The following is a 288,358-nucleotide window of genomic DNA, read 5'->3' on the forward strand; positions in this document are numbered from 1 at the left end:
AGACAACTTGGATATTTATAACAGTGATTGTTACATAATTTACATCATAATTATCATCATTTACATTGATTGAAAATTAGAGATCAGACTATATTTTCAGGATATAATGTCACAAGCCTTATGGCCTATATTATATGATTTTAAACTAATATAAAAACATGTCATAAGCAAACAGTTACATCCAAGAAATCTAATTTCCTCACTTTTTTAACACTTTGGTTCGGTACTTCCAATACTTTCTCTAATTGTTAACCCCAGGAAAAATTTATAAAAAGGAAGAATCATTGCTTTGAAAATCAAAAGAAATATCCTAGACAAATGGATGCATACAAGTTAAAAAAGGAAAGTGAGAGGAGTTTTAAATGGCACATCTAAAGCCTCAGGAAGTGTTGATGTTGCTGAAACAATAGCAGTGTCCCAGTTTTCATGTAATTCTACATCAGCAAGGGAAGTCTTTTATTGAAATTTACACACACACAGACCTGAAGAACTAATGATATTTTCAACAAATTTCTTCCATAAATATTTATGTTTCTTTTTTTAAATATTTTATTTATTTATTTGAGCGGTAGAGTTACAGAGAGGCAGAGGCAGAGAGAGAAAGAAATCTTTCATCAGCTGGTTCACTCCCCAGATGGTCTCAATGTCAGGAGCTGAGCCACTCCAAAGTCAGGAGCCAGGAGCTACTTCTGGGTCTCCCATGTGGGTGCAGGGGCCCAAACACCTGGGCCATCTTCCACTGCTTTCTCTGACCACAGCAAATAGCTGCATTGGAAGAGGAGCAGCCAGGACATGAACTGGCACCAGCAGGTAGAGGCTTATCACACTACGCCATAGTGCTGGCCCCAATAGTTATGTTTCTTAACATCAATTTTTAAAAACTTCATGGCAAAACTGCAGTTGAAAAGTAAGAGCATTTTCCAGAACTTTTTGAAAACCTCTTATTATAAACTACATTTTGCAAAACTATATTCAATCATTTTAGATGTTATTTATGTATTGATTTAATGAATAAAATTTTTATACATATAGTTTATGCCAGAAATTACTACAGAATTTCTGGTTCTGGCAAGGACACCTTTACTGAAAATAATCCTTCCAGTGTTGACAACTAGAAATATGTATTTGAGAGAAATGTATATGATAGTGATCAGGTTAAAGGTAGGAATGGAGTGCAAATGTGAGGGAACAGGATTAAAGAAAGAAGAGAAGCTTAGATAGGTGCTTTTTCCATTGAAATATTTGTCAATTCTAAAGTAGGTGCTGAGAGGTAGAAGGTTTTTCAAGATTTTTCAGTCAAACTCTGTAGACAGAGTTCAATATTTGATAAGCTGGTAAAGTGTAATGTGACAGAACTAGAAGAAATATGCCTTAGTGGTAAAGGAGCATTGGCGTGATTAGTGATCACAAAGACAGAATTGTATCTCTTACCCAACAATTTAACCCATAATTGACTAAATATCTATGGCTAGTCAACCATCAAAAGACCAAGTGTATTATTTATGATGGAGGTTAACATGACCAACTGACTCAAGGAAAAAATTTTAAAAACAAAAAATATTAATGGAAGGAAAATATATTAAGTATTAATTATTTTGTACTTAAAATTGTTATTACATATCCTCAAAACTTTAGGTGGGCACTGACATTGTGGCACAGTGGGTTAAACCACTGGTTATAGCACCAGCATCTCACATCACACCTCCAGGACGAGTCCTGACTTCTGTTCTTTCGATATGGCTCTTTGCTAATGTATTGGGATAGCAGCACAAAATGGTCCCAGTACTTTGGCCCTTCTTTCAGGGGAGACCAGGATGTAATTCCTAGCTCTAGGCTTTAGCTTAGTCTAGCCAAATAGCCACCTAGCCCATCTGGGGAGTGAGCTAGCAGACAGATCGCTTTCTCATTCTCTTTGTCTCTCCTATGCTCTGTCTCACCACCTTTCAAATAAATAAATGAATGAATCTTGTTAAAAAGTTTCAGTGAGAAAATGGAATGGGATTGAAAGTAAATCATATGCTATTTCATTTTCTTTTGATATATTTTCAGGAGTGGGATGGCTAGGTCATATTCTAGATCTATTTTTAGTTATTTGAGGAATCTCCATATTGTCTTTCATAATGATTGTACTAGTTTACATTCCCACTAATATTTTTTCAAGGTACATTTTTCTCTACATCTTCTCCAGTGCTTGTTATTTTTTGGTTATTGGATGATATACATTAAACTAGGCTGAGGTGATAACTTATTGTTGTATTTACCTGGACTTTTCTGATGACTGATCATTCCGAGCATTTATTCATGTGTCTGCTAGACATTTTTATTTACTCCTTTGAAAAATGCCTATTTAAATCCTTTGCCATTTCTTAAATGGTTGCTTGTTTTATTGTTGCTGACTTCCTCCAGCTCCTTATACCTTCTGGATATTAATCTTTTATCAGGTATATAATTTGCAAATGCTTTCTTCCCATCTGATTGCCTCTTCACTTTGTTGAGTATTTCCTTCTCTATGAATAAGTTCCTTAAATCAATGTAATCTAATTGGTGTATTTTTGCTTTATTGCCTGTGCTTCTGAAGTCTTATCAAAGAAGTGTTTGCCAAGGTCAATGACTTGAGACACTTCCCTTATGTTTTTTCTGGTAATTTGATGGCTTCAGGTCTTAAGTTTAGATCCTTGATCCATTGTCAGTTGATTCTTGTATAGTCCAAAAGGTAAGGCTTTCTTTCAAACCTTGGTATGTAAGAATTCAATTTCCCAGTGCCATTTGTTGAAGAGACTTTATTTTCAAGATATGAAAATTTGACTTGTGCTTTCTTCATCATTTGCACAGTTAAGCCAACTCGCCCTTAAATCACTCACTTAGTCCAGCTGAGCTTTCTACACGTACTTACAGACTTTGTATTTTGTCTAAGCGCTTGGCATATAAAATGAAAATTGATAAGATTTAATTTTATTAAATATAAATCTATATTGAAAAGTCTCAGAGATAAAAAAGGCAATGAAATTAATCTGATGCAATTCTAGCACAGATTTTCTCTTGATGATTCTATTAGGCATGGGCTTCAATTTTTTTTTCAAGAGATGATCTCTAACCAAGATCCTAAATGTATTCAAGTTATTTTAAGAAACTTTCAAGATTCAATAGACTATCCAGAATGTAGATACTAAAATAGTCAAATCATGTTTCCATCAAATACACTGAAAATTAAATAATTTAAAATAAAATTAGGAATATACTAATATTGCTATTTTAATTATATAATCCATTTTATAAATGGATATTTTATTATACCATTATCAATATCAGTTTATTGTCAATGAAATCTCAAGATAGGATCACTTAAAAGTATCTGTCTTATAAATGTGTATCATTGTGTGAACCCAGTGAGATAAAATGTTCTTTGAGACTCATTTTGATCAAATATACAGTCACATTCTTTTCTAAACATCATTTTGTATCCACATTCATACATAGCAAGATAATCCCATGAGAGTTTCAATTTATATTCCAAACTGGAGGCTGAAGGTATTTCTAAAAATGATGCCTATGAAAAATTTCCTTAAAACAAATGTTAACAGAAAAGATAATAAAGGTTATCTCTACAAATGAGAACTGATATTGATTTTTATAAATAAGAGTTCTATTGTGCTTTTCATGCATTTTGTCATTAACCAGAGTATCTGGATTATACAGTTTTTAAGGTTCTCTCAACACATATAGTCTGATTTAGTTTTAACATTCTCATTGATCTAGAGGTCAGAGGGATGAACAAGGTTGAAAGAGTTCAACATGTGGCATCCAATTAGAAACATAAAAGTATGTCAGTGTTTTCTCTTTCACCTTACAAAAATGAATAACACTCTAATTCTATTTATTCTTGAGAGGAGAATGCATCCAAGAATCTACTCAGAGCCTTCTTTGGAGTATGTATGTTTTGTTAATTTTATCACAGTAGATTCCATGAATATATAAAATCTATAATTTTTTTTTTGATAGGCAGAGTGGACAGTGAGAGAGAGAGACAGAGAGAAAGGTCTTCCTTTGCCGTTGATTCACCCTCCAATGGACGCCATGGCCGGCACGCTGCGGCCGGCGCACTGCGCTGATCGGATGGCAGGAACCAGGTACTTGTCATGGTCTCCCATGGGGTGCAGGGCCCAAGGACTTGGGCCATCCTCCACTGCACTCCCTGGCCACAGCAGAGAGCTGGCCTGGAAGAGGGGCAACCGGGACAGAACCCAGTGCCCCGACCGGGACTACAACCCGGTGTGCCGGCGTGCAAGGTGGAGGATTAGCCTAGTGAGCCACGGCTCACTAGATTATTTATAGTGATGAGTACAACATCACATATTACTATTATAACAATATAGTGAATTTTAATAATGTATTTAGACTTTCTGAGCCCTTGATTACTAATTGGTACAAGGAAAATGACAGCCTGTCTCAATTTTTTTTTAACTTTTATTTAGTAAATATAAATTTCCAAAGTACAATTTATGGATTACAATGGCTTTCCTCCCTCCATAACTTCCCTCCCACTCGTGCCCCTCCCATCTCCTGCTCCCTCTCCCATTCCATTCACATCAAGATTCATTTTCAATTACCTTTATATACAGAAGATCGATTTAGTATATATTAAGTAAAGATTTCATCAGTTTGCACCCACACAGAAACACAAAGTGTAAAATACTGTTTCAGTACTAGTTATAGCATTACTTCACATTGGACAACACATTAAGGACAGATCCCACATGAGGAGTAAGTACACAGTGACTCCTGTTGTTGACTTAACAATTTGACACTCTTGTTTATGGTGTCAGTAATCTCCCTAGGCTCTAGTCATGAGTTGCCAAGGCTATGGAAGCCTTTTGAGTTTGCTGACTTTGATCTTATTCCGACAGGGTCATAGTCAAAGTGGAAGTTGCCTTCTCCCCACAGAGAAAGGTACCTCCTTCTTTGATGGCCCCATTCTTTCCACTGGGATCTCAGTCGCAGAGATCTTTCATTTAGGTTTGTTTTTTTTTTGTTTGTTTGTTTGTTTTTTTTATTTTTTTTTTTATTTTATTTTTTTTTTTTTTGCCAGAGTGTCTTGGCTTTCCATGCCTATAATACTCTCATGGGCTTTTTAACCAAATCAGAATGCCTTTAGGGCTGATTCTGAGGCCAGAGTGCTGTTTAGGACATCCGCCATTCTATGAGTCTGCTGTGTATCCCGCTTCCCATGTTGGATCATTCTCTCCATTTTTTATTCTATCCGTTAGTATTAGCATACACTAGTCTTGTTTGTGTGATCCCTTTGACTCTTAGACATATCAGTGTGATCAATTGTGAACTGAAATTGATCACTTGGACTAGTGGGATGGCATTGGTACATGCCACTTTGATGGCATTGTATTGGAATCCCCTGGCACATTTCTAACTCCACCATTTGGGGCAAGTTTGATTGAGCATGTCCCAAATTGTAAAGCTTTGTAGGCTTTTTGCAAGGAATTGTCACAAAGTAGGTGGCTTACAACAATAGCTATTTATTGTCTCAGTTCTAAATGCTGGAAATTTGAACTTTGATTGTTGGCAGTAATGTGCTCTCTCTGAACTCTGTAGGGAAAAATCCTGTCTTACCTCCAAGTTTTTGGTGATTTTCTGGCATAATTCACCTTCCTAAACCCGAGATTGCATTAATCCAATTTCTTCTATTGTCAGATGGAGTTCTCAATATCTCTGCATTTCTGTGTCTCCACTGTTTCCATAAGTACACCAGTTATCCAGAATTCAGAGCCCATGGTAGTCTACTATAACCTTATTTTAACCATGTATATGTAAAACAATAATATTTCTAAAATAGATCACGTTCTGAGGTGCTGGGTCAATGTATCCTTTTGAGCACACGATTCAACTCAAAATAGAGTTAAAGATTTAAGAAATTTTCCTTAGTCCTGTGGACTAACATCAGATATATGATTTAAAATTTTTCTTGTACAGTATCCATAATTGAAGCTTGTCAATAAATATCAGAAGAGAAAGTTCAGAATGAATAGTCCTTGAGTCACATTGAAGCATCATGGTCCCAATATCAGTCAAGTCACAGGACATATCTGACCAACCAAGATGCTAATCCCAGAGGTTTGCAGCATAAGCTGGAGACTCCTAGGGCAAAATCAGTAGGAGAGGGGCATGCAATGTAGTTTAGCAGGTAAAGCTGCTGCCTGCAGTGCTGGCATCCTAAATGGGCACCTGTTCAAGTCCTGGATGCCCCACTTCCAATCTAGCTCTCTGCTATGGCTTGGGAAAGCAGTAGAAGATGGCTTTTTCTGCCTCCTGGTTTCAGATTGGCACAGCTCCGGCCATTGCAGCCAATTGGGGAGTGAACCAGCAGAGGCAAGACCTCTTTCTCTCTCTGCCTCTCCTTCTCTCTCTCTGTAACTCTGACTTTCAAATAAATAAACAAATCTTAAAAAAAGGAGGAAAATTTAAAAGATTATGATTATCTCACTTTGGGAAACTTTTTTTAAAAAAATAAAAGCTTAGATGCCCATCCACTCTGCTTCAATAGATACAGATATAGTTGTTGTGCCATATAGTTAAATATTTTCATAAGTTTCTATTGTTTATGATACCCAATTATGTTTGGAACTCTGAAGTATTCTTGTCCCAATAACAATCATATGTTAGTGATTTTCTTGCAGTAAGCTGTTTTTGGTATTAACATACTTAGTTACTTTAAGCAAATAAACTTTACTCTAGAGTTTCTCTTAGTTTCATGCCAAGATTTTTCTATTGTTTAAATAACGGGATTCAATGCCCTCGTTTTTTGAAGGACATGGTATCAAGGTGAAGTAAGGAAGAAAATTAAGTTTATTTCTAGAGTTAGGGGGAGGCATTGATAATGAGGATCAGACTTTCAAACTGTAGAGGAGGGGCAGCAGAAGGAAGACATGTGAGACAAAGGCTCTTTGGGAAGAATTTAGACATCTAGATGTTTTTCTTGGCTATATGCTTAAGGGATACTGAATCTGTCCTACAAAAATCTCATGTGGATTATCAACAGAAAACTAAAAATTACAACTACTGGTTGTTAATAAGTAGAGTTAAAACCTTGAACCTCCTGGAACCAGGTATAGATAAAGAATTGTGGAGCCACAGATTTATATAATTTGAGGAATTGTCTTTAGGAATAATATACAATTTTGTATATAAAATTAGATTCAACTTTAAATACTTTATTAGAATGACTAAAATATTCACAAATTATAAACTTTTAAATGAACAGTGGATCATAGAAGAAATCAAAATAGAAATATAAAATTTCTGGAAAAAATGAAGATGACAATACAACATAACAAGATTTGTGGGATATAGCAAAAGCACAGTTAGGAGGAAAGTGTATAGCAATTAGTGTCTACATCAAGAAACTGGAAAGGCACCAAATTATTGAACTATCTATGCACCTCAAGGACCTAGAAAAGCAACAGGAATTCAAACCCAAAGTTAGTAGAAGAAAAGAAATAATTAAAATTAGAGAAGAAATCAATATAATTGAAACAAAAAAATACAAAATATCAGCAAAAGGAAGAGCTGTTTTTTTTTTTTTGAAAAAATAAACAAAATTGATACACCATTGGCACAACTAACCACAAAAGGGAGAAAAACAACCCAAATCAATAAAATTAGAGATGGAAAAGGAAACAGCTACCCAGAAATAAAAACGAATCAATAGAAACCACCACAAAGAGCTGTATGTGTACAAATTGAGAAACCCAGAAAAAGTGGATAGATTCTTGGACACATACAAACTACCTAAATTGAGCCATGAAGACACAGAAAACCTAAACAACCTATAACCCTGCAGAAATTGAATCAGTAATAAAGGCCCTCCCAACAAAGAAGAGTCCAGGACTGGATGGCTTCACTATTGAATTCTACTAGACATTTAAAGAAGAACAGACTCCAATTTTCTCAAATTATTCAAAACAATTGAAAGGAATGAAAATCCTCCCAATTCTTTCCATGATGCCAACATCACCTTAATTCCTAAAACTGGAAAAGATGCAACAGAGAAAGAAAACTACAGATCAATCTACCTTATGAACACATGCAAAAATCCTCAACAAAATTCTGGCCAAAAGAATCCAACAATAAATCAGAAAGATCATTCACTAGACAAAGTAGGATTTATCCCTGGTATGCAGGGATGGTTTAAACATTCGCAAATCAATCAATATGATACATCACATTAACAAATTGAAGAACAAAAACCAGAAGATAATCTCTCAATAAATACAGAGAAGGCATTTGACAAAATACAACACCCTTAAATTATGAAAACTCTAGGCAAATTTGCAGGTGTAGAAGGAACCCTCCTTAACATATTCAAGGTAATTTATGACAAACCCATGGCCAGCATCAGAATGAATGGGGAAAAATTGAAGGCATTTCCACTGGAATCTGGTACCAGACAGGGATGCCCACTCTCAGCATTTCTGTTCAATATAGACCTGGAAGTTTTAGCCAGAGCCATTAGGCAAGAAAAAGGAATCAAAAGGATACAAATTGGGAAGGAGGAAGTCAAACTATTCTTATTTGAAGATGACATGATTCTATAAATATGGGATCAAAAGACCCCACTAACAGACTATTGGAACTCATAGAAGAGTTTAGTAAAGAAGCAGGATATAAAGTCAATACACAAAAATCAATAGCCATTGTATAATCATGAATGCCATGGTTGAGAAAAAACTTCTAAGATCAATCCCAGTCACAATAGCTACAAAAGCAATCAAATACATTGAAATAAATTTAAACAAGGATGTCAAAGATCTCTACAATGAGAATTTCAAAACATTAAAGAAAGAAATAGAAGATACAAAAAATGGAAAAATCTTTCATGTTCGTGGTTGGAAGAATCAATATCATCAAAATGTCCATTGTTCCAAAAGCATTTTATAGATTCAATGTGAAACTGATCAAAATACCAAATAGTCTTCAGATCTAGAAAAAGTGATGCTGAAATTCGTATGGAGGCACAGGAGACCTCAAATAACTAAAGTAATCTTACACAACAAAAACAAAGCTGGAGGTATCAATATACCAGATTTCAAGACATACTACAAGGCAGTTATAATCAAAACAGCATGGTACTGGTATAGAAACAGATGGATAGACCAATGGAACAGAATAGGAACACCAGAAATCAATCCAAACATCTACAACCAACTTATATTTGATCAAAGAGCTAAAACCAATCCCTGTAGCAAGAACTTTTTGTCAATTCAAAAAATTGTGCTGGGAAAACTGGATTGCAACATGCAGAAATATGAAGCAAGATCCTTATCTTACATCTTACACAAAAATCCACACAACATGGAATAAAGATATAAATCCATGACCCAACACCATTAAATTATTAGAGAACATTGGAGAAACCTTACAAGATATTGGCACAGGCAAACTTCTTGGAAAAGACCCCAGAAGCACAGGCAGTCAAAGCCAAAATTAACAACTGGGATTTCACCTCACCCTAGTTAGAATGGCCCTCATATAGAAAACAACAAATGCTGGAGAGGATGTGGGGTAAAGGACACCCTAATCCACTGTTGGTGAGAATGTAAACTGGTAAAGCCACTATGGAAGACAGTATGGAGATACTTCAAAAAATCTGAATATAGACCTACCATATGACATAGGCATCCCACTCCTGCAAAATTATCCAAGGGAAATGAATTTAGTAAACAAAAGATTAATCTGCACCTCCATGTTAATTGCAGCTCAACTCACAACAGCTAAGACATGGAATCAACCTAAATGCCCATCTACTGAAGACAAGATAAAGAAATTATGGGATATATACACTATGGAATACTACACTGCAGTAAAATAAATGAAATCCAGTCATTTGCAACAAAATGGGCCAATCTGGAAAACTTCATACTTAGTGAAATAATCCAGTCCCAAAGGTACAAATTCCACATGTTCTCCCTGATCTATGAGATTTAATAGCTGTAGAAGAGAAATTGACACTTTGAGAAACAATGACTTGAATAGCCTTATCCTGAGGAACAGGATTATTTCTATTTTTTAAATTTTTTTCTCTTTTATTTCTTTTTCTCTTTTCCCTTCTTCACACTATATGTTTAACTTTATACTTAACATAGAGTTAATTATATGTATATAAAGTCAATTGAAAATAGATCCCAATAACATGCATTCATGAAATAAAAGCTTAAAAAAAAAAAAAAAAACAAGGGAAACCAGCGTCGTGGCTCACTTGGCTAATCCTCTGCCTGCGTCACTGGTACCCCAGGATCTAGTCACTGTTGGGGCATCAGACTCTGTTCCAGTTGCTCCTCTTCCAATACAGCTCTCTGTTGTGGCCCAGGAGGGCAGTGGAGGATGTCCCAAGTGCTTGGGCCCTGCACCCACATGGGAGACCAGGAGGAAGCACCTGGTTCCTGGTTTTGGATTGGCGCATCACCCTGGCCATGGTGGTCATTTGGGGGGTGAACCAAAGTCTTTCTCTCTCACTAACTCTGCCCAGCCAAAAAAAAAAAAAAAGGATGTGATATCGAGTTTTGGATTTTTGAAATTTTTATAGTTTATTCATTCTTTTATAAGATAATAAAATTGAAAAAAATAAGAGAGGAGAAGAGAAAGAGAGAAAAAGACATAGGAAAGCCAAAGAAAGAAGAATCTTAGGATTCATATTTGTAACATTATTTTAAAAGTTTGTGGGAAATTTGAATTAAAAGTTCAGTTTTGGAGCAGGCATTTAACCTATCAGTTAAGCTGCTCACATCTCATAGGAGTAGCTAGGTTTGGTTTCTGACTCCAGTTCCTGATTCCAGTGTCTTCTTAATGCAGACCTTGAGAGGTAGCCATATGGCTTCAGTAATTGTGTTCCTGCCACCCATGTGGGAACACTTGGTTGTGTTCCAAACTCTTGACTTCGAACCAGCTATTGTGTGTATTTGAAGAGTGAACTAACAGATAAGTACTTTCTCTATCTTCGCATGCGTCTCCTTCTTTTTCTGCCTCTAAAATAAATAAATGAAATGTTTCACAAGGAAATTTTACAAAATGTTTTATTTGGTGCAAAATTTTTGAAATTCATGCATATTTTAATGTTGTGTTTGTACCATGAACTCTCTAAGGACCCCTCATATTTTGATTGCTCTTTTTCTAATCACAAGTATTATTTCACTTATCTACAAAGAATCACCTTTTAAAATTTATATAAAAGCATATTTACTGTCACAAAAAAAGTACATATCATATTATTAAATAGAAAGCCATTTTTCAGGGCCAACACTAGTTCCTGCTTCGACAGAACTCACGGGTGCTTGCTGCGGTGTTTTTGACCTGTCGACCTTATATCTTCTGTTTGCCTTTTCGGGGAGTGCTTGTACTGTCCCCTGCTGGTCAGACCAGCCTCAGGCTTAAGACCACAACAAGTGGCATCCAACATGGGGCGTGACAGACTTGAATGAGCCCTAAAGAAGTACTGACTCCGGCCCGAGAGAAGGACTGACTCCAGACAAAGTGAAAATACCAGCGGATGTGTTTAAGCAAGGTTCTCAAGGTAAGGTATGCCAGAAAGGATGGGGCAATCTCATGCTAAGCGCTAAGGTGCTGAGACGCATACTAAAGACTCAAGGCTTAGAAATTTCTGACTCTCAAGCTGAGGAGGTTTGGGAAGCCCTTACTGAAGCGGTGCCATGGCTCACTGCTGCCAATCTTTTTGACTCGTCCACATGGGACCGGGTGGAACAGCTGGTTCAAAAACAGGAGATCAATCTCGGGACTGTTCCTCCATTGGGGACCTACCCTACCCTGTCTGCTTTCCACCAACCCTGACAAGTAAGTCGGTTGACATAAAACAGATGAGCGGGGTGGCCTTTGATGAGAAATGTCAGGAGGCTCAGAAATCCCCAGAGGTATCTGAAACTAAGGTAGAGCCTTCAGGTGTGGTGGTAACCCCTAAAGGCCCAGCGCGGACTCAACCCACCACACCTCCAATTACAGAGGGGACGTCTGGCCTTGTGCCGCCCATGTGGCCAGCCCCTTATGGGCATTCCCCTCCCTTGGATCACCTGCTGCCATCTTGTCCTTCTGACAAAATGGCTTATAGCCACCATTTTGTGGACTGGGTGGAGTCTCACCCTCACCCTGCGTGGCTTTTCCAGTAAACGTCATTCCTGGAGGAAACCGGCCTGCACCGTGGTATCCTTGGGAAGCCCATGAGCTAAAAGAATTGAAAAAGGCTGTTTCTGAAGATGAGCCAAACTCTCCATGGGCCGAGACTGTTCTCCAGGGTCTCACCCATCAACAATGTACTACCAAGACTGGAAAATTTTGGCTAAAGCTGTACTCCCTGGTCCTCTATACAAAAAGCAGTGTGCCTTTTTTTAATGACGAGTGTCATACGCAGGCAGAAAGAAACCAGGCCGCTAATCCTCCTATACCAGTAACTTTCGGGATGCTTTCTGGATCTAGTGACCAATATGCTACTGGCCTGGAACAGGCTGCCATTCCTGCTCCTTACCAGGAGCAAGTAAGGGCCATAGGACTGGCTGCCTGGAAAAAGCTGGAGGAAAGCCCCTCTGAACCACCTGTAGCTGGGATCACTCAGGTCATCTGAGGACCTGGCCACCTTTATAGAGCAGGTTGAAAAGAGCTTCCAGAGGAAGTGCTCCCCAGGACCCCTGAGAGATCAATTTGTTAAGATGTTAGTATGGCAGGGCATGACCACAGATCATAAACTTTCTTGTGCAGGTATGAAAGACAGGTCAATGGGTAGATGGGTCGTGGCCACCAAGGATGTGGGGACACAAGCCCATCAATCTCAGTCCTTGACAGCTGCCTTAGAAACCCAGGCAACCTTACTGTCTGAGACCTTTGCTAATGCCCTCACTCTGACCACTGGGAAAAAAGGGGGAACTTGCTTTGGATGTGGTCAACGGGGTCACTTTAAGAGGGAATGTCCCAATAGCCACCCTGCTGCTCAAGTGCCACCTCGTTGTCTGCCCTCTGGGGGAAAAGGAGGCACTAAACCTAAGACTCCATGTCTCCGCTGTCACAAAGGTTTCTATTAGCTAAAGGACTGTAAATCAAAGTTTGATATTGAAGGGAAGCCTTTAAACTAGACACGGGGCACCCTCCAGCCCCGTCACATAAAGGAAGTATCTCCTCAAGCTCTACCTTGACCTCACCAGCCACAGGAGATAATAGGTCTAGGTTTACTCCCAAAGGTCCCCGCATGCCCCTTGGACTGTCCCCATTATTCCAGGAATTAGGCCCAAGATGGATATTTTCATAGTGAAAAAGAAATTCTGCTGTCTGATCAATACTGGGGCTGATCGCACTGTTTTAAGAAAAGTTCCTCCACAGTGGAAACTAGTCCCAGGGCCCCATTTGATGGGAGTTGGAAATACCAGGTCAGAAGAAACTAAAGATTTCCTAAAATGGTGGAAGTGGCAGGTAGCCAGGGGGAAGTGCGCCCCCTTGTGGCCACTGGTCTATCTGTTAACCTGTTGGGACAAGATATACTGGGAGAAACTGAGGTATATATTACTACAGATCATAAGGCATTCTATGAGGATCTCCTAGAGGAAGAAGAACATCAACAGCAATTTAAGCCACCAGGCTCCTTCAGCAACTACAGGAGTGACCCATTCTTCGAGGCTTCTAGGACTGGTGTTTCAGCCCCCCCCCATCAGATCTCACCCCCCAATCCTAGAGGCCGCTTTTCCATTGGTCCCTGCAATTCAATGGCTCCCAGGGCTACCTGTATGGGTGGAACAGTGGCCACTGCCTCGAAAGAAGTTGTCAATATTAAAAGGAATCATATCAGAACAATCACAACTGGGACATATTAGGTCCTCTATGAGTCCATGGAATAGCCCTGTTTTTGTTATTCTAAAGGCTTCTGGAAATTGGAGAATGCTACAAGACCTTAGAAAGATCAATGACCGCATAACCCAGGTGGGAACTCCCCTCCGAGAGCTGCCTTGGATCCCTTCTATACCCTCCAATTTGAGACTTATAGTAGCAGACATCAAAGATTGTTGCTTTTCTATCCCTTTAAATCCTAATGATTGTGAAAAATTTGCCTTCTCCATACCCTCCACAAACTTTCAGGGTCCAGATGAAAGATATGAATGGGTAGTTCTTCCCCCAGGAATGGCCAATAGTCCTGTCTTTTGCCAACATTTTGTCTCCTGGGTTTTGTACCCCTTACAACAGGAAGGGATCACACTTTATATATATATATATATATATATATATATATATATATATGAATGACATTATTACTGGATCTGCTAACCCAGAACAATTAGGGTCCACTTTCAGTTACAAAAACTCCTAGCCCAGGCTGGTCTCCATATTTCCAGCAATAAGGTCCAGACCATCCTTCCATTCAAAATCTTGGGGACGTATCTCTCCCCGCTTAAACCTCAGCTATCAATACAGCCCAAATATTCATTAGTGGAACTACAAAAACTGCTGGGAGAGCTAAATTGGCTGAGGCCCTGGCTCCATATTTCCACTGGGCATCTCCTCCCTCTCTTTGATTTATTAAAAGACAAGGACCTTACTGAGACTATCAGTCCAAATGTAACACACCTCAAAATACTACAAGAGGTCCAATTGGCCCTTGTTAATGTCCAACTAGCTAGATATAACCCTAAGTATCCTGTGAGCCTTTGGATCCTTTCAGGAGCCAAATTGCTCACGGCTGTAATCACCCAACAAGGAAATCCTCTCCAATGGATACACCCCTCCATTGGAGGAGCCCCTAGAGTGTATTCACATCTTGACCAATTGGCAAACCTCATCATTAAGGGGAGGGACACCTCTGTTAGACAGTATGGCAAAGATTTTGAGATGCTTGTTGTCCCCTATCGGTCCTCAGACTTTGAATGGATACAAAGAAACCACCCTAGGGTGTCCTTAGCTCTATAGGGTTTTCTAGGAAAAATTTACTGCCATTACGGTCCAACTAGGTGGGTAACTTCCTTTTCCCACCCGCCATAGATACCTCCTACCCTCTTCTCTACCAGGCCCCTAAAGGAGGCCATCAATGTGTTTACGGATGGGAGACAAGCTGGTTCTGCAGTAGTAGTTTACCCTCCTACATCATGTGCCCTAAAAAAGGTTGCCTCAATTATATTTTGAGTCTTGATGAATCTGCCCAATTTAAGGAACTGTATTCTGTAGCCATGGCCATGTCCCATATTAAAGAGACACTAAATCTATTCTCAGATAGTCTCTATGAGGTCAATCTCCTGCCCACTCTAATTTTGTCCCATATTAGGTTAGATAACAATCCTATCACCACATAAGGATCCAGGTAAGGTCCTTATTGAGACAAAGAAGTCAACCTCTCTTTGTACAGAATTTGAGAGGACATCAAAATTTGCTAGGTTTCTTGTCACAAGGCAATAAAACGGTAGATCAATTGGCTACGTATGGGGTCTTGATGGCCCCAATTCAAACCATTTCTGATTTACAGCTCGCTCAAGGTCTTCATGACCTTACACATCTAAATTGGAGAGGGTTATATCATAGATTTTCTTCTGTTTCCATTAAAGACCTTAATCGGATTATAAGAACCTGCAAATCATGTCTTCCCCTGTTACAAGTCCCACCTCTCCAAACACCTGGAGTAAATCCTAGAGGACTAAGGCCCAACATACTATGGCAAACTGATGTTACACACTGTGCACCATTTGGCAAGTTTAAATATATCTTTATGTCCATTGACACGTACTCCCACGCCTGTTGTGCCACTGCTCACTCCAGTGAAAAGGTCAAGCATGCTGTTAGTCATTTTCTACAATGTTTTGCTATTTTGGGGCTACCAGTAAAAGTTAAGACTGATAATGGCCCTTGTTTCATTAGTAAGACAACACAAGGATTCTTCTACAGATAGTATATTCAACACTCTACTGGAATTCCTCACAACCCACAAGGACAAGCAATCATCGAAAGACAAAATAAGATTTTAAAAGACCAACTTATGAAACAAACAAGGGAATCATACCCCCACAAGACCAGCTACGAATGGCCATGCTCACCTTAAATATTTTAAATTTTCCAAAACATCAGCCCTTGTCAGCCTTTCACAAACATTGTTCCCTCCAAGTACCCTACCTTTCTGTTAGGGTAAAATGGAAGGACCCATTAGCAGGATGCTCGCAAGGACCAGACCCACTGATAAGTGCTGGTAGAGGATTTGGATGTGTCTTCCCTCAGGGGAATTCCAATCCCATATGGGTACCTGCTAGAAACCTTAAATATCTCCCCTTTGCCAAAGAAGGTCACCCAGGAGGGCCCCTCCTGAGGAGTAATTTTTCTTTTCTCTTACAGGGATGAAAAGACCATATTGGACTCTGCCTCATTGTGACTGGATCATCATGGTACATCAGGAGTGCTGCTTTTATGCTAATTGCTCCGGCATCGTCCAGGACAAGATCAAGACCCTCCAAGAAGCTCTAGTTATCTGTGGTTGGGCCTTGGGGTATGGCTTCCTTATCTCCTCCCCCTTGTGGGCCCCTTGGTCTCCATTGTCCTCGTTAATTTGTCGAAGATCGTATCACTGTGGTCCAGTTAATGGTGGTCCAACAACAATATGCCAGTCTTCAAGAACCGGGTTATGCCGCTCTTTAAGTGCCACATTGGGAACCCTATACATCTGCCCACTTGGCCACTGCCAAGATCTAGAGGTATAATAGATCATACCCTGAGTTGCTGAGGTGGTAGCCAATGATGGGTTAGATCCCCTGGGGCAGCCCTTAACAGCTGGAGTAGTAGTCAAATTCAGGTAGGATCCCCAGAGGGGGACAACCTAAGACAGGCACACTCTCCGCTCAGTTCCTCTTTCTCTTTTTAACATAAAACAAAACAGGGGAAATATTGGCCATTGCCTAAAATAGTCCCTAACAACATGGCGCCTGGCGGATGTTCGGGGGTGGCGTGTTTGAGGACACTGCGGTTCAGTCAGTCACGCGAGATCGGACCACCTGCAGGGATAGGTCCGCTTTAGTTCAGGACAGGTGGACAGTGCATGATCCCTATATGCCCCTGTGCATGGTCCACCCGTGCCTGCATGACCTTTTCGCTGATTGGCTCCCGTACTGCACATGACTTTCATAAGCTTTATAAGCCTGTACACCTCCTTAATAAAGTAGTTCCTGCTTTGACAGAACTCACGGGTGCTTGCTGCGGTGTGCTTGACCCGTCGACCTTACCTCTCCTGTTCGTCTTGTTGGGGAGTACCTGTACTGTCCCCTTCTGGTCAGGGGCCAGCCTCAGGCTTAAGACCCCAACAGCTGATGCTATGGCATTGCAATTGAAGCTGCCATCCGTAGTGCTGGTGTCCCATATGGGTACCTGTTCAAGTCTGAGCTGCTCCACTTCCCATCCAGCTTTCTGCTATGGTCTGGGAATGCAGTGGGAATGTCCCCAGTGCTTGGGCCCTTGCCCCCATGTGGGAGACCCAGAAAAAGTTCCTGGCTTCTCACTTTGGATAGATTCAGGTCTGGCCATTTGTGGCCACTTGGGGAGTGAACAAACAGATGGAAGACCCTTCTCTCTATCTCTCCCTCTCACTGTCTGTAACTCTACCTTTCAAATAAATAAATAAACTCTTTAAAAAGAAAAAGCTCCTGGCTCCTGGCTTTTGGATTGGCCCAGCTCCGGCTATTGTGGCCAATTTGGGGGTGAACCACTGGATGGAAGAGACTTCCCCCTCTCTTTCTTTCTGTAACTCTGTCTTTCAAATAAATAAATCTCTAAAAAATTTTCAAAAATTTAGTTTTATATTATTTGAAGAGATAAATTATACAGTATATATCACGTATATTGATAATGTAGAGTGATAAATATCAAAATTTTAAAGTTATGAGGACATATGTGATTTCTTATTGAGTCTTTTAAATTTGCATCCTAAAATGTTATATATTATAATAATAATTAAACCATAATATAATTGATTCAACAATCATGGTGAACTCTAGTGTATTTTAGGTCATTCTAGGAAAACAAATGAGTTTTTATTTATGAAGTTAACAGACTTCCTACATTCAAGATATAAAATATTTTTATTTTGAGAATGCAGGATTTTCACTAATGCCTTTATATGAACACATATAAATGCTGCAGATTTATAAAATACACTGTACAGACATATACCTTACTCTTCATTATTCCAAAATAAAATGACACTTGCTATCTGGTGTGACATCATGTGAAGTTATCTATATCTATGGCAATGCTAATAATGTATATTATATTTGATCGTGTTGATTTGCTAGCATGAGTCTGAAGGTGTCAAAACACAAAAGCAGAGATTCAGCAACAATGACAACATTTAGCTTTCACTGCTTTTGTGGAAGATTCATGGAAATCTGGATAAAGTGAGATAAGAGCAGCAATCTCTGCCAAAGAAGAGAATACACATCAACTTCCTCTGAAGAAATGTTAAAAATGTTGCTAACTCTTATCAGGCCTCCTTCCTTGCAGGATGGAAAATAACACCAATGAAATAGAAGTTAGGAAATGAACTATATGTGCATGAATATATTTTATTCTACATGATAAAAATACATACAAACAATACACACATATATTTTATTATGGGAATGTCAAACCAATAAATCAAAATACTAAGTTTTAAAATGAATGAGCATAAGAATAATTAATAAAGTTTTAGTGGAATTTTAAGGGGATGCATAAATATAAGAAAAAGGAATGATATTACTGCCTGATGGCCATCTGTGACTCTAAAAATCATTCTAAACTATTAAGCTCAAGCATTAAGTTTGATAATTTATCTGAATAGGTGAGATTATTTTAAATCCACTTAACACCTAAACTTGTTTCCCAATATTCATCTTCATAAATTAAAATTGTGGGTTTTCATATGCAAGTTTAAAAATAAGCTGTGCAGAATGCAGGATACAATTTATATTTTGGCATCACCATTCTTTCTACCCTGGTCTGAAGTAAAAAATCAATAGATTTGGACATACTAGATTTTTTCAAAATTACGTAAATAAAAACACATTTAATGAAGACATGAATCCCCATAACCTTGAAGATGTAAACATAGTGCTGAGTTTCATTGCTGTGCTCTCCTAAGGTGCATGTAATCCAGCTGTAATATTTTGGCTGTTTGGTAGCTCTCTGCTATTGTTCTATTACTCATAACTATCATATATCAGTAGTAGCTAGGTATCAGATATTCAGATTCAGGTAAAATCTAATTTGTAAGGAAAAAGAGATAAGTAAATAGATAATTATGATATAGACTATCTTGAAGAATTTATATGTTTTCCAAATATATTTTGGACACATCCTCCCATTTTTCTGTTTTTAAAGTGATCACTTCCCCATGCAGATTTTCTCGCCTGAAATATTATCAGTTGTTTCTTCTGTTCCACAAATTTATTTTACATATTTTAACAAGAGTTATGGGTTAGTCAGCATATTTGAACATTTATTGCAACCATAAAACTTTCTAAATGGCTATTATTTATAGCCCCTGTCTATGCTCTTAAAACTGTTTATATGAAATACATGAAGTTTAATACTTTTATATAAATTTTAAAACAAAAAACCCCTCTCTAAATGGCTTCTCACTTGGATTAAAATCTAATTTTTATATGTACTGAAGGACTCCATATTCGTTTGTTTTTCCTGAAATGTAACTTAATCCTCTGATACAAAATGCATTTATGTGTTTTCTGTATCCAAGCTTTTTAGAAATTTTTAAAGTTACTTCCCACCTCAGACCCATTCATGTTTCTTTGCCTAGAAAATTTTCCCTGTTACTGGCACCTCTCTCTCAACAGATCATTTGATCCACATTCTTTGATTCTTACTTATAAAATTCTTACACAAGAATACCACATCTTAGTTTCCTCTGTGTAGTGGAAGCTATGGAACCAGAATTCCTGAATTACATTTATTAACCCTGTCACAAAAACTGATTAAAATCGTTGTACCTCCAAATCTTTTACTAGTAAAATGGAATTATAATGCTTATCTGATAGAATGTTTAAAATATTAAATAATAATTATTATTTAATATTAATAATTATTAAATGAATATTAAGCACTTTAAACAACATTTAACTAAAAATCAAGAAAAGGTATGCATTATTGAGCTTTCAGAGAGTCTCTAATTCACTTTCATTTAGCTTCATGATGATTTTTATATAGGTATCTGAATACATTCATGTGCACAAACACATACACACACATACATACATGTGTAATTGATTTATCTACTCTATGTCTCTCTGTCTTGACTGTAAATTTGTTAAGGTAAGGGCCATATCCTTTTTTTTCTTCTTTTTTTTCTTTTTTTTTTTTCTTTTTTTATTTTTTGCCAGGCAGAGTTAGACAGTGAGAGAGAGACAGAGAGTTATAGACAGTGAGAGAGAGAGACAGAGAGAAAGGTCTTTCTTCCATTGGTTCACTCCCCTAATGGCTGCTACAGCTGGCCCTGCGCTGATCTGAAGCCAGGAGCTGTGTACTTCCTCCCAGTATCCCATGCGGATGCAGGGACCCAAGCACTTGGGTGATCCTCCGCTGCCCTCCCAGGCCACAGCAGAGAGCCGGACTGGAAGAGGAGCAACAGGAACTAGTACCCGGTGCCTCAGCAGGGACTGGAACCCGGGGTGCAGGCACCACAGGTGGATGATCAGCCTAATTAGCCACGGAGCCGCCAGGGCCATATCCTTTTATACTTGACAAAGTATAGCATAATTCAGGCATAGAAATTATAAGGACAATGATTGTTATGCATGTTTAAGAAGTGACCTTTTTTGTGGAATCCCTTTTGCTTTTCTATTTTCTGGCAGAAAAAAATGTAAAAATGTGACTTTGGCTTTACTTAAGTTTTATTTGTTTTTATTGTTTTAACTAGTTTTGTAAGACAAATGTAAAAAAATGATTCATACAAAGCATTGGCAACAACAATAAAATAAAGCAGTATTCATAACGTCATAGTTTTTGTAATACTTCTACAGCAGCGTTATTTTATTTTTTAAATTCTTTTTTAAATTTTATTTAATAAATATAAATTTCCAAAGTACAACTTTTGAATTATAGCAGCTTCCCCCCATAACCTCCCTCCCACCCACAACCATCCCATCTCCCACCCCTCTCCTCTTCCCATTCTTCATCACGATTCATTTTCAATTATCTTTATATACAGAAGATCAACTTAGTATATTCTAAGTAAAGATTTCAACAGACTGCACCCACAAAGACACAAAGTATAGAGTACTGTTTGGGTAGTAGTTTTACTGTTAATTCGCATAGTACAACACATAAAGGATAGAGGTCCTATATAGGGAGCAGGTGCACAGTGAATCCCATTGTTGATTTAGCAATTGACACTCTTATTTATGATGTCAGTAACCACCTGAGGCTCTTGTCATGAGCTGCCAAGGCTGTGTAAGCCTCTGGAGTTCACAAACTCCGAGCTTATTTAAACAAGGCCATAGTCAAAGTGGAAGTTCTCTCCTCCCTTCAGAGAAAGGTACTGCCTTCTTTGATGGCCCATTCTTTCCACTGGGATCTCACTCACACAGGATCATTCTCTCCTTTTTAATTCTATCAATTATTATTTGCAGAAACTGGTCTTATTTATGTGATTTCTTTGACACTTAATCCTATCATTATGATCAATTATGAACTGAAACTGATCACTTTGACTAGTGAGATTGCATTCGTACATGCCACCTTGATGGGATTGAACTGGAATCCCCTGGCAGGTTTCTAACTCTACCGTTAGAAATGCACACTATGAGAAACAATGTCTTGATCAGCTCTTGTCCTGACTGTCGAGGGTAACTTACTATTTTATTCCTTTTAGTATTTTTTTTTGTTCTACTTAATACCATTGGTTGAACTCTTTAATTAACACACAATTATTTGTAAGCATTTAAATTTAACTGAAAAGTGATCCCTGTTAAATATAAGAGTGGGAATAAGAGAGGGAAGAGATGAACAGCTGAGCAAATGCTCACTCAAACTTACCCATAATGTTAGGGCCATAATATTTTGAATAGCACAATTAAAGCTAAGGAAGTGTTACAGATATTTTTACAATTTTCATAGGTAAAAAGCACTGTGAAATTTCAAGCAATATCATCAAACTATTCCAAAGTTTATGATTGTTCAATTGTTGAAAAGATGAAAGAGTTATGCTGGGCAAGCGGCTAATAGTGACAGTCTGACCCATTTAAAATCAAAGCTTGGCAGCTGGTCACAGGCGAAAATATGACAATAATCAGGAGCAGAAGAGTCAGAATGATATTCTCACAGTAAGACTGACATGTTTACATAAACAGATAGGGAAATGTCTCTGAGTAAATTGATTTTGAAGATAAACAGTGTGTTTCAGAAATTATCCAGGCAATGGCAGCCTGAATGCAGTGAAAAATAGAATAATTCAACATGCAAAGCAATGCATTAATGGTAGATTTTACATGCATTTTAGAAATGTACGCATTTAATGTTTCAGAATTCTGAAAGAAACAAATTCTAAGCAGGGCTTCAGCATGCATGATATGCATTCAAAGGATAACTAATATTTCAGAATTAGAAAAATACTGGGAAGTAAAAACAGGTATCAGTATTAAATATTAACTGAAAAAAGAAAGCATTGGCATTATTTATATAATTTTCATTAATTTCATTTATTTACTCTGAAAAATGAACAGACAAATTGAAAAAGACTTGCTTCAGATATAATACATATAATGTCTCCATTATCCAGTACAGGCTCAGCGCTGACAACAGGAGAGCATGCCTTTCGCAATAAATCAAAAATACACTTATAATGTACATCCATTATTAAGTAAAATCATGAGCTAATCACTGATGGCTCTTTGAGACCTCTGTGTAAATAACAAATAATACTATCAGCCTAATAGGCTGACCTTGAGGCTATGAGGTTTCTATACAATAACACAAGTAACTTTTTTAGTAAATACCATCAGAGGATAACATTACACATTGTTTTTGTTCTTTTCCATCATGTTAGTATGGTAGAGTCAAGGTATTCTGAGAAATAAATTGGGAACTGAAATAAATCTCATCATTGGTACAGGAAAAATTGATAGTTGATAGTGGTAGAGAAAGAAGAACACAGTAATGTATACAACACAAGTACAGTTATAGCTTAGGGAAATTTAAGATATTTTGGTTGGAATCACATTCCATTTTGTTTTTATCCATTATTCCTTTTTTTTGCAGTGTTATTGAAATATAATCGATACACAAAGAGCCGTACATATTTAATTAATATACTTTGATGAGTTTGGACATACACCTGTAACACCATCACCACAATCAAGGTAAAAGATATATAAAGCACCTTTGAATGTTTCCTTACGACTTTTTTATTCCAGGATGAGCTGGGTTGTTTCGGTTTTCTGTTGTAAGAATACAAGGTTAAATTTACATTCTTAGATTTCTAAGTGTGCAATATGAATTATTAAGTACTATCATGTAAAACCGGCCTCTAGAACTTATTCATCATTCATTTTTTAACTGAAACTTTATACCCATTGAATGCATTGTCCTTTCCCCTACTCTCAGGCCCTGGCAGTCACTATTATATATTCTGCTTCTTTGACTTTATCTACTCTAGATATCTCTTAAACAAGACTCATGCAGTGTTTTTCCTTCAGTGAGTGCCTTATTTCCTAAGCATCATGTTTTCCCATGGTCCGTCATTTTGTGCAAAAAATAGAGTTTATTTCTTTCAAAAGGATGAGTAATATTCCATTGTATGTCTATGCCACATTCTTTTTACCTGCTCATCTAACAAGAGACACTTGTTTCCATATATTTGATGTTGTGAATAACATTGCGATGACCATGGAGGTGCAACTATCTTTTTGAGGTCCTGATTTCAATTCTTTTCACTACATACTTTGAAAGTAATCAAGGATTTTTGGATAACTGTATTTTTAATTTTTTGGAGGACATTCATTCTTATTTCCATAGCTGCTTTGTTACTTCACATTCCCTCCAGCAGTTCACAAAGATTCCAATTGTTTCACTTATTAAACACTTGATTTTTTAATTGTTACTAGTTATGAGGTGATATTCCATTTATTTGTGATTTATATTTTCCTGGCAATTAACAATGAACATCTTTACAAAATTTTATGGCCAATTTGTACATCTACTTTGCAGCAACACCTGTTAAAGTCCCAGTGCTCATTATTTATTTACTTTTTGTTTTTTATTTTTTTAATAACACTAAATTGTTGTAATTTCTTTTAATTTTTGGAAATTAACCTCTTCTCAGATATATGAAATGCAAATACTCTCTCTTCTATTCCAGTGACCGCCTTTTCATTTTGTTTACTGCTTATTTTGCTGTCCAGAAGCTTTTCAGTTGGTATAGTTATACTTTTGTTATTTACATTTTTGCTTTTGTGGCCTATGATTTGAGGGTCATATCCAAAAGAAATGACTTGATGCTTAAGCCAAGAAGCCATCTCCTTCTACTCCTGTTTTGCAGTTTTAGATTTACATTTAAGTGTTCAATATATTTTGAGTTGACAATGTGCATGGTTTATTGTAGAGATCAAATTGCATTTTTTTGCATGTAGATAGATTGTATTCTCAAGGCTAATTGATAAAAGACTCTCATTTCCTAGTTCTATATTTTTGGCACCCTTTCTGAAGATAAGTCAACTATATACTCATGGGTTTACTGGGGAGGGTTTATTCTGATAGATTGGTTTACATATCTCTTTATGACAATACCATACTCATTTTACTAGCATAAATTTGTAATATCATTAGGAATCATTAGTATTATACCTTCAGTTTGTTATTTCTCCCAACCACTTTATCCATCTGAGATCATTTCGGCCCCATATGAATCTTACAATGATTTTTCTACTTCTGCTATAAAAAGCTGTCACTGGGATTTTTATGAGGATAGTGTTTAATTTGTAGATCATTTTGGATTACATGGACATTTTAACTGTATAAATTCTGATAATACATGAACATAGAATGTCTTGTATTTATTAGTCTTTGTTTATTAGTTTTTATTGATCTAAATATAGAGACCTTGATGTTTGTATTCCCTGTCTTTTCTTTTTTTATTACATTGATATTTTTATTTTCTTCTTCAACTCAATTTTTAAAAATAACGCTTTTTTTTACAAATTCATTATTTTAGCCCAAATAAATACATAGGTGAATTCCAAAGGGCTCACAAGCACAAAAACTACTTCCCTTATGGAGTTGGCATGAGCCATGCTCCCCACTCACATACGTATTCACCAACTCAGAAATTATTTGCTTTTTCAAAGTTTTAGTCATTATAATTTTTAAGAATTTCTACTACATGCATTAAATGCATTATTTTAAACACACATTCTGACAATATCATTTTTACTATAATGATGAAGTAGGTAATTCATGTCCAATTTGTCCAAATTAACAAAAAAATAGAAATTTTAGTTATACCATACATGATACTATCTTTTAAAAATGTATTTAGCTACAACAATTTTCTCTGCTTTTCCAATGTAATTCCACCAGAACAAAAATCTTTAAAGCTCTTGTTCAAGGCATTGAAATAAGGAGTCTGAAGCCATTAACACCATATCAGACTTTGTTTCAGAACTAATTGATTGTTAAGGGATCTTAGAGGATTGTCTTTTTCTAAGGAAACTGCTAAAAACAATCCTCTCTGAAAGAGAAGTATTAAGACTCAGCTAAAGCAGTAAATGCTGACTCTTGATAAACTTGATGTTTGAAGGAGAACTATGTCATGCAAAGACCCATCTTTAAATAAGAATCAAGCTAAAATTAAAGAAAAAAATGGTGTCAGATTCCATAAAACAATCTTTAAGAAGTATAGGCATTTGTAGTAGCATGTCATTTTTAATAGGGTCTACTAAAACTTTTCCATTTTTAATAAAAATGCCTTGAACATAAATTTAAGTCAAGAGAGACAAAGCTAGGTTCTTGTGCTACAGAAGCTATGTGCTCCTTTCTCTCTTAAGGGGATCACCATGTTGTAAGATTAATACTGAATCCCACAAAGACTTAAAAATAATTAATTTCTTTCCTTAAGGTTTTCACAAACTGTGGCAGAAAACAAAGTGAAATTCTGTATTGAAAAAAAATCTCGGCTGGTGCCGTGGCTCACTAGGCTAATCCTGGGCCTGCAGCGCCGGCACCCCAGGGTTCTAGTCCCGGTTGGGGAGCCGGTCCTGTCCGGGTTGCTCTCCTCTTCCAGTCCAGCTCTCTGCTGTGGCTCGGGAGTGCAGTGGAGGATGGCCCAAGTGCTTGGGCCCTGCACCTGCATGGAAGACCAGGAGAAGCACCTGGCTCCTGCCTTCAGATCAGCGTGGTGTGCCAGTCGCAGCGCACCAGCTGCAGCAGCCATTTGGGGGTGAACCAATGGAAAAGAAAGACCTTTCTCTCTGTCTCTCTCTCTCACTGTCCACTCTTCCTGTCAAAAAAAAAAAAAAAAAAAAAAAGAAAAAGAAAAAATCATTTCAGCAGTTATGTTAGTGCTTTCCTAGGCTCCTAGTATGTAATGAAATGTTTCTATAGTTTACAGTGCACTGCAGAAAATACATTAAAATACACACTCACTGTTTCATAAATAAGTATTAGGGAACAGTTAATACAGATGATCACCATTCATCCCTTCATATATGACAACTCCAACAAGCAAAGAAGCTGTTGGTCTGGTCACTTTTTGATCTGAGTAGTGGAAGTTCTAGTACCAAATCAACACTTGTGGCTGTAACATAGATAAGGCTTTTGAACACCACATTTTTCTATAACAGCATAGAATGAAAACCACTCAAAGATCTGACAATGTTACATAAAATGTGTATTAAGAAATAATTTCATCCATTATGTGCTAGCCAATTTCATGACTTAATTTCTATATTGAAAGTAATTTAAATAGCATACTTGTTCATGATTTTCCAGTAACAATTGTAGGAAGTCATAATATTTTGCTGATAGTAGATTATTTCTGGGAACTTATTAATACATTAGATTGTCAGGGTCACAGTAAATGCATGATAATTACTACTATACAATTCTCATCCATTCTTATGTTAATGCTGTATTAATATGAACAGAACAAATTCAATGTAGTTTATACATACAACATAAAAATGATTTATTTATTTCAAAATCAGAGTTACAGAAAGAGAGGGATGGAGGGAGGGAGGGAGAGAATAGGAGGGGGGGAGGGAGAAAGAGATCTTCTATCCTCTAGTTTACTCCCTAGATGGCCACAACACCAGGGCTGGATCAGACCAAAGTCATGAGCCAACAACTTCTTCCAGGTCTCCTCCGGGTCTCCCATGTGGGTGGCAAGGGCCAAAATACTTGGATAATCTTCTGCTGCTTTTCCCAGGCCATTAGCATGGAGCTGGATGGGAAGTTGAGCAACTGGGATACAAACCAGCACCCATAGGAGATGCTGACATAGCAGGCCTGATTTACCCATTACGCCACAATGCTGACCCCCATAGATACAATTTTAAAAAGATAATACCTCCCTCCCTCACTCTTTCTTTCCTCTCCTCCCCCCTTTACTAATGAATTTTCTTCCATTTTTTAAAATTTTTAAGAAAACATACTTTTGATTTACATTATAGTTAAAGGCATATACTCAACTAAATAATGAATTCAATAAATAGGAAAAGACCACAGTTTAGCAGAAATATAGGCAAAGATTCTACCAAAAAATCAAATTTTTTGTTTCACTCATGTATAGTAAATTTTAAAATAATCACATATCATCAAATCTATAAATGTATATTTATATATATTAACTACCACAAATAAGAAAATATGATGTTTTTCTCTTTGAGTTTGGCTTATTTAACTTAGCATAATGATCTCAATGCATGCATTTTGTCATAAATGTCAGGATTTCATTCATTTTCAAGCTTCGTAATGTTCTATCATGTACATTTTCTTTATCCTGTCATCAGTTGATAGGCATGTAGTTCGGCTACATGTCTTTAGCTATTTTGAATTTAGCTCTATAAAATTGGGAGTTCAGGTAACTGTTTCATATTCCACTTTTATTTCATGTGGAAATATTCCCAGGAGTGGGATAGCAGGGTTATATGGTAGATCTATTTTTTTACTTTTCTGAGGAATCTCCATACTGTCTTCAATAATGGTTGCACCAGTTGACATTTCCACCAACAGTGTATTAGGGTACCTTTTTCACCAAATCCTTGTCAGCATTTGTTACTGACATTCTAATTGTGCTGTGGTGATACCTCAATGTAGTTTTTATTTGCATCCCCCTGAAGGCTAGTGATTCTAATTATGTGTGTGCATGTGTTTGTGTGTGTGTATTGGTGATATTTATTTTATCATTTGAAAAATCCCTGTTCATATTCTTTTCCCACATATTAACTGGGTTGCTTGTTGTTGAGTTTCCAGATCTCTGTATAAATTCTGGATATTAATCCATTATCAGATAAAATTTGCAAAAACATTCTTCCATTTGGTTGGTTTCATGTTCACCTTGTTGATTGTTTCCTTTATTGTGTGGAAGCTTCTTAGTTTGATATACTCCTATTTGTCTATTTTTTGCTTTTTCCTGTGTTTTTGGGGTCTTATCCAGGAAGTAGTTGTCTACACCAATGTCTTGCAGTGTTTCCCCAATGTTTTCCTATGATAATTTGATGGTATCAAGTATTTATTTTAGGTCCTTGATCAACTGTGTGTTGATTTTTCTAAAGGGTGTACAATAGGCAATTTGCATCAACTTCTGCATAGTGAAATCTAATCTTCCCAACACCATTTTTGAAGACACTGTCATTTTCCCAGGTAGTGAATTTAGCTCATTTGTCAAGGATTAGCTGGTTGTAGATTCGTGTATTAATTCTGGGGCTTCTATTCTGTTCCATTTATCTACATGTTTATTTCTGCATCAGTACCAGGCTGTTTTGATTATAACAGCCCTGCAGTAGGTCTTGAAATCTATTATTGTTATGTCTCAGGTTTTGTTTCATTTTTAAGCTTGCTTTGGCTATTTTGAGGGATTTTGGGTTTTCATATGAATTTTTGTATGGCTTATCTAGATCTGTGAATAATGTCCTTGGTATTTAGATTTGAAGCACATTGAATCTGAAAATTTTGGGGGTAGTATGGGCATTTGATGATATTAATTTTTGAAATCCATGAACATGGAAAATTAATTTATTTTTGCATTTTTTTATACTTCTTTCCTTAATATTTTCCAGTTTTCATGTATATACATTTCACATCCTTGGTTAAATTTATCTAGAGGTATTTGAGTTTCCTTGTAGCTATTGTGAACCAGATGGATCTTACAAGTACTTTCTTAGCCATGTCATTTTTCATCTAGGCAAATGCTACTTATTTTTGTGTGTTTATTTTGCAACTTTCCCAAATACTCTAATGAATTCCAATAGTCTCTTTCTGGACTCTTGCTTACCCTATATAAAGAACTGTGTCATATGCAAATAGGAATAATTTGACTTCCTCATTTTTTATTTGTATCCCTTTGATTTATTTTTCTTGCCAAATGTTTTGGTTAAAACTACCAGAACTGTATTGAATAATAAAGGTGACAGTAGGCATCTTTTCTGATGTTGTACCTTAATTGAAATGCTTCCAATTTTTCTTCATTAATATAAAGCTGACAGGGTTTGTCATATATTGCCTTGATTGTAATAACATTTTATTTTTATACCCAAGTTTTTAAGGTTTTCATCATGAAAGGCTATTGAATTTCATCAAATGCTTTCTCTGCATCTATTGAGATAATGGTTTTGTCCTTCATTTTGTTGATTTGTTACATTTATTGATTTGCATATATTTAACTATCTTGTATCACCAGGATAAATCCTATTTGGATGATCTTTTTGATGTGATGTTCAACTTGATTTGCTAATATTTTGTTGAGGAGTTTTGCATCTGTGTTCATTAGGGATATTGGTCCATATTTCTTTTTTGTTTTTATGTTTCTCTGGTTTTGGAATTAATTAAACCTAGCTTCATAGAATGTGTTTGGAAAAGTTACCTCCCTTTGAAATATTTTCAACAAAATAAAGAGAACTGGAATCAGTTCTTCCTTAAAACATTTGGTAGAAATCAGCAGTGAAGCCATCAGTGCTAGGCTTTTCTTCGTTGGGAGGCTGTTGATTACTGATTCAATCTCAGTCTTGGCTATTAGTCTATAAGTTTTATATGTCTTCATGCCTCTATTTTGGTAAATTGTATGTGTTCAGAAATCTATCCATTTCTTCTAGACTTTGCAATTTGCTGGCAATTCTGCTTGTAATAATTCCTAAGTATTCTTTATTTTTCTGCAGTATCATTTGTAACATCTCCTTTTTCTTCTCTGATTTTGTTAATTTGGGTCTTCTCCCCACGCCTATTTTGTTAGTTGGGTCAATATTTTACCAATTTTGTTCATTTTTAAAACTAGTTTTTTACTTCATTGATCATTCATATAGTTTTCTAATTGCTATTTTGTTTATTTCTTCTCTGATTTTTATTATTTTTCCTCCTACTAATTTTACATTTAGTTTGTTCCTGTTTTTTTCTAAATCCTTGATATATAGTTAGATCATTTACTTGGTACTTTCTTTTTTAAAAAATATTTATTTATTTATTTGAAAGAGAGGAGAGGAGAGGCACAGAGGGGGAGAGAGAGAGAGAGAGAGAGAGAGAGAGAGAGAGTCTTCTATCCACTGGTTCACTCCCTAATTGGCCGCAATGGACAGACCTGTGCTGATTCAAAGGCAGGAGCCAGGAGCTTATTCCAAGTCTCCCATGTGAGTGTAGGGGCCCAAGGGCTTGGGCCATCTTCTGCTGCCTTACCAGGTTCATTAGCAGGAAGCTGGATTGGGAGCAAAGCCAACTGGAAGTCAAAACTGCACTACCATATGGGATGCTAATGTCACATGTGGCAGCTTAATCTCCTGACCCTCAAAAGGCTTTTTTTTAAAAAGAGTTGTTGGGTCAGCATTATGATACAATGGGTTAAGCTTCTGTCTGTGACACTAGAATCCCCTATAAGCAATGATTCAAGTCCCAGCTGTTCAACTTCTGACCCAGAATGCACCTGGGAAATTAGCAGAAGATGGCCCAAGTGCTTTGAGTCCCTGCCATCCATGTGGCAGACCTGGATGGAGTTCCAAGCTCCTGACTTCCGCCTGGCCTAACCCAGCCTTGGCTATTGTGGCCATTCAGGGGTGAATCGGTGGATGAAAATCTCTTTCTTCCTCTCTTTCTGTAAATTGGCCTTTCAAACAAATAAATAGATCTTTTTTATTTTTTATTTTTTTTAACTTTTATTTAGTAAATATAAATTTCCAAAGTACAGTTTATGGATTACACTGGCTTTCCTCCCTATAACTTCCCTCCCACTCGCACCCATCCATCTCCCCCTCACTCTCGCATTCCATTCACATCAAGATTCCTTTTCAATTATCTTTATATACAGAAGATCGATTTAGTATATATTAAGTAAAGATTTCATCAGTTTACACCCACACAGAACATAAAGTATAAAATATTGTTTCAGTACTAGTTAAAGCATTACTTCACATTGGACAACACATTAAGGACAGATCCCAATGAGAAATAAGTACACAGTGACTTCTGTTGTTGACTTAACAATTTGACACTCTTGTTTATGGCATCAGTTATTTCCCTAGGCTCTAGTCATGAGTTGCCAAGGCTATGGAAGCCTTTTGAGTTTGCTGACTTCGATCTTATTCCAACAGGGACATAGCCAAAGTGAAAGATCTCTCCTCCCTTCAGAGAAAGGTACCTCCTTCTTTGATGGCCCCGTTCTTTCTTTCCACTGGGATCTCACTTGCAGAGATCTTTCATTTAGGTGGTTTTTTTTTTTCCCAGAGTGTCTTGGCTTTCCATGTTTAAAACATATGTTATTTGTCCCTTTGGGTTTGGCTTAATTCACTCAGCATAAGGTTTTCCAGATTCCTCCATTTTGTTGCAAATGACCGGATTTCATTGTTTTTGACTGCTGTATAGTAATCTATAGAGTACATGTCCCATAATTTCTTTAGCCAGTCTACTGTTAATGGGCATTTAGGTTGATTCCAGGTCTTAGCTATTGTGAATTGAGCTGCAATAAACATTAGGGTGCAGACCTCTTTTTTATTTGCCAATTTAAATTCCTTTGGGTAAATTCCAAGGAGTGGGATGGCTGGGTCGAACGGTAGGGTTATCTTCAGGTTTCTGAGGAATCTCCAGACTGACTTCCATAGTGGCTTAGCCAGTTTGCATTCCCACCAACAGTGGGTTAGTGTCCCTTTTTCCCCACATCCTCTCCAGCATCTATTGTTGGTAGATTTCTGCATGTGAGCCATTCTAACCTGGGTGAGGTGAAACCTCATTGTGGTTTTGATTTGAATTTCCCTGATTGCTAATGACCTTGAACATTTTTTCATGTGTCTGTTGGACATTTGGATTTCCTCTTTTGAAAAATGTCTATTGAGGTCCTTGGCCCATCTCTTAAGTGGGTTGTTTGTTCTGATGTTGTGGAGTTTCTTGATTTCTTTGTAGATTCTGGTTATCATCCCTTTATCTGTTGCATAGTTTGCCAATATTTTTTCCCATTCTGTCGGTTGCCTCTTCACTTTTCTGTTTCTTTTGCAGTACAGAAACTTCTGAATTTGATGCCATCCCAAATGTTAATTTTGTCTTTGACTGCCTGTGCTTCTGGGGTCTTTTCCAAGAAGTCTTTGCCGGTACCTATATCTTGCAGGGTTTCTCCAATGTTTTCTAATAATTTGATGGTGTCAGGTTGTAGATTTAAGTCTTTAATCCATGTTGAATGGATTTTTGTGTAAGGTGATAGGTAGGGGTCTTGCTTCATGATTCTGCACATGGAAATCCAATTTTCCCAGCACCATTTATTGAATAGACTGTCATTACTCCAGGGATTGGTTTTGGATCCGTGATCAAATATAAGTTGGCTGTAGATGTTTGGATTGATTTCTGGTGTTTCAATTCTGTTCCATTGGTCTATCCATCTGTTTCTGCACTAGTACCATGCTGTTTTGATTACAACTGCCCTGTAGTGTGTCCTGAAATCTGGTATTGTGATGCCTCCAACATTGTTTTTGTTGTACAGGATTGCTTTAGCTATTTGAGGTCTCCTGCATCTCCATATGAATTTCAGTATCCTTTTTTCCAGATCTGAGAAGAAGGTCTTCGGTATTTTGATTGGTATCGCATTGAATCTATAAATTGCTTTTGGGAGAATGGACATTTTGATGATATTGATTCTCCCAATCCATGAGCATGGAAGATTTTTCCATTTTTTGGTATCCTCTTCTATTTCTTTCTTTAAGATTTTGTAATTTTCATCATAGAGATCTTTAATGTCCTTGGTTATGTTTATTCCAAGGTAGTTGTTTGTTTTGTAGCTATTGTGAATGGGATAGATCTTAGAAGTTCTTTCTCAGCATGGCATTGCCTGTGGATACAAAGGCTGTTGATTTTTGTGCATTGATTTTATACCCTGCTACTTTGCCAAACTCTTCTATGAGTTCCAATAGTCTCTTAGTAGAGTTCTTTGGATCCCCTAAATAAAGAATCCTATCATCTGCAAAGAGTGATAGTTTGAGTTCTTCCTTCCCAATTTGTAGCCCTTTAATTTCTTTTTCTTGCCTAATAGCTCTGGCTAGAACTTCCAGAACTATATTGAATAGCAGTGGTGAGAGTGGGCATCCCTGTCTAGTACCAGATCTCAATGGAAATGCTTCCAACTTTTCCCCATTCAATATAATGCTGGCCATGGGTTTTTCATAGATTGCTTTGATTGTATTGAGGAATGATCCTTCCACACCCAGTTTGCTTAGAGTTTTCATCATGAACGGGTGTTGTATTTTATCAAATACTTTCCCTGCATCTATTGAGACAATCATATGGTTTTTCTTCTGCAGTCTGTTAATGTGGTGTATCACATTGATTGATTTGTGAACATTGAACCACACCTGCATACCAGGGATAAATCCCACTTGGTCTGGGTGGGTGATCTTTCTGATGTGTTGTTGCATTCTATTGGCCAGAATTTTATTGGGTTTTTGCAACTATGTTCATCAGGGATATTGGTCTGTAATTCTCTTTCAGTGCTGCATCTTTTTCCGGCTTAGGAATTAAGGTGATTCTGGCTTCATAGAAAGAATTTGGGAGCATTCCCTCTTTTTCGATTGTTCTGAATAGTTTGAGAGGAATCGGAGTTAATTCTTCTTTGAATGTCTGGTAGAATTCAGCAGTGAATCCATCTGGTCCTGGGCTTTTCTTTGTTGGGAGGGCCTTTATTACTATTTCAATTTCTGTCTCAGTTACGGGTCTGTTTAGGTTTCCTATGTCTTCCTGGTTCAATTTACGTAGGTTGCATGTGTCCAGGAATCTATCAATTTCTGATAGATTTCCCTGTTTGCTGCAGTTTAGATGGAAACAATCTAATTTTTATATACTATCAAGGAGGGTAAAACCCCATCTGCCTAAATTTATAAAATAAAAATAAATGACTCTTAACTAATTCAGAATATAATCTAAAAATATGAACATCAGTCACTAATCGAGAAAGAATTCTCCCAAAAACACATATTAAATTCACAAAGAATTCACAGCCATGTATGCATATTTAACTAACAAAACAGGAATAAAAGGACAAACAAAAAAGAAACAATTTAATCAAATCTACTCCAATGGACAAAGGGAAGAAGATAAAGGGAAGTAGTAATACAAGGAACTGAAATCCCAGTGACAGTCAAGATCATCTCCCATAAAGGGAGATACCTTAGTCTACACATAAATAATATTTACTTATTTAAGAGAGAGACACAAGTACAGGACCAGGGTCTCTAGTATGGGTGTCAGGGATCCAAATACCAGAGCCATCCACTGCTGCTCCTGAGGGAATATGCATTGGCGGGTGGCTGGAATGGGGAGCTGGAGCCAGGAATTGAACCCAGGATCTTAGATATGAGACACAAGGTTCTTTAACAGTGTTTTAGGCCAAATTCCTACTCTTAAATCACAGACATATTTAAATAAATGTTACTTGGGATATAATAAATCAGTGGAAATAATGCTGTTTTCCTGACTCTGAATTGGCCACTGACTATATTCCTGCTTCTTGTATATCCCCATTCCTGGATGTTCTAAAAATCCAGTCAGATTTACCCAGTAAATCCCCAGAAAGTACCATAATCTCAAATATAGTGTCTTTCCCTGAGTTAGATATTCTGGAAAGTTTTTAACATTTCTTCTATTCCCATTATCCCATCCAGTTAAGTTTTTCATATAATTTGCATCTTTCATTTCAGATCAAGAATCATTTATATCAGGGATACTGGTGCTGTCCCTGGTACCACACAGTGATGCTCAAGAATGTTGGCTGGATTAACAGAAACAGAGGAAGATAGTAATGTTCACTAAACCTAGGTTTTGGAGTCCTGATGCTCTGGCATTGCTTTAAATTTCCTTATTTTTATTTGATTTGTATTTTGTATTGCTTTCCTTAAAGGAGGTGCCATGTCACTCCCCCATTCATGGAGGAACGACACTGGACCCTGCGCTGTTCTTTCTGCCTGGCTCTTCCCGGGTTAGCTGCCGGTCCCTCACTCGCAGAGGAACGACACCCTCCCGGGTTAGCTGCCGGCCCCCCCGCCTCCGCGGAGGGGCGGCACCCCCTGCCGCTTTCCCCGCTTCCACGGAGGAGCAGCACACCACCGGCCGGCTCTCTCAGGGGCTGCTCAGATGTTCCTCAGATGTTCCTGGTGCATGTTGTCTCTCTCCTCCTTTATAGTCCTCTTCCACCAATCCTAACTCTGCTGCCCACACGCCGAGTACGCTGCTCTCCTCCAATCAGGAGCAGGATCAGCTCCTGCAGCTTATCAGTCAAACTGATGAGGCAGCTGCGTAGAGGTTGTTTGCTCCCTCTCAGCGCCATATTGTGGGAGAGCAGATGCATAGAATAAGTCTTAATTCCAATAACTTAGTCTAGCCTCAGTTGCTCCCCACAGTTCCCCCTTTCTTTTTATTCTTTGGCATTGATACGTGCCTGTCTTCAGTGCCCCGCGGCGCACACACTGCTCTGCTCTGCTCGAGTTGCCCACAGGTGCTTACAGCCCTACCAATCAGGCAAACCGAATCTGGGTCCTCTCTTCGCCATGTTGTGGGGAGGTTTTTAGGCGCTGATGTGTGCCTGTATTCGGTGCCCCGCGGCGCATACTCTGCTCTGCTTGAGCTGCCCACAGGTGCTTACCGCCTTACTAATCAGGCAGACCGAATCCGAGCCCTCTCATTTCCATGTTGTGGGGAGGCCTTTTATTTTTCTCTCTATCTCTGGGCATTCCTATTTCTCTTATTTTACTTCTATCTCCCAGCATCCTTATTTCTCTTATTTTACTTCTATCTCCCAGCATCCTTATCTCTCTTATTTTACTTCTATCTCCCTCCTATCTGCGCGGCTTCCCGGCTCTGCGCGCGCTCCGCGGTCTCCACGGCCTCCGTGCCAGCCCTACGCTTCTCTTATCTGCTCGCGCCCCATGCGCTCTCTCCGCTCAGTGGCTTCCGCGTATCACGGCCTAGCTCACGTTTCCGCTACCAGTTTAGTTTTCAGTCTAAGTTCCCCAGGCTAACCTGACGAATTCCAACCTAGCTTACGTCTCCGTTTCTGGTTTGGCTTCCCGTCTTTTGCCCCCCGGGCTAATCTGACGAATGCCAACCTAGCTTATGTCTCCACTTCCGGTTTAGTTTTTCACCTTTTGCTTCCCGGGCTAACTTGAGGATTCCCAACCTAGCTTACGTCTCCACTTCAGCCTACCCCCGTGGCTTCATTTTCCCTAGCTTATATTTTTCTCTGTCTGGTACTTTTCCTAGCTTTCTTCCAACAATATTTCTCTCTCATTTCTCCTAGCTTCTCCCCACAGTCCGTATCCAAGTCTAAGTTTCTTCTAGCTTTCAATTTTGCTTTCAACCTTAGATTTCTCCTAGCTTCTCCCCGCAGTCCGTATCCGAGTCTAAGTTTCTTCTAGCTTTCACTTTCACTTTCAATCTTAGATTTCTCCTAGCTTCTCCCTGCAGTCCATATCCAAGTCTATGCCTAGGCTTTCACTAGCTTCTTCTGGCACTTTTTCCATCCAGCTTTTCCCTAGGCTCTTCCCTAGTCTCTCTCTTTGGTATTTTCCCACTTCTTCCCTCCTAGGTTTCATATCCAAGTCACGGCACCATTATGTCGCTCCCCCATTCACGGAGGAACGACACTGGACCCTGCGCTGTTCTTTCTGCCCGGCTCTTCCCGGGTTAGCTGCCGCCCCCCACCCCACCTCCGTGGAGGGGCGGCACCCCCTGCCGCTTTCCCCGCTTCCACAGAGGAGTGGCACACTGCCGGCCAGCTCTCTCGGGGGCTGCTCAGATGTTCCTCAGATGTTCCTGGTGCATGTTGTCTCTCTCCTCCTTTATAGTCCTCTTCCACCAATCCATGCTCTGCTACCCACATGCCGAGCACGCTGCTCTCCTCCAATCAGGAGCAGGATCAGCTCCTGCAGCTTATCAGTCAAACTGATGAGGCAGCTGCGTAGAGGTTGTTTGCTCCCTCTCAGCGCCATATTGTGGGAGAGCAGATGCATAGAATAAGTCTTAATCCCAGTAACTTAGTCTAGTCTCAGTTGCTCCCCACAGTGCCAAATAATAATAGTTCCAGGTCTTATAATACTATATCTATTAGTACCTTCAGATAATCATGTTTTCTTTAATTCTGAATCTTTGTTTTCATTATTTAACCTGGATCTCCCAGACAAAGTAATATGTCTGTCTTTTCATAGTCACCATTTTTATCTTAAGGGTCTGGCTTTCCAGGAGTGTCAAGTAAACATTTGATGGATGGATGAGCATCACTTCAGATAATGATCTTTCTTCTATTCATACAAAATTTTCTACTTAATCAAAAGCATCACAAGCACAGATGCACTGTGTCCCTCCTAATATATTTTCTGTAGAATTGAGGGAAAGAAGCTTATGACTGCTCAGCATAACATTGCATTAGAGATAACATTTATTGTAGAGGCAGGATTACTCTGATTTGTAAATGTTTACAGCAAGTAAGATGTATTTCTTCATAGATACCTTTCTTAATAGGATTTCAGGCAGCTTTTGGGAGTCGCTAAAATAAATTGCTTTTAAACATGTGTGTCATATCACATTAAATGTGGTGATGAATCAATATCCACACAGTGCTAGAATATAGAGCCACACCATATATAGAATTAATCCTGGATTAAAAAGTGAAATCCTTTCCTGATCTTGCCTCAAACTCACTTTCCTTTCTCTTCTTAAAAATATGAACTTCTCAAATGAAATATGACTAGAAGAATATGTTATAAATATTCCTGTTTTGCCTTCTGGCTTCTGGCTTCAGTATGGATGAACCCAAGCCATTGCTGCCATTTGGGGAGTGAAACAGCAGATGGAAGCATGCTCTCTCTCTCTCTGCAACTCTGTCTTTCAAATAAAATAAATAAATAAATCTGAACCCCGCCAAAAAAGAAATGAGATATAGTGTGAAATTGTTAGATCATTGAGGGCATAATATTAGAAAGTATTAATGTATGTCTCATGGTATCCAAGTAGTAATCTGTCTCACCACAAGATTCCTCACTCTTGGACATGACCCAATGACAATGCCATCCAATTGAAGTTCCTTCAAAAGATTATGCCATACTGTTTGGAGTCTCCAAAATTGTGAGCTAAATAAAACTGGATTTTTTTTTCAGGAAATGTCTAGCTTTCTGTGATTAAAATATAATATTATCCAAGGCCGGCACATGCCTCACTGGTCTAATCCTCCACCTGTGGCGCCGGCACCCTGGGTTCTAGTCCCTGTTGGAGCACTGGTCCTGTCCCGATTGCTCCTCTTCCAGTCTAGATCTCTGCTGTGACCTGGGAAGGCAGTGGAGAATGGCCCAAGTGGTTGGGCCCTGTACTCACATGGGAGACCAGGAGGAAGCAACTGGCTCCTGGCTTCAGTTCAGCATAGCACTGGCCGTAGTGGCCATTTGGGGAGTGAACCAACGGTAAAAGGAAGACCTTTGTCTCTCTCTCACTGTCTAACTCTGCCTGTCCAAATATATATATATATATATATATATATAATCGAACACATCTAATTTTAAAGCTAAAAGAAAAGCAATTTCGGAATCCTGAACAAGATGCTTTACTGACAGTTCTGAATTTTGAATTATGATGAATATATAATTTTAACAATATTCCAATAACCAGACCCTAAGCTTCATACTGTACATATGGAAAATGATAGGATCAATCAGGAAATAGCTCATATAGTAAAACATTCTTTCGGTTAAACTAGTTTTATGTTAGTGTACTATTTTACACCATTATAATATGAACAAAAATGTTTGATATTTCCATGTCTACAGACACATCTATCTTTTCTCTTCTGTCAGTGTTTGGTACACATCACCATTAATTACCCACACAGGCTGTCCTGCTTCATTTGCTATTGTTTTCATTCTAGACATAGCCCCTAGGAGCCTTTTGAAAATGTGCAGGCATACACTTCACACTGCCAGTACACTTGTTTACAAACCATTAAAAACTATTATTATTGGATACTAAAAAACACATATTGTTATCAGCATACCTTTAATAATTCACAATGGCAATCTGACTTTTAAATTAGCCCATGCCTAAAACCTATCTGTAGGATGATTCATGCTGTTCTACCAATAAAGTATTCATAACTCTGTGTGTAAACATCGTAGAAAAAAAATCAAGATTGTCCTTCCCCATTTTAGGCAGATGTGTATAGCATTTGACATTGCTTTTTGCCTGAAGACCTTACTGCTGGGCATAAGAGAGACACACAAAAGCTGTCTACTTTCTCCATGTATACTTCAAAAGCCTTCTAGGCAGAGGTTTTAGTTCAGCACACTCATTACCTTTTAATTGCTTCTAAATTGCATTGTGACCTGTCTCATCAATAACCAAATCTATCTAACTGAAACTAGCACATTTGGTCATGTGTGCAGTGAAAATCTTTTTCATCACTTTGTATCTCTGTGTCTATGTGTGTCGGGTTGCTTGTGCAGCTGAGCCTGTTATAAAAACAGGAAAGGCATAGTAAAGGAAAAAAGCAAATACATTTGTAAGAAAACATCTCAATCTTAAAAACAGACACATTTCATTCAATCATTTATCATGTTATATGCCATTAAATAAGAACCCTATTTTGAAAATGAAAACCTGTAACTCTTAAACAAAATGATTTGCAGTGTCATACACTGAATATGTCAGAAAGACTCTAAGCCACGGAGGAAAATTCTAATAGGAAAAAAAGACAAACTTGAATGTTTTAGACTGGGCCACAGTAAACGTGATGCCATAAAAAATAAACTAGCACACCAATCACTGGGAACACTGAGGTATAAAAACCATCGCTCCATGGGAAGATTTAGACAAAGCTGTTTCACAGTCATTCACAGAGTGTACATACATCATCCTATCTTCCAAAAAGGACAGTCAGGAAGCTCAGGGGTCTGGACCTACACAGAAAACTGCCTTAATTCAGGATCTTAAGGAGAGCTTTCAGATCACCTTACCAATTTGAATTTCTTTCCTGTATCCATATTCATAGTTCAGTAGAAGAATAAAAATATAGAAAGAGTAGAAATTAACAGATTTTTTCTCCTTTCAGTTCTTAAGTCAGTTCTTTATAACCAATTAAACAGTTTTTCATAAAGACATTGGGAGCAGGGGAAATATAATTCCTTCCAAATTGAGAAAAGAACCATATCCATTTAGGCATTGGACTAAAAGCTTAGCTGCCGTATCATGGCCATCATGATTATCAGTTCAATATTGTCATTGGCATCCCACATTGCAGGTTAAGTGAGGCATCCTTGCTCTTAAAAGTCTTTGTGTATGCAGTGATTTTGGAGGTAGTATAGAAGAGAGGAATGAGTAGTAAGCCCCATGTATCTGGTTAAAAACAAAGTGACAGAAAAGGAACCTTAAGCACCATCAATATAGTGGGATAGTGGGAGAATAATCTAGAGGTTTCTAGTTTGGGGAGCCATAGATAGATCAAATAACAGACTGGAGAAAATTAATCCATAAATTTTATAAAATGCAGCTTATTGATGATCTTGGCAAAATACTTTTGGTATTGGAGGAAAAATTATATTTAGGAGATAATGAAAGAGAAATGCATATAATGTGCATAGGCAGTTCTTTCAAAGTGATTTTATGCAAAGAAAAACACATACAGCATTGAACAGTATTTGCTGGAAGGTGTGGGTCAAACAATTTTAAGGAGAAAAATATTGTATTATTTGAGTGAAATACAAAATACAAAATATTGTATTATTTGAGTGAAAGTGAGAATAAACAAGTAATGAGAGAAAGGAAAAAAAAAAACCTTGATAGTTTAGAGACAATATGTGGGTAAAATTCTGTAGATGTATTTTTGAATTGACTAGAAGAACTGGCAGCCAGTATATAAAGGCAGGAGTTCTTCACAGCTAGAAAATGAGGGAAGTGGGACCACATGGGTAAATGTAAAAATAGAATAAGATATTTTTGATAGAAAGATGTGGAAATTTTCCTCTGATTTATACTACTTTTCCTGATGAAATAGGAAATAACATCAGCCCAACGTGAACTCAAAAGAAGTATGCTTCATAATTGGCAGGGAAAGCAAACCAAGAAATGATTCTCTTTTTTTAAAAAAATATTTTATTTATTTGACAGACAGAGTTACAGACAGAAAGAGAGAGAGAGAGAGAGAGACAGAGAAAAAGGTCTTCCTTCCATTGGTTCACTCCCCAAATGGCCGCTACGACTGGCGCTGCGCGGATCCAAAGCCAAGAGCCAGATGCTTCCTCCTGGTCTCCCATGTGGGTGCAGGGGCACAAGCACTTGGGCCATCCTCCGCTGCCTTCCTGGGCCACAGCAGAGAGCTGGACTGAAAGAGGAGCAACCAGGACCAAAACCCGGTGCCCATATAGGATGCCAGCGCCGCAGGCGAAGGATTAATCAAGTGAGCCATGGCACCGGACCCAAGAAATGATTCTCAGAAAGTGAGAGAGTGGCAGAGGCACAGAGAACTGTAATAATATTGCTGGACAAATAAAAGCTTCCACTTGAATTTAATTGTGAATAACTTAGACTATGGTCAATCATTAAAGTCATGAGTGTTCTAAGCTAGACATAATGGCTGGAATGCAGGTGAAAGGTGGAAAATTAGTTAATTCAGGATGAGACCTGTCATGTTGAATAGGATTGAGGAATTGTGAGAAAAAGACAATTTGTGTAAGGTAATGACTGTAATAAACCAAAAATTATGAGGCAATAAATAATTAAAATTAGAGAAGAAATAAACAAGATTGAAACCAAAGAAACAATACAAATGATACAGTGAAATGAAGAGCTGTTTTTTTGAAAAAAAAACAAAATTGATACATCATTGGCACAACCAACCAAAACAAAATTCAATAAAATCAGTGATGAAAAAGGAGATGTAACAACAGATACCACAGTAATAAAACCAGTCATCAGGAATTACTACAAACAAGTATATGCCAACAAATTGGAAAACCTAGAAGAAATTCATTGATGCATACAATCTACCAAAATTGAGGCATGAAGACATTGAAAACCCTAACAGACCAATAACCAAGACGGAGATTGAATCAGTAGTAAAGACCTTCCCAACAAAGAAAACCCCAGCACCAGATGACTCCACTGCTGAATTCTGCCAGACTTTTATAAAGGAACTAATTCCAATTCTTCTGGAACTATTCTAAATAAGTGAGAGGCATTTTATAAAATACAACACCCTGTCATGATGAAAGCCTTAAGCAAGTTATAGAAGGAACATTCTTTAACAAAATCAAAGCAATATAGGAAAAAACCACAGCCAGCATCATATTGAACAGGGAAAAGTTGGAAGCATTTCTATCTTATGACCCAGACATCCCATTTCTGGGAATTTATGCAAAGAAATGAAATCAGCCTATCAAAGAGTTATCTGTACCTCCATGCTTATTGCTGCTCAGTTCACAATAGCTAAGATGTGGAATCAACCCAGATACCCATCAACCAATGACTGGATTCAGAAAATGTGATTTATATATACTATGGAATATTACTCAGCCATAAAAAGAATGAAATCCTGTCTTTTGCAACCAAATGAACGCAACTGAAAACCATTATACTTGAAATAAGCTGATCCCAAAAAGACAAATACCATATTTTCGCTGATTTGTGGTGACTAATAGAGTATAAAAATGTAATGTATAATTATTTGCATTACAATCTGCATAAAATTATTCTTGTGCCATAAACTATTGAAATGGCTTAAAGTCCAAATGAACTTAATTATTATCTTATAACAACACAGGAAGTATTTATATGTTACATTGTCATTGGTTATATTTCATTGAAAGAAATTATAAATGACTAATTAACAAAAAACTATATGGGTGAAATGATCATTTTTCCATTCAATTACAGTTACAGCATTATCTATATTCCCACTAAACAAGGGTGGTTTTACTGTTTTCTCAATGAACTAGTTTTCAGTGAAGTATTAAGCCTAAGCTTTTTTACTGTAATATAAATTTAAAATATGTTATTTCAAAATATAAAAAAAATAGAGAGGTAGAAGGAAGGAGTGAAAGGGTGGGAGGTGAGGAGGAAGGGACTATCCTTATGTTCTTTCTCTCTCTGTCTCTCATATATATATATATATATATATATCTGTCTTTCTGTCTCTCCCTCTTTCTAACACTCTGCCTTTAAAATAAATAAAGCTTTTTTAACAAACAAGGCACTCTGAAGGCAAATTGGAATCTTAATGTCAAATGTTGTTTCCAAAACTTGTAGGATTTGGATAAATTGCTGAACTTCTCTATCTTTGTATATAAAATAATATCTACATTAATAAATAATAACTCATTTGAGGATGAGTAAATATTTTATTTGTAGTGGCCCTGTCAGATTCTTATATCCACATTTCTCTCTCCTCTGTCTTACATGAGCTTTTTCCTTACGTAATATTAGTTGTAAAGTATGTTTTTTTACAAAAATGCTTTTCTTTATCCAGAAAAGAAACTACCTTAATCACTCTTCCCTATTGGTCTATATGCAAGTAGACCACCATTTTTATTTCCAAACTCCTATTTATGGCTTTCAAATACTCCTCTATTTTTCATTCCAAAACCCACTCCAAATGGAGTTTTCTCTCCTTGAAACTGCTTCTCTCAGAGTTACAGGTTATCTTTGTGTCCCTAAATCAATGGCAGAATATCTATCAATGTTGACCAAGAAGCAACGTGTAATGATGCTCATTAATACATTAATATTTGATAATGTTCATTCTCTTCTCCTTGAGATATTTTCTTTTCTGGTGTGCTGGACATTCTATTATCCGTGGGTGGCCCTTATAGTTTTGGATCTTATTTGGTATTTGGTGGTTTCTTCTCTTCTTCTTAACCTTTGAATGTTGGAATGTCCCAGGATTTGGTAAACTACCCCTTCCTTCCCAATGCATACTTACACCCCTGGTGAGCTGCTCTACATGCTGTCTTCAATATCTTCATTCAAACTAATAAATCCTGTACTCATGTAGCTGGCCCATCAACCATTCTTTTTTTTAAGATTTATTTATTTATTTGAAAGGTAGAGTTAAAAGAGAGGGAAGGGAAGAGGCACAGAGAAGTCTTCCATCCAGTGGTTCGCTCCCCAAATGGCCACAATGGCTGTAGTTGGACTAATCCGAAGTCAGAAATCAGGAGCTTCATCCAGATCTCCTAACTGGGTGCAGGGCCCAAGCACTTGGGCCATCTTCCACTGCTTCTCCAGGCACATTAACAAGGAGCTAGATAGGAAGCAGAGCAGCTAGGACTCAAATCGGTGCCCATATGGGATGCCAGTGCTGCAGGCAGCAGCCTAACACCCCATGTCAAAGCGCCAATCCCCAATTCCCACTCTTGAACTAGTTTAAGCAATTCTTTTGTAAAAATGTTTAGTATAGTGTATGCTCATCTCATTTAATGACAAATTCATTCTCTAAGTGACTTAAATAATGTTTGACTCATTTATATTTCTCCAAACGAAAATGAAATATGATTGAATTTAAGTGTGGTTATCTTCTTAGAATTGTATCTATAAAATGCATGAAATCTGTTTTCTCTGTATTAATAAAAATGAAAAATATATGTGCTCCAATCCAATTTCTCCCAGCTATGAAACAGTAGCTTATATCAACAAAGGATCTCTGTAAAACAACTACATACTTGGTAAATATAATATACACAAGAGAAAGAGATTTTTAGACATCAGAGAATAGCTGAGTCAGCTACAATCTGAAAGATGAACAAAGATTCGGGGGAGGGGGTAACATTGCACGCCAGGTCAGCTGTCAATTTGTAATTGCCCTGTGATACTCACTCATGACTATGATGGTCTCATCTCTATTTTTCTTGCTTGTTTGTTGCCTCACAGACCTGCCTGGCCCATGTTCATGCCAGGCACATGATGGCCTCCCAGACTTTGCTCTAGGTCTGGCTCTGCTTTGGACACTAACAGTCCATCTCTATGGATCAAGCAGTTCCACATCTCTTTCAAGGGACTGAGAAAACAGACAAAAGTAGTTCAGAATTTTGGATAGCTTCAATGATCTAAGGAAGGGGAGAGAAAACATGCTTATAGTCCACCAATAAGGAGATATTTTGGAAACACTACAGACTTTTAATAGAGAGAACTGGAGAAATCTAGGGATAATTGCTAATTTGAAACAGACAAAAACCCAAGCTGTCTTAAAAATTGTCTTAATTCATATCTAACCTTAATTATGACAAGATGATCTACTTTCCTTTAATTAGCAAATGTTTATTAGCAAACAAACAAAAATTACATCCTTTCTAGAGGAAGATAGCAACATTCTAAATCTCTGCAATTTTTTAAACTCAGTGTTTGACATTTACATGGCACTTACCAAGCATGAACATCATTCCCCCCAAAAATATATAAAAACAAACAAAAACATAAAAAGGCTGGGCCAGCGCTGTGGCTCACTTGGTTAATCCTCTGCCTGCGGTGCTGGAATCCCATATGGGTGCCAGGTTTTAGTCCTGATTGCTCCTCTTCCAGTCCAGCTCTCTGCTGTGGCCCAGGAAGGCAGCGGAGGATGGCCCAAGTGCTTGGGCTCCTGCACCTGCATGGGAGACCAGGAAGAAGGACCTGGCTCCTGGATTCGGATCGGCGCAGCACTGGCCGTAGTGGCCATTTGGAGGGTGAACCAACGGAAAGAAGACCTTTCTCTCTGTCTCTCTCAGTGTCTATAACTCCACCTGTCAAAATAAAAAAAAAATAAAAAACATAAAAAGGTAGGCACCTAGCATAGTAGCGAAGATGCCACTTGGGATGTCCACAATTCATGTCCGAGTGCCTGGATTCAAGACTTAACTCTGCTTCAAATTCCAGATTCCTGCTAATGTAGACTCTTGGAGGCAGCAGTTGATGGTTCAAGTACTGTGGCTCCTGCTACTCATGTAGGACTCCCAGACTGAGTTGCCAGATCCTTTGGCTTGGCCTCACCCCAGTCTTTGTGGATATTTGAGATAGGAACAAACAAATGGAAGCAGTGTCTCTCTTTGTATCTCTCTCTCTTTTCTCATCTTTTAAATAAAAGAAGTAATTTTTAAAAATACATAAACAAATGACAAAACTCATGTTAATAATAAGTTCTTGGGGTCAGCACTGTGCCTTAGTATGTTAAGCTTCCACCTGCAGCTCTGGCATCCCATATGGATGCCGGTTCATGCCCTAGCTGCTCCACTTCTGATCCATTTCCCTGCTAACAGTCTGGGAAAGCAGTGGAAGATGGTGTAAGTGCTTAGGCCCCTGCACCCACATAGGAGACCTGGAGGAAGTTCCTCGCTCTTGGCTTCAGATCGCCACAGCTACAACCACTGTGGCCATTTGGGGCATGAACCAAAATATGGAAGACCTCTCTCTGTAATTCTGCCTCTCAAGTAAATAAATAGATATTTAAAAAATAAATTATTATGTAATATTGCTACTAATGTTATAGATTTTTAAATAATTATAATTGTGACAATGTATTCAATAAAGTAGACGGCTAAATAAATTATCCAATGAAATGTATATTAAAATACAAAATGCATTATTTTAAGCTGAAAATCATAATATTTGCAATAAATCATTCAACAGATATATTTATTCATACATTGGCACTATAGAATATGGAATTTATAAACTGGCCTTTAGGACAGTATAAATATTTAATATGGAACATAGAATGAAAACGTAGTATGAAAAACAAATACTATACGGAACATGGATCAGCATTGTAACATATATATAATTGTAGTCCTTCAATTGGAATAATGAGAAAAACAGCAAGACAATATTAGAAAAGAAACATGGAAGTATAAGTGGCATGAATAATTAATTTTAAAAATCTCACATTATGAGAAATAAAAATCCTCCACATCTAAACATAATACAGCAAGACTGCTAAAAACCACCAAGAAAGATTGAAATCTAAACCAGCCAAAGAAATGTAAGGAATTAAAAAGGATATAAAATAAGAATAAAAGTGAAAGTTAACTTTGATTAGGAACATGAGAACCTAAAAGAAAATAGAATTGATTCTGAAAAAAAAAAAAAAAAAAACTCTGCCAACTTAGAATCTAAATCTCTTGAAAATTTTCCTTTAAAATTATAGCTATGTAAACATGTGTGTGATAAACAAAAATGAAAGACTTGTTGCCTGCAAACATTAACCAAAGTGACATGAAAAGGATTTCTTAACAGAAATGCACCTGATGAAAATATGGCAATGCCAGGAGGAAGAATACTAGAAAGGAGACGTAACAATAAATAAGAAGTACTGATTAAAGCAATATTTTTGAGAGAATAAAAAGGTATGTAAAAGTAAAATGCATAAATACAGTAAGACAAACAATGGTAGAAAATATATGGGATCAATGAGTTCTAAATGTTTGCTCTAAGTCTGGGTGGTGGTTAAAGTAATCACTTATATGAGGAAACATCAGAAAGTTCATGGAAACTTAAATTAAAAGATATGTCGATTTTGGTGCAAAATAATTTTGAAATCCATGTAGTTCTGTCACAATATAGAGTTTCCATGAACTCTTTTTATTTATTTATTTATTTATTGACAGGAAGAGTGGACAGTGAGAGAAACATAGAGAAAGGTCTTCCTTTTTCTGTTGGTTCACCCCCCAATGGCCACTGCGGCCGGCGTGCTGTGCCCAGCACACCACGCTGATCTGAAGCCAGGAGCCAGGTGCTTCTCCTGGTCCCCCATGGGATGCAGGGCCCAAGCACTTGGGCCATCCTCCACTGCACTCCCGGTCCACAGCAGAGAACTGGCCTGAAAGAGGGGCAAACCAGGACAGAATCTGGCGTCCCGACCAGGACTAGAACCCGGTGTGCCGGCGCTGCAGGCAGAGGATTAGCCTAGTGAGCCGTGGCGCTGGCCTCCATGAACTCTTAGAAGATCTCTCATATGCAGGGATTTCAAAAAATTTTGAATCCTAATAGTCTTATCTTCTAATTCCATTTTCTATTAATTTTTGAGATACCTTTATTGTAGACTTTAATAAATCAAAGATACATCTTGTAATCTCAAGTGAAAACAAAATGAATATAATTAAGATACAACAAGTCAACCATTTAACAGTAAAATGGAAAGATTTTTCCTTTGCTATTATGTTAGTCTGACCTCACCTTTTACGTGGATTACTCTTAAGGTTTTATATACTTGTCCCACCTTTTCACATCCAACAGCATTCTCAACATAGCATCTGCTGAGTTCCCACTGCAATGTCTTTTTTTTTTTTTTTTTAGGATTTATTTATTTATTTGAAAGTAAGAGTTACATAGAAGAGAGAGGTCTTCCATCTGCTGTTTGACTTCCCATTTGGCCGCAACAGCCAGAGCTGTGCTGATCCAAATTCAGGAGCCTGGAGCTTCTTCCTGGTCTGGATCTATCACGTGGGTGCAGGGTCTCAAGCACTTGGGCCATCCTCCACTGCTTACCCAGGCCACAGCAGAGAGGTGGATTGGAAGTGGAGCAGCCTGGTCTCGAACTGGCACTCATATGGGATGCCGGCTTTACCCGCTATGCCACAGTGTGGGCCCCAGCTCTACAATGTCTTAGATAATGGCATTGTTGTGCTCAGTCCTTCCAAATGCATTCTGTTGCTTCCATAGTAAAAGCCGTCATTGCTCTGGCCCAAAAATCCAGTGTCATCTTCACTCATGATCTCAACAGTCTTATCTGCTTCTCTTCTCATTCTTTTATTCCCTCACAGGTCTGAATATCACTTCTAAATATCAAGCACATTTTAGCATTAGACTGTTTGTGATGTCTTTCACTCTGCATGAAACATCAATCTTTTCATGAATTGATCGGCTCCACACCACCTTTAAGTCTGGGTTCAAACACTTTTCTATGAGTTTACCTGGATTGTTAGATTTAAAATTATGACCCCTTTCTGCACTTCTTGTCTCCTTTGTCAGTTTTAGATTTTATGGTTCTTTTAGAATATGAATATGCTAACTACAAAGCTTTTTTAGAGAGTCAGATTATTCCAATTCTACACTACTTTAAATTAATAGTGTTAACACAGAGATTACAATTTACTCAGCAAAGTGCATTAGAAATTTGGAATAAGTCTCATGAATGAGGAAATTAAGAATTCTATTAGTTTAATCACCACTGTACTTCAAAAAGAAAAGTGAATTCTATTTCAATTAATCCTTAAGAAATGATATTTTATTTCAGTAAGCTCCTTAACACTACTAATATAATTAATTTTGAGAGAATCATTATAATTCTTTTTAATAATTTTGAAAGATTTGGGAATGAAAAACATTTCTTTAAGAAGACTAAAATCACCTACTTAATAAAAATTTTAAAAACACAATCCTATGAAAAACTCATCATGAAATTTTTAGCACTTCATTTTATTCAGTTAATGATAGTTATTAATGTTACTCTGAGATTCTGTAGTTTTAGAACATAATGAGCAATTTTAATCAATGTCCTGGAAAACATACCAGCTCAGCAAAATGTATGTTTCCTTGGATGGTTCTTTAATTTGTTTTCCCTTAGATACATGAGTAAAGACTGAAGGTCATTAGTACTGGCATTAATATACATAAGTCACTGGAGTAGACCATTTCCCAACTGGGAAACACCACATTTCCAATGGCCACCCAATTAATGACTGCCTAATTGACTCATCTGCAAATCTTACAAAGCAAATTTTGCTAAGTAAATTGAACCTGCTGTTGAAAAAGTCTGCAGGGCTGAAGGCATAATTAACTAGACTGAGGCATATTTGATCTTAGAAGCCCTGAGGATAATCAATAATTAGTTTCATTTTGAAATGGTTTTTCTGCTATAACCATGACACAGTATTTCTGAATTACTGAAGTTTTGATGACTATTGCTTATTTGGATCAGAACAGAAAAGCTGTAGCTAACTCAAGCTTTATAGCATAATAAAACTTCCAAAGTATCTTAAGATTAAAAACAATCAAAGTAAATGAAGCATCATGTACTATTTATCTTCCAAAATATTAGTGCTTACAAAAACAAAGCAGAGCAAACAAACAAACAGTCTATATCTATTGACTTTAAATAATACAGCAGCCGCATTTCATTTCTTAAAACAAGAGAGGAAATTAAGAAGTCTGATTGGCTGAAAAAATTCTAAACTGGCTTCCTGGAAAATTCAACGTCTGAAATGTATGAGTCTTACCACTTAATTAAGAGTAAGAATTCTTAGCACAGAGCCTGTAATCTGTACAATTCATGTGGTTCAATATTTATAGGATACGTAAATTAGCAAAGTGGCTGAAGAAATTGGACACTCTGATAGTCTAATAAGAATTCCAGAAACAGAAATCCTAAACGAAGTAAATTTATAGAAACCAAAATATATGCTTAGGATACACTATGCAAACAGGATTTTAAATATAATTTTATAGATTCATGTCCCCATTTTGCTTTAATGTTAGAAAAATGTTAAATTATTGAAGCTATCTGTTTTAATTCAGTATGTATTCTTGAAGCAGCTTTAGCTTTCTGCTTCTCGTTAAAAAAGATGTTTTTTGTCCTTTGTGTATTAGACAGGATCAAAAACTCTTCATAGTAAAATTATATCCTAGAATTCATATAGGTATACTAATAAATGTTCACTTCATCATTTTCTTAGTTGTAATCTCTTTTCCTTAATCACACTCAAAGATAATTTGATAATAAAAAGAGTAAGCTTACTTTACTGTAACTGCATTAACATATATCATCATACTAAAAAAGGACTACATTGTGCTAAAGCAGAGGTTCTCAAATCATAAACCATTTTGAATTTTTACTGAGTTATTAATAGATATAATTTGCAACACTATGCTATTATTAATGTGAAAGAAAACAAAACACAATTTTCTATGTTCAACATGAACACAAGCAATCAAAAGTCACAGAACTTTTTTCAGAAATGAACCAATTAATTAGGTTCCCCAATAGCAGAGATCCTAATTAAAGTGTTTTTCTGAATTATCCTGGCTCATTTACATGGCCACCTAATATTCATATGGCCACGGTTCCCCAGTATAACCTGAATTTGTTCACATGCTTGCCTGTTACAAGTCATGAGGAAGGCAAGAAAACCAGGGAGATATTCTCATATAAAACCAAATACTGGGGACTAGCAATGTAATGCAGCAAGTTAAGCCATCACCAGCTATTCCAGCATCTCATGTGAGTGTTTTATTTCAAGTCTCAATAGTTCCACACTTCTGATCCAGCTCCCTGCTAATGTGCCTGGTTAAGAAGCAAAAGAGGGACCAAGTACTTGGGCCCCTACCACCCACATGAAAGATAGAGTTCCTGGCTCCTGGCATCGATTGGGCCCAGCCCCAACCTTTTCATCCACTTGTGGACTGAACCAGCAGATGAAAGATCTCTTTCTTTTGTGTCTCCCCTTCTTTCTCTGTCACTGTTTCAAATAAATAAAAATTAATATATTTTTTAAAATCCCACGAACTGGACTGTTCTCCCTATCAGCTTTCTAACTCCCAAATTAATGTGAGAAAATCATCTCAGTGCATGTTTTGCCTGTTAAGTATAGAAATAACTTGATATTGAAATGTAAGGAGCTCTTTAAATTTTAAAGATATCAACACTGGAGTCAAAATCCATTTATAACACAAACTCTCCCATTTACTACTTATGTGGCGCTGAAAAATTTATAAAATCTCTCCACAATGTCTGTTTAACCATTTAATAGAGTGTTCATATTTATCTCAACGAGATTTATAAGTGTACTAGAAGAAAATTCATGTAAATGCATGAAACAAAAAGTTATAATTAGAATTTCGATGTTCTTAAAAAATTATCATGTTATAAACTAAAAGTTGGGGGCCAGTGCTGTGGCGCAGTATGTTAATCCTTTGCCTGCAGCTCCAGTATCCCATATGAGTACCGGTTCGGTTCCCAATGCTCTTCTTCTGATCCAGCTCTCTGCTGAGGCCTGAGAAAGCAGTAGAAGATGGCCCAAGTCCTTGGGCCCCTGCTCCCTCCTGGGGATCCAGAGAAAGCACCTTCCTGGCTCCTGCTTTCAGATGGGCCCAACTCTGGCCATTGTGGCCATTTGGGGAGTGAACCACCATATGGAAGACCTTTCTCTCTGTCTCTCCCTCTTGCTGTCTGTAACCCTGCCTCTCAATCAAATAAATAAAAATCTTACCAAAAAAAAAAAAAAAAAACTAAAAGTCAATGGCAATAGATAATGTTTATTGAACACTTACTATAGTCTAAAATTTCTACACATATTAAATCACTTAATTTTTGTTTAAATTAAATCTCTGGGTTTTATATCACAGATCAAAAATATTTTTTTAAATTACATCCATACCAAACATATTTTTATTTCTTGGCTTCATTCCCTAAACAATACAGTATGACAACTATATACTTAGTATCTATAATGAATTGTATTTTAAGTAATCTAGAGTAGATTTCAATATAGGAAACTGTGGGTAGGCTTCATGAAAATACTATACCATTTTATGCAAAGGATTTGAGCATCTGTAGATTTTGATATTCTTGCAGAGTTAGTGTGGTTCTGGAACCAATCTCCCATGGATATTAAGGGATGACTACAAATAGCTGAAAGTCACATAGATAGAAGAGATGAAACAAAGATGCTCAGGCTAGAACATCATAGACTCTCAGAGATGCACCTTGGCAACACAGAAAACCAGATTGCTGCCATGCACTCTCCACATGTAAGCTTGAAACATCAAGCAACAGAAGTTGGAGGCTGCCAGCACCGTGGCTCAATAGGCTAATCCTCCGCCTGTGGTGCCAGCACACTGGGTTCTTGTCCCCGTCAGGGTGCTGGATTCTGTCCCAGTTGCCCCTCTTCCAGGCCAGCTCTCTGCTGTGGCCCAGGAGTGCAGTGGAGGATGGTCCAAGTCCTTGGTTGGGCCCTGCACCCGCATGGGAGACCAGGAGAAGCACCTGGCTCCTGGCTTCAGATCAGCACGGTGTACTGGCCGTAGCAGCCATTGAAAGGTGGACCAACGGTAAAGGAAGACTTTTCTCTCTCTGTCTCTCTCTCTCACTGTCTACTCTGCCTGTCAAAAAGAAAAAAAAAAAAGAAGTTGGAGGCTGGGTTATAAAAATGGTGCAGTTTCTGTGGAAGAGAACCCTTCTTAACCTAGGGAACACATCAGCACTATACCATCACATCAAGAAGTATTATTTTAAAATGTAATAATATATAAAACCAAATTTGTGTAGACAAAATAGACATATAGAGAAAAATGTATTTGTTTCATTCAGTGGAGACTTCAACAAGTCAGTTAACATTTTTACATTTTCTTATGTTTCAAGTGGAAAAAAACCTGCCCAGTTTTAGCACATGGTCCCACTAGATTAAAATGAAGTAATAGGTATAAAATTGAACTTAAAAATTAATACATTGAAAAATGTAAAATGTCTAAAATAATCAGTAGGGAAATAATGCGTATACCTAATCTCATGCTTAAGAGAATTACTGTTAAATATTTTCAAAGAAAAATACATGAAAATCCTAAATTTTGCAAGATGTATTTCAAATTTAGTCTGAGAGCATCTGAATGTCCTCTTATTTTTATTTTTTTATTTTTTATTTTTTACAGGCAGAGTGGACAGTGAGAGAGAGAGAGACAGAGAGAAAGGTCTTCCTTTTGCCGTTGGTTCACCCTCCAATGGCCACCACGGCCGGCGTGCTGCAGCCAGTGCGCTGCGCTGATGTGAAGGCAGGAGCCAGGTACTTATCCTGATCTCCCATGGGGTGCAGGGCCATCCTCCACTGCACTCCCTGGCCACAGCAGAGAGCTGGCCTGGAAGAGGGGCAACGGGGATAGAATCTGGCGCCCCGACTGGGACTAGAACCTGGTGTGTCGGTGCTGCAAGGCGGAGGATTAGCCTAGTGAGCTGCGGCGCCAGCCAGTGAATGTCCTCTTATCCAGGCATCATTTGTTCTTTCTAGCATAGAGGTTTAGAATTGGACATGACCTTAGATTTATGCAGTGATGATCGTAAGTCACCTCCTATTCCATTTGAGATTCCCATCTTTGTATGCTATTTGCCATAACTTGTGAATAAACACCACACTAATGGCTTTGATGAGTGATAAATATATTTTTCCTTTAAATAACAAATTTGAACTCTTGCAGAAAAGTCTTGCGGGCTACAATTTTCTAACTTAACTTTCAATCTATGAAGCTATTTATAACATGGAAAATGAAAGAAATATTTTTAAATCAAAAGGAGTCAAGGCATAGGAAGAAAACATACATTCGGCTTAGAATATAGGATTTCTTAAAGATTAGGTGATGTTTTTCAGCACAGTCTGTACTTTTCCTTTACGCAATTTATTTCTGCCACCACTCTATTTTATGCTAGAGCCTTTGAAAGCTAATTAAAGCCTTATTGAATGGTTTGGACCAAAACTAAACAAAGATGAATTTTCTGAATGTTTTTTGTTCAAGGTTTAAAAGTTTCCAAGAAGAAACATCCCTCACCTCATAAACCTATCCTATTCTGGCCTTCATTTTTACTGCAGTAGCATATAACAAACTAATGAAAATAACAAGGATTTGAAATTGGAAAATTTTAAAGGATTTATTATTTGAAGGCAGTGTGACAGAAAGATAGACGCATACATAGAGGGCACAGTCTTTCATATGCTGGTTCACACCACAAATGCCTGCAGTAGGCATAACTTGGCCAGGCCTAATTCAGTAGCTAGAATTTTCATCCAGGTCTCCCATGTGAGTGACAGAGATTGGAGTACTTGAGGCATCTTCTGCTGCTTCTCAAGTGCATTAGCAGGGACTTGGATAGTAAGTGGAGTAGCTGAGACTGGAACCGACTTGCAGATAAGGGATGCAGCTGGCTTAACCTGTGTATCACATTATCCACCCCTAAAATTGGAAATCTGAACATAACAAAGCTCAATTATTCTGAAAAGTTTCAAAACCAGAAAAATATTTGATCTTTGATAAATTGAAACTGACAGGTGGTGGATTCACCTAGCTTTTTAACTCATTTAATAATATTATATCAATTTTCTTCTCAAATCAATTATAGACAAGGAGAACACTAAATCTAATCCAAATTAAGTAAAATTATACAGATTGCTACATTTTGCAGATACAATATATAAAAAATGAGACCATGTTGGGGAACTTCAACAACCCAGTGTTATCAGTCGACAGATTATCCAGAGGGAAAAACAACAAAGATATATCAGAGTTGAACCATACTGTTGAACAATGTACTTAACATTTCATCAAACAGCTACAGAATACACTTTCTTCTCATCAGCACACTGAATATTTCCTAGGATACTCTATATATTAGGCCACAAACTAAGTCTCAGTAAATTTAGAGACTGAAATCGTATGATGGATCTTCTCAGACCACAAAGAAATAAATCTAGGAATCAATAAGAACAATAGAACATTTACAGACACATGGAAATTAAACAACATGCTACTGAAAGACCAACAGAATACAGAAGAAATTAAAATGGAAATCAAAAATATTCTTGAAATAAATGAAAAAGAAAGTGAAAACACAACCTTACAAAATCTGTGGAATAAAGCAAAAGCAGTATTAGGAAGGAAGTTTACAGCAGGAAGTGCTTATATTAAAAAAAAAAGAAAAGAAAAATATCAAATTATCTAATGATGCAACTTGAAGATTTAGAAAAACAGGAAAAACCAAATCCAAATTAGCAGGAAGCAAGAAATAATAAAGATCAGAACAGAAATAAATGAAATTGAAACAAAAAACAATATGAAATATCAGCAAAACAAAAAGCTGTTTTTGAGAAGAGAAAGAAAATGGACAAATCTTTAGCCAGACTAACAACTAACAAAAGAGAAAAAAATTAAAATTAATGACATTAAAGTTGAAAAAGGGGGACGGCTCCGTCGCTCACTTGGTTAATCCTCCTCCTGAAGCGCTGGCATCGCATATGGGCACCGGTTCTAGTCCCGGTTGCTCCTTTTCCAGTCCAGTTCTCTGCTCTCCTGGCCCAGGAGAGCAGTGGAGCATGGCCCAAGTGTTTGGGTTCCTGCACCCTCATGGGAGACCAGGAAGAGCACCTGGCTCCTGGCTTTCAATAGGTGCAGCTCCGTCCATCACAGCCATTAGGGGCTATAACTCTTCCTCCACTCTTATTCTTATTCAGTCTGGTATTGTAAGTCTTAGCAAGAACAATTAGGAAGCAGAAGGAAATGAAGATCATCAAAATTGGAAAGGAGGAAGTCAAAATATCCGTGTTGCAGATAACATGATGTTGAACATGGAAAAACCTAAATACTCCACCAAAACACTTTAAGAACTTATAAACTAATTCAGTAGAGTCACAGGTTACAAAACAAAAATACAAAACATTAGTTTATTTAAGAAGTCAATGTTGATCTCACCAAAAGAGAAATAAAAATATTCCATTCACAATAGCCACAAAAATTAAATAACTGGGAATATATGTAACCAAAGAAGAGAAAGATATCTACAGGGGCCCGCACCGTTGCTCACTTGGTTAATCCTTTGCCTGTGGCGCTGGTATCACATATGGGCACCAGTTCTAGTTCCAGTTGCTCCTCTTCCAGTCCAGCTCTCTGCTGTGGCCCAGGAGGGCAGTGGAGGATGGCCCAAGTGCTTGGGCCCCTGTACCTGTATGGGAGACCAGAAAGAAGCACCTGGCTCCTGATTTCGGATTGGCGCAGCACTGGCCATAGCAGCCATTTAGGGAGTGAACCAACGGAAGGAGGACCTTTCTCTCTGTCTCTGTCTCTCTCTCTCTCTCTCTCATTGCCTATAACTCTACCTGCCAAGTTAAAAAAAAAAAAAGAAAGAAAGAAAGATATCTACAATGAAAATTATAAAACATTGGTGAAGGAATCATTAAAGATACAAAATTGGAAAGATATTATTTAGTCATTTATTGGAAGAATAAATATCACTAAAAAGTCTATACTGCCCAACGCAATCTACAGAGTTTAATGAATCCCTATGAAAATACCTTAACATATTTATAGAATTTGAAAAAAAAATGCTAAAATTCATATGGACTAAAATAACACAGAATAGCCAAAATGATCCTGAACAAAACAAAACAAAACAGAAAAAAGTCAAGCTAGAGGCATCAATGTACCTGATTTCAAAGCATATTATAAAGCTAATATAATTTTTTTTTTTTTTTTTTTGACAGGCAGAGTGGACAGTGAGACAGAGAGACAGAGAGAAAGGTCTTCCTTTGCCGTTGGTTCACCCTCCAATGGCCGCCACGGCCGGCGCACTGCGCTGATCCGATGGCAGGAGCCAGGTACTTATCCTGGTCTCCCATGGGGTGCAGGGCCCAAGTACTTGGGCCATCCTCCACTGCACTCCCGGGCCACAGCAGAGAGCTGGACTGGAAGAGGGGCAATCGGGACAGAATCCGGTGCCCCAACCGGGACTAGAACCCGGTGTGCCGGCGCCGCAAGGCGGAGGATTAGCCTAGTGAGCCGCGGCGCCGGCCTTAAAGCTAATATAATTAAAACATCATGGTATTGGTATAAAAGCTGACAAATAGATCAATGGAAGAGAAAACAAGAGCCCTGACAACCTATGTCCATACAGCCAGCTGATTTTCAATAAAAGTGCCCCAATAATACATACATATTCTTTAATAAACTGAGCTGGAAAATTGGAAGTATATATGAATAGGTATGAAATTAAATCCATGCCTCACATCATATATAAAAATCAATTCAAGATTATTCAAAGACCTAAATTTAAGACCTGAGACTAAGAAGTCACTGGAAGAAAAGCTTCTGCAAACAAAAGGAAATAAGCAATAGAGTCATGAGATATACTGCATAATGGAAAAAGTATGTGAAGGCTATCCAACAAAGGATTAATATTGGGGGTATATTAGCAGCACAAAAAATTCAACAACAATAATAATAAACCAATTTAATTAACAAATGGGCAATAGACCTGAATAGGCCTTTCTCAAAAGAAGAAAGACAAGTCATCAACATATATTTGAAAACATGGGGTAAAGCTGCCTGTGATGCCAGCATCCCATATGGGTCCCAGTTCCTTTTCCATCTGCTCCACATCTGATCCAGCTCCCAGTATAGGCCCAGAAAATGCAGCTGAAGATGATCCAAGTGTTTGGGTCCCTGCCAACTATATGGGAGACATGGAAGAATCTCCTGGATCCTGTCTTCAGTTTGACCCAGCCCTTATACTGCAGCCATCTAGAGAGAGAATCAGCAGATGGAAAAATCTCTGTCTCTTCCCTGCCTTTATAACTCTTAACTTTTGAATAAATAAATAAATAAATATTTTAAAAATATGAAAAAATGTTCAAAATGTCCTCAGAGAGATTCTCTCTGTCTCTCTCATTGTCCACTCTGCCTGTCAAAAAAAAAAAAAATCAATACCCAATGAGATATCACCCCACCCATCAAAATGGATATTATCCAAAAGACAGAAAGCAACAAATGCTGATAAGGTTGTGGAGAAAGGGGGTACTCCTATACACTGTTAGTGGGGAAGTAAATTAGTGCAGTCACTGTGGAAGCTAGTATGGAGATTACTTTGAAAACTATAAATATATTCACTATATGATGCAGCAATCCCTCTACTGGGTTTATACCCAGTTGGCAGGAACACATTTTATCAGAGACAATTGCACCACCATGTTTATAGCAGTACTGTTCACAAAAGACAATATATGGAATCAACCGAGGTATCCGTCATAGATGAATGGATAAAGAAAATGTGGTATCTATTATATATATCACTATTATATACAATAATGGGATGTTGGAATATTATTTAGCATAAAAAGAATGAAATTCTATGATTTTCATCAAAGCTGTTGCAACTGGTGGACATCATGTTCAGTGAGCTGTTATAAACAGAGTACAGGCAACTCTTTCATATGCTGATTTCATTTCCTCTGGATATAAGAAATTGAACCATACTAATTCAGTAGTTTGGTTTCAGGAAGTAAATCAAGTGTCTCACATGTTAACACAAAACTTCATGAACATTTTTTTGCATTCTTTTGATATTGGCCACTTACTCTATATGTCCCAGAATATCATTAATTATTGTCTAGGACACCAAAGTAATCATTTGCCACTTAGAGTGTCTGAAGTCATGCTTCAATTATTTTTCACCAACATTCATCTTGGGTGGGATGTGAAGATGATAGTTGAGAAGATGTATACACAACGCCTTCACATCACAATCAGGAGCTGTCTTAGGCTTGTAGCTTCCCACAGTACATCTAAGAGAAAAGTTGATTTTTTTCCCTTAATATTGGCTCCCTTGCAGCTAAGCCATAAAACAATCTTGTGTACTCCTTTAACCTCCAAACATTTACCTCCAGAACTAGCATAAACATCTTGATATTATCTTACTTCAGAATTAGTGATTCTCCACCCTGCACACAACTTGGTGGTTGCTGCTTACTCTGTGTCCTCTTGCAGTTGATTTCTTCTGAGATGAGGAGCATGGTGGGGGCAAGAGGCGCAGAGTCACCACACAGAACCCAGCAGTCGGGTGAAAGCAGGCCTGAGGCGAGCATCCAGCAGACTTGTTCATTTCAGTTGGTACAGCAGCTTATATAGCCAAGGTAGCTAATCTGGTCAAGGGGCAGTCTATACCCTAACCAATCACATCTTGTTGCCAGGCAGTTTCTGAAGCCATCCAATCACAGCCTGTTGCCAGGCAGGCTCCGTTGCCAGGTGGGTTTCAAAGCCATTCCTGAGTAACTGAAGCTCACTTGCCAGTGGCCATCTTGGCATGGCCTTATCATTCCACCACATTTTCCCCCATTTTGTTTATTTTTGAGCAACGGTGTTGCTGTGGATTTGTTTCTGGGAGGAGGAACATGGTGGGGGCAAGAGGTGCAGAGTCACCACACAGAACCCAGGAGTTGGGTGAAAGCAGGCCTGAGGCAAGCAGCCTGCAGACTCATTTATTTCAGTTGGTACAACAGCTTATATAGCCAAGGTAGCCAATCTAGTCAAGGGGCAATCTATGCCCTAACCAATCACACCCTGTTGCCAGGCAGTTTCTGAAGCCATCCAATCACAGCTTGTTGCCAGGCAGTTTCTGTTGCCTGTGGCCATCTTGGCATGGCCTTCTCATTCCACCACATTAACAGGAGGCATGATTCTTGGCCATATCATTGTTGACCCCATTTCCATGTGGTCTCCATATGCAGCTGTGCCTGTCTTAGGTTGTCCCCCAGGGGATCTTACCTGTAGTTGACTCACCAGCGCTCAAAACAGGAGACCACAGGAGTGCTTGCTCAGATAGGAGTAGGAATGAGGAACAATGGTGATCAGGAATGGCATGACCTCACACAGGCTGTGGGCCATTTGAGTGGCTGACCAGAGCTAGTGGGGTATAAAACAGTAACAGATGTGGCTATGGGCAGTTTCTCAGGGTAGGATGATAGGCAGGTGTGTCTGCTAACAAGGCAGATTCTCAGTCTTGTTCAGCTAGTTCTGGTTGGCTGTCAGTTGCAGGCTTGATATTCCTGGCTGGTACCCAAATGGGCTGTCCCGTATTCTCTGGAAAGACACAAGCATATCTTCAACCCTTGGTAAGCAGAGGGTATGGTCCCTTCCATTCTCCTGTCAGGGGAGTCTTTCTACCTAACCATAGGGGCTGCGGTCTGGGATGGAAAGGATCTGCAATGTTTGTAAGCTGGGCTGATCCCTTGGGAATCAAAAGTAAGAAAATTGATAGTGAAAAGGACCTCAGTCAAAGCAAACTGTGGGTCTTGGGGCATATGATTGTTTTTCTGTCTTTGTAAGAAAACCTTAATCGTCCTATGAGTTCTTTCAATGATTGCTTGTCCCTGTGGGTTGAATGGGATACCTGTGGCAGACTGTATGTTCCAGGATTTCAGGAAGGAATTAAATTCCTGTGATGTATATGCTGGCCTGTTATCAGTCTTTATGGTCCAGGGGACACCACAGACTTAACTGCCTTTATCACATTACTAGCCTTTTCTCCGGATTGGTCCATTGCCAACACAGCCTTTGAATAAGTATCTACCACCACATGGACAAACTTAAGTTTACCAAAGGAGTTAATGTGAGTGACATCCACTTGCCAGAGCTTACTAAGCACAAGGCTTCGCGGGTTCACTCCTGCTTGTTGCAGTGGGCCTAACAGGGCGAGGGGTGCACAATTCTTGCAAGAGTGCACTAGGTGTTTGCATTGGCTCATTGTTAGCTCAGGGAAAAGAAATTTTATATTGTTTTCTGACATATGAAATTTTTGGTGTAGAATACGGGCTTGTTTGGCAAATGGCAGGGCTATTTTTCATGCCTTGTGGGAGTACTGTCCACTGAAATCTTTTTGTGGGGTGATGAAAATTGGGCTCCCATACTGTAAACATAAAGTAAGCCTTATCCTGTTCTGCAATGGGAATGGAAAAGAAGCAATCTTTGATATCAATGGTAACTATGTGGTATCTGTTAGGAATGGCCCCAGGATGGGGAATGCCAGCCTGGAATGTTCCCATCTTTTTTATGATTTTGTTAATGGCTCTCAAATCCTGTAGTAGCCTTTATTTTCCTTGTTTCATTGGTATCACAAAAATGGGCGTGTTGTGAGGGCTACTGGAGGGCTCTATGTGTCCCTTTTCCAATTGTTTCTGTACCAATTCTCTAAGGATGTCAAGTTTGGGTTGTAATATTGGCCACTGCTCTACCCAGATGTTTCCTGTTTGTTCCCATTCAATGGGGATTGGGCCTGGCTTTTGTGTGAGGATATATGTAGGTGCCACAGCCTGTAAGCATATCAAAGTTTACTGCTATTCTATAGGCAGCGTTATTCCTTGCCACAGTTTCAGCCTCTTCCTCCTAGGAGGCTTTTCACTGTGAGAACTGTGGTCTCGACAAACATGCTTTGAGCCCTGTAACCCAGTCAAAATGAGTTTGAAGGTTCACTGCCCATTGTGTGAGCACCTGTTCAAAGTAGGGAGAGTTGGGGCCTGACTCTTGAGAAGCCTTTTTTAGCATAGTAAGGTCATTTATGGGCATTGGAATCCAGGACCTGAATTCTGTGTCCGCTCCTATATTAATGGCAAATGTGTGGGTGCGATGGGGTCTAGCGGCTTCCCTGAGAGCCTGGGGTGCCTGAGGACTGCCACAAATGTGGGGATCCTCACTGGATGCGGATGGGATAACCTCACATGGGTTATTGCCTCAAGGTTGTCTAAGTTCATCCCACGGGTATGTGGGGGGGTAGCTGACTAAGCATTGCTACATTGGTTGCTACATTGTCATTTTCATTGTCTAAGCTTTCTCTCCCTAAGTCATCAACTGTTGCCTGTGAGGCAGAGGCCTGGAGTGACAGGCTCTTATCACTCACAGATTCACTATGTTTGGTAATCTGCGTGGGATTCTGAGAGGGGGGTATCTTTCCCATGTTTGAGTGTTTAAGAGCAGCGCGCGATGCCAACTCTCACCAAAAGAAAGACACCCACAGCACTGCTGCCATAACAAAACAAATTCCCTGCACCTCAGCAGCTGATGGCATTATGCAGGGGCTTTCCTATGTTAGACGAACAGACAGTTGTGTATCAGATCGTATGTATGTCCTGTGCTTACTGGGGGACTTCCTTGATTTGCTAGGTCAAGGCTGTTTGCCCACACAGTGTCTCAAGAGCACCACCTCTCGCGAGTAAGGGAAGATGACTTGGTTCTGATTTCTGGGATGATCAGTCTCTTATGTGAATTCGCCAGGCGAACTGAAAGTAAAAGGAGGAGCCAAGAAGCGGCGTACGCTTCTGGGCAGTGTGTGCTAACCTGGGGTCACTTAGACCGAGGACAAGGACAAGGAAAGAGGCTTAGGAGGAGATTCTGTGCTCACCCTCACAGAACTGAACAGCACACAAAACACCGAGGGGCCTTCTTGCCGAAATCCAGGGGGAACCTCGCCAAGTCTGACACGCTCTTTCTCAGACACGTTGGGCACCAGATATTGCAGTTGATTTCTTCTGAGATGAGGAGCATGGTGGGGGCAAGAGGTGCAGAGTCACCACACAGACCCCAGCAGTCGGGTGAAAGCAGGCCAGAGGCGAGCAACCCGCAGACTCATTCATTTCAGTTGGTACAACAGCTTATATAGCCAAGGTAGCCAATCTAGTCAAGGGGCAATCTATGCCCTAACCAGTCACATCCTGTTGCCAGGCAGTATCCGAAGCCATCCAATCACAGCAGGTTGCCAGGCAGGCTCTGTTGCCAGGTAGGTTTCAAAGCCATTCCTCAGTAACTGACGCTGGCTTGCCAGCAGCCATTTTGGCATGGCCTTCTCATTCCACCACAATCCATGAGTTGGAAAATATATCAGTTTCATCATCCAAATCCCTCTGCTGAATTTGTCTGAAGACTAAAGCACACAATGACTTATGCTGCACTCTTTGTTAGTTCCCGTGCCTTACTCTGACACCATTCTATTACTTACTTCTCAACTCCAAGCAAACATAAAAAACAAAAGGTAATGCCTTCCAAATCTCATTTTTTCCCCAAATTTCTGCTTGTGAGACTCAATTATAGTCATCTTCATATCCCAAGCTCATATAACAACCATGTTCATTGCAGGATATCAGACCCTTAGGGAATTTTATATTTAAATTTGAAGCTGTGCTAGATACTCATTATAACTTGTATAATAGTGCTGTATAAAAAGTAGAAAAGGCAGATATATTTCCTTCTACATATGCACAGAGAAGGTATTAACTTGGTATATTATAGATTCCTAATGATAAGCTTAAAAAGTTATGAAATTTTTAACCATGAATTACTGTTTTAGTGCCTGAAGTCTGATAAATTCATAGCTTATATTGAAAATTAAATAAACACTCATCAAGCCAAATTCATTATTAAGAAAAAAAGGTTCATATATATTCTTTTTTTTTTTTTTTTGACAGGCAGAGTGGACAGTGAGAGAGAGACAGAGAGAAAGGTCTTCCTTTTGCCGTTGGTTCACCCTCCAATGGCCACCGCAGCCAGCGTGCTGCTGCCGGCACATCATGCTGATCCGAAGCCAGGAGCCAGGTGCTTCTCTTGGTCTCCCATGGGGTGCAGGGCCCAAGGACTTGGGCCATCCTCCACTGCACTCCTGGGCCACAGCAGAGAGCTGGCCTGGAAGAGGGGCAACCGAGACAGAATCCAGTGCCCCGACCATGACTAGAACCCGGTGTGCTGGCACTGCAGGCAGAGGATTAGCCCATTGAGCCACGGTGTCGGCCATGGTTCATATATTTTCAAAACATTTTAAAAATATTTTATAAATTACTTTAAAATGCTTTTAATTATGTCAGCAATAAGCAAGGACATTTTGATAACGCTTCAAATGATGCCTTAAAAATACATACTGTTTTATATTTTTGCAATGATCATTTTAAAAAAAAGTATATGTAATGCAGACTACAATAAAATTGTATTTAATTATGTTCTTATAAGGCAAATAAGTTCAATTTTATTGCTCTTAGATGTGTATCTCTCTGCTCATTTAAGTCTTCATCATCTTTGAATTTAGAAATAATATAACATAGGTAATTCTTCTCTAACACTGTATTTCAATAAGTATCATTGTATTTATTATCATCATATTATAATTTATGCCTGCAAGACATATCCATTTTTAAAAGTAAACTAGAATAGGTGGATTATTTGTAATAGTCCATTAATATGGTTGTAGGAAAGACTCTGAACATTTGAATACCATCTGGAAGTCAGAGCTCCCCACCATCATTTATTTCTATTTTAGCCTGTGTCGTCTTGAAAGTCTGAAATAAAAATGCTAATGTATTTTTAAAGGTTAATAGTTGCCTAAGTGGTTCATAAAACTGAAACTTAAACATAGCAGCTTGCAAAATTTAATGAGAGGGCAAACACAAGTTCACCTTGTCTTTTTATCTCCCTTAGCTATGTCGTTTAGAGACCTGTAAGTGTCTGAAAATGATTATATCAACTGCAGGATTAGGCGACTAGGCCCAGAGCAGATTAAATGGTTCAACATCTATGCACTTGGGAGTTACCCTGAAAGAGCGTGTAGGCCTCATTCAGAGGGCAAACACATATTCCTGATGTCTATGCTATCATGAGACTAGCTATCAAGTTTGAATTCCATCCATCAATTTTATATCTGAAGAAAGCCTGCTTCCAGCCTAATAAGTGCTGTAGAGAGTTGAAGTCAATAGAGCCACTTGTCTTCATGGATATCAAAGGACTAAATTAATTAAGAATGGAGGCACCATAATGAAGCCAAATACTATATTTTGCTTTATTTTCCATTATTACAGATGTTTGAACAAGTCAAAATAATTATACTGATGGTTTCAATAACTCAAATTAGCTAAATGTTTTAATATATGACTGTCAGAATTATGCCTAAAACATTGTAATTTTGTTTTATTTTTGAATATAATCCCATATTAGTTGTTCTTATAGGGGGCAATTGTGTTCTTTGCCTAAACTCTAGTAGGATTACCAATTTTAAAACAAAAACACATGATACCTTGGCAAATGTAAATTTAAGATACAAAAGACAATTTAGTATAACTTACCCATGCAGTTTTTGGTTTCTCTCTTTCTCTTTCTCTCTCTCTCTCTCTCTCTCTCTCCCCAAAATTCAAATCATAGTAGTTAATCTGCATTTTGTTTGTCAACTCTATGGACATCCTGGGCCTCTTTTCATTTTTTACAAACTGGAATTGGGATAAAGTGCTCCTGGCATTGTCTGCATAGAGGCCAAGGGTACTTCCAAACATTCTAAGGATGAACAAGATAGTATCCCACACTAAAGAATTATACTGTCCAAAATGACAATAGCGCCGAGCTTGAAAAACTGGGGCCTATAACAGGACGTCTATTACATGCCATTCAGATGAGTTCTTGCTGTATTTTTAATCTCAAGTTTCTCTGGTCTTGAAGTAGGTTCTACTCATTTGGAAACAAAGTGGTTATAAAGATAGCAGTGAATAATGGGTAACAGTAGAAAGGAGAAAATGAAAAAAATATTAATGAGTATCTAAGGTATGGCTAAGAGAGTAAGGTTGGAGAGATGAATGAAATAAAATTATATCTACTGAGATCATTTCATAATATGGCAGTTTGTTAGCACTGGTGTTATGGCACCATGGGTTAACGTGTTGCTTTCAACAACCAGCATCTCATATCAGAGTGTTGGATCAAGACCCAAATGCTCATCTTCTGATTCAGTTTCCTGCTAATGCAACAGTAAATGTAGCAGAAGATAGCCCAAGTGCGTGAGCCCCTGCCAACCATATAGGAGACAAGGATGATGTTTTTGGCTCCTGGATTTTGCCTGGCCCAGATCTGGCTGTTGCAGCCATTTGGAGAGTGAATTATCAAATAGAAAATCTCAGGATCTCTTTCTCTCTCTCTTCCTCTTTCTGTTGCTCAACCTTTCAAATAAATAAATAAATTTTTAAAAGTCTTGCAATGTATTATAGTCACAAAAAATTTTTGACCAATTTCTTTAGAAACTGTAAAATCATTGTGTGTAATTTGAAAAATATTAAAATAAAAGTAACAAGTAACTCCTCCTACACACACACAAAAAGAAACTGGGTATTAAATGTTACTACCATTCAGACTACAGAAGAAATTAACATGGGCTATATCAGATTATTAGGAAACAAAATGTTTTTATAACTATTTATATTTTCTAAGCCAATGTAAATAAACAGAATGGCCAAGGAAGCAAATATTTAAACTGAGGATTAGGTTACATGACAGTAAATAGCAGAAAAGTAACTCAAAGGATGTAATTGAACTGTAAGGATAAAAAGGAATTTTGCTGCTCCCTTGTTTAGATTTCTAATTACTGATTGAAAATTGAAAACTTAAGTTCAAATGACTCATTTAAGTGCATCCAAGATACGAATTCATTTGTGTCTTGGAAACCAAATCTTGAGACATATTATTTTAAATAATCCCAAGCCATACTGATGGCACTACTCAGTATCAATAATATTTATATGTAAAAAATAGCCTTTACTCATCTTTAATAAATTTTTAAAAAGCAAATATTTTCTGAAAGCTCTACAAATGTCTCTCACCATATAATGACTTATTTCTCTAAAACCCTCTCTTATGTACACACAACTCTGAAGGAAAGCAATCTAATTCAATTTGGAATGCCCAGTATAGTGTCTAGTAGAAAATGAACCATCGGGCTGGCACCATGGCTCACTTGGCTAATCCTCTGCCTTCGGCACCGGAATCCCATATGGGCATCGGGTTCTAGTCCTTGTTGCTTCTCTTCCAGTCTGGCTCTCTGCTGTGGCCCGGGAAGACCAGGAGGAAGCACCTGGCTCCTGGCTTCGGATCGGCATAGCTCCAGCCGTAGCGACCATTTGAGGGATGAACCAACGGAAGGAAGACCTTTCTCTTTCTCTCCCTCTCACTGTCTGTAACTCTACTTGTCAAATAAATAAATAAAAAATCTTAAAAAAAAAGAAAATGAAACATCATGCATTTTGTGTGTTTCTATTTTATAATTTGAAGTTGACTAATGGGCTTCATCCAATGTATTCATATTTTATTTTTGTAATATTTATTTATTTATTTGGAAGGTAGAGTGAGAGGGAGACAGAGATCTTCCATATACTGATTCACTCTCCAAATGGCTATCATGGCTGGGACTGATCCAGGTGTAATTCAGGAGACCCAAGCTCCACCCAGGCCTCTAACATGGGTGGAAGGTACCCAGGTATTTAAGGGCATCTTCTGCTGCCTTACCAGGTGCATTAGCAGGAACCTGTATCTGAAGCAGAGCAGAGAGGACTTCCACTGGCACTTGGACCTGGAATCCTGGCATCATCACAAGCACTGGCTTAACCTACCGTGGCACAACACCAGCCCAGTAATTTATCTTTTAAAATATATTACTATCTTCCAGGCAACACATTTCTTTAGAATAGAGATAATAATACAATTAACTCATTAAGTCCCAAGTTTTCACTTCTGCAAATATTTCAGTGACACAATATTTACTTCAAAGCTACCACAGGTGGTATATTTATTGTTCAATTTAGGTCTTTATATGTGTCCTATATACAGAACATTGAGACATAATGGGTTAATAATATTAAATGTGGTTTCCAAATTTTCAGCACATAGGAAATATTCAATACATACATATTTCAACATGAAAATCATTCCCCAAATTTTCACCTCACAAATAATATATACAATAATCAGAGTTTCATTGTAACAAGTGAAGAACTATTTGTAAATTTAGGAGTAGTAAAAGTGGCTTCATATGATTTCTTGTGATTTTCATGAAAATACGTATATTTATTTTGAATATTTATCAATGTTCACACATAATTGTATATGAACTTCTTTGTATTTTAAAATGTTTATAGCAGGGTTTCTAGAAAACATGGATGAATGCTAATTCAGTGATGAATACAGTGATCGATGTAACATGAAATCAATAAAACGCCTGCAACAATTTGCTGGATGTAGTAATCGAAATCATTTGATATCTTCCTGTCAACATTCTCAATATGTCAGAAATTAATTTTCAGTGGTCTAAGACAGTGATGAATACCATTGCTTGTTCTTTACTCAGAATACAGAAGACAATCTGACATTCTCCAATGAAGACATCTAAACCGTGTAATGGTCGTGACTCTTTCATTATGGAGAGCTTGTTGTAATAAAGAACAGGTGGAAAAGAACTGGAAATGCAATCTCAGACTATACAAATGGGGTTCTGACAGACAAATTAGAAGACAGAGAGCATGAGGGAAAGAATTTGAGACTCATATTTTAGGAAGGAATAAAATTCCATTTAATCTCTGACAAGTTTAGATTTTAGAAGGAACCTTGTTATCAAGAAATTCTTTAGCCATATTATATTTTACTAACTTTATCCAATGTTTATGAGGTTCACTTAATCATAATGCTTTTGATTTTAACAGCCACTGAATTTTGACTACATATTGTGTCACTTTCTGAAATATTCAAGACAGTCAAAAATACCCTACTCAGCGTTGCACCACTTATTTTGAGAAACTGCTGCTCTCTGCAGGTGCTTTCATCTCACTTGCCTGCTCTTCTCTGCTAGACCCACATTTGCTCAGGGAATCACTACTGACTGAGCTATGCCTTCCTCACACACCCTCCTTATTCACATTCACCATTTATAACAGCTTCACAAAGTCTGTTTTTACTTCAAAATTCTCCATAGCTCTGCAAAAATGCCCAGCTCCTTTCCTCAAAAATGAATGTTACTCTTTATTTAAAATATTTACTCAGAGCTTTGCAAAATCTTGCACTGATCCTGTAAAATCTTGCATTACTCCTTGTTATAGACCCTTTTATTATGATCTCCTTCCAAGGTGGGGAACCTTTCTTCAGCCAAGTACCATTTGGATATCTGCAGATCTATCAGATTGTCTGCAGGCCACACAAAATTATCAACTTAAAAATCAGCCTGCTCTACATTTATTGAATTTCAAGCCCCTCCGGTGGTTCCTTGGCAGGGCCAGACCAAATAATTTGGGAGTTCCTCCTGTGGCCCACAGGTTGAATGTTCCCCTCTCCCTGTGATCCCCTCCCATAAAAGGTACTGGTGCAATGGTCATTTTCCCATTCAATTATTGTTTATAGCCATTGTCTATATTCCCACTAAACTAGGATCTTTTTCCTTTTTACTTGTTAAACTTTTTTTATGAAACATTAATCCTTTTTACTGTAATGTAAATTTAAAATATGTTATCAAAAGAAGTGTAAAAGAAAGAAAAGTAGAAGGATGGAGGGTGGAAGAAAGGGAGGAGGCAAGAAGGAAATATCATTAGGATCTTACACTTATATCTACAAATCATATTGAATCTACTAAAATTAATTAAATATAAAATAAAAATGAAATTAAAAAAATTTAAAAAAATTAAATGCTATTCATGCTATCATTAATATTTATAAAAGAAACATTTTCTTACATAGATATTGGTATTAAATGAATGTTATTTACTCACAAAAAGAAATAAATGGTAAAAATTACAATGTGACAAAATATATTTCTGAGTAAAAAAAAAAACTTCAGGAAGTAGGACTGGGCCTTTGGCTCATTGGTTAAGCCACCATTTCACAGGCCTGCAGCCCATGTCTTCGTTAGAGGCCCTTGCTCTCTGTTCAAGCTTCCTGCCACTTCACATCCTGTTTGGTAGCGGATAAATGGCTCAAGTGGCTGTGTCCATATCACTTGTCTGTGAGCCCTAGATTGAATTCCCCAGGCTACTATTTTGGGCCTTTCTCATCTCAGGTGTTGTGGGAATTTTAAGAGTGAACCAGCAGATGGAAGGACTTACTCTGTCTTTGTCTTTCTGTCTGTGGGGTTCAGATAAACAAAATAAATAAATTAGAAGCTAACGAGGCAGAAAATTATTTAAGCAGTCTTGATTCATAAAATCAAAACCTAAGTTCCTTGGAAAGAAAAAATAGAAATTCCAAACATTGTAAGTCTAACAGGGAAAACTGGAAAGGAAATCTATAAACAAAAGTAGAAAACAATTAAAGAATAATTCCAATAAACTACCCGCTTTGTTCTCTGGACCTCTTCATACATTAGTTTGGCTTCATTATTAATTTTCTAAATTTAACATAATGTTTAGCTAGTTTCTTTGTAACATTTTCCACACCTTTGGCTTTAAATACTTCTTATAATTTCTGAATAAATATACAAGACAGATTCTCTTCAGGACTCTGGACACACATGGTCTACTAAGTTTTGAGGTATATCAAATGCTATATTTTCAAACTGTTCTAATGCTCACTGTCATCTTAGCTTGAGTTAGTTAACTACTGCCTCTCAATCATTTTCTTCACTTTTCAAACACCATGTACTATCCCTATTCACAGTTCTACTTCTTCTAAGTTCCTTGGATGGCTCTTCCTTGCTTTTTCAATTTCAAAACATTCTAGTTACATACGACCTAGTTCTTTCATCTGTTCTCTGCCTATATACTCCTTGAATGAGCCCATTCTGAGACTTTCTAAGAATTATTTTTTTATTTATATAAGGTGAATAAATTGCATATATACAGATTTAGGAGCATAGTGCTATTTCCCATCCTAACTCCCCCCCCCCCTTCCTTTCTTATTCTTTGAATTTTTGCAATGGCACACTTTAAGCTTATTTTATAATCATTAGATTAACCCTCCAATAAGTAAAGAATTCAACAAATAGTAAGAAGAAAAAGACACTGTTCCTCAATGGTAGAGATAAGGGCTATAAACAATAAACATATCTCAAAATGTCAATTTCCAAATTTCTTTGTTTATCATTTAAAAGTATTTCAAACTCTGAAAACAATGGCATAAACTACAATAATCTCATCAGTGGATTACTGTGAACATCTAAAAAGTGATCTCTTTTCTTCTATCACTTTGCCCTTTGTTCCCAACAGATTTGAAAGCAAACATCACATCAAAACTTCAATAATATCTTATGTCATTCAGAAGTCAGTCTATTTTTAATGACCCATAAAGCTCTAAGTGCTGTTTTAACACCACCTTCTCAAACATTTCCTTCTCCCGCATGGCTGCAGTCCTATGAGCTTCCTTGAAGATTCACCAACATGCTGGGCAGGTTCTCACAGTAGCGTCTTTAACTGGCTGTTACTTCAATCTGGAGCTTTGCCTCCTACTCCCACTCAGCCCAGATAGCCTCGAGCTTGGTATTTTTACCTGCCTTGGGCTATTCCTCAAATATTTTCTTCTTAATGAGCTCTCATGAAAGCATCACATGAAATTGCATCCTTTACCCACATTTATGTTCCTATTTCATTTTTGGTCATTATACTTACCACCATCTTACCACTTTTGCCTATTTCTCCCACTATAAACTTTCCTCCTGAAGCACAGGGTTTCTGAATGTGGTAAATGCTGTTTGAATTTCTGCTGAATAAATGATCAGACAGGAATCACCTTGATATCTCCATATATGCTCCACTTAGATTTTATCATTGGAGAATAGAGAATCCATATGACAATCGCTTCACTCACATCAGAATAATTGTTCCCTCTGTCTGCTCTCCCACTCTTGACAAATCACATCTCCCAGTTTGACCTTCTAAATACCACTCATATCTTCCACATTCTTTCTATGGTCATAGGTGCTATCCTAAGTGTAACATAAATTTTACTATCTGTGATACTGAAGATTCTTCTACTTCTATTCTCACAAACCTCAACACAGCCACAAATCATCTACCAGAGTGGATTTTCTACTGGTCTTGTCTTTCCTTGATTAAAATCACTGTCCATTTGCCTTTCTATTTGGTAGAATGACATTTAAGTCATTTTACTTTATGATATCTGTCTCTCTGTCTTAACTGGAGATATTGTTCGGACACAGTAAATGATTTGCATACAGTTTGCAAAGCATAAATTGCATTCTTTTGATTCTGGTACATGCTGTTTCTTGTCTATTCATTGCCCACTCACCATCTGGAGAAAAGCAGAAAAAATTTAAATATTTATTAAAGGATATATTTTTTAGTTTCCCAGGCTGCTTCATATGAACTTGTCATGTAGCCCCCTGGAACTCAGTGCATACATTCATATTAGCAAATATTATGTTATCAGACAAATATCTGTTTGCCTGTCTGCTCCCTGAAAGCTCGAGTGTGCAGTTTTTAAAGGGTGTGACTACACTGTTATCTCTCAGCTGTGTATCCCTAAAGCCCAGCTCAGTGCCTGAGGGTAGAAGCTCAAAACAAAGTTTTTCATAGAATTAATTCAGACCTCCACTATATGCCATTGTATATATATACCACAATAAATACCATTATCGTAGGAACAAGTGGGGAAAAAAAAAAAAAAACAGTCTCCCATTCTGGAATGATGTCCACGATGATATAATTTTGTAAACTACAATGAGAATTATCTAGCCCCCAAGGTGTTCAAACATTGCGTACACATACTTTGATGCCAGAATTGGCTAAATTATGTAGGCAATCAAAGGGCCTGGTCCTGCAGAATATACCTCATGATTTATACAATAAATCTTTTGGGCTAAATTTCCTAGAGTCTATTTTATCTCTTTGTACAAGTGAGATCAAGATAATTAAACAGAAAGGAGAATACATAAGATTTCATAATTATTCTATATGCTCCCATCAGTGGCTCCTGGCTTTAATGCTCTATATATACGTTGACTAAGATACTTGGGTTTTTTTTTTTTTAAAGCATCTGCACAAAAATAAATTATTGAAGTTGTGAGTTATGTTTTCTTATTCTATTCTCCCTTCTCCTGAAATCGTAACAATAAGAGAAAATATTCCCTTTTTGGATTAAAGCAAACTACCAGATAAAGCAGAATGTTTTTTCCTACTGCTTCATTTCTTTTTTAGTTCTCTGTTATGTGGAGATTAAATCATTCCTGGGGACCTAAACATGGATTTTTATTTAAAATCATTCCTTTTAAGAATTTAGCCTACAAATAGTGAGAAAAAGTAGAAACCATTCATGGAAATAACAAAATGAATTGGGGAAAAAAGGCAAAGTTGAAAATTTATTGGAGTTGGCACTGTGGAGTAGTGGGTAAAGCTGCTGTCTACAGTGCCGGCATCCCATAAAGGCACCAGTTCATGTCCCAGCTGCTCCACTTCCGATCCAGCTCTTTGCTATGGTCTGGGAAAGCAGTAGAAAATGGCCCAAGTACTTGGGCCCCTGCACCCACGTGGGAGTCCTGGAAGGGGCTCCTGGCTTCAGATCAGCACAGCTCTGGCCATTGCGTAAGTTGGAGTCTGAACCAGCAGATGGAAGACCTCTCTCTCTCTCTCTACCTCTCCTTCTCTTTCTGTGTAACTCCTTCAAATAAATAAACAAATCTTTTTAAAAATTATGATGAGACCTATAAATATTAATATAAAATTTATAGAGTAATGTGTCAGATTCTCTTCGAGCAATGCCTAAATATCAATAGCATAAGATTATCTACTGCCATTATCACAACATCATAATTAGAAAAGTGAAATATTTTAATAATTTTAACATTGAAAGGATTTAATACATTCATTAATTCAAATTTTCAGAATTAAAATTATAGAGATGACATTTGCCTAATAAAACTTTTACTGAGACCATGCTGCATAGAAACTATCTTCTTCTATGTATGACTATGTCTTGATTTCAAAAGTCTTTGCACAAAAGCAAATTTATTTTTTAATTCCACTTTCTGTGACTTTTTGTGGAGTATCCTTATATAATAATATATAGAAATATTGATAGGCATACACAGAGTGTTTCGGAGAAAATATGGGAACAAATATTACATTTCCTACTTAACAATATTTTAGTATATTTCATATAATGATTTCCTCCTGGAAGATTCTTTCTGTTAAAACTGACTTGAATTGCTAGCTACCCACTCTGAAACCCTCAAGGTTCCAGAAGTATATGTACTCCTTAAGCCACTGTGATCTTTCTTCATAAAGCTCTGAGTAGAAATCTCTGTATCGTACTTACCAAATATGAGGCAAAATATATAGAGAAAAAGAAAAAAAACCCAAATTCAACTAATCAGATGTTTGCTCAAATTTCCGACATGGCATTTCATGGCTTCAGTATCTCTCTCATTTTTAAATCATAAGGTCTTTGATGTGTGAATTTGTAGACTATCACATTCATTATTGATATTTTATAAATATAAAGGTGATAATAATGAGTAAAAATGTATGAGAGCCTCTACTTATAAGTTGATGAAAAATAACTTCAAAGATTATTTGATCCAATAGGTGTATTAGCAAGGAAACAAACAAAAAAAAAGGTTATAGAAAATCCCAGTAAGTTGAGAAGAGTTACAAGATTAATTTGCATTTTTCACTTAGTAACAGTTGTATATAGTAAAATGTTAAGGTTTAACTTTACTACTTGATGAGTTTGAGTAATCAGGTATAAGTGTGTAATTAGAACTCTTACCAAATAATTTTTTCTACCAATCCATAAAATGCATTTGTGCTCCCTCACAGTAATGCTCAACTCCAGTAAGCAACCACTTTCCAAATTTATTGGTACAGATCTTGTGTGCCATTTCTAAATTTCAGATTAATGGAGTCAAGCAGTATGAATGCATCTGTAACTGCCTCCTTTGGCTCAAGTATTTTTTTCTATTTATTCATATTGTTGAAGCATTAGTACTTTTTTGCTGTAATATTCCACTGAAAGAATACACCACAGTTTGTTTAACCATCCTCTTATAATATAATTTAAATTATTTTGAAATGTATTTATAATGAATGAAAGCTCTATAAACATTCATGTCAGACTTATGGAAATACATCTTGATCCCTCTTGAGTAAATACTTAGAAATTCTAATTTAGATGGAAAGCATAGAATGAACTTTTTAAGAAAGTGTCAAACAGTCTGCTTACTATTGATTTCTAGGAGTGATTTATATATTTTAGATGCAACTGCTTTGTCATGATGTATTACAAATATTTTTCTAAGTCTTTGTGTTCCATTTTCATTTTAATAACAATGATTTTTAAGACAGAAATTTTCAGTTAATGATATATGTTATTATAGTTATTCTAGTAATTTTAAAGTAAACCTATAAGTTTTGGTAGTTGTTCTTAAGATTAATATCTGTGTTGTTTATATTCTTATCTGGTTAATATCCATCACTTCACTAAAAGCACAAGAAAAAAAAAAACAAAACATTTGTCACAATGTATTTCCATTTTTCAGTCTACCATTTTATGCCACTTTTATCATAATATTCACATTTACAAATGATCTAAACCCAAAAATACAATATTATATCTGCTGTTTTAAGCTGGCAGGTTTTCTACTTTAAAACAATGTGAAAGTAAGTGTTTACCAACACATTTTTTATGATGCCCTTCATTTCTTCTTTTGTTGAAAACAGTTTCATCTGTTTCTGTGTACTTTCTGTGTTAAAAAAAATCTTATTTCTTTAAGAACAGGCTTACTGGCTTTGAATTTGTTCAACTATTGCTTCTCTGATGATATCTCTACTTAATCTTCATTTATAAAGTTTTTTTTTGCTACGTGTTAGAAATTGTGTACAGGATTTCAACTTTTGTTTTTGTTTTCCAGTGCTTTAAAAACTTGCTATGTTACGACTTTCACTGACGCCATCAGATGTCACTTATATAATTATTCTCCTGTCTGAATATATTCCTATTCTCTGACTTCTTTCATGCTTTTTTCTCTTTAGGTTTATTTTAAGCAACTAGATTTTAATATGTCCATATGTGATTCTCTTTGTCTTTATTCTTTTTATAATGTGTCAGGGTTGTCAGCTCTAAAAACTCAGTTTTTACTAAATTGGGGATAGTTTCAGTTATTTTGTTCTTACTTTTTTTCCACCTTTTTCTTTCTTCCTTTGTGTAGCTCAAATTGCACAGATGTTAGACCACTTGATATTGCTCTAGAGGTAGTTTGCACTTTTCATTGTCCCTTTCTTCTGCCAACTCCAATTTGCTTTAAATATCGTCAAGTTAATTTTTAGTTTCAGACTTTTCACTTCGTACAATTTCTATTCAATATAGATCTTGGTTTTCTTCAGAGACTCCTATTAGTTACCTTACTATGTCTCTGCTTTTCTTTAATCTGTGAGCAGAATTAACTTGGTTACTTTAAAGTTCCTAAGTGCCAACTCCAAAAACTGCACCATCTGTAGGTATAGTTGTTTGATTACTTTTCTCTTAAATAGGACTCACAAATTTCCTATGTCTTCTTATTTTGAATATTTTTACTATATACCAGGTACTGTGAATAAAATAGTAAAGATTCTAGTTGATATATTTTTCCAAAAAAAAACCCCACTATTGCCTTCTTTTCTAACAATTACATTAATGGATGCTTACTTTTTTATAATATAGAGGGATGGGACCAGTCTTGTGCTGTAGTGAGTAAAGACATCACCTGCAGTGCCGGCATCCCATATGGGTGCTGATTCCAGTCCCAGCTGCTCTACTTCTGATCCAGCTTCCTGCCAATGTGCCTGGGAAAGCAGCAAAAGATGGCCGAAGTCCTTGGGCCCCGGGACTCACCTAGGAAACTTAGAAGAAGCTTCAGGCTCTTGGATTCAGATTGACCTAGCTCTGGCCATTGCTGCCATTTGTGGAGTGAAACAGCCAATGGAAGACCTGTCCCTCTCTATCTCTGCCTCTGCCTCTCTGTAATTCTGACTTTCAAAGAAATAAATAAATCTTTAAAAAAAGCATTAATCAGATGCTCAGTGTAGCTGAACTTACCCTTCTAAAAATTGTACAATATAATAAATTTTATCTTCTTAGTGTTTAATAAATATTCATTGATGTTCAGAATTATTTCTAGTAACCAGTTATGTTAATAATAATTAATTTGTTTGGAATGAAAATATCTGTAGAAACTTCAGATGATGCATTTTAATAATAAATTAGAAACTTCAAATTTTACTGTTATTGAGAATAACCATATAATATTGAAAAAACTATTAAGAAAATATTATTTATTTCATTTTGCAAATCAGCCCCAGATTCTTTTGTTTAATTCAAACTCTTTAAATAAATTATTCTTAAGGAAATGAACACTAAACATCTTGGACATCTTAAAAATAAAATATTCAAAATCACAAGAATTTGAAGCATTCACAGAGCAAAATTTTATTAATAGTCCTTGCCTTAATCTATGGTCTTTAATTGATGATATGAGATGTCTAACTTTTCAGCTGAAGTTACCATGGCTAGGGAAAATTTAATTCACTGAGTTCAACTCTTGTGCATTGCAGCAGAAATGAAATGAGGAAAATGTCTACTATACTCTTTCAGCAGTGCATTTTGAATCTTCCACAGTCAGCAGAAAACCAAGATGATCAGTCTTTCCACTATTAAAGTACATAAACCTCAGAGACTCATAATTTCCATACAATCCAAAAGCTATTCAGCTTTAATGTAGCCAATTATATATATCAAATAATTTTCTTTATAGCAATATATTTCACTTCATCCTCCTAAAATTTAACTTTTCCCATACTATTTGATATGTTCCATGATGCATCTTGAAATTTTCTGATCTTTCTATGCACATAGATGACAGAATCTAAAATGAATATTAGTGGTTCCCTACTTTCCTTTAGCTTATTCAGTTATGAAAACAATTAATGAACAAAATTAATCTCTTACATTCATCCTAACCCAGGCAAAAAGCGAAAAAAATCTCTAGTGTATAGGACAGGTTAGTGAGAACTAGAAATAATGTGCTTCCTTAAGACCAAGTGTCAATATAGACTTATCACCTTTCATGAGCCTAGAGATAAGCTGGTTTTCTAAACTTCCAATAAAGAACAGCCAAAGTCAACCTGAAGAACTGCCTACAAGGCATGAATTTCTAGTCTATTTACATGCTAGGGTTGAAGTCCTGCAGATTTTCCCAGAGATACTTGCTTTCAACTTAATTCCTATACCTAGTTCCTATTATATGTAATACACAAAGGCATTAAGCTCTGTCGCTAGTGTTAATACAAGTACAGATTTTACATGTTACCAAGAACAATATTGTATTGAAGACTTCATACTAACAATGCACCATCCCTTCAATCTCCATACACTTCAGTCTACTTAGACCATTTGGGAGAAAAGTCTTGTTTTCTAATAATCTAACCTTGCAATCTTCTAAGATCAGTCTTTCTTGGACATAAGCTAGGCACTTCCAGGCAGTTGTCTTATTGCATTGCATCATGCTCTTCCAACTTTCTTTGGTAGCTCTTTTTTCAGACTTTTTTTTTTTTTACAAATATTATATGACAGAAACTATTCCAGTTACTTTGTCACCTCATTCAGTACAGATAGAATTTCACGAAGCTGGTCTATAATATACTCAATTTACATATTAGAGCACTGAGATTATAGAGATTAAATATTGTGTCTAATTATACTCAAATATAGATAGTTGCCAAGGTTTGAAACCAGAATGTCTCATTTCATAGCATGTTATTTTTCTCCCAATAACAAGCAACCTCCCACAGTGCTTATACATCATAGTTCATATTAATCTTAATCTCTTATTCTATCAAAATTCTAAACCAAAACTTACCTCAGGGAGTTTTTTTTTTTTTCTTTTAGGCACAAATAAAATTGCATGAAATCCACTACTGAAGAGTATGATTAAATTTATCTGGTTTGAACTTAAGCACTGGATTTTTGAAAGTGTTCCACGTGTTTCTAACACAGAGGCAGAATTGAGAATCATGGTGATAAGCGGGTAGATGACCCAATTTCTATCCCGGCCTCACAGTTTTTTGTCTTCTCAGCCTCTCTCGCACCTACATCTGTTCATTAACAGTTCATCTCTCAACATCGCAGTGCTGACCTCAATTTTACAGCCTTAGAAGCAGTTACTTTCATTTTGCTATTACTGAGATTCTCAATAGGGGATTCTCAGTTACAGGAGGAAGCTGTATACAAACCCACATACTTAAGTGTGTACATCATTCCCGTCTTTACATCAGTTGTTAGGCAGCATCTTCACTTTCTGACATCATGCTTTGTTGTTTTGATCAAACAGAGCTATCAAATGTAGATTTGCCATCTGTCTTGGAACAGTTGGTCTTCATCTGCGCCTTATTTAGTACCTGAGATTTCTGTGTGATCAATACTTTTTTATTGATATCATCAATCAGCTTACAGAGAGCAGTTAACATACAGTATTTTCTCTTGGTGGCATCCATTGTGTGTTTGGAACAGAGAGAGTGTTTTGTAAACTTGTATCTCCTATGTTGAAGGTAGCCAAATATATCTCTTATAGTAATAAATATTGATTAAAATACTTAAAATAATTATTCTGATCTCATCATTTTGCTCTCTAGTCCTCCACATTTTATGATATACACTAATTAAATACTGCTAAAAATTTCTCTTTAAATATTGACACAATGAGAGAACTTTCCTTTGTATTACAACTTTTATCCATATGTTTACAGAATTTTCTCAGATTGATCAAATGCTAGGCTTATTAATACTCTAAATATTCTGTCAATCCAGTTTTGAACAAAGATATCATAAATCACTTATGAGACAAAAGCAGTTAATTGTTTCAACAATTTTGATAATTACTAAATCAAAATCAATATCCTGTCATAACAAATTAATAAGTGGATTTCGATGAGCAGGTCAACCTTAGATCACATGGATCCAAATTTTGGATCCTATAATTTAAGTGAGATTTTAAAGTTTTCTGATATCATCAAAACATCTTACTCTTATAGATCTTGCTTTGAAGAATTCAACCAATGAGATCAAAAGAATTTCTATTTTCCTTAAGGCTACAATGCATAATGTCCCTATTCATTCCCTTATGTGAAGTAACCATGCCCATACCTATTATAGGGAAAAAAATCTACAGTAAGGCCCTAACTAATTTCAAAAATTGTATGACATGAATAATCCTAAATGTTAAATTTTGGTGAATGTTTCATTTCATAAATTTCCTATCCATATTCTTCATTGGGTCCCAGTATCTCTACACAAGGTCACAGGAGGAAAATATTAACAATTTGGATAAAAGAAGCAACAAAAAAGAAAGGTAATAGTGGAGATCTACAAAAGAGCTCTTATCTTATATATCTATCCCCTATATGGTACATAATATAAATTTCTTCTTAAAGATTTTATACAGATTAAAACAGATAAAATATAAAGTTTGGTACTATTCTTATTAATAACAATTAATTACAACATATAGAGTAGCAGGAAACATTGTATAATTGATAAAAAATTGAAATTCATATTTTATAATGTAATTTAATTTTAACTATGTTATATTATTTCTGATATAAAACTAAGAATAACATTTTTCATTAAAAAAAGAACTTCAAAATGATAGGCCTAAATAGTATCATCCTAAGACATTGGGTAGAAGTCTAAGGAATCTGCCTTGCTCATTCTACAATAGTTTCACTTTCCTGGGAGCAAAGAGTCTTACAGGCCAAGAAATAAGTCCACCTGGATTCCAAACCTGCCCCTTCTAGACTCCTAGGTTGATGAGATCACCAAGTTCTTTTCCCGCATGGCTGCTAGTCTACCTCCAGGGCCTGCCTACTTCTAATATTCGAATTTTTAGGTGTGAGACCAGACAAAAAAATTATCTCTCGTGTGAGTATTGGCAGATTTTGGTCTGCAGCAACAAGGCAGTCATACCCAAACATGTGAGTAAGGACATGGACATTTTGGTTAAGTGGGGTGAGGAGCTGAAAAGCAGAGGAGCAAACTTTGGGCCAGGAAACTGGTTTATGTGGTGTGATGACTTTCGAATGAGAAAAACTTGAGAGTTTGAAATTCTGTATCTTAACCTGGATGTTTCTAAGCATTATGCAGATTTATTTCTCTAGATAATTAAGCATTTGCAATATTTGGGATATAGAATATGGGCCTTTATTAACCATTTTACTCAGAACTCTGCAAATGAAGGTCTAGATTCTGACTGTAACTGGAAGGCCCACAAATTGTAAATACAAAACTAATAACATTGTACATACTCTGAGAAACCAATGAAAACAGAAACTGAAGTACAGTGAGATAGATGCCTGAATCTGTGGAACTGCTTTTAGCCCACTTCAAAAGCTCTGAAATTGGGGGCAGGCATAGGACAGTAATTAAGCTGCAGCTTGGGACACTTCGATCCCACATTGCAGCATTGGTTAGAGTCCCAGCTACTCTCCTCTCAATCAAACTCCCTGCTAACACCTGGGAAACAACAAATGATGGCTCAAGTACTTGGGTCCCTGACAACCACATGGGAGGTGTGGGTGATGTTCTTGGCTCTTGGCTTCGGCCTCCCCCAGCTTCAGTTGCTGCAGCCATTTGGGAAATGAACCAATGGATGGAAGATGGAACAATCCCTTCCTTTCTCACCTTCTCCACAACACTCTACTTTTCAAATAAATAAATAAATCTTAAAAAGAAATGCACAACAACTCAGGCTCGTATTCATTACAAAAGCTATCTTAATTGCATCAAATGATCCACATATTCTTTATTTCTGAGGGAAATCTGCTTCTGAAATTAAAAGCATCATATTTTGTACTTCTAATGAGTTCAATTTTGTTATGTATAACTTTTCATAAGTTACGACATTAAGAGACTGTCACCAAATTAGGACAGATAGAAACATTTCATCACACGGGGAGTTTACAGGCAGAGAGATCTAGATTGAGGAGCGTAGAGAACTGGAATTCCTCTACTGATGACTCGGGTTCTGCTCAACAGTTACTGTACATAGTTAGGTAATTTTGTAATCGACAGCTGGTTTTGAAATATTTTTCTTTGTTTAAAATCTTTTTGAAAGATGGTTATCCTCATTAAAATGTATCATTTATATCTGTAAATAGCATCTAAATATAGCAATAAGACTAGCATAAAGGGATTTTGCCAATGTTTCTAAATTTTGTGATCACAAATTCACTGCTGGAAAACAAAAACTTAATAATTAAAGATTTAAAGACCATGAGGAACCCATTTCCCTGCACCTAGTGTAAATCAAGACGCCTCATATTTATTTCATGTCCTTAGATCATCTTCATTTGCGGCTCCAAAGCCCTCCCGTATGAGGTGACCATAGTTCTTAGGCCTCAATTACACCTTATATATATTGAACCACTTTCCAATCTCCAAGCATTTCTCAAAGCTTTTTTGTAAACTTATGAATATAGATCTCAGTGCTATCAAAGTCTTCATGTTCTGCTGGACATCTCAGGTTTTGAAATTTAGAAACAGATTTGGCAGCTTATATGAGTTCATCTTCATGTCCAACAGTCTTTCCTAGCACTCTTTCAATGGCTTAATCTGGCCCTGCTCTTCTTGCTCTTGTTGTCTGCCAATAATGCTGTTTTCCTGTTTCATTATATTGAACCCTGGGAACTTATATAACAAGTGGAAAATGAAGCAGTCCAATCAACCTCTTTGCATCATGTTTTACACTTTTACCACACTGGTTTATATACCAGAGAGGATGGCTGCCACCACAGGACCTCAAACATTTTCTGAAATAATCAAGCAATATTTTTCCAAAGCTAGTTTATATGTATTTTAAAAGTATATTAATTTCATTGTTTTATTAATCCCATGTAAATATGCATACACAAAACTGTTTTCTGAAGTGCTATATACTTGCATAATGAAAGTGACAGATTCAGTTGTAGATTTTCTGTTAACAAAAAGGAAAAAATCATTATTCTGATACATAGACTAAAGCATTCACGCTCCAGTTTCTGCAGTGCAAATTATTAAAAATATCTAAACAATATAATTAAATACCCCACATACCATACCATCAATACCTAAGATGACTTCCAAGAAAATGGTGCTAATGATTACATTGTCCTCTGTTGGCTTCTTAAGACTAAATTCTCCATTGCTTCAACTCAGCTCAGCAAAGATGCTCCATGTGTGTTTCCTAACTAAACGTAGGAATGGTAATGGTCTCTAATTCACTTTCCAAGTGGGTGAAGGGAAGTAATCACAATTAAGTGCTGGTACTTCACATAAAAATCAAGCCATTTCTTCACTAGAAATCATCTAGTGACTTCCTGTCCAGATGAGTTCTGAATTTTTTTAACAAGGTCTACCCTCCTGAGTCCTGCTTTCTTCTGCTATCTCACCTCCAATCTGTGCACATTGATAAACGTGTGACTTTCACAAATTAAGACAGCGCTTCATTTTATTAGTTAGCCATGATTACCTGTTACTTCATTTCTTCATTAATGTATTTATTCGATTAACACTAAAAGAGTGTGTCCAGGTACTATATAGAAACAAGCAAACAAAATTAAAATCCCTGTGCTCATGGGGTTTACACTCTTAATGAGAAGTGGTCAGCAGATGGGGAGTGAAATTCATTAAAAAAAAAACATAAGCTAATTATATATTCTGCCTAATGGTAATAAATGCTATTGTTAATAACAAAGTGAGAAAGAGATATACAAAGTGTTGCCACAGGTAAGGGCTAAAACTTAATATGCTACAATCACGAAAGTCCTCCCTGAGTTAACATTTGAGCTATCATTTAAAAGATTATGGGAAAAACAAAGGCCTATGAACAGAGAGAGGAAAATAGAGAGAGATAGGAGCTTAGACCTCAGAAGCAGAAACCACGTGGTCTAGAGTGCTATCAGAATTTCATTATTATCCTGAAAAGAAAGTGACTGGAAAATTTTGAGCAAGAGGTGCCTTGATAGTATGTGTATTTCAAAAAAAAAAAATTATAAGAGACCCTGCACTTCAAACAGGTAAAGTGGGAGTCAAGAAAGAAAGAGGGACACCAAGCAGAATATTATCACAATAATCAAAGGGTAGATTGATATCTGTGGCCCAGATGACAATATTTGTTCAGTAGTTGTATATGGGGTGGATAAGAAGGATACAAATGTGATGACTCTAGGATTCTGGATGAGAGAGATGTGAAAAATAACTGCTGTTTCCATATATCAATGGAAAATTATAAGAGCAATAGGCAGTTCCAGGAGGAAAATATTACAGTGCAGGGTAGGGACAGGATGTTCAAAAGACCTATTGGACAGGCAAGCACAGAAATCAATAGATGGCACAAGTAACAAATGTAAAATTCAGGGGAGAGATCTGAGTTGCAGATATAATTTGGGAGTTTACGGCATATTGATGGTGTGAATATCTACAAAACTAAATGGGATCATCAGAAAAGGTACAAAACAAAAACAAAAGGAAATGACGAAAAGCAACCCAGACACACGAGTATAGAACAAAAAAGAATACAGACTCCAAGAGCAGATAGTTGATAACTTCAAGAAAGGGGGTAAATTATGGAACAGGTGTTTGAAACATTGGTTATGATACTGCTTGGGATGTCTCTGTCCCATATTGGAGTACCTTTATTTTATTTCTGATTCCAGTTGCTTGTGAATGCACACATTGGGTGACAGTAGATGATGGCTCACATACTTAGATTCCTTCTGTCCATCTAAGAGACCTATATGAAATTACTGGATCTTGATTTTGGCCTGGTTCTGCCCCAGCTATGTAGGCATTTGAGAAGTGAACCAGAAAATGAATCTGTCTCACTCTGCCTTTGTTTCTTTCTCTCTTCCTTTCAAATAAATAAATAAATAAGATTTATAAAGAAAAAATAGTATAAAGGGGATATAGATACTTGTTAGAAGATGAATGAGGACCTCATCAAACATAGTATAGAACATCACAGAGATTACTGATGAGCTTGACAAAATCAGATTCACTGGACTGATGAGAGCAAAAACTAGCCATTCCAAGAAAGTATAAGAGGAAAAAAACTAGATATCTTGACCAACTATGAAAGTTATCATTATAAGAAAAATCAAATAATGGAGATGTTTTTGAAAAGTTGGGTATAAGGTGATGTTTGTCTTTTAGATGATGAGATCTCCCTGAGTAGAGAAAAGTGATGGACACAAATGGAATTGCTGGCCATGGGTGGTTACACAGGCAGGTTGACATCAGTGGATGGAACTCCAAGACCCTGTGTAGATGTTGACACAGGTAAATAGATATGATAGTGGCAGCTGTGAAAGCTTTTTTAAAAATTGTTTCCAATGTACTTCTGAAATTGGCACTATGAAATCAGTAGAATTTAATGGAAGAGCAGGCATTTCAGGATTGAGCATGAATGTAAAACTATGAAATAATCATTTAACAGAATAGGAAAGTAAATGGAATATAGCCCATTTGAAGTTAGTGATCTTAATATAAAGAAAGAATAGTCAGATTACTTTGTGATTTCTTATAATCAAACTATAGTCATGTGTGATTTTTTTTTTAGTCTCTGCAAGGACGAAAAATTAAATGTTTTTACTAGAGCTGGAGTTTTGCCAGGTAAGTTATTGTAATGGAGAGAACGGTAATAGGTTGTAGAATGACAAAGGAATAAAATAAAGACATCAGGAATGAAAGATAATGAAGGGGCACATTACATGCCTTATTTAACTCAGGAATCACTACAGATGAGATACAGTCCCTCAGTATGAGTAGATACTAGTTTCTCAGAAAGAAGGTCAAAGAATCCTTAATACAAGGGCTAATTAAAACCATATATTTTGGCTGGTGCCGTGGCTCACTTGGTTAATCCTCCACCTGCAGCGCCAGGGCTCCGGTTCTAGTCCCAGTTGCTCCTCTTCCAGTCCAGCTCTCTGCTCTGGCCCAGGAGGGCAGTGGAGGATGGCCCAAGTGCTTGGGCGCCTGTACTCACATGGGAGACCAGGAAGAAGCACCTGGCTCCTGGCTTCGGCTTGGCATAGGTCTGGCTGTAGCAGCCATTTGGGGAGTGAACCAACGGTAAAAAGGAAGACCTTTCTCTCTCTCTATCTCTCTCTCACTGTCTAATTCTGCCTGTCAAATAAAAAAAAACACATATATTTAGATATTGAAGTCAAGATGTTAGAGATCCACATGCAGCCAAGTGCTAGGATCCTTAAGGAATGATTAGGAAAACCTACAAAGGAAATTAGTCAACAAATGCCAAATGGAGGGATAGTAGCTGATGTGGTCTGGTGATGAGATTCCAATTAAGGTGACCTCATATCTCATCATGACAGACAGGTTTAGAAAAGAAAGTTAGTGGGTGGGTGTTTGTGCAGGAGCAAAGATGTCACTTGGGATGCCAACATCTCATATTAGAGTTCTTGGATTCAAGTACTAGTTCTGTTTCCAATTCAATCTTCATATTAATGTGACCCTGAGAGGCAGCAGGATAGCTTGAATACTTAGGTGGGCCTCTGCCACCCACAGAGAGAACCAGATTGAGTTCTCAGATCCTGGCTTTAATATATTTCTCTCTCTCTCTCTCCACCCTGATCATTCCCCCATGTGTGTGTGTCTGCCTTTCGAATAAATAGTTTTAAATTTTTTAAAAGATTTATTTTATTTATTTGAAAGACAGAGTTACAGAGAGAGGTAGAAAAGAGAGAGAGAGGTCTTCCATCTGCTAGTTCACTCCCCCAGATGGCCACAACGACCGGAGCTGCGCCGATCCGAAGCCAGGAGCCAGGAGCTTCTTCCAGGTCTCCCATGTGGGTGCAGGAGCCCAAGGACTTGGGCCATCTTCTACTGCTTTCCCAGGCCATAGCAGAGAGCTGGATCAGAAGAGGAGCAGCCAGGACTAGAACCGGTGCCCATATGGGATGCCGGCGCTTCAGGCCAAGGCTTTAACCTGTTGTGCCACAGCGCCAGCCCCCTAAATAAACAGTTTTAAAAGAAAAAAAGAGAGAAGCCATCAAGTACAGACTGAATATTTTGTAATAACTTATGTAAATGTAACTTATGAACATGGAAAAATACTGTGATATCTGGTATAAAGATGATGTATTCAGTTTCATAGATAAAAGGATGAATAAAGGGCAGATATAAAAGTACATATATTAAAAATACTTGACAGAATTAGGTAACAGAATGGATATGGTTGACTAAAGAGTGAATGATACGTTCAGTCTGGGCAAGGTTGTGTTTGAGATGTTTATAGCCTGTCCACAAGGTGACATTCAGTGTACAGCCAAAAGCATGTGTCTAGAACACAGACCAGGTGCTCTGACACCTGGGAGTACTGGTTTTAACCGAAACTATCAAAATCTATGGAAAATTATTAAGGTAAACATGTGATTTGAAGTTGTAGCAATGAAAATTATAACATTAAGAAGTCTATCAAAGTAATTCTTGTCAAAATAATATGAGTAACAGCAATGATAGTAGTGGTATAAAGGTAGTTAGTGATAGTAGTAATAGTAAAATACAGTTCATGAAGAGGAGTGAAATCAAGGGTTATTGAAGCATAGGTTTGGGTTAAACCTCCTGGACTCATCTAGAGTTAGTTACAAGTTAGAAATATGGAGGTAATTAACCGGATAACACCTTATTTCTAAAAATGTGTTATAACAGGGGGAGCCCTGCTCCCTCTCCATTCTTTCACCATTTCTTTACACAGCCTCCTCATGATGTTCAGTGGAAGCAGAGGCACTTCAATGTACAATACCTTCTCCTTGTTTCCTAACTCCTACTGCAGGTGATGTGACTGTCTTGTGAAGCCTCCTAGCTTCTTCAAGATTTCCAATTACCTCAAAAATGCTAAAATAGTACTATGAGAAAACAGCTGAGTGACTGCATTTATACAAGTTTGGCATCTTATTATATAACCCACATATATAAATACAGATGGTCCTTGACATAGGATGGCTTGAATTCTGATTTTCCAGTTCCATGATGGCAGTAAAGTTATGTGCATTCAGTATAAACTGGACTCTGAATTTCCAAGCTTGATCTCCTCTTGGGCTGACAACATGCAGTGCAAAATTCTCAAGGTGATGGGCAGTAACAGTGAGCTGCAGCTCCCCAACAACCATAGGATCATGAAGGTCAACAACTGATAGTCTGCACTATGTTGCCAAACCACATGGATTTCCTGGTAAGAAGTATTAAAGGCATTTTGGCTTCTGATATTTCCATCTGAGGATGGAGTTATTGAGACATAACCACATCATATTTTAAGGAGCATTGTATATTTACCAATATACACACAGGTAGAAAATGGAACTAAAACTATGAATTTATTTTGGTGCAAAACAAATTTGAAATTCATGCATAATTATTTCATAATAAAAATTTTACATATATGAAATATATTGTACAACAAAATGCCAATACTTTTAATTCTGCTTTTCCAAACTTTTTATTTTAATTTATTTACTTGAGAGGCAGAGGGACACAGAGAGGGAGAGAGAGAGAGAGAGAGTGAGCGAGCCTCTACCCCTGGTTTACTCCCCAAATTTCCACAATGGTTGGAGTTTGACAAAGTTGAAGTTTTAGTAGCCTGAAACTCAATACGGGTATCCTATCAGGGTGACAGGAACCCAATTACTTGAGCTATCACTTTCTGGCTCTCAGGGTGCACATTATCAAGAAGCAAGAATTGGGAGAAGAACCAGGACTCAAATATAGACACTCCAATATGGGATGCAGGCGATTTAACCAACATTTTAATCTCTAGGTTAAATGTCTGCCCCTTTCAGAAGCATTTTGAAGTAGCTTTGTGTATAAGTGTGTGTGTGTGTGTTTGTATGTGTGTATATACATACATATATTAAATATTACTTTAATATTACAAAACCAGTAGATAAGTTTCATTATCTTCATTTACTACTGTTTGATTAATAGTCTAGTGCTGTAATTTTAAAATAGTAAGTTTATCTCCTAGATTTATATCAAGCCAATTCACGTAGTCTAATCCATGGTATTATAAATAGAAATGTTTAAGATGAATGGGTAGCAATTGGATAAGTTATGAAATACAAGGTGTGGAAGGACTTGAATGGAGTTCATATTTAATGGATATTGAAATAAAAATTTCTGTAAAGTATGATCTATGCAGATCTTTGATAGACAAAAGGGACAGATTTTTATAAAACACTATGGAAGTATGATTGAATCGTGGAAGGGCACTGCAATCCCTTTATTACGGCTCCTATTTTTTTTTTTTAAAGCAAAGGTGGTTTCCGAATAAAATGTATAAAACACATGTCTCTCTGTAAGTTTTTAAACTTGAGAAGTGGGAAAGAAAAGAATATGTCAGTACTAAAATGAATCTTGAACTTTGGAAATGAAGGTAAATTTGATACTTTGATGAGCAGACATCTTGTTTGAGTAGAAATGATCATGGTCTCAATTTCTCATCAAACATGTTAGTTTCTTGCTGTCAGAGAAGGCTGTTCCATTTCTGATATTTTAGCATCAGTCTTTTGCTATTACAAAACCAATGCCGTTGGCTGTCAGGCCTTTACAGTTTCAATTGGCAGACTTATCTGTCTTTGGCAGGATTAGACAGGAATATTTCTCATTCAGAGGCTGCTCCTGTGGAAGACGGCAGTAGCCCCAGGAAATTTGAGTGCATTAGCTTCAAAGGACCTGCCTGCCACCTTTCTGACAGGACACTCTGCAAAGTGCCTTCCAGTCTCTTGCTCCCTGGGTGGTTTTCTCTGCATCCTGAATATATATTCCCAGTGTTACATACAAACGAGATACTTCTACATTTTCATATTGGTTTACATAACTACAAGAACAAGCCACAGATTTTCATTCAATTGACACTAATCCTTCCTGGTAAATAGCATTAAAAACCATGGGAAAAGATGATAGACAATAAAAATCAGGTAAATGCCATGGGAGAGATCAAAATAATGAAATGAATGAGAATTTTTAAAAGATGATCTGTATCTTTAAAATAGTATTTTCCTTTAAAACAGTGTTAAATATTGGTATTAGTTATTATTTAATATACAAAGGAGGTGTCAGAGGAAGTCATAATGCTTCAGTGATTTGCCAAAAAAGCAGTAATTATTTCTGTACTTAGGAAAGGGTGTGACCTGTTTTCAAAGACTGGATTTGAATTGTTCCTTCTTATCATCTCCTTTCTTCCTCCTACTCACCCTGCCTCCCCCCCTCCGCCCCCTCCCATCATCACCAATGAGAAACCCTGAGAAGCTTCTGGGATGTGTTTGTGTGTATGCATCTATTTTCTTTTCCCCACAGACTACATCTCTTGGTATTTATATGCCTCTAAAATTTTACCAAGTGCTTTATAATCTATTCATTGAATATTTTATTACTCCATAAAATCTGCAAACATCTTACCCAGAAAGTCCCACCCTGTCTCTAGCCCTGGAAAATAGCCTGTAACATTGAAAAATGTCAGTGACCATAGCTAGGTTTGATGGTTTGTTTTGCTGAGACAGAAACAAAATCTATAGCGACTTTAATTCTCATTGTTAACATATCGTGTTGGTAAATCATATGAACTATCTCTTTTACTGTTTGTTCTACCATTGCGAGGTTTTATTTTTATTTTATTTCTCTTTTTATTTTTGCCACTACATTTCCAGAAGGATACCAACAAAAGAATAAGTAGCATGTTTCACTGTGTTATTCAATTTCTTTGCAAGAAACAATATAATGTGCTCTTTCCTTATTTGAATAAGTTTTAAATATTTGTTAAGGAATCATGATAATCAGAGTCTCTATTACAAAGAAAAAAATACATCATTTTACAGCTTATATTGAGTTCCTGCAAAGAGAGGTAAAAAAGCCATTTTTAAAGTGCAATTTTAAAAGCACAAAATGTATGATAATCTATAACTTTATAGCTCAAAATAAATGGAAACCTGAGAAACAACTGAATCTGATCAATAAAAATAGCTATCCTGCATAATGGTTATTTAATACTGATTTATTCCTCACAAGAGTCCAAGAAAATGCACAATATAAAGATGTGGCACTGTCTCTTATGGACTGCATCACAATCACAGGTTTTAATTGTTTTTGATTACAAATCTTACCCTTATTCACATTTGTGAATTCCCACTAAAACACAGAAACCTAATTACATTAGCCTTTTCTCATAGGAATTTTGTTTCTGAATATATAATTATCTTTTTTCTGACTAAGTCATATACATCTCAGTCAAGCTGTGGGATCTACATTAAAAACAGCACACCAATGCATTCAGCTTATGGTCCATTATGAAGTTAGCATATCTCTCCATTAAAAACCAATTTCCAGGTCACTTATTAAAAAAAAAAAAAGCTTGCTGGACATCTAGTTTTTTTTAGGTAGCTTTCAATTCTGTGAAAAGTTCACAATTTGTAAATGAAGGTGCATATAAATTGTACAATTTTCATCAGGTGTACATCAAATGACCATAATGGCTTAGGCATATGACAGCAAATAGGAAGGTCATCTCATTTTTCCCTAAAAATATTTGCAAAAATATGAAAGAAATATGAAAGAAAATATCATTCTTTCTCATGTATATAATAATGTATTATTATCACATAAAAAGTATTAAGCATAAAAACTAATTAATTTAAAAGAAAAATTAAGGAATTTGAAAAGCATTTCATCTTGGAGTTCAATTGTCAAAGAATGAAATTACTCTATTTCTGATTGTGTGCTTATGTGTGTGATTGTATACATATATGGGTATATATGTTGACAGAAAATGATAATATTGGATAAGATATCAAGGTAAGTTGTTATTTTGTAATTTTTTCATGCACCATACATAGCAGTTTACATAGTTAGTATTATCAGAAAAATGATTTTATACTGAGACTTTGTCATAGCCCTTTGTACCATTGGATAAATAATCAAAGAATAAAATGTATATTCAATAACTGAAGCAGGGTAACTTATTTATGCACCAAATGTTCTGGGAATTTCACACAACTATTTTATATATATGCCTCTGAAAGCATTGCAAATATATTTTCTCACATGCATGAAGAAAGAAAACATGACTGCATTAGATACATTCTACTCTAAACACTGTGTTTATCTAAATGCCTAAATATAGACTAGATATTACTAAAATATATAAACAAAAATAATAGAAATATTGCTAAGGTGGTTGTTTTTGTACACGTTGATGTCCATGTCTTTGGTTTATATCACTCTAATTTGTCTATTTTAGAAATCAACTTTACAGCGAATGGCAATCTTTAGATGGCAGAGAACAAAGACTGAAAAGGAGTCAGTTATAATATTATCACAGAAAATGATCTGTTTTCATTATGATATGATGATAGATTTTTCCCTGTGCGATTCTATAAATAGAGAAAAGTTTATTATCTTATATTTAATGCCCCTCTTAAGGTGGTTTTATTAGAAATCGTATTGTTTCATCCCTACCTTTTCCTAATAGTGCTATGGTTTTTCTTGCTTTTCATGCCATTAACAATTATGCATGCTTCAACAACAGGATATCCCAACTGAGTCATATCAATGTAAATAAAAATGCAAAGAGGCAAAGTCGATAATATTACCAAAAAAATTGGTGTTTAGGGTATAATATGGAGATTCATACTGCACAGATGTTCAGCAGAAATGAGATCTGCACCTCAATTGAGTAAGAGTGTTACCTGTTTTATTGCTCTGCTTATGTACAGCAGGCAAGGGTAAGGAAACTCTGACCTTGAATGCATCACAGAAGAATATGCTGCTTTAAGTAAAAGAAAAAAAAAATCACTATCCAAAGGCAAATATGTTCAAACAATTTAAAAAATAGTCACAATAGTTTTTAAAAAATAAACTGCCAAAAGTGACAATATCTTGTACTTATATCTAGGAGTCTATAATTTTAATCAAGCTAAAAGAAGTCAAAGAGAAGTTACTTTATTTCTTAAATATGCAAGAATTCAAAGAATGAATAATCTCTACAATTTCTACATTATACATTACCAAATAATAAAGAACTATTATTTTCAATGTGATTATTGTGCATTTTATCTGGGAGAATTTCACAGTTACCTGATTTTGTGGTATTTATAACCAACTTGGTTTTTTTTTTATCCTGAATGTGTGTATCAATGTGTGTGATTATATATATATATATATATATATATATCTTTTTAAAATTCACTCCAATCCTAATGCTTTGAAAATAATAGTAGTAGTTTTCTAATACATTCAAAAATTCAAAAGGGACAACATTCATTTTTAAAAATGTGAGCATAATGTTGACACACAAAACAAAACTAAACAAAAAATGTGTCTAGCAGTTCCCTAAATCAAGGTGCAGGTCCCTAAACGCCCTACTTTGCCTGACCTTCCATCCAGGAACTACTTATCTAAAGGAATTCTAGATGCAGTTTGCTCTTTGAGAAAAGCATTTTGTAAAATCTGACATTTCATTCCTTAATACATACAGACAAAACAAGTATTCACCCCTGTCACCAAAGCAATATCAGTAATCTTAAATCACAGATGGATATATCTTGTCTAAATGAAAACAGGAACCCATGTTTCGTCAAACAAAATCAGATTACCTATTTCTCCCACTTTAAAAAAAGCTATCTTTGGGGCTGGCACCGTGGCTCACTTAGCTAATCCCCCGCCTGCAGCGCCAGCATCCCATATGGGCACCAGGTTCTAGTCCCAGTTGCTCCTCTTCCAGTCCAGCTCTCTGCTGTGGCCCAGGAAGGCAGTGGAGGATGGCCCAAGTGCTTGGGCACCTGCACCCGTGAGGGAGACCTGGAGGAAGCATCTGGCTCCTGGCTTCGGATCGGTGCAGCTCCAGCCATAGCAGCCATTTGGGGGATGAGCCAATGGCAGGAAGACCTTTCTCTCTGTCTCTCTCTCTCTCTCACTGTCTAACTCTATGTGAAAAACAAAAACAAAAACAAAAACAAAAACAAAAACAAAAAAAAAACTATCTTAAAAACTATAGTGTTCCAGGAAATCTCATTAGATAACTTACATATCACTCATATTGGTGGACATAAGTAATAAAATTAACATGTTACATCATCAGGATATGCAAACTTTGTTTACCATGATATCTCAATGTGATGAAATGAAAATCCCTGTCACCTCATCATACATTTTGGGGATCTGATCGGACTCAAGCAGCCATTTGTTTACAAAGAAAGAGCACATCCAGGTTGGCCTGTGGTTCTCAGTCTGGACCAGTGACAGCACCATTGCTGTTTTGTGGTGTTAGAACAATGAGCCAATCCATGTGCCACCGCTAAGCTACCTATGTACCACCATATTTCATGCCAATTCTCACATTAGCAGGGAGGTAAACCAGCATCTATATGGGATGTCAGTGTCATAGGCAGTAGCATTACCTGGTATGCCACAATGTTGGCTCTTATATTTCCTTTTATTGTAAAACAAGTATCTCCAGGGGACGGTGCTGTAGCATGGCAGGTAAAGCCACCACCTGTTATACCTGCATCCCATATGAGTGCCAGTTCAAGTCCCAGCTGCTCCACTCCTGATCCAGCTCCCTGTTGCTGCACCTGCAAAAGCAGCAGAGGATGGCCCACGTAGTTGGGCCCCTGTACCCATGTTGGAGACCCAGAGGAAGCTCCTGGCTCCTGGCTTTGGATCAGCTCAGCTCCAGCTGTTGCAGCCATTTGGGGAGTGAACCAGCAGATAGAAGATTCTCTCTCTCTCTCTCTCTCTCTCTCTCCCTGTTCCTTTTGGGTAAATGGATAAATCTTTAAAAAATAAACAAATATCTCCAAAGTGTTATGGAGGATAACATATAAATTATTCATGAATACTTTATGTAGAAGGATGCACTTAGCTTAGGGACTAAAATGTAAGTACAGTGGCCAAAATGCTCAAGTTTATCCAGCAAAGCATTTATGTAGAAGAGGTTTAGGAAATACGATTCTAGAATTCCAGATTGTAAACACAAAGTCAAAGTTAACCAACAGAAAACTACAGGATAATCAGAAAATATTCTATCAATGTATGCCTATAAAAGTAATTAGTATACACAGTAAGATTGGTTAATTGAAAAAATATAAAAATGCCAAATAGGAAGTGTTTCAAAAGTGCTTTTGGAGATGGGTGGAGGAATTCAATCAGGGAGGGCTGAAATACTTCTTCTCTCGTCTGATTAGTTCTCTTTGGACACTCTTAGCATCAATGATGAAATATTTCTATGTACTAGAATGAGTAAACATACTGAGAATCCTAATTTGAAACTATTTTTCTTTAACCTCTTGCTTCTAGTTCAAGAAATAATAACCTGAAAGTCTGTATTTTTTTACTTATTAGTTGACAGGTAGAGTTATAGACAGTGAGAGTGACAGAGAGAAAAGTCTTCCTTCTGTAGTTTCATTCCCCAAATGGCTCCTACGGCCTGAGCTGCGCTGACCCGAAGCCAGGAGCCAGGTGTTTCTTCCTGGTCTCCCATGCAGGTGCAGGGGCTCAAGCACTTGGGCCATCCTCCACTGCCCTCCTGGGCCACAGCAGAGAGCTGGACTTGAAGAGGAGCAACAGGGACTAGAACCGGCGCCCATATGGGATAACGGCACAGCAGGCAGAGGATTAACCAAGTGAGCCACGGCGCTGGCCCCTGAAAGTCTTCATTTTTATCTTCAGGATTGGTAAGACTAGCAATATTTCTTTTTTAAAAAAGATTTATTTATTTATTTGAAAGTCAGAGTTCACTCCCCAATTGGCCAATAGCTGGAGCTGTGCCAATCCAAAGCCAGGAGCCATAAGATTCTTCCGGGTCTCCCACATGGATGCAGGGGCCCGAGGACTTGGCCCATCTTCTACCACTTTCCCAGGCCATAGCAGAGAGCTAGATCAGAAGTGGAGCAGCCGGGACTCAAACCAGCACCCACATGGGATGCCAGCACCACAGGTGGCGGCCTTACTGGCTACGCCACAGCGCCGGCCCCAAGACTAGCAATATTTCTAAAGATATTAATGGTTAATGATTAAAACTGAGAGACCATAGAATATATCCCAGAAATAGTTCAGATGATAAGAGCAAAGAGGATAAAACATAAATCCTTGAGTAATGTGCAGGTTTGTTGTGTGTGTTTGCATGTGTGTGTGCATACATGTGTCGGTATTTGTCATGAACAGCAAAAATAAATAGCACAAATAAGCAAGAATGGGAGGAGGGTCCTGCTTTGAATCAAAATGAATTGTTGCCCTTGAAATATCCAGAATCAGGAGGGAGCTATATAGAACAATGATTTCTGTATTCAACTAACAATAAAATGTTTCTTTGAAAGATATTAACTTGTGGAAATGTGTATTTATATCAGCTCACTACCTTGAGAGAGTCATCAGACCACATCACAAAAGGAAGGAACTTAGAGAGCACCAAACACCTTGAACAAAGTATATGGAGTCATATATCTGAGGGTATGAAGACAGCTAAGGAGAGTAGTCCACAGTTAGCAGGAGTCACAGAGAGAAGAGAATTGCACAGAAAGAGAACTTTACAGATATAAACATGGTATCTCTCAAATAGTTAGCAAAGTATTCATCAATTCAGATACAAGAAACCATACTCACTTGGTAAAAGAACCACCACAAATCTTATAATAATGTTTGAAAAAAATTTTGTTAAAATAAGTCACAAACTCAAAGAAAAGATTCTGGAATATTTATATCTAACAATAAAGCTGTATCTAAAATGAAAATGTTCTATAAATCAGTAGAAGGAATTCTGATAAGTCACCTTTAAAATAATCATTTGAGCAAATATTTTAAAAAAGAAATGTTCAAATGACCAACATACAACTTCCCAAAAATATTTTCCATCAAAGAAATTCAACTTATAACCACAATAAGAAAACCCTAAAAACCCAATAAAATGATTAATGCCACAATGGAGGATGAAATCAAGTGTCAGACAGAATAATTAGACAATAGAACTCATACAAAGATGCTCCTCAACTTATGAAGAGTTATGTCTCAATAAATCCATGACTTTTACGATGTTTCTTCCACCTTGAATAATCTTTCTCCCTACTTCCAAAAACTCTCTTGCCCTACTTCAAATATTAACTTTTCAGAAAATCACCAATTCTAGCATAGCACTCACCTAGATATATTCTAATGTATCGCTTGGTTATATTAGTTAAAGGAATTATCTCTAACTACTGTAACAACTGCAAATAAAAATTGTTGTTGATTATTGCATTGACCTCAACCACTAATATATAATATTATATAAGAAGAGATCCTCTCCTCTACTATTTATCACTTTATTTCATTTGGATAGAATGGATATTCAAATAATATTTGTTGATAAAAATAATTCATAAACCACTGTGGAAGACTGATTTCATTATTGGATTTATTTAATCATTTTTCCATCTATTTACACTCCTTTGTATTAATTTTAAATTTTTGTCATTAACGAATCAAGGCATACTTCCTTCTATGTGGTTTTGTACTGAACTTCAAGCAGTTTTGGCTAATAAAATACAGTATAAGTGATCTGTTAATCTTAAATTTCTGTCTCAAGAGGTCAACTGGGACAAGTGTTGTGGCATAGCAGGGTAAGCCAGGACACCATCATTCCATATGGGCGCCGGTTTGATAACCAGCTGCCTTAAACAGCTGCCTCACTTTTGATTCAGCTACCTGAGAAAGTAGCAGAAGATGGCCCACATGCTTGGATCCCTGCACTTACATTAGAGACCTGGATGAAGCTCCTGGCTCTTGGCATTTGCTTGTCCCAGACCTGACTGTTGCAGCCATTTGCTCTAAGGGTCCCAACACAGTTCAAAACAAATCTCCTCAGTTCCAATTCTTTAAGGAGGAAATTTGCATATATTAGGTTGATAACTATAATCCCAAATACAGAAAGAGTCTTGGGAAATGTCAAGATTAACATACTTGGGGCCAGGGTTGTGGCACTGCAAGTTAAGCTGCCACTTGACATCTTGGCATCCCATTTTGGAATATGTGGGCCTCTGCCACCCACAAGAGAGACCCAGATGAAATTTCTGGGCTCCTGGCTTTTGCCTGGTCTCAGTCAAGTTGAGGCAATTTGGGGAGTGAACCAATGGATGGAAGATCCATCCCTCTCTTGCCCTCTCTCTCCCTCTCTCAAATAAATCTTCAAAAATATTAACATGCTAAACAAAGCAAGACAATGTGCAGATTGAGTTTATAAGACTTTAAATTCTTTGGGCACAGAGTAAGATAGATTAGGAGGGAGACCTACACCTCATGAAAGTCAGCATGAACTAACCAGTCCAATGACTCTTTCAGCCACTTGGCATAATCGTATTTTCTTTCCTTTTAAATAAATGAACTCTTTCTTTTTTAAGATTTATTTATTTATTTGAAAGGCAGAGTTACACAGACAGAAGGAGAGGCAGAGAGACAGAGAGGTCTTCCATCCACTGATTCACTACCTAGATGGCCATGACCGCCAGAGCTGCACCGATCTGAAGCCAGGAGCCAGGAGTTTTTCTGGGTCTCCCACTTGGGTACAGGGGCGCAAGCACCTGGGCCATCCTCCACTGCCTTCCTAGGACATCAGCAGGGAGCTGGATTAGAAGTGGAGCAGCCAGGACTCGAACCAGTGCCCATATGGGATGCCAGTACTACAGGTGGATGCTTAACCTACTATGCCACAGCACAGGCCCAATAAGGCGTTTTCTAAGTCAACAGAGGGTAAAATCAGCTATATCATTTATATAGGGAATGAAACTAAACTCCATAAACACATATCCACTTGTTGATGGAAGACCTCCAATATGTCACCTGACATCATGTAGACAGCTAGTCCTTCCCACAAAACACTCCACACCAGCAGCCTCTGTTGGACATGAACTTTGTTGTATATGTTGTATATGAACTTTGAATCAAGTACTATGTTGATGAAAAAAGAAGGCTTACTGACAATTGTAAAATAGCTGCCTGATTACTGCTATACCCCTTGGTACTACATGACCTTGATGCATACTAGCATTGAAATCAGTATCCTTGCCCTCTGTGTATATTTCAAGAAGTTTTTCTATATAACCAAAATACGTTTATCCTTACTGTCAAGTGTGCAAATTCTGTTGTGGCAAAATCCCAGAAATCATAAGGCAAGGGAATCATAGGTTATGCAGTTCCCAGAGACCAACATTTCTGTGTACAGAGAAAGCCAGAAAAGGGGAGGGATAGACTGAGGATTATGATACAAGGGTGGCTCAGGAATTTTATTCAATAATAATAATAACAATAACAATAAATGACTAATTTTTTCTACCCCAATCAGGCTAACATAAGCTTCTGCTTAGTTCAGTCTATAAGACCTTCGGGGTGTCACCTTCTTGCTGAAAATGTATGGCCTTTATGAAATAATTATGTAATTGGAGGGCAGACAGAGAGAGAGATTTTCCATATGCTGGTTCACTCCTCAGTGGCCACACAGTGAAACAGGGGCAGGCCAAAGCTAGGAGTCAGGAACTCAATCTGGGTCTACCACATGGGTGACAGGGACACAGTTCTTGAGCTTTCACCTGCTGCCTCCCACAGCACTCATTAGCAAGAAGCTCAAATCAAGGGCAGAGTCACGACTCAAACCTGAAATCTGATATTGGATGTGAGCATCTGTACTAGCACCTTAACCACTGTGCAAATCACCCACTGTAGTAGTTTTTTTTTTTTTAATTTCTTGTATATACTAGTGAAAAGTAAGCCAGCCAAGAGTACTTTAAACATCAACTTAATTATATCTAAAATAAATAGTTATTTATTTTATTAACTGATCTTTCTGCTTGCATATACTGTGATGACATTTCTGGAAATAAGAGTAGTAACAGTTAAGGGAAAAAATTAATTACTTATTCATGGTGGTATTTCTTAATTTTCTTCAAGAGATCAACAAAGAATACTTATTATTGCAATTCATGACACAGCCAATTATAAATCTGAACCAAAACACATCATGGACAGGTTATCTTTCTTGAGAGGTATTAATAATAAAAAGTTCCTAATTCTCTACTAAATACTATAGTTAAAACATCAAAAAAGTTTAATTTTCAGGTAAAATACTTTCAATAATAAGTTCAAAAACTTGCTAATTTCTTCCCTGTTATGAATATATTTCCTGGTTAAAAAAATACCTAAAATCAAAAGAGCACAAAGGTCACCCCAAATCTAAAATTGTAGAAAAAGATACTTAAAAGTTTAGTATAAAATCTCGTAGTACTTTTTTTTTATTTGACAGAGTTAGACAGTGAGAGAGAGAGACAGAGAGAAAGGTCTTCCTTTTACCATTGGTTTACTCCCCAAATGGCTGCTACAGCCAGACCTACTCCAATCCAAAGCCAGGAGCCAGGTGCTTCCTCCTGGTCTCCCTTGCGGGTGCAGGAGTCCAAGCACTTGGGCCATCCTCCACTGCCTTCCCGGGCCACAGCAGAGAGCTGGACTGGAAGAGGAGCAGCTGGGAATGGAACCCGGTGCCCATATGCTGGCGCTGCAGGCGGAGGATTAACCAAGTGAGCCATGGCGCCGGCCTCTCTTGTAGTACTTTTAATGAAAAGCTGCTGAAAACTAGAAATTTTCACAGAAGTAATACTAAGATTTATGAAAAAACTTTTGTAAACTAGCCCTTATCACAGCAACTTTCTCATGCCATTAGAATCTAACTCCTGTCATCTTTTGTAGTTGCCACTGGACAAGTCCATCAGTGTTGCTGTCTATTGTAATAACTGCATAGATTATCCTTTAAAATACTGGCATCTTGATTGCTTATACTTTTCCAGTGAACTTTTTCTCACCCTTCTTCACCCACTAGATGTAAGCAAGGAGGAAAATAGCAAGGAGGAATTGAGGTTACCAGCACCTCCCTGTAGTCCTGCCTGCATTGTGCCACCTCTCCCTTTTCCATGTAGCAGAAAACAACAGCTTACTGGAAACACCACTTAGAATCTAAACTGGCCAAAAATAACCAATACGGCTGTCAGCTGCAGCCCCACAGGGACATTTAGCTAATTCTAAAGTCAATAAAATTAAATTATCATGTCTGACACCTCTGCTCCTGTCATTCACTTGCTGCCATGACACGTGAGATTTCCAGAAAGGGCAAGGGAATGGATGGCATTCAAGCTCCCCCCCAAATTGCAGCCTTTATGAATATGCACTTAAATCTGGTCCCAGATACCACCTCCTGTACCTGTAGGTCATATAAAGTAATGTCTGAACCACTCTGAATGCTGCTCCCACTTGAGTGTGTGCCTTCACTTTATATATCAATAAATCTTGCTTCTTTGTTGATGTTTAGCTACATTATGCAAACAAGAACCTGGATCCAGCCTCATCATGACCACTCATGGTATATCCATATACTAAACTTTATTATGGATTAACTATCACCTCTTACTGTATCAGCTTTAAATATCTAATGTTAAGGGTAACATATCTTATTTTCCATCTCATACACTCAGAATATTATTCTGACTCCAATAATCCTACAACCTTCCAAGGATCTCTGCCACATGGATCATCTAATTTTTTATCTTTTTTGTATAGCCAACAGTGAATGGTTTAGGCAAAAGAGGGAAACAAGAACATCAATAGAGAATCTGAAACAGTTTATTCACTTCAGCTTGTTACTCAGAGAATGTTCAAGAAAACTTATATTGCAACACTGTAATCAGAGGGAATCAAGCCACCACCAAACAAAACAAAACAAAACAAAAAACAGAAAAACGTTAAGAAGCCCAAGTCACATGACACAACATGCATGTATGGACATGTGTGTTGCTCAAGCAGGAAGGGCTCTCCTACTAACCCTCTTCTACAGTCTGAACACTCCACTAACCTTTGGAATAAAGCCTTGGCAAACTAATTCTCAAGGAGGCAGTGTCTTTAGGGAACTCTACCTTCCCACTGCCATATATATATATATATATATATATATATATATATATAAAATAAGTAAATCAAGCTTTTCCTTTAGCATCTTCCACTTAAGACTGGTGGTCACAAACCAAATAAATGTTAGCCTTGTGCTGGGGAACATATGTCCATTTTCCTTTGTATGCGGGGTTACCTATCATTAACTCCTGTTGCCTTTTCCTTTTTTCTATTCACTTGAAAAACACCTAATCTCCATTAAATACCATTTTTACCTGTAAAGTTACAGAGTTAAATTCTGCATAGAGGGATAAAGAATACAAGCAAAATTACTGATCTTAAATACATGACAGTCTAACCTCCAATTGTGCCTTGGGATTGTCTGGAAGTTCTCTCATTTTATTCAATTTTATTCAATTTCAAATGCATTATCTCTTCTCAGACATCAATAACTCCTCCCATCCTCAGTTTTCTCAGTTCACTAGAAAACCAAAAGAATTAAGGTAACATATACAATCTAATCTCAACACATTTACCTATTTGTTGGCATGCAATGCCTTCATCCAGTTACTATGGATTAATTGCCTTTGATTTCTTCTAAGATAATTCCCTACTTGTATTCTGGTTCTATCCTGTGTCATATTCATAAGGTATTTTTTCTGCTATGTTCTCTATATTGTACTATACGGAATTATTTAATTTCATTCCCTTTCTGTGATTGTAATCATCAGCAATAAAGCATGAATTGATTTTTGCATCTCTAAAAAACTTTGTTTTGATCCCATGCCCTCCTCCAATCACTAATTCATTGTTATACTGTCTTTCACACATATGCATGCACACACAAATATTTTGCTTCAATAATTTATTTTTTTAAAAGATTTTATTTATTTATTTGAGAGTAGAATTCCAGAGAGGGGGAGAGACAGAGAGAAATGTCTTCCATCCACTGGTTGCTCCCCAAAGGGCCACAACAGCCAGAGCTGGGCCGATCCAGAGCCAGGAGCCATAAGCTTCTTCTAGGTCTCCCACATGGGTGCAGGGACCCAAGCACTTGGGCCAACTTCTATTGCTTTCCAAGGCCATATCAGAGAGCTAGATTGGAAAAGGAACAGCCGGAAAACAAAACAGAGCCCATATAGGATGCAGGCACCACAGGCAAAGGCTTAGCCTACTGCGCCACAGCATCAGCCCTAGCTTTAATTATTTTCAATCTTTTTTTCTTAAAGTGTTCCAGTCAAACTTTCACCTTCACATTCACTGACATTGTATCTGTCAAAATCGCCATGATAGCCACAGCTAATCCTATAGTTATCAGTCCGTATTCATATTACAGAGGCAAGAGAGACTTTATCTGAGACCATTGCAATAGGGAAAAGAGACTGAACTTAACTTTCCTGAAACAAAAATTGCAGCACTTTAAAGTATAAGGTGAATAGCTAGAAAAGTACAGGAGGAATTTGTGAAGACAGAGATAAGGCAGGTAGAGGAAGATTTGTTAAGTACAGTGAGTTACTCCTAAGTTTGCAATTGTCTCTGTGATTAGACCATCTGTGTTTTTTAATTGACCTCTATTGAAATTAGCCTTCTACCCTCTCACACAGAGTGAGAGATAAAAATGCTGTCTCCTTAGATGTTCCTATGTCAAAGAGATAGATCCCTGGTCCTTGCCAAAGACATTTTCTGGGTTTTAAAACTAACTGTAGTTTAGGGAAAGATTTATATGTATTTGAAAGAGGCAGAGAAATAAACTATAACTGTAAGTTTTCAAAAGTAAGTAATCGAAGAAAAAAAGTCAAGGAGTAGTACTTAGGAACAAAAGATATTATTAAAAGTTTAATCAAGCTGGGGCCAGCGCCTTGGCTCACTTGGTTAATCCTCCACCTGCAGCGCTAGCATCCCATATGGGCTCCGGGTTCTAGTCCTGGTTGCTCCATCTTCCAGTCCAGCTCTCTGTTCTGGCCTGGGAGGGCAGTGGAGGATGGCGTGAGTGCTTGGGCCCCTGCACCCACATGGGAGACCAGGAAGAGGCACCTGGCTCCTCGCTTTGGATCGGCACAGTGCTGACTGTGGCGGCCTTCTGGGCATAATGTTGATTAAAGCTCTCAATTCCTATTGTAGATTGTTCTTATCTAAAGAGAGCCACTTTGGTAACTAATAGAGTACCTAAAATGTAATGTATTGGAGTGAAATTGACATTTTGAGAGACAATGATTGCTTACAGCCCTTGTCTCTACTGTTTAGGAACAGTGTTTACGAACATAGTATTTGTTAAACTCTTTAATTAGTGTAAGGTTAATCTTATGAGTATAAAATAAACAGAAAATAGATCTTGGTAAAAATTAATAGTGAGACTAGGAGAGGGAGGAGGAAGAGGGGTGAGAGTATAGGTGAGAGGGATAGTCGGGTGGGAATAATCACTATGTTCCTAAAGCTGTACATATGAAATACATGAAATTTATATATCTTAAATATTTTTTTTTGCATTCTTGCTTTTTTTTTTAAACTTTTATTTAATGCATATAATTTTCCAAAGTACGACTTATGGATTACAATGGCTTCCCCCCCATACCGTCCCTCCCACCCACAACCCTCCCCTTTCCTACTCCCTCTCCCCTTCCATTCACATCAAGATTCATTTTCGATTATCTTAATATACAGAAGATCAGCTTAGTATACATTAAGTAAGGATTTCAACAGTTTGCTCCCACACAGAAACATAAAGTGAAAAATAATAGATGATTTTTTTTAAATGATGATGAAATCAGAGCAGACCTATTGTCATGTTTAATCCCAGTGAGAGTCTAGTTGGGAATTGATAATTTCTTTTTTTTTTTCTTTTTTTTTTTTTTTTTTTACAGAGGATCAGTTTAGTATACATTAAGTAAAGATTTCAACAGTTTGCACCCCCATAGAAACACAAAGTGAAATATATTGTTTGAGTACTCGTTATAGCATTAAATCTCAATGTACAGCACATTAAGGATAGAGATCCTACATGAGGAGTAAGTGCACAGTGACTCCTGTTGTTGACTTTACCAATTGACACTCCTGTCTATGGCATCAGTAATCTCCCTATGCTCCAGTCATGAGTTTCCAAGGCTATGGAAGCCCTCTGAGTTCTCCGACTCTTATCTTGTTTAGACAAGGTCATAGTCAAAGTGGAGGTTCTCTCCTCCCTTCAGAGAAAGGTACCTCCTTCTTTGATGACCTGTTCTTTCCACTGGGATCTCACTCACAGAGATCTTTTGCCAGAGTGTCTTGGCTTTCCATGCCTGAAATACTCTCATGAGCTTTTCAGCCAGCTCCGAATGCCTTTAGGGCTGATTCTGAGGCCAGAGTGCTATTTAGGACATCTGCCATTCTATGAGACTCATAGAATGGCAGATGTCTTAAATATTTTTTAAAAAAATAAAAAGAGCCACTTAGCATAAGTCTAAGCTCTTTGTCCAGAGCTAACCTTATCCAATAACTAATCCATGTAGAATTGTCCCAACGCCTTCACACTAACTTAAGACAATTCTGAGTGAGTGAGCTAACATCATCACTCACATGGGGAGAGATTTTGTTGTAACTCCATGAGAATATAACATCTTCTCTATCCTGCATCTTTTCTTCCCATATGAGTGACACTCACAAGAGTACTCCCCAGTAAAATTCTGCATGCTAACTTACATCTATGAGTCTATATTTCAGGGACACAAATTGGAATATTGCTATATTTTAGGGGTTTTTCACAATGTCAATTCTTCCAATATTCCCTGTATAACAAAGAACAACGTTTATCAAAAGACCCTTTGATTGTGGATTTCCTCTGTTTAGTTATTTAAATGGGTTCTCTATTATATTCTTTATAATATTTCAGATTCTTTAATTAAAACTGATGATCTCAAAGTGTGTTACCAACTTACAAAGCTGAAATCGAACTTAACTACTATAAAAATACCTTCAACTTTTTACATTTAACTAGAATTTTAATTTTACTGATTATGATTATTCCTCCTCATGCATTTCTCACTTTGTTTTTGATGATTAACACATGAAATTACGTACTCTGAAACCTATTTTTCTAGATCCTGTCCAGCTTTTAAAATCTTTACCATTTTATTTTCCTCTCTGTATTATTAGCTAATACTCATCTTTCATAGTATTCATATCAGTAGCAAGTATCTTACAAACAATTATCATGTTATAATATGTACTAAAATGAAAAAATAGCTCAGACAAGGAAAAAGGAGACTTAAAACAGCATAATTCTCTCATTAGAAATTTTAATTGACTTGTGGTTTGTACTGTATCTCTTTTCTATTTTAATCTGAGTAAATATTAGAGTTTCTAGTGTATTAATAATTAATGTAAGCACTTAAGCACAGAAAGAAATGTGATTTTTTTTAATCTCAGACTATCTCTATCCTCCCTTACTCTTTTCACTTTTAAGAAATTACAGTGATCCAAAAATATGCTCTCAAAAATTGCTTGTTGAATTGAACTGACAGAATATAAATTAGTTTGGATAATATATGTATGCTTTATTAGGTAAAAAAGAAATGCTCCCATAAAATAGCCCCAAGAACTTTTCATGTATTAAAAAATTAAAATTAAAAATAATCTATGAAGAATATGCCTAAAGGCTCCTAATGTGATATTGAGCTAAAAATGAGAACCAGACCAATATAACAACAATCAAAACCTAGTATGATAAAATTTCAGAAGGTATGGGACAAGATGACTGTCACTAATGATGAATACTTTGGAACTCTGGATAATATTTTTTAGACTATTATATTACATTTTAAGTTTCATCTTCAACATGCACAAAACTGAGTGTCAAGAAAAGGCTATATTCTGCAAGCCCACCCAAGAACAGTGTAAAAAAGATGACAAGGCATAAGATAACAGCAAAAACACACTTTCATAGTAGTGCTCACTTCACAACTCATCATGCACATTTAAGAATAAATTCCTCAATTCTGAAACAAATATTATTTATTTTCTTAGGAATTCTGGCATGTCATTATTAAAAAAAAAAGCATTAACTGTTAAGAAAGAGGGAAAAAAGAAGGATCAAAGGAATGAAGGAAGGACAGGAAGGAGGGAGGGAGGAAAAGAGGGTAGGGCAGAGGGAGGATAGTGAGGGAAAGGAAGTAAAGAAATAAAGGAATGAAAAGAGAGAGATGGAAAAAAATTGCAGATGTTTGAAGAGTGCTATAATTTCCCTGGGACTGTCAGAATATTATTTAATGTGATCACTGTACTGGATGACACTAAAGTACTATTTCAGAATTATTTCCTAAGATGGTATAAGGGAGTGCCAGTGAAATTAACATTTTTATAATGGATAATAAGAAATAAGAATAATTTTTTTACATGACTGGTGACAGATTTTAAGCCTCAGCTTTTCCTATTCCCCATGTGTACCATATCTAGATGAGCTGAAAAGAATATCAGGTGTTTCTTCCTTAAGCATGAAGCAGGTGAATATTCAAACTATGAAAAATCCTTCTTGTATGCAAACCCTCATCTATCCCCACCTTCTAACCACAATTAAAACAAAACAAAACTAACTAAAAAAAAATCAGAGGCCAGCATTTAACCTAGTGCCTAACATGCCAGTTAAAATGCTTGCATTCCACACTAAAGTATCCAGCTCCTTAATCCAGGTTCCTGCCAGTGCAGATATTTGGGAACTACAGTGATAGCTCAAGCAATTATGTTCCTGCCATCCATGTGAGATACCTTGATTGAGTTTCCAGCTCTGAACAATGGAAAGCAGGAGAACATTCATTCCCCCAGGTATTGGGGGAATGAATCAGTAGATAGTACTTTGTTCCCTCTCTCCCTCCCTCCCTCCCTCCCTCCCTCCCTCTCTCTCTCTCTCCTTCCTTTCTCCCCCTCCCTCTTCTCAAGGAAATATTTCTTTTTTAAAACAAATTCCCTTCCTTCCCTTACCTGCTCAAGCCCTTTCAAACATTTTTGAAATGTGTTCCTTGCTATAATTATGCAAAGAATCAACTTTTTCCTACCCTCTTGAAATATGTGTTACTATTTGCATGATGATATCAACCAGTTTCTGGGTAGAAGTCCACTGGTCTCTACAGGTTACCATGAGAGGCCTCCACAAATAAAACATATTTCTCTTGACAGAATTTATGGCAAACATGCAATGGAACATATGAAGATATTTCCAAAATAAGATTGGGTGTTTTGAATTTTATACTACTTGCTAAAAATGTTGTCACTTACTATGTCACAAATATTGTGCTAAACACTATATTATCTCATTTCTCCTAATGCTCATGTATAATAAGTATTTTAGAAATCCCTGATGAAAAATTGAATTTGACGTTAAGAATTTTCCCAAATACACCCTGATCAGAGATTATCAAAGTGACCCAGGTTCACCAAGCTGGTTTGAAATTCACTTCCTGATTTTAATTCTCATGATTGGAATCACCTTGCTTTGTTGCTTCTCTGTGAGCAATAAACAGTTTGGTAAAATCCCAGTAATACAGATTTTCAAGAATATTTATGAGATCAAATGTCCCTGTGAAAAACTGATACACCTTACTCAATTGTTCAAAGATTACCTTCATTCCTTTTTGTTTTGTTTTGATTTGAGCACTGGTGATTTCAAACATTTTTGCACCAAAATAAACTTGTCTTTCAATTCCATTTTCCATGAATTTTTAAACCAGCCTCATATAATTATGCAATTGAAATACTCTTAAAAACTAAACATATGAATTAACAGAAATTTGATTCTTCATGGACATGCACATCATATTTCAATTCAATTTTTTACATGAACTTTAAGAGGTCCCCTTACAGATCTACACTTATGTCATATTTTGAAAGTTTTCTTTAGTTACCACATTCAGGGCAAAGGGGGCATCATATTGTTCATTGTGTCCTTCAAAATAAATAAAACATATTTTGTTTTAAGAAAGCCCACCAAATCTAGATCTTTTATAATTTGATAGTCTAATCCTTTACCTTTATTTTGCCAACAACATTCAATCCAGTTTTCTAGATAGTGAACAACTATTTTAGATTTATTTATTTATTTAAAAGGCAGAATTATAGACAGAGAGAGGGAGAGCCTGAGAGGTCTTCTACCTACTGGTTCACTCCCCAAATGGCCACAATGGCCAGAGCTGGGCCAATCCATAGCCAGGAACCAGGAGCTTCTTCCAGGTCTCCCATGGGAGTGCAGGGGTCCAAGCACTTGGGTCATCTTCCACTGCTTTCTCAGGCCATTAGCAGAGAGCTGGATTGGAAGAGGAGCAGCCAGGACAGGAACCAGCATCCACATGGGATGCCGGCACTGCAGGTAGGGGCTTAACCTGCTATGCCACAGAGGAGGCCCCAATGATGAACACCTTTAAACTAGTTTACTTTTCAAGGGATATTTTTTCATAAAGATAGTAAGTTATTATATATAAAGTATAAAGTATAAAGATAGTACTTATTATGTATAATCACACTAATGTCTTTTTTTAACTTTTGTTTAGTAAATATAAATTTCCAAAGTACAGCTTATGGATTATAATGGCTCCCCCACCCCATAACTTCCCTCCCACCTGCAACCCTCCCCTCACCCGCTCCCTCTCTCATTCCATTCACATCAAGATTCATTTTCAATTATCTTTATATACAGAAGATCAATTTAGTAAATATTAACTAAATATTTCAACAGTTTGCACCCTCACAGAAACACAAAGTTTAAGTACTAGTTCTAGCATTAATTCACAATGTACAACACATTAAGGACAGAGATCCTACATGAGGAGTAAGTCCACAGTGACTCCTGTTGTTGACCTAACAATTGACACTCTTGTTTATGGCATCAGTAATCACCCTAGGCTCTTGTCATGGGTTGCCCAGGCTATGGAAGCATTTGAGTTCGCTGACTCTGATCTTATTTAGAAAAGTCATAGTCAAACTGGAAGTTCTCTCCTCCCTTCAGAGAAAAGTACCTCCTTCTTTGATGACCCGTTCTTTCCACTGGGATCTCACTCACAGAGATCTTTCATTTAGGTCTTTTTTTTTCCTACAGTGTCTTGGTTTTCCATGCCTGAAATACTCTCATGAGCTTTTCAGCCAGATCCAAATGCCTTAAGGGCTGATTCTGAGGCCAGAGTTCTGTTTAGGACATCTACCATTCTATGAGTCTGCTGTGTATCCCACTTCCCATGTTGGATTGTTTTCTCTTTTTTAATTCTATCAGTTAGTATTAGCAGATACTAGTCTTGTTTATGTGATCCCTTTGACTCTTAGTCCTATCATTATGATCAATTGTGAACTGCAATCGATCACTTGGACTAGTGAGATGGCATTGGTACATGACACCTTGATGGGATTGAACTGGAATCCCCTAGCACACTTCTTGGCCTTTTTGCACTAATGTCTTAAAAGTATTTTGTTGAATTGTTACTTGGAAAAATAATCTTGACTCACAGTAAGGGTTTATTTTCCAAGTGTTTATTTTTTATTTATTTTCATCTATTTGGAAGATAGAAGAATGGTGAGAGGCAAACAAAACAAAGCAAGAGGAAGAGATTCCCATTCACTGACTAGCTATCTAATGCTCAGAACAGCCAAGGCTAGGTCTGGCTGAAGCCAAGAGCCCAGAACTCCATTAGAGTCTCATGGGTGGTAGGGCCCTAAGCAGTTGATCCATCATCCAAGTACCAACTCCCAGGATACATTAACAGAAAGCTCTATTGGAAACAGAGTAGCCAGGACTCAAACCAGTGTTCTCATATTTTAATGTGTGCTTTGCAAGCAGCAGCATAACATTTGTGCCATAAAGCCTGTCTCAGGACGTCTTTAATTCATAATTTGTACTCACTGAAAGGGTTTTTAATGTCTTTACTTTATTTACATTTAATAGTTTAAACCACTTTATTATACACTTAAGCAATCCAAGCCTTCTAGTATTTCTTCACATATATAATATAAACATTTGCTTTCAGATATATTTTAGATACATTTGGAATATTATTCAAAACATTTAAAATCCATTTTTTTAGTTACAATGGGGTTTGTCACCAATTGTATTTGTGTACAAACATACTGTGATTCAAATTATCCCTGTTCTTTTATGTAAGGAAGCCAGAAGTCAAAACTGATTATAAGGTGAGGATTATGTCAAGGTCACTATATTTGTGCCTGATATGAATTACTATATAATACTTTTTATTTTAGCATTTGCCATTTTGCTTATTCAATTACTGAAAACCACATTTTCTCCTACATATCTTGCATCTACAGTAATCTCTGACTTATATTTGCAGTTTGTTCCCTTGATGTGCCTTTGCATAAAAAACACAATTTTTCAAATCAGGCAGAAATTAAATTCAGAAATAACATCTGTGACTGCACATTTAGAAAGCTTCATTAGACATTTGAAAACATGCTTTCCTTTGGAATAAAAAAATAAACCTGGAGAATCCAGATGCTGGAGCAAGTTGCTTTATGTTATTTTAAACGAATAAAATGTCTTGTTAGTAATAACAGAGAAAAGTTATAAGAAATATGTAATTTGGATGCATTTGCAAGAATACTATATAAAACCTATATTACAGGGCATTAAATCATAAAAAGATTTATAATTTAAATGCAGCATAATTGAAGATGCCAATATTTTGTTTTATTTTTAAAATTCAGTATATCACCACTTAATTCATAAATTAAATCCAGATCTGGTTAATCTACACATAGCTCATATATCATTTATTATATATATTAGTTAATACATATATGTTCCTAAAGCAACTGGTGAAAAACCCCAAATCTTTTATTTGTGTGTAGCCTTGTGTGTGTGTTTTTATAAGCACATTTGCACATGAGTGTGGATATCCCAAGGGAAAAAGAGCACACATAACACCTGCAATAGATGATTGACTGCATTTCCTTTCCTTCTGAAAATGCAGATAAAGATGGTCCTTAACTAATTATACAACCTGCATAACTCTGGATCTTTGAAACTAAGAAAGGATTTATTACAAACTAATTTCCATCAACAATGGATTTGAACTTTCTTCTTTATGACGCACATTTAAGAGTAACATTTGAAAGCAAAAACATATATATATATATATACACCACATTTTCTTTATTTTTTTAAGAGTTATTCATTTATTTGAAAGGTAGACTTACAGAGAGAGAGAGAGAGAGAGAGAGAGAGAGATGTTCCATCTGCTGCTTTACTCCCCAAATGGCCGTATCTGCAAGAGCCTAAGTTGGGTGGATCCATAGCCAGGAGCAGGAGCCAGAAGCTTCTTCCAGATCACCCACATAGGTGCAAAGTTCAAAGACTTGGGCCATCTTCTGCTGCTTTTCCAGGCCAGTAGAAGGAAGCTGGATCAGAAGTGGAGCACCTGGAATGAACTAGTGCCCATATGGGATGCTGGCACTACAGGTGGTGGCTTTTACTCACTGTAACAAAATGCCTGGCCCCACCACATTTTCTTTATCCAGTCATCAGTTGATGGACATCTGGGTTGATTCCATATCTTAGCTATTGCAAATTGAGCTGCTATAAATATGGGAGTACAAATAACTTTTTCATATGCTGATTTCGTTTCATTTGGGTAAATTCCCAGGAGTGGGATAGCTGGGTCAGATGGCAGATCTATTTTCAGATTTCTGAGATACTCTACATTGTCTTCCACAATGGTCGCACTAGTTAGCATTCCCGACATTCTACTAGGGTAACTTTTCCCCCACATTCTCATTAGTATTTATTCCTTTTTTGATTTTTAGATTTTAGGCATTCTAACTGGGGAGAAACAAAATCTCACTGTGGGTTTTATTTGCATTTCCCTGATGGCTAGTGATCCTGAGCATTTTTTCATGTATCTGTTGGCCATTTGTGTTCCATCCTTTGAAAAATGCCTGTTCATGTCCTTTGCCTATTTATTAACTGGGTTGTATGTTTGTTGTTGTTGAATTTCTTGAGCTCTATATAGATCCTGGATATTAACCAAAGAAATATTTAGTGCTCCTCCAACTGTGAAATACTGAGGTCACAAATATTGGTAAGCTATTTATTATTTTTGTGAGGATTTAGATTGTATGTCTCTGTTAATAGTTTTCTTTGGAAAATATATCATGATAGAATATACTAACATTTTTTAAACATGGTAGATAACCAGGAAAATAATAGAGCATACCTGCCAGTGACATACAAAAGGAAGTTAACAAGGATGATAGACTCAGGATGTCCACAGTTATTTTCATATGTGATACATGACCTGGAGCTCAGACTGTTCTTTAAAACTGTGCATGCAATAAACAGCTATGGTTTACTGCATTATTCTATCCTGAAAACTCCTCCTTGGGAAAACATCTTATTACTAGAAGAAAACTGATATTATATCTAGAATTAATAGGCAGATACCAAATAAGGTTTTCTAAAAGTGAAAACAATGGTGAAAAATTTAAAAGTGAGTACTTTGTGGAAGATTTGGGGATCTGAGAAAATATGGAGAAGGTTAATATCTAGAGTGTATGATTTAGGGACTATTCTTTTGGGTTTTATGTGGACAAAAATTCATTGTTCACTTCCATATGTCCATAAACTTGCATATCCAGACCTTCTATTTGTACACTCCAATCAGGTAGCCAGGCCTTGTCCATTGTCCAGGGAAATTTAGATTTTCTCACAATGGGCCAATACTTCTTCAATGTGAATTAGATGTGCAGATGTATTGCTTTAGCTCTACTCATAAAGAAGACTTTATCTCTCTACTCTATTTTTTAAGGTTTCCATTGAGTGGATGACTAACACTGCCAGGAACCATTTTCCAGTTTTAATTTAAAGCTGCAATTCAAACTGCTTTATTCATAAGTAAGCTGAGAGCTTTTATTCCTCTTCCACCAGTAGATTCCGTATATAATTTTAGGAATCTAAAGGCATTCTGTTAATATTACTCATAATTCACTTGTTGCATTCCAATTCATAATATGGTAAGTTTTATATGTATATTAATTTCTCTAACTAAATATGACAATGCTTCAAAAAGTCCATGAAAATGTGATTTATCCTATGTATAATACACAGGGTATCTCCACAGGACCCCAAAAACAGGCATTCAATAATACTATATTCCATTAAGGTAGCGCATTCCACCCTTACCATTAAATTAGTAAACCTTCAGTTTTATGCACCAAAGTACACATTGTTTTAAAATTCCATTTTCCAGAAACTTTTTAAAGTACTCTCATATAATCTTCAAATATTTTAGAACCTATGATGCTGATAAAATTTAGAATAAGATTCACCTACAAATCACAGCTCATGCCTTTGTCAGTGAAGCATCCTCTCAAACAGCACCTAATAATTCTGCATGCTGGTAGTCATACCCTAGTGCTATCCATTGGCTGGATCTAATAAATTGTTTCAAGGAATAGCATACAAAAAAAAAAAAGATATCAGTTCTTTTTTTTAAAAAATAAAATATTTATTTGAAAGTCGGAGTTAGAGAGAGACACAGAGATAGGGAGAGAGAGAGAGAGATCTTTCACTCCCCTGATGGCTGCAATGGCCAGAGCTGGGCCAGACGGAAGCCAGGAGCCAGGAGCTTCATCCAATTCTCTCAAATGGGTGGCAAGGTCCCAAGTAATTGGACCATAGTCCACTGCTTTTCGCAGGCCATTAGTAGAGAGCTAGATAAGAAGTGGAGCAGTCAGGACACAAGCTGACATCATATGGGATGTTGGCATCACAGGCAGTGGCTTTACTCCCTACGCCACGCCACAACTGTGAGTCCCTTTTTGCTTGTCTTCCATTCCTTTCTCCTTCACATGCTCCAAGGGAAGTGAAACTCTTGATATGAATCGCCTTAGAGAAAACCATTCAGGGAGAGGAATTGCAGTGCTGGCCAACAGATGACAAAGGCCTCAGACAAGCCAACAATCATTTGAGTGGTCTGGAAGTCAATTGTCCACCATAGTTAAATATTGATACACACTCCAGCCCTGGCATTACTTTTATTACAACTATGTTTGATACCCTCATTTCAGAGGCATATGACTCTCCGATTCCTGACCATGGAAACTGAGAGAGAATAAACATGAATTGTTTTAAGCTGCTACATGTTGGGGTAATTTGTTATGTGCATTAGATAACTATTTATACTTATGAAATAACATGATGAAATGAATAAATTTATAATATATATTTATTTGTTTTCATTTATTATGCTATGCACTGTACTAGGCATAAAAACACCTTTCTTTAATGGCAAAATTTGTTATCCCAGAAAGACCATGTAGGAGCTGGCATTGTCCCATAGCAGTTTATGCTGTCGCTTATAATGCCCCTTTCCATAGGGGAGTTTTTGAATCATGGCTGTTCTGTCTCCCATCTAGATCCCAGCTGATGCATCTGAGAAAGCAGGCAATGATGGTCCAAGTGTTTTAACCACTGGCTCCCAGGAGGGGACTACTGGGCTCCTGGCTTTGGCCTGACCAGCCCCCGGCCTTTGTGGTGATTTGGAGAATGAACCAGAAACCAGCGGGTGGAAAATCTTTCTCTCCTCTCCCCATCCTTGTCTTTCAAATAAATAAATAAATAAGTCAAAAAGACTATATGTAAAGTCACATTAGATTAACTTTATTCTGGAAAATATATCACTATTTTTATAATTTAGATAGAAACATTTTATAAACATTAAAATCCTTTCTAATGTTTTACTGAGGTTCATACTATAGGTAGCCTGGACTAGAAAAAAATACTTTGTGTGTTTCTGTCAAGCTTTTATGTACAAAAATACATATATAAAATTTATGTAATAGTAGTGCTTCCTCAAAGCTGTTTTACAAAATATACATGTAACAATTGGGGCATCAGAAGAAATATTGTATAGTCCAAAAGTGCCTGATTTTTCCAATATGACTGGCTGTGTCCTTGGGTAAATTAAAGTATCTTTTTGTGTCTCATTTTTCTCATCAGAATATTTTACTAGTTAAGACAGGAATTGCTTATTGCATGTAGTGAATAAAACAAATGATTTGTGGACAAGTTCATGTAGTCTCTTTCTAATTTATGAGATTCAACCTTCAAATTCTGTATGAAATTTAAAAGAAGAGGACATTAAATTATTTTTTTCCTGAAAATAAATGACATCTTTGAAAATCTTGTATCTTTAAGGAAAAATTTTCTAAGGTTTCAAATATTTACAAATCAATGTTCAAAGCTGTTCATCTGTATACTCAATTGGCATGAATTGTTATTTTCCAAGTACTAGTGAAAGACATCAGATTTGCTGAATTTTAATTAAATAATACCCAAAGAAGAATTCTTTGCCTAAACACAGAATGCCAGATGTTTGAAGAAGCTGATAATCCCTCAAAAAGCAAACATTAAGTTATTAAAAATCATTAAAGCTATCTTCTTGGGAGTGATTTTGGATTTCCTCTTTTAATGTTGCACTGATAATTATTTTTAAATATTCATTTGTTATTCAAAGCAGACATTAATCCTCCAATTTGCTTTGTAAAATAGGCCTTTCATAGAAGTATAAATATCTGAGATCATTGATGTCTTCAAAACAAAATTGGACATTGGGCTCTTCAATACAAAATACTAAATTAAATGGGCTGTCCGCTGTCTCCCTATTAGCACCATGCTGCATGTTCCTCATAAGCTCTATGGAAATCTGAGGTCACAATTAGCTGTCTTCCTGTTTCAAATTCTGCTTCTTTAGAGTATTCCTCAAAGGCAAGTTTGTAATTTTCTTTTATTTCACTCAGAATAAAACCAAAATACCATCCTTTTCATGGTTTAAAATACAGATTTTGGTCCCTCAGTTATCTCCATGGCTACTGCCTTCTAGGTTCATTGGTCTCATTTGCAATTTTTCAGACAATCCAAGTTCTCTTCACTCTGAGCTACATTTTCCTTTCCTTTTCCAAGTACGTATTCACTAGAGCTCTGCTCACATGGTACCAAGTCTAGAGTTTTTCCTCAACACATAACAAAGTATCTACCTTCCTTAAAACTGTCTCCTCATTTCTCCTTATTTTGCTTTAAATTTTCTTCAAATCATGAATCACTAATTTGTTTACTATCTGCATTCCTCTATTTGAATTCTAGACAATAAATTTCATGTAAACAAAAACTCTCCATCTTATTTCATAGCAGGCACCAAATAATTAGTTACTGACTGAACAAAAGACTATGAAAGGATTATTTCTGCTAAGCCTCTTTAAACAAATTAGATGAGAATAAATGTATACCTGCAACCATTGAAATACATTTTATGTTCCCAGAGATCTCCATACTTCTCTGTGGGTGATCTTTCTTTATCTTTTTGTTTTAAAGATTAAATGATACTTTGAATTTGATTTCCTTTTTTTAACTTTTATTTAGTAAATATAAATTTCCAAAGTACAGTTTATGGATTACAATGGCTTCCCCCCCCCATAACTTCCCTCCCACTCATACCCCTCCCATCTCCTGCTCCCTCTCCCATTCTATTCACATCAAGATTCATTTTCAATTATCCTTATATACAGAGGATCAATTTAGTATATATTAAGTAAAGATTTCATCAGTTTGCACCCACATAGAACATAAAGTATAAAATACTGTTTCAGTATTAGTTATAGCATTAATTCACACTGGACAACACATTAAGGACAGAGATCCTACATGAGGAGTAAGTACACAGTGACCCTGTTGTTGACTTAACAATTTGATACTCTTATTTATAGTGTCAGTAATCTCCCTAGGCTCTAGTCATGAGTTGCCAAGGCTTTGGAAGCCTTTTGAGTTCGCCAAATTTGATCTTATTCAGAAATGGCCATGGTCAAAGTGGAAGTTCTCTCCTCCCTTCAGAGAAAGGTACCTCCTTCTTTGATCTCACTTGCAGAGATCTTTCATTTAGGGTTTTTTGTTTGTTTGTTTGTTTGTTTGTTTTTTTCCAGAATGTCTTGGCTTTCCGTACCTGAAATACTCTCATGGGCTCTTCAGCCAGATGCACATGCCTTAAGGGATGATTCTGAGGCCAGAGTGCTGTTTAAGACATCTACCATTCTATGACTCTGCTGTGTATCCCGCTTCCCATGTTGGATTGTTCTCTCCCTTTTTTATTCTATCAGTTAGTATTAGCAGACACTAGTCTTATTTGTGTGATCCTTTGACTCTTATATTTGTTTTAATGAGGGCTTCTCTTTCTTCACTCTCAGTAGATTTTACTCACACATTTTTAGTTTTCCTTCTCAGTCCTTTCAGACTTCTCTTCACCTACATGCTTAGTGGCATAATTCTTCCAGTCTTTGTCTTCTCTGCAATCTCTTTCTAAATGCCAAAAACCCTTAAAACAATACCTGAATACACTGTGTTTTAGGTTCTCTGTTAGTTATCCAAGATCAGGAAAAACATGATATCCATCTTTTTTGGACTGGCTTCTTTCACCAAGTATAATGCTTTCCAGTTGCATCCATTTTGTTGCAAAAGAAAGCATTTTTTTGTTTGTTTTACAATGAGCATTTTCTATGCCATATATATATATATATATATATATATATATATATAGCATAATTTCTTTATCCAGTGAATTTGATATTGGCAGGCTGATAGGATTAAATTGATTAGATTTGTGAGCTAGAGACCAGGCCATCACAATGTCCCCTGTGTGATCTCATACCCCTACCTGACCACTCTGCCTCTGCTTTCCTGCCGGTGCCACATTAACCTGTGGCTGCTCCTAACTGCATGCTTTGCTCCACATGGCTCCCAGGCTGCTCTCTGCCTTGTCTGGACCCAACTTTCATTTCTAGAATTTTTCTCCCCTAAATAAAGCCTTCACTTTTCTGTGTATTTCTCTCTCTAAATAAATGCTAAAACCTTACTCTGTTGCCTGTTTTGTTTGAGCTGATATTCAGAATTCTTATAATAAATAAAATAAATATATAAAATTCTCAATAAAGCTTGGCTGGCACCATGGCTCACTTGGCTATCCTCCACCTGCAGCGCCAGTACCCTGGGTTCTAGTCCCAGTTGGGGTGCCAGATTCCGTCCCAGTTGTTCCTCTTCCAGTCTCTGCTGTGGCCAGGGAAGGTAGTGGAGGATGGCTCAAGTGCTTGGGCCCCTGTACCAGCATGGGAGACCAGGAGGAAGCACCTGGCTCCTGGCTTCGGAATGGTGCAGTGCACCGGCCGTAGTGGCCATTTAGGGGGTGAACAAATGGAAGAAAAACCTTTCTCTCTGTCTCTCTCTCTGTCTAACTCTGCCTGTCAAAAGAAATTAATAAAGCTGGCTGATTTCAATTTGATGGACCTCTAGATTGATTCTATACTGTAATTTTGGTAAATTGAGCTACAATGAACATGGGGGAACAGATCTCTGTTTTTCATACTATTTGTTGAACACTTAGTGTAGCGTTAATATTATGAGTATCAAGGATACTAAAAATAGATCTTTGTAAAAATTAAGAGTAGGAATATGAGAGGGAGGAGGAAGAAGTGTTGGAGCATGGGCTACAGGAAGGGTAGGGTGGAAAGTATCACAATGTTCCTAAATCTTCATATAATTGAAACTTGTGTATGTTAAATAAAATTTAAAAATTAAATGAAATAGCCCTGCACAGAACTCTCCTCTAACTGCAGACCTCTGTATGTAATTGTCAATCTCTTTAACTAAAGCTTACCTTAAACAGATACCACAATCAGAGCTCTCCCACTCAATATTGAAAAAAAAAATTGATTCCGCTACCACTATTTAAAAATCTCAGTAAACAGAATCCATATAACTGAGAAATTGAAAATTTAAAAGTTTCTCAATTTTAACTTTCCCTTCTAAAGATATATCAAGTCTGTCTATTCTCTATTTTTCAATATAACAATGTCTTTTTAATGTATTGTGCATAATCTCCAATTTGAACTGTCCCATCCTCTCTCCCATCTCCAAATCATTCATTTCCCTCAACCAAAGCTGCCTACTTTTTTTCTTAAACAAACAAGGCCAAGATATTTAACATGTCATACAATGATTTGTATGATGAGGGCCTTTTGTGCTGAAATTCCTACTACAAAGCATGTTCTAATGAACTACAAAGCATCAGTCCAAAAATAATTTCTCAAGTATCTTGTATTCCAAAAAAAGGTGTTAAACTATTTTCTTAAAAAGAATGAAAACTTTGTTAATTTTATATTATTTTTGTATTGATGTATTTTGAAAGTATAGTTGACATAAATGTTACAATATTGCCAAAGCTTAGAGTCTCTATAGTTCTTCATACCAAACTCCACCTGTTCCTATATTTCATCTTTGTTCCTGTCCAATCCCAGTGATTTTGTTTCTCTACAAAAGAGTCATGCATGCAATATTTACCATAAGGTCTGCATGCCCATTGTTCTCTCTGTCTCCTCTAATGCCTTTTGTTTCTTCCCTGGTAAATGGCCTCAATTTTCAACTATCAGCTTGAGTCACTACTTTTTTTTTTTAAAGTGATTTCTTTTTTATTTGAAAGGCAAACCAATATTGAGAGATTAAAACGGGAGAGACTGAGACACAGCAAGATCTTCCATCCGCTGGCTCACTCCTGAAATGACCTCAACACCCAAGTTTGACCCAGGCTGAAGACAGGATCCTGAACTCCACCTGAGTCTACCACTGGGTGGCAGGGATCCAAGTACTCAGAAAATCCTTTACTCCTTTCCCAGGTACTTATGCAGAAAGCTGAATCAGAAGTTAAGTAGCTGGCACTCAAATTGGCACTCTGAAAATGGGGTGTTGGTTTTGCAAGCCTTAGCTTAACCTGCCATGCCACAACACTGTCCCCCCCACCTCTGCCAACTCCTACCTCCCACCCCTCCTATTCCTCCTACCCCAGCCAAGTCACTTCTTTAGGTCATGTTCTCCCAACTTTCAAAGATTAACAAGTTTTCCTTTTAAGAAGTACTCTTAAGTCTCATAGCAGATACCTGGATCTGCAATTACACGGTTACTTTAATGATTTAATTTATTTCAAATTCTTTAATTAGATTTCAAACTTCATGAAAGCATGCCATTATGGTTAGTGCTCCATATTTGGACAAATGAATGACCCTTTCTGGGAAAAGATAATAGATTTGATATTCCTTCTCTTGTTGTGGATTCTTTTAAACTTTTAAGGTTACCTGCTGAGTTAATTAAACCTTTCTTTGTCCTCTGTCAATATGTTAACACAGGTAATGCTGTGTCTCCTTGAACACAGTAGAATTCTCTAGGGCATAATTTATTCCTGCTCTGCCAGCTGAAATACAGATTCTATGACCTTCTCTTTCCCCTAGTGGCTTGGACATTTATTTAGTCATTTATGGTTATTTAAGTGTCAGATTATATTATTCGCTATATTTGCCCCATAGGACACAACCAAAGATACCTCAGGATCACATTTCTAAGGGAAGGGAAGCAGCATTTACAAAACCTTGAGAAACATAAATGGAGAGAGCTTGTAGGATGACTGCCATTTCTACTATTTCTCTTACTGTTAGAAAATATTTTCTAATACAGAACAAAACAGCCTCTAAAACTAGATTTTTGTTTAAGTAAAAATGCATTTTGATTTAAACAAAAAGAGATTAAAAACAGGAAAAATATATTACTTTTAATCTAAGATATAATATTATTTTTTACGTAGCATTGCATAATCATCAATGAAAACTATTATAGAGTATAAAAGAATCACAAATAAATGGGAATATATTAAGATATCATAAAAGTGTGCTCATAATTCTTGGCACTTTTCTTTCAGATTATCCATATCAAATTGTTTTAACATTAAAAATTAATTATAAACACTGGATACTCAAATTTGTTTCTTTTCACTGCTAAAAATCTAATAATATATCAATGATATATGATAATATTCAAAATAAACTAAGGCAAATAAATAATCAGTATATAAGGATTTGGTAGTCATTTTTCCTTTATAGGAATAAGCTTTAAGAAACCTTATTTGTGGAAAATAGATGTAGCCTATCATAGCTTTCTAGGAAATCAACAAGACCTTAGAGGGCTCTTTCCAATCACCTACTCCATCCCCATCATGTTATAAGAAAAAGGGGAGCCCTTGAGAGGTTAAAAGATCACAGAGTCTCCCAGTCAGAAGTCTAATTCTGCAGAGGGTGGAAGGGTGTGTGAGTGCAGTAATGAGAACCAGCACTGCCTGACCCCCTGTACTTGTGGTTTCATAATTCAAGAGAGCCAAGGGAATGAACACCAGTCACAACTGATTCTCATTTTAACTAACTATGATATTAGCTCCCACTTCAATGACAAATAATAAAAATGGCAAAAAATATATACATAGATATATATGTATGTGTGTGCATATTTTAAAAATATTCCTCTATGTGTATTTTCTAAGCACATTTTAATTACATTTTAAAATTTTGAGATAAAGAGACAAATATATTATTTACAAATTTACAGAACAGCTAAGTAGCTTTTGAATAATTTCTTTACCTAAATAATAATTTATATAATAATTCATAAATAAAATACTAATTAGTTTCTAGTAACCATTTTTGGCATTCTATTTTACATATATACATTCACATATATGTATATTAACATATAGGCAGAGGTCTCAAACACATGTATACATATATATACCTCATACTAAGGACCAAACATTCTGAGACCAAACAACCTGATTTGGGCAAGACTTTACAGTATCCAAATTTGGTGGGAGGAATGAGATGTTCCAAAATTAAGTGATCTATTTTCACACCACTAGCAACATAAGTAACAGAAAATCCAAAACATCTTCAGTGATGTTAGGGTGATTGCATCATCAACAAAATATGAGAAATTCCACAGACACTATTAGAGGAGAAACACGACGAGCAGTCCTTAAATTGCTCCCAATTATTTTTGTCACTTTGTGTTCACACCTTGTGCTATCCCTTTTCCTTGAGTATGAGATATACATGTCTCTAAAATTACTAAACAGTAGTAGAAATAGTGGGATGATGCTTCAGACACCAGGTAATTAAAAAAGGGGGGCTTCAATCGTGAGTGCTCATTCTCCAATCACTCTCCAGCTTGTTCAGCTCTTAGGAAAGCCTATCAGCTTTTGTGTTTTGAGCTACTCTGTGCAGGTGCTAGCACAGCAAGTTACTGAGCGAGACTATGGCCAACAGTGAGTCACTGAGGTTCACAGTTTCACAGATTGTCAGGCACCAAATCATTCTAACAACCACATGATTCAACTTGGTAGCAGATCTTTCCCTAGTTGAGCTGCTTAATGTACTGAACAGTAGCTTGACTGAAACCTAATGAGAAACCAAAAGACAGTACCTTGCTAAGCCAAATTCACATTCCTTCCTCACTGAACTAGTGAATGCTTAGTGTTTTAAACTGCTAGATTTTGGGATAATAAATTATGCAGCAGTAGAAAGTTAATCTAAGAAATTAATTTGATTGGAGTAGTCATTTGATGAAGCAGTTAATGCCTTGCGTGAGACTCCTGAAGCCCTAGCAGATAGCCTGGAAGAGAATCCCAACTTCACTTCTGAATCCAGTTTCCTGCGGATTTGCACCCTGGGAGGCAGCAGATGATGGATCAAGTACTTGTGTGCCCGCCAATCACGTCAGACCTTGACTGAGTTCCAGGCTCCTGTATTGGCCTCATCAAGCCCTGACTGCTGTATACATCTGGGGAGTGAACCAGCAGATGGAGGACCTCTATTTTTGTTTATCTCCCCATCTTTTTACCTTTCAAGTAAATAAATAAAACACTTAAAAATAAGTTAATTTTATTACATAAAAATTCTTTAAAATGAGTATTTATGAGCATCTACACTACAAAATACATTATTACTATTCTGTATCCCAGAAAAAGTGCTTTATTTATATTTTTGAAGTTTATCAAAACAAGAAATTGTTGATATTTAGAGAAGTCAGAATTTTCGTCAGTTGTATGTGTGTATGTCAGACCTGTAACTCAAACCATCAGATTCTGAATCTGCAGCTATCCTGCAAAAGCTCTCTCTTGCAGGAGACAATCTTTGTTGTGAGCTGTTGAAAGGTTCTCTCACAGTTCTCTGTCTTTATACTGTCTCTCACTAACTCCTTCATATCCTATTACCCCTCTCATCAGTGGGTCATATTAAAGCAGGCAACTTTACTGACATTCAAGTATTGTTCCCACCCAAGTTCTGTGAGTGTCTGAATCATTGAGAACTGTGCAGGTGTTTATTTCCACTGAGGCCTTTTCAGAGGTCATTATTACAATGAAATATATATAATTGGGACTCAAATTTATGTTATATATTAGGAGCCTGAGACTGGGTTCCTGTAACTAGGACAGCTGCAAGCCTCAAGATTTGCTTACCTGGCCGGCGCCGTGGCTCAATAGGCTAATCCTCCACCTTGCGGCGCCGGCACACCGGGTTCTAGTCCCGGTCGGGGCGCCGGATTCTGTCCCGGTTGCCCCTCTTCCAGGCCAGCTCTCTGCTATGGCCAAGGAGTGCAGTGGAGGATGGCCCAGGTGCTTGGGCCCTGCACCCCATGGGAGACCAGGAAAAGCACCTGGATCCTGGCTCCTGCCATCGGATCAGCGCGGTGCGCCGGCTGCAGCGGCGGCCATTGGAGGGTGAACCAACGGCAAAAGGAAGACCTCTCTCTCTCTGTCTCTCTCACTGTCCACTCTGCCTGTCAAAAAAAAAAAAAAAAAAAAAAAGATTTGCTTACCTCCTATAGATCTGCCCTTCAAAAATGTGATTCCATTGCTCTCTCATTGTTGGATGAGTTTCTATGATCCTCTATCTTCCATACATTTAAAGCCAAGTTTCATATGCATTGTTACCTTTATGAAGATGTGAATATTTATTTCCTTCTTATCCTTGCTTAATTTTTTTTTTCTTTTTAAAAATGTCTTTTTTGGGGGCTGGCGCTATGGCGCAGTGGGTTAAAGCCCTGGCCTGAAGCGCCAGCATCCAATATGGGTGCCGGTTCTAGGCCCGGCTGCTTCTCTTCTGAGCCTGCTCTCTGCTATGGCTGGGGAAAGCACTAGAAGATGGCCCAAGTCTTTGGGCCCCTGTACCCACGTGGGAGACCTGGAAGAAGTTCCTGTCTTCTGGCTTTGGATAGGCGCAGCTCCAACCGTGGTGACCATCTGGGGAATGAACTAACAGATGGAAGACCTCTCTCTCTGTCTCTACCTCTCTCTGTAACTTGTAACTCTCTCTAACAAATAAATAAAATAAATCTTTAAAAAAATAATAAGTCATTTTTCTTTTGAAAGGAAAAGAGACAGACAGAAATCTCCCAGTCACTGGCTCACTTCCCAATGCTAGCAACAGCTAGGGTTTTGCCAGGCTAAAACGGGGAACTGGGAACTCATCTTGTTTTCCATGTAGATGGTAGGCACTAAACTACTTTGGCTATCGCCTACTGCTCCCAGGTTGTAGGCATTAGCAAGAAACTGGATTTGAAAGTAGAGCTGAGACTTGAACCAAGGTACCCAAAAATAAGATGCAGGAATCCCTAGCCAAACAATTATCCTAATATTTCCATTCTTTTTCTCACTTTTGGTAAGAACATGAATGACAGATGTCTTCTTAGACTAATAATGCATTTAAATATAACCATGGACTATATTAAGAAAAAAGAGTGTTTTTTGAATGCTGGAAAACTTATGTCACCTAATACTTGGCCTTAAGTATTTTGTGACTGTAACTAAGACAATCATCCTATATCATGCAAAATGCCTTAATTGCCTGTGCATCTTATTGAATATTGTAATAATCCATTACATTTGGATTGATGAAAACATGGTAATTAGACATGACAAACCACAGGTGATCAATGTTTAAGAAACCTGAGTAAGACATGCATTCTCCAGCAGGTGGGAGACAAATGCTATGAAGATTTAGGAACCTACTATTTCAGTTAATTATGGAGGGGCCCAAAGGTCAATGGCATGTCAGGATACTCCCTGCAAAGTCAGACAACCTGCAACATACTTTATACCCCAACACAAAGAAGGATAAATAGCACTGTTAGGTCTCATGGGGCTACACCTTGGATAATGACTATGATTCACATACCAGGTGGATGTCTTCTGATGATAAATGGGATATGGTTCAGGATAGTTTCATGCAGGAGGTCCACACTTCAGAGCAAACATTCCTACCACATGGGCTATACAATCATCAAGATACTATTACAACACTGGAGGGGACATTGGTAGAAAAAGATACAGGGTGGAGCATATGGTATGTCACTGTGGAAGAATCACAACAAAAGCTTAAGAGAACCCTCATAGAATTATGTAATTTTGGACAAACATGTACTGTATTATTACATTGTAGATACACAACTTGAGCATGAACCACTAAGTATAATTATGCACAAAGTATAATATAAAGAACTTGTTATGTTAGAAATACTAAATCATTAAGAAGGTTGGGTTTAGCAACAATGCAGCATAAGTTGGAAACTGTTCATCTGTGAGGAAACATGAGTCGGAACAGAAGGCACAAGTGAGCATCAACAAATAATCTAACTGCAGTTGCATCAGTGATTTTTAGGGAGAACTTAAAGTGCCTTCAACAAACGGTTAGAAAACTGAACTTGGAAGGCTTTGATGGTGAAGGCTGAAAAGGAAATGAGGAAGTAGTATTGGAAATTGGGAAAAGTTAGCATTCTTCTACCATAGTGGCAAAAAGCCTGGAAAAATTGTATCCTATAGTTATATTGAAAGCAGAAAATGTAAGTTATGAACTTAGTTATCCCAGCTAAGGAGATTTCCAAACATAGTATAGTCTGGTTTCTTTTTGCTTTTAGGAAACTATGAGAGGAGAAATGAATTGAGAAAATTGTTAAATAAAAAGAAGCTAAGTTTTGAATACTTTGGAAATTGTCAGCCTCTCCACATGGCCAAAGATGCTAAAATTAAGAAATGACTTCAAAGCATTAACAGAAAAAAAATGTTCTAGAGAAAAAGGCAAGAAGTGACAATTTATTTTGTACAATCCTTAGAAACATCAAAAGGTCAGAGTATTCAGTCGTACTGAAGATACATTAAAGAGATAAAAGTGTGCTTCATGGTACACCACAATCTAACAATAGGACCTCTAAAAAACAGTCATAAGGTCCCCTGGCCCTCTCAGTTGGAGTCCAAGGTAAGGAAGGGATTGACTCAAAGAGCTCTGCTCTAATGGAGTGAACCTCAGTAAAATGGGAAGAAAATCCAGTTTCTAATGGGGGAAGGGGTGAAACCTGAAAATGTGGACTGAAAGGGACAGAATACAAAACGAAAAGAGGCTGCTATATATCTAAAATTCTTTCAGGAAGCAAGCTGATAAAGCCATTCAGCTGCAAACACATGCTACCTATGATAAAAGGTAGAAGAAAGATGGGTAAGATGGTAGAACCAGGAGATATGAGAATTAGTCCCAGGCCTTAAAATAGTATCCAGGATACCTACCTGTTTTCCCAGCTATATTTCTGAATTGTAGTGGATCCACTATTCCACTGTGGCTCTCGAGTTCACTGTTTTTGCAAAGAACATCTACAAGTATACTATTTTTCTCTGTCTATTCTCTTACTGTATTTAGGAGAGGAGAGGAGTTAATTTGATTCTCAAGTATTACAGATACACAGATCAAAAGAAACTACCCCCCAGGGCAGCCATGGACACTCAGACATGATTTAGATGATGGATCCCTGGATGATGAGCAGACAAAGTGAGATTTTTTGGGGACCTTGGGGGAGAGTGAATGTCATTTGTAGATGGAAGGGACATAAATAATTAGGGGTCAGAGTATGGACTCTAGTGGACAAGTTTGACATTTACACCTTGCATGGTACCCTCCCCTGGAAGTGGGAAGAACTTATGACCTGCTTCTGACTAACAGAATATCACATAGGGAAGCAGATCATGTTTCTCTGACTATATTACATACCATTCCACAGCAACTTGCTGGCAGTCATTTTCTCTTTTTCTGGATTTGAAGAAGGAAGCTGCTATTTTTTTTATTTTGCATTTAAAAATTTATTCATTTTGAAAGTCAGAGTTACACAGAGAGAGGGAAAATCAGAGAGATTTTCTCCCTGATGCACTCCACAGATGGCCACATGGTCAGTGCTGACCACGTGGAAGTCAGGAACCAGGAGCTTCATCTGAGCCTCACTAGTGGGTGGGTACCAAGGGCTCAAACACTTGGCGCATCCTCAGCCACTTTTCGTAGGACATTATCAGGAGTCTGGATTGGAAGTTTAACAGCCAGGACATGAAACAATTCCCATATAGGAGGCTAGCATTGTAGTGTTGGCTTTACCCACTATGCCACAACAAAGCCAGCCTTAGCTGCTACATTTTAAACTGTCTTATGGGCAGAAGTATATGGGAATAATATGAAGGAGACCCCCTACAAACAGCCAACAAGAAAGTGAGACACTCATGCATTTAAATCACAAGACATTAAGTTCTACCAAAAATCACCTGTGCTTGGAAGTGCACCCTTCCTTAACTGAGACTAGAGATGACACAGAAGCTCTGGCTGACACTTATCTGTTGCCTGCTGCAGATGATCCAACTAAGCTGTGCTCAGACTTCTGACCCACAGAAATAATAAGGTGAGTAACACATGTATGCTGAGCCACTTAACTGATAGCAGTATTATTCTATAAAAACAGATACTAATGAAATGAGATATATATAATATAAATATATATATATATAAATATATATATACATTTGTTACCTACATGAATCAGCCAAGAACCTGACTTATATTTAAGCCCCTAGTGCATGCATTTATAGTATTTGCCAGGAATTTCGCTCGGAATGAACCTTAGCTTTCTAAATTCTCCACCAGTGAGTGGACATTTAGTCTAGTGAATAAAACACTGGCATCCTCCATCCTACTGCTAGAGCTTGGTTCTTGACTCTAGCTCCTAGCTCCAGTTTCTCACCAGTGCAGACCCTGCAGTGATGTTAGTAGTTGGATTGCTGCCACCCACATGGATCTCTGGATTGTGCTTCTGGCTCCCAGCTTCAGGCCTTACCAGTCACTGCCATCTGAGGCATTTAGGGAGTGAACCAGTGGAAAAAAAGATTTCTCTCTCTCTCTCTCTCTCTCTCTCTCTCTCCTTCATGTGTGTATGTGTGTGTGTCTGTGTGTCTCAAATGAGAAAATAAGCATAAATTTTACAAAATGAAATCTCTACACGATCTTTCTAAAGCATCCTATATAAACAAGCAACCTATTTAAAAATAAATGCAGTTGCATGACAAATCCCATATGTCTCTTTCCAGACAAATCTCTAAACATTTCTTATATAGAAGGCTTACAAAGCCACTCTGACCTGTTGGTGCTTTAGGACTCTTGGCAGTCAGTTACTTTCCCATATTTCAGTGTCTTTTTCTCAGGACTCAGGCTTTTGAACCACAATAATGATGCTGATTACATTGCTTCATAGTAAGTTACATGTGAATTGATGCTTACTCCATTCAGAACAGGAAAATATTTTGAGAGAGGAGCAGCCAGAGAAATCATGGTATAAAATATAAGCAAAAACTTGTTGGGTTAAATTTTCTGATCTCAGGGGCCAGCACTGCAATGCAGCAGGTTCACACCCTGGCCTGAAACACTGGCATCCCATATGGGTGCCGGTTCTAGTCCCGGCTGCTCCACTTCCAATCCAGCTCTTTGCTATGGCCTGGGAAAGCAATAGAAGATGGCCTAAGTTCTTGGGCCCCAGCACCCGCGTGGGAGACCCAGAAGAAGCTCCTGGTTCCTGGCTTTGGATCAGCTCAGCTCCAGCCATTGCGGCCAATCGGGGAGTGAACCATTGGATGGAAGATCTCTCTCTCTCTCTCTGCCTCTCCTCTCTCTGTGTAACTCTGACTTTAAAATAAATAAAAATAAAAACTTTGGTGTGAAAAAAATTTATCTCAGTAAAATACAGAGGTGAGGAGATATGTCGCCTGTGCAGTAAAACCAAGAACACATTAAGATAAAAAGAGAGGTCATAAGTTCAATGGAGACTGGTCCATGTGCTGCAAAGATAATTTGCAGTATGATATGATTAAAACCAGGCTAGCAGAGGCTTAGTCAGACAGCTGCCCAAAGAAAGTCCAAAGTAAACTGATCCATACTATAACAGTCACATGCTTAGCTTCAGTGCAAGAAAATAGTCACAGAAAAAATTAATAATCAGTTTCTGGAAAACTGTGACAGTAACAGTTAAAAAGAATATATTTCATCAAGAAAGTTTAGATGAGTAGCTAGAGATTTCATTAGGTATCATTATTTCATTAAAGACTGTCATCTCCTTTGATATTTTATTCCACCAATATTGAAGCATCAATTATTTAATGATTTTCATTTAATGTATCTTACCACAGAAAATTTCACCTAGGGTTTGAACCCTCCCCACCTCCATCTTTATGAGTCTAAAGCGTGTAATTGTACTAGCAAGTCAAGCTGCTGCAGTAAAAGTATATACTAAGGTGCTGGCGCAGTGGTGTAGTAGGTAATCCTCCGCCTGCAGTGCTGGCATCCCATATGGGCGCTGGTTCTAGTCCCAGTTACTCCTCTTCCAATCCAGGTTTCTGCTATGGCCTGGGAAAGCAGTAGAAGATGACCCAAGAGCTTGGGCCCCTGCACCCCCATGGGAGGCTGGGAAGAAACACCTGGCTCCTGGCTTCGGATCGGAGCAGCTCTGGCCATTGTGGCCATTTAGGGAGTGAACCAGCAGACGGACAGAAGACCTTTCTCTCTGTCTCTGCCTCTCACTTTCTGTAACTCTACCTCTCAAATAAATAAATAAAAATCTTTTTTTAAAAAAAGTATATACTAAAATAGCAACACCTACATTATTGTGCTAGAAAAGATTTTCTTGTAATAATGGCTTTTCATTTTCTTAGATAGTACAGCTGCTCATACTGAAATTTTTTGTTTGTGCCCCCTATTTATCTTAATCAAGATTGCAGGGAATGATTTTGTCCATTTTACACTGTCAGTGAGGTCACGAAATCTCTCCCCATATAGCAGATTTCACATTATATGAAATAACAAAAGGTCAAAATGTCAACCCACAACCAATAAGCAAAGGCAAAAGGTTATCAAGCACTATAGTCCCAAATCACGTGCTACATAGCACATTCTTGTATTACCTAGACAAAGGCTACTAGTTGCTACTGAGAAAAAAAAAGACAGAAATTTGGATATAAGAAATATGACAAAAAGCAACAGAAATATTGCTTCAAAAATACCAATCCCTCTCTGTAATATTTTTGGGAGTCTGAGATCAGATAAAGAAAATTTAATTACACAGGTAATAATGCTCAGTGACTTATCTCATCATATTATATTTTTTTATATATTCATATGTATTACACTAATAATATATCAACTGAACTACAGTGACTATTAATTGATGCCCAGTATTCCCAAATGTGTATATATACACTATTTTTGAAATATTTATTTATTTGAAAGGCAGAGTTACAGAAAGAGAGAGGGAAAGGTAGAGATCCTCAATTCACTGGTTCGCTCCCCAAATGGCTGCAATGGCCAGGGCTGGGCTAGACCAAAGCTATCATCCAGTACTTTCTCCCAGGTTTCCCACATTTCCCACACGGGTGCAGTGGCCCAAGAACTTTGGCCATCTTCCACTGGTTTCCCAAGTTGCATTAGAAGGGAGCCGGATCGGAAGTGGAGCAGCCCAGACAGGAACTGGTGTCCAAATGAGATGCTGGTACCACAGCCAGTGGTTTTACCTGATATTCAACAGTGTGGGCCCCACAAAATTTTTTGTTGTTGTTGTTATTGAAACTACTTTAACTTCTCCATTACAGAAGTATTAAAGAATGACAGAATTCGTTGAACAGAAAGAAATCTTACAAACCTATCATTTATGACCTGTATTTCATAGAGAAAATAAGAACATTTAAGGAATTTTTACTGTATAGAAACATTGGTAACCTACATAACAGCTCAGTGTTATTGTCTGGCAGTTATATTGTAGTTAAAATCTTAAAAGGCTATCATTATATGCTCCATAGGCTATAGCTCCCAGAACATCATCATTTTAGGTGAGACAGAATTTTACATTAACCCACACAAGTTCCATTTGTGGCTGCTCCACTTATTTTACAATTTTTCCTTCCTGTTGGAATTTTCTCCCTAGTTCTACAATGTCAGAGAACACACCTTCCTTGACATGAGGGTACAAGCATATGACCTAGCTTCTTCCGTCCACGGTTGTTCAAGCAAGACCTGAATGTTAAAGTGAGCAAAGAGTCAGTCATGTTTCTCATAATTCACCACCTGTGAAGTACAGTGCTGTAGTCTGTTTTTCTATTTTTGTGACCAAGATCGATGAACTCTATAATGAGCAGATTTTTTAAAAAAAAATTCTGAGATGACTGTGCCATGTATGATGGGTAGTTCATGGTTTCTGAGAGTATATGTTTTACTAAAATATATGATATATAAATAACTCATAGTGAGGTTTAGCATGTTGAAGTATTTGAAGAAAGCAAAAACAGAATAATAATTTAGAGAAGTGACAGTATATTTACATTAGTTATGTTTTTTCCAATTTAGGGTACATTACAATTCTGTGAAATTTTCCCTTAGTGTGCAGATTCCTGGAGTCCTTCACCAGTGATCATAATATTTACACGTGTAATCATTCTCGGGAATTTGCATTTCTTCTAGAATTCCTGTTGATTAAGAATGACACTAGTACCCTAACTCCACCTCTCAAAAACAAGAAGACTCTCTTTGTGTTTGCCTCTTGTTATCACTCTCTCAAATAAATAATTAATTGAAACAAAAAATAAAACAAAGAGGGAAGGTCAGAAATTTTTAGGAAGAATATAATCCTTATAAATTATGTTTCACTGTTTTTCCAAGTTCTCTTTGATTATGAATTGAGTGTTGTCTATGTTTATCTTTTCTAAATATTGCACAAGGGGTAAACATTTGGCTCAGCACTTAAGATCCCGCTTGGGATGCCTACGATCTGTAACAAAGTGTCTGACCTTGCACTCCTGCTTTGCTTCCCATCTAGTTCCTGCTAATGTGACTCCCATGAAGAGCAAGTAATTACTGAAGTACTCCGGTCCCTACCACACACATGGGTGACCCAGATGGAGTTCAAGTTTCCAGGTTTTCACCTGGTACAGCACTGGATGTTGCGAGCATTTGGGGAGTGAATCAATAGATAGAAGACCTCTCTCTCTCCCTCTCCCTCTCCCTCTTCTTCCTTCCTTTTCAAATAAATAAAAATAAATAAATAAAACTTAAGCAAGTTGCCAGATTTTTAGTTTCCAACTACATTGATAGTATCATCCAAAAATACTCGTTAAGACATGGACACATGGAAGGGTCTTAGAGCTGGAGGCTGTAAAATTAAAGGAAGCCAGAACCTCAAAGGATAGAGTCAAAATGATCTGAACCATATCATATAAAGAAAATAACAACTTTATATTTATCTTTATAATCCTCTTTTCCTAATTAATTTTAGTCCAAATCTTAATTACCTTTAATTTGTTCAGCCAATATAGACTGGTTTTTTAAGCAATAAAAACCAAATTCTGACTCTCAATTATTTAATTTGATTTACACATTTATTTCTGAGTCATAGTACAGATGAAGTGGAATGAGGGCACATGCTCTTTCCTTCAGGATGGTATTACTGGGGCAGCCACTTTCTGAAATGGCAGAGGTAATGAGAAGCCTAGCCTGATCTAGATCTGGAAGTGTGTCTTTTTTGGCAAACCAAGTAACATGACTGCTCTCACCTCAACTGGACAGAAACATGAAATTTTACCAAATACTCAAAAAGAAAGATAATTATTTTTATGAATGGACCGTCCACCAAAGGTCTACTGAGAAGCCTCCTAACTGATCTTTTTAATGCCAACACTCTCCTCCAGAATCTATTATATAATCTACAAACAAATTATCTACTTAAAATATGACTATGATCATTTTGCTCTTTTCCAGAAAATTTAGAAGTTTTCTAATGTCTACTTAACAAGATATGAAATCAGATAGATTTTTGAAGCTTTGCACACTGTGCCTTCTCCTTACGCCTAACACTTACCTTTCATAAAACATGTAGTCCCAGCAGTTTATACCTTTGACCACTCCTCAAATATCATTGTTCTTTTGCTAACTTCATTTATTCACATTGGTTTCCTGGAAACTCAATTCACACTTTATAAGCACCATTAGCTAGCAATTACATGGCAGATAAGCTTTTTTACAGTAGTTATTTTGTCCTCATATCTACCTATTAAAAGTATTAGTGATTCTTGAATCTCTATTCAAAATGATTCTCCAGGAAGCCTTCTGTGATATTGGAAATTTGGCATGACCTTGTCTGGTTATAATAAAGTATTCAGATAAAGCTTCATTTCAGTAGAGTATATACTGTGTTATTATAAGTACTTCTAAACTTACTAATTTCCAGGTGAATAATGTAAATATTTCTGTGCCAGAGACTGAATTGCTTAATTTTAAGCTATCTTCTATGCAGCACTGTATAAAATCATGGTGTTTATTAAATAAATATTGATTAAGATTATTGAATGTATAACTGCATCAGAGTATTAACCAATGGTATATTTCTCATTGGAAGTTAATTTGTTTGTGTTTTGAAACAATTATTTCATCATTTGGGGAATCATTAGGGCACTGTTACAGTGATCATTAACATTTACCCAATATAATCACATTTGTAATCTACTAAATATAATTCTGAGTAGAAACACACATACAGAAGCTTGTTCTAATGATGTCTAATTTTCAGTTTATTCAGATTTCTAAGCTCATTAGGAAACACTACAGAAGTGAGGGTACATTTAGCATAGCTCTTCCAATTATGGTAAGTAGGACTCTTCTTTGTAGACTATCTGAAAAATTCTTCATCTGGATTTTAAAATAGTCATCAGCTGTGTTACAAAAAGAACAGTAAGACGATACAGTCAGCCACCAGATGGGAAGTTATTTCAAGCCAGTGTCACATTTATTCATAACATTCAGGATATCACATAAACCACAAATGGCCACAAAGGATTTTGTTTTAATGCTTATAAGGAACTCCTCCATTTTTTTTTTCTGAGGTTATATTGTTCCCTTGGTGTCTTTAAGGCATACTTTACCACTTAACAGGGTTTCTGCAGCTTATTCAAAGCATTGACCATTCCCTGTCTTCAGGCACTTATTATCGAGGTTATTTCTAGTAATAATAGTCAGACTAATATATAATTCTCACATGGGTGATATAACAAATGAGATAGACTCACAATTTGAGGGTCATGCTATTATAGAATTGATGAGATGATTTATATTTTCTCCCTAATGTGTTATATCTATATTTACACAAGAACACTATTCAGCTTTTATTGAATAGAGCAGGTTTTCTCTCAAGGAGACTTGGATGACATCTCAGAATCCATATAAAATTTTATGTTCTCTCAAGAAAGGATTTTTATGTTCTCTCAGGAAAGAATATTGTATTTTCATAGCATTAACCTAAAACAAAATGAATTAATAATAATTGGCTTTCTGTCATATAGATGTACTTATTTACATACAGAATCTGTGTACTGTTGATGGATTTCTGTTAATATAATTATGCAATCTATTTCAAGCTCCACCATGGATGAGTAATATGCTTTACTCAGCCTAAAACAGCTGCGCTAGAATCAAAGCTGGAGCTGTGCTTACAGATGAGATAAAACACAAACATACCATAATGAATGTGAAAAATATTGAAAAATTCTCCTCCTCTTTCTTTTGTCCTAGTAAAGTTACTGTATACCCACACAGCTGCCAAGAGCCTCGGGTGATTAGTTACGTCATAAATAAGACTCAATTGCTAAATCAAAAATGGCAGTCACTGTGCACTTATTCCCCATGTAGTATCTCTGTCCTTAATGTGTTGTACTATGGGAATTAATGGTAAAACTACTACTAAAACAGTACTCTATACTTTGTGTGTCTGTGTGGGTGCAAACTGTTGAAATCTTTACTTAAATACTAAGTAGATCTTCTGTGTATAAAGATAATTGAAAATGAATCTTGATGAAGAATGGGATGGGAGAGGAAGTGGGAGATGGGATGGTTGTGGGTGGGAGGGAGGTTATGGGGGAAAAAGCTGCTATAATCCAAAAGTTGTACTTTGGAAATTTATATTTATTAAATAAAAGTTAAAAAAAGAATGATTATAAGCAAAAAAAAGTCATTTTTCCTAAGGTTCAGTTGTACCTACATTTACATAATTTGATTGCAATGCATTTTATAGATTATATGATCCATTAAATTTCCCTTTTTTCAAGTAAGTGACATAGAGATACATTACTCCCAATAAAGAAGTTTTAAACAAGGCAAGAAGTGGTGAGACTAGAAAAAGCTGGATGGGACTGGGAACTGAAGCAATCATATTTGATTTGAGCACTAATACTAAAAAGTCAACAAGATAAACTGGAAAAGGGGCTCAATAGAATAAAAACAAAAGATAGTATAACAAGGTGGAATGCCGTTGAGTGATACTTCATCGCCCAGTGAGAGTTAACCAAACATCCTAACTTACTACAGTGACCATTGGAATGTTATTAGACAGGCTGTGACCACAACATTAACTTGTCCTCATTTGCTCCTTAGATCCATCATAAGAAGAACCTGAATTAAACCCCTGAGCAGAAGTGGAGCCATCCCAGCTAATAAGCAGACATTTAGTGAGAAAAATAGATAGTGGCTATCATAAGACACTGAGTTTTGGAGTTGTTGGTTAGCACTTATTTTAGTCAATAGCAACTAACATACATATTTAATAAGTTGTAGATATTTAAGGTAATTCAGATACAAGATTGAGTCACAGTTAAGAAAACATGAAAGAAGGAGAAGGTGTAGCAGGCATGTGGCATGGTGGTTAAGACATCAGATAGGTTGCCCATTGTGTAGTGTCTGGATTTGAGACCAACCTCTACTCCTGACTTCAGCTTCCTGCTAAGGTACACACTGAGAGGCAGTGGTTATGTCAAGTGATTAGATTCCTGACACTCAAGTGGGAACCCTTTATTGAGTTTCTGGCACCTGGTTTCAGCCTGCCTCGGGCTCAGCTCTCACGAATTTTTCAGAGTGAAACAGCTGATGGGAGCTTTTTGATACTTGCTCTCTCAGTCTGTCTCTCTGTCTTAAAGAAAGAGGGAAGGAAGGAACACAGGAAGGAAGCAAGGGAGATGAAAAGGATGGAGGGAAGAAGGGAGGGAAGGAATGAAGGAAGGGAGGAATGGAAATGCAAAGGAGGGAGGGAGGGAAGGAAGAAGAAGGGAGGAAGGAAGGGTGACAGTAAACAAAAATACAAAAAAGCAATTAAAACAAATGAGGCAAGTAGAAATGTGAGTAGTACAGGAATAGAAAGAAAAGGCTTTTGACAAGTAAACTCACTGGGTTTACTTGTAGGGAACAGAAGAAGCAGGAAGATTACAATAAATAAGAAAGAAAAGAGTTTGGAATATATAGAAAAGACAGCAAGTTTTTATGCATAGAGGGAAGACTAGGAGTCACACAGTAGTGTTTAGAGATACACACCATGAAATTGGATAAAAACACTTTAGAAATATCATACATTAGATATAAAACTGAAAGGATACTAGAAGCATGCTAAGAGGGAAATAAGAAAAGAAAAATATAGTATGATACCTATAAATTAGTTTGGTTATAATTACCTAATTTTTTTCACTTGTTAGGATTTTTTTTTAACTTTTATTTAATGAATATAAATTTCCAAAGTACGATTTATGGATTACAATGGCTTGCCCCCCATACCGTCCCTCCCACCCACAACCCTCCCCTTTCCCAATCCCTCTCCCCTTCCATTCACATCAAGATTCATTTTCGATTATCTTAATATACAGAAGATCAGCTTAGTATACATTAAGTAAGGATTTCAGCAGTATGCTCCCACACAGAAACATAAAGTGAAAAATAATAGATGATTTTTTTTTAAATGATGATGAAATCAGATCAGACCTATTGTCATGTTTAATCCCAGTGAGAGTCAAGTTGGGAGTTGATAATTTCTTTTTTTTTTTTTTTTTTTTTTTTTTTTTTTTTTTTTTTTTACAGAGGATCAGTTTAGTATACATTAAGTAAGGATTTCAACAGTTTGCACCCCCATAGAAACACAAAGTGAAATATATTGTTTGAGTACTCGTTATAGCATTAAATCTCAATGCACAGCACATTAAGGACAGTGATCCTACATAAGAGTAAGTGCACAGTGATTCCTGTTGTTGACTTTACCAATTGACACTCCTGTCTATGGCATCAGTAGTCTCCCTATGCTCCAGTCATGAGTTTCCAAGGCTATGGAAGCCCTCTGAGTTCTCCGATTCTTATCTTGTTTAGACAAGGTCATAGTCAAAGTGGAGGTTCTCTCCTCCCTTCAGAGAAAGGTACCTCCTTCTTTGAAGACCTGTTCTTTCCACTGGGATCTCACTCACAGAGATCTTTTGCCAGAGTGTCTTGGTTTTCCATGCCTGAAATACTCTCATGGGCTTTTCAGCCAGATCCAAATGCCTTTAGGGCTGATTCTGAGGCCAGAGTGCTATTTAGGACATCTGCCATTCTATGAGTCTGCTGAGTATCTCACTTCCCATGTTGGATCACTCTCCCCCTTATTTATTCTGTCGGTTAGTGTTAGCAGGTACTAGACTTGTTATGTGCTCCCTTTGACTCTTAGTCCTTTCATTATGATCAATTGTGAACTGAAATTGATCACTTGGAATAGTGAGCTGGCATTGGTACATGCCACCTTGATGGGATTGAATTGGAATCCCCTGGTATGTTTCTAACTCTACCATTTGGGGCAAGTCAGCTTGAGCATGTCCCAAATTATACATCTCTTCCCTCTCTTATTCCCACTCTTATGTTTAACAGGGATCACATTTCAGTTAATTTTCTTTCTTTTTTTTTAAGTTAGCAAGGTTTTTTTTTTATCTTTTATTTAATGAATATAAATTTCCAAAGTACGACTCATGGGTTACAATGGCTTTCCCCCCCATACCGTCACTCCCACCCACAACCCTCCCCTTTCCCAATCCCTCTCCCCTTCCATTCACATCAAGATTCATTTTCGATTATCTTAATATACAGAAGATCAGCTTAGTATACATTAAGTAAGGATTTCAACAGTTTGTTCCCACACAGAAACATAAAGTGAAAAATAATAGATGATTTTTTTTAAATGATGATGAAATCAGATCAGACCTATTGTCATGTTTAATCCCAGTGAGAGTCAAGTTGGGAATTGATAATTTCTTTTTTTTTTTTTTTTTTTACAGAAGATCAGTTTAGTGTACATTAAGTAAAGATTTCAATCGTTTGCACCCCCACAGAAACACAAAGTGAAATATACTGTTTGAGTACTCGTTATAGCATTAAGCCTCAGTGTACAGCACATTAAGGACAGAGATCCTACATGAGGAGTAAGTGCACAGTGACTCCTGTTGTTGACTTTACAAATTGACACTCCTGTCTATGGCATCAGTAATCTCCCTATGCACCAGTCATGAGTTTCCAAGGCTATGGAAGCCCCTTGAGTTCTCCGACTCTTATCTTGTTTAGACAAGGTCATAGTCAAAGTGGAGGTTCTCTCCTCCCTTCAGAGAAAGGCACCTCCCTCTTTGAAGACCTGTTCTTTCCACTGGGATCTCACTCACAGAGATCTTTTTGCCAGAGTGTCTTGGCTTTCCATGCCTGAAATACTCTCATGGGCTTTTCAGCCAGATCCGAGTGCCTTTAGGGCTGATTCTGAGGCCAGAGTGCTATTTAGGACATCCGCCATTCTATGAGTCTGCTGAGTATCTCACTTCCCATGTTGGATCACTCTCCCCTTTATTTATTCTATCGGTTAGTGTTAGCAGGTACTAGACTTGTTTATGTGTTCCCTTTGACTCTTAGTCCTTTCATTATGATCAATTGTGAACTGAAATTGATCACTTGGAATAGTGAGCTGGCATTGGTACATGCCACCTTGATGGGATTGAATTGGAATCCCCTGGTATGTTTCTAACTCTACCATTTGGGGCAAGTCAGCTTGAGCATGTCCCAAATTATACATCTCTTCCCTCTCTTATTCCCACTCTTATGTTTAACAGGGATCACATGTCAGTTAATTTTCAACACTTAAGAATAACTGTGTATTAATTACAGAATTAAACCAGTCATATTAAGTAGAACAGACAAAAAAACTACTAAGAGGGATAATGTATTAAGTTGTTCATTAACAGTCAGGGCTATGCTGATCAAGTCACCGTTTCCCATAGTGTCCATTTCACTTCAGGAGGTTTCCTTTTTGGTGTTCAGTCAGTTGTCGCCGATCAGGGAGAACATATGGTATTTGTCTCTTTGGGATTGGCTTATTTCACTCAGCATGATGTGTTCCAGATTCCTCCATTTTGTTGCAAATGACTGGATTTCGTTGTTTCTTACTGCGGTATAGTATTCTAAAGAGTACATATCCCATAATTTCTTTATCCAGTCTACCGTTGATGGGCATTTAGGTTGGTTCCAGGTCTTAGTTATTGTGAATTGAGCTGCAATAAACATTAGGCTGCAGACCGCTTTTTTGTTTCCCAATCTCAATTCCTTTGGGTAAATTCCAAGGAGTGGGATGGCTGGGTCGAATGGTAGGGTTATCTTCAGGTTTCTGAGGAATCTCCAGACTGACTTCCATAGTGGCTTGACCAGATTGCATTCCCACCAACAGTGGGATAGTGTCCCTTTTTCCCCACATCCTCACCAACATCTGTTGTTGGTAGATTTATGTATGTGAGCCATTCTAACCGGGGTGAGGTGAAACCTCATTGTGGTTTTGATTTGCATTTCCCTGATTGCTAATGACCTTGAACATTTTTTCATGTGTCTGTTGGCCATTTGGATTTCCTCTTTTGAAAAATGTCTATTGAGGTCCTTGGCCCATCTCTTAATTGGGTTGTTGGTTTTGTTTTTGTGGAGTTTCTTGATCTCTTTGTAGATTCTGGTTATTAACCCTTTATCTGTTGCATAGTTTGCAAATATTTTTTCCCATTCTGTCAGTTGTCTCTTCACTCTCATGACTGTTTCTTTTGCAGTACAGAAACTTCTCAATTTGATGCAATCCCAATAGTTGATTTTGGCTTTGACTGCCTGTGCCTCCCGGGTCTTTTCCAGAAATTCTTTGCCTGTGCCAATATCTTGAAGGGTTTCTCCAATGTTCTCTAATAACTTGATGGTGTCAGGTCATAGATTTAGGTCTTTAATCCATGTTGAGTGGATTTTTGTGTAAGACGTAAGGTAGGGGTCTTGCTTCATGCTTCTGCACGTGGAAATCCAGTTTTCCCAGCACCATTTATTGAATAGACTGTCCTTGCTCCAGGAATTAGTTTTAGATCCTTGATCAAATATAAGTTGGCTGTAGATGTTTGGGTTGATTTCTGGTGTTTCAATTCTGTTCCATTGGTCTATCCATCTGTTTCTGTACCAGTACCATGCTGTTTTGATTACAACTGCCCTGTAGTATGTCCTGAAATCTGGTATTGTGATGCCTCCGGCTTTGTTTTTGTTGTACAAGATTGCTTTAGCTATTTGAGGTCTCTTGTGCCTCCATATAAATTTCAGCACCAATTTTTCCAGATCTGAGAAGAAGGTCTTCGGTATCTTGATTGGTATTGCATTGAATTTATAAATTGCTTTTGGGAGAATGGACATTTTGATGATATTGATTCTTCCAATCCATGAGCATGGAAGATTATTCCATTTCTTGGTATCCTCTTCTATTTCTTTCTTTAAGGTTTTGTAATTTTCATCGTAGAGATCTTTAACATCCTTGGTTAAGTTTATTCCAAGGTATTTGATTGTTTTTGTAGCTATTGTGAATGGGATTGATCTTAGAAGTTCTTCCTCAGCCATGGCATTGTCTGTGTATACAAAGGCTGTTGATTTTTGTGCATTGATTTTATACCCTGCTACTTTGCCAAACTCTTCTATGAGTTCCAACAGTCTCTTAGTAGAGTTCTTTGGGTCCCCTAAATAAAGAATCATATCATCTGCAAAGAGGGATAGTTTGACTTCTTCCTTCCCAATTTGTATCCCTTTAATTTCTTTTTCTTGCCTAATAGCTCTGGCTAGAACCTCCAGAACTATATTGAATAGCAGTGGTGAGAGTGGACATCCCTGTCTGGTACCAGATCTCAGTGGAAATGCTTCCAACTTTTCCCCATTCAATAGGATGTTGGCCGTGGGTTTTTCATAGATTGGTTTGATTGTATTGAGGAATGTTCCTTCCATACCCAGTTTGCTTAGAGTTTTCATCATGAACGGGTTTTGTATTTTATCAAATGCTTTCTCGGCATCTATTGAGATAATCATATGGTTTTTCTTCTGCAGTCTGTTAATGTGGTGTATCACATTGATTGATTTGTGAACATTAAACCATCCCTGCATACCAGGGATAAATCCCACTTGGTCTGGGTGGATGATCTTTCTGATGTGTTGTTGCATTCTATTGGCGAGAATTTTATTGAGGATTTTTGCATCTATGTTCATCAGGGATATTGGTCTGTAATTCTCTTTCAGTGCTGCATCTTTTTCCGGCTTAGGAATTAAGGTGATGCTGGCTTCATAGAAAGAATTTGGGAGGATTCCCTCTTCTTCGATTGTTCTGAATAGTTTGAGAAGAATTGGAGTTAGTTCTTCTTTAAATGTCTGGTAGAATTCAGCAGTGAATCCATCTGGTCCTGGGCTTTTCTTTGTTGGGAGGGCCTTTATTACTGTTTCAATTTCTGTCTCAGTTATGGGTCTGTTTAGGTTTTCGATGTCTTCCTGGTTCAATTTAGGTAGGTTGCATGTGTCCAGGAATCTATCCATTTCTGATAGGTTTCCCTGTTTGCTGGCATACAAGTCCTTGTAGTAATTTCTGATGATTCTTTTTATTTCTGTGGTGTCTGTTGTTACATTTCCTTTTTCATCTCTGATTTTATTAATTTGGGTCTTTTCTCTTCTTTTTTTAGTTAGTTGGGCCAATGGGGTGTCAATTTTGTTTATTTTTTCAAAAAACCAGCTCCTTGTTTGGCTGATTTTTTGGAATGTTTTTCTTGATTCAATCCTGTTGATTTCTTCTCTGATTTTAATTATTTCTCTTCTCCTACTAGATTTGGGTCTGGTTTGCTGTAGGTTTTCTAGATCCTTGAGGTGAATTGAAAGCTCATCTATTTGCTGCCTTTCCAATTTCTTGATGTAGGCACCTATTGATATAAACTTTCCTCTTAACACTGCTTTTGCTGTATCCCATAAGTTTTGGTATGTTGTGCTGTTATCCTCATTTACTTCCAGAAAAATTTTGATTTCTCGTTTAATTTCTTCTATGACCCATTGTTCATTCAGGAGCATGTTGTTCAATCTCCATGTGTTTGCATATGCTCTAGGGATTCCTGAGTTGCTAATTTCCAACTTCATTCCTTTATGGTCTGAGAAGCTGCATGGTATGATTCTACTTCTTTTGAATTTGCTGAGACTTGCTTTATGGCCTAGTATGTGGTCAATCCTAGAGAAGGTTCCATGTACTGCTGAGAAGAATGTAAAATCTTTAGCTGTAGGATTGAAAGTTCTGTATATATCTGTTAGATCCATTTGGGCTATAGTGTCGTTTAAATCTACTGTATCCTTGTTGATCTTCTGTCCTATTGATCTGTCTATTTCTGAGAGTGGAGTATTGAAGTCCCCCAGTACTATTGTATTGGGGTCTAAGTCTCCCTTTAAGTCCGTTAACAAATCTTTTAGATAAACCGGTGCCCTGTAGTTAGGTGCATATACATTGATAATTGTTATATCTTCCTGTTGAATTGATCCCTTAATCATTATGTAGTGTCCCTCTTTGTCTCTCTTAACGGTTTTTGTGGTAAAGTTTATGTTGTCTGATATTAAGATGGCTACGCCCGCTCTTTTTTCATTTCTGTTGGCATGGTATATCTTTTTCCAGTCTTTCACTTTCAGTCTGTATGGATCTTTGTTGGAAAGATGTGTTTCTTGTAAGCAGCAAATAGATGGGTTTTGTTCCTTAACCCAATCAGCCAAACGGTGTCTTTTAATTGGACAGTTCAGGCCATTCACGTTCAATGTGACTAATGATAAGTGGTAACTTTGCCCTGCCATTTGCCAAAGATAAGTTCTAATATATGCTTTGAATTCCCTGTGATCTTTTGCTGTGAGGTTTCCTCCTTTACCTTCTTTCATATTGATGACCGTGTTTCTTTGTTTCTGTGTGTAACACATCTTTAAGCATCTTTTGCAGGGCTGGACAAGTGGCAACAAATTCTTTCAATTTCTGTTTGCTATGAAAATTCTTTATTTCACCTTCATTCACAAATGATAGCTTTGCAGGATATAATATTCTGGGCTGGCAGTTTTTCTCTCTTAGTACCTGGACTATATCTCGCCATTCCCTCCTAGCTTGTAGAGTTTCTGATGAGAAGTCAGCTGTGAGTCTGATTGGAGATCCTCTGAGAGTAATCTGACGTTTCTCTCTTGCACATTTTAGGATCTTTTCTTTATGTTTCACTGTGGAGAGTTTAATTACAATGTGTCGTGGTGAGGATCTCTTTTGGTCGTGTTTATTAGGGGTTCTGTGAGCTTCCTGTACTAGGATTTCTCTGTCCTTCTCCAAACCTGGGAAATTTTCTGCTAATATCTCACTAAAAAGGCCTTCTAATCCTTTCTCCCTCTCCATGCCTTCAGGAACTCCTAGAACCCGAATGTTGGGTTTTTTAATAGTATCCTGAAGATTCCCGACAATATGTTTTAGATTCCTAGTTTCCTCTTCTTTTCTTTGGTCTGACTGTATCCTTTCCTGTTCTCTGTCTTCTAAGTCCGATATTCTCTCTTCTGCTTCACCCATTCTGTTTGTAAGGCTCTCTATTGTGTTTTTCATTTGATCTATTGAATTCTTCACTTCAGTCACTATCACAGTTTCCTGTTGTACTAGTTGTTTCGTTTCATTTTGATTCCTCCTTAATATTTCATTTTCACGAGAGAGATTTTCTATCTTGTCCATTAAGGATTTCTGTAGTTCAAGAATTTGTTTTTGAGAACTTCTTAATGTTCTTATCAATTTTTTGAGATCTGCTTCTTGCATTTCTTCTATGTCATCATCTTCATAATCTTGAGTTGGGGTGTCTTTTTCATTTGAGGGCGTCATGGTGACTTCCTTGTTTTTATTACCTTGGTTTTTGCGTTTGTTATTTGGCATATTGGAGATATTTGGTTTCTTCACTGTGGTGCTTTTTCTTGTTATACTATGACTATATAAGTGGACTATCTGTTTTTGATGGAGCCTTAGGGCTTGAGATGGGTGTGGCCTGAGAGCTCTGTTTGGTGTGCCAAAGGTGACACTCCCAGGTTAGGCGTGGTAAACCTCTCTCTCTCTCTTTCTTTTTTTTTTTTGATTCAAAAGAGAAGTTATTCTGCACAGCTGAACGAAGTTGGAGGTAGTTAGCAGGCAAATGATATACCCACAGGAGCCAGAGATCGGAAGCTCTTTCCCAAGGGCCACACAGGGAATCTGTTCGGCCCTCAGAGTGGGCTCAAATTCTCCTTCAGTCTCCCACTGGGTTGCCAAAGTTACGGAATTGTAGCATCTCTGGAGAGTGCTCACGTGAATTCCGTGAGTTCTCTCCCCCACCGTCTCTTTTTTCACAGTCTCAGTTCAGTAGCACCACAAATTTACTAGGTCCTAATCTCCTGTTAATTTGCCCCGCCCAGAGTCAGGTTTTTCTGCTAGGCTCAGGGCCGGTGCAGACCTGAGGTCGCTCTGCTTATGATGTATGTCCAAGATGGCGCCTGCTCTTTGTCTTGCTCGCCCTTGAGAGGTGAGCGGAGAGAGAGAAACCCGTGTCCGTACCAGTCACCTTTTTTTTTTTTCTCTCTCTCTCTTCCAGCTAGCCTGGTGAACTCCCCCCCCCCCCGGGCGGTCATTCCCTCTAGTCTCCTCTCTCCGCTTGCCTGCTGGTGTCTCGGGCTATTGAGGTTTGGCTCACCTCGCGTTCCAGCGCTGGTGTGTTGAGTCTGCCACTGGTGTCCCGAACTGTGGGCTCCCACGCTCTCCAAGCAGGTCCGCTCCCCTTCCAGCGCCGATGTGTGGACTCGGAGCCCTGGACGTCCCAAGCCTGCCCGCTGTTGTCTGTGTGGCACACACTCCCCTTCGAGCACTGGCACGCAGACCCTGCGGCTTCCACGGCTCGGTCCCGCGGCTAGGTCCCGCGGCTCGGCTTCCGCGCGGTGGGCGACCTTGTTCTCCCAGTAGGTCCTCCAATTCACGGCCACTCGATCCAGAAGAGTTTCCTCTGGGCAGGTGCACGAGCCCCTCGGGGTTGCCACGTGTGGCTTAACGAGCCGCCCCGACTGTGCAGCGGGCGCCGAGAACGCGTCTCGGCGACAGGCTCCAGGAGCTAACAGCCCTCAGTTTCTCGTGGCTTTCTCCCCTTTCCGCCCCATCCCCCTGCCGGGGCGTCCCGGCCCTGGCCACCTTCCTCTTCCTCTCTGCGGATGGAGTCTCAGCTCACTTGTTAGGATTCTAATCCACCAATAATCTTGAATTCACACTTGTAATATATACTCTGTTTTCTTGGAGAAAATTTCCTACTAAAACAAAGTATTCTAAATACAATACAAAGGGTAGATGTTGTGAGAATAATCCAGATATTTGTATTGATTATGTAATGATTTTAGCTCATTAAATTTAAGAATTCTGCTTATAAAAACATTCTATATTTGCGAGGATTGTATAATCAGCCTTCACTATCTGTGGGAATTCAATCCAGGATCAAATATGGATACCAAAATTTGTAGAGCCTTAACTCCTTTATATAAAATTATGCAGTATTGAAGCTGGCACCGTGATGCAGGTTAATCCTCTGCCTATGGTGCCAGCATCCTATATGGGTGCTGGTTATAGTCCTGGCTGCTCCTCTTCTGATCCAGCTCTCTGCTGTGGCCTGGGAAAGCAGTAGAGGATGGCCCAAGTGCTTGGACCCCTGTATACATGTGGGAGACCAGGAAGAAACACCTGGCTCCTGGCTTTGGATCAGCACAAATCTGGCCGTTGCAGCCATTTGGGGAGTGAACCAATGGAAAGAGACCTTTCTCTCTGTCTCTGCTTTTTACTGTCTGTAACTCTACCTCTCAAATAAATAAATAAATAAATCTTTAAAAAAATAAAATTATGCAGTATGAATTAACATAGGTAAAATCTTTTATATGCTTTCAATCCTCTCTAGATTACTTATATTACTAAATGTAAATATAAAGTAAACAGCTGTTACGTTGCATTGTTTATGAAGTAATGACAGGAAAATAAAGCTATACATGTTCAGTATGGTTTATTTTTTTTCAAAGATTTTCCAGATAGATGGCCTTATTTATATATAGAAACTGTGTACTGATGATGGATTCCTGTTAACCCAATTATGCTATCTGTTTCAGCATCCACCACAGGTTTTGCATCTAGGTGCAAAACCCATGGATGCAGAGGACTGACTGGACTGTATTTGCTGATTGTTGAAAAGAAAGAAAAAGAAAGGCAGAGGGAAGGGTAAGAAACAAGTCCATACTGTTCATTTGTCAAAATGAGTCCATTTGACTTACAAGCCATATAACTTCAAGTCACTCTTTTTAAATCGGTCTGCATAAAATTGAGTTTGATAAAAGTACTCATTTATTAGACTTATATCCATAACCAAAGTATAACCAATGATGTTTAAGTTCTTTTTTTTCTGCCTTGGATTTAGAACAATCTAATGAAATATTAATCATCTAATTCTTACGCAATGGTTTTGAAGGAAAGAGCCATTGAGAAGTAGCTCCTATTTTGATTGACAAGAGTAGGAAAACTTAAAGTGGGTTTAATGTAATGACTAAGGCTAGGCAGGCACACAGTACTTAACGCAGGGCTAAAAATTTGCCTGTAGGTTATATTTCACATGGTGAAATATGCAAGAAATTGGTATACAAGTGAGCAGTAAAACATTGACTGTAACAAAAAAAAGTTTACTGAATGCTACAATTCTGTTTAAAATAATATATTCCCTTAGAAAATGAAAGGAAAATATAAAACACTTCTCTAATTAAAATGTAAAACTTTTAAGTTATAGTTTGAAAAACTTTTTTTCTGGAATGACATTATTTATTATTAGCACATAATTTGATAATTATAATCATAGATATTTTATATTTGTATAGTAGAAGGTCCATGAATGAATCTACACACTGATTGACATTACAATGCAGGGTTCCTGAGACATTTCTGTGAAACAGTAATAATTTAATTCCTTAAGAAATTAAAATATGGCCTTCAACCAATAACAACAATTAAAACGTAGTAGTTAAGATGTTTTTAGTGTAGTCTATCATATTGATTTGATCTTTGTCAAATCACTGGTGTTGACGTGCATTTGAATCTTAAAGAGATATAGGGGCTTAAAAGTTAAAATTGTATTGATTCTTTTCACATCACTATCTTTATCAGGGACACTAAAAAGTGATACTTTGTAATCAATACAGGAGAATACAGCACAACTTAGGTGCTAGGAATATCAATATGAGCCAATTGTGTGGCCATACATGCCAATGCTACTGTAGAGATAGTGAAATATTCAGTCATTACAGAGGCATCAGTGCAGACCTCAAGGCATTTAGCAGAGCAGTGTAACACAGGGACAAGTAGGGAAGCATCACCAGGCAACTACAAGTCTTAGAAGTTTGTGAACATTCATGATACATTTCCAGGGACCTCTTCAGTTGAAGAGACCTTAATGAGTCTTCATGAAGAGACCTTTGACGAGTCAAGGTCTCTGCTGGGCCTGAGTTTTCACAATGCACCCAAGCCAACAAATTAGTCTACTTCAGTTTCATAGATGCTAAAGGAAGACACATGATCATTGATCAGGATGAAGAAGGGCATTATTGCTCACTGCCCAGAAAGCACACAACAACGTGAACTTCATATTCTGGTGAATTCTTCCTGTCCCTAATACCCCACAGAAGCAATGTAGAAACTCCCAGGTAGACACTATGCAGGAAGTAGGTTTGTATCAGTTAATGAATACCAACTTTAAGAAGCCCCAGCAAAGTAACTTAAATTGTGTCCCCACAAACTCATTTGTTAAAGCATTAATTCCCAATCTGAATTTGGAAATAGGACCTTTAGTTAGGTAATTAAGGTCAAATGTGACCATTAGTATGGGGTCCCAGTCAGATAGGGGTAATGTCCCTATAAAAAAGGAAGATACATCAGAAACCTTGCTCTGTGTGAGAAGAGAGGAAAGGGCAGGTCAGAACACCACGAGAAGATGCCTATTTACAAACTGGAGGACTCAAATGCCAGAAACTGAATTTGCTGGGACTTTGATCATGGACTTGTGCCCTTCAGAATATGAGAAAATAAATGCTAGCTGTTAAATTCGCAGCCTGTGGTGTTTTCTTATGGTAACCTGAGCTGACCAACACATGCAATCTTTAAAATTTTATTTTACTTTAATTAAAGTAATGAGCGGCCAGCAGATCTTGCCCACTTTTACCCTGTAAGGGAGAAATTGCACTTATTCTGCTGGTCAGTAAACAAACATGCTTTCTTCTCTAGAGGAAGACACATCCTATTTTTATGAATATCTGGTATGCCACATCTATGTATTGTGGTACAGTCAGTTAAAACCAGCACCGTTTGTGACACCAGTATCTCATATCAAAGCTCGGTTCTCGCCCCCACTTCACCTGTGATCCAGCTCCTTGCTAATGCTCCCGGGAAAGCAGCAGCAGGTTTCTCAAGCACTTGGGTCCGTGCCACTCACATGGAAGTTCTGGAAGGAGACCTGGGCTCCTAACTTCAACCCAGTCCAGCCTTGGCTGCTGTTGTCATTTGGGTAGACAATCACCAGACGGAAGATCTTTCATTCTGTTTCTCTCTCTTCCTCCCTCTTTCTCTCAGTCACCCTGCCTTTCAAGAAAATAAATAAATCTTTAGAAAAAAATAGACCAAGAAAGATCCGCCTTCTCAGGGGATGAAGATAACACCCAGAAGAGATAACAGCTGCTCAAATGTGGCAACTTAGAACTTTTAAAGCCTGGTCAAATAAAGACGTTTTACATATGTTTTTATCCCAGAATTGGACTAATCTCAGAAAAATGAATAAGTTTTCCATTTTGATCATCTCCCACTAAACACATCAATTATGAATTTATTTTTTCATTCAATCATTCATCCATTCTTATATCCATTTGATAATATTCACTGAATACCTATTCAGTACTAAATATTCCTTTGCACTGGCTGAGAATAAAAATACAAATATCATATGCTTCCTGTTTAAAGGAGATCAGTCTAGTGGGGGTGTACAAGAAGTAAACTGGTTATGTCAAAAAAGTAAAGGAAATGATTTAATGAAAGATTTGCACAAAATGGAAGACTAAGTAAAGGTTAATTGACTCAGATAAAAAAATGTGACTCAATATGATTTATTGTGAGTGACAAGTTTAAGAAAACAGAAGTGGAAATTTACTGGTTCAAGTAATTGGCTCAAGCTGAAGGTTGTGTGATCTGCAACAGACAACTCAAGAGACTGTGGGTAATAAGTGAGTTATCTGGCTTCATGTTTCTCTTTCATAAACTAATATCCTTCATCATCTAGTTGTGTTGGTTTGAGTAGAAGAGATGGACACTAGCAGTTCTAAGCTTACCTGGTCCTTGAGTCTGGCAACTATATTAGTCAATATTCAAATTAAGGCACCTAGCCAGCGCCGCAGCTCACTAGGCTAATCCTCTGCCTTGCGGCACCAGCACACCGGGTTCTAGTCCCGGTCGGGATGCCGGATTCTGTCCCAGTTGCCCCTCTTCCAGGCCAGCTCTCTACTGTGGCCAGGGAGTGCAGTGGAGGATGGCCCAAGTGCTTGGGCCCTGCACCCCATGGGAGACCAGGATAAGTACCTGGCTCCTGCCATCGGATCAGCGCGGTGCGCCAGCCGCAGCACACCGGCCGGGGCGGCCATTGGAGGGTGAACCAATGGCAAAAGGAAGACTTTTCTCTCTGTCTCTCTCTCTCACTGTCTACTCTGCCTGTCAAAAAAAAAAAAAAAATTAAGTCACCTATGAAAGTGAAAAGAAGTACAGTTAAATATGCCAAGTAGAGATGTATAAAGCAAGGTGTTCCTGGGAAGTCTGAGATATATGTATATATATTGCATTATCTTAAGAAGTTCCCTCTGCCCCACCATCCTCATATTAACATTTTTGGAAGTCTTAAGGGACTAGTGTGAATTACATGTCATTCTGGAATCAGTTGCCCTGGCAAAAATGTTGAACACTGTGATTAGATAGACTGCTTCCTTCCGACTCTCCTTATCTCTATACCTCTTGCACAACAGTTGACCTCATCCTGATTACGGAGATCTATCCTCCCCTGACTTCCTAGTCTGGTAAAACTTGTCTCTGCCACTATTATAGAAGGACTACTATATATTCTTAAATTCAATAGAGAGTGCTTAGGTACACATCCATTCATGCAATAACATTATGAAAGATCTCCTCCTACTAGCAGTAAGGATGGGATGCAATCAAAATGATAAATAAGGTTTTCCATTTTATATCAAACATACAAAGTTGCAGACAAACACACAACAGTAGTTTAATCTCTTGGATCCATACCTTAGCTTCAAATTATTTCAGCAGGCTGATTTACTGTGCAGCTATAGTCAAAAATAAGCATTGATTTTCAAATGATTTCCGTTTTGAAGTCAAAACAGTGGACTAAATGTACTAATTGGAATTGAGTGCAGCAATATTACTTTGTCAAAGGTAGTGAAAGTTGTGATCATAATAATTTATCAGTTGTTACATTCATGGAAAGTAGAAATTAAGTAACTAGAAACATATTTTCATATGATTTGCTAACATTTACCCAGTTTTTCTTATCTTTAGGGAGTACCTCAAAAAACTCATGGAAAAAATGGAATTAAAAATTTTTGTTTTGGTACAAAAAACACTGAGTTTTTTTTTTTTTTACACACTTTCCATGAACTTTTGAAGGTCCCTCATATTATTAAACACAAGGTCTGTTGCTTAAGGAGCAGATGGTCACCCAATCTCATACTAAGAAGCAAAGATGCATGCCAGCAAAAATGGAGATCAAGCCTGTTTGTGCGGTTCTGATCATTTCAGGAGTCCACAGTTAGCAGCGAATACACATTTATATTAAAACAACATATTTACTTTGATGATACATGGGAAAATCTTTGTTGGTATAAGTAAAGCTCTCAACAAACTAAAAATAAATAAAGTTAAGGACAATGGAAAAGTGAACTTTCCATTACAAGTAGTAAGTTAGAAAACAAGCTTTTAAAAGTAATGTTGGCAATTATTCCATTTATAGCTGTCTTACAGCTAAGAGAATGATCACATGAATGGATGTCATGGCACAATGGGTTAAGTCATCACTTGGGATGCATATCTCCCATATCAGAGTGTGTGGGACCCAGCTTCAACTCTACTTCTGATCCAGCCTTGTGCTAATGTACCTGGGCAGCAGCAAATAATGGCTCAAGTACTTGAGACTCTCCCAGCCATGTGCAGGACTCCTATGGAGTTCCTGCCTCCTGATTTGCTTAGTCCAGCCCTGGGTGTTGAGGACACTAGGGGAATAAACAGCAGATGGAAGAAAAGTCCCTCCCTCTCCCTCCCTCCCTCCCTCCCTCCCTCTCTCTCTCTCTCTCTCTCTGTGTGTGTGTCTGTCTGTTTCTCCCTTTCTCCCCTCCCTAACTTTCAAATCAACAAAAGTGAATAAACATTTTTAAAAGGAGAGGATTATCATAATTCAGCAAACACACATATGACATATGCTAATAGAAAATATCTTCTAAACTAACTTTTTCTGTCATTGGGTGTAGAGTTCAGTTATGAGTAATTAATTCAAACCATAAGTTAGTTTAAATACATTTGAAATTAAGACTTAATAATAAAAATGTAATATGTTAAGATTAAATGATGTAAAATATGGGACAACATATTAAAATCTTGGTCTTAAGAGCTTTCAGGACCTGTCACAAGAACCACCGTTCCTCCATGACAGGCTTTATTTTAAGCCATAAAAGGCCTAAGGTATGGGAGTGAAACTATTCCTGGAATTTAGATTCTTCCACCTTCCTGTGTGATGCCTAGCCCCTAAGTTGCTCAAATGCACCAATAAAATGCATAAATTTAGGTAATTGCCATATAAGAAATAAGGAACTCGCTTACCTGTGTAGTCACACATGTACTTGTTTACTCGAGTCCATAAAAATGCTGGGAGTGGGAGGGACGGACAGGGCTTCTGGCCTCAGCACTTTGCTGTGTCATAGGTGCCAGTAAGGGCCCCAGCTAGCTGGTAATAAATCCTCTTGCTATTGCATCCAGCCTTCCTATTGTGAGTTGTTTTGGGGAGGGTCTCAAACGGGACACAACATGGGTATAGGTTTAGGAAAAGTATGACAGTAGTCTCAGTGACTTGTCTGTAGCGCACTACTGCTAGGTTTCTGTGGAGGCAGATCCCCCTGAAGAACCTCATTTCCTGGTCTGTAAAATTATCACGGTCATCTCAATGACCTCAAAATTTTTCTTAGGAAACTAATCTAATGGTGACAACCACTGTGGCATTTTGTAATGGTTACTTACTGAGATAACTCAGGCCTAAGCAGAATTGGGACAAGAGTGAGGTCAGAGAAACATTTATCCTTGGCACAATATTTAACGGATTGCAAAAAAGCCAGTAATCAAAATAAATATTATTTTGATATAATATTCTTAAAATTCAGAAATACCACAATAAACAAAATATCAAATTTTTAAGTAAAGTTGAATTTACCCTGCACTTGCCCAGTTCTGTCTCCCAGTTCTCACACTACTCCCAGCTTTGGTCCTACATCATTCTCTAGGATTCCCCACTCACTGGTTATATGACAGAAAGCAAGTCATTTAATTTCTTCGGGCTTCAATTGCTTCATTATCAATGAAGATTAACAATAATCTATGGGATAGTTTAAGAAAATAGGGAAGATTATGCCTTCAAAGCCTTTGTTATAATACTCAGGATACAGAGTACTAGGTAACTATTTGTATTATAATTACTAACTCATGCATAGTATTTATTTTGTGTGTGTGTGTGTGTGTGTGTATATATAAACACCCTTGATGTACCAGGCACATGACGAGGTTCTAGAGGTACAGTCCCTCCTCTCAGATAATTCAAACAGCATTTAAATGTTCTAGATTACTAATCTATAACAAACTGTGACTCCTGTGTATCTCTCTAAAATGTGATATTTATGTGTTGACATTGAAGAAAACATGTTTTAATAATGACTTATGACAAATAGTAAGTGGGAACTTGTTGTATTTCACTTGATTTCTATGTGTTAAAACATATTAAGGCCGGCGCCGTGGCTCACTAGGCTAATCCTCTGCCTTGCGGCACCAGCACACCGGGTTCTAGTACCGGTCGGGGCGCCGGATTCTGTCCCGGTTGCCCCTCTTCCAGGCCAGCTCTCTGCTGTGGCCAGGGAGTGCAGTGGAGGATGGCCCAGGTGCTTGGGCCCTGCACCCCATGGGAGACCAGGAGAAGCACCTGGCTCCTGCCATCGGATCAACGCGGTGCGCCAGCTGCAGTGCGCTGGCGGCGGCAGCCATTGGAGGGTGAACCAACGGCAAAAAGGAAGACCTTTCTCCCTCTGTCTCTCTCTCTCACTGTCCACTCTGCCTGTCAAAAAAAACATTAAAATATTAGACATCTGGACATGTGCTAATTTTTCCAAATATGACTTAATTAGTCTAGATAATTAAAATACTGAATTATTTATTATATTTTATTATGAATTAGTGACTGAATATGTTATTTACTAACATCCACCTTATAGGCCAATGGCTAGTTTTTTTTTCTTTTTCGGTAGATTGACCTTCTATTTCCAAATCCATCTAGCTTTGTTTTTTACATAGTTGTCCTTGTACCTCTTACCACACATGTCCTGGGTACTATGCTGGCCTTCATTTTTAAATGAAATTTTGTTAATTTCCTGTTTAATGTGCTTTACTAAATTCTTAGTACCAACAAAATAAATTCTTATTCTTTAGTGTGGCTTACTTTTTTTTTAAAGTTTTATTTATTTATTTCACAGGCAGAGTTACAGAGAGAGGGGGAAAGAGAGAGAGAAAGAGAGAGAGATCCTCCATCAGCAGGTGCACAATTGCTGCAATGGCCAAGCCTGTGCCAGGCCAAAGTCAGGAACCAGGAGCTTTTCCCAGATCTCCCAGGTGACAGCAGGGGCCCAAGCACTGGGCTCATCTTCCACTGCCTTTCTAGCCACATTAGCAGGGAACTATATTGGAAGTGGAGTAGCTGGGACTCAAACTGGTGCCTGTATAGGATGGCAGCATCACAGGCGGAGGCTTAACCAGCTACATCACAATGCTGGCACCAAAATATTTTTAAGTTGATAATTGTCTATTTTCTAAACTTAATTTCTCTCCATTTTTCCTCAGTGGAGATATAATTCACATATCATTAAATTTAACTCTTTAAATTACATGATTCACTGGTTTTTAGTATATTCATATAGCCGTAAAATCATTACAATCATCACTACTTATCTAATTCCATCATATTACATGTCTTTCAAAGAAACCCTGGATTCATTAGCAATAAACTACTAATCTATTTTGTGTCTCTGCAGTTTAGGCAATCTTCTTCCTATTTTTCTTAGTAGACTCATACAAATGTGGGTTTCTTTTTCTGGCTTATTTCATTATGGTAGGGCTTCCAAAGACCTTTTACATTATAGCCTGAATTAATATTTAATTCTTTTATATGGCCTAATAATATTTATTGTATTGATATACCACATTTTATTTAACTACTCATCTAATGGGCATTTGGATTATTTACACTTTTGATTATTAGGCACTACAGTGCTCATATATGAACATTAATATACAAATTTTGTGTGCGTATAAATATATGCTTTCAAATATGTTTGGTCTACAACCAAGAAGTTTAACTGGGCTTAACTTTTTTAACCACATCCAAGCTGTTTTCCAATATATTTGCATCATTCTACAGTCTCACTGGCAAGGTAGGAAATTTCCAATTTCTCCACATATTTGACAACTTCTTTTGCTCTTTTCTGCCTTTTTTTAACTTATAAGTATCTTAGAAAAAGTGACATCTCATTGTGGTTTCCCTTTGCATTTTCCTAGCGGGAAAAGATATTGAACACTTTTACATATATTTATTGTATGTTTGTGCTTTGGAGAAATGGCTATCTAAATTCCTGTTCCATTTTCTAAGTAATTATATCTATTTTTTCTTTTTATTGCTGATCTTTAGGAATCCCTTACATATTTTGATTACTATATTCTTAATTGATATTATAGTCATAAATGTTTCTTATATTCTGAGTTATTTTTTTCATATTTGATAGCATTTTTCATTAAAATTTTTAATTTTATTAAGTTTAACTTATCTATGTATCATTTGATTCAGTATGTTTGTTCAATCAAGAACAAGGAGCTTAGACTGAGGTTGTCATAATAGTTCGTGTTCCTGCACATTAAATATCATCTAAGACAGTGAACTTAGGAGTACAAATAGCCAGGATTCAACCGATCACTCATAGCAATGCTGCAATCATTGGTAGCCAACTATTCATTGTATGCCAAAATAAGGCAAAGACTTCATTACACAAAGCACAATTAAGACAGGTTCCAAGCTGTTGCCAAGCAGGTGATTTCTGTACTATGTTTTCACATTTGGCATATAAAACTCACTGCTCACATGTATAAGAGCTCATATTGCTGTGTGGACCTGTCTGAATCTCCTCTGTTTTGGAGTGCTACCTGATTCATAAATCATTATTTTCTTAAATAAACTCTGTTAGATTTAATTTGTGGGATGCTGGCATTGTAAGTGGTAGCTTAACTTGCTGTGCCAGAATACTGACTTCCATGTTGGTATTTTGATATCTCCACATAAATACAAATGTTTCTAATGGCATCCAGAATAGTGAATCATTGTCAAAATGGTATAATTGACTTTACCTAGTATCACCAGAGGAATCATTATCTAGGGTAGTTAGTACTTACAAAACATATTTCTTTAAAAAAAAAAAGATTATTTATTTGAAAGGCAGAGTTACAGAGAGGAAGAGGTACAAAGAGAGAGAGAGAGAAGGAGAGAGAGAGAGAGGTCTTCCATCTGCTGGTTTCACTCCCCAAATGGGCACAATGGCCAGAGCTAAACTGATCCAAAGCTAGGAGCCAGGAGTTTCTTCCAGGTCTCCCATGCAGGTGCAGGGACTTGGGCCATCTTTTACTGCTTTCCCAGGCCACAGCAGAGAGTGGGATCAGAAGTGGAGCAGCTGGGACTTGAACCAGCGCCCATATAGGATGCCAACACTGCAGGCAGCAGCTTTACCCACTACGCCACAGCTCCAGCCCCAACATATTTCTTAAGTAATCATACTTGAAAGGCAAGTTTACTTGTCGATCCATAAACCAGAATGGAGGTTGTGTTACCAGGAATGAAACAACATTAATTTCATTTTACTTTCATAGCTCCTGGGTGACTGGGTGCATTGTCACTGAATGTAATATTTTGAATTTTTTTTCTGACTATGAAATTCCCAGATACACCTTTTCCCAGGGGAAGGCTGTTTCATCTACATTAAAACATGTTGTTTAGTGCAGTCACCATTATCACTTATCTTAGCTGTACTGTCCAGATACTTAAAAATGGGAAGATTAACAGGAAAAACTGCATACAAATGCACTAGCATTAAAGTACACAAGAGTCACACACATAGTATGAAACTCAAAGAGTAAAAATGTTAAAGCTTAAATACCCTCTTCACTGGGTAGAAGGAAGCAAGGGCTACTGGCAATTTTAGAGGAAGAGTAGATGATTTTCAGGGAAGAAAGGACAGACAACAGCCTGGCAATACATTCCCCTGAGCTCTGGAGAAAGTGGTGGCAAATTCTGTGAAGCTGAAGAATGGAACCACACTGAAAATCAAGGCCATCTTGCTATGCAAATAAAGTCTTTCAGGTAACAGTCTTTAGATGAAAAAATAATGAAGAGGCTGTCCAGGGATTTTTTGTGATGACCATAGGTTTCTACTTCTATACCCAATTTGCTTAGGGTTTTCATCATGAAAGGGTGTTGAATTTTATCAAATGCTTTCTCTGCATCTATTGAGATAATCATATGGTTTTTCTTCTGCAGTCTGTTAATGTGGTATATCACATTGATTGATTTGCAAACACTGAACCATCCCTGCATACTAGCAATAAAGTCCACTTGGTCTGGGAGGATGATCTTCTTGATGTGTTGTTGTATTCTATTGGCGAGAATTTTATTGAGGATTTTTGTGTCGATGTTCATCAGGGATATTGGTCTGTAATTTTCCTTCAATGCTGCATCTTTCTCAGGCTTAGGGATTAAGGTGATGCTGGTTTCATAGAAAGAATTTGGGAGAATGGACATTTTGATGATATTGATTTTTCACTTTGTGTTTCTATGTGGGTGCAAACTGTTGAAACCTTTACTTAATATATGCTAAACTGATCTTCTGTATATAAAGAGAATTGAAAATGAATCTTGATGTGAATGCAAGGGGAGAGGGAGCGGGAAAGGGGAGGGTTGCAGGTGGGAGGGAAGTCATGGGGGGGGGGAAGCCATTGTAATCCGTAAGCTGTACTTCGGAAATTTATATTCATTAAATAAAAGTTGAAAAAAAAGAATTTGGGAGGGTTCCCTCTTTTTCAATTGTTCTGAATAGTTTGAGAAGAATTGGAGTTAGTTTTTCTTTAAATGTCTGGTAGAATTTAGCAATGAATCCATCTGGTCCTGGGCTTTTCTTTGTTGGGAGGGCCTTTATTACTGTTTCAATTTCTGTCTCAGTTATGGGTCTATTTAGGTTTTCTATGTCTTCATGGTTCAATTTAGGTAGATTGCATGTGTCCAGGAATCTATCCATTTTTTATACATACAATTTTTTGTAGTAATTTCTGATGATTCTTTTTATTTCTGTGGTGCCTTTTGTTACATTTCCTTTTTCATCTCTGATTATATTGATTTGGGTCTTTTATCTTCTTTTTTTAGTTAGTTGGGCCAATGGGGTGTCAATTTGGTTTATTTTTTCAAAAAACGAGCTCTTCATTTGGCTGATTTTTTGTAATGTTTTTTTTTGGATTCAATCCTGTTGATTTCTTCTCTGATTTTAATTATTTCTCTTCTCCTACTAGATTTGGGTCTGGTTTGCTGCATATTTTCTAGATCATTGAGGTGAATTGAAAGCTCATTTATTTGGTGCCTTTCTAATTTCTTGATATAGGCACCTATTGCTATAAACTTGCCTCTCAATACTGCTTTTGCCGTATCCCATAAGTTTTGATATGTTGTGCTGTTATCCTCATTTACTTCCAGAAAGTTTCTGATTTCTCTTTTGATTTCTTCTATAACCCAGTGTTCATTCAGGAGCATGTTGTTCAGTCTCCATGTGTTTGCATATGCTCTAGGAATTTCTGAGTTGCTAATTTCCAGCTTCATTCCACTGTGGTGTGAGAAGCAGCATGGTATGATTCTAATTCTTTTGAATTTGCTGAGACTTGCTTTATGGCCTAGTATGTGGTCAATCCTAGAGAAGGTTCCATGCACTGCTGAGAAGAATGTAAATTCTTTAAATGTAGGATTGAAAATTCTGTAGATATCTGTTAGATCCATTTGGGCAATAGTGTTGATTAAATCTGCTGTCTCCTTGTTGATCTTCTGTCCGGTTTATCTATTTCTGAGACTTCAGTGGAGTATTGAAGTCCCCCAGTACTACTGTATTGGAATCTAAGTCTCCCTTTAAGTCCCTTAACATAGCTTTTAAATATATCAGTGCCCTGTAATTAGGTGCATATACATTAATAATAGTTACATCTTCCTGTTGAATTGAACCCTTAATCATTGTATAGGGCCTCTTTGTCTCTCTTAACAGTTTTTGTGTTAAAGTTTATTTTGTCTGATATTAAGATGGCTACACCTGATTTTTTTGGTTTCTATTGGCATGGAATATCTTTTACCAACCTTTCACTTTCAGCCTGCATGCATCTTTGTTGGAATGATGTTTTTCTTGTAAGCAGCAAATAGATGGGTTTTGTTCCTTAATCCATTCAGCCAGTCTGTGTCTTTTAAATTGATTGGTTAATCTTCCCTGATTATTGAGAGTTTAGAAAGGGAGCCCAAGACTCCTGAAGCCATTCCCTCAGAGATAAAGGACTTTAGTAAAGGCTTCTCCCTGCTTGTACATCTGAAGGGGAAGAAGACAGAGTTCTCAAGAGTAGAGTCAGGGAAACCTCGAGGGTGTTGTACTAGTTTAGATAATCAGAATTGTGCTCTCATTTAATGGGTATTGTTTTCTTAGTTCTAACATGAGTATGTTCATATTTTCTATTTCTTCTCAAGTTAGTTTGCACCTGCTTAGGAGTATTTACATTGTGACATTGTGTCTATATATATATATATATATATATATATATATGTAATCTAATTTGGTGGCATACAATTCATCACAATATTTTTTTCTTTCATATGTATGCTGGTAAATGTCCAGATTCTCCTTCTGAATTTTAGTGACTAGTATCTTCTTCTTCAGCTTGGTCAGTGCAAAGGTTTAGATAGTTTCAATGTCATCCAAGGCTGCATATGTTGAAATGCAATCCTCATTGTAAGATATTATAAGAACAGAAACAATCTATGGTGTTTAGAGTTGGGGCTTTTAGGAAGTGATTAGGATTATGTAGAATCATTAGGGTGGGACTCCAATGATTAAATCCTGGTAGTTTTGTAAGCCGAGAAAGAGAGACACATGTACACATGTTTGCTCCCTGTCTTTTGCTGCCTGGTGACCTGTGCCACCTAGGACTGTGTCAGCAAACGGGTGATCACAGATGAAGCTTCTAGAACAAACATTCAGAACATGAGCCAAAATAATCTCTTTTCCTCATAAAGTCAACTTCTTTCAGGTAGTTCATTATAGTAATGAAAATCTAATACACTCAGTCTAGTTAGAGGTTTATCAATTTCATTGATGTTTCTAGAGAACTTTTTAAAAAAAATAAATTGGCTTTCACTTTATTTGAAATACAGAGAAACACACCCACCCACCCACCAACACACACACACAAGAAGGGGGAAGGAGAAAGAAGAGAAGAGAAAGAAAGAAGAGAAAGAGAAAGAGAAAGAGAAAGAGGAGGAGAGAGGAGGGGGGAGGAGGGGAGAGGAGGGGGAGGAGAGGAGCGGGGAGGAGAGGAGAGGAGAGGAGAGGAGAGGAGAGGAGAGGAGAGGGGGAGGGAGGGAGAATATCTTCTATCTACTGATTCACTCCATAAATATATTTCATAAATTTTAAATTTTCTCCTTTTTCCCTGACCCTTCACATATTTAGGGATGTTTTATTTAAATATGTGTGAAATTCCTAAAATTCCTCACGTTATTCATATTTATTTTTTCATTATTCTCTATAATCTACTTTGTATAATTACAATCCTCTTACATTTGTTTAAATTCATTCTATGACATAAAATATGTCTTGTTATTAACAATGTTTCATATATTCTTGAGGAAATAAGTATTCTGCTATGGTTGGTGGAATATTCCATAGATATCTGCTGTCTCTGTTTTTTAGGAATCCTACATTTCACCACTGTCTAGGCTTTCACACATTATCAGAAAGGCTTTTAACTGTATTGAAACTTTATGGGTGGACAGTGGTGACAATGAGGCTGACAAGTGGTCTGCTTCCTTCTGACTTCCATGACTTGGTGTCACATATTAGGCAGTTTGTTTTACATAGCTTTGACAAATTCCGAGAAGAGACTTTTAATCTTGAACACAGATCAAATAAAGTCTTTGAATGTGGTCTTCTACAGAGCCATCAAATAAAGATAATTATTTGGGAATGAATCTCCAATCTGTTCCGTCTCCTACCAGGAACATAAGCTGTTATTTTTCTAGGCTCTCACTGAATGAGGAAGTAGTGTATGAAACAGGCATGTAAAATATCATGAAGCTATTATTACCAATACTCAGCCCTTTTTCTTGAAAAAAAAAATTCTGCATTGATGTTAGGCTTTGGTTTATTTTCATTTCACAAAGAATTGATATCGACAATTTGTAAGTTCATTCACTGTTTCTAGGGAAGGGCATATTTTAAGAGATTTTTATTGCTATTTTTGTTAATATCACTTCTAGCCTTATCTCTTTGTAGGGCTTACAACTTCTCTTTTCTTACTCTTCAACTCCTTGGACATTATGCCACAACTATACGAAATTATCATTTTATAAAGTTTTCTGTGTTTTTTTTTTCAAATATGTCAGCACTTCCTCTGCCTCTACTATTAGAATAATTTTTTTAATTGTCTTTAATATTTATTCCCTCTTTTCCACCTACATTTAGAAAAACGACATGTTACAAAGCTATAGAGTGGCACTCATAAAACTAAACACCAATTAAAATAAAGATACCAGGTGCATTATTTTCCCCTTCGCCAAACCCCACCCTCCAGGGACCAGCTTGGAACATTTGCTCTTAAATACTTTTTTTTTTTTTTTGCCCTTTGCTCATTTTTTTTAAAACTTTTATTTAATGAATATAAATTTCCAAAGTACAGCTTATGGATTACAATGGCTTCCCCCCCCCCATAACGTCCCTCCCACCCGCAACCCTCCCCTTTCCCACTCCCTCTCCCCTTCCATTCACATCAAGATTCATTTTCGATTCTCTTTATATACAGAAGATCAGTTTAGCATACATTAAGTAAAGATTTCAACAGTTTGCTCCCACACAGAAACATAAAGTGAAAAATAATAGATGGTTTTTTAAATGATGATGAAATCAGATCAGACCAATAGGTACTGATCATTTAAAAAATCATCTATTATTTTTCACTTTATGTTTCTGTGTGGGACTATTAGAATAATTTTTAAAATCCTTCCCCCTCAGCACTTTAGTGAAAGTTATTAATCATTAAAGTACCCTTCCATATTTCACCTCCTTCCTTGGATCTTTCTAAGATTTCTTGTGCTTCAAGGCAAAGTAAAAATACTCTCCTTTTGCCCTCACTATATCATGCTGGCTTTGTTATAAATGTTTGAGCACTTGATTTATCTAATAAGTTCCCTAATACAAGGTTTTCACAATTTTGACTCTACACTAGCCAGTTTCTAATTGGAATGGTCAACCATGTGATCATTTTTAAGGCTAGCTTCTTTGTATTATCAAGATCACCTAAGCACAAGGACCTTCCCTGGCTATCTATCCAAAGTAGCCACTCATGACTTTTTATAACTTTATGCCATTTTATTCACTACTAATTTCTTGTTGCTCTTTGTTATTTTTGTATACTTTTTCTCCTGTATGCTTCCACTATTATTACAAATTCCATCTGATTTTTTGTCTTCTTTGTCAGCAGTATTTGTACATAGGAAAGTACCTGAAATATAACAGAAAAAAAGTCAAGTGATTTGATGGTTAGATCTCTATATATGCACACCTAACAGAATATTATTTTATTAACCTAGCAAGTTAATTACTGAGTATCCTCCTGAAAGACCCATTAATATTCCTGTGATATTATGAAATAACTATTTAGTCATCATCTCTGTTTCCAGATATTCATCTCCTCAAACTTTGATGATATTTACTCCTCAAAGGGTAAATATCTTTTGAATGCTGACAAGATGACTAACTAAAAGCTTTAGGCTGAGCCTTGTCACCAAGCAGACCAAGCTTGATTAGAGATGTAGGACTGTCAGTTCCATCTCCAAAGCTCTGGAGGAGAAAAAGCAACTGAAGTTAGGATGTAACCAAACCCAGGCTTTCAGAGCAGCCAGCTCAAGCAACTCCCTCATTGTTGAGGGTAGGGGCCTCAGTTTGACCTGCTAAATCAATTTTCACTTTGATTTTCCAACAAGAATCTGATAATTTAGTTTACTATCTTGGAGATGACAGCTGGACTCAGCACAACTCCTGAGGCCAACTAGACTTTGACACCTTGGTACCAATAAGTTCTATTTTGATTCTAATAGCTCCTCTGGATCTCAGCTGGCAGGGTGAATCTCTCTTAGCTTCCAGATATCCCAATTATGGGTTAGAGTTCTCATGTTAATTCAGTTAGTTATCTAAACTCTGAGTATAGGGCAAGTGATTCTCTGTAGATAGCTAATAGGAAAGGGAATTAATATAAGAAACTCAGGAAAGGAGTCAGTAGGGAAAAGATTTCAATATGTTTTTCCTTCCATCAGAACAAAGCCTTGAAATCCCACTCAAAGACACAAAACGCAAAACTTTTTTTTAACTTTTATTTAATAAATATAAATTTCCAAAGTACAGTTTTTGGATACAGTGGCTTTTCCCCCCATAACCTCCCTCCCACCTGCAACCATCCCATCTCCCGTTCCCTCTACCATCCCATTCACATCAAGATTCATTTTCAATTATCTTTATATACAGAAGATCAATTTAGTATATACTAAGTAAGGATTTCAACAGTTTGCACCCACACAGAAACACAAAGTGTAAAATACTGTTTGAGTACTAGTTATACCGTTAATTCACATAGTACAACACATTAAGGACAGAGATCCTGCATGGAGAGTAAATGCACAGTGACTCCTGTTGTTGACTTAACAATTGACACTCTTGTTTATGGCATCAGTAATCACCCTAAGCTCTTGTCATGAGTTGTCAAGGCTATGGAAGCCTCTTGAGTTCGCCAACTCCAATTTATTTAGACAAGGCCATAATCAAAGTGGAAGTTCTCTCCTCCCTTTAGAGAAAAGTACCTTCTTCCTTGATGGCCGTTCTTTCCACTAGGATCTCACTTGCAGAGATCTTTCATTTAGGTTGTGTTTTTTTTTGTTTTGTTTTGTTTTGTTTGTTTGTTTGTTTGTTTTGCCAGAGTGTCTTGGTTTTCTATGCCTGAAATACCCTCATGGGTTTTTTAGCCAGATCTGAATGCCTTAAGGCCTGATTCTGAGGCCAAAGTGCTATTTAGGACATCTGCCATTTTATTTTGTTCTCTCCTTTTTAATTCTATCAGTTAGTACTTGCAGATACTAGTCTTGTTTATGTGTTCCCTTTGACTCTTAGTCCTATCATTATGATAAACTGTGAACTGAAATTGATCACTTGGACTAGTGAGATGGCATTGGTACATGCCACCTTGATGGGATTGAATTGGAATCCCCTGGTACGTTTCTAACTCTACCGTTTGGGGCAAGTCCAATTGAGCATGTGCTGAACTGTACATCTCCTCCCTCTCTTAGTCCCACTCTTATGTTTAACAGGGATCACTTTTCAGTTAAATTTAAACAACTAATAATAATTGTGTGTTAATTACAGAGTTCAACCAATAGTATTAAATAGAACAAAAAATACTAAAAGGGATAAAGTATTAAGTTGTTCATCGATAGTCAGGACAAGGGCTGATCGAGTCATTATTTCTCAGAGTGTCCATTTTACTTCAACAGATTTCCTTTTAGGTGGTCGGTTAGTTGTCACTGATCAGGGAGAACACATGATATTTGTCCCTTTGAGACTGGCTTATTTCACTCAGCATGATGTTTTCCAGATTCCTCCATTTTGTTGCGAATGACCAAATTTCATTTTTTACTGCTGTATAGTATTCTATAGAGTGTAAGGTGTAAGGTCTGGGTCTTGCTTCATGCTTCTGCACGTGGAAATCCAGTTTCCCCAGCACCATTTGTTGAACAGACTGTCCTTGCTCCTGAGTTGGTTTTAGATCCTTAATCAAATATAAGTTGGCTGTAGATGTTTGGATTGATTTCTGGTGTTTCTATTCTGTTCTATTGGTCTACAAAACATAAAACTTAATTGAGAATCAGTGTTTACTGACTGAAGCTTAAGGACAGAATTGATTCCTTTCACTTGGTTACCAGAAATTTCAGATGATTAGAGGCTTATAGGAAGTGTCAGTGATTAGCTCTTGAGATATGCAATGCTTCTATATGGACTACTCCACACATAATGAATAAACTGGCTCATACGTGGATGAACATAGGTTGATCACCAGGATCCTTAGCTTACACAGTTGTCTAATATAGCCAACAGGGGAAATGAAGACACGAGATGGGCAGATAGTTCAAAGCAGCACACTTGATCCCGCATGTTCAAATCCTTATACTTTACTCAGTGAACCAGAACAAGAAACAAAGCATTCAAAATTGAACGTCCTTGGACATTTGTGAGAAACAGGATAGACTCAAACTCAGGATGTGCAGAGAAAGCAAGACTTTAATAGTCTTATAAGATCAGATGCCTGCTGGGCTGGCACAGCTGGTGTAGTTTCATCAAGCAATTTATTCCCTAGCAGTTAGATCCCTCCCTCAGTTCCTCATTGACGGAGTACTGAAGGGTTACAATCTTCCCAGCATTTGCTTCAGATGTTTTGGCCAGTCATAATATCCTGTGTGTCTAACAACTTTCCAGGTGCATGTAACCTAGTTGTTATGCTAGCTAGCTACTTGTAAATTTGCACACGTCTGCAAGCTATTATGCTGGCTAGCTTTCTAGTCATAGCTGAACATCTTACTTTGGAAATGAACCAAATGTTTACTTCTCAAATCTCTCTTTCTTTTTACAATTTTTTATCTCATTTTTATTTTGACAACTTTCTCTCTTTTCCTTCATGTATTTTATAGAATATTAGGGTGAAAGGAATCCCCACTTGAACTACAGCACAAGTCAAGATAGAATTAGATGAAAGCAGCACATGGAGGATCCTCTTTCCACAACACCATCAGATAGATATCAGCCCAGGGTATAAGAGGACTGAGTAGTTACCACTGTCAGGATCACGAGTCACATGTAAGATGCAAATGCAGGTCAACAGTTCTCCCACAGGGCTATTGAACTTGGTCCCCTGCCTGGAGAGGCTACAGGAATAGTTCATGTTCCCCATGGGGAAAGATGGCATTGCCCTGGAGACTGACCTTTGTAGTATGGGAAAAAGCAACAACAGGCTTGCAAGTCTTGTTTCCCCATGTCTCCTCATCCTGGTAAACAACCAGCATGCACCAGGATTAGCATCAAATAGTTGGCCTAAAAGAACCACCTGTACCTTAGGTCAGGGCTTGTATTGAAAATCTGATCCATTCTCCCCAGGCATTCCTACCTCTCAGTTTAAGTTCCAGCTGATCTTCTCCCTCCCACAATCCTTTATTAATTTTTGAGTACTGAGCCAATCCAAAGAGCACACTCCTTCCAGGTCTTAATGAGGAACAAGTTGCTGGGTTGAAAGTGATGAACTGCAAATTTGAGAGGTGGAATCTGGATAAGGAGTCCTTTTATCCAGAGGGATTATCAGACTTCCCAACCTTAGGCATTTACATAACCTCCAAACATGTGCTTATAAATTTGGCACCATTTTATAACCTCCCAATGCATTTTTGGAGGTTTAAAACATTTGGCCAAAACAAAACAAAAAAAAAAAAAAAACAACAACAAAAAAAAACACATTTAAGACTGAGTTTACAAAAACAATCAAACCTCAATAAAGGCAACAGAAAAACACATGAAACCTTTACTTATGTTAAAGAAAAAAAAGAATGGGGGAAGAAGTGGTGCTGGCATAGCAGGTAAAGCTGCTGCCTACAGTGCCAGAATCCCACATGGGCGCCATTTTTAGTCCTGGCTGCTCCACTTCCAATCCAGCTCTCTGCTATAGCCTGGGAAAGCAGAAGCAGATGGCCCAAGTCCCTGGGCCCCTGCTGTTGTGAGGAAGATCCCAAAGAAGCTCCTGGCTCCTGGCTCCTGGCTCCTGGCTTCAGATTAGCACAGCTCTGGCCACTGTAGCCAATTGGGGAGTGAATCAGTGGATGGAAGACCTCTCTCTCTCTCTCTCTCTCTGCCTCTCTGTAACTCTGCCTTTCAAATAAATCTTTAAAAAAAATTCCTTTTTCCACCAGGATTTCTGGATTCAGTCTAGAGTATTTCCTTATTTGATCTCTAAGTCTTTGTCAGAAAGCAAAGCAGGTTTCCCCTTTTTCCTGTTGGATTTCCAATGCTTTAGAAACATTCTGTGATCTAGGAGCACACCCTTTTATTCCTTTAATTATTCATTCCTGAGAGCCTACATGTGTGATTGATTCCTGGGATCATTATTATCCCATTCAGGATCAACATATGCATTTTTTTTTTCCAGGCCACAGGAGGATGCTTCCCCCCCCCCCCAAGTGGCCATAGCTTCCCTCCTAATCATTCCCCTTCCTCCCCTGTGAACAAGATATGCACTATAGACACCATTTCAGCCCAGGTGTAAAAGCTAGGTCCCAAGAATTGGTCCAACTCTTCTTTTAACCCAAGGGGGTCTTCTAAAGTGACTTCATTTCCTTTTTGAAATTTCTCACCTTAATACTTGTAAGGAGGATATTTACAAATCCTATTTCTCCCTGTCCCATGCGCACTTCTCAGAGAAGGAACATGCCTAACACTGTTGTTTGGAATGGAAACGGAAATTTTCGACGTAAGAATTTAAGGTGGCAGTTGGTTTGGCTCTCTCATGGTCTTCACATCTTATTTCCTTTAACTGCGCTGTTGTCTCTTCAGTCTCTTGGTCCTTATCTGAATCACATCTAGGACAAATAAAATATTCCTCTAATAGGCAGGTATTTCCCCTAGTTCCTCATTGGCTGAATACCACTATCTGGTTACAATATTCCTGGCATTTGCTACAAATTTTGGCCACTCCTAAAATCCTGTTTGCCTAAGAAGATTCCAGGTGCATGTAACTAGCTGGTATGTTAACTAGCTACTTGTAACTTTGCACACATCTGCAAGCTGTTATGCTAGCTAGTTTTCTAGTCACAGCTTTAAACACCTTACTTTGAAAATGAACCAAGTGTTTAGTTTTCACACAACTGACAACCAGCCCCCCATCAGTCCCCTGGCGGTACTCAATTGTGATATGCATGGACCCAAACTTGCAAGTACCTTTCTAAATGGGATAACTTAACAGAGATGATTCAACTGAAAATGACCAAGATGGGACACCTCTGCAATATCTAAACTGCATATACAACTTGGCAATAAAATTAAGTAACCAGTGTGTGACAGTTCTTTTGATTGCTATCTGGAAGCATCAAACAGGAAAAACGATAGAACTGTTTCCTTCCAAGTAATTAATAGGACTTTCACTAAAACTTTCTACCCAAGTAAAGGGATACCACAATAGCTACAGTAGCAGTGTAACTGCTGCAGCCACAATAGTTGACCTTTCACCTTCCATTCTTCTTCCTCTATGTCCTCTGCCTTCTGAAATCGCTAGGGGTGAGTCTAGTTCTCTGTCTCTACCATCTTCCCCTGCTTACTTTTCTAAATCTGAAACTTTGGAAAATATTCAGAGCCTAAAACAGCAATAGCCCCCTTCAAGAAAAAGGCAGTTACAGGGAAATACAGGTCAGTCACAATCTATGTCCCTTAGCTGAGCTAAACAAAGTTTCAACTAAAGACTCTCCAGATCCTATATGTTAAGCTATAGGATTTACAAACTTTGACTTAACTGTTATGCCTTGTAATCAGACTACTCAGACTTTTTCAGTTGAATCAAATGCCATAAATATGTTTTATGTTTCCCTAATATCCTAGGTAATTATATTCATATAGTTTCACTAAGCTAAATTAAATGTTGGAAATTAATTAAATATCCAGGTCATTTCTAAACACTAAGCTTTACTTACTACACTAAGCTTTACTTACTAAACAGGTAAAAAAAAAAAAAAAAGCCAAAAGTAAATATTCTTCTAAGGTCTTCCTTCCATTGGTTCACCACCCAAATGGCTGCTACGGCCGGTGCACTGCGCCAATCTGAAGCCAGGAGCCAGGTGCTTCCTCCTGGTCTCCCATGCGGGTGCAGGGGCCCAAGGACCTGGGCCATCCTCCACTGCACTCCCTGGCCACAGCAGAGAGCTGGACTGGAAGAGGAGCAACCGGGACTAGAACCCAGGGTTCTGGCACCACAGGAAGAGGATTAGTCAAGTGAGCTGTGGCACGGGCCACTTTTGGCTTCTTCTTTTTTTTTTTTTTTGAATTTTTTTTTAGCTTTTATTTAATGAATATAAATTTCCAAAGTACAGCTTATGGATTACAATGGCTTCCCCCCCATAACGTCCCTCCAACCCGCAACCCTCCCCTTATCCACTCCCTCTCCCCTTCCATTCACATCAAGATTCATTTTCGATTCTCTTTATATACAGAAGATCAGTTTAGCATACATTAAGTAAAGATTTCAACAGTTTGCTCCCACACAGAAACATACAGTGAAAAATACTGTTTGAGTACTAGTTATAGCATTAAATCTCAATGTACAGCACACTAAGGACAAAGATCCTACATGAGTAATAAGTGCACAGTGACTCCTGTTGTTGACTTAACAAATTGACACTCTTGTTTATGGCATCAGTAATCACCCTAGGCTCTTGTCATGAGCTGCCAAGGCTAAGGAAGCCCCCTGAGTTCACTGACTCTGATCATATTTAGACAAGGCCATGGTCAAAGTGGAAGTTCTCTCCTCCCTTCAGAGAAAGGTACCTCCTTCTTTGATGACCCGTTCTTTCCACTGGGATCTCACTCGCGGAGATCTTTCATTTAGTTTTTTTTTTTTTTTTTTTTTTTTTATAAAACAGAAAAATATGTTTGAATCTACTAATAAATAAGATCTTTTCCACATTAGAAATTATTTTATGAAGGGACATGTATTTCTAAGAATTACAAAATATTTATCCATAAAAATATTTGCATATGGTAAGCAGCTAAATATACTTTACTTCAGATTTTCACCAGAAATCAAAATTACTAAGAATTTCTTGTCTAATTCTGATATTACTAACAGTTTAATTCAAATGTATATTCTAAAAATGAAATAAGACAAAAGAATCAATATGTAAGACAAACTGTTAAAATATTATAAATACAAGAATTCATTTTTTCATAAGGATTATTAAAAATAATTTTTGTATGAGAATCTTGTATGATAAAAATAATTTAAAAAGAGCTAATATTTTTGTTAAAGTAAAATGATTTCTTGTTCCAATAAGAAAAAGAAAAGATAAATAGGAGTAAAGTAAATGTCCAAACATGCTATCAAAGGTTTATAAAGGATAGAAGCTTATAAAAGGAGTTTTGTGTATAATCAAGCAGGACAAAATTAAAAGGAAGTCTTTGTAAATTTTTGGCAAAATATAAGCTTTGATATTTAAAGCACACTGATAAAAGAGACTTTGGTCTTTTCTGTTAGAAAACTTTCTTAAAATATGAGCCTCGTTTAAAATTAAATATTGACAAAAGTTTTATTTACATTTACGTGCCTAGCTTAGATTATAGATTATATAGTTTTTCTGCGCTTAATTTTTTAAAGTTAATTTGTTTCAAAAAGTGACAGAAAGAGGAGACAAAAACAGATCTTTTGTCTGCTGGTTTTTTTTTTAATTTTTTATTTATTTATTTTTATTTATTTGACAGAGTAAATGCCCACAGCAGCCAGGGTCAGGCTACCGCCAGGAGTCAGGAAGTATATCTGGGTTTCTCACATGAGTGGCAGGGACCCAGTTACTGGGACCATCTTATGGGACCTTCCAAGGAACATCAGCAGGAAGAAGAGCAGCAGCCAAGACTGGAATCCTTCCTCCAAAATGGGATGCTGCATGTAGAGGCTTCACAAACTCACTATTACACCAATCCCCCTGTTTTTCTTAATATACTTGATTATTGAGAAATATGTTTATGTGGTCACTTCTGTTATAAATGTGCAAGATTTGTTTTTCTGCAACAGTGTAAATTCTCTAGTTGTCTTTAAAATATATATGCATGTAAATTTATTTATTTTAATTTCACATTGGTTCAATGGATAATTAAATATTATTTCACAGTAACATGTAATCTTGTTTCAATAAAACATTTTAAAACTTGACAAACTTGTTCAAGTCGAATTCTAAATTACAAAATTTTTGACATAAAGCTGACTTTGGGATATTCCAGTTAGGTTGCTTGAAAATATTAAAGGATATATCTCTCATCTTGTAATGATATTAAAATAATCAGATGCTAAATTACATAGGAAAAAATAACCAAAATGCTCAACTTTTTAAAATTATAGTTATATAAATATGTTTAAAATGCTTTTTCTGAAATTGTATGCGATTCCCAAAACTAATACAAGTTAACGGTTACAATTCTATGGTAACAGTGTTAATACTGTTAAAATGACCCAATTGTCTTATCAATTGCTGACTACAGGAAACTCTTATCAGATCTTTAAGCATATTGTCTTGTCCATAATTCAAAATCTTTATTCTTATTCAATTTTAAAATATCTTTGGGCTGGTTTTGTGACTCAGTGAGTTAAGCCATGGCTTGGGATGCCTTTTCCTCACCACAGTGCCAGCTGTAGTACTAGCTACCCTGCTTCTGTTCCAGCTTCCTACTAAGATTCCTGGAAAATACTGGATAAGGGCTCAAGTACCTGGACTATTGTAGGAGACCAAGACACAGTCTGGCTAATGATTTCCACCTGTCTCGGCACCCCACTCCACTCCCCTGGCCCTACTGCAGTCATTTGAGGAGTACACAGAAGATGGATGATCTGTCTCTGTCTCTCTGCCATCCTGCCTTTTAAATAATTAAATCTTAAAGACTGTTATCTTTACAAAATTTATCATTCTAAAATGCCCTTATTAAACAAGTTTCTGATAACTGTGAGATCATGTCATTGGATAAAATTAAAACTCGGGAACTTAAACTAGACTTGCAAGATCAATAACCCACCATCAAATAGAACAAAAGTTAATTACACATCTTTACCCTGTAACCCTAGATATTTTTTTAAAAAAAAAGAGGGGATTCTTACATATTGTTGGGAGTTAATTAAAACCTTAACAAATTAATCTTTGGTAAAGTCATCTTTTTAGGACAAGGAAAATGACCTTCCACCTCATAGAAGCTAGCTTAATGAATTCACATACTCGAAGACATCTTCATAAAAATTCCTTTTAATGCCACTAAAAAGGCTGTTTCCTGACACTTATTATAAATTCCCTATCCTACTGCACTCCAAGGAATTGACTCCTGGATCCACATATCAAACCAAAAAGAAAAAAAAAAAAGATTAATCCACATAAATGATCTTGTCTCCCATCACTGACATCAAGTTTTATTCGACCAGAAGGAAAGTTGCTGACAATTCTTTCAAGTTTGGCTTCTTCTGGTAGAAGTTTAGACCAGACACAGACACCTTTTATAGAGCATCTTGTATAAATTGTTCTTTTGCTTATTTTATAATTTCTGTGGTGTTTTGTTCTTTAAAACACTAATAATTTTATAGTACTAGGCCAAACATGTCATTTTCCTTATTTTTGTTTGCCTACTTTATATATCTATCTATCATATGGGTAGTTAGCCACCTCAGCAGAGATTGACTCACCACTGCCAGCCAGCTGGTAAATGTAAAGGTGGTGCCTCACAAGGCAACCTATTACTCTTCTCTCTTTACACAAAAATTCAGACTAAATCAAAGGGAAAAGAAGAAATCTATACAACTGATAACACCAACTGTTACACTTATGTAAATACATCTATGTTAATGGAACAAATATTTAAACAAAGTCATTCAAAAACCAAATGATTAAAATATACAAGAAGTTCCAGTTAAAACATGGAGACTGAATGAATTAAAATATAGGACTCGAATACTGCCTATAAGAAACTCAGTTTCACTCGATGTGTAAGGATATACATAGAACAGAAGGCAAAGGCTGGAACAAGATATTTCATGCAAACAGAACCCCCACCCCTGCAAAAAAGCAGGAGTTGCCATACTATTATTAGATAAAATAGATTTTAAATCAAAAGCAGTTAAAAGAAAGAAGTCCATTATATATTATGATAAAGGGATCAATCTCTCAAAAGAAAATAACATGTATGTGCAGTCAATACTGAAGCAAATACAGAAAGCAAATATCAGTGGATATAAAGGTACAGAGATACTCCAATACAATGTTACTAGTGGACTTTAACACCCTACTTTCAGAAATGCAATGATCATCTACACAAAATCAACAACAACAAAAAAAAAAACAATAAAATTAAATTGTATCCTCTATCAACTGGACCTAATATATCTACAGAGCTTTCCATCAGACAGTTCCAAACACACATTCTTATCTATAATTCATGCAAAACTTTCCAGGTTAGATTATGGAGGAGCTCACAAAACATGACTCAACAAATTTAAGAGAATGGAAACCATTTTGAGCATTTTTTCTGAACAAAATGCAATAAAATTACATTGGAAACAAGAAAAACTTTGCAAACTACACAAAAACATGGAAAATAAACAATTTATGCCAATACATTCAGTGGATTAAGGATAAAATCAAGAAGAAAATTTTTTAAAATACTTGAAATTAACAGAAGTGGAAATATCATATACCGACATTTATGGGATATGAAAAAAGCAATACTAAGAGGCAAGTTCATAGCAATCAATTCCTGCAAAAAAGAAAAATAAAGATCTCAAACAATTTAACATTATAGCACAAGAAACCAGAAAAATAAAATAAATCAAATCCAAAATTATGGGACAAAAAAAAAAAAAACAGCAAAACTAAGAGCACAGATAAATGATATAAAAACTAAAAATACAAAAAAAAATCAATGAAATAAAAACCTAGTTCTTTGAAAGGATAAACAAAATTGATAAATGCTTAACTAGAAAATCAAGAATAAAAGAGTGGATTCTAATACATAGAATGAGAGATTAAAATAGAGATATTATAACTGATGTTACAGAAGTATAAAATATTATTAAACATTACTATTAGCAATTATATGGCAACTCATTCAATAGCCTAGAAGAAATGTATTAATTTTTTGACATTTCCACTTACCAAGATTGAATAATGAGGAATGGAACACCAAAGAAACCAATAATGAACAGCAAGATTGAATCAGTAATAGAAAGTCTGCCATCAAAAAAAAAAAAAAAAAAAAAAAAGGCAGAAAAAAAGTGAAAGAAAAATCCAGATCGGTTTACTGCTAAATTCCACAAAACCTTTATATAAATATTAACATCAATTCTTCCTAAAATATTTGAAAAAAATAAAATACTGGTGAATTCTTCCAAATCCATTTTTTGAGGCCACCATTATCTTGACATTAAAGTCAGATAAGGTCACGACAGCAACAAAAATGAAAAATGCAGGCTGATAACCTTGATAAACATTGAACAAAAATTCTCAGCAAGGTTCTAGTAAGTCATATGCAATAGCATATTTTAAAAAATTCACCCTAGTCATGTAGGATTCATCCCAGTGATGCAAGGATAATTCAACAAATGCAAATAATAAATGTGATGTACTATATAAACAGAATGAAAAATAAAAATCATGTAATCATCTCAATAGATGCAGAAAAGATATTTGGTAAAATGAAACATCTCTCCACGATAAAAACTCTAACCGAATTAGGTATAAAAGGAACATGTGTCAGTATAATAAGGTCAAATCTAAAAATCAACAGATAACCTCATATTGAATGAGGAAAAGCTGAAAGTTTTCCCTCTAAGATCTGGAATAATACAAGGATACCCACTCACGACTTTTATTCAACATGGTACAAGCAATCATAGCTAGAGCAATTAGTCAACAGAAATAAGAGCATCCAAGTTTGACAGGAGGTAAAATAAAAAGTAAAATGGACAGTTTGCTCTCAATAACACAATAATATTGTAATATTACATAAGGAGAATCTACCAAAAGTTGTTAGTATAACTAATTACAAATTATGCAAATTTTTGATACAAAACCAATATAGAATTCAGTAGCATTTCCATATGACAAAAATTAAACATTTAAAACAAAAAGTAAAAAAAAAAAAAAAAAAGCAATTCTTTTTCAAATGCTTACAGAAATAGAATACCTGGAAATAAATTTAACCAAAGAGGAGACAGATCTCTACAATCAAAATTGTAAACCACAGACAAAATAAACTGAAAAGGACACAAGGATATGGAAAGACATCCCATGGTCATGGATTGGAAGTATCACCGTGCATACTAACCAAAGCAATTTTTATATTCAAAACAATCCCTATCAAATCCCAATGATATTATTCACAGAACTAGAATAAAATGATACTAAAATTTGCTGAGGGAGGTCGGCGCCATGGTGTAACAGTTAAAGCAACTGCTTAGAGTGCTGGTATCCCATATTGGCGCTGGTTCGAGTCTCAGCTGCTCCTCTTCTGATTCAGCTCTCTATGGCCTGGGAAGGCAGTAGAAGATGGCCCAAGTCCTTGGGCCTCTATACCTACATGGGAGACTCGGAAGAAGCTCCTGGTTCATGGCTTCAGATAGGCTCAGCTCCAGCCATTGCAGCCATTTGGGGAGTGAACCAGCAGATGGAAGACTCTCTCTCTGTTTCTACTTTTCTCTGTAACTCTGTATTTCAAATAAATAAAATATACTCTCTCTCTCCCACTCTCTCTCACTGCCTCTGCCTCTCTGTAACTCTGCCTTTCAAATAAATAAATAAATCTTTAAAAAAATTGTGTGGAACTATAAAAGATGGTGAACAAACAAAATGATCTTGAGCAAAAAGAACAAAGCAGGAGATATTAAACTACCTGACTTAGAATGTATTACAAAATTATAGTAATTAAGACAGCATGGTATTGGCATAAAAACAGATCCATAGATCAAAGCACCAGAATAGAGACACTAGAAGTAAACCCACACATCTACAGCTAACTGATCTTTGACAAGAATGCATATTTTAAAACAGTACAGGGAAAATTGAATATTTACGTGTAGAAGAATAAAATTACACTCATCTCTCATCATGCACAAAAATTGACTAAAAATGAAAGTCAAAGAGGAGGTCTGAAGATTTTTTAAAAAATTGGAAGAAAACATAGTGAAAACACTTCAGGCCATTAGAATGGCCAAGGATTTTCTAGATCTAATCCCAAAAGCACAGTTGATCAAAGCAAAAGTAAACATAAGAAATTTCATCAAACTAAAGAGCATTTGCACAAGGGAAAGAAAACAGTCAAAAGAGTGAACAGCCAACCTTTACAAAGGGAGAAGATATTTGCAAACTATACATTTGACCAAGGGTAAATAGACAGAAGGTTTAAGGAACTCAAACATCATAATAGCAAAAACGAGAAACAAATAATCCAATTTAAATAAGCAATGGCTTTAAACAGACATTTCTGAAAGCAATACAAACGGACAGAAATATATGAAAAAGTCTTCAACATGACTAATCATCAAGGAATTGAAAACCATAACCATAATAAGATATCACCCCATTCCAGTAAAACTGGCTATTATCCAAAAAGATAATAAACATTGGCAAAGATATGGAGAAAAGGGGACCATTGAACGCTTTTGTTTGGAATATAAATCAGTACAACGATGGCAGAAAAGAGTCTGCTGGCCCCTCATAAAACTAAAATTAGAACAACCATATGATTCAGCATTTCCATTACTGGGTATATATCAGAGGGAAATGAACTCCATCTATTGAAGAGACATTTGCATACCTATGCTGTTGCAGCACTATTCATTAATAGCTAAGAAATGGAAACTATAGAAATATCCATCTACAGATGAATGGATAAAGAAAATGCTGTGAATAAACATAATGCAATATTACTCAGTGATAAGAAGTGATGAACTATTGCAATTTCACAGCAACATGGATGGAACTGGAGGTCACTAGATTAAGTGAAATAAGCCAAGCAACAAAGAAAAATATCACATGAACTGACCTATATGTGGTCTACATAGTAAGTGATTTCATACATTTAAAAATACAATGGTGATTATCAGAGAGTAGGACGGAAAGTGAGGAAGGAGGTTTGAAGAAAGCTTGACTGATGGTTATTAAGTTATAGCCAGAGAAAGGTAAGGTAGTCTGACTCTGGATAAAAAAATGTTAATATACTATATATTCCTCTATTAAAAATACTAAAAGATAGGATTTGAGATGCTTTAACTATAAAGAAATGTCAAAAGCTTGAAAGGATACATCTGTTTACCATGATTGGATATTATAAAATGTATACATGTAATATAACATCACATACTATCCCATTAATATGCAAAATTTTATACGCTTGTTAATTTTGTTAAAATGAAAGATAATGGGTAAAAAAGAAAGGCCCCACAAATTCTGTTTGGTGTGCTAACTTCAGTTCTCAATGACCTTTTCCATTGTTGTCATGATCTCAATGAAAATTCTGACTATTCTCATTGTCTTCAAGTTAATCATGTTTTGTATGTCTAGTGTTTACAAATGACCCCAATAAGATCATGTTATTAACTGTCACCATTAAATTGTGCTGTTATTTTATAGTTCTGATCTGTTGTTGCTTTGATAGAAGTAAAGGCCACAAAGGAGAGAAAACTAGGTAATGTTAGCTGGAAAATTAAAGATGACCTGTAGCTCATTTTATGATAACAAGTAGGGAAACACAGGGCTTGAATCTCCTAAGATTCCAGTCATACTCCTGATAAAAATTTAAATGATGACATTAATTGCTGGTACAACACATTAAGGACAGAGGTCCTACATGGGGAGTAGGTGCACAGTGACTCCTGTTGTTGATTTAACAATTGACACTCTTAATTATGACATCAGTAATCACCTGAGGCTCTTGTCGTGCGCTGCCAAGACTATGGCAGTCTCTTGAATTCACCAACTCTGATCTTATTTAGACAAGGCCATAGTCAAAGTGGAAGTGCTCTCCTCCCTTCAGAGAAAAGTACTGCCTTCTTAGAAGGCCTGTTCTTCCCACTGGGATATCACTCACAGAGATCTTTCATTTAGGTAATATTTTTTGCCACAGTGTCTTGGCTTTCCATGCCTAAAATACTCTCATGGGCTTTTTTGCCAGATCTGAATGTCTTAAGGGCTGATTCTGAGACTAGAATGTTGTGTAGGGCATTTGCCATTCTATGAGTCTGCTGTGTATCCTGCTTCCCATGTAGGATCATTCTCTCCTTTTTAATTCTATCAATTATTATTTGCAGACATTGGTCTTATTTATGTAATCCCTTTGAAGCTTAATTCAGTGTGACTGATAACCACATATGGATGTACTTAACCCTGAATCAATGCATTTACTCATCCTGTATGTAAAGTATACAACCTACAGTTAGTCTTCCAGAATATCCAACTCAGGCAACTGATGAGTTATTTACAGGCATATATCCTCAGTTTGACTACTCGAATCATGCTTTAATTTTATTTTCCAATCAGACCCAGATTATTTTAGTTGACATTACTACTGCATTAAAATAATTTTTATAATCTTTATTATCTACAAATAAAACCAGGCTGCATATTGTGATAATACCATAACCCACATCACTATTTTCCTGCTTCCTCAGTATATCTTGACTATACCCCTCCTTCTACAGCTTATGCTATATCTCTAACAGAAGGAAGTGACTCTTCTTCGTTTCTACAAACCGACATCTTCTTTCATAACATTAGATACAGAGGCATTGCTCAAGATTTGCTCATTGATAAGCAATTTAATAAATGTCAGTTCAGCATGAGAAGTTTTAAGCAGGTTAAATGAGGTTGGGACAAAGGCAACAAAACAGATTGCTACAACAAATAGAACAAATTAAATGATCCAATAAATACTGAACTTCTAATAAAGAGAAACATTGTTAAATATATATATATATATATATATTTCATTGAAGAACGATCCTAAGGAGAAAAATTCTCTTTTATTTCCATGTAGGTATCTAGACCTTGCAAATGAACACAGGCAATCAAATGGCAACAGATGTTGCAGCCAGATGGCCCTCAACTTGAATGTAGTTAACTTGTACTCAGGTGGTTATAGTTCTTTAAAAATGTTCTATGGTCTGTTCATTTCTGTTATCCTTAGTAATTAGTAGGCAGTTAAAGACCTTATACTATTAATTTAATTAATATAGCTTAATGAAAAACAAGATAAATGTTGGGATTTTTGATGCATTGGTGTAATTCAAATATAATCCAAGCCTTCAAATCTTAAGCAGTACAGTTGACCTGGAAACACCAAACTTATTGACAGATAGCAAATATTGATTACTACATCTCAACAAAACAATTTTCTTTGATGCAGACCTTGGTCCATAAACTAGGAAAGGGAAAAATAAACTTTGCAATAGGGGGTCAAATTGAAAATGAAAATTTCAAAATTTTGACACACAAGGACACATCACAGTGATATTAACAATAGAAACTACAACAAAACCCTCTAAAATTACCTTCCCATAAGACAAAAGTAATACTGCCACAGCACCCTGAAATAATATTTCAAAAAGCACAACATTATCAATACAGAAGAAACAACAGGTCTCAAAGATATAGCAGCTGGAAGTGGTCTCTCATTTTGAAGAAAACACCAAGCTGAATTCAAGGCTAATAGGTAAGATAATAGCTGCAGCTGCTACAGTTTTTCAAACAACTGTAACTCACACATTGATAAGATCATAATGGATATATCAGGTAATACCAGAAAAAAATGACATCTCTAAATACAAACAATAACATTCAGAGTAGATGTTTCACACAACAGTTAAGATGCCATTCAAGGTACCCACATCTCATACTGGAGTGACCATGTTCAAGTGTCAGCTCCTCTGATGTTTAGATCCAGGTTCCTGCCAATGCACACACCAGGAGGCTTCAGATGATGGTTCAAATACTTCAGTCCCTACTACCCACATGAGAGACATGGATTGAGTTCCAGGTTCCTGGCTTCAGCCTAGCCTAGCCCAGGCTGTTGCAGGCATTTGGGGAGTGAACTAAAGGATGGATGCCCACCCCCCTTTCTCCTCTCTCCCTTTCTTCCTCTACCCTCCATCTCTCCCCCCTCTCCCTTTTTCTCTTCCTATATCTCTGTATTTTCATTGTTCAAATAACATAAATTATAAAAAATGCTTTCAACATCCTATAGTATTTCAATCAACTATAAAATTTTGGTATTTATATATGTTTTTATAAAATTTTGGTCTTCAAAGACATTGTTACTTCAAAGGAACATTCAAATAAATAATTTCACTAATGATTACAGGCCTATTTTATTTTAAATTATTTTCTTTTTCCCAGGGTCTTAGCTTTACTCCTGCAAAATATAAGCAACATTAAAACAGTAAAGTGGAAGAGCAATGTGCTTCATGCTGTGTTTTCAGGGAAATCTCTGTAGCTATCAGCCAGGCTCTATTGTGTCCATTTTATGAAGAAAGTGGATTCCACTTGTCTTTTTCTGAATACATAAATAAACACAAATAAATAAATGGAGTGGTGGTGAGTAGTGACAAAACAGCCCTTGAATTCATGGGTCTTTCATATAGTCTTACAATAATTAATTTAATACAAAATAGTTCATGGGCAAATGGAGTTAAAAGGAAAAGTTCATTTTTGGTGTCAAAAATAAAATCTTGAATAGTTTCTTTTATAATAGACATTTTTCAGATTTTTGCACTGAAATTAGCTGATACTTTAATTCCATTTCTTCATGAACTTTTGGAGTACATTTGGAAAGCTTATTCCATAAATACAAACATCTTTAATACTCTGGTCTCTGTACCTACCAGTCCAAATCAATTATTTATTCCAAGATCACAAACAACCTATATATTACTAAATTGATCCTTTTAATATTTTTTACATGATCTCCTGTTTTTTTTCTTCAAGTCTAACCTTTATTCGCTTTTACTTGTTTGTTTTGTTTTGCTTTTTCCTTTTTAGTTATCTATTGTTGGTGTCATCTTGAAACTTCTATTTTTCTTCCTTTCCCTTCATTCTTCTCAGACAGGTTTCTTTTTTTATAATTGTATTTTTTTATTTAATGAATGCATTTTACATAGATACAACTTTAGGAATACAGTGGTTCTTTCCCCCATGCTCCCCACGCCACTCCCATCCCACCTCCCATTCCCTTTCCCCTCTCCTTCTTCATTATGGATCATTTTTAGTATGACTTTCTATACAAAGGATCAACTCTATGCTAATCATAGATTTCAACAACTTGCCCTCACGCCCACACACAATATATAGAGTACAGTTTGGGGAGAGAATTTGCAGTTGATTCTCATATTATAATTCAATAGGGACAGAGGTTCCACCTGGGGAGCAAGTGTACAGTGACTACTGCTGTTCCTTTTACAATTAACACTCTTTTTTATGATGTCAGTGATCATCTGAGGCTCTTGTTGTGGGCTGCCAGGGCTATGGAGGCCTTTTGTGATCATAGACTCTGTCGGTATTTGGACAGGGCCATAAGCAAAGTGGATGTTCTCTTCTCCCTTCAGAGAAGAGTGCTCAGTCAGGTTTCTGTAACGTTGGGATGACAGACTTTGTTGAGAGGATATAATCTGAGCAAAGCCATTACTAATAAGTGGATGCTACTTAAATAGGTTTTCGCAGAGAGAAGATACAAGGAAAATAAAACAATCAAAGCAATATATCTTAAATAAGGATGCATCTATATTTTCAAGGAAGAGCAAACATATATGCTTTGCTTAGGCTGAGTTAGAGAGAAAAGTGATTGTAAGAGAGAAAAGTGATTGTAAGTCATAGACTTACAATCCTATATCAAACTTTACTTACTGTGTTAGTGCTTCACTTCTACACCAAATAAAACAAGAAGATCCTGGAGCATTTTGTTCAGAGAACTTACATTATGCCTTAAAAATAGGTTTGCCTTGGCATTTGTTAAGAAGAGATATTATAGGAGCAAGGCATCCACTCGAGATTCAATCACAATAACGCCAGTGAGATATCTTGAAGTTGCACAAACATAGGAATAGAAAGGAATGAGAAATAGGATTATAGAAATATCTTGATGCTGAAACTAGAAGTATTTTTGATGACTACCTATGAGGTGTGAGAGGCAAAAAGCATTCAAGAATGAATCCTCAATGTTTTTGTCCTGAACAAATGAGAAGTATGTTTCATTTAAACTAACGATGGACAAGGCTATACTTGAAGAAGACTGCTGTTTTAGAGAGTAATTGTGGTAGGGGACAGATTGAGGGCCATATGCTCACATCACTTCAAAATGGCTATCAGACATCCACATGAAGATGTTCAAGAAGTGTCTATGTGTCTAGATTTTAAATAAAGTTTGAATTGGAGATAGTGATTAAGTAACATACAGATGACAGTGAAAGTCATTCACCAGGATGAAGTAACACAGAATCTATGCATTGAGATGAGAAAGGAATCAAGAACAGAGACTTCTGCAACACCAATATTAGGAAATAAGAAAAACAAAGAAAATAATAAAGGAGACAAGAAAGAGTAGCATTGAGATATGAGAAAACCAAGAGACCATGGGTTCCTGGAACTCAGATGAAGAAACAGCATTAAAGGAGAAGGAGTGATCAACTATGTAAAGTGCTATTGATGGGCCAAGTAGAATACAGACTGAAAGCTGACCTTTGAATTTAGCAACTGGGAAGTCATTTGTGAAAATGAAGAGAGTAATTTTGGTAGAGTCGTATCATGAGAGCAAGAACAAGTGGTTTAAGGCATAATATGAGAAGAACTGGAGATAGAAAACACAATTTTCATAAGGATTTCTGCTGCAAAGGCAGAAGGATGCCTAGAATTTCACTGTTTGCTGTGTGAGAAAGATAATAGGCATGGAATAATGCTGTTGTATTCCTAAGCCGCCTCTGTCCATACGACATGGTCTTTGTCTACCGTCTCCTTCCTGTAAAGATCATATCAGTTATTATAGTCTTCTGTTTCAGTTAACCCCATGCAAATCAGGTAATTGCTCTTAAACACCTCAGCCCATTATACTTTTTTTCATTCTGGTATCACTTCACTACCCTACTAATAAAATGACTTCCTAGAGCTTCCACTTTTTCTTTATCTGATTAAATCTCCAAGCCACTCATGAGCAAATTATTCTTTGCAATGCAAATCTGATTATGTTAATCTCTTATTACAATCCTTAAATGACTGTTTATTATCTACAAGATAGGTACAAGTTTCCTATTTCTCTAAGGAAAATGAAATTATATCACTGTTTGATTAAAAAGCTTATAATGACAAATCATCAATTGTTCAATAAAGTTGAATTCCTTTTTTAGGCATAATTGATTTTTAAATGTGGCTATTATTTATCCTTCAGTTCACTTTCTACTTACTTTTATAAGCAATGTGAGGGCGGCGATCTTTCTACTTTGGGTCAATATCTTGAAAACGTCAAGCAATGTTAGATTTGAATCATTTATTGTAAACGGGGCAAATGTATGTCTGCATGAATAATTTCTATTTCAAGACTTTCATAGTGCCTAACATATGGTGAGTATGCAACTATGCTTAACTTTAACCAAATGTGAAGGATCCTGTCATATTTCCAAATCACCTTTGATTTCCTGTTTGAACGCAAATAGGGTAAATTGCATTTGCTTTTGTTTATATTTTCTATTTCCTATTTTATCCATCTTACATACCCTAAGAGATGGTCTTTGTGTTTTATTTTCAATGCATGTGTGATATAAACTTGAAAACAGAAAATCATTAAATAATGGATATAAGTTGGAGTGACTTTGCCTCTTATGCTCTGGCCAATATGTATTAATATAGGATGCTTAGGTACTTTGGAAATTGAAGTTAAGTTCTATTTTCTTAACACCAAAATTTGAAATCATGTTCTGAATTAAGAAATATGTACATTATAAATCAAAATTGAGATGATTCAAAAATGGTTTATAGTAACAAAAATTCTCTATAATCGCCATATAGTCTTTCAACTCTTTTACTGGGTAGATATTTGTATAAGATATGCTTTGCAAATGTGTAATTTTTAAGAAAACAACAAGAATGAAGTTGGTATTGCAGTTGCACTTCATGCCTCAAACGTTACAGGTGTTTCATCAAGGAAGGGACCTATTGCTCAAACACTGAGTGTGCCTTACAATAGCTCTTTGCATCCACAACAACTCAATCTGTTGAAGTTTGTTTGTACACTGCTTAACTAATATGTAAGGCAGAGAGTAATAGGTACAAAAAGCATGCTGCCACTCCGTACTTAATAAGAACAACCCACATTTTTCTAAAATACATTTACATCATCGCACAACAATCTAAAAATCATGATTGACTTCCCCAACCCCCTCAACTGCAATCCTTTGTTAAGAGATAATTAGAAAAATTTCCCAAAAGTTTTAAATTCCAGGTCAGTGAGGACAGAAGTATAAACTTATCACATCATTACATTTAAAGAGATTATAAATGATAGTTTTTAATAATATGCTTAGAAGAAAATTGAAAAAAATCAATCCCACAAAATAAATGCAAAACCTTTCTTGTATAAGAATTAATCACTTGTGGTTTATCTGCCATAGAATTATAATTTACAACCAGAGCAAATGGCTCCATTTAATTTTCAGAGCAGTGGTGGTTCAGCTGGCTACTAGGGCAGAATCACAGCAGGCAATTAATTAACATCCCAAGGAACTAAAAAGCTTTGCTTCTACAGATTTAAAATCTTATAAAATGAAGAAAGTTCTGTGGCATTAAATATTAAGTAAAACTTGCTTATAAAGAGATAAGCCTACAGGAACATATATGTGCAGATAATATATTTTCCATTTCAAGAAAATGAGACATTTGCCTTTAAAAAATAAGTAACAAATATGTGAAGCATTTAATCTTGATAGTTGATAGTTTCCTTATTGAAATTTCTTTGTTTTGGCATTAGGTATAATGTTTTCAAGCATTTTTAAGGAAAAAAGAAACAGACTGTTTCTTGCAAAACATATTGTGTGAGGGGTGTAAACAAAATGGTATTCTGAAATATCAAATTTCAAAAGAATTCATATTTGTGCTAGGTAATAACTATTCAACAAGACTAATTTTTGGCGCAAAGCCATCAAAATGCAAATATAGAATACATATTTCACTCTTTTGAAATTATTTTTAATTTTCTTCTTATGAAGGGTTGGTTTCACATGAGTTAGTGTCTTTAGTATCTCAATCACAGCTATTGGTATGTGTCAATAAATATGTATTATATGGATGGATAGATGCATGAATAAATGGATATATGAATAAGGAAGAAACAAGCTCTCTAGTGAAGTTTTAGATATTTTAAAAACAAATTTTAAATTTTTGAAATTGCAGCTCACATACCCCATTTTCAAAATCCCATTCTCCCAAAATCTTTACCTTTTATAATAGCCATTAGATATAAGTACCTTTCATTAAAATGCTAAGTCATCTTGTGGGACTATAATGAATCTTGCTTAAGAAAGTTAATCATACATATAAAATAGGCCATTGGTATATATTTGTTGAATAAATGAGTGAATTTTAGCAATAAATATGAAGAGTGTTTATTTTCCTGCTATAATATGGACATAAATAATTTCCTCAAAAATGTCCATATAATTAAAAACTGGACTATAACTGGCACATTCTAAAATAACGAATAGAACTAAAATAACGACTTACTCATTTTAGAACAGAAGGTGTTCTTGGGGGGCCGGTGCTGTGGCGCAATAGGTTAATGCCCTAGCCTGAAGCACTGGCATTCCTTATGGGCGCTGGTTCGAGACCCGGCTGCTCCACTTCTGATCCAGCTCTCTGCTATGGCCTGGGAAACCAGTAGCAGATGACCCAAGTCCTTGGGCCCCTGCACCCACATGGGAGTCCCGGAAGAAGCTCCTGGCTCTTGGCTTCAGATTAGCACAGCTCTGGCCGTTGCAGCCAATTGGGGAGTGAACCAGCAGATGGAAGACCTCTCTTGTTCTCTCTGCCTCTCCTCTGTGTAACTCTGGCTTTCACATAAATAAATCTTAAAAAAAAAGTGTCCTTCTTCCAATCCATTCATTACACAAGGAAAACTAGGTCCACATTTCAGTTATTGTTCCAAGCCACATGGCTTGTCACAGTAGGAGTCAGAAATAGTTCCTAATTTATCATTACTGTGCTTCTTCTATCGAATCACAATAGTTTCTAATTTATCATTACTGTGCTTCTTCTATCGAATCACATAAACTCCTGTTCACATCTCAAAATCAAATGTGATTGTTAGCTGCCTTGTTTCCTTGTCCCTCACTAATAATATATTTCAACAATCATGTTTATTTATGTAGTGTATCAAATAAGTAGATCCTAAGCAGATTGCTAGTACAATCCATCAGCTTGTTTGGTAAAGAGGTTATTTTGTGAGAATAAGTATGGAGGGAGATTTTAAGAAAAGTGGGAAATGTTTGATATCATAGACATAATTGGTTTCAAGGCCAAACCTAGGAAGCAGGATAGATCAAATAACCAAATAATCATTTGAGAGAGCAAGCAGAGGAATGCATTGAACAACTGGAAAATGTCGGGAAAAAAAGTATTTTCTTTTGGTAGAACACCTTCTTATAAAACAAAATTGTAATAAGGGGTGCTGAGTGGAAATTCAAGTGTTCATTCATGCAGCTGACATCTTCAATAAGATTTTGAGTTATAAGGATTAGGGTAGAGGTGATGGATGAGTAATAAAAATACCAATTGCAAAGCAGAGACTAGAGCCAATGTTAATAGCACATTAAGTACTAAGTGCTTAAGGTCAGGGGCAACACAGTACAGCACAAGTCAAATCCAATCAATGTTTGATTAGATCAGTCATATCAGCTCATTCACTCTTATCTATGGTTATTTACATATTGGCAGAGATACAACAGAGATTATATGGCTCTCAAAGCCTAAAATAAGTGCTATGTGGATCTTCACAGAAAAGGCATTGCAGTCCCTGAACTAAATATTGCTGTGTTTCCTCTTTTTCTAATTTAAGTCCTTAAAATTTTTGAAGTTATAAGTGTTCACTACTGTTTCCTCCATGTTGCTCAATATCTATTGCTCAATAGATATTTTACAAATTAGATAATGAAACAGGTTGTATCTCTTATTACTGAAATTTCAAATGGATTTATAGAGAAATTATTCTTTTAGCTAGAAAACCTTGGCTTAAATCCCAGGTTTGTGTTAGTTTGATGTCTCCATTATAATACAAGTCAATATTCTTCCCTTTATTCTCCTTATTTTTCTCTTGTTTATCTATTAACATTCTAAAGCATAATACACAAACCTAATAAATCAATACCTTTTGTTTGAATAACTTTTTTAATGTAGATTTAAAAAATATAACTTGGGTCTATTTTGTGTCATTTTAGAAAACTAAATGCTTAATTTCTAATAAACAGCATTCATTATTTCCTTTTTATTGGGAACTATTGATAGTTTAAAAATTATACTGTTCATATATAATATTGTGTGAAAATTCTTATATTTGATTATCTTAACTCTCTGCTATCAAAATATAGCATTTCTAATGTTTTTTTTTTTTTTTAAATCTCTAGCAGGATTAAGAATCAAGATTTTTATTACATTGGTTACAGGGTATTTTGCATCATGAGAAAATGTTTCACAATGTACAAGGTGAATACTAAGTACATCTTAAATTATTATCTTACATTTGATAATATTATGAAACATTTTCTTACAGATTTCACAAAATAATTTAAAAAAATGACATTGATTCTTTTTTCCTAAGACAAGAAACTGAGTTGCATTCTAGAACCTCAAATAAGAGTCATAAATAAGTTTATATTTCTATATGGTTAATTTATATTCATATAGTTCTGTATTTATCTAAACAAAGAGAATTGCAATTTTATTTACAGACAACCTTCATAGAAAATAACAACAATGCCACAAACCCTGAAGGTTAATATTAATGGTAATTCTCAAAAGATTCTCTCAGGTAAGAAAGCTTTATTTTGTTATTTCAGTACATTGTCTCCTCTTTCTGTTTTATCTTACAAAACAGTGACTCAAAACATATGAGACAGGGTTACCATTGTGGCATAGCAGGTTGAGCCTCCACATGTGAGGATGCTGGCACCCCATATGGGTGCAGGTTGGAGACTCCGCTGCGGGTTCTCTTTGGAACCCGTCTCCTGCTGGTGCTACTGGGAAAGCAGTGGACAATGGCCCAAGTGCTAGGGCCCTTGCATACACATGGGGAACTCGCAATAGGCTCCGAGCTCCTGGCTTCATCTTGGCCAAATCCAGCCATTGCGACTATTTTGGGAGTGAAGCAGCAATGGAGGATTTCCTTTTTTTTCCTCTTTCCCTCCCTCCCTCCCCTACCTCTTCCTCCTCTCTCTGTAACTCTGCCTTTCAAATAAATTTTAAAATAATAAATATTTGAAAAATATTAGGAATGTTCCTAAGGAAATTCAAAAGATAGATTCCATTATTTTAGTAGAAAGCATAAAGAGTTGTGAATAATAATGAATTTAGACTGCTGAAGGCATATGGACAAGTGCTGGAGCACGGCATGGCTATCTTTGCCAGCAGCTCCCTGAATTTTGAGACCTTGTGATCACTGGTTTAATTCTTCAATAGTAGCAGCTGCAAAATCCTAGGACTTGAATATTTTACAATATGAAGCTTAAAGAACTTGTTCCCTTTTGTGTTTGCATTCTACAAAGCTACTAGAAAGAAAAAAGAACATGTTCGTAAATAAAAAAAAATTGGAAAACTAATGAGAAATACTATAAAGTACATATGAATTAGTTATCTTTATGTACCTACATTCAGAATATATTGCATTTTTCAAAATTGTAATTATTTAAAATTACTACTAAAGTGCCATTTATTATCATGATATTTAGTATTTAACTTTATTCTTTTTTTACAGTTTTACAGTCTCAATTTAAGCCCAAGTTTCGAAAGACAAGGTTGAAGTTTTATATCTCTTTTATATTTTCTCCTGAATTCTAAAATATTGATGGGTAGTCAATTTACTATTTCTACATAATTACTGGATGTTTCTTAATTACAAATTTCTATGAGTTTAACACATCACATTTAAGAACAGGAACATAAAATCAAATTATGTAGTCAGCTAATCTTAGAATAAGATTAATAATGTCAAAAAGCAAACTATTAGTTCTCATTAATGGTACAGATAAAAAAATTCCTAAGGATATACAGTAGGCATGAAAAATACAGTAAGTCACATAATATCAGAATACACTATGAGCACAATAACCTAAATGTCATCAAATTTGCAATTCTCACTTTATGAATCTAACAAAAATAATCATTCTGTTACACTCTTGGATTCTGTGCATCAGAAATTCCAAGAAGGCATAGTGGGTATGGTCTGTTTCTGCTTCATTTCATCTGAGGTCATTGTTGGAAAGACTTAGGTGCTTGAATGACTCAAGTGGCTATAAACATAAAGGTTTCTTTACGCTCATGGGAGGTTCATGGGCAAATATCAACTGGGACTTCAGTTTCCATGAGCCTTACAGATCTTCATAGCAAGTAGCTCAGGGTCCCAAGAATATTTATAAATATAATATAAATACAAATAAATAGAAGTTTATAAATATATTTATAAAAGTAATAGTTGTAAATAAATATATAAAACTATATTTATAAATAAATATAAATGTATACATAAAATAACAGCTCTGTATTATTTTGTGACTTTGCCTCAGAAGTCACATAGCATCACATCTGTCATGCTCTATGGTCAAGATAATCATAAGGGGCCAGTGCTATGGCGTATCCGGTAAAGCCACCACCTAGCAGTCCCAGCATCCCATATGGGCACCAGTTCAAGTCCCAGCTGCTCCACTTCCAATTCAGCTCTCTGCTATGGCCTGGGAAAGCAGTAGACAATAAAGTCCTTGGGCCCCTGCACACACATGGGAGACCCAGAAGTAGCTCCTGGCTCCTGGCTTTGGGTCAGTGCAGCTCCAGCCATTGTGGCCAACTGGGGAGTGAACCAGTGGATGGAAGACCTCTCTCTCTCTCTCTCTGCCTCTCCTTTTTTCTCTCTCTGTGTAACTCTGAGTTTCAAATAAATAAATAAATCAAAAAAAAAAAAAAAAAGACAATCACAAGCCACCCATATTCAAGGGAAATGAAATGGGGTGGACATCTGGCACAGTGATTAGGATGCTACTTGGGACAGCAACATTCCATTCTGGAGTGCTCAGTTTCAAGTCCCTGATCTCCTCCTAATTCCAACTTTCTGATGGTGCACATCCTCAGAGGCATGAGAATTCATGTAAATATGTCTCTGCTATCCACATGGGAGACCCAGACTGAGTCTCGGGCTGCTGGATTTGGCCTGGCCCAGGCGTGGCTGTTGTGGGCATTTGGGGAGTCAATCAGCAGATGGATGATTATCTTTCTCTCTGTCATTGCTTTCAAATAAAATGAAAATAAATACACAAAAAATAAATAAATAAGGAAAGGAAGGAAGATACCGTTCTCCATGAGGGGAGTATCAAAATACATTTTAAAACAATACTCCTTATTTTTCCTTTTCTAGGCTTTCCTTCATGGAGAATGCTTTTCCCTGATCATCATTTTATGGACTGTTCTGATAGTGGCAGTCTCTGTAGAACTGTTATTGATTATATGGTATGGTTAAAAAAAAAAAAAAGAAAAGGAATTGTCAAGTAGAATCTTTTCTTACAGAATCCAAAAAAATTGTTATGCATTAAATTTATTGATTATGTATTTTTCTTTTTTTTTTTTTAATTTGAAAGGCAGAGAGAGAGGTCTTACATCTGCTCATTCCAAAAATATCTATAACAACAAGGGCTGGACCCGGCCAAAGTCAGGAGCCTGTTACTCAATCCAGTCTCCCACATGGGTGGCAATGACACCAGTACTTGAGCTACCATCTGCTGCTTCCCAGGGGGCCTGTTAGCAGCAAGCTGGATTGGAAGCAGACGATCTGGGATTTGAACTAAGTACTCTGATAAGGGAAATGGTTTCTCAAGTGGTGTCTTAATCACTGTTTCAAATGGCTACCCTCATTGCTCTATTTGATAGAAGAAAAAAAACTAAGATGCATTTTAAAATATATTAAATATTCCACTTTCAATGATCCAAAACTCTTTCAATACATTAAAAAATAAAGGAGATAAAAATTGATCAAGAATAGCTTAGTAAGGGGTCGGTTTTGTAGCACAGCAGGAAAGCCAGCTCCTACAACGCCAGCATAAGGGTGCTGCTTCATATCACAGCTGCTCCACTTCTGATCCAGCTCCCTGCTAATGGCCTGGGAAAAACAATGAATATGGACCAAGTGTGTGGGCCCCTGCAACCTTTGTGGGAGATTTGCATGAAGCTCCAGGCTTCTGGGTTCAGCCTGGCCCTACCCTGGCTGTTGCCACCATCTTGAGAATGAACCAGCAGTTGGAACATCTCTCTCTCTTCTCTCCTCTCTGTCTCTCCCTTTCTCTGTAACTTTCAAATAAATAAATATTTTTAAAAATAGCTTAGTAAGATTATACATCTAGTTAACATCCACTGGGACACTGGCTCCATTGAAGAGGTATAGTAGTGGTACAGAATCACTGTTTCACTGGATGAAAAGGTAGCTTTATAGAAAAAGAATATGCAACTGTAGGCTCATTATATTAGATAGGAAGAAACCAAGTGGTCTTCGTGTTCTCACAGTACACAGTACAGAATGCTTCTGAAACCAGATGTGTAGGGATTTTCACCACACACAGCAAATGGCTCTCCAGTGGACACCAATGTGGTATCCTCCAATTTACCTGAATTCTGATACTATATGCTTGGAGACAACATTTCCTCTCACAGGTTGAGGACACAGTCCCATAAGATGAATGCCATTTCAGACACCAACGGCAAGTCCTCAGTTGTTAAAAAACTGGCTATAAATCAGGGTTTCCACAACCCTCTCCTCAGGGTTGATAAATTTGCTAGAGAAGGTCGTCATAAAACTCACAGAAACAAACATTTCCAAATAACTTATATTAATAAAGGTTACAGATGAACAGTAACATGAAGAGATTCAAGGGGTTAGGTACCTGGCAGGGGGTGTTGGTTTTCTATGACATCTTCAGGCAGCCCACCATTCTGACACTTTCAACTGTTCAGCTACCAAGAAGCTATCCAACCCAGGAGTTTAAGAATTTTTATGGAGGCCTCATTATATAGGCAGGGTCAATTATCAACTTTGTGCCATGCCAAGAGGATGGGGAGAGAAGTGAAAAGTCGAAGTATCCAATCACGTCTTGGTCATTCTGGTGATCACCTCCACCTAAGAGCTTACCAAAAAGTAAGTAAAATTTAGCTTTGCTATAACAAAACATTCTTATCATCTGGTCAATTTCAAAGGATTGGAAACTATCAGGAAGCAGAGTCAGAGATCAAATACTAAAACAAAAGATGCTCCTAGCACCTTAGCACTCAAAAAATTCCATAGATTATTATAGGGGACAGAGATCAAACACATATTTCTCATTATATTACAATGCAAAAATGATGTTCTCCAAGTGCTAATGCAATAGCCCAAAATATTAAAGAATCTTGAGAAGAATTGTCAGAGATTTGAAACCTAACACCCATAATGTAAAAGCAGGAACCAGCCTCCTGTCTGTCTCCCATAGTCCAAGGTTGTCCTTGCCTGCCATTTATCAAAAGAATTTAACTGATTAAAGGAGTGCTCCAGCTTGCCTTTCAACTTGTAATCACCAAACTCAAGGAGTCATTTGCTCCAATAGATTAAAACCTTGATGGCCAGTATTTTCCTTGGGTGATTTGTGAAGGAGAATTCCCATTCTGGGCAAACTGTAATTGCCACCTCTATTTAACCCCAAGACCATCTGGAGCCCACCTGGCCATCATAAATTCCCTAAAGAGCACAGCATCACTGACCAAACGAAGGAAGGTCACAAGCTCCACTCACCGAAAGAAACTTGGACACAAGCTGGACACCCACCTCTCAGGCCCAATTTCAACGTATAAGAACTTTTATACCTAACTCCTGGGGGAGCCTGGCAATTAAACAATAACTGCCCAGCTCCTTGCTCTGTGTTTTGCAAAAAATACCTACTTTTTTCCACCACTCCAGTGTCAGTGATTGGCCTTCTGTGTGTTGGGCAAGCAGAACCCATTTGCGGGTTCTACAGTAATGCCTATAACCAGTTTGGATTGTTTTTTGGCAACAGACTGAAAATTCCCATAAATATTCTGAGACTTTCATCTCCCAGGGTAAAAAGTACCACCATTATCATTTTCCTTTTACTCCGAAAATCCTTAGGAACTTGGCACATGCTGTTTTCTCTATAAGGAATTCATTCCCACTTCTTTTACCTAACTTAACAGTCAATAATACCAACCAGAAAGCCACTGAAAAGTCAAACATATTTTGCTTTGATGTCCAGAAAAAAAATGTTTAGGGGACCGTATTGTGGCATAGCAGGTAAAGCCAATTAGTGCAATGCTGATATCCCATATGAGCTCCCTGCTGATGGCTTGGGAAAAGCAGAAAATGGCCCAAGTGCTTGGGGCCTTGTCACCCATGTAGGAGACCCAGACAGCCCTGACTATTGTGGCCATCTGATTAGTAAACCAGCAGATGGAAGATCTCAGTGTGTCTCTCCGTTTCTCTTTCTGTAACTCTGACTTTCAAATAAATAAATAAATTCTTTTAAAAAAGGGAACCGCGGATCACTAGGCTAATCCTCCGCCTGTGGTGCCGGCACCCCAGGTTCTAGTCCCAGTTGGGGTGCTGGATTCTGTCCCGGCTGCTCCTCTTCCAGTCCAGCTCTTTGCTGTGGCCCGGGAGTGCAGTGGAGGATGGCCCAAGTGCTTGGGCCCTGCACCCGCATGGGAGACCAGGAGGAAGCACCTGGTTCCTGGCTTCAGATCAGCGCAGCGCACCAGCCAGCCGTGGTGGCCATCTGGGGGATGAAGCAATGGAAGGAAGACCTTTCTCTCTGTCTCTCTCTCTCTCACTGTCTAACTCTGCCTGTCAAAAAAAAAAAAAAAAAAAAAAAAAGGAAATAAAAATGCTTAGCATTCTTTCTTAAAATTTAGCTTAGAAAATAAGTCAACCAAACATAAAACACAAGGAATAGACTATAGCTTGTATTCACCTTATTTAGACTATCACTAACTTAAAATTGTCCAACTTAACAATTTTAATATTTTTTCAACCTTACAATGGTGTGAAAGCTATCCACATTCAATAGAAACTTCATAACAAGTTTGGATTTTGATCTTTTATTGGTGGATATGCAGCAGCAAGCCCTAGCTCTCAGTCACTTGATCATGAGAGTAAACAACTCACACACTACAGTGTATTGTGTTGCTCAGCTATGATGTAATGCTCAGTAGATTAAAGTATTAAATATAAATTTGCTTTGTGATCTTTTCAATCTTTGATGGTTTCTAGGAAAATAATTCCATCATAAGTCATGAAACACTGTATGATGAAGGGCTTTGTGTAAACTATAAAGGTTCATTAAATTTATACATGTTTTAATGAAGAAAGATTTTAAATTCTAGATGGTAGACACAGGAATTCTTAAAATCTTCAGGGAAATTATTAATCTAGCTAATGTACTTTTTTATTACGTCTTGCAATTATAATATGAACAGGTAGGTCTGTGTATGACATTAGCATCAGAAAATAAGTCTTTTGGAAGAATAATGGACTCTTCAAAGCTGTCTTAAGGAGCCACAAATGAGTTATCAACAATTGGAGAAGTCAAAAATGTCATATAGCCCTTCATTGTCAATTTCTCTCCTCTACTCAGTACATCTGACTATGGGAAGCATGGGGCTTATCAATCAGATTTAAGTGGTGAAAATATGTACATTAAGTCCAAAAGGAACAATAAGAAAGCATTTTTAAGATACAGAACACTTTCACCACAGTGAAAGAGCTACGTTCATCCTGTTCTCTATTTTTCACTATTTAAATAACTCTCTGGAATTCCTTCTTTTTGTTGATAAGATTTTCCATATGTTTGAGAATTACTCCCCAAGAAAAGAAGTTCAAGTTATGTTATTTATAGGCAGAAAGGAATAGCAGTAAAAATATAAAATGCTATTCGGGCACATAGAAATTATCATAACTCAATCATATCTTAGTAACTAATTATATGCTTTCTTCTCTTTTTCTCAATGAAATTTTGGGGATATTTTGGAACAATAATCTAAATGTGGTTTTATATTAAATATTTAAGTTTGGTAGAAAATAAAATAAATTATGCTCTTTAGATGTAACTTCTGTAAACTGCCATCATTATAAATAACATTGGTAAGCACAGAAATGAAATAACAACAAAGTGGAATTAATGAAGATACTATGTAAGTGTTTTCAAAAGTAGGAAATGCAAACAATCATTACTGCTTCCCTATTCTATTTTTCAATTCTGTAATAAAAATAATAAGCTTGTTTCACCATAAATATACATTTCACCTGTAAAAATACATTTTAGATGAGTTTTGTGTAGGTATTCTTAATCTCAGTGCCCCATATCTCCATACTTCACATTTCTTTAGAGACTGGAGAAATGAAAATTTTTTGTGATGATATTTATTTTGTTGTGTAGTCCTAAAAAATTCCAAAATTAGATCAAAACTCAAAATGTAGATATATTGTAGCGGTTCCTTTCCCAGTAAACTGAAGGACTTGGAATATCTGGGATTTGATAGGGGGCAAAAGAATATGAACATAACAGGTTGTCACTAGTGTTGAGGTCCTGGGTCATTTACAGGGCACTGAGGAAAAGTAAGCCTCTGCCTTTTTCCTGTCCCGAGTTCCTACAATTCCGTAACAGGGAGATTAGAAAATAGAACAGGATAGGAAACATGTTTCAGGGTGCAATTTTCTACACTGATGTTGCTGTGGGCAATGGGCTCCCATCTAAACTTATTCCAGATTTTTCCTTCTACATGTGAAATAATTCAAAGTAGAGGCATAAAGGTATGTAGGGAAACAGAATTTATTTAAAGCAAAACAAAAGTGCACATTCAATAAATAAGTCAGGATAGCTCTACAGAGACAAAGAGCAAAGGAACAAACAGCCAAAACACAAAAAGACCCCAACCAAAAACACTCCAAAAGAGGGCTAGTGTTGGCATGCCTGCAACATGGGCATCCCATATTGGTGCTGGTTCATGTCCCAGCTGCTCCATTTATGACCTAGCTCCCTGCTAATATGCCTGGGAAAGCAGCAGCAGGTGGCCCAAGAGCCCCTGCCATTGATGTGGGAGACCCAGAGGAAGCTCCTGGATACTGGCCATTGAGGCCATTTGGGGAGTGAACCATTGGATGGAAGAGCTCTCTGTCTCTCAGTCTCTCCCTCACTCTGTCACTCTTTGAAATAAATAAATCTTAAAAAAATAAAAACTAAACCTCATCAGCAATGTTGGATCTATCCTTTCATATCATCAGAAGGCGTAAGGGTGATGTGTGGGGTGAAGCTTACTTGAATATTCGAAAGCAATCAGAGTTTGGGGCAGGGCTTGAGTACCACCCATCTCTGTGCCATTTTTTGCAAATATCACAAGGGTCATGGTGTTTGGTGTATGATGAAAGTAGGAATATCACCATGTTAAGTTTATTATAATGACTTAAATGTCATCACAGGGACATATTATGCGGTCTTATTGGATATTTACAGCTGGCACGGGTACTACGTTTACAACATTGTACAACGTGTAGGTTCTACTATATGGAAAGGGGCAGGGAGGGCTTAGTGATGCAAAGAAGGTGGGCATGCCTTGCACAGAAAGTGAGGCTTGGGTAGTACACATAAGGGGAAGGGAGTTCAGATGGTGCACAGAGTAGGTTATTTTTGTTTTTTCACATGGTTGTGTGGGACTGTCATGTGGGTTGGGCCAGGCTGTTATATAGGAACTTGCCACAGCTGTCCCATAAAGGGGTCACTCACTGAAGCTGACCAACATGGATGGTGCTATGGCTATCAAACAACAGCCCAGTGCTGCAGCATAGATAACCTAGAATGGTAAACCTCACTTCCTCTCTACAGCTACTTACCTGCTCATATCAATGTGAACAGAGTTTACAGAAGAATGAACAAATCTACAGTACTCCAAGTGCTCAGAAAAAGGACTAATGCTAACTCGTAATATATAATAGGTTATTTTTCAACTGTCTGGCATGATTTGTGCTTCCAAACATCTCAGATTTTCTCTGAAGGTAGTCAAAGAATGGCAGAGTAGCTCAATAGAGATCCTCATTTTGTTTTGTTTTGGTGAGTTTTCTCTCACTATAAATAATTAACTTCGAGGAGGAATTCCAATCTCAGGGCATCGGAGGTGTGTTCTGCACTTTATTTGGCCACACTCCGTCTCCTGTTCATAGCGCCTTAGGGTAACCATGGTAACAAATTCTGCAATATCTCTTTTTTTCTGTTATCTGGAGCTCCATGATAACTCTGACCTGTTTTATACAGCTCTGAGATGCTGATCTCATGAAATTTGGATCCTCTGGTTAGCCCCCCAACATTTCTACCTTTGAATAAACATGATTCCCATTCTTTCTTGAAAAGTTCTATTTTGGGGGGCCGGCGCTGTGGCACAGCAGGTTAACAGGTTAATGCCCTGGCCTGAAGCACCACATCCCATATGGGCGCCTGTTCTAGTCCCGGCTGCTCCTCTTCCCATCCAGCTCTCTTCTATGGCCTGAGATAGCAGTAGAAGATGACCTAAATCCTTGGGACCTTACACCCATGTGGGAGACCTGGAAGAAGCTCCTGACTCCTGGCTTTGGAATGGCACAGCTCTGGCTGTTGTGGCCATCTGGGGAGTTAATCAGCGAAGAAGACCTCTCTGTCTCTACCTCTCTCTGTAACTCTGTCTTTCAAATCAATAAAATAAATCTTTAAAACAAAAAAGTTCTATTTTTTTTTCATTTGAAAGCAAAGAGAGAGAGAGAGAAACACTTCCTGGTTCACTCCCCAGTGCCTGCAACAGCTAATGCTGGGCCAGGCAGAAGCCAGAAGCCTTGAACTGTACCTGGATCTTTCAGAGACCCAAGTAATTGAGCTGTCACCTGCTGCTTCCAGGGTGTACATGCAGGAAACTGGATTGTAAATGGAAGCAGGGCTTCAATTCCGGAACTCCAGTAATGGATGAGAGTGTCTCAAATGGCAAGTTAACCACCATACCACAATGTGCACATCGCACGATTACTTTTCTGACAACACTGATAAGTGAGTAGATGTGCTTAAGTCTGAATTCATAAAAAGTTCAAATTTTATCCCAATTTACTGAATTGCCGCTTTTTAAAAAATTTTTATTTTATTTGACAGATAGCGTTAGACAGTGAGAAAGACAGAGAGAAAGGTCTTTCTTCCATTGGTTCACCCCTCAAATGGCCGCCACAGCCGGCGCTGTGCCGATCTGAAGCCAGGAGCCAGGTGCTTCTTCCTGATCTCCCATGCAGGTGTAGGGGCTCAAGCACTTGGGCCATCCTCCACTGCCCTCCCAGGCCATAGCAGAGAGCTGGACTGGAAGAGGAGCAACAGGGACAAGTACCAGGTGCCCCAACCGGGACTAGAACCCAGGGTGCTGGCGCTGCAGGCTGAGGATTAGCCAAGTGAGCCACGGCACCGGCCACTGAATTGTCACATTTTTATCTAAATATTATGTAATGCTGCAAGCATAATCCATATTGTATAATACATAACACATTTTCTTTTAATAATTTATAATAAATTAAATATTAATATAAACACATATGGCTTAGAAGGTTTCATAAAATTTATGAGAATAATTTATTCTTATTACATTTGAAGACTTGAGGGCAGATATTGCCTTTACCAAAGAAGTGAGATTAACATTGATTTATAATTTCCTTTCTATCAAACTAAGTTTTGTCCACTAAGAAGATATATAGGCATGACATTCTAATTAGAAAATTAGTCTCCATATCTCATAGTTAGTTGAAATTTTAACTAAAAGTATATTTTTCTTTTTTAATGTTAAATTTAATATAATTATTTAGCACTTTATGCCAAGCACTATTCTAATAGTTGATAAAAAGCAATTCATGAAATTGAAAAAATTTTATACTTTCATGAAGCTGTCATATTAGCAACTAAAACATATTAGACAAAATATTAAGTAAGATATTAAGTATACCAGAGGCTGAAAATTGGGCAAAAAAAAAAAAGGCAATGGACAAATAGAAAACATGGAAGCAGCGAAAAAGTATAGGTGACTAGACAAGTGAATATTAAATAGGGATTTCATGCAAAGCTTCATTGAGAAGTTATTTATGGAAAATAAAATTTGAAAAGGAACTAAGAACATTTTAATTTGATATTGTACAGATATAGATAGGATTTAAAATTAGACGGTAACCAGCAGAAAGAAAAATACATATTTGTATATTTAAATGGACTCATAGAAAAATATAGAGATTTAGGAGCTGGCATTGTGGCACGGTGGGTAAAGCCACTGCCTGTGATGCTGGCGTCCCATCTGGGCACTGGTCCAAGTCCTGGCTGCTCCACTTCTGATGTACCTCCTTGCTAATGCACTTGGGAAAGCAGGAGAAGACGGCCCAACTCATTTGACTCTTGATCTCATGTGGGAAATCCAAAAGAAGCTCCTGGCTCCCAGTTTTCATCTGGCCCGGCCCTGGTCATTGCGACCATTTGGGGAGTGAACCAGCAGATAGAATATCTCTCTCCCTCTCTCTCTGTAACTGTGCCTTTCAAATAAGTAAAATAAATCTTAAAAAAGAGAAAAATATAGAGATTTATTTTTATTTTGAATCAGTCTTTCTGTTTTTAATCCTTTCCTAAAATGATAAAGCGTTTATGATAATAATTATAATTTCATAAATGTCTTCTATATCATGCAGAATTCTCAGATTTCAAGCTATAGAAAACAATTCTAATTTATTTTCTCCATGTAAAAATCCTCTTGTTTATTTGATTCAACAAAAATAAAATAAGCTGCATAAGAAACAATTTTAAAGTCCAGAGAGACAACAACTTTGTTTTACAGCTGAGGTAGCTGATACAGCATCCCCTTGTTACCCAGCACGGCCTTCTCTATGGACCACAGCAACACATTCAGAAGCCTGTTAGCAAACACAGGAGTTTTTGAAAACTTTTCCCCCAGTTCTCACCTGCTCGTTGCCTGTCATGCCTGTGGCCTACAATAACTATTATAAAGCAAAATGCAAAAGTAAAATCTCAAGAGGAAAAACAAAAACCAACACCAAACAAAAGTCCACTTTGACCTAAGAATTTGTCGTGAAGTCTTCATACCACATCCATCCACTGACTCACCATGGCAATGCCCATTTAAACAGTGGTAAGAGGTAGCCAGCACACCAGGAGTGCACTGCCAGGACTGTTACTTGGCTGGTGCCTAAGACTTGCATCACATTTGCCTTGCACAATTAACAAAAATTCAAGGTTTTCTACTAACGCCAGACAGCAAGCCCATGTTGATTTCACCAATTCTGCACTTACTTTCCTTTAAAAAAAAAAAAAAAGGTTGGGGGTGTGGGGGGAACGGTGCTGTGGCATAGCGGGTAAAGCTACTGCCTGCAGTGCTGGCATCCCATATGGGTACTGGTTTTGAGTCCTGGCTGCTCCACTTCTGGTCCAGCTCCTTGCTAATGTGCCTGGGAAAGTATTGGAAGATGGCCCAAGTGCTTGGGCCCCTGTACACATGTGGGAAACCTGAAAGAAGTTCCTGGATCCTGGCTTGAGATCAGCTCAGCTCCTGCCACTGCAGTCATTTGGAAAGTGAACTAGTGGATGGAAGACCCTCTCTCCCCCTCCCCCCTCTCCCTTACCCTCCCCCCTCTCCCCCTTCCCCCTCTCCCCCTCTCCCAACACTGCCTTTCAAATAAATAAAATTTATTTTAAAAAAATACTCAACCGAGTCACATGTTCTGTGATCAAAAATTAAAGCATTTTTTGTTGCCTAGGCATGAGAGCTAATGGACAGTATTGAGCACGATTCATCAAAAATAATAACAACCCTCCCCCCGCACCCCAAGTACACCTATCATGCTAGTTAGAAACATCTCTCACCCACCCACCCTCACCTGCATTGATTGTGGAGGAAAAGAAAAAGAAATCTTACCATCTGAAAACAAGGAAACGCCAGAAGTGTGGGAACACCTTGCTCTGAGAACAAGACGACTACACAGACAACTAAGAACATGGGGCTTGATGCCAGAGCTGGTTTTCTAAGGAAAATAAATACTGTGTTACACATGTCAGCATTCAGCCAGCGTGCTTTGCGATACAGCCTTAAGAAAAAGACTACCTGAGTTTGTAAGTTAATACAGCCATTAAAAGGAGGTCTAAAACCACGTGGATACACAAAATGTTTAGAACCATTACTAGTTAAATGATGATGGAAAGCATCCCACAGGCTGGCTTGTTAACCCATAAGATGAGTTTTTAAAACAGGCATCATTGAAGTATTTCTCCAATAGAATTTCTCCAACTCCTGATACCAACAGTGGTCTTAGGACCACTGTGCCTCTCCAATCAAACCAAACATGAACTGGGGAGAAAGAGAAGGCAGAGGGCTGTCAATACAGTATTTCCTGGTGATGTGCTTCTGAACTTTCTCAACTATTTAATAAACAAGGAAAACAAAACAAAACAAAAACAACCTGTCAGTGTGTTAACTTTGGTGGAAAACAAATTCACAACAAAACAAGGGAGCAATATGAACTTCCCCAGTCACTTCACAGGAAGACAATGAGGGCTGCACAGTGCCAGTGAGGACAGGCCTGCTGTGTGCAGAAGCCTACAAACAGTCAAGAAGTCAAACAGATGCTCATCATTCCCTTTCAGTAGTGGATGTTCCCATCAACTAAATCTGTGACATTGCTCTGAAAAGGGGTGTTGGTAGACAATCAAGTACAGATAAAACATTTTTCTCTTCAGGATAAAGAGATTCCTAAAGTTCTTTATTTCTAAGTTCTCCAGTAGAGCAGATGAACCAGTGGTTTCCTAATACCGAACAATGTGGGATTGGTGTGAACTATTCTTTTTTTTTGGAGGGGGGGGGTTGGAGACTTACGGATTATTTATATAATCATATAACATATGATTATATAATTAGGTAAATTGGATTTATGATTCCTGACATTTCTTCTGGGAGAAATCACTTCGAGACTCATGCAAATATTTTTCTTCAAGAGGTAGATTCCTGCTCCCACTCACTCATCACTGGATGAATACTATTCCCTTTGAGACCCATCAGATGCTAACATGAGGTAGGTGACCTTTGCCAAAAGTTAGGTAGAAAGAAACAAATGCAGTCAATGTGGCATAAGAGTGCCATGTCCCATGCACCTGGCCTGCAAGAAGCCAGAGAAAAGACGTAGTGGCTAGGAGCCTCCAGCTCTGTGACATCATCACGTGTGAGTACAACAGTTTGACATTTACACAGCCCCAGACTGTTTGAAACTTAACTTATAGAATGTTGTTTTAAATAAATACCCTAAATACCTTTGGCACCACTGGATTATTATTGTTATTTTTAAAGCAACAGAAAAACATGCCTAGAACTTTGGCATCTCTTTCAACTATCTACCAGAACACAGCATTTTTAAATCTCCAGAAGAGGAAGACAACACACATACAAAAATATTCTGTTTCAAACCTGAAAGACTTCCCTCCTCAGATCCTTGAACTTTGTTTTACCTAGAGTAAAGCAGACTGAGCCAAACTCAAGCTATTTCCTGCAACTCCACCACGAAGTGCCTTCAATCTGGCAACTTTCTTGGCCAACACATAATTTATTGTACTCTTGTTTGTTTTTCCCAAATAAGTTAGACTTAAAAGGGCATTGATTGAGGAGTCAGTGCATTTGGGGTATAGCCCAGAGCCCTGGGCTCCAGTCACTTTGTCAGCCACAATAGAGCATGGATTTCAAGACAGGATTGCTTCCCGTGACCAAAGCTACAGAGAAAGGATTTGTTTTTAGACATTAATACTTATGAAATGCTAAGTCGGTGTCAACTAAAGCACTGCTACCTATGGATGAGATTTCAAATCTGTATTTTCTAAATCCAATGGTCAGCTCCAAACATCCACTGCTGTTATATCCCACCCCTGCCACCTGACCCGACCTGACCCACCCAGGGACTACTGCCTAATGATCACATTTCTCCCTGCAAACATTTTATTCTCCTCCCACACAACACCCAGGACTGTGTGCTGAAGACTTACCTTGGACCCAATTCCAGCCCATCCTAGCATCAGCTCATAATGGGCAGGAGGTAGGCATTGAAATGCAAGTAGTCTCAATACCCTCTCTCTAGAGAGTACCAAACCTGGCTCTTACCACCTTGATTCATTTGGACTAGTCCACATCTCCAAAGTGCTTTACACCCATCCTGGATAATCAAGATGATTATCCAACTGTTGAAACTTATAAAATCCAGCTATATAAATTTCCTAGAATGACATAACAGAATATGGCAAATCAAGAAACCTTTATTTTGAAACACATATTAAATAGTCACAACAACAAATATCAGATGCATCTAAATCAGAACCTGCTACCACCAACCACGCACATTCACCTTCAGTTCCACATCCAGAAACCTGATGCAAGCTACTGTAGCCAAGAAGACAGGGCTGCTTTTCCTCCCAGTTCATTGACTTATGTTATTTCTAAGAGGGGCAGACTACTGTCACCTCTCATCCCCTCCTCTCCCAGTTCTGTGTTTGGAAGGCCTCTTGTGGGTAAACCTGTTTCAGCAGATTACCGCTCCCTTCCCCTACCTAACTCTCACTCACAGGGCAGTCTCTATCCAAGAGGGTGGCTAAGAATACTGGGATCCTAACTGCCCACATTCCCCAGTTTCTTCTTATCAGACAAAGATACTATGATGGGAAGTGAAAACTGTTCATCAACATTCCTCATCTGTTTACAGAAGTGTCACTCCAAAAAAACAATCTGTCACCCATGCCTCCCTGAACTAGCAGAGAGGTTCTCCCTAGGTAAACAGCAAGAGAGTGGGGTTGACTCACATTCTGTTCCAAATAAAGTCAGAATGGAACAGAATATGCAATTGACTTATGGTATTATAAAAACAAAATAAAATAAACACGCCCAGATATATTAGTGAACAATTAATAATGGAAAATATGCAATTTAAATAGGTGAATAGTTCCATAAAACTAGTCATAATGAAAATGACACATAATCAAAAATACATGTTAAGTATGTAGAACTAAGGGTGACTCCTAGGCAGTAAGTATAAAAATTAAAAATTAGAGTGTAAAAGGTGGCATCTGAGGGTTCAGATCACATGGGCAATAGAGTTCACAGAATCAGTCCAACCAAGATCTAATCAAATAAATTAATGCAAAAACAGCAATGTTAACAACCCTGGTGGGCAAGGTAATAGAGAGAACAGAACTCATTGTTGATAAAATATGCTACCCATTTTCAATGAAAAAATTATGAATCAGTCAATGAAACAGGATGAGATGTATCTTATACAGCGGATGGGCATGGAAGAGTGAAATGAGCTATAATAAAGTACCTCTGAGGGTCCTCAGATCATAGACTTGGCAAAGACTTCATAGCAACTATTGTGAATATGTGCAAAGAAAGGAAACTCTATTTAAAGAATTAAAGGAAAACATGATTATAATGAGCCATCAAAATTATCTATAAAATAGTAGAAGTTTTTAAAAATCATGTTCTGGCATTGAAAGGTATAATAACTAAAAAGAAAAACTCTTAAACTCTGTAATTAACACACAGTTGTTCTTAGGTGTGTAAATTTTAAGTGAAAAGTGATCCCTGTTAGGAATTTGGAAAACATTATGCTGAGTGAAATAAGCCAGTCCCAAAGGGACAAATACCACTTGTTCTCCTTGATAGGTGACAACTAACTGAGCACCAAAAAGGAAACCTGTTAAACCTGTTAAAGTGAAATTAACACTATGAGAAACGGTGACTTGATCAACCCTCACCCTGACTGTTGATGAGCAGCTTAATATGTTACCCCTCTTAGTATTTTTTTTGTTTGTTCTACTTAATACTTTTGGTTGAATACTATAATCAATACACAATTCTTCTTAAGTGCTGAAACTTAACTGAAAAGTGATCGCTGTTGAATATAAGAGTGGGAATAAGAGAGGGAAGAGATGTGCAATTCGGGACATGCTCAAGCTGACTTGCCTCAAACGGTGGAGTTAGAAACATACCAGGGGATTCGAATTCAATCCCATCAAGGTGGCATGTACCAATGCCATCTCACTAGTTCCAGTGATCAATTTCTGTTCACAATTGATCGTAATGATAGGACTAAGAACCAAAGGGATCACATAAACAAGAATAGTGTCTGCAAATACTAGCTGATAGAATAAAAAATGGAGAGAATGATCCAACATGGGAAGTGAGATACACAGCAGACCCATAGAATGGCAAATGTCCTAAACAGCACTCTGGCCTCAGAATCAGCCCTTAAGGCATGCGGATCTGGCTGAAATGCCCATGAGAGTACTTCAGGCATGGAAAGCCAAGATACTCTGGGGGAAAAAAAAAACCTAAATGAAGATCTCCACGAGTGAGATCCCAGTGGAAAGAACAGGTCATCAAAGAAGGAGGTACCTTTCTCTGAAGGGAGGAAAGAACTTTGACTTTGACCATGGCCTTGTCTAAATATGATCAGAGTCAGTGAACTCAGGGGGCTTCCATAGCCTTGGCAGCTCATGACAAGAGCCTAGGGTGATTACTGAGGCCATAAACAAGAGTGTCAATTTGTAAAGTCAACAACAGGAGTCACTGTGCACTTATTCCTCATGTAGGATCTTTGTCCTTAGTGTGCTGTACATTGAGATTTAATGCTATAACTAGTACTCAAACAGTATTTTTCACTTTATGTTTCTGTGTGGGAGCAAACTGTTGAAATCTTGACTTAATGTATGCTAAACTGATCTTCTGTATATAAAGAGAATCGAAAATGAATCTTGATGTGAATGGAAGGGGAGAGGGAGTGGATAAGGGGAGGGTTACAGGTTGGAGGGACGTTATGTGGGGGAAGCCATTGTAATCCATAAGCTGTACTTTGGAAATTTATATTCATTAAATAAAAGTTAAAAAAAAAAGAAAAACTCACTAAAGTAGCTCAATAATAGACCTGAGTTGGCAGTAGATCTTATTTTAACAAACTGGTAGACTTTTGTTATAGAATATGCAGTATGAAGAATAGAAAGAAAAAGAAAAGGCAGAAAAATGAACAGAACTTTAGAGAACTCTAGGACACCATTAAGCACATCAACATATGCCCAATGGAATACCAGCAAGAGAAGAAAAAGGAACATTAAAAATATTCAAAGAATATTGGCTGAAATCTTTCTAAATATAATTCTAAAAAAAAATCTACACCTCCATATCAACAAAGTTCAGGTAGGATAATTTTAGAAGGTCCAAGTTAATCATTTCATAACAAAAATGTTGAAATTTAATGACATGGAGAAAATACTGAAAGGAGCAAGACAAATAGCAACTGATCATGTATAAGGGAATTCCAATAAGATAAATAATTTTTTTTCTTATTCTGAAACAAGAGTGTGCAGATGACAGAGTAATAGTACATTTAAAGTAAAAGAGCTGTCAACCAAAATCATGTATATAGCAAAACTATCTCAAAATGGGGAAAAATGAAACATTAAAAACAATGACTCTAGAAGATGTGTCTTAAAAGAAATACTAAAGGAATTTCTTCAGGCCAGAAAGTACTTAAACCAGATTGTAATTTTAATAAACATAAAGAGTGTTAGTGAAAGTATTTTTACAGTAGGTATAAAACAATATAATTATATTTCCCATTCCTGTCTTAATCAACTGAAAATAGCATAAGTAATATATAAAAATTAAACTAGTAGTCCACAAATAAATAAAGATATGACATATTCTCTATCAACAGCACACAGTGGAGGGAAAGAAAACTACAGGAAATGATTTCAGGTCAAATTTTAAATGGATTCCAAAGGAAGAAATGAGGGCACTGGAAATCTTTTTGTAATTTCTTCAAAATACCTAAGGTTGCATAAGACAAGAATAATAGCACTATATTCTTGGGCTTGGAATATATATAAAATCATAGTTGATTTTAATAGCACAACGGAGGGCATACTGTGAGGGTTAACTATAGTGAAGCAAACTATCTACCTCATTGCACTAGAACTATTATAAATATGAAATAGTTCGAAAAATTGAAATTATTCATAAATTGAAATTATTTATAAATTGAAATTATTTTATAATTCCAAGATCAACTACAGTGAAAATAACTCTGAAAACATAACAAAAAAGAAGATGGGGAAGTTTGGGGTTAGAAATGAAGACAAGGACACCTGGGTTCAAAGGAGCCCCAGGAGTTTTGAGAAAGGTATCTAAAGGATTGGACTTTTGGTCTGAGTCTAAAGAAGAAAACTTTTCCTACCTGGTCAGAGCCCCGGGGGAGGCCAGGAGGCAGTATTAGCGAGAGAGGCAGAGGCGAGAGCGGCACCAGGAACTTGTCTGCGGAGTGCAAGGCGAGGGTGGGCGCCAGGCCGCACTGCTCAAGCCGCCTCAGAGGCGCCTTCAGGGACTTCCAGAGCTCCAGTGTTCAGGAATTGGCGCCCTTTCAAGTCTACTGGCTGAGGCGCTCTCAGCGAAAAGCAGCAGAGCTACTGTCAAAGAACAAGGGTATCTGGGCCAGGTCTAGGACTGGAAGCCAGTCTTGCAGGAGTGGTCATTGTACACAGCGCGTATCTGTCCTGGGGCCTTCACCTTGCTGGAGAAGCTGCCAGGGAATTCTCCTAGCAGGTCGGCTGGATATACTGACCAGCGGGATCCCCGGCTATAAGCCTGCGCACAGCTGCTCATACCTCAGTAGACACCCGAAAGCTGGGGAAGCAGAACCCACAGCTGAAGTGCTGGCTGACATTGCCCAGACCAAAATGACTCTGCACCACACCGCGTGCAAAATGGGAGAGCCGGGCGCTGACTTGGCGGATAAACTGGAATTGCTGGGAGGCTTTCCACACAGCTTTCCAGAAGTGAGGGGCAACTTGCGAGGCCAGGCTAGCTCTGTGACCCCGGAAAGGAAGAGACGCTGGGCGGGGTTGTGGCTTAGTGAGCTAAGCCTCCTACCGCTGTGCCCGCACTTTTTATGGGCACCACCTATAGTGCCAACTATTCCTCTTCCCATCGGCTCCCTGCTAATGCACCTGGGAAAACAGCGAAAGAGGGCCCAGTTGCTTGGACCCCTGCACCTACGTGGGAGACCCGGAAGCAGCTCCTGGCTCCTGGCTTCAGATTGGCCCAGCTCTGCCATTGCAGCCGTTTGGGGAGTGAACCAGCGGATGGAAGATCTTTCTCTCAGCCTCTCCTTCTCTCTCTCTGTAACTCTACCTCTCAAACAAACAAATAAATAAAATATTTTAAAAAAAGAAAAGAAAAAGAAACCATGTTCTCAAAAAGGCCCCAGCATGTGACAGCCTGGCTACTTTTATTTTGGAGTTGTTGGGAAGAGCCAGGGGATAGCAGAAGGCTGCATCTGGTTGTGATGTTTGGAAAGAATTTGAGGTGCCCCCCCGCCCCCCTACAGTGTATTTTTGGGCAAATGAACTGGTAAACAGAGGCTCCTGTAGATGCTGCAGGTCTGGTTCTTACCACCCCCAAAGGCACTGAGAGGGAGTTCACAGCCAGTTTTTCTTGAAAAAGCAAAATTTTTTTCTCACCTAAATTAACTTTACAATTATGCAGACAGATACTAGACTGGAAAAAGGACAATGACCACAGAAATGGGAAAGAAGTTACAATTACTCCTCTCAACTGTGATGCATCAGGGTTTGTAGTTCCCTGTGTGGGTTCTAACAGCTGCAAACCCGTGTTGATTTAGAATTCCACCTGTGGTTATTATGTGACGGCTGTGGCAGCCAAATCTCTATAGAGTTGGTAAAGCAGGCATCATTAGTTATATGTGAGGTAATTACAATTCATACAGCTTTTACTTTGATCAAATTCTCACAGTAATTAGCAGTAGAGCTGATACTGCAGCCTAAATACTTTGCCTCTTAAAGAAATAGTCTTTCCTTTCAATGAAGAACAACATAGATCTGGCTTAAGAGCGAAATAAAATATATCCAAAGCTTTCACAAATAAATAGATAAATAACAAAACCTCCCAGTTCAGACACCTGATTCTAGCTTCCTGCTAATGTAGACCTTGGGAAACAGCAGTGATGACTGAAGTCGTTTTTTTGTTCTTCCCATATGGGAAAGGGGTTGAGTTCCCTGCTCCTGGCTAGGTCCCCTAGTTTTTATAGGCATTTGGGGAGAATGAATCAGCCCTTGCAAGTTCTCCCCCTCTCTCTGTGTCTCTCCACCTCTCAAATAGATAAAAATTTTTAAAAAGGTCGTTTCCTCTTGGCCTACATTGGATCAAGTACTGGCATCTGACCTAGCATGTGCTAATTATCTAATAAAATGTTTCTTTTCCATAGTACAAAAAATTGAAGCTCAGAAAGTTAACTAGCTGTGAAATATATTAATAGGCTTTCATTTGCTATAAGCTTGACCACAGCTAGTTTTTGTCAATAAACTATAAACAGAAAGTCCTAGTCTTTCAAGAAGCACACACAAGTTCTCTATAACCTGTTTATCCATCAGCTGGCAGAATATAGGTTTCTAAAAAGCCCATGGCTTGGTACTGTTACATAATGGGGAAAAGCATGAACCTCTAAATTGCTATAGAGAACTTCCCACCATCCTACAACATCTCTCATATGTAAGTGGTAATGACACTTCTACCAAAATGAAGCTATTAATATCTTTTTTTTAATTTATTTTATTTATTGGAAAGACAGAGTTACAGAGAGAGGTAGAGACAGAGAGAGAGGTCTTCCATCTGCTGGTTCATTCCCCAGATGGCTGCAACTGCCAGAACTGAGCCGATCTGAAGCCAGGAGCCAGGAGCTTCTTCTGGGTATCCCACATGGGTGCAGGGGCCCAAGGACTTGGGCCATCTTCTACTGCTATCCCAGGCCATAGCAAAGAGCTGGATCAGAAGAGGAACAGCTGGGGCTAGAACTGACGTCCATATGGGATGCCGGTGCTTCAGGCCAGGGCGTTAACCCGCTTTGCCACAATACCGGCCCTGCTATTAATATCTTTACATTTTTTTATAAGTGATTTGGCCAGCCCTAACTGATGTATTCCTTGTCTATAGCCTCAACATAGTCTTTTAATGATAAAGATCTCCTTCCAAAAGAAAGTCAGAATTTAATGTTATAAAAAAAAAGTTGATCATGTTATGCTACACATTCTAGACACTTAAATAATGTGCTAAATACAATCATGTGGCATATAATGATGTTTCCATGATGGACTGTGTGTAAGAAAATTAGTGGGGCTGGCGCTGTGGCATAGCGGGAAAAGCCACTACCTGCAGTGCCGGCTTCCCCTATGGGCGCCGGTTCGAATCCCAGCTGCTCCACGTCCAATCCAGCTCTCTGCTATGACCTAGGAAAGCAGAAGATGGCCCAAGTCCTTGGGCCCCTACACCTGCATGGGAGACCTGGAGGAAGCTCATGGCTCCTGGCTTTGGATCAGTGCAGCACCAGCCTTGTGGCCATCTAGGTGGTGAACCGTGGATGGAAGACCTCTCTCTCTCTACCTCTACCTCTCTGCAACTCTGCCTTTCAAATAAATAAATAAATAAATATTCATAAAAATTTCTGAAAAAAATTATATTATCTAGTGTCATCAAACTCATTTTAGTTTTTTTAAGTGTACTCTATTATGTCTCTACAATAGTGAAATTACCCATCAAGGTATTTCTCAGAACATGTCCACCATTGACACAAGACTGCAATTTATATTTATATTTATATTTTTCTTACAAAATTATAAGTAATTTCATTGAAATTATTGTGTACCTTATCATATACAAAATTCTGTAAGATAACTATTATCATCACAGATTTTGGGGAGAGGAGAAAAAAGCTAAAACTAAGCATTTTAAATATTTGTATTTTTTAAAGATTTATTTGTTTGAAAGGCAGAGTTTTAAAGACAGAGAGAAGTAGAGACACAAAGAGTGAGTGGTATTCCATTTGCTGGTTCACTCCCTAAATGGCCCCAATATCCAGAGCTGGGCTGATTCGAATCCAGGAACCAGGAGCTTCCTCAGAGTCTTCCACATGGGTGCAGGGGCCAATACACTTGGACCATCTTTTGCTGCTTTCCCAGGCACATTATTAGGGAGTTAGATGGGAAATAAAGCAGCTGGGACTTGAACTGGAGCCCATACAGGATGCCGGCATCACAGGCCAAGATTTTACCAGCTATGCCACAGTGCCAGCCCCCGAATATTTTCATTTCAACTAAAATCTTTCTCTCAAAACAGTTTTAATCACTACAGTCATAATGACCCACATTGTTTTTCATAATTTCCATTGTTCTGAGGGTTATTATTTTTAGTATAATCTCCCTCTTATTCTAGAGATACCCTTCAAAAGACATTTTTATTAGATTAAAATGAGTTGCTTCTTTCTTGGAAAGCAGTTCACTTTTTTTTCCAATACATTTTATTCCTCCCTAAAGACCCATACATTTCATTAAAATCTAACTTCAAGACTAATACAAGAAAAGGATCTGGGATAATATTTCTTTTGAATTCATCTGCCCAAATTTCATTCAGTATGAGCTATCAAAAACTATAATTTCTGTCATGTTATAGCTGGAGATATAGATCCCCTTAAACTTTTCATTGTAAGTTTATTAATATTCTATTATCCCAGAAATGTAGTGTTATAACACAGGGCAGACCATATTAGGAGAACTGTAATGACTGAATACCTAAGTTAGTATCAATATATGTATCTTTAAAATGACAATAGTTAGGTTGTCTCTTTACTTAACAAAGAGGAAGATGTGTCATTTCATCAAAATTGACTTGATTCCATCCACATCAAACAAACATCAAACCATTCCCCTTTTATTTCTTTCCCTTCTCTTGTGATGACAACCCCACTCTTTTTGTCAGATAAGGAAAAAAGAATAATGTACAGGTCGTAGATGGATCCTCACTCCCTCTCTAACCCACATATAATCTACCAGGGGATTCTGTGGGCTGGGTTCCCAGGGTGAAATCTGGGACTGCCCACTTTCCCCACTTCACCACACTGCTAGCACTCTCCTGAAAGCCTTCTCACTGCTCTTTCTACTTCCATCCTAGGCCTTCTGTTTACTCTCAAATGGCAGCCAGAGGAATCTTTCTAAACTATCAGACAAAATCGTTCACATGTAGAGATCCACAGATGTCTACATTTGTTTCTTGCCAATTCAACTAATTTTTCTAGGGGTGAAGAATGTCCAGTTTATGTACTGTCGAGGACATGTGACATCATTTAGTCTGGCACTGCCAAAGCAACTGCAGGCAGGACTCAAAATTCAACAAATCTATGAAAGGCTAATTTTTAAGAAGATAATTTTTTATGGCCTGTGAATGATGCTATATCTTAATGGCCCTTGGCAGAAAAAAAAAGGTTCAACACCCCTGGCAGTCTAATTAAGTCTGTAAAATAACTACTGGTACAGGAGTTTCATGCCATGGTATGGTCACACCTTGAGATGACTATATCCCATACTGGAATGCTTGGGATCAAGTTACAGGTGTGTTCCTCATTCCAGCTTCCTCTAGAGTGCAGGCTAGGAGGTAGCAGGTGATGGCTCTAGCACTTGGGTTCCTGCCAACCATGTGGAAGACTCAAATGGAGCCCCTGGCTCCTGGCTTCAGCCTGGGTCAGCCCTGGCTATTGTGGCTATTTGTTGAATAGACAAGCAGATAGAAGATTCATATCTCTCTCTCTTATTCTGCCTTTCAGATAAATGAATATTTTTTAAATGACATCTCATTATGACATAAGAGGAAGAAGCATATTGCCCATACAAGGGTAGTTGAAACACTTAGTAGAAAAATATTACTAAAGATAGCTTTATTTGGGTGCAAAAAATGAAATATATACATAATTATTTTATAATACACACTTTTCATGAACTTTTTGAAGATCACTCATATTCATCACTTCAGGGGAATAATTTGGAACAATTTAATTTGAATTGTCATTGTTCTGATAATTTTCAATGTTCTGTGCAGAAGATAAGACAGGAGAAAACTAATTTTAATCAAGTGCTTTAAGTTAACCATAAACGAATACTAAACACTTATGCATTCATTATGCTGTTTCCTTCTTATAAAAACTTTGCAATGTAGTTTTTGTATTAGTCCTCTTGGCAAATGCAGCGTACCAAGAACACATATCTGAAGGCTTTATGAAGGTTTAAGATTCAAAATACTGTTCTTCCAAAAACTCCTTTGTAAAATAAAATAAAACAAAACATCATAACAAGTAGTTGATTGGATTTCTAAGTTATAAAATGAGTATAAATTCAAGTTCTGTAATATAATAATAATTACAATTTAAGTTCTGAATGTCTAATCCATATCAAAATGATGAATGGTCACAGATAAGAAAGTTCACATACTGTTTTAGGAACCAAGTTAGTTAAAATGTTCAGGTAGTATTCTCATTTCTTTTTTCAATATCTGGCCTCACCAGGATATCCTCTACAACAGAGTAAGCTTTGAAGTTCACAAAATTTGATTCAACATTGGCATATCAACCTGACTTCAAAGGGGCTTATACTGCTGAAGAATTTCACTGAGTTCAAGGAAGAGGAGAATCTGAACTTCCTGTGAAATCTAACTTCAGAGTACATGGTACCTTCAGCAAAATTAGAAACATCTGGATATCAAAACCAGAGATTTGAATGTTCAATTCACACAGAGTATTTCTTTTTAATTTCCTGTTTGTTCAGTATTGTGAAGTGACAATGAAGAAACTAACAAGTTGGAAGTTTAGTAGTTTGGAGATAAATCTTTGCTGAAACACACATTTAATTCTAGGTAAGAAACAACATTGGCATAAACTTGTTTTTCTTGCCCATACATCTATGTAGTACTAGTTTATCAACCTGATTTTTATCTTTCCCATGAAGGCATTCCCTAAAAATCCATGTGTTTGCCATGATTATGAGCTTGGGAACTTAATTACATTTGTCATTTATTTTACTTTACATTTATTTAATCCACTTTAGTTAACACGTATAGTTCCAGACAGAAAATTACTTTCAGAAGTTTCTATCTGTGTGTCTTCCTTCCCTTGTGTTTATGGTACTCTCCTCTAATCCCAGCTCTCTTCCCTCAGCCTGTTATATAGCCTTGTTAAAATTTATAGCTGTGAAGTGCTACTAATCTTACATGTCACATCCAAATGGTCTATGTAGTTGCAGTGTGTTTTGCTAATTCTAACACCACTTGATTTTATCATTTTAGCATCACCTGTATGAATGAATGAACTATTATAATTTATTTGTATATCTCAAATTCATCTTGTGGTTTGATAGAAGAAAATTTTATCTAATTATTTTTATTCAAACGCATTGTTACAAAACTCTTGGACTGCTACAACATGCTCCCTCATCATTTGTGTATATATATATATATATATATGTATAAATGATTACATATTATATAATATATGCTATATATTATATAAATGACATATATTCATCATTCCTTCATCATTATATATATATATATAGAGAGAGAGAGAGAAAGAGGACAGAAATTGATGCAACAAAGTTTATGATTATTGTCATGTCCTGTATAATATTTTTGTCCATTATGAACCACACATAATGAGGGTGATCCCATAGATTATAAAGGAGCTGTAAAATTCCTATTGCTTAACATTTCCTGTACTTTTTCTATGTTAAGCTATAGCTACAATTACTCTTGTGTTATAATTACCTTCAATATTCAGTACATTAACATGCTGCATAGATTAGAAGCCCGGGCATGTAGTAGGGTATACCATGTAGGTCTATGTAAAATACACTTTTATGAGCTTTACACAAGGTTGAAATTACGTAATGACACTTTCTCTAACCAGTCTCTGTTGTTAAACAACATATGACTGTATTAAGTAAGGCCTGTTTTCTTGAAGAGTTAACATACAAATTTTAGATACACAGTTAATAACTATATATATTTAATACTATACAAAATCATTTCATATGTTATGTCAACTCTTTTTTTAAAAGATTTTATTTACTTATTTGAAAGTCAGAGTTACACAGAGAGAGAAGGAGAGGCAGAGAGAGAGAGAGAGAGAGAGAGAGAGGTCTTCCATCCACTGGTTCACTCCCCAGTTGGCCACAACAGCCGGAGCTGCGCCGATCTGGAGCCAGGAGCCAAGAGCTTCTTCCTGGTCTCCCATGTGGGTGCAGGGGCCCAAGGACCTGGGCCATCTTCTACTGCTTTCCCAGGCCATAGCAGAGAGCTGGATCGGAAGTGGAGCAGCCGGGTCTCAAACCAGCGCACATAGGGGATGCTGGCATTTCAGGCTGTGGCTTTACCTGCTACGCCTAGCACCAGTCCCTCTCTAGTTAACTCTTGTAACAATCCTATTGAATTTAATATTTAAATAAATGATGTTTGAAACAGTATTACTCCACGAGAAGTTAAGAGATTTTAATGAAAAATTAATAGATTGATATCTTGAAATAGAAATTGTAATTATAAATACATCATTTTTTACTATTTTTATGGGTGAAGTAGTATGCTACCTTATAAAAAATGTGCTATTATCCTCCCATTTTGGTAATGAAGACATTACCATGTAGTGAGACTAAATCACTCATGATCACACAGAGCTAGAGCCAATATTCAAATCCAGTCTTCCTCTTTTCCGGAGCAAAAACTCTTAAAGCCTATACCTATTAGAAGTTACACACGAAAGGTACCTTAGCAAACATTACATCCAAAGCCCTCATCTTACAGATGAGGAAGTGGAGGCAGAAGTCATTTTCTGCCCAAAGCCACAGGCTCTGGGAGAGACCTCTGTGACCTACACTTCACCCACTGTCACTCTGAGAGACACATAGGATTCACGTTCTTTTAAGGTCAGAGGCCACTGCTGCCAATTTCTGGCAACAGATGAATCCACTTGCTGTGGAAATGGAAATGCAGATCCCTCTGGCTCTTTAAAACAGTAAGAAAAGTTGAGATACTAAAAACTATGAGTTGGTTTATTCTTGATCACTCTGGGTTTCCACTTAGTATGTTGATCCTTTGAAATTTAAAAATTTTATTAAAGGCCTTTGTGACTCCAGAGAGCTAACATTCCTTTACATGAAAGATGAGATTCGAGACTCAGTGCAGATATTTTATTAATTCTAGTGTTGAGTTCAGACTTTCACTGGGGAAAAGAAATTTCCTACAAGTGTACTCACACCTATTTGTCCTCCATATTCCATGGCTGTTTCTGAGACTGTCCCTAATGTCATGCACTAGTTAAATGATTTTATTGTGCACTTTTGATAATAAGGAAACAAAAGATAAAAAGATATATCATGCCCAGAATGGTTTAAATTTTCAATAAGGAAGATGAATGTATAAGTGGAATATTTCTACATAATGTGAAAACATGGTACAAAAAATAATTTTGCTTTGTAATAGAAATAAACAAAATTAATATATAATGCTTTATATTTAATAAAATACAGTTTTCTAAATATTATAAAAATAAAATGGATAAAAATTCACTAAATGTAATTGAGATCTGCTTCAGGAAAAATCATACACTTGCGCAATACGCCTAATTAAACTTCTTGCCTTAAAAATTTTAGACTCCACAGTTTTTACATAACACTAGCAATAGCAGAGACTGTTAGCTGATATCAACCATGGTTCCTTTTCCACTGGGACATAGCTAGACTGAATATTTCTTTCTTCATTTCAGTTAGCTTGAGAGTGACTGAGTGGTAGCTAATCGAATGTAGGTAGTAATATAAAATATTGCTTAGAAACATAACCATAACAATTGTCCCCATATATAAATCTTACATGCTTTGTCCCTTCCCATCTTGGTGCAGATAAACATGGTAACTGTGGGAATTGAGGACACATTGATGAGAGGACCTTTGTCCCTTTGTCACTGAGCAGAGGAGAATTTTTCAAATACTAGGCATCTTATGGTTTTTTTTTTTTAAAACACCTATGGGTCAGTAGAGATTACAACTACTAAAAGTTATAGAGGCATGTTTTGAATTTGAGTACCTTAAAGAACACTTTATTTGGACAATTGAGAAAACTAAGGATTGACTACATAATTTTGTTTTTTCAACTCACCTGTTTTTGTTACAACTTTTTTTTTAATATTTATTTATTTGAAAATTAGAGTTACACAGAGAGAGAAGGAGAGGCAGGGAGAGAGAGGTCTTCCATCCACTGGTTCACTCCCCAGTGGGCCAAAATGCCTGGAGCTGTGCTGATCCGAAGCCAGGAGCCAGGAGCCAGGAGCTTCTTCCGGGTCTCCCACGTGGGTGCAGGGGCTCAAGGATTGGGCATCTTTTTTTTTTTTTTTTTTTTTTTTGATTGCAGAGTTAGACAGTGAGAGAGAGAGAGAGAGAGAGACAGAGAGAAAGGTCTTCCTTTTTCCATTAGTTCACCCCCCAAATGGCTGCCATGGCCAGCGCACCAATCTGAAGCCAGGATCTGAAGCCAGGAGCCAGGTGCTTCCTCCTGGTCTTCCATGGGGTGCAGGGCCCAAGGACCTGGGCCATCCTCCACTGCACTCCTGGGCCACAGCAGAGAGCTGGATTGGAAGAGGGGCAACCGGGACAGAATCCGGCGTCCCAACCGGGACTAGAACCCAGGGTGCCAGCGCCCGAGGTGAAGGATTAGCCTAGTGAGCCGCGGTGCCAGCCAGACTTGGGCCATCTTCTACTGCTTTCCCAGACCATAGAAGAGAGCTCGATCAGAAGTGGAGCAGCCAGGACTTGAACGGGGTGCGCTTATGGGATGCCAGCACTGCAGGCAGCAGCTTTACCTGCTACGCCACAGCGTCGGCCCGTGTTACAACCTTTTAAAGCAGAAGGACTTGGGCACTGCATTCACAAGCCTTGCTGACTTAGTTTTTCAGCAGCTTTACAACATGTCTACGTGGGTTAATAATTGCATTCCCCTAAACAATACTGTTCTTTGGAAAACAAGCCTCGTAGAGTTCTCACCATCAAGTTGTTTCAATTTAACTTATTTCTAGAGCATGTACATGCAGGATTAGTAACTACAGGGGAAAGTTCAAAAGTAGATTCTGTAAGATGAAACTCAAGCCATTTTAAGAGATTTCTTTTAAACACCAAGGCATATTTCAGAACAATTCAGTGACTACATAATTAATGATGTTTCAAATAAAAAATTCTTAACACATTCTGTAGAGATTAGACACTGAAAACCAAGATGCTGGGAATCTAAGTAAAATAAGCCAGTAGTGTGTGGGGATAGATGATGATGGAATATAAGGGGAGGTTTCATGGTGCTGCATTATGCATTTCTTTCCATTAGTATTGGAAATATCCATTACAAAAGGTAAAACATTGCCCTGAAACAATTTATTGTTAGCAGGGTTGTAATTGTGACTTTTAAATGAGCAAGAAATAACCTTTATTAATGGCTGTGCCATTTTTATATGAAAGTTTAGATAGAATACTTGTGATATGAAAGCCCGTGTTTTTTAACTGAGATATAAACAAATCCCTTACGTTTTTTGTCATGCAGGTGTTAGTGGAGAATAATTCATGGACTCACAGGACGTTACAGCACAGATTGTGGAGAATATTAGCCATAGGACATTAGACTCAATTTAGTCCAGTAGCCTCATTATAAAGATGAGGAAATTGGTTGAAATTACCAAGAATAATTCCATTCCTTCTATCTGTTCCCTCAGCTCTACGGTTGATAACTGCTTCTACAGCTATTGCCCTCCTTCTCTCTTTTACCCTCTCATTTACCTCATTAACAGCTTTGTGCCTAATTAATAATAATTCTCATTAATTCACATTACTCAAATGACTGGTGTGGTTTTTTCTCCTTATAGGACCCGAGTGTGGACACACATCTTTACCCTTTGGTGGTGATGAAGTAAATAAGGATGTGATGCAAATTAAGACTTACCCTGGGGACTGGTGCTGTGGCATAGAGAGTAAAGCCACGGCCTGCAGCACCAGCATCCCATGTGGCTCCAGTTTGGGTCCCGGCTGTCCATTTCTGATCCAGCTCTCTGCTATGGCCTGGGAAAGCAGTGGAAGATGGCCCAAGTCCTTGGGCCATTGCACTTATGTGGGAGATCCAGAAGCTCCTGGCCCCTGGCTTCAGATTAGCACAGCTCCACGGTTTGGGCCATCTGGGCAGTGAACCAGCGGATGGAAGATCTCTCTCTCTCTCCCTCTCTCCCTCTCTGCCTCTCTCCCTCTCTCCCTCTTCCTCTCTCTCTCCCTTTCTCCCTCTCTCCCTTTCTGCCTCTCTTCCTCTCTCCCTCTCTCTCTCTCTCTCTCTCTTTCTCTCTCTCTCTCTCCATCTCTGCCTCTGCCTCTCTGTAGTTCTGCCTTTCAAATAAATAAGTAAATCTTTTTAAAAAATTACCTTGGTGTTATTTTCTGCAGTGAGCAAGGTAAGAGGGTGTGTGTATGGGGGTGGGGGAGTACATATAGCAGTGTTTCCAAATGCTTCCTTCAACACTAAATTTTATTTTATTTTATTTTTTATTTTTTATTTTTTTATTTTTTGACAGGCAGAATGGACAGTGAGAGAGAGAGACAGAGAGAAAGGTCTTCCTTTGCCGTTGGTTCACCCTCCAATGGCCGCCGCGGCCGGCGCGCTGCGGCCGGCGCACCGCACTGATCCGATGGCAGGAGCCAGGAGCCAGGTGCTTTTCCTGGTCTCCCATGGGGTGCAGGGCCCAAGCACCTGGGCCATCCTCCACTGCACTCCCTGGCCACAGCAGAGGGCTGGCCTGGAAGAGGGGCAACCGGGACAGAATCCGGCGCCCCGACCGGGACTAGAACCCGGTGTGCCGGCGCCGCTAGGCGGAGGATTAGCCTACTGAGCCGCGGCGCCGGCCGAACACTAAATTTTAAAGAAACATATACAGCATAGGGGTCATTCCAAAATGGCTTTGATTGTCTCAAGCATCTTAGTTTTATGTCAGATATACATGGAAAATTTAGCATGACTGAGAATGAGCAATTCTTTTTGATATCGTTTTATGGTTAACTGACAATAGGTTTAGAAAAGCTATAGATTAAAAGGTAGAATTGCTGTGGTCTATCTTCAGTTTCTCCTTCCAGGGGTTGTGTAAAACTTGTAACCAGTTGAGGGGCAGCAGGCTAAAGTCCCTGCCTATAGAAGAAGCTCCTGACTCTTGGTTTCAGATTGGGCTACCTCTAGCCGTTGCGGCCATCTGGGGAGTGAACCAGCAGACGGAAGACCTCTTTATCTCTGTCTCTACCTCTCCCTACAACTCTGCCTTTCAAATACAAAAGAACCTTGTATCCAGTCACATTTTTAAAATGGCCTAATTTACTAACCCTCAATTTCTCATTTTATACTGTCAAGATATAAAACATCTCTTTTTTCAACCTAATATTGCTCTCTTCTAGGGAAGAAACTGATAATTCTTAGCTCCACTTACACAGTGCCTGAAAATGGAGTCCAGACTGCCTATTCCTTGCATTTTTAGAGACATTCATTCATCCCCCATGTGCTACAAGCATTGCTACCTATTTGGTTTTTATCCAGGCATGACTTTTCTCTCTATGTACCTATCTTGCAGATTTTTGTATGTCTATATGCCTAATGCAGATTATCTAATAATTAAGTATGTCCTTTTATGTAGCAGCTCAGAATGATTAACCATTTCTTTTCTAGGATCTGTTTTCTATCCCCTGTTGACTTATTCATTTTATGCTTACACAAATCTAGATGCATTCTGGAATGTATTTAGGCCAACATCGCTGCCTCTCACAGTTCTTCCTCCTAGGTAGTCCTGATGAGCTGTCACAGAACTCCAGAACTGTCTTCCAATGTGCAGCCTACTTACATATTTGTGTGGAAAAGTCCTAAGAATATATAAAGATTGGTTTGTCAGGGATGGATATTTGATGCAGCATCTTAAGTTGTCACTGTGATGCCTGTAGATTTGGTGGTTTAAGTCCTGGCTACTCTGCTTCCAATGTGGTTTCCTGCTAATACACATCCTGGGATGCAGTAGATGATGACTCAAACCCCTGGGCCCCTGCCAACTCTATGGGAGACCCTGATGGAGTTCTGGACTTCTTGCTTCAGCCTAATCCAGCCTTGACTGTTGTGGGCATGTAGTGAGTGAGCCAGCAGAATGGAAATTCTCTCTCTCCTCTGTTAGTCTTTTCTTTCCTTTCCCTTTTTCTCACTTTCTCCCTTTCAAATAAAATGAAAATAAATTTTAAAATATGTTCAATGTTGGATGACATTTTACTTCAGTTGTAACTGATTGTTTAGAAGCTGAGTTGTAGTTTTACAAGTCCAAAAGATTGAAGCATACTTTGCAGTTCAGATGATATTCTTTGGGCATGGGCATTTCAAAGGCAGAAAATGTTAACGGTCCCACCCTATGGGCATATCTGTGGATTCTATTCAAATAGTAGCACAAAATAACCAAAATTCAAGTTCCTTACAAGGAACTCTCACTCTAGATACAGCAATCAGGGAGCTGTCAAGCAAGATTTATCAATGTGAAAACTTGTAATAATTGAGAGATTATTACAGACTTCGGTTAATACTTTCAATTTAATGACTAGGGTTTGAGAGGGGAATAGAGGTAATAGGTAAACAGTTAATTGTTGTCAGTTGAAAATGTAGTGGGAGATGAGGAAGAGCCAATAGTGAATGGGAACTATATTTGAGAATGTTCCTGTATACTAAAGCAAAGAGAGTCATATAATGTCTAAGTAGATAAATTTTAAAAATAGAAGTCACTGAGGCACTTCTATATAAATCATGGGGAAGTAGTTATTAAATAAATTACAAAGAAGGAGTGTGTGAGAGAGATACCAAAGAGACATGCTTCTATAGATAAAAATGTGAAATTGAATATAATCAAATTTATATTTTGTGTATGTTTATATTTCTGAAATGAAATTTAAAAGATACACTACTAGTTTTATTTTTCCTGTGTCCTATGAATCATATAAGATTTCAGAATTAAAATATAGCTCAAAGTAATTCAAAATAATTACACAATTGAGAGGATTAATGGACTTTTGACTATAGTACAACATAATTTATTTACCTTGACACTTTTAATCTTATTAACGGGGTGACAGCACATACTTTTTCTTTTCAAATAATAGTTGATTAAAGCATTTACAGACCCAATTGCCATCACTGTCTGACAGTCCATGGCTAGAAGAGTGTTATGTCCTATTAATTCACATATAAATGCACTGATAGTCTTTAGACCACAATGTGAATGAATATTGCACATTTCATACTCTATCATATCTCATTGCATTAGTAGCCATGCATGTGATGAGGTCTGTAATATATGGCTGTTTTACAACATTTTCAAATGCACTTGTCATGAATGAAGTAGCCAAGTACTTCATTTAGCAATATCATTTTCAGAAAGCATGCGTCTCCAGGAGCAGGTTGGCATTTGAAATAATTGAAGTTGTTTTTCCTCTGTCTAAGGCTGAAAAGGCTCATGTAATTTCAGTAATTTTAACTTACATTATATTTTTATTTCAAAAGTTAAATCATGTTTTGATAAGGCCTCCTGTGTTCTCTTTTCATTGCTTGGACATTAATTTCTTATAACCATAGGGCTAGCACTTAACTTCTGGAGGCTTCTGTTTTTATATATAGAGTGCCACATGCCAAGTATGTTCATAGATAAGACATATAAAACCCCCTAGAATTTGGAACATAAATCACTCTAAAAATCTATATTTGATTTTCACATTACAAGGGAAAAGTAGGGTAGGGATAGTGTCTTAAAAAATCACTAGGAATTAGATGCAAAGTTCCAAAATACTCTAGTATTCTGAAGTATCACAACTTTATGAAAGTAAATTTCATTCTTTTTGGACTGTAACTTTATCAAGATTCATTGAAAAATTGTGGAATTTTAATGGATTTCCTCTTAATTGATAATTGACTACACTAAGGAATTCTTTCAAAATCTTTAGTTATAATGCAGTGGAGCATGCATGAGACTGTGTGCAATCTATAGAAATGGCAATGGGGAAAAATGGCTCTATTTTGTTTCTTATTTTTCATTAACTATTTGGCAAAATATTTATATATGCAATGTATGCAATATGATGATTTGATACATGTATACATTGTGTAATGAATATAAAACCAACTTTACACATATATCACCATACTTAGTTATCATAGCTGTGTATTTTCATTTATGAAGAAGACACTTAAATTAGCTTTTCAGAGTCAATTTTCAAATAAATAATACAATATAATTATCTATAGTCACCATGCTGTATTAGTTGGCTTTTGATTACACCAAAATATCTAAGAGAAGGTAATTTTGAAGGAATAAAGTTTTTTGGCTCAATGATTTGGAGGTTCTCTAAGGTCAAGAAAATCCCATTAGTTTGCTCATCTGGTGAGGCTGGAAGACAGCAATGAAGGAACATGTACAAAGAAACCATCACATGATGGGTCAGGAAGCAGAGAGAGTGCCTAGGCCCAACTCAGACTCATAAACACTCACTGAAAACTACATTCTGAAACACATCTAATGAATTTGACGACCAGACCCACTTCCTAAAAAGCATAAATGAAAATAGTCTCCATCCTTATTTAATTTATCATGAACATTAACTTATTTTCCATTAATGTAAGACCTTGGGGATCAAATCTTTAACAGATAGGCCTTTGGAGAACACCCAGACTAATATCTAAACTGTAGTACTGCGGCAGAAATTTGGCACAGTAGTTAAAATGCTGCTTAAAATGCCTGCATTTCATAATGAAGTGCCTGGGTTCAAGTTCTAGAACTACTTCTGATTCCAGCTTTCTATTAATGCACACCCCAGGAGTTAGCAGGTGATGGCTTAAGTACTTGAATCCTGTCACTCACATGGGAGATGCAGATTAAATGCTAGTCTACTATTAGCCTGGCTCAGCTTGGACTGTTGGGGACATGAGGAGTAAACCAATCAGTGAAAGTTTTCTCTACTTATCTTTGTTTGTCTCTGTCTCTCTGCCTTTTGAATAAGTGAGGTAAAAAAAAAAAAAAAAAAAAAAAAAAAAAAAAAAAGCAAAACGTAGTCCATTCCTCAAATTTATTTGTATAACTTAAAACCTATATTCTATGACCAATATTCCAATATTTCTCCATGATCCAGCCCCTGGATACCAATAGTCTACTCTCTCCATTGATGAGTTTAATTTTTTTAAATTTTTTTATTTTTCACATATAATTGAGATCAATCATTATTTGTATTCCTGTGTCTGGTTTAGTTCATTTAGCATAATGACCTCCAAGTTTATCCATGTTGTTGCAAATGTCAAAGCTTCCTTCTCCTAGAAGGCTAAAAATATCCATTGGGTACATCTATTAAATTTCACTTATTTACCCATTAACAGAAACCTAAGTTGTTTCCATATCCATTTATCTCTTATTAATGACATTGAAACTTCTTTTTGAACAATATGCAACATGATGCGTATGATTATTTTTAAAATACATGGGATATCATTTTATCGAAAAAATCTGTGTAGTCCAAATTGCTATTATTGTACTTTCACTGAAGCAAAAGGATCAAAACTATAAATGTCGGCTGGCGCCGCGGCTCACTAGGATAATCCTCCGCCTTGCGGCGCCGGCACACCGGGTTCTAGTCCCGGTCGGGGCGCCGGATTCTGTCCCGGTTGCCCCTCTTCCAGGCCAGCTCTCTGCTGTGGCCAGGGAGTGCAGTGGAGGATGGCCCAAGTGCTTGGGCCCTGCACCCCATGGGAGACCAGGAGAAGCACCTGGCTCCTGCCATTGGATCAGCGCGGTGCGCCAGCCGCAGCGCGCCGGCCGCGGCGGCCATTGGAGGGTGAACCAACGGCAAAAAGGAAGACCTTTCTCTCTGTCTCTCTCTCTCACTGTCAACTCTGCCTGTCAAAAAAAAAAAAAAAACAAAAACAAAAACAAAAACAAAACAAAACAAAACTATAAATGTCTAGTTTTGAAGATATCATGGACCAGCTTCTGGATCTGGTAGACATTATTTTGAATACGGTCAGAAACTCTGTTAGTGTCCCAACATGGTGAGCTAGGGAATTGATACTAGAATTTTTCCCTAAGGGATGGACCATTTTTGCGGAATAAAAACTAGTAAATATTGTCAACACCACAGAATAAGGAACAGAAACTATTTAAACTGTAGAAAATCTTAGCAGAGATTAGAGGGCCCTTATAATTCACCTGGAAAAGCAGTGAAAGATGACACAATTACTTGGGCCCCTGCCACCCATGTAGGAAACCCAGATAGAGCTCTAGGCTCTGGGTTTTGGCGTGGCCCAGCTGCAGTCATGGAGGCCATTTGGAGAGTGATCTAGATGATGTAACTCTCTGTAACTCTGTCTTTAAGTAAATAAATAAATATATTTTTAAAAATAAGTGAAAGACTTTATTTTGTAAATATTTATTTATTTATTTATTTGAAATAGTTACAAAGAGAGAGGAGAGGCAGAGAGAGAGAGAGAGGTCTTCCATCCACTGGTTCACCCCCCAGTTGGCCACAATGGCCGGAGCTGCGCCAATCCGAAGCCAGGAGCCAGGAGCTTCTTCCAGGTCTGCCACATGACTCAGGCCTGGGAGACACAAATCCAATGAATTTTAGTGAATCTGGAGAAATGTTTTAAAGTAATGAAATTGTAATTAGTATGTATATAATCCATGACAGTATATTTTCATTGATCATTATACAGTGAACATCTGATATAGAAGAACCCCAAAATTAGTTGAAGGAGTTGACATAGAACCCCCAAAACTAGACCCACTTGTATGATGTGCAGAAAAGTCAATTGCTGACATCAATTTGTTGAAACAAAGGATATATTTATTGTAACATGCAGAGCAGGGAGTTGGATAGCTGTCATTGAATTTCCAAGCTCCCCAAGGGGTTAGGGCTGAAGTTGCTTATGAATCAAAGTTAGGAGATAGAGGTGCATCTACAGCTATTGGTCTGTGGTACTTGTGGTTCCTTAATAGGACAATAACTCTTCTTTTGTGATGAAAAAATGGGCTTCAACCAGTCTTGGGACTACATATAGGTGGTAGGTACTTCCTGCCCTGGGAATACAGTCACCCCCTCCCCACTGCCCAGATACAATTCTGGCCATCAAGAAGTTAATTATTAAAGCAACATTTGACCTCATGTGTATGGTTATAGGTTATAGGTACACCATTCCCTCAATTTAGTGAGTTAATTTTAGTAAGAAATTGATTAGTAATCATAGAGTAATGTCAAGAACACCTTAAGCTAACGGTAGGAGGCTGGGAACTTGTGATATCTTGCATCCTTCATTCAATGCATTTGTGTAAGTGTTCAGTTTCACATTCATTGGCATGGCTCAAAAAGATGTATTTTAGGTAGTAGGGACAAATTTCTCACAGGTAGAGGATTACTTTCAAAGGATATACTTGGCTAAAACTGAGCCTCAAAACATTGTCCTGAATGCATATACCAGGTCAGAGAACAACTTGGAGTCATTTGTGGGTTTGTATCTCCTTGACTCACTTTGGCTGTGAGAAATGCACAAGGAACAGCCACTCATTCCTACCTTCATGTGTGTGATGGCAATCGAACACACACACAGACACATCTACCTACATCCACACATAGCCACATACGTGTTCACATCCATACACAGACAACCACATACATGCCTGCATTCATCCACGACCAGCCACATGCCTAACCCTGTCTCCCAGTAGCTTAAATGGGTTTACAGAAGAAAGTGGCCCAGAACCAAACCACTATATAACAGATTTGTGGGCAGCTAGGCAAGCAGGTGGACCTGTCAGTTAACATGATACCAGTTACCATAGAGACAGAAATATAGGAACACGGAGATAAGCAGCCAAGGGCAAAAGGTGTGGGAACTTGATAAATACCATGTTTCTCAATTTCCTCAACACTTGTCTAGGCAGATTCCAGATACAGGCAGGGTAATTCCAGGTCTGGGGTGGAAACTGACTACTAGCTCCATGAAGTCCTCAGGCTGGCAGAAGACCTCTTTATCATAATATTAACCAGGTGACATTGTGCAGCAGCTCACAGGGAGCATCTTGGTAATGTTTTGAGACTGGACTTCCTGCTTGCTCACATCCTAGGGTGCACATTGTCGTCTTTCTTATGTAAACATTGTTTGCAGACAACCAGAGAAAAACATAGAAGAAATGTACAAGCTTTGATGCCTGGACATCAGAGTCTGGAAGATCCTTCATGATTATGCAAGACCAGGTCCTCCCTTCTTTGTGGCCTCTTTACAAACTCCACAACACTCTCATTTAGCAGGGTGATAATTCTTGGGACTCAGAGTTCTGTAACACCCTCATCTGTCAACATCCCTCAAACCTCATCCTCATTATTTTGATTTGGCACCATAGCAGGGATTGATCTTTTTGTAACCAGTTGCAAACAATTTTTAGACATATACTGAAAAATGATGCTAATGATTAATTTTAAGAAGGATATTTCCAGGAGTACAGAGTGAATATATGGATAAAGAACAAAGGCTTGACCACGGTTGCTCCAGATGACTAAGATGCGAGAGACTGTCTACATAACCCAAGTCAAATTGACCGGAAAGATAAGATTAATAGCTCTGTCTGGGCACTGCTTGTACAAGTGTAAGAAGATGTTTCTCTTGAATTCTTTGCAGGCTTTTATGAACAGTTTGCACTCATATAAATCAGATTGCCAAGTACATATCTTCTGGCAACAGTGCAGGATGTAAAACAGTTGAGTAGCATAGCTATACTATGTCAGAAGAGGGCTTAAATACAAATGTATTGGAGGGCATGCAAGAATTCTGCCACCTTGCGGCGCCGGCACACCGGGTTCTAGTCCCGGTCGGGGCGCCGGATTCTGTCCCGGTTGCCCCTCTTCCAGGCCAGCTCTCTGCTATGGCCAGGGAGTGCAGTGGAGGATGGCCCAGGTGCTTGGGCCCTGCACCCCATGGGAGACCAGGAAAAGCACCTGGATCCTGGCTCCTGCCATCGGATCAGCGCGGTGCGCCGGCTGCAGCGGCGGCCATTGGAGGGTGAACCAACGGCAAAAGGAAGACCTTTCTCTCTCTGTCTCTCTCTCTGTCCACTCTGCCTGTCAAAAAAAAAAAAAAAAAAAAGAATTCTGAGCATATGTGTTGTCATACCCCAAAATTGAGAAAAATATTTTTTTAAAAATTTTAATCAAGTATCAGATAGAAAATAACAAAGGCTTTAAGTTAAGGAAATAAGAGAAAAACAAAAGAAGTAAGCAATGAACTCTGTGACATACGCTTATGATTAAGATGGATAAATATAGATTGCACAGGCATAAGAAATATAAAAATTAAAGTACTTTTTAAATGGAACAAAGTTATGGCAATGCAAATTGGTACTAGACTATCTCTACAAAAGCAAATCATTGAGGTGAGAAAATGCAAGGAGGAGAAGAAAAATGAATTATATTGGTATATCCAGAATTATGAAAAAGAGTAGTAAAACCAAAAGAGAAGGGAATGAGAGTACTTAAAAAGGAGAATGTTCAAAAATTTATCTTATTTGCATTGGAGGAAATAGAGAAAGAATTGGTCATCTTGCATAGGAAAATATTTGAAACCGAGGGCCTGGGTATGAGATCAGGAGAAATGATTGTTATCATTTCTTGTTCTCAAGGAAAAAAATGGAATGAAAACCACTTTGAACCAAGAAGCAAAGCAAATGAAGTGAAAGTGAGAAAATAATGAAGTAAAACAAGTAATAAACATGAAGGAAAATAAAATCTAGTATATCATTAGTACTTACAATATTATCTGACTAAATCCTTTAATTAAAATACAGTCAGATTAATATTAAAAAACTGCCCAGATAATATTTACTTAAATATACTGTAAACATGAAAATTAAAGGAAAATTAAGAGATGAAACAATGGCTAATAGGCTTGTGCAACAAGAGATAAGCAAGAGTGGCAATATTAGTATCAGACAAGGTGGCATTTAATATTAAAAGCCATACATGATAAAGGCTGATAAAAGGGACATTTTTAAAAAATATTTATTCATCTAATTGAAATTTTTGAAAGGCAGAGTTACAAAGAAAGAGAGAGAGATAGAGAGTGAGAGAGTGAGAGAGAGAGAGAGAGAGATCAATCTTCCATAAGCTGGTTTTTCTCTCAAATGGTTGCAACAGCCAAAGCTGGACCTGTCTGAAGCCCTGAGCCAGAAGCTTCTTCCAGGTCTCCTACATGGCTGTAGAGGCCCAAGCACTTGGGCCATCCTCCACTGCTGTCCAGGTGCATTAGTAGGGAGTTGGATTGGAAGTGGAGCAGTGGGAAATCAAACCAGCACCCATATCTGATACTGACACAACAGGTGGAGGCTTTGTCCACTAAGCCACAGAGCTGTCAGCAAAGGTCATGCTTATACTTGATCTTAGCCAAAAGGCCAAGAAGTGATAAAGGTCATACTTATAAAAGAGATACTTCAGGGCCAGCGCTGTGACAAAGCAGGTAAAACCACCACCTGAAGTCTCAGCATTCCATACATTCCATATGGGCAACCAGTTCAAGTCCCGGCTGCTCCACTTTTGATCCAGCTCTCTGCTATGGCCTGGGAAAGCTGTAGAAGATGGCCCAAGTCCTTAGGCCCCTGCACCTGTGTGGAAGTTCCTGGTTCCTGGCTTTGGATGGGCTCAGCTTTGGCCGTTGCAGCCATTTGGTGAGTGAATCACTGGTTGGAAGACCTCTCTCTCTCTGCCTCTCTGTAACTCTGCCTTTCAAATAAATAAATAAATCTTTTAAAAATAAGAGATATTACTTATAAATCTGTATATGTACAATGAAAAAGTAGATGAAAAAAGATCACAGTTAGAAATGATAGGGCCAGTGCTGCAGTGCAGTGGGTTAAAGCCATCACCTACATTGGCAGCACTCCATAGGGGCACTGGTTCAAGTCCCACATGCTCCACTTCTGATCCAGCTCCCTGCTAACATGCCAGAGAAAGCAGCAGAGGATAGTCCAAGTGCTTGGGCCCTTGCACCCATGTGGGAGACTTGGAAGAAGCTCCTAGTTCCTGATTTCAGACTGGCCAAATCCTGGCCATTGTGGCCATTTGGGGAGTGGATCAGCAGGTAGAAGATCTCTCTCTCTTCTCTCTCTCTCTCTCTGTAACTTTATCTTTCCAATAAACATATCTTAAAAACAAAAATAAATGACAATGCTTACTAAAATACAATAATATTTAAATTATGACAATGACTCTCTAATTTGGGTAGATGTAATAAAAATCAGTTGAACGGTTAACAATCTGTCCCAGAACTCAGGTGGACCCTATTTGTAATAATAGATAAAATAAACATAAGAGGGTGAAATAATTAACTATGATTGCTTCTATTTAGAAATTTGCATTGTATTATTTCATAAAGGTTAATTTTAATCTACTTTGAATCTTGCAATAATTAAATTCAGAAAATACTTATTCCATAAAGAATCATACAATTTCTTGCTTACTTTTAAATCAGCTATGCACCAAGAAAGTAAAAAATAAGAATTTACCTACTGCAACTATGGGTTTATGATATTCAAGTCACAGGCTTAGTATGAATGATGAAGCATACTATAAGGAGGATAACATATTCTTTAATGAAGGAAACTAGGAGAAAAGAGTTAGAAAGTTGTTTACTACTCTTTTGACTTTGCCTTTAGTTTGTAGGGGTTATATTTCCCCTGTTGAGAGAGAACTTGCAAAAGATCCAGTGTTTTGATGTATAGTATCTGAACTCCAAAGAGAATGTAATCTTTGTGGCAAGCGATCCAAAAGAAGTCCTCATGGAATTTGAGCAAGCTCTGAAAAAGATAACCACAGCAGCAGGCTGCTTCTCTAGAAATGAAACACTTCTAAGAACAAACAGAAACACGCAGTCCTGGTTTATTCAGTTTTTATATGTCTGTTTTGTACTAATAATTTCTATATTTTTAAAACAATCTCAGGATAACAAGAATGATTTTTTCCAAAAATATGTAAAAAACACAATTAGTTGAATGCTTAACTACAATTCCTAGAACCAAATTATAGCCTTTACATAGTTGAATTTATGAGATCTAACACCTAAGGGACTTTTATCATTTTGTATAAAAATAATAACAGAAAATCCTAGACTATGTAAATACGGATACTTTATTTTCTATCAATAAAATTATAACTGATGTCATTGTTTTATGAACTCAATTATAATATTTTATGCAAATGTATTCTAAGGATCTTCATTATAGGGAATGAATATTATTAGGCTAGTATTTTTATAATAGATATTTAGAGTTAGTGTGAAATATTAAGAATGTTGAAAATTATATTAAATTACTTATATTTAGTGACTAGAAATGAAAGGCCTCGTTGACAGAATTTTCTGTTTTTATATGACTTTATGTGATTAAATTTTAAAAATCAACAACAAAAAAGACATTAGCAAGGAGCAGAATCATTTTTTTTCCTTCTTAAAAATTCTTAGGAGCAGGTTTTTAGCACAGTGGAAGAGACACCATTTCGGACACCCACGTCCACTTTGCTGTGCATGGCTTCCTATTAATAGGCACTCAGGAGGTAGGAGATGATGGCTTAGGTACTTGAGTCCCTGCCAACCCCATAGGAGGCCTGAATTAAGTTCTCTCAGCTCCTAGATTCAGGACAGCCTGGTAGGGATGCTGTAAGCACTTGGGTAGTGAAGAACTAAATGCAAGATCTCTAGTAGTCTATCTGTGTCTCTCTGACTTTCAAATAAATAAATATTTCAAAAATTCTTTATTTTACTCAAAGTTAATTCAGCTATTTAATAATTCAGCATGCATCATGAAGCAGTTGATATTCATCATGAACCAATTTATATTTTTGCAAGTGATCTCATTGTTTTAGGTTGGATTTTTCTCCCACACTAACTTTGGGATATTAACTCCCTCATACATAGTTCATTTTAGGTGAATAAGGAGGAATCTGGACCGAGGAAGCGGAAGAAGAACATTGAGAGTGCAGAAAGGAAGACACAAGCCAGTGAAAGGTTAGGCTAATTAGTGTTGGTGAGTTAATTATCATGTTTATGTAAGACTCAAGGCCCTGGGAATCAGAGGAGATTTTGAAAAGCACCCATCCTTATTTTCAGATCAAAAAACAAAGAAATCAGGTGTTGATGGCTGCTATGGGGAAAGTAAAAGTCTTGAAGCTGCCCTGTATAAGCTGCAGCTTATAAGGATCTCTCAGAAAAAGCTCTCAGGCAATGAAGAATGGCAACGATGAGTCAGTCACTGGAGCTACCTGTAGCAAGGCTTTGCTGTGGCATGCATGAGATAGCATAAATGTGGGACAGCTAGATGCTTCTACACCTGTTTGGGGCATAATGAAGTCCATAACATCTTTTTGTTTTCTACTAGAGACAAAAATTAAGAGGTAGTAAAATAAAATTCCATGATTATATACATTTATTGACAAAAGATAAATTTCACCTAATATTTATTATAACAAATAGGAGTGTAGCTTAGTGAAAGGAACTGGGTTTTGTTTTCAACAGCTCTAAATTACATCCCACACATAAGTTCTCATAGGTGTGTGATTTTTAGAATGGTTCTTAACCTTTTGGAACCTTAGTTTTCTCAGAGGGAAAAGTGATTGTGATGTCATGTGAGTTATACTGTAGTTAAATGAAGTTAAATAACAATTCCAAGGAGCCTAATGTAACACAGATATATTTGGCATCAAAATGCAAGTTTGTTTATCTATTCACACGGTTATTTTGGTTAAAAAGACAATATATGAAATGTAATTACTGGTGCTTTGTTAACTTTTCAAATTTCTATATGGGAATTAATTATGAATTAAAATTTGAAGATTTCCCTTTTATTTGTTCTCTTTTCTTCTGTTTTTATTAGTGTGCCTTGCACTATCTTCCCATTTTTTTGTTTTATTTTGTATCACTTTTCATTTTCTTTTTTAATTTTTTATTCCCAAAATACTGTCCTCTAATGTCTCCTACAGCTCACTAGTTTGTTAATTGTAAATTTCACTTCAATAGTTTGTTTTAGTTTATACATTTTTCTTGTTTCATCTAGTTTTTAAAAATAACTTTGCTTTCAATACATGCTGCTCTCCCTTTATGATTCTTAGTTCCTATTATTTTCCATCCTGTTCAAGTGTTAAATATTGATTTAGACTTTTTTAAAGATGTATTGATTTTATTTATTTGAAAGACAGAGTTATACAGAAAGGGGAGAGTTATAGAGTGAGAGAGATCTTCCACCCACTTGGACACTCTCCAAATTGTCACAATGGTAGAGGCTGTGCCAAGCTGAAGCCAGGAGCCTGGAGGTTCTTCTGGACCCTTGGACCATCTTCTGTTGCTTTCCCAGATGCATTCACAGGAGTTCAAATGAAAGTGGGACCAAATTTAATATTAAATCAACAACAACAGTATGATGCCAAAAATGTTAATTCCACACAAATACTTTACTTGAATTTTCTTTGCAGCAGTATTCATCAAGCAAAAATTGGAAACAAATTCTATTTTTATCAAATGATGAATTGATACACATTATCAGTTGACTATCTTTCCAATAAAATACTATTCAGTGGTAAAAATGTTTTTTAAAGTTATAAAAATGTTACACTGTACACAAAATAATAAGAAAAATTCTAAAACTCCAAAAGATAAAAACAAGCAAAAGACATACACAAACAATTCAGTGAAAAGGAAACACAGATATATGTGAAAAAATCATATTTTTCAAATATATTAATGATGAAAAGTATAAATTGAAATAGCTTGCAGAAGATTCTCAATCCTCCAGAGGCCTTGTTAGGAAAGCGAAAGATTGCTAGTCAAAGATGACACTCTTTGAGGAATTTCATTATTCCTCAAAGGAAAGAGGAGTTTTCATTACTCTGGGCAAGATACCTGATGAGAAGGAGCTGGGCTGTCCTCTCTTGGCCAGAGGAGAGATAGCAGTTCTATCTGTGGGTTGCAATGTCTAATTGCCTCAGGTTGCCAAAGGTATCCTTGGGGCTGCCCTGCTTAGACTGCCACTTGAGTAAGGCTGTGATTGATTGGGAACAGTCAAGCAAGCTTGGGCAATGTAGCCTGCTACATCAAGCCTGGCTCGGAACTTTCATAACTGACTTGCTGTAACATTTCAAGGGAGAGAAGATATTTTAAGATGACTACAACTGAAAGCTCACCATACATTCACATTTTAGAGACAATACAAAAGCCCAATTTCAGCCATCAATTTGTAGATTAGTTACATGAGCAGTTTATAAGGTATAAAGGTTTAAATCACTCTAAGGGAGTTTCTGATGATAAAAGAAAGTCATAGTAATATCAAGTGATTGGAGGATGAGAGTGTCTTAGCCCCAGGTATAATATGGTGCCAGAGACTCTGAACCTAAAGAAAGACATTCTGAAGATATCCTTATCAGGGAACTTAAAAGTATATAGGAAAATGTGTTTTGCTGAATTGTTTCCAGATCTAAACTGTAAGATCAGTCATTGAGGGAAACAATCTCTCATTCAGTTTTGTGGTTCAGGCAACTAACAGCGTGATAGCAGGTGCTCAATAAATATTTGTAAAAAATGTATTAATCCTTAATTTAATAGTGTGGTTATAAAGCACCAAATTTCACTGCAAATGTGTATCCTGGAATTGGGATAAACAGTCTGAAATCTTTTTCATGTTTCCTTTGCTTGCTGGGCTATCTATCCTTTGTCAGCTATCCAATTACCAGTTATAATTAAGTACTGTTACACAGCTTGCTTCCAGACAAATATTTGTATGCCAAATCTGTGAACCAGACAATATTCATCCCTTGTCAGCATGTGATCAATTTTTTAAATAAGGAGAATATCAATGTATTTAAACATCCTTGCCAAATATTTATAAATCTGAGTGCTTTAAAATCTATCCAGATGGAGTCTGCCTTATTGATTTATAAAGGTAAGATCATCTTGTTTTGGTTGTCAGATTTTTGCAATTTATAATACATTTCTTCCTTTCAAAGATTTTTTTCTTTCAGCTATCCCACAATTGACTACTCCCTAAAGCATTTCAAGGCAGAAAAACAGGTTTTCTTTACAAAAAGTTTATCCACTTATTAATCATTAATTAAGCATGAAAATACATGAATGTTACAGATATTAAAATCTGTTAAAATTGATACCTTAATTAAACAATGCTTATATTTCCTAACATAATATTATAAAAGTTGAAGAAATTGGAAATAACTAATATAGTACTGCAACCATATTAACATTATCTGATATAATTATGACATTTATGATGTGATTTAAATTGTTAAAATGTATATTAAGAGGAGATAAATTAATTTGAGAGTGCTGATATTTTAATTTTTTGGTTACACTTTGAAAACTGTTTTCCTTTGAAACTCAGCCCCCATACAGTGCCTTGAAGAAAGCCGCTGGATGCTGCCAGATCCCAGCCTCTCAGGTTCCCGAACAAAGCCTAACTTGCCCTTGCCTTTTTTTTTTTCTTTTTTTTAGCAGAAATCAACTTCTTATCTCCCACCAAAAAAAAAAAAAAAAAAAAATGGAGAACTCACTGGGAGGATCAAAATGCATCACCCACAGAAAAGTACCGGAAACAAAAGAAGGACTATGTTTACAGAATATAGACTGAAGGAAAATATCTGCAAAGAAGTGAGGGAAAAAGCAAACAGCACAGAGACTCTGAAAGTCAGCAGAGAAAGAGAAACAAATCATACTGCAGCTCCTACTTCTTGGTTGGGTACTGGGGAAGGTGGATAAAAGGTAAGCACCATTGTAGGAAAGCAGCAGCCCTAAATACAGAGAACGCCACAGTCCTCACTGACTGTAAGCCAGTCTAAATGAGCTGAAGGGAGTCTGAGTGAATACTTTGTTCCAAAAAAGGAATCCACATTGTCTCCTTCTGCCCTGCAAAGCACCACACCTGAGTTGCTGTTGAAGAGATACTGAACTCCATTCTTTCTTAAAGGGCATCAAGCAGCACTGTCATTACCAGAAGTCCCAAACCCAGATCTAGGGTACCTTCTAGGAAGAGAGAAGATTCTTGGAACCTAGAGTTAAATATTTCTGGAAAACAGCCCTATAGGTATACTCATTCACTCTGCATGATCTAAGGAAACCCCCCTCAGTTTCTCAGGGCTTAGCACCAACAGCATTCTACAGATAAGTCAGAGGACCATACCTAATGAAGTTCCTTTATGCTTTTTTTATGCAGTGTGCTGAGTACCCAGGGTTTAAGCCTTGGCATCATCCTTGCATGCCAAGTGCCCTGCAACTTTGGGACAGTTGTAATTGATGCTACAACTCCTGAAATAACTTGCACTCACCTGTGACATCTGCAAGGCCTTTCCTATATTCCTCTGCTTCAGGCTGTTGGGTGCCAGTCCACAATCCCCTGGATATCTGACACTCACGCTGTGAGATCTGTGTAAGGATAACCACTGCATCTTAAAACTATAGGAATGTTATTATAAATAGTAAATTCCCCAGGGTCATTAGGACCTACTGTTTGGGACCCAGGAAAAACCTTACCTGCCTTCCACTGCTTCAGACCCACATACTAGTACAAAATCCCATACATAACTATATCTACCCCAAATCCTGGGACAAGTTCCCCTTGACATTCTCCCATTCTGGGACTAGGGTTTTTGGTGCTATGAGCCCCATCATCAGTGACACCCACACAATAAGATCCAGGGACTATCTCAACCACATAACACAAACCAAGAACCATAAGTATTGATACTACACAAACTCCAGCATCACTCAGACTTGCTGGGACAAGAGGACAAGGCCTTCTGTGTCCTAAAGTAACATGAACATGGCTAGAACCAACACACAAAGCATTGTGTTATTGACACCAACTTCTCTGGGGACTGAAAGACACACACCTTTGAAAAGTACCTGCATTTGAAAGTCATAATACTACCTCCATGAACTGCTGTAGACTAGACAACTGGGGCAATCATGGAAACTGATGACATTGATTATAATGGAAAAAATCTCAAAGATTATACTCCATCGCTCACCTAGAACAAATATTAAAGCAACAGGTGCTGGTTGTGGCACAGAGGGTAAAGCTGCCACTTTTGATGCCAGCATCTCATATCAAAGTGATAGGTCAAGTGCCATCTGCTTTGCTTCTGCACCAGCTCCCTGCTAGTATGTCTGTAAAAACGGCAGAATATGCCTCAAGTATGTGGGACTCATGAGCCCAGTGTGGGATATTGGCATGGAATTCCTGGCTCCTGGATTCAGCCTGGACCAGATCTGGCTGTTGCATGCATTTGGGGAGTGAAGAAATAGGTGAAAGATTTCTCTATTTGTACCTCTCCCTTTCAAATAAATTTTAAAAAGCAACAATTATGTTCTACTCCATATACCATCTGGGAAAAAAAGTCTTTTCCAAGAAAACCAACTCCATAAATAAGGAGAAACTATAATACCATATCTAAAGATATCAATGTAGAGATACAGATAATATGAAGAAACAAGGAAGCATGACAACTCCAGAAGAACACAATAGTCTAACAGAAATAGAGCCTAATGAAGGAAATCTATTAAAAGCTTAAAAATGCGTCAAAATAATGTTTTTAAGGATTTCAAGCAAGATGCAAGAGAATATTGACAGCTTAAAGATATTACAAAAAAAAGAAAATTGGGGCTGGCGCTGTGGCACAATGGATTAAGCTGCTGACTACAATGTTGGCATTCCATAAGGGCACCAGTTCAAGTCCTGGCTGCCCTACTCCCAATTCACTCTCTGATAATGCACCAAGGAAAGCAATGGGAAATGGCCCCAAAAACTTGTGCCCCTACACTCACATGGGAGACCTGAAAGAAGCTCCTGTCTCCTGGATTCTGATTAGCCTACCTTCGGTCATTGCAGCCATTTGGGGAATGCCCCAGTGGTTGGAAGCTCTCCCTCTCTCTCTGTAACTCTTCCTTTCAAATAAAAAAATAAAAAATAAAGAAATGAGAAAAATAATGTATGATATGAAGGAAAAAAATAAAAAGCTAGAGCCGTTAAAAGGAGCCACATAGAATATTTGGAGCTGAAAACTTCAGTCAATGAAATAAAAAATACAATTGAGACTTACCTTCAATAGCATAATAAGCCAACTGGAAGAAAAAAAATTCTGATCTTGAGGACAAGACTTTTGAAATAACCCAGTCAGGAAAAAAAATAAAGAGGAAAGAATTTAAACAATGAAGAAGCCCTGTAAGTCACATGGGATACCATTAAAGAAACAAGCATTTATATTACAGGGATTCCTGAAGGAGAAAAGAAGCAAAAAGTTATTGAGAATGTACTGAATGAAATAATTGCTGAAACTTTCCCAAGTCTTGAAAGATATATTGACATCCTAATACAAGAAGTTCAAAGGACCCCTACCACATGCAAGCAAAAAGGATTTTCTCAAAGTCATAAGTCATATTGTAGTCAAATTATCAGAAGTCAAGGACAAGCAGAGAATCCTAAGCAGTGAGAAAAAAAAATGTTATGTAATATATATAAAGGAAAAGTCATTAGACAAGGATTTTCAACAGGATCTCTACAGGACAGAGGAGAGCAGGATGATATATTCGAGGTCTTGATAGAAAAAATATATAACCAAAAATATTACATATGCTGATGATACCCTTTAGAGGTGAAGGAGAGGGCCTAGCATGGGGCACGGCGGGTAAGGCAACCACCTGCAATGAGATGCCTGCAATGCTGGCATCTCATATGGGTGCCAGTTCAAGTTCTGGCTGCTCCATTTCCAATCCAGCTCCCTTCTAATGGCCTGGAAAAGCCATGGAAGATAGCCCAAGTGTTTGGGCCCCTTCACCTAGATGGAGACTCCTAGCTCCTGGCTTTGGACTGGCCCAGCCCCAGCTTTTGTGGCCATCTGGAGAGTGAACCAGTCAGTAGAAGATCGATGTCTATCTCTCTCTCCCTCTCTCTCCACCTCTTTCTCTTCAACTTGGACTTTAAAATAGATAAATAAATCTTAAAAAAACACAATAGTACAAAATTTATTTACATAGCAAATAGACTCAGTAACCAATCAACAAAATGACAGCTGTTAGTTCTAATCTATCAACAGTAACCCTGAATATAAATGAACTAAATTCCTTAGTCAGAATAAATAAGTTTTCTGAATGAATTTAAAAAACAAGAGGCAAGTATATACTGCCTACAAGAAACTCATTTCACAGGTAAAATGCATGTACTCTAAAATTGAAGGTTAGAAAAAGATATAGCATGAAAATGGAAACCAAAAATAAGTGGGAGTAGCCATACCCATATCAGATAAAACAGACTTCAAATCAGAAACTGTGAAAAAGATAAAGAAGGACATTATATGTTGCTAAGTTCTTCTCAGCAAGAAGACTTAGTAATCATGAACATATATACCTCAAACACAAGACTACCCAGATGTATAAAGCAATTTTTATTAGGCCTGAAGGGAGTTACAGATTCCAATATAGTAATAGTGGGATGCATCAACATCCTACTGTCAACAGTGGATGGATCATCCAGACAGAAAATTAACAATGACATAGCAGAGTTGAACCATACTATAGAGAAAATGGACTCAGACATTTACAGAACATTTCATTCAAAAGCTACAGAATACTCATTCTTCCCATCAATGCATGAAACATTTTATATTATAGAACTATATATTAGGCCACAAATCAACTATTAGTTAATTTTTAAAAATTGAAATTATATCATGCATCTTCTCATATTCCTCACAAAGAATTTAAACTAAAAATAAGCAATAAGAAGAATAGAAAATTTAGAAATATATGAGAATTGAATAATACACTGCTGAATGACCAATGAATCATGAAGAAATTAAAAAGGGTACAAAGAAGATTTCTTAAAACAAATGAAAATGAAAACAAATCACAACCTGTGGGATACAGCTAAAGCAATATTAAGAAGAATGTTTATGGCAATAAATGTTTTCATTTGAAAATAGAAAAGCTTGGGGCCAGGGCTTTGGCATAGCAGGTAAAGTGTCAGCTGTACTGCAGGCATCCTATATGGGCGTCAGTTCGAGACCCAGCTGCTCCACTTCCGATCCAGCTCTCTGCTGTGGTCTGGGAAAGCAGTAGAAGATGGCCCATGTTCTTGGGCCCTTGTACCCATGTGGGAGATCCGGAAGAGGCTCCTTGCTCCTAGATTCAGATAGCCTCAGCTCTGGCCATTTTGGCCATTTGGGGAGTGAACCAGCAGATGGAAGACCTCTCTCTCTCTCTTTCTCTGGCTGTGTGTCTCTCTCTCTGCCTCTGCCTCTCTGGCTACAAATAAATAAATAAATAAATAAAATCTTTTTTAAAAATTAAAAAAATAAGAGCTTTAAATAAATCATCTAATGATACATTTCAAATACTTAGAAAAACAAGAATTAAGAAAGGGCTAAAATTATCAAGAGGCAAGAAATTGTATGAATCAGAGCAGAAATAAATAAAATTGAGAGTAAAAAAATATGGGCTGGTGCAGCAGCTCAGTAGGCTAATCCTCTGCATGCAGCACTGGCACCCCGGGTTCTAGTCCCGGTCGGGGTGTCGGATTCTGTCCCGGTTGCTCCTCTTCCAGGCCAGCTCTCTGCTGTGGTCCAGGAGTGCAGTGGAGGATGGCCCAAGTGCTTGGGCCCTGCACCCGCATGGGAGACCAGGAGAAGCACCTGGCTCCTGGCTCCTGGCTTCAGATCGGCACAGCACGCCAGCTGAAATGCGTCGGCCATAGCGGCCACTTGGGGGGGGTGGTGAACCAACGGCAAAGGAAGACCTTTCTCTCTGTCTCTGTCTCTCTCACTGTCTAACTCTGCCTGTCAAAAAAAAAGTAAAAAAAATACAAAAGATCAGTAAAACAAAATATAATTTTCTGAAAAAATGAATAGGCATACCTTTAGCATATTGAAAAAGAGAAAAAGAAAATAGAAAAATTAAGTAAACAGAAATGGAGATGCAAAGGAGACATTAAAACTGATACCATAGGGGCCGGTGCCGTGGCTCACTTGGTTAATCCTCTGCTTTGCGGTGCCGGCATCCCATATGGGCTCCAGGTTCTAGTCCCGGTTGCTCCTCTTCTGGTCCAGCTCTCTGTTGTGGCCCAGGAGGGAAGTGGAGGATGGCCCAGGTGCTTGGGCACCTGCACCTGTGTGGGAGACCAGTAGGAAGCACCTGGCTGCTGTCTTCGGGTCGGTGCAGCGCCAGCCGTAGTGGCCATTTTGGGGGTGAACCAATGGAAGGAAGACCTTTCTCTCTGTCTCTCTCTCTCATTGTCTATAACTCTACCTGTCAAATAAAAAAAAATTAAAAGAAAAAAAAACTGATACCACAGAAATACGGAATATCATAAAAAACTTGTATTAACAACTATAAGCCAAATTGTAAAACCTTGAAGAAATCAGATATATTTCTTGATACATATGACCAATATTGAATCAAGAAGGTATAGAAAATCTAAAGAGACCCATTATAGGTAAGGAGAGGCAGCAGTCACTAGAAGTCTTCTGTGGAAGTAAAATTCAGGACCTGATGGCTTTGTAATTGAATTCAAAAAAGACCTCAAGAACAACTAACTCCAGTACTTTTCAAATACTTTTCAAGCTATTCCAAACTGCTGAAATGATGGAACTCTGCCAAACTTCATAGATAGAATAGATTAGTCTTCCATTGGTGTGATCAGTTGCTATCCATCGCTGTTCCAGAGGGAGAGCTGGAGAGTGCAATTCTTTTTTTTTTTTTTTTTTTTTTTTTTTAACAGGTAGAGTGGATAGTAAGACAGAGAGACAGAAAGGTCTTTCTTTTGCCGTTGGTTCACACTCCAATGGCTGCCACAGCTGGCGCGCTGCGGCCGGTGTACCGCCCTGATCCGAAGGCAGGATCCAGGTGCTTCTCCTGGTCTCCCATGGGGTGCAGGGCCCAAGCACTTGGGCCATCCTCCACTGCCTTCCCGGGCCACAGCAGAGAGCTGGCCTGGAAGAGGAGCAACCGGGAAAGAATCCGGCGCCCCAACCGGGACTAGAACCCGGTATGCCGGCGCCGCTAGGTGGAGGATTAGCCTAGTGAGCCGCGGCGCCGGCTGAGTGCAATTCTGTACATTAAAGCACTCATAAATTATATTCAATATACCTTAAATGACAGTGCCATATGCCAAACAAATGCCACGTACGTCCCACGCTAAGTCTTAATGATTTTACTCAGAAGTTGGAACTGGACGTCCCTGTGACAGAAACTACTGAATTTGCTTTATACCTGTAGACAATTCAATACATTGTTGCTTTCATTGTTCTAATGGAATGATGATGCATCTGTAATGTAAAGCTATGTAGAGAACAAATGAGACAAACTCTATCATGATGCAGAAGAACTCCTCAGCTAAACTGGTGAATGTTCTTGAAGAGAATGCCTATAACTTCCTCTATTTTAATTCTGATACATTTCATTTTGTCCCCTAAGAACAGGAAGTGGCCAGAATGATCATTGCCCCAGCTCCCTCAGGACTGCAACCTGACAAGAAATAGGGGAATCTGAAGGGCTGGTGTTGTGGCCTAGCAGGTTAAGCCACTGCTTGCAATGCCAGTATCTCCTATGGGCACTGTTTTGAGGCCTGGCTGCTCCTCTTCATATCCAGCTCCCTGCTAAGCACCTGGGAAAGCAGTGGAAGATGGATCAAGGGATTGCGGTCCTGCATCCTTGTGGGAGGCCCAGAAGAAGTGCTAGGCTTCTGAATTTGGCCTGGCTCAATCCTGTCCGTTGTGGCTATTTGGGGAGTGAAGCAGTGGATAGAAGATCAATCTTTCCTTCTCTCTCTCTCTCACTCTGCTTTTCAAATAAATAAAATAAATCTTTTTAAAAAATAGGGAAAATTGAATCTGGGCCCCTATACAGTGCCTTGAAGGCAGACACTAGATAACATCAGCCCCAGTCTCTCAGACTCCTTCCTGTACTTTAAAGTATCTTTGTCTTGATTTTGATGGCAAATCATCTTTTTACTAAAATTAACTCATTAAATTTAGGGAATGGTGCAGCTATCATTGGAATAATGTGTTCCGTTATTTCTCTAAAATATAGCATCTTAATGCTTGATGTTCAGAGTTGTTTTGGGGAGTTTCTTTTCTAGGAATTTCAGGTCCAGGGGAAAAAAAGCAACTACCACTGGCATTTAGCCACTGGTCTGACTAAAGCCTGCTTTTCCATCATTAAAACATAATATTGCCATGCAGTTAAGGAAACCATGAGCACTGTAGAACAGCCAGGAACTTTTTCATGAGCTGAACACATACCTCTCAAGCCCTAATTTCATTCTATAGAAACTTTACTCCTGGGGCCGGTGCTGTAGCATAGCAGGTAAAGCTGGCACCTACAGTGCCAGCATCCCATGTGGGCACTGGTTCAAGTCCTGGCTGCTCCACTTCCAATCCTGCTCCCTGCTGTGGCCTGGGAAAGTGGTAGGAGATGGCTCAAGTCCATGGGCCCCTGCACCTGTGTGTTGGGGAGGTACAGATAGAGAAATCTTTCACCTATTTCTTCACTCCCAAAAGGAAATAAGGGGAAGTATAGTTAAAATTAAGAGTAACATTTAATTGTGCAAAGGACCATCTGGCACTGGGACAGTCTGAACAATGTGAAAAGAAATCTTCAAAGGCAGTGAGCAGGTAATTGCTCAAGAACTGGGATATAGCCAAACATGGAGGAGAACAGATTTTGACCTGGCCCAGCCATGGCTATTGCTGGCATTTGGGTAGTGAACCAGTACATTAGATTCCTATGTCTCTTTTTCTCTTTGCCTTTATAATGAATATAAACCTTTAAAATGTAGAATAAGTTTTGATTTGACATAAAAATAATTAATCACAGTATACACAAGAAGAAATAGTATATCTGGATAGGTTAAAAACCACTACAGGGGTTGGCACTTTAGTGTAGTAGGTAAAGCTGCTGCCTGTGATGCCAGTATGCCATATGGGCACCAGTTCATGTCCCCGCTGCTCCACTTCTAAAACAGTTCCTTGCTAATGGCCTGGGAAAAACAGTGGATGATGGTCCAAGTGCTTGGGCCTTGCCACCCACTTGGAAGACGCAGGTGAAGCTCTTTGCTCCTGGCTTTTGCCCGGTTCTATCCTGGCCATTTTGATCACTTAAAAATTGAACAATCAGCCGGCGCCGTGGCTCACTTGGCTAATCCTCCGCCTGTGGCGCCGGCAACCCTGGTTCTCCCGGTCGGGGCGCCGGATTTTGTCCCGGTTGCTCCTCTTCCAGTCCAGCTCTCTGCTGTGGTCCGGGAGGGCAGTGGAGGATGGCCAAGTGCTTGGGCTCTGCACCCGCATGGGAGACCAGCAGGAAGCACCTGGCTCATGGCTTTGGATTGGCGCAGTGTGCTGGTTGTAGTGGCCACTTGGGGGGTGAACCAACGGAAAAAGGAAGACCTTTCTCTCTGTCTCTCTCTCTCTCCTTAACTCTGCCTGTCCAAAAAAAAAAAAAAAAAAAAAAAAAAAAGAGAAGAAAAGAAAAAGAAAATGAACGATCTCTCCCTGTGTCTGTCTATCTGTCTCTCTCTGTGTAACTCCAACTTTCAAATAAATAAATAAATCTTTTTTTAAAAAATACTAAAACATGAGGCACTATTAAAATGTACTTCATAAAATAATGAATAGAATAGTTTTGTTTAGTTGCCCACTGAGTATCAATTATATGGTCCTTTATTTTCTCCTTTGGTGAATGTGTGAAAAGAAATGAGAAAATGTGTTCTACTTTTATAAAATGAGAAAAGTAAAACCAATATCTTATTTATCTTTTGAATCTTTAAATGTACTGTAGTTATTAGAAAGTAAAAATGCCACTAAGCTGAAGCAGAAATAAAAATAGCTTGGAGATGATGCTTATAATTAGATTCATAAGGGAAAATGATTAGTCTCTACCTACCTGAAGTTCACAATTAAAATCTAATCTAGTGTACCAGAAATAATTTGCTTGTTTTACAATTCATGAATAAATAAGTGTTCTCCTAGGGAATCATTCAGTTCATCAATTAATATCTAATATTTCATCTTATATTTTCTCAGAAAAAAAAGAAAACATTGGCCACAGTAAGTTAGTATGCATTTTATTGCACTTAAAAAAATCTAAAATATAACTCACAATCAATATTTGCTTTATAAAGTATGTATTTATATTGTAAAAATATTTTAAACTTGAAAGTATATATTTTATATAAAACCATACACCTCTAAAATTAACTGCTTATTAGGGTTAAACTAATCAATAATTTTGAAAGCATTGATGGTTTAAGAGTTGTTATTAAATATATTTTTTTAAAAGATTTATTCATTTATTTGAAAGGCAGAAGTCCAGAAAGAGGGAGAGACAAAGAGAAAGATCTTCCATCCACTGGTTCACTCCTCGGATGGTCACCATGGCCGGGCCAAAGTCAGGAGCCTAGGGCTTCATCTAGATCTTCCACATGGGTTTCAGGGACTCCAACACTTGGACCATCCACCTCTCTTTTTCCTACATCATTAGCAGGGAGCTGGATCAGAAGTGGAGCATCAGGGACATGAATTAGCACCCAAATGGGATGCCAGCGTCACAGGCAGCAGCCTTACTGCTACACCACAATGCAGATCTCCAGGAGCCACTTTTATTCTTTATACTACATTGAGTTTAGGCTTGGAGATAACACAGTAAGAACTAAACAAAGGTAAATTCATCTCAAGTTCTAAGTTCTGGTCTTTTTCTGCTTGCTACTGTTTACTTGTCAGTCCTCTGATGGCTGCTCCATACATTCTGCCCAGAGTTTACAGCTCCATTCAGTGGTAGAAACAAGTAAAGTGAATTCCTGTCACTTATCCACAAAATGACCCCTTGAAGGAAATTTAGAAAAGGAAGTGGGACAGAAAACAGGTCCCACAATGCAGCTGGTCTCAAGAAACATTCATCCTCCTTCCCCTGAAAATATCTATCCTAGGCATCCCTCACCCTCAAATAGCACCTCTTTTGGTCCTAGTTTTGTTCCTGATAGCCTTAGGTAAGAGATCTGAACACATACTCACTACAACTGCTTCAGATCGTGGGTTATACTTGTCCATTTCCTATCACAGTTAGGCAAGGGGAAACCAAGAAGCTCCCATCTGGACCAAATGGATGCCAAACAAATTTCTCCCTAATCTCAAAGTGTGAGAGTATCCCTACATCTTCCAGCTGCAAAGGGGTTGCTACCCCTGTTAAGATTTTATTACCAATTTTGTTCAAAGATGATATTAGTAAGGATCATTACTGATTCATTTATTTACTCACTCGTTTACTTATTTTATTTGAAAGACAGAGAGAGGCAGTAAGACAGACAGAGAGACAAAGACAGATCTGTTGCTTCACTCCCCAAATGCCTTTAACAGCCATGGCTGAGTCAGACCAAAATAAGTAGAGAACTCTCTCTGGTTATGTCTCATGGGTGTCAGGGACACAAGTATTTGAGCTATCACCTGCTGTTTCCCAGGCTGCACATTAGCAGGAACCAGAAATGGGAGAAAAACCAGAACTCAAACCCAGGAGCTCCAATATGGCATATAAATGAGCCAAGTTGTCTCTTAACCACTACACCAAATGCCCATCCCTGATTACTCCTTCATAAACACTTAAGAGTGAAAAGCCAACAATGCAATAGGAAAATGAGTTTGTTAATCAGAAAAGAGAATGTGCAAATTTGGCTGCTTTTGAAACTCTTTAATTTATCTGAGTTCAGTTCATTATTGTCATCTGTAAACTGGGCAAAAACATAGAACCCAATTGCATGAGATAATATTTAGAGTATATAATATGAACTTACAGAAAATACTTAACACACTATTTGACACATATCTATCCTTGTATAATGCTTTCTGTTATTCTGCCATGACATATCATTAAGGTGGTCATAGGTGCAAGTTTTCCTGAGGATACTAGTTTGTTTGTCTTTTCCTCATGTAGTTCACAATGATAGACCTTCTAACATTGAAAATTTTGTTTTCAATTCATATTTTATGCTCACCATTGCCCTTACATTTGAGTCTACCTCCTTATTATTTCTAAGATCTGTAACTTTCTCTTTACATTCTTTTTCCTCCCTTGTATGAAAATGCTCAGCATTGTGCCGTCTAGATTCCTAATACAGCATTTTAGTGAGTCCCACTGCCTCCAGTATTGCTCCTTTGATCCTGTTTCATTGTTGACAACACAATGAACTTTATAAGTTCAAATAATTCATATCACTAAGATCTCTCAAAGACTTTCTGAAATGTCTATATACACATTTTTATTGTGGTAGATACAATTTACCAGGATCTAAAGCAAAGCTTACCTGGATTTCTCTAAATAGGATACTATGTTGGTGCTCTGCCTGCTGGCCATGACAAAGCAAAGACATTGCCATTTCCAGGTAACATCAGTAATCTATACTTTTTTTTTTAACTTTTATTTAATGAATATAAATTTCCAAAGTACGATTTATGGATTACAATGGCTTCCCCCACATACCGTCCCTCCCACCCACAACCCTCCCCTTTCCCACTCCCTCTACCCTTCCATTCACATCAAGATTCATTTTCGATTATCTTAATATACAGAAGATCATCTTAGTATACATTAAGTAAGGATTTCAACAGTTTGCTCCTACACAGAAACATAAAGTGAAAAATAATAGATGATTTTTTTTTAATGATGATGAAATCAGATCAGACCTATTGTCATGTTTAATCCCAGTGAGAGTCAAGTTGGGAGTTGATAATTTCTTTGTTTTTTGTTTTTTTTTTTTTTTTTGTTTTTTTTTTTTTTTGTTTTTTTAACAGAGGATCAGTTTAGTATGCATTAAGTAAAGATTTCAACAGTTTGCACCCCCATAGAAACACAAAGTGAAATATATTGTTTGAGTACTCGTTATAGCATTAAATCTCAATGTACAGCACACTAAGGACAGAGATCCTACATGAGGAGTAAGTGCACAGTGACTCCTGTTGTTGACTTTACCAATTGACACTCCTGTCTATGGCATCAAAAGCGGTCTGCATCCTAATGTTTATTGCAGCACAATTCACAATAGCTAAGACCTGGAACCAACCTAAATGCCCATCAACGGTAGACTGGATAAAGAAATTATGGGATATGTACTCTTTAGAATACTATACCGCAGTAAGAAACAACGAAATCCAGTCATTTGCAACAAAATGGAGGAATCTGGAACACATCATGCTGAGTGAAATAAGCCAGTCCCAAAGGGACAAATACCAGATGTTCTCCCTGATCGGTGACAACTGACTGAACACCAAAAAGGAAACCTGTTGAAGTGAAATGGACACTATGGGAAATGGTGGCTTGATCAGCATAGCCCTGACTGTTAATGAACAACTTAATACATTATCCCTCTTAGTAGTTTTTTTGTCTGTTCTACTTAATATGACTGGTTTAATTCTGTAATTAATACACAGTTATTCTTAAGTGTTGAAACATAACTGAAATGTGATCCCTGTTAAACATAAGAGTGGGAATAAGAGAGGGAAGAGATGTACAATTTGGGACATGCTCAAGCTGACTTGCCCCAAATGGTAGAGTTAGAAACATACCAGGGGATTCCAATTCAATCCCATCAAGGTGGCATGTACCAATGCCAGCTCACTATTCCAAGTGATCAATTTCAGTTCACAATTGATCATAATGAAAGGACTAAGAGTCAAAGGGATCACATAAACAAGTCTAGTACCTGCTAACACTAACCGATAGAATAAATAAAGGGGAGAGTGATCCAACATGGGAAGTGAGACACTCAGCAGACTCATAGAATGGCAGATGTCCTAAATAGCACTCTGGCCTCAGAATCAGCCCTAAAGGCATTCGGATCTGGCTGAAAAGCCCATGAGAGTATTTCAGGCATGGAAAGCCAAGACACTCTGGCAAAAGATCTCTGTGAGTGAGATCCCAGTGGAAAGAACAGGTCTTCAAAGAAGGAGGTACCTTTCTCTGAAGGGAGGAGAGAACCTCCACTTTGACTATGACCTTGTCTAAACAAGATAAGAATCAGAGAACTCAGAGGGCTTCCATAGCCTTGGAAACTCATGACTGGAGCATAGGGAGATTACTGATGCCATAAACAAGAGTAATCTATACTTTCAATCAGACACTGCTTGAGAATGTTAACTGGGAATCCATTTCCTGAGCAAGAATAATGAGGTGTTACTTATCAAACTGAAACCCCTCACAAATTGCTTAAAAATGTAACCAGAATATTTTTTGGTTTTTTAAATTTTTTTAGGAGCAGGTATTTGCCCTAGTGGTTAAGATGCTTCTTGTTTAACCTATATCCTAAGTCAGACTGCCTGGGTTTGAATTCCAGCTCTACGTCAGGTTTTAGCTTCCTGCGAGTACGGACTCTGGAAGGAAGCAGTGATGGCTTAAATTGTTAAACTCATGCCATGCATGTAAGAGACCTGACTTCAGCCTGGTCACGCCTCAGTTATTGGCAGTCACTTGGGGAGCAAACCAGTCAATGGGAGTTCTCTCTCTCCCTCTCAAATAAATCTATTCAGTTTATTTAAGTAAAACAGTAAAAATCATAGATTCATAACAACTGATAATGCTAGGATGAAAATGTCAGAATTACCCCAATTTAATCACTAAACTTTTAACATGCATGTTAATGAGGAGTTGAGTTTTCTATTCACACTTACCACTAGGTAGTCCATGCCATTCAAGCTGGAATTTACAAAGAGCAAAGGAAAACATAAGCAAATGAATTTTTTATTAGAAAACACAATGAAAAACTAAGAGAATTCAGCGTTAAGAACCTTTACTCTCAAGGGACGAAGAAGGTTGAAGGGGAAGAAGGGAGGAGTTTTGACACAGGCATGTCTGACATTAGTTAATAAAGGTTATGGTGCTAAATAGACAGGTGATGAAGAAACAATTTCAAACAGATTATTAAAGTCATAGGAACTGGTAGACTCCATTGTTTTGGTTCATATGAAAGGACCCTACAAGAAGAAGCCTCAATAAGTCTGCAGGGCAGGTGGTACTGCTGTAGCATGAGAGAATTGTAAAATGCCTCCCTGCTCATATTCCTGTTAGTAATTTTCTTTGTCTGATTCTCTAGTGTCTCAATTTTATCACTTTTGTCAAGCTCCTTGTTAGCTTCAGAATGATTTTTCTTTCAGTTTTTAAAAAGTCTTTGTAACTCACATAACTCCAGGCAAAAATAAAAGCTAAAAATGAAAGAAACACATTCAGGACAATGACAAGGTGCATCGAGACATAAAAAAGGCATAGATCAGGAACAGGACTGTTATGCTTCTCATAGCACTCATAGCAATGGAAATGTGTGTCTCCTTGCTAATATTCAATGCAAGTTTTAAAACATCAACACTAAATTCGTTATTCTGCCAATCGTTTTGGATTGTAACTGGGAACTTCTCATACTAGTTCACATTTAAGTTAAACTGAGTACAAATCTGCTTATATACATTTAAACTTCTATCAGTAAACTAAAAGATATGTTTGTCCATAAAGCTTCCCTCTACTGGCACAGTCCTTAAATGCCTGTTACAGTCACGCCTGGATCAGGTCAAGGCCAAGATTCCAGAACTCCCAGATGGGTGGCAGGGACACAAGTACTTGAGACATCACCTGCTACCTCCCACAACTTGGATTAATAAGAAGATAAACCTAAAGCAGAGAGGGGACTTGAACTGAAGCACCCTGAAATGGGATGTGGCCATCCCCAGCACTGTCTTAACCACTGCACCAGATGCCCACACCTATTCTATGAAGTTTATCTATAAAAAGAAATAGACATATTTTACTGGAAAAAGTTTTGCAAGGGGAAGGCTGTGTGTACTGCCAAACAATTAGGTTTCCTTGGCTGTATGCCAGTGAATACCCTCTCTTTTCATATCATCATACTTTTTATATCTATATCTCATATCTTAGATTTCATTCAAACCCCAAGTTGATGCAATTCCTGAAACTTCTAAACATCTGACCTAACCTGGGTATCGAATGTGTCCTATGCTCTGTTCTTGTTACCTCTATCTTATCTATGACATCATAGTATTCACTCATTTTTATTCCAAAATATTCCTCCACTTCCCTGAGGACAAGAACTGTGCCTTACTCACTTCTGAATCCCTCTGTCTGATAGAGTGCTGGGCATGTGGTAGCACTCACAAACCTTCCATGAGAGCAGGAGGGAAGCAATTATCCATAACAAACCACTGGTTCAGGACAGAAGCTGGAGGTACTGATGCATGTTTATAAATCTACTGTCTAGTGTAGGTAGTTGAAGCTTCATCAGTGACCAAATTCACTCTAAGAGCATGTAAGTAGTTGAGGTTCTCAAATCTGATAAGATTTTAAAACTACTTAGGGAACTGAATTAAAAAAAAAAAAAGAAAGAAATTACAGGATCCACAATCCACCCTAGAAAATAAGAAACAATAGTTTTGTGTCCGGTTTTATAAAAGCTACCTAGGGGAGCTAGTGCTGTGGCATAATGAATTAAGCTACTGCCTGCAAGCCAGCATCTCATACGGGTGCTGGTTCAAGTCCCAGCCGTTCCATTTCTGTTCCAGCTCCCTACAATGCTCCTGGGAAAGCACTGGAGGATGGCCCAAGTATTTGAGCATCTGCCACTCAAGTGGGACATCTGGATGAGGCGCCTGGCTCCTAGTCCAGCCCCAGTCACTGTGGCCCTTTGGGGAGTGAGTCAGTGGATGTGAGTGTGTGTGTGTGTGTGTGTGTGTGTTTCTGTGATTCTTTTAAATAAAATACATAAATATTACATTAAAAAACTATACTGGTGTTGATGTAATAGGAAGTCAGAGTTAAAATACACTGGTAGGGGGCTACTGCTGTGGCACAGTGGGTTAAAGCCCTGGCCTGCAACATTGGCATCCCATGTGGGCGCCAATTCAACTACTGGATGCTCCACTTCCAGTCCAGCTTCCTGCTAACACACTAGGGAAAGCAGCAGAGGATAGTCCTAGTCCTCGGGCCCCTGCACCCATGTGGGAGACTCAGAGGAAGCTCTTGGCTTCATGTTGACTCAGCAGAGGACATTGCAGGCATTTGGGGAGTGAACCAGCGGATAGAAGGCCTCTCTCCATCGCTTCCTCTCTGTCTTTCAAATAAATAAAATTAATCTTCAAAAAAATCTAATAAACTGTTTAAATAAAACAGCAGTGATAGGGGGCTGGCATTGTGGCATAGTGGGTAAAGTTGCCACCTGCAACACTGTCATCTCATGTGGGCACTGTGCACTGGTTCAAGTCTTCGCTGCTTCACTTCTGATCCTTCTCCCTGATAATACACCTGGAAAAGCAACAGAGCATGGCCCAAGTGCTTGGGCTCCTGAACTCAGTGGGAGACCTGGAAGAAGCTCTTGTCTACGGGCCTTGGACTGGCCCAGGTCCAGACATTGTGGCCATTTGGAGAATGAACCAGCAGAGATAAGATTTCTCTCTCTCTCCCTCTCTCTATCTCTCTCTCTCTTCCTCTGTAACTCTGCCTTTCAAATAAATAAATAAATAAATTTTTAAAAATAAAAAAGAATCTCAGCCCTTGTCCTAACTTTCGAAGAACAACTTACTGCTTTATTCCTTTTGGTATTTTTTGTTCTACTTAATACCATTGGTTGAACTATTTAATTAACACACAATTATTCTTAGGCATTTGAATTTAACTGAAAAGTGATTTCTGATAAATATGAGTGGGAATAACAGAGGGAGAAGATGTACAATTTGGGACATGCTCAAGCTGACTTGCCCAAAATGGTAGAGTTTGAAACATGCCAGGGGATTCCAATTCAATCCCATCAAGGCGGCATGTACCAATGCCATCTCACTAGTCTAAGTGATCAATTGTAGTTCACAATTGATCATAATGAAAGGACTAAGAGTCAAAGCGATCACATAAACAAGACTAGTGTCTGCTAATACTAACTGAAAGAATTTAAAAAGAGAGAATGATCCAAAATGAGAAGTAGCATACACTGTAGACTCATAGAATGGCAGATGTCCTAAATAGCACTCTGGCCTCAGGATCAGGCCTTAAAGCATTTGGATCTGGCTAAAAAGCCCATGAGACTTTCACAGGCATGGAAAGCCAAGACACTGTGCCAAAAAAATAAAAAATGACCTAAATGAAAGATCTCTGAGTGAGATCCCAGCGGGAAGAACGGGCCATCAAAGAAGGAGGTACCTTTCTCTGAAGGGAGGAGAGAACTTCCACTTTGACTATGGCATTGACTAAATAAGATCGGAGTTTGTGAACTCAAAAGGCTTCCATAGCCTTGGCAGCTCATGACAAGAGCCTAGGGTGATTACTGACATCATAAATAAGAGTGTCAATTGTTAAATCAACAGCAGGAGTCACTGTGCACCTGCTCCCCATGTAGGATCTCTGTCGTTAATGTGTTGTACTATGTGAATTAATAGTATAACTAGTATTCAAACAGTACTTTATACTTTGTGTTTCAGTGTGGGTGCAAACTGTTGAAATCTTAATATATATTAAATTGATCATCTGTATATAAAGATAATTGAAAATAAATGAATGGATGGATGAAGAATGCTATGGGAGAGAGACTGGGAGATGGGATGGTTGCGGGTGGGATGGAGGGTATGGGGTGAAAAAGCCACTATCATCCAAAAGTTGTACTTTGGAAATTTATATTTATTAAATAAAAGTTAAAAAAATAGAAAAGAATCTGATAGTGTTAAAAATAAGAAAGTTATTGCAAAATTCTTTAGAATAAAAATATTTAAGGATGAGAATAAGAAGGAATAGCCATTAATATATTAATGATAGATTAATGGATGGATTTAAAGGTTTTGTTTCCATATTTTTCCAACAAAAATTTTACTTCAGAGACCAATAATTAAGCAATGAAACAAAGTCACGGGCTTCTGGATCAATGGAGCCATCAAACCTGAGTATTCTGGTATACAGTCCTCAAAATCTAGTATAACCAATCCACTAACTGTGTAGCAGTAAATGAATCCATTATTCCCTTAATGTGTAATGCAAGTAAAAATATAGAGATATTTTCCAAACTTGAAAAGGGATGGATGGGTTGATAGATGACAGATAGCTTGATGAGAGGGACAGGGAAGATAAGTCATAAAAGTCTGAGAAGCCAAAGCTGCAGTCTCACAGAAGCAAGAGGAAAGAATAAAATATAAAATGCCTGGCAGATTTCCTGAACATAAAAGCTAAAATACAGGCAGAGAGCAAGAAGGAGTATTTGGAGGAAATTGGCAGTTTTATTGAAAGATTTAAGGGTGGATCACTAAGAAAACAACTGAAATTATAGTGAGTGAAAGTATACATTAAATGTAGAAGCTATTAATTTCTCTAAAAATCATAAGAAATACTTGTTATTAAGTATTATCAAGGAATTAAATCTGTTTATTTTATTTTCTTGTTTAAGATATCATCTTTATTCATTATCCCATATTGTTATATAAATTATCATGATAAAACTGCCTTAATATAATATGATCCTAAAATTTTAATGTAACTCTAAATAATATGTATAATTTTCTATGTAATCACAAAGTAGTCTGCTTTATATCTTGTGTAAGTAAATAGGCACAAAGCTATGGGAACACAGAAAAGTGAACTAATCCCTTTCTTTTTATTCCATTGGATGAACAAAACTGATTTACATGTATTTTTATCAGACTAGAAGTGTTTGTTATCATATCTTGCCGTTACCTCAATAGTAAATACTAGGATTTTATTGATTGGATTAACTTGTTGTTATTATTGACTCCAAAATAAAGCATATCAGAAAGCGTAATCAATTGTCAACCTTAGCTATCTGATGAAAAAGTAATTGCTTTGTAAGTCAAGATAGGCTCTAAACTAATTTATCTGTTGCAGAAAACAGTTATTACAAGATCCCAATAAAACAGCAATCAACTAGACCTTAAAGCCTATTGTAAGCCACAACATGCAAATTCTAATTGTTGCTTAATGCATTTTTATTTTTGTTTGTACCTTTGGACATGAAACTCAATGAGTATGGTTGAATGAATTTATAAATTAAGTAGGCATATGGGAATTGGGGATATATATATATATACACACACATATATATATATATATATAGAGAGAGAGAGAGAGAGGTTTAAATGATCATTTCCAATCTTTGGAAATGAATCTTTGGAAGTTTGGAAAATATCTCTATATTTTTACTTGCATTACACATTAAGGGAATAATGGATTCATTTACTGCTACACAGTTAGTGGATTGGTTATACTAGATTTTGAGGACTGTATACCAGAATACTCAGGTTTGATGGCTCCATTGATCCAGAAGCCCGTGACTTTGTTTCATTGCTTAATTATTGGTCTCTGAAGTAAAATTTTTGTTGGAAAAATATGGAAACAAAACCTTTAAACCTTTGATATTCATATTTTAATCTTAAATATTTTAACCAGGTACCACGCATTTCTGGGTTTTCTTATAAAGCATAATTTCAGATTTCTCATGATTTCCAATAATATCAGTCTCAAATTTATTTCTCTCCCTATGTCAGCTACTTGGACTGCAAATTTAATTATATGCAAATTATTTCTCTATGAAGATGAAGAACTCGTTATATAAGTAGCAAATTAAGAGTCTCAATTCCTCTAACTAATTGATGTATCAGGTATCTATGTGACCTTTGGGACAAAGATTCTCCCTTTATAAAAAATACATCTCTCTTGGTCCCACACCCCTCTACACATATCATTCCTTTCTTTACCTTCCTTTACAGCATGCAGCCTTGCTACCTCATTTATCTGTTCCCCTTCCTTTTGCTGACCCTTTAGTAGAATTTTAGTTATTCTATGCTTCTAAATTAAAGCTTGTCCAGGTCATTGGTGACAACAGTGTAGACCAAGTCAGTGGTCACTCTTCAGTTATCATGAAACTCAATTTGCCAGCACCACCTTATTATTCAATTTCTTATCTGAATTCTCCCACCTTAGATTTTACTCTTTCTGAATTTCCATTTCAAGTTACTCTCTACAAGCATTCTGAACTTCAGAATACTCAGGTTTTATATATTAAATTGTTTATATCTCTCTATAAGATCAGTTTGCCTTTAAAACTTTTCTAGGTCCAAAATAAATCTAGATCCTCACTACCATTGATATCTATAGCTATAGATATTTTTCCCCTAAGAGCTCCTCCCCACTCCAGAAATTTTGATCAAACATCCTGATATATTTTAAAGAGTTATTTATATTCAAACTCATAGTTACAGAGAGAGAGGGAGACACACACACACAGACACACAGAGTTCTTCCATCCACTGGCACATGCCCTAGATTGCCACAATGGGTCAGGCTGAAACCAGGAGCCAGGAGCTTTATCCTGATCTCCCAAGTGGATGGCAGGGGCCAAAATATTGGGCCATCTTTTTTTCAGCTATTAGCAGGGAACTGGATCAGAAGTGGAATAACCAAGACACAAACCAGTATACATATGAGATGCTGGTATTGTAGGCAGTGGCTTTACCTGTTAGGTCACAAGTCAGGCCCCAGTATCCTTATTTTATCCATAACTTAACTTTCTCTCATAGTTCACAATCAGTTCAGAAGCAAATAATGTTGAATCTGTCATGCAAAAATATCCAACATGTAGTCTTTCCTAACCAACTCCAATATGCTATAACAATTCAACGAGCCATCATTTCATCCCTCAGTTATTGTATGGTCCCCTTATTCTATCCCTCTGCATTCATCTTATTCCCTAAAGTATTTTAAATGCTTCTAATTTACTCAGATCCATTCAATGTTTTCTCATATTAAAAAAAATCCAATGACTTTTTAACTGTTATAAAATCCTACACGATTTGTTCCCTCATTCCCTTTTGTGTCTTATATACTGCCACACATGTTCCCATCCTGTCTTCTCCCACCATATGCTATGTTCTGTTTATATTTTTCTAATATGTGTGCTTTCATTTAGGCAAGGATAAAGCAGGTCACCACCCATACCTGAATATACATTATTTGTTTTGTATACTCAATGTATACTTCCCCTCTCGCAGTTAATAGTGTCTGGGTAATAGGCTTAATTTACCATCTAGACAAGTGAACAGCATTAGCTTCTCATCTCATCTTCTCATTCTTACCAGCTCATTTGCTTGATACTGCCTTGGGAATATGAAGGTATAGAAATTATCAGCAATTTTGATGACATTCAATTTTTAAGAACTGAAAACAGCTGCCCCAAAAAGTCAACTACATAAGAGAAATTGATAGAGAATACCAATTATAAAGTAAAATTCAGATCAATATTTGTGACTCCATGGATCGATAAAATAACCTTCTCTTATTTGAAACTCATAGACTTTCCTATTAAAGTTGTATAATCAAAATAAAAATGTACATTGACAAAATAAATCCTACTTTACTATTGGTTGCCAATTTCTAAAATGCCCCTCACTGATGTCTCATATTGTCATGCTCCCTCCCATATTTTATCACTGCTGATCTGGGTGACCAATAAAATGTGATAGAAGAGATAGTGTGTGACATAAAGTTAACTTATAACAGAAAATGTGGCTTCTATCTGTCTTCCTTTATCTTAGATCACTCACTGAGGGAAACCAACAGTAGGCAGTTCTATGTAGAGGTCCACATTGTGGGTAATTGGTGTCATGAAATTTTTGAAGCATCCTATTTGCTTCTCAAAATTCACATGTTGCATGCTAGTTTGCTTTACCTCTGCATAACTTTTTAGGATGACTCTCCAGCATATGCCAAGCACTGTAGAGGGAAAAAAGAAGAAATACTAATTTTTCCAACACTTTCCAATACCCAACATTGAACCTTACAAACTTCAAGTATCCTGGTGCACCATTGACAGTAGAGTCAGCAATTCCCAGTGTCAAACGTCAGGGGCAGTCAACTAATCCTTGACAAATGAGCTAAAATCATTTCTTGGAGATTTGACAGTCTCTTCAACAAATGTCGGGAAAACTGGATCAGTACATTCAGAAACTTCACACTGTATACAGAAATCAACTCACAATAGGTCAGAGCGCTAAACATAAGATGTGAAACCCTAAAATTACTACTGAAAAATACTGCACGATGGTGGCCTAGGAAAAGATTTCTTAGCTAAGACCCCAGAAGCACAAGCAATAAAGGTAAAAATAGACAAATGGGATCACATCAGGCTATAAAACTTCTGCACTGTAAAGGAAACAACAAAGTAAAGAGGCCACCTATAGAATGGATGAAAATATTTGGAAACTATGTATATGACAAAAGATTAATATCCAGGATATATAAGAAACTCAATAAACTCAACAACAAAGCAAGCAATCCAGGTAAGAAATGGGCTGAGGATATGAGCAGGCATTTTTCAAAGTTGAAATACAAATGGCCAACAGAACCATGAAACAAAATGCTTGGGACACTAGCCATCAAGAAATGCAAATAAGAATTACAATGAGGTTTTACCTCACCCAATTAGAATGTCTATCATCTAAAAATCAAAAATAACAAATGTGTGCGAGGATGTAGGGGAAAGGGTACTCTAGTACCCTGTTATGAAGACTGTACTAAGTTTCCTTAGAATTCTGAAAATAGATCTAATATATGACCCAGCCATTCCACTCCTGGACATTTACACAAAGGAAATGAAATCAGCATATAGAAGAGTTAGAAGAGTTATCTGTACCTTGTTTGTTTATAGCAGATCAACTGACAATAGCTAAGATAGAATCAACACAAATGTTCATCAAATGATTGAATAAAGAAACTGTGGTATATATATACATGATGGAAAATGACTCATCCATAAAAAAGAATGAAATCCTATATTTTGCAACAAAATGGATGCAACTGGAAACCATTATACTTAGTGAAATTAAACCACTCTCAAAAAGACAAATATCATAAGTTTTAACTCATTTGTGGTAAACCAATAGAGTTCAAAAAACGTACTGTATATGAGTAAAATCAGCTTTTTCAGATTTTATTATTGTTTATAACTCTTGTCTATGCTCCTAATGAATAGTGCTCTTCTTAATTTACTACTTGTTGAGTTATTTATATAGTGTAATATTAAGCTTGTGATAACAAAATAAATTGAAAGCATGTCTTTGTAAAAGTTCAAAGAAAAGAAGAACAGAAGGAGGAGGGATGATAGAAGCAAAGGAGGGAGAGTAGGGTAGGAAGTATCATTTTTTTTTTTAATTCATTTATTAAGAAATCTTCCATCCACTGGTTCATACCCCAAATGGTTGCAATAGCCAGAACTGCACTGATCTGAAGCCAGGAGCCAATAGTTTCTTCCAGGTCTCCCACATGAGTGCAGGGACCCAAGGTCTTGGGCCATTTTCTACTACCTTTCCAGGCCATAGCAGAGAGCTGGAATGGAAGTGGAGCAGCCAGGATTCGAACCAGTACCCAAATGGGTTGCCAGCACTGCAGACGGTGGCTTTACCTGATATGCCACAGTGCTGGCCCCTCATTATGTTCTTAAAACTGTATATATGAAGGGGCCGGTGGTGTGGTGCAGTGGGTTAAAGCCCTGGCCTGGGACACCTGCATCCCATGTGGGTGCTGGTTATAGTCCCAGCTGTTCCTCTTCTGGTACAGCTCTCTACTATAGCCTGGGAGGGCAGTGGAGAATGGCCCAGGTTCTTGGGCCCCTGCACCCACGTGGGAGACCCGGAGGAGGCTCCTGGCTTATGGCTTTGGATTGGTGCAATTCCGGCCATTGCAGCCATCTGGGGAGTGAACCAGTGGATGGAGGACCTCTCTGTCTCTACCTCTCTATGTAACTCTGTCTTTCAAATAAATAAAATAATTCTTTAAAAAAACCTGTATATATGAAATACAGGAAATTTGTCCTCTTTATATAAATAAGAAAATTGTATGTAAAAAGAGTTGTTCTTTCTCCACATTCTCACTGGCATTTGTTACTCTCTGTATTTCATATAATAGACAGTCTGACAAGGGTGAGATAATATCTCATTGTGGTTTTCATTTGCCTTTCCCTAATGGCTAGTGATGTTGAACATTTTTTTCATATATTTGTTAACCATTATATTTCTTCTTTCCAGATTTGTCTATTGAGGTCCTTTGCCTATTCTTTAGCTAGATTGTTTATTTTAGCTATTGTTGAAGTTTGGAGTTGCTGATAGATCTTGGATATTAATCCTCTGTCAGTCAGTTATGTAACTTGACAATATCTTTCCCCTTTATGTTAGATGTTTTTTAACTCTATTGACTGTTTACTGTGCAGAAGCTTCTAAGTTTGATATAATCAATTTGTGTAGTTTTGCTTTTGTTGCCTATGTGTCAGGGATCTTATCCAACAAGTTGTTACTGAACCTATACCTTGAAATGTTTCCCCTACATTTTCTTCGAACAACTTCATATTCTCAGGTGTTAAATTTAGGTCTTTAGTCTATTTTGAAACGATTTTTGCATGTGGTTAAATGTAGGGATCTAATTTAAATCTTCTGTAAATATATATCCAGTTTGAACAGTACCATATATTGAAGAGATTATAATTTCTCCACGGTATGGTCTGGGTCCTTTTGTCAAAAATTATTCAGTTTATGTAGGATTAATTTCTAATTTCTTGGGTCTCTATTCTGTTCCATTGGTATTTGTGTCAGTTTTTATACCACTACCATGCTGTTTTAATTACTGTCATTTTTGTAGTATACTTTAAATTCAAGTATTGTGATAACTCCAGTTGATTTTGTTATTGTTGTCCAAGACTGTTTTGGCTATTCTGGGTCTTTTATATTTCCATATGAATTTTGGGATTTTTTTTCTAAATCTGTAAACAATGTCTCTGGTATTTTCATAGGGATTACATTGAAACTGTACATTATTTTTAATTGTATAGATACTTTAATTATGTAAATTATTCCAATCTAAAGGCAAAAATATTTTCCATTTTTCTGTCACCAATTATTTCTTTTATGAATATATTATTTTTTCTATATTAATTTTAATGATACAACATAAAGAGCTCAGTTACTATGCCAGCAATCTTCAATAATCTTTTTTTTTTTTTTTTTTTGACAGGCAGAGTGGACAGTGAGAGAGAGACAGAGAGAAAGGTCTTCCTTTGCCGTTGGTTCACCCTCCAATGGCCGCCGCTGCAGCCGGCGCACCGCGCTGATCCGATGGCAGGAGCCAGGAGCCAGGTGCTTTTCCTGGTCTCCCATGGGGTGCAGGGCCCAAGCACCTGGGCCATCCTCCACTGCACTCCCTGGCCATAGCAGAGAGCTGGCCTGGAAGAGGGGCAACCGGGACAGAATCCGGCGCCCCGACCGGGACTAGAACCCGGTGTGCCGGCGCCGCAAGGTGGAGGATTAGCCTATTGAGCCACGGCGCCGGCCTAATAATCTTTTTTACCAATATTTTCTGATTTTTATTACCTATTCATTTGACAAAAGCACTTTAGTTAACAATTAAGATACAATCACTGTATATTCATTTATTACGTACAAAGGATACTTCAAAAAGTTTGAAGAAAATGGAATATAAAAGTACATTTATTTTGGTGCATGAAAACTTGAAATCCATGCAGATAAGAGAATGTTTAAAAAACTCAATGAAAATAAGTGTTAAAAAATCTACATATGAATTTTAAGTTTTTCTGAACCAAATAATTTGTTTCCTTTTACAAGAATTTTTACAAGAATTTTTTTTATTTAATAAATATAAATTTCCAAAGTACAATTTATGGATTACAAGGGCTTTTCCCCACATAAGTTCCCTCACACCTGCAACCCTCCCATCTCCCGCTCCCTCTCCCATTCCATTCGCATCAAGATTCATTTTTAATTATCTTTATATACAGAAGATCAATTTAGTATATATTAAGATTTTAACAGTTTGCACCCACACAAAACATAAAGTGTAAAATACTGTTTCAGTACTAGTTATAGCATGAATACACATTGAACAACACATTAAGGACAGAGATCCTACATGAGGAGTAAGTGCACAGTGACTCCTGTTGTTGAATTAACAAATTGACACTCTTGTTTATGGCATCCGTAATCTCCCTAGGCTCTTGTCATGAGCTGCCAAGGCTATGGAAGCCTTGTGAGTCGCCAAGTCCGATCTTATTTAGACAAGGTCATAGTCAAATTGGAAGTTCTCTCCTCCCTTCAGAGAAAGGTACTTCCTTCTTTGATGGCCCATTCTTCCTACTGGGATCTCACTCAGAGATCTTTCATTTAGGGTGTTTTTTTTTTTTTTTTTTTTTTTTTTTTTTTTTTTTTTTTTTTTTTTTGCCAGAGTGTCTCACTTTCCATGACTATAATAATCTGATGGGCTCTTCAGCCAGATCTGAGTGCCTTAAGGGCTGATTCTGAGGCCAGAGTGCTGTTTAGGACACCTGCCATTCTATGAGTCTGCTGGGTATCCCGCTTCCCATGTTGGATCGTTCTCTCCCTTTTTTATTCTATCAGTTAGTATTTGCAGACTCTAGTCTTGTTTGTGTGATCCCTTTGACTCTTAGACCTATCAGTGTGATCAATTGTGAACTGAAATTGATCACTTGGACTAGTGAGATGGCATTGGTACATGCCACCTTGATGGGATTGAATTGGAATCCCCTGGCACGTTTCTAACTCTACCATTTTGGGCAAGTCAGCTTGAGCATGTCCCAAATTGTACATCTTCTCCCTCTCTTATTACACTCTTATATTTAACAGAGATCACTTTTCAGTTAAGTTTAAATGGCAAAGAATAATTGTGTGTTAATTAAAGAGTTCAACCAATAGTATTAAGTAGAACAAAAAAAAAAACACTAAAAGGGATAAAGTATTAAGTTGTACATCAATAGTCAGGACAGGGCTGATCAAGTAACCGTTTCTCATAGTGTCCATTTCATTCAAAAGGTTTCCTTTTTGGTGCTCAGTTAGTGTCACCAATCAAGAAAAATATATGATATTTGTTCCTTTGGGACTGTCTTATTTCACTCAGCATGCTGTTTACCAGATTCCTCCATTTTGTTGCAAATGACCAGATTTCATTTTTTTTACTGCTGTATAGTATTCTAAAGAGTACATGTCCTATAACTTCTTTATGCAGTCTACTGTTGATGGACATTTAGGTTGATTCCAGGTCTTAGCTATTGTGAATTGAGCTGCAATAAACATTGAGGGGCAGACTGCTCTTTTATTTGCCAATTTAATTTCCTTTGTGGAAATTCCAAGGAGTGGGATGGCTGGGATGTATGGTAGGGTTATATTCAGGTTTCTCAGCAATCTCCAAACTGATTTTCATAGTGGCTTTACCAGTTTGGACTTAGAAGACAGAGCACAGGAAAGTCTACAGTCAAACCAAAGAAAAGAAGAAGAAATTAGAAATCTAAAAAAATATTTTTGGGAATCTACAGGATACTATCAAAATCCCAACATTCGGATTCTAGGAATTCCTGAAGGCATGGAGAGAGAGAAAGGATTAGAAGGGCTTTTCAGTGAGATACTAGCAGAGAACTTCCTGAGTTTGGAGAAGGACAGAGACATCCTAGTACAGGAAGCTCATAGAACACTTAGTAGACATGACCAAAAGAGATCCTCACCATGAAACGTTGTAATCAAACTCACCACAGTGAAACATGAAGAAAAGATGCTAAAATGTGCAAGAGAGAAACGTCAGATTACTCTCAGAGGATCTCCAATTAGACTCACAGCAGACTTTTCATCAACAACCCTACAGGCTAGGAGAGAATGACAAGATATAGCCAGAGAAGAAATCAACAGGATTGAATAAAAAAAAAATTACAGAAAATCAGCCAAACGAAGAGCTGGCTTTTTGAAAAAATAAAATTGACACACCATTGGTCCAACTAACTAAAAAAGGAAGAGAAAATACCCAAATCAATAAAATCAGAGATGAAAAAGGAAACATAACAACAAACACCACAGAAATAAAAAGAATCATCAGAAATTACTACAAGGACTTGTAGGCCAGCAAACAGGGAAATCTATCAGAAATGGATAGATTCCTGGACACATGCAATCTGCCTAAATTGAACCAGGAAGACATAGGAAACCTAAACTGACCCATAACTGAGACAGAAATTGAAACAGTAATAAAGGCCCTCCCAACAAAGAAAAGCCCAGGACCAGATGGATTCACTGCTAAATTCTACCAAACACTTAAAGCAGAACTAACTCCAATTCTTCTCAAACTATTCAGAACAATCAAAAAAGATGGAATCCTCCCAAATTATTTCTATGAAGCCAGCATCACCTTAATTCCTAAGCCTGAAAAACATGCAGCATTGAAAGAAAATTGCAGACCAATATCCCTGATGAACATAGATGCAAAAATCATCAATAAAATTCTAGCCAATAGGATGCAACAACACATCAGAAAGATCATCCACCCAGACCAAGTGCGATTTATTCCTCGTATGCAGGGATGGTTCAATGTGTGAAAATCAGTCAGTGTGATACACCACATTAACAAACTGCAGAAGAAAAACCACATGATTATCTCAATGGATGCAGAGAAAGCATTCGATAAAATTCTACACCCTTTCATGATGAAAACTCTACGCAAATTGGGTACAGAAGGAACATTCCTCAATACAATCAAAGCAATTTATGAAAAACCCACGGCCAGCATCCTATTGAATGAGGCAAAGTTGGAAGCATCTACACTGAGATCTGGTACCAGACTGGGATGGCCATTCTCACCCCTGCTATTCAATATAGTTCTGGAAGTTTTAGCCCAAGCTATTAGGCAAGAAAAAGATACTAAAGGGCTACAAATTGGGAAGGAAGAAGCCAAACTATCCCTCTTTGCAGATGATGTGATTCTTTATTTAGGGGTTCCAAGGAACTCTACTAAGAGACTATTGGAACTCATAGAAGAGTTTGGCAGAGTAGCAGTATATAAAATCAATGCACAAAAATCAACAGCCATTGTATACACAGGGAATGCCATGGCTGAGAAAGAACTTTTATAAATCTTTTTTTTTTTTTTTGACAGGCAGAGTTAGACAGTGAGAGAGAGATAGACAGAGACAAAGGTCTTCCTTTTTCCTTTGGTACACCACACAAAGTGGCCTCTATAGATGGCAGGCTGCACCGATCCGAATTCAGGATCCAGGTGCCTCTTCCTGGTCTCCCATGTTGGTGCTGGGCCCAAGAACTTGGGCCATGCTCCACTGCACTCCCTGGCCCTAGCAGAGAGCTTGACTGGAAGAGGAGCAACTGGAACAGAATCCAGTGCCCCAACCCGGACAAGAAACCAGGGTGCTGGTGCCACAGGCAGAGGATTAGCCTAGTGAGCTGCGGCACTGGCAGAGAAAGAACTAAGATCAATCCCATTCACAATAGCCACAAAAACAATCAAATACCTTGGAATAAATTTAACCAAGGATGTTAAAGATCTCTATGATGAGAATTACAAAATCTTAAAGAAAGAAATAGAAGAGGATACCAAAAAATGGAAAAATCTTCCATGCTCATTGATTGGAAGAATCAACATCATCAAAATGTCCATTCACCCAAAAGCAATTTATAGATTCAATGTGATACCAATCAAAATACCAAAGACCTTCTTCTCAGATCTGGAAAAAATGATGCTGAAATGCATATAGAGGCACAGGAGACCTCGAATAGCTAAAGCAATCTTGTACAACAAAAACAAAGCTGGAGGCATCACAATACCAGATTTCAGGACATACTACAGGGCAGTTGTTATCAAAACAGCATGGTACTGGTGCAGAAACAGATGGATAGAAAAATGGAACAGAATATAAACAGCATAAATCAACCCAAACATCTACAGTCAACTTATATTTGATCAAGGATCCAAAACCAATCCCTGGAGTAAGGACAGTCTATTCAATAAATGGAGCTAGGTAAACTGAATTTCCACATGCCAAAAATTGAAGCAAGACCCCTACCTTTCACCTTACACACAAATTCACTCAACATGGATTAAAGATCTAAATCTATGACCCGACACTATCAATTATTAGAGAACATTGGAGAAACCCTGCAAGATAAAGGCACCAGCAAAGACTCCTTGGAAAAGACCGCAGAAACACAGGCAGTCAAAGCCAAAATAAATATTTGGGACTGCATCAAATTGAGTTTCTGTACTGCAAAAGAAACAGTGAGGAAAGTGAAGAGGCAACCGACAGAATGGGAAAAAATATTTGCAAACTATGCAACTGATCAAGTTTTATAACCAGGATCTAAAAGAGATCAAGGAACTCCACAACATCAAAACAAACAACCCACTTAAGAGATGGGCCAAGGACCTCACTAGACATTTTTCAAAAGAGGAAATCCAAATGGCCAACAGGCACATGAAAAAATGTTCAACATCACTAGCCATCAGGGAATTGCAAATCAAAACCACAATGAGGTTCCACCTCACCCCAGTTAGAATGGCTCACATTCAGAAATCTACCAACAACAGATGCTGGAGAGGATGTGGGGAAAAAGGGACACTAACCCACTATTGGTGGGAATGCAAACTGGTAAAGCCACTATGGAAGTCAGTCTGGAGATTTCTCAGAAACCTGAATATAACCCTACAATACAACCCAGCCATCCCACTCCTTGGAATTTACCCAAAGGAATTTAAATTGGCAAACAAAAAAGCTGTCATGAATGTATTATAATTTTTATTGTAGATATCTTTCACTTGTTTAAATTTATTACTAAATGGTTAAGTTTTGGTGGCCATTGTGTATTCAATTTCTTTCTTGATTTATTTTTTGGTAAGCTCATCATTCATGCATAACAAAGCTCCTGATTTTTTTGTGTTTGTTTCATAACCTGCAACTTGACTGAATTGTTTTATCAGTTCTAACAGTTTTGGTGGTGTGTTTAGGTTTTTGCATGTACAACAATATGTCATCTTCAAATATGGGTATTTTGTCATCTACCTTTTCTATTTTAATGTCTTTTATTTCTTTCTCCTCCATAATTCCTCTTGCTAACACTTCCACTACTACATTGAATATACGTGGTGAAAGTGGACATCCTTGTCTTGTTCTGGGTCTGATGGGGATTCTTTCAGCTTTTCCGAATTCAGTATGATATTTGCTATTGATTTATCACAGAAAGCTTTTAGAATTTTGACATATACTCCTGTATACCTTGTATGTGGAAGGATTTCATCATAAAGGGATGTTGAACTTTATCAGATATTTTCTCTGCATCAATTGAGATCACCATGTAGAATTTGTTCTTCATTCTATTGCTAAGATTTAGGACATTTATTGATTTGTGAATGATGAAGCATTCTTGCATCACTTGGATAAATCCCACTTTATCAATTTAACTTTTTGGTGTGTTTTAGACTCAATTTGCCAGTATTTTGTTGAGAATTTTTGCATCTATGTTCATTAAGGATATAAGGCTGTAGTTTCCATGTAATGTCCTTGTTCATTTTTGGTATCAGTGATGCTATTCCCACACAAAGAGTTTGGAAGAGTTCCATCTTATTCAATGTTTTGTAAGTCTTGAAAGTATCGGGGTTAGTTCCTCTTTACATGTTTTGTAGAATTCAGTGGCAAAATTGTAAGGTATTAGAATTTTCCTTGAAGGAAAACTTTGAATTACTTCTTGAATCTTGTTGTTTGTTATGGTTCTGTTTAGACTTTCTATGTCTTCTTTTTTAATCTTGATAATTTATATGTATTGTAGAAGTTTTCTATTTCTTTGAGGTTTTTCAGTTTTTTAGCATATCATTTTTTTTTTTTTTTGAGAGAGGGAGAAAGGTCTTCCTACCGTTGGTTCACCCCCTAAATGGCCGCTATGGCCGGAGTTACGCTGATCCAAAGCCAGGAGCCAGGTGTTTCCTCCTGGTCTCTCATGCGGGTACAGGGGCCCAAGCACTTGGGCTACCCTCCACTGCCCTCCTGGGCCACAGCAGAGAGCTGGACTGGAAGAGGAGCAACCAGGACTACAACCCGGCACCCATATGGGATGCTGGCGCCACAGGTGGAGGATTAACCAAGTGAACCACAGTGCCGGTCCCAGAATACCATTTTTCATAGTAGTTTCTTACAATTATTTTATTTCACTGATGTCACATGCAATGCTTCCTTTTTCATCCCTTATTTATTTGAGTTTCCTTTCTTTTCATTGTTAGTCTAGCTAAAGATTTGTCTGTTTACCCTCTCAAAATACCAGCTTTTTGTTTTGTTGAACTGTATTGCTTTTATAGTTTCAATTTCATTTATTTTTTCTCTTTTATTATTTCTCACCTCTTCCTGATTTTTGTCTTGTTTGCTCTTAAATTTCTAAGCCTTTGAGATGCATCATTAGATAATTTATTTGAGACATTTCTAATTTTTAATGTAAACAATTAAAGCTATAAACTTACCTCTTAACACTGCTTTTTGCTATATCCCACTGCTTTTGATAAGTGGTGTTTTCTTTGTCATTTATTTCAAAAAAGTTTTTTTTATTTCTTTTTTAAATTTCTTCAATGACCATTGGTCATTCAGTAGCATGTTGTTTAATTTCCATGCTTTTATAAATGTTCTATTGCTCTTCTTGTTGTTGATTTCTATTTCTATTCCTTTGTGGTCTTAGAGAAAACATGATATAATTTCAATCATTTTAACTTAGTGATATTGATTGTGTTTTAATATATTATATACCCTAGAAAATGTTTCATGTGCAGGTGAGTAGAATGTGTATTCTGTAGCTGTTGTGTGAATTGTCCTATAGATGTCCATTATGTCCATTTGCTCAGTTATATGTTTCACAGCCAATGTATCTTCATTGGTTTTTCTCTTATTGCCCAGATTATCTGTCCATTAATGACAGTGGGATAATGAAGGCACTCACTATTATTATATGGAAGTCTATCTCTCCTTTTAATTCTAATAATATTTGCTGTATATGTATAGGCAGCTTCACGCTGGTGCATATGTAACTACGATTATTGTATCTTCTTGCTGAATGAATCCTTTTATCAAAACAGTTTCCTTGTTTGTCTCTTTTTTACAGTTGTTGATTTATAGTCTCTTTTATCGGGTATGAATATAGCTATACTTGCTCATTTTTGGTTCCTATTTGCCTGGTATATCTTTTTCTAGGCCTTCATATTAATTCTGTGTATATCTTTATTTATAAAGTGAGTTTCTTATAGGCAGAATATAGTGTGATCTTGTTTTTTTTTTTAATATACTCAGTCACAAAAATATTTTGCCAAGGTAATTTAATCCACTATGTTCAAGGTTAGCATTGGTGTATAAGAACCATTAACCTGTCAATTTGTTCATATGTTACTGATTGTATCTTCTTTATTGGTGAATTTGTTAGTGTCACATTTTATGTTTATTACTGATGTAGGGCTTCCTTCAGAAATTCTCGTAAAATTGGTCTGGTCGTGGTAAATTCTCTCAGCTTTTACTTATCTGGGAGATACATTTTTCTTTTGAAGTCTAAAGGATAGCTTATTTGCATATAAAAGCCTTGGTTGGCCTTTTTTTATTCTGTGACCTTGAATAGATCATCTCACTCTCTTCTAGTTTGTAGGGATTCTGCCAAAATGCCTTCTGTTAGTTCAGCTGGTTTTCTATTAGATGTAATGTGATGCTTTTCTCTTACTGTCTTTAGGATTCTCTCTTTGTCCTTAACTTTTGACAGTTTGACTACAATATTCCTTCTTGAAGACCTTTTTCGTTTGAGTCTTCTTAGGATTATTTGAACTTCCCGTAACATGGATATCCATGTCTATTTAAAGACCTGAGAACTTTTCTATTATTTTATTTAGTAGTTTCTCAAAATGTTTTTCTTTCTCTTATCCTTCAGTAATCCTTATGATACAAATAATTTGTCATTTAATGGTGTCCCATATTTCACAGAGACTTTCTTCATTCTTTTTTCCTTCTTTTCTCTTTATTTTTGTCTACTTGGGTTATTTCATAAGTGTAGTTCTCCAAATTATACTTTCTTTGCAACACTTGGTGTATTCTGCTGTTGAAGCTTTCAATATTAATTTTTATTTTATTTATTGAAGTTTTCATATAAAAAATTTGTGTCTTCCTAATGATTTCTATCTCCTTAGTGATTTTTAATTCATGTCTTTTACTGATTTCCTCAATTCTTTATCTATCTGTATTCTCACATTGTACTGAGTTTCCTTACAACAATTATTTTGAATCCTATTGCTGGTATTTTGTAGATTTCCTTCTATAAGAATCTAATTCTGGAGAACTAATGTATCCTTTTGGAGGTGTCATGTTGTCTTTCTTCTTCATATTTCTTGTGTCTCTAGGCTGCCATCTGTGCTTCTATTACCTTACTTATGAAGTAGGTTTCATTAGAAAAGAGTTTATTGGCCAGCACCGCGGCTCACTAGGCTAATCCTCCGCCTTGCGGCGCCGGCACACCGGGTTCTAGTCCCGGTTGGGGCGCCGGATTCTGTCCCAGTTGCCCCTCTTCCAGTCCAGCTCTCTGCTGTGGCCAGGGAGTGCAATGGAGGATGGCCCAGGTGCTTGGGCCCTGCACCCCATGGGAGACCAGGAAAAGCACCTGGCTCCTGGCTCCTACCATCAGATCAGCGCGGTGCGCCGGCCGCAGCGTGCCGGCCGCGGTGGCCATTGGAGGGTGAACCAACGGCAAAGGAAGACCTTTCTCTCTGTCTCTCTCTCTCACTGTCCACTCTGCCTGTCAAAAAATAAAAAAAATAAATAAATAAAAATTAAAAAAAAAGAAAAGAGTTTATGGTTTAAATGGAACAGAGGGTATAACTTGGCTTCTTGCTTTGGTTTGGTTTTACGTGAGCCCAGAAGTATAGTCTCTGAGTGATCGCTTTGGCTTTAAGCACTGTTACCCGTGTCTGTAAGTAGTAGAGCAGTCAATTCTTCAGCATTTTATAGGGTTATAAGAGTGAATTTAAATGAATTTTAGCTTCCTTGGGTCTGTATATTTAGTCTTCAGTTAGTTCAGTGTCAGTTACTACAGACTCAACCAGTGAGATCCATACTGCTGGGATGGTGGGGCAACGGCGTTCTTTGGCAAGAAGCACCTGAAGACAAATTTTGGTGAACATGTCTGCTTTATTCATGACCAAGCACACTATTTAAAGGGCAGGCAGAGGGGACATAGCTAATTCAGGGCAACACTAATTCTATAGGATAGAGCCGATATTGGCACCGCTATGCTTCTCCAGTTAGCTTGAAGGTCACGTAGGCTATGGTAGTTTTCCTAATGGATCTGGGCCATTGGCAATTATAGGGAGGGCAATGGGGGAATGTGCCTAGGGCTCCTGCCAACTGCCAGCAGTCAGACAAACCTCCTGCATAGGCTAGGCAGGCAATCATCCAGCTAGGCACAGAATCACCCACAAGCTGCACTAGAGATTGTGATAGCTGAGATATTGCTGCTGGTGCTGAGGGACACAAAGAAGGCTGCTCCCTTGTCCTGCTGGCAAGCCTGACGGATGCTGGGGTTTGTGGCACCAGAGCTACAACTATCTATCACTGTGTGATGATGTTGATGTGCCCTACTGCATGACCCGAGGGGAGAGTACAACTGATTCTGGGGCTTAAAACCAACAGCCCTAGTCCCAGGACTAGGGATATGAACTCCAACCTGCTCTGGTCCTACAATGAGACTACAAGACATACTACTGATTTTGCACAGCCACATGTAGATTCAGAGAAGTGAAATGCGGGCAGGCTTTTCCATAGATTCCACTGGGTAGATTAGTATTGATTGTTACCATCCTGGTGTTGCAGGACACAGTGGGATTTCTACTCAGTTCACTCAGGGTGGGACTCAGGAGTTAGAGATCGTGGTAGCCACCCATCTGAAGCACAAGAATGCAGATAGTGCCCTTCAAATACCGTGAGTGCAGTTTACTCCAAAGATTATAATACCAACATCAGCAGTCCCAGTTCCGCAAGGCACAGATGAAACTGACCCCCAGTTCTCACAAGTCATGCAGGGATACTGCTGAGATCTGTGCCTCGGGCTCGCAGCTACATGAGCTAGAAGGCATGTAGGAAACTTCCTCAGATTGGGTCTGCATTTTTTGAATTGCTGCTGGTTGGTGCTAGCCACAGAAAAAGCTGTGGGAAAACCCTTGGGGCACATAGAATGAGTAAGTCAGCTCTGAGACTTGTGACCCAAACTCCTACAGAGCAGCATGCAGGGAATCTGCTCTCCACACAGTAATTTGTCCTGACTCTGACTGTGCTAGCTCCTAGTAGCAGCAGGGCAGGGGCCAGCTGTGGGAGTCCACTTAGCCAACTGAATCTGGTGCTTTGTGGGAAAAGGAGAGTGGAGAGGCAATGTGGCTTCCCTTTCCAGAGCCAAGTGTTTTCTCAGACCTCTCTCTGCTCCCTAGTTAAAGTCAGGGTGGGGTGGGGTGGAGTAGACTGTTGAATTGCCCATCAATTCAAGCTGCCAATTCTAGAGCATGCAGCAATTTCTCCCTACCTTGGCTTGGGAAGATGGCAACTCCCAGCCAGCAGTTGGCTCTGCACACTACTTACATGTTCTTTTTCCTTTCTGTCCTGTGTAGTCTGTTCTGTTCTACCACACTTCCACTGAAAATTTCTGTCATTCCACTGGAGAATCCTTCCTCTGTTTTTCTCGTGTCTTTCTATGACTTAGGTAAGTGTGGCTTCTTGCTATTCAGCCATCTTGGCTCCCCTAGAATTACTTTTGATATCATCTATCTGAAAGAATCATTTTTGGTGTGAAAAAAGAAATTGAGCTCATTTTTAAAAATGATCAGATCCAGATATATGAAGGAAAAATAATGTTCTCAAAAAGTTATAATATCTCATGTATCTCAGGAATTATTTTTTCACTTTCCAATCACAAATAGAAATGCCTTAAATTCAAGATATTGCTGCAGATTAAAGCAAGCTAGATGGACATGAAAATTAAATACACTAGGTGATTTTTTATCTGACCCTGGTAAAATTAATGATATTTAAATAGGGGCTATAGATTACTTAACAATATTATATCAGTATTAGTATCCATGTTTAAACAATTGCGTTTGAGAAACTGATATATAGGTTGTAAGAATCCTATTATGATTTTTGCAACTTTTTATGACTTCTAATTTGTTCCAAAATAAAGAAATATAACCTTCAATGATGAAAGTATAATCAACTTACAAAACTGGTTCAGTATGTATTTTGTTTCCCTAGCTAATGGTGTATTCCATAACTATATAAATATTATAATTTACTTGTATATTTCTTTCTAAATTGTATACTTTATTTTTTTCAAAGATTTATTTGTTTTACTTGAAAGTCAGAGTTACAAAGAGAGAGGAGAGGCACTCCCCAATTGGCTGCAACAGCCAGAACTGCACTGATCTGAAGCCAGGAGCCAGGCACTTCTTCTGGGTCTCCCACATAGATACAGAGGTCCAGGGACTTGGGCCATCTTCTACTGGTATCCCAGGCCATAGCAGAGAGCTGGATGGGAAGTGGAGCAACTGGGTCTTGAATTGGTGCCCATATTGGATGCCAGCATTTCAGGCCAGGGTGTTAACCTGCTGTACCACAGCGCTGGCCCCATAAATTGTATCTTTTAAATACTAGGGCCAATGTGAAATAAAATTTATATTTTGTATAGATTTGATTCATAGTTTCTTTTCATGAAATATCATTCTTCTAAGTTCAGCTACCATAGCATTTTACCAAAGAATTATTGTTTTTGTTTTTGACAGGCAGGGTTAGACAGAGAGAGAGAGACAGAGAGAAAGGTCTTCCTTTTCCATTGGTTCACCCCCCAAATGGCCACTACAGCAGGCGCACTGCACCGATCTGAAGCCAGGAGCCAGATGCTTCCTCCTGGTCTCCCATGTGGATGCAGGGCCCAAGGACTTGGGCCATCCTCCACTGCCTTCTCGGGCCACAGCAGAGAGCTGGACTGGAAGAGGAGCAACAGGGACAGAATCCAGCGCCCCAACCAGGATTAGAACCAGGGGTGCCAGCGCTGCAGGTGGAGGATTTGCCTATTGAGCCGAGGCGCAGGCCAGAATTATTGTTAACTATTAAGTTTTTTTGAATCATTAACTCCAATAAAAAATACTATGGTCGCTATACAGCACCAATACCTTTTAATGGTGCTTTACATATTCCTATGGTTTCTTTATTAGTGTATTATATTTCAGAAACTAATTGAGATAATAAAATTAAATAATCTGAATGGACTTCTTAGAGAATCTTAGGGAAAACAAAGTTAACTTGGTCCATCAAACTGCAAAAAAAACGTAATGACATGAATCCATTACATATTTTAATAACAAGTGCTCATGACTAACATACTGTCTGGAACCACTATTTGGGGTGCATAATTATTGTAAGATCCTTAATTTCCATCTTTTTTAAAGTTTATTTTTATTTATTTAAAATGAAGAATGACAGGGATACAGACAGAAAGAGATAGTTTTCATTCACTTACTCACTCCCCAAATTCTGTCACCAGACAAGGCTGAGTCAGGTTAAAACCAGGAGCCTTGAAATAAATCTGAATCTTTCACATGGGTAGCAATTAAACCATCTTTTCCTACCTCCTTGTATCCACATTTCCAGGAAGCAAAATTCAAAGCAGAGGAAGGACTTGAACCCAGGCAATCCAATATGGAATGCAGGCATCCTAAGTGGTAGCTTAACCTACTGTGCTATAATGTCTGCCCCACTTATTTATTTTGAGGAAAGATAAAAAAGATTAAAAGTTGAATCATATATATGTATATATACATATATACTTATACAAAATACTCTTAAATCATTTATTTCCATGGCTACCTTATGAAGGGAGTTAGTTATATTAACTTTGCACAAATCTGATAAGGCATGTTAGAAAGATGAAAAACCATCACTAAAAATCAACATTTTAGACATTTGAGTGCAATTTAACATAGCGACATGAAAAATCAAATTCAGTGACATAACTTTAGAAAGTTGATAAATTTGAGGCCAGCGCCGTGGCTCAATAGGTTAATCCTCTGCCTTGTGGCGCCAGCACACCAGGTTCTAGTCCCGGTCGGGGCACCGGATTCTGTCCTGGTCACCCCTCTTCTAGTCCAGCTCTCTGCTGTGCCCCGGGAGTGCAGTGGAGGATGGCCCAAGTCCTTGAGCCCTGCACCCACATGGGAGACCAGGAGAAGCACCTGGCTCCCAGCTTCGGATCAGTGTGGTGTGCCAGCCGCAGCAGCCATTGGAGGGTGAACCAACGGTAAAGGAAGACCTTTCTCTCTGTCTCTCTCTCTCACTGTCCACTCTGCCTGTCAAAATAAATAAATAAATAAATAAAATAGTAAATAAATAAATCTTTTTTTTTTTTTTTTTTTTTTTATTATTGAATCTGTCTGTCATTTATTGGGGGAAATAACATTAATCTTTTTCTTTTTTTTTTTTTTTTTTTTTTATTATTGAATCTGTCTGTCATTTATTGGGGGAAATAACATTAATCTTTTTCTTTTTTTTTTTTCTTTTTTTTTTTTTTTAACTTTTATTTAATGAATATACGTTTCCAAAGTACAAATAATGGATTACTATGTCTTCCCCCCCATACCGTCCCTCCCACCCTCAACCCTCCCCTTTCCCACTCCCTCTCCCCTTCCATTCACATCAAGATTCATTTTCGATTATCTTAATATACAGAAGATCAGCTTAGTATACATTAAGTAAGGCTTTCAACAGTTTGCTCCCACACAGAAACATAAAGTGAAAAATAATAGATGATTTTTTTTAATGATGATGAAATCAGATCAGACCTATTGTCATGTTTAATCCCAGCCCCCATAGAAACACAAAGTGAAATATATTATTTGAGTACTCATTATAGCATTAAATCTCAATGCACAGCACATTAAGGACAGAGATCCTACATGAGGAGTAAGTGCACAGTGACTCCTGTTGTTGACTTTACCAATTGACACTCCTGTCTATGGCATCAGTAATCTCCCTCTGCTCCAGTCATGAGTTTCCAATGCTATGGAAGCCCCTTGAGTTCTCCGACTCTTATCTTGTTTAGACAAGGTCATAGTCAAAGTGGAGGTTCTCTCCTCCCTTCAGAGAAAGGTACCTCCTTCTTTGAAGACCTGTTCTTTCCACTGAGATCTCACTCACAGAGATCTTTTGCCAGAGTGTCTTGGCTTTCCATGCCTGAAATACTCTCATGGGCTTTTCAGCCAGACCCGAGTGCCTTTAGGGCTGATTCTGAGGCCAGAGTGCTATTTAGGGCATCTGCCATTCTATGAGTCTGCTGAGTATCTCACTTCCCATGTTGGATCACTCTCCCCTTTATTTATTCTATCGGTTAGTGTTAGCAGGTACTAGACTTGCTTATGTGCTCCCTTTGACTCTTAGTCCTTTCATTATGATCAATTGCGAACTGAAATTGATCACTTGGACTAGTGAGATGGCATTGGTACATGCCACCTTGATGGGATTAAATTGGAATCCCCTGGTATGTTTCTAACTCTACCATTTGGGGCAAGTCAGCTTGAGCATGTCCCAAATTATATATCTCTTCCCTCTCTTATTCCTACTCTTATGTTTAACAGGGATCACAATTCAGTTAAATTTCAACACTTAAGAATAACTGTGTATTAATTACAGAATTAAATCAGTCATATTAAGTAGAACAGACAAAAAAACTACTAAGAGGGATAATGTATTAAGTTGTTCATTAACAGTCAGGGCTATGCTGATCAAGTCTTTAAAAAAAGTTGATGAATTTGGAAGGCAATATGGTACAGTATGTTAAGCCACAACTGAGGATTCTAGTAACCCACGCTAGAGTGTCAATTCAAGTCTCAACTATTCAACTTTCAATCCCGTTTCCTGTTAATGGATTCTGAAGCATATGGTAGCTGCCACCTATGTGGGAAGTTCTGGGCTCCTGGCTTAAGCTTGATCCAACCTTGGGTGTTGTGGCCATTTGGGAAGTAAACCCATGGATGGAACCTGCTCTCTATTTTCTTTTTCTCTCTCTCTCTCATTCTGTGTGTGTGTGTGTGTATGTGTGTGTTACTTTACCTTTTAAATAAATGAAAATGAATGCATAAAACATTTTTTACAAAGAGTATATTTTAAATAAGCAGATAAATTTGATAGTTTTAAATTAGAAATTCTAGTAAATTAGGTAGTTAATTGTAGAATGTCCACAAACTTCATGAAAATTGAAGATTATATGCTTTTGATTAAAGATAACAGAAAATCATCTGCCACACTGAAAAAGAGGGCATTTCATCCCAATTTCTCCCCCTGGGCCCTATTACTTGCCTTAATAAATAGAACCTGGTAGGTGTCATGCTCTGTATCTTCTGATGTTGCACCTAAGAATGTTAGTGTTTTTTACTTCACAGAATCAGAACACCCCATTTTGGAACCCAACTGCCATACTGTGAAAAATTAAAGCATTAGGGAAAGGCCACACAGATGAGAACTTGATTGACAGTTTCTATTATGCTTTCAGATAACAGCCGTTCCCAAACATTATAAGTCATCTTGGGTAGCCCAGTTCCGTCAAGCTTCCACATTGTTGTGACTCCAGTCAAAGCCACAAAGGACAAAAGATTCACCCAAATAAACTTAGACAAACCACCGAACAATGGTATTAAGTGGCTGGTTTCATTATAAATTTGAGATGGTTTATTACACAGCAATAGACAACCCAGATAAAGGATGTGTTCCATATTACCTTTCTCCATCGTGGTGTGTGATTTCTGTGATCATAACGGCAGTTCCCAATTCAAAACCTTTACTAAACTGGGGTGTCAAACTTTTTAAAAAAGTGAGTACTTCTTTACTTTCATCCACTTAAAATGCAGAATGGCAGAGACACACACACACAGAGGAAGGGATGAGAGAAAGAGAGAGAGAGAGAGATCTTAAATTCACCAGTTTTACATCTAAAATGTCCACAGGACCCAGGAATGGACCCTGTGAAATAAGGAACCAGGAACCCTATCCAGATCTCCAACATGGGTGGCAAGGGCCCAGGCATTTTGAGTCAATTTCTGCTGCTTTTTGAGATGCAATAGCAGCACTCTGTTAAGGCATGCAGACATCCCAGGTTCTATCTAGGTCTTTCACATGGCTGGAACACATTTAGTCTATTGAGCCAACTCTATGGCCCCATTTTGAATCTACAATAGCAGGAAACCAAGGTCAGGATCTGGAATCCAGTATCAAACTCAAGGATTCGAATATGAAATACAAGAATCCTGCTTGCTAAGAAAAATGCCTGGCTCTGCAATGGTAACATGTATTAGGTGTTAGTTTTAAAAACTTTTAAAGTAACATGATAACCACTTTTCTAAGATAAAATACATTTTTAAGGATTCATGTAATTTAGCTCAAAATTATGTATTGAATTATTGAATTATATATATAATGATATTTAAATGAATTATAGAGCAGTAAGAGACTATCAGTAGGTACATAAAGGATCTCAGAAATTTAAACTTTACTGGAATATTTCTGTATGGTTTTTTAAAGTATGAAAGCAAGAGTTGAATTTTCATAAATAAGAGAACTTGAAGGACAGAGAGATGAGAATGTTCCACACTGAGAGAGAATTATATGCATAGATTTAAGAATGATCATGACCATGACCACTGAGGGGTAGTTTGGAAACAAAGTTCACTAAAGCAAAAATGTAAGTGTCAGGAATTAGTAGGAGAAAATAGCTAAAATTTCAACTGATTTATGTAATGGTATGGGTGCAGTTTGTTTTTTTAAAGGTTATTTTTCTTTGTTAATAATTAAATATCTTGCTGAATGTCATTGAGGAGAAATGTGGTTGTTGGCTGTAATCACAAATATCCTCACACACAAATGAGTATGTCAGTTTTTGCATTTAAAATTCAGGAAGCAAAAGTTCATCATTTCACACAGGTCTAAGTTTGCAATGGCATAGACTCCTGACAGCTGAAATAGAGATTGCTAGTTAGAAATGTATAGAAAGTGAAGCATGTAAATGATGATGAAATGCAAATATGCTGAAATACTATTAAAAAGTTTTCTCTTTACTTTCAAACTTAGTTTTGTATGTCCTTGCCTGAAGAATATTCATTCCTGATGTAGTAAAGCCTTCATCTGGTATCTCAGGGTGAAGTAAAAGGAACACTCATAGAACCCTGATTTAAGACATAGATGATAATTAGCCAATGGAATTAACTCCAGCAACCAGAAATAGGGAAGATTTTAGCTAACTTGCCTTACAAGCATTTGGCTGTGGCATTGCTATCTCCTTAAAGCTTGGGAAGAAATGAAAACTACCCTAGGAAAATACTATTAGTATATGCATAGGTGCTTGCTTTTCTTTCACTGTATTTATAATTGTACCAAGAGGGTTATGGGTTGACAAGTCTTCCCAAAACTCATGCAACATGTTTAAACTCCGATCTTTTAATGTGAATGCTTGATAGATCAAGGGTAGAGACTTGGTCTAGTTATGACATTGAAAGATGTCTGGTGGGAGGTGTTTAGTTCATTGATAGTGTTCCTTCAAATGGTAGTTCTCATATGTAGGGTGATTATTATTTGAGTTCAAGTTCTGCCTAACTTCACACTTTGTACTTTGTGGCTTAAAATGTGATCATCCCTCCCACCCTGCCATGACCAGCCTCTACCACACACTGAACAAAGAGGCCACCCAACCATGAACTGTAGCCTCCAAACTATAAGCTGAAATAAGCACGTTCTTTCCCCTGGAGCTCCTCTTGGTTATTTTAGTGAAAGTAATGAGAAGACTGATACAGTGAGAGGCAAGCTTCATTCAAGGAAATTGGTAGGTATATTCAATGATTTGAGATTTAATAAAAAATCAATGGGATACATGGTTTACATTTGATATTCATACTTTCAAAAATTTCAAAATTATTTTAAGAATTTGTATTATCTCAGTCAATGTTGATGTGCTTTACTCTTTGGCAATAAATGAACACATTAATCATCTTTGTATTTATCTTTCATTTACTTATCAAAATTGTAAATTATCTACTATTATGGTAGTAGATATTTAGGGCAAAAAGATAAATGTTAGGATCCATGCACACCATAATATATAATATTGGTTCTAATCATTCTGTCCCATTTTTAATGGTTAAGAAGCATTAAAAAATTTCATTTATTCAACAAATCCAGAAGTATTTAAACAGGCGCATTGTATACAAAAAGGCACACAAAAGGTTTACATATCTAAAAGACTTTTGGGGTTACAAAGAGTTCCCAACAAATTTCTCTACTTTATGGATCATAAAATTTTATCAATAATTGATTACAAGGGTATAATAAAACACCTAGGTGATAAATGCAGGTATCAGGTGTGACTGATTATCTACATCCTCTCTTGTGAGAAGTGTAACAGTGAGATACAGTTCTTCCTGCCTCTTTCTGGAACCTCCTTAGCCTTTTCTCTGTGCCAGGATGTCTCCATCCATATGATAAAGGGTAAACAAAAGGGGCCACTGACTGCAGCTGCCCACATAGTACATGTACCATAATTTCCTTATCCAGTCTACTGTTGATGAGATTTGGGGTTGATTCCAGGTCTTAGCTATTGGGAACAGAGCTGCAATAAACATTAAGGTGCAGACAACTTTTTTGTTTCCCAATTTAATTTCCTTTGGGTAAATTCCAAGGAGTGGGATGGCTGGGTTGTATTGTAGGGTTATATTCAGGTTTCTGAGAAATCTCCAGACTGACTTCCATAGTGGCTTGACCAGTTTGCATTCCCACCAACAGTAGGTTAGTGTCCCTTTTTCCCCACATCCTCTCCAGCATCTGTTGTTGGTAGATTTCTGAATGTGAACCATTCTAACTGGGGTGAGGTGAAACCTCATTGTGGTTTTGATTTGCATTTCCCTGATTGCTAGTGATCCTTAACATTTTTTCATATGTCTGTTGGCCATTTGGATTTCTCTTTTGAAAAATGTCTAGTGAGGTCCTTGGCCCATCTCTTAAGTGGGTTGTTTGTTTTGATGTTGTGGAGTTCCTTGATCTCTTTTAGATCCTGGTTATAAAACTTGATCAGTTGCATAGTTTGCAAATATTTTTTCCCATTCTGTCGGTTGCCTCTTCACTTTCCTGACTGTTTCTTTTGCAGTACAGAAACTTAATTTGATGCAGTCCCAAATATTTATTTTGGCTTTGACTGCCTGTGCTTCTGGGGTCTTTTCCAAGGAGTCTTTGCCAGTAACTATATCTTGCAGGGTTTCTTCAATGTTTTCTAATAATTTGATGGTGTCAGGTCATAGATTTAGATCTTTAATCCATGTTGAGTGGATTTTTGTGTAAGGTGAAAGGTAGGGGTCTTGCTTCATGCTTCGGCACGTGGAAATTCAGTTTTCCCAGCACTGTTTATTGAATAGACTGTCCTTACTCCAGGGATTGGTTTTGGATCCTTGATCAAATATAAGTTGACTGTAGATGATTGGGTTGATTTCTGCTGTTTATATTCTGTTCCATTGTTCTATCCATCTGTTTCTGTACCAGTATCATGCTGTTTTTGTTACAACTGCCCTGTAGTATGTCCTGAAATCTGGTATTGTGATGCCTCCAGCTTTGTTTTTGTTGTACAAGATTGCTTTAGCTATTCGAGGTTTCCTGTGCCTCCATATGCATTTCAGCATCATTTTTTCCAGATCTGAGAAGAAGGTCTTTGGTATTTTGATTGGTATCACATTGAATCTATAAATTGCTTTTAGGAGAATGGAGCTTTTGATGATATTCATTCTCCCAATCCATGAGCATGGAAGATTTTTCCATATTTTGGTATCCTCTTATTTCTTTCTTTAAGATTTTATAATTCTTATCATAGAGATCTTTAACATCCTTGGTTAAATTTATTCCAAGGTATTTGATCGTTTTTGTGGCCCTTATGAATGGGATTGATATTAGAAGTTCTTTCTCCGCAGTGGCATTGCCTGTGTATACAAAGGCTGTTGATTTTTGTGCATTGATTTTATATCCTGCTACTCTGCCAAACTCTTCTATGAGCTCCAATAGTCTCTTAGTGGAGTTCTTTGGATCCCCTAAATAAAGAATCATATCATCTGCAAAGAGGGATAGTTTGACTTCTTCCTTCCCAATTTGTAGCCCTTTAATTTCTTTTTCTTGCCTAATAGCTCTGGCTAAAACTTTCAGAAATACATTGAATAGCAGTGGTGAGAGTGGACATCCCAGTCTGGTACCAGATCTCAGTGGAAATGCTTCCAACTTTTCCCCATTCAATAGGATGCTGGTTGTGGATTTTTCATAAATTGCTTTGATTGTATTGAGGAATGTTCCTTCTGTACCCAGTTTGCTTAGAGTTTTCATCATGAAAGAGTGTTGTATTTTATCAAATACATTCTCTGCATCTATTGAGATAATCATATGGTTTTTCTTTTGCAGTCTGTTAATGTGGTGTATCACATTGATTGATTTGTGAACATTGAACCATCCCTGCATACCAGGGATAAATCCCTCTTGGTCTGGGTGGATGATTTTCCTGATGTGTTGTATTCTATTGGCGAGAATTTTATTGATGATTTTTGCATCTATGTTCATCAGGGATATTGGTCTGCAATTTTCTTTCAATGCTGCATGTTTTTCAGGCTTAGGAATTAAGGTGATGCTGGCTTCATAGAAATAATTTGGGAGGATTCCCTCTCTTTTGATTATTCTGAATAGTTTGAGAAGAATTGGAGTCAGTTTTTCTTTACATGTCTGGTAGAATTCAGCAGTGAATCTATCTGGTCCTGGGCTTTTCTTTGTTGGGAGGGCCTTTATTACTGTTTCAATTTCTGTCTCAGTCATGGTTTAGGTTTCCTATGTCTTCCTGGTTCAATTTAGGTAGGCTGCATGTGTCCAGGAATCTATCCATTTCTGATAGATTTCCCTGTTTGCTGGCTTACAAGTCCTTGTAGTAATTTCTGATGATTCTTTTTATTTCTGTGGTGTCTGTTGTTATGTTTCCTTTTTCATCTCTGATTTTATTGATTTGGGTCTTTTCTTTTTTATTTAGTTGGGCCAATGGGGTGTCAATTTTGTTTATTTTTTCAAAAAGCCAGTTCCTCATTTGGCTGCTCTTTTGTAATATATTTTTGGATTCAACCCTATTGATTTCTTCTCTGATTTTAATTATTTCTCTTTTCCTACTAGACTTGGGTCAGGTTGCCTCAGTTTTTATAGATCCTTGAGATGCATTGAAAGCTCATTTATTTGGTGCCTTTCCAATTTCTTGATGTAGGCACCTATTGCTATAAACTTTCCTCTTAACACTGGTTTTGCTGATCCCATAACTTTTGTTGTGTTGTGCTGTTATCCTCATTTACTTCCAGAAAGTTTTTGATTTCTCTTTTGACTTCTTCTATGACCCAGTGTTCATTCAGGAGCATGTTATTCAATCTCCATGTGTTTACATACACTCTAGGGATTCCTGAGTTGCTAATTTCCAACTTCATTACACTATGGTCTGAGAAGTTAATGGTTTGATTCTAATTCTTTTGAATTTGCTGAGACTTGCTTTATGGCCTATTATGTGGTCAATCCTAGAAAAGGTTCCATGTACTGCTGAGAAGAATATAAATTCTTCAAGTGTAGGATGAAAAATTCTGTAGATATCTGTTAGATCCATTTGGCTATAGTGTCATTTAAATCTACTGTTTCCTTGTTGATCTTCTGTCTGGTTGATCTGTCTATTTCTGAGAGTGGAGTATTGAAGTCCCCCAATACTATTGTATTGGAGTCTAAGTCGTCCTTTAAGTCCTTTAACATATCTTTTAAATAAACCAGTGCCCTGTAATTAGATGCATATACATTGAAATTCATTATATCTTCCTGTTGAATTGATCCCTTAATCATTATATAGTGCCCTTCTTTGTCTCTCTTAACAGTTTTTGTGTTAAAGTTTATTTTGTCTGATATTAAGATGGCTAGGCCCACTCTTTTTTCATTTCTGTTGGCATGGAATATGTTTTTCCAGCCTTTCACTTTCAGTCTGTATCCATCTTTTTGGAAAGATGTGTTTCTTGTAAGCAGCAAATAGGTGAGTTTTGTTCCTCACCCCATTCAGCCAATCTGTGTTTTTTAACTGGACAGTTGAGGCCATTAACGTTCAATGTGACTATTGATATGTAGTAACATTGCCCTGCCATTTTCCCAAATATATTTTCTAATAAACGCTCTGAACTTCCCGTGATCTTTTACTGGAAGGTTTTCTTTCTTTACCTTCTTTCATACTGATGGCCATGTTTCTGTGTTTCTGTGTGTAACACATCTTTAAGCATATTTTGCAGGACTGGACGAGTGGCAACAAATTCTTTCAATTTCTATTTGCTATGAAAGGTCTTATTTCACCTTCATTCACAAATGATAGCTTTGCAGGATATCATATTCTGGGCTGGAAGTTTTTCTCTCTTAGTACCTGGGCTATGTCTTGCAATTCCCTCCTAGCCTATAGGGTTTCTGATGAGAAGTCTGCTGTCAGTACAATTGGAGACCCTCTAAGAGTAAACTGACATTTCTCTCTTGCACATTTAAGGATCTTTTCTTTATGTTTCACTGTGGTGAGTTTGATTACAATGTGTCGTGGTGGGGATTCTTTTGATCATGTTTAATACAGGTTCTATGAGCTACCTGTACTAGGATGTCTCTGTCCTTCTCCAAACCCAGGAAGTTCTCTGCTAGTATCTCAGTAAAAAGGCCTTCTAATCCTTTCTCTCCCTCCATGCCTTCAGGAACTCGTAGAACCTGAATGTTGGTTTTTTTAATAGTATCCTGTAGATTCCTAACAATATTTTTTAGATTTCTAATTTCCTCTTCTTTTTTTTTTTTGGTTTGATTGTGTACATTCCTGTGCTCTGTTTTCTAAGCAATAACACAATACACAACAGCAAAACAGGCACAATAGAGTACTGTAGCAAGATTTCAATAATGAAAATTTTGCTAGACATATCACTTCTTGGTGAAAATCAAAGCTTTTGATAAATGCTATACTTTTGTGATGGAATTTTTTAATAGTGGTTGTGGGAAAAACACACGGTCTATCTAAAAATAGGATGATCTGTCAGGTTATATATATGCTTTTTACACCATTTTGTAAAGCTAGTAAAATTTTGTCATTGTATTTGTTTTCTAAAGATGTCATAATAAAATTGCACAGATTGAGGAGCTTAAAAAACCTTTTCTCCCAATTCTAGAATCTGGAATTATAAATAAAAGGAATTCTGATTTATGTCCCTGGGTTCTGTTTCCTCTAAGGCCTTCTTCCTTGGCATGTAATGTTCTTTCTTGGCACAATATTTTCTCTGTGTCCTCACATGATCATCCCTCTGTCCTTGCTGCTCATTGTCTGCACCCTAACTCACTTTGTTAGCACACCAGTTGTGTTGAATTAAGGTAAACCCCAATGACACCATTTTAAAATAATTACCTCATTAAAAAATTTATCTCCAAAAACAGTCATATTCTGAGTTAGTGGGAATTAGGAATTTAATAGGAATTTTCAATGAGACACAATTTAATTCTTAATTTCAATTTTAGGAAGTGGGTGAGAAAATGGGACAAGAGGATCGAAATGCCAAACTGTTAAACCTCAGCTGCTTTTAGAAAGCTTTTTCCATGGTTTTATTTGCAGCCTCATTGTGCACCACAATTTATGAAGGTGTAATGTGAAGAGTCAATGATTGTAGGCAGGAGTTGAAACCAAAGTCATGTAGTATGTTTTCTATTCATGTAACTGAATTGGTTTATATCATTCTTTTTTATTTATATGAATTTATGTATTTAAACTCCATGTACTTCAGATATATAATCACGTATTTATATACATTTCATGTATTTCAGATATGCAGATTTAGGAACATAGGGATACTTCCCATCTTGATTAGTGTATCTTTTGGAATTCAGCATAGATAAAGGGATCAGATTTTGGATCATAGGCCAATTCTGGTGGCTGCTGCAGCACTGTATTGAGTGCTGAGAGATCATATCCAGGCTCCCTAGGGAAAAAGTCAACATGTATTGTGTTTATCATGGAAAAGAGAGGAAGAGATATCTTTGCATGTACTATCTATGCAACTTTCTTGTAACAACCAGTTTCTTAACTTTTAAGAATGATGTTATTTCCTATTACATAAAAGGCCTACAACACTCAATTTTGGCTTCAAGTAGAAATTTTTACTATAACATCTTAGCTAAAAGAATTTAATATTGGGGGACAGCACTGTGGCGTAGTGGGTAAAGCTGCCACCTACAGTGCAGCATCCCTTATGGGCACCGGTTCCAGTCAATGCTGCTTCCAGTCCAG

Source organism: Oryctolagus cuniculus, chromosome 7 (assembly GCF_051225735.1).
Source record: "Oryctolagus cuniculus isolate XC-2025 breed Fujian yellow rabbit chromosome 7, ASM5122573v1, whole genome shotgun sequence".
NCBI lineage: Eukaryota > Metazoa > Chordata > Mammalia > Lagomorpha > Leporidae > Oryctolagus > Oryctolagus cuniculus.